Source organism: Hoplias malabaricus, chromosome 18 (assembly GCF_029633855.1).
Source record: "Hoplias malabaricus isolate fHopMal1 chromosome 18, fHopMal1.hap1, whole genome shotgun sequence".
In the NCBI taxonomy this organism is placed as follows: domain Eukaryota; kingdom Metazoa; phylum Chordata; class Actinopteri; order Characiformes; family Erythrinidae; genus Hoplias; species Hoplias malabaricus.
Genome location: NC_089817.1, coordinates 16,709,612 through 16,917,486, shown reverse-complemented (window position 1 = coordinate 16,917,486; position 207,875 = coordinate 16,709,612). Strand labels below are relative to the sequence as shown.

The 207,875-nt window shown below is 38.8% G+C and overlaps 2 protein-coding genes across 5 annotated transcripts; both read right to left on the bottom strand.

Annotated features, from left to right (window-relative positions):
• Positions 1–6,527: 6,527 nt before the first annotated feature.
• frem2a (FRAS1 related extracellular matrix 2a) lies at positions 6,528–115,843 on the bottom strand. 3 transcript variants are annotated; one of them, XM_066651600.1, is made up of 24 exons: positions 110,866–115,843; positions 106,161–106,250; positions 85,520–85,666; positions 74,279–74,509; positions 62,115–62,231; positions 57,726–57,977; positions 38,025–38,174; positions 36,195–36,404; positions 34,537–34,734; positions 32,492–32,656; positions 31,503–31,685; positions 30,700–30,830; positions 29,340–29,498; positions 26,397–26,700; positions 23,137–23,268; positions 18,898–19,229; positions 13,263–13,455; positions 12,744–12,848; positions 11,949–12,076; positions 11,524–11,658; positions 11,116–11,242; positions 10,271–10,458; positions 9,212–9,358; positions 6,528–7,776 (listed from the first exon to the last, which is right to left on the bottom strand). In XM_066651600.1, exons 1-24 carry the CDS (start codon positions 115,841–115,843, stop codon positions 7,270–7,272), a joined length of 9,309 nt encoding a protein of 3,102 aa, XP_066507697.1. In that variant the 3' UTR covers positions 6,528–7,269. The 3 variants fall into 3 exon arrangements, with proteins under 3 accessions (XP_066507697.1, XP_066507695.1, XP_066507696.1); XM_066651598.1 differs by lacking the exons at positions 6,528–7,776; positions 9,212–9,358; positions 10,271–10,458; ... (13 more) ...; positions 36,195–36,404; positions 38,025–38,174 and adding an exon at positions 52,252–52,327; XM_066651599.1 differs by lacking the exons at positions 6,528–7,776; positions 9,212–9,358; positions 10,271–10,458; ... (15 more) ...; positions 57,726–57,977; positions 62,115–62,231 and adding an exon at positions 72,175–72,252.
• A 35,283-nt stretch (positions 115,844–151,126) lies between these two features.
• ufm1 (ubiquitin-fold modifier 1) lies at positions 151,127–163,095 on the bottom strand. 2 transcript variants are annotated; one of them, XR_010796120.1, is made up of 7 exons: positions 162,905–163,095; positions 162,748–162,804; positions 157,298–157,355; positions 155,888–155,927; positions 153,658–153,690; positions 152,093–152,285; positions 151,127–151,376 (listed from the first exon to the last, which is right to left on the bottom strand). XR_010796120.1 is itself a non-coding variant. In XM_066651251.1 (6 exons), coding segments are annotated over exons 1-6 (276 nt in total). In that variant the 5' UTR covers positions 162,907–163,093; the 3' UTR covers positions 151,128–152,199. The 2 variants fall into 2 exon arrangements, 1 of the variants encoding a protein (XP_066507348.1); XM_066651251.1 differs by having other exon boundaries at positions 151,128–152,285; positions 162,905–163,093.
• Between the last annotated feature and the right edge of the window lie 44,780 nt (positions 163,096–207,875).

The window sequence follows — 207,875 nt, the reverse complement described above, 5'->3', positions numbered from 1 at the left end:
TAGAATAGAAAGCCTTTATTGTCATTATACACAGCATGCACAGTATACATAGTACAACGAAATTGGAAGCTGCTCCTTAAAAAAGTGCCCACAGTGCAATATTTAAATAGAAATGTTAGCACTATCTAATAAAAACTGTGTAAAAAAAAACGTGCACTGTGCACAGACAAGAATTCATCATATAAGTACCCTATAGACAAATAGGACAGACAAAACAGACGAGACACTGTAAATGTCAGTTAGTGCAGATTCCCGTTTAGCATCGTGATGGCTTTGGGAAAGAAGCTGTCCCTGAGTCTGTTTTGGCCGGTATGGACCTGTAGCGCCTACCAGAAGGCAACAGGTTAAGGAGGTGGAAGCCAGGATGAGTGTTATCCTTCAGAATGTTCCTGGCCCTACTGAGACAGCGAGAATTATAGATGGAGTTTATTGAAAGCAGAGAGCAGCTAATGATTTTTCCTGCAGTATTGGTCACCCTCTGCAGCCTCTTTCTGTCAGCCTCTGTGCAGCTGGAGTGCCACACTGTCACAGCATAGGTCAGTACCCAGTAAACAATTAGTCGTTGATTCAACGTTGAAATAACGTAATGACTGCTGTCTAATCAACGTTCTCTTAAGGTTGAAAATGAAAGTTGAAAAGACGTCCAAACACAGACATTGAAAAGACGACTATTAGACGTATTTTGGACGTCCATTGACGTTATTAATTGGTGCCGAGATAAATTAATTGTATAAAACATGTTTTGGACGTCCACTGACGTTATCGATTGGTCACCACTTAACTAACTTACTAAGATGAATTTTGGTCGTCCATTGACGTTAAAAATATGTCATTGACGGACAGACTACTTTTAGATCTATTTTGAACGTCCAGTGACGTTCCTTGTTTACTGGGTAGGCTCTCTATGGTGGAGGTAGAAGGTCATCAGCAGGCGCGTGTGGTGTTGCTCCTTCATGAGCACCCTCAGGAAATGAAGCTGCTGCTGGGCCTTCTTAACCAGTGCAGAGGTGTTGACTGTCTAAGAGAGTTCTGCTGAGATGTGAACTCCAAGGAATTTGAAAGATTCCACTTGCTCCACACGTTCACCGTTCATGTGTAAGGGGGCAGGAGCAGTCCTGTTCCACCGGAAGTTCTTTAGTCTTAGTGATATTCAGTTCCAGCTGTTGTTAGCTGCACTCCACTCACCAAGTTTCAGGACCTCATCTCTGTAGGCCGTCTCATCTCCCCCTGTTATCAGTCCCACCACTGTCATCAGCAAATTTCACTATGATGTTCTCTGGGTGGGCAGGACTGCAGTCGGATGTGTAGAGTGAATAGAGAAGTGGGCTCAACACACATCCTTGGGGGGAGCAGGTGCTGAGCGTACCGATGGAAGAGAAGTGACAACCCAGTTTCACCTGCTGGGGTCGGTTGGTCAGAAAGTCTTTGATCCAGTAGCAGGTTAATGGTGGGAGCCCCAGATTGACTAACTTGGGGATCAAAAAGTCTGGAATTATTGTATTAAAGGCAGAGCTGTAGTCAATGAAGAGCATCCTGACATAGATCCCCCGTTACTCGCTAAATGGAGAGTGATGGCTATTGCATCCTCTGTAGATCTGTTAGTCCGGTATGCAAACTGATGCGGGTCTACAGTAGGGGAGAGACAGGCTCTGATGTGTATTAGAACCAGTTTCTCAAAGCACTTGGTGATGACTGGGGTGAGTACTACCGACTGTGCTACCTGTGCTAGCTGGTCAGCACATGCCTTAAACACCTTCCCTGGTACACCATACGGGCCTGTAGCCTTCCTGGGGTTCACAGCACGAAGCGCCCGTCTCACATCCTCAGCTGCAAGAATGAGTGGGGGGGCAGAGACAGAAGTGGGTTGTAGTGGGAGAGTGGGTGGTGTTGTAGTTAAGAGCTGTGCCTGGATCTCAAAGCGGGCATAGAAGCAGTTCAGTGCTTAGGAGAAATATTATAATAAAACACTTTATGCCTAATTTATGTAATTCGCATTATACCTTTTTCTATGTTATATGAGTAATGACGCCTGTAATGAGGGAGAGTTTTCGTGTTTCTGTCGCATAGTGTTTGTATGATAATTACCCATACACTTATGATTGTGATGTTGTCACATAAAATGTCGAAAATATGCGACTATGTCACGAATTGCAGTCTCCTATATATGTGACTATATCATGAGTATGTGTGAGACTGGGTTGCCACAGGAGCACTGTAGTTCTACAATTACAGACTGGAGTTCATCTGTTGCTCTGTATACATTTTTTGTTCACAGGAACATCACAGAGCAGGTATGATTTCAGTGGTGGATCATTCCCAGCACTGCAGTGACGCTGCTAGTAGAAGTGGATCAGACACGGCAGTGCTGCTTGAGTTTTTAAAGCCCTCAATGTCACTGTTGTATTGACAAAAGTCCACCAACCAAAAATATCCAGCAACAGCATCCTGTGTCCACCGATGAAGGACTAGAGGAAGACCAACAAAAACTGAAGCAAAAGATAAGCTACTCTGACTTTACATCTATAAGGTGGACCAACGAGGTAGGTGTGTCTAACTGAGTGAAGTGTTTTAAAAAATCAAGCAGCAGTGTCTGATCCACTCACACACATTAATACATCACCACGTCTGTCACTGCAACTCAGAGAATGATCCACCACACAAATCATACCTGCTCTTTTGGTGCTCTGACCATTGAAGAGCAAAGTGAAATGGGGATAAGAAAGTATGTAGAGATACAGGTGGACTACAGTCTGTAATTTTAAATATTCCGTATGGTCAGTGGAGCTGATGAATGTTCCTGCCATGCTAAGCCTTGGAGCAGGGCAAATAGACTGCAGTCTTTAAGGACTGATCTCCAGCAAAATTGGGTGATTTTTCTTGATCCAAACCCACTAAACTTGGCAATAGGATTCTAAATTGAGTTGGGAGTGCTTCAGAAGAAAGTTACTAAACAATGCTGGACTCCAGCCCTTCAGGCCTGAATCTCACCACCCTTGCCAGAGAGTGTATATAGTATAGAGTATAGTATGCACAAACAATCTAATTAATATATTATATAAATAATGAATCAGATTTCTAACATTTCTTCATATTAGACACTATAATTAAACAAAATGTGAACTAATAGCTAATAGAATTTGAGGGGCCTTCACAGACCCTGACCTTGACACTATCCAGCATTTTCTGATTAAGTAAGACATTACTGAGTCAGGTTTTATTGCCTAACATGTTTATCCAACCTCCCTAATTCCTTAGTGTGTGGACTACGTTCCAACGTCGAACCAAAAGCTTTCTTAGAAATAAGCAGGCTGTTAATGCAGCAGAGGGGGGACTGGCTCTATAACAATGCCCATGGTTTTGGAAGGGAGTTGAATATTAAAAGTTTTGAACACACTGGCAGCGGTGGCCAGAAATCCATGAAGAAATGCATGTGTTTTAGTTAAAACATAAATCGCCTACACACAGTACCACAGCCAGCAGCTTAAAGTAGTTTGATTTTAATTGCGGCCAAATATCATACTTTATAACAGGGTTATCTGTCCTCACTGGTATTTTCAGATGCTCTATTTACGTTCAGACATTTCCTACTTCCAGTCTTTTGTGTTAAGTATTTAAAGCACCCTGATAAGAATATATTATCAGATAAGTCTATATACATTTTCAATAAATAGACAAATGAATGAACGAATGACTAAAAAGGAAACCGTCCCTCATGTCTAGGCCCACTTAGGACATGACCTCAATTTATACAGTATTTTTCCAAAGTTATTTTATTTTGTGGTTTCCAGACCTTTTACAAAAAGTTGTACTGATCGTTGGAAATATTTAACAGTGAACATTTCCAAACACAACATTGCACCATCAACACAGCTGCTTACATTAGAAGGACATTTTATATCATTAATTTGTGTTCATTTCTCTGATCTCACTCGACAGTGCCCTCATGGAACAAATGTATCAAGAATAAAAAAAGAAAAATAGAAAAAGAAACAATACAATATTTTTCTTCTACTAGCTGCATTGCATAGAACATCTATTAGTAAAATAAGGAATGTATTTCATAATTAGGGAACTGTGTTATATGCACTTAAAAAGATTCACTTGTATTTCATTTAGTTTTGGCAAATTAAAAAACTGTGCAACATTGAAAGTGTATGCAGTGGTGTACACAGATATTAGCACATTTATTTTTATTTTTAATTGTTAGTGTAAAGTATCAAAAACAAATAAATAATGATTATTTTTCCATAAAACACTATCTATGACTGTGATAAGACAAGATACTAGACAGTGGGTGAGGTTTTATACATCATCGTGTAGATGAGTAATGAGTCAAAAAAATAAATAAAATCAGCAGCAACATGAAAAACTGAATACTGTAGTGGCTAAGTTCCACATCCACTAAGTATATGAAGAACATACAATAGCTACTTAAACAATCCTTAATACCTGAGTCACATTCACTATTTATAGCCTTAACTCCTTTTAATTCCGAGCCTGTATGTACCTCAGATCAAGAGTGGCAAGGGTCAACACTCACGACTGTACAAATCAAGATACAGTAGACAATAAACAGAGGTCGGTAGTATGTATTTCCATGTAATTAAGTAAAGTAAAATGGATTTATACTTATGAGTATATTCAAATTTAATTTTTAAATTTCAAGAACATTTCATATCCAAACAAATGTATTAATACTGATGTTGCTGTAATTTTACATTGGATTTTGAAAACTGGTGTTAGGATTTGATTTCATTCAGCCTCAAAGTATTAGAGAGGTTAGGTAGAAATGTTGGGAAATTAGTTCTGGATCACAATCACTACTTCAAACTAATCCCAGATATTTTGGATGAACCCCTATCAGCTCAGTGCTGTAGGCGTTGTACTGGACGTGGTGACGTTAGGCTCAGGTGCTGCTGCCTCAGGACTTCCCAAAAAAGTAGCTCATTGGGAGGGATTACTGGAGAACAGTAATCCTGCTAAATTATGTTGAATTACTAATGTTTTTTTTTTGAGTGGAGAGAACTTGTCTTGTCTTATTTTTCTTATTTTTGAGCTTTGGCATTGTAGTATTTAGACCAAAGGTAGCACAAAAATAGATGAACATCACCTACTAGACTTGCTGTGCAGTTGCTATGCTGATAGATACAGGAGGTATCAAATTGCGCTGAAGTCCTGACACCTTTTTAGTCCTAATCATGTCCTTTTTGTCATTATTTGATAGGTTTTGGCTAGTCTACCAATCTACAATAAAACTGATCCCTAATCAGATTTAAAACATGCAGCAGCAACACACCCATGCCCTTCACATAAAAAACTACAGCAGTTTATAAAGTGGACTGTGGCTATGAAATACGTCAGCAAGTGAAGAGCACACAGACCAAAAACAAAATAATAATAAAAAAAAAACTTAATTAAAGGTGTATGGCTTGTGAAACCAGGCTAGGTAAACAATACACTTGCAGCAGGTATTCAGAGTTTTCTATTCACAGTCTGATTTGTGCACAATGATTCTGAAACCTATACACCCAACGAAAACATTACACCAACAGCAATCTCTACAGACATATTTTATCCTGATCTTAAAATGTATTAAAATGTATGTTGGGAATCATAAAAATTTGGTTGTCAGATTTATTTTCCCTTTCCCTTTCTGATTCACATTTGTTTAAAGCAACAGTCCAACGTTCGTAGTTAGAAATATGTAATTAAAACAAATGCCAAAAAATGTGAAAAAGAGAAAAGACTGAACAGTTGTCATGGGGGAACCACAGTCTTCTCGTTGTGAATAGGCGTGTGTTTACATGCACTTAATAATAATTTTTTAAATCTAACTTCTGCAGATATCTGATTATTTAAGTGGTCACGTAAACAGCATACTCCGATTTCTGAGGTCTGAGTAAGGTAAGATATCAGATTAAGTATGTAAACCCATACTCGGATTTCCTCCTGATTTCTCGGCCTGCGCATGAGCAGAAAGAAGTGTGATAAACTTCCTGCCACGGCTTTTTTTGAAAATATCAACCCACTTTACCTGTGAATATGGATCTTATTTTCTTATGATTTCTAATATTACGGAATGCTGCACTTCTTACAGCTCTCTCTAAACTGCTGCTCAGATGGAAACAAGCCTTTTTTAAATGCAGCATGTCCCTCCATTAAACGCAAAGTTCTATATTCACAGATTAAATTTATTTACAAAAAGCTGCAGCAGGAAGTTTATCTCACATCTTTGTATGATCTTACTGCCTGTTGCAAAGCCGAAATCAGATTATTGTCAGACTCTTGTAATAGTTTCCCAATGATCTGATTTCCCAAACACACGTAAATGCACTGATCTGATTACACACAAATCTGATTTTATTTGGTTATCTGATTATTAAGTGCATGTAAATGTACTAGAATACCCCACCACACCCCCACCCACCCAAACTTAAAGGAACTCCTGAAACTCAGAAATGTAAAAGGTAGGAACCTCTGGGCAGGTAAACTCCAACATGGGGGAGTTGACCTTAAGCAGGGGAATGTCTTGCCCCGTGTGTGGAAGCTGAATGTGCAGTTTTCAGAGACAACCATCACTTTGTCAGAAGCGCTATATGAATACATTTGCTTAGTTGGTAGAGCATTGATACCTCCTTGAGAATGAGCTGATGGTTGTCTCTTGTGATTGTGTATTCAGGGTCCACAGGGTGTAAGGCATTTCCTTGCCAGAGGCTTTGAGTCAGGGCTCAGGATCAGGGCTGAATCTATGGTCGCTCAAACAGACCAGTGGTACCCCTGTGACAGCTATTCCTTTTGCATATTTCTATGTGTCTAAAATGCCTCATTTTTTAGTGTAATACTGAGTATGTTCTGTGAAAGATGGACCGATTCTCAAAATGGCATTTGAAATGATTTATGGTAAACTACTGAATGCATTTGTAATTGTAATATACTGTAATCAACAAACAACTTCCAATTAAAGCTTTTTTTTTGTTTTGTAAGTATTCCCAATATACATAAATAGATTTCAATACAATTTGAACCCATTTAACTACTGTGAAAGTCTTTCTCATCAACAGCAACAGTAACCACTTTTGATTATGAGTTTGGTGTCAAGACATAGTCATTCAACCCGACACTGTGGAGATGCAGATGGAAATTCCTTTGGACTTGGCGTGATTTTGGTCCGTAAGCTCTCCACAGGATTGGATCTGTCTGAGGCACTTGTTAAACCACAACAACAACAAAAAAGGGGACTCAAGAATCAGAACAGTGGTAATCCATCTTTCACACCTCAGAACTATCACTGCAGTCGAAGCCACTCCTCAGTATAACAGGCTGCATGCTGGAGGAGACCTTCGGCTGCGCCTTTGTTGGCCTGCGAGCCCGTGCCACTAGGACGAGAATGGCCATGAGAAGGACGGCGAGCAGTAGCCCCACCACAGCTCCCACCATGGTCACTGCCCTGTCCTCGGCACCATGCCTCCCGAGCCCATGTGGAGCCAGACTGTCTGCAAACAGCTCTCCATCAGGGGCTGCTCTTCTGCGGCTGCGGTCTAGAGCGATGTGCATGATGTTGGTTCCTCTGCTGTTCTCGATGCTGATCTCTTCTGTAATTGCAGAGACATCTCTGGACAAGCGTTGCATTCGTCTGCTGCTTTGAGCTGAGTGTAGTGTGCTGCCTGCCACAAAGGAGTGATACTCCAGGCTTCTTTTACCAATACCACGGTTGGCGTTGTCCCAGGAGCGCACAGTGTAGATTGTGTGGATGTACCACTCTCTGCCTGCTGCCACCTGAGAGAGGAGGGGAGGTAGGTAGAAGCTTAATGCTGGCATCTGTAACCGTACAATTTAGGAGTAGCATTTTGTACAGCTTTTTATCTGTATTCAAAAAACAAAGCAAATTTAATTTATACAGATATGGGTGCAGAACAAGAAAATTCCAATTTCAGCCCTTTGGCATTTTTTTTTCTTTTTTGTAAATATTTAGCCCAAATACATGTTCTTAAAGCTGATAGGAACTAAAAAAAATATATTGTGAGATTGTTTTAACACATCAGAATAAGCAGTTTTGGACGGCATATTTGTGTTCTTTGTAATAAACAATAAGATTGTTATATTTAAAGTGCCCAACTATTTCTTTATTTATTTTTAAAATTAAATCATTTATGTAAATGTTTACATGTAATACCCTTTACTACTATTATCTCCTCCGTCCCAACAGTCCATATTTTCATGAAAAACATGTATCTCCATTTTTGTCGATTATTAGTCTACTACATCACTTGAACTATTAATATTAATAGTAACAGCAGCTGTCCCATGATGAAAGGACCAATAGAAATGCTCCAAAATTTCTTGCAATTCAATCTTTTTATATTAAATTCCATTGAAAATTAAGAAGATTTTTCCCCTTCATTTTGGAGATAAGAAAGAGATTTTTTTGGACATCGAAGATACGTGAATGTACTTTTTCGTGACCCATTTTTAAACACCCCACACCCTTTATATTAATGGGACAATATTTTATATTCTTATTTTTAGCAAATGTTCCCAAGCAACATAAACTCACTGACAAATTACTAGCTTTGGCCAAGTGACAACCGATATGACAGATTGGTTGTGTCTCAGCAATTACAACTTTTCCACAAATGTCAAAAGGATTCGTTTGCACTCTGCTTGGTCACAGATGGTGATAACATTTCCAAAAGCAGTGCTAAAGGGGCTCAAAGTGGGTTAGACAACTGAGCTATATGTGAAAGCTTGCATAAATTACAGGAACTGAATTCCCATCTTGTGGAGAGCTAAAGATATTTTTAGCCAAGGCTGTTAAGTTTTTTTTTCTGTTGTCACCAACTTGGAATAAAAATTGTGCTTTGTCTGTGATTTTGTTTTGATCAGGAACCTTTGTATCTGAATATCCTGCATTTTAATGTCATTAATTCAAACCATGTTGAGTTTGTAATGACTAAGAAACCAAAAGCCCATTTCACACTATGATATACACGATAATCAGTCAAAAGGATGTGAATATTAGTATATATAACTACAAAAGTGTCTAAAGTGGCCCACAGAGGAAATAAATAAAACACAACAAAAATGCAGCATATCGGATGCAGGGTGTGGGATGTTCTTGAGTCCTGACACAGAATGTGTTTAAAAAGAAAAATAGTATCAAATATTTAATAAATTAATCAATAAAGCTTGAGAGCACAGAGGAGAGACAAACCTGGAACAAGGGAGCAGAATCTAGTCTAAAGCCGTCTGAGCCGGGCTGCTTCACTAGAGCTAGGGCAGACGGGTCGTCTACTGCCAGCAAAGCATTGAAGCTCACGTCCCCAAAACTCTGAACCTGAGTCTCGGGCTGTGCTTTATCCTGAAAAAAGATGGAAACATCCATGAATGATAAACTCTATCTGCTACACATTGTTCCTCATTGAGAGACAGTTACTCCATAATGGACCTCGTTCCATTACAATCCTTAAGATAAATAAGGGTATATATAAAATTATTATTATTTATTATTTATAGTTTATCATTTAATGTTGATTATCTGTGTATTTGTAATTGGACATCTCAGAGTATTCCACACATTTATGCCACATAAATCTTATAAGCCTATACTATCATAGACAGTTTATTGATCCTGAGAGAAATTGCAGATATATTGAATCTGTCCACTCAAAAGCTATTTAAAATGTATAGCTATATTATTGTGGGATTTTTTTTAGTTCTTTTTCTTTCCTTGTATTGAGTTGATGACATTGACTTTTAGCTTGTAATTACATGTGCAGGGACTACAGATGAAAATGAACATTTATTAGCTAATTTTGGCACATTTACGTGGATTTGGAAACTGAAATACTGATTAATGTGCATTGTTCCATATTAATGAATGAATGAATAAATAATAAATGTTATTATATATATATATAAATAAGTATGACACTAGACCAGCATAGAGACAAACACTGTCTGAAATGGCTCCCTATTGACTATTCCCTATATTGCTCACTATGCAGTGCACTATTATAGGGAACTGAATTAAGGAGGGTAGTGAACGATTTTGGACATTAACCCATGCAGATTTTTACCAAAAACACAATGCATTATGGGTATCCACTATTCACTAGTATCTGCTAGTGTACAGGGGTTGTTTACTACCTTTTGCAGTGCATTGAAAATTGTTCACAGTATTTTTGGACGCTACAACAAAATGGAGGAACCCCAAAATAGTGCACTTTATAGTGAATAGGGAACAGTTTCGGACACAGTGTAATATACTTACAATAATTTTGAATCTGTAGAGTAGTGAGGGGGAATCTGCCAAGCAGCCAAACTCGAACTTGGTGGGGTTATATTTTGGGACGTATCCATCTGCTCCAGTGCACAAAAAAACCTTCTCAATATTACAGTAGAAGGAGTCTCCCAGGTTCTGCACGGGGTCCACCATCACTCGTCCATAGATTATATCTCCTAGAGAATGAGATAGCGTTTCAGAAGTCAGTACTTGATAGCTGAGAAATACATTTGACTGCACATATATTTTTGTATATACAGCACAGACATTTGCAAATCTTTGGTTCCAAGTATTTTTCGTGAAATTAAAAATGAGTGCACGCCTTCTGCAAAGACTGCACTTGAGCATTTTCATACAATACCTCTTCATACAATTTTCCAGTCTGTTAAACTGAGTAAAGAAATAAATTCTGTGCAAAATCATTTGCAGAACACCATCGTATTTAAGTGTGTACCCATTTCCAGTTAGAAAATCAACAAAACCCAAGATGACAGATTGGTTGTGTCTCAGCCATTACAAGTTTTTCACAAATGTCAGCAGGATGTGTTTGTACTCTGCTTGGTCACAGATGGTGATAACATTTCCAAAAGCAGTTCTAACAGGGCTCAATGTGGATTAGAAAACTGAGCTATACGTGAAAGTTTGCATAAATTATAGGTACCTAATTTCCCTCTATGTGCATATCACTAGGCAACACACAGCAGAATATTAAAACCAGGATTATTGCTGATTTCCTCTATAAATCATAATGAGCCACGTGTTTATTAATGAAAATAATGAAAAACATTTACTTTCTACTTTGCACTATCCAGTAGGTGACAGTAAAGACATACCCTCTGAAAAAGCTGCGTCACTCTCCTGCCCAAAGCCCATGGATCCATCAGAAAGCCACATAGATCTCTTAGACAGCAGGAACATCTGTGTGTTCAGACTGAACTCCACAGCAACAGGGTCACTCACCTGCAGAAATCATAAGTTGTACTTAATATGTTGATAAATATTACTGTATCAATAAAATATACCATGGTTTAGAAGTAAAAATTTTTGCCATATAAAGATAATAAATGTATGTAAAAGCAAAACATTGCTAAATCTTCGTTCGTATTGTTAAAAAAAAGGTCTTGTATTTGTCTAAATATTCAGTGTTTAAAAGACGAATTCTAAAACTTTAATAATCTTGGACAAGACAAGAGAACATTTGCATTTGATCAAAAACACAGATTTTCACTTTCTAATTATACCTGCTGAAATCGAATGTCCAGATCGAAAGTGACTGGTTCTCTGGGGTTACACACTGCAGGAAAAGAGTACTCGATGTTCAGGGCCGTGGTGCAGGGGATCAGCTTCACTGTGTATGTGCCGGAGTAATCACGTACCTAAAATATGAGCAGTGATAAAAATATTGGGAAACAGCATACACCTAGAGGAATTTTATGTCACAATGTCCCATATATCTCTCATAGACATTCATAAGCCCATTTTGTGGCAAAGGAAAACCCATACATATAAGACACACAACACTAATTCCAGATTAGAAAGTGGTCTATCTTTGAGTGATTTTCAGTTCTAAAGGAAATAACACAATGAAAAAAAGGAGATCCTAAAGCAAAGTGGAAAAGCGAATGATTGGCAGAATAAAATCAGTGTGGATATTATTTCCACTCACAGCAAAATCTGAGGAGAACATCCACTGCTGCATAGGCTGGTTGTAGGTGGGATCCGTTCTGACCAAGGAGAGATTAAAGGTCAGGCCAGGGTGGTCTGTGCTCATAACCATCGAGGTCAAAGGAGATGCTGGGTCAAAGAAACAAAGATAATGTCATGGTGCTGAACAAAGGAAAAAGTGCTTTGAAGGGCTACATGTGAAATCTTCTAAGCTGCTTCTTCAGTAGATTAAGCCTCACATACTCAGAGCCTCGCAGCTTTGCTGCTGAAATGTCTTAAGGTTTTTGGCACTGGAAAGGATTTTGAAAAACCTAAAGTCTATATATATACATTTCACATTCGTCTATATTTGGTACAGTGCTTTCAGATGCAAATTTTCATTTCTCATTCATTTTCATTTAAACCATCAAACTATAGCTTAGACATATCTGTATGTCAAAGAAAAAATGCTTTTTATTAATCCAAACTACACCAAACTTTAACCAAAGCTGCTCATCCAGGCAGGATATTGTGTTTATTGTTATAAATATGTTTTATAATCATAAATTAACAAAGTAGGGTTTGTGATCCAGAGCTAACCATACAATACCCTAACAATACATACATACACTAACAAATGCTTATGTGACGGAGTGCAATCAAATCCTCACAGCAATGCTCTAAAATACTCCAACAAACTATTAACATCTTTGATTTTAGAAAAACCACTGGCCGAGGACTGTTTTATTTTTGTTTTAATGGTCATTAAGGAACATCAGCTCAAGCATTTACAGGCATAGAGCAGTGAAAATCTCACCAGGATGAGAGGCTATAAACAGCCCCCTGAAGCGAGCTTCTGTGCGGAAGTTGACCACCAGACGGCCCTGCTCATTAATCCTCATACTGGTTGGGTACAGAGCTCCTAAAACACATCAGCGCCAGGTCAGCATTGCATTCATACACAGAAACAAAATGCATTTCTTATTCACCTACAAACTGCAGATGTTGAAACAATGCACTGTGCTTATAAACCGACAATTCTGCATAATCAAGTTTGTAATGTGTGGGCTCCTAATTTAAAATGAATATATATCTGGGAGTTAAATGTGTCTTCATAGTTTTTAATATCCCCCCAAAAAAGGTCTTTTGAGGTATAATCTAAAAAAAAATCTATGTGGAAGTGAATGGGCCAATACAAGTTCAATAAATGCTTTAAATTGAATTCTTTTAGATTAACTTCCATTACAAGTTAAGATTTCTTTCCCTTGACAAATTAACATTTTTGGAGGTTTTTCAACAGTGCCAATATTAAAAAAAAATATTCTATGCAACTTGCCTTGCAGCTCTGCTTGTGGGGGGCTGCCAATGCCATCCTTCCACAAGATGGCAGTGTCATACACAAAAGTGAGGCGCAACTCAGACTGGAGGTCAAAGTGCTGCCAGCCACCCACTCCCACAGGGGAGTGAAAGACGTAGGACACATGGAGGGGAACACGCAGAGTCACATAGGACTGGACCAGGTTCAGAACCTAGTAACAGAACCACAACAAGAACAAGAGTGTGTGCATCATGCAGTAAAACGTCCATGCTTCACCACAACTGTAAACAATACAGCTTTATACAACAGATGCTGAGGAGAGGAAAGGAAGAAATGTAATGATGACTGTGTAATGCAGAAAATGCAACTTTTAAGACTGAACTTTGGAGGTGTGGAAACAAAATATTCCTGCATATTTTTTTGAAAAACAAAACAAACAAACAAACAAAAAAAAAACGCTCCACCCCTGTAACATAGAATGTTGTACAAAGAAAATATTCATATAGAAATAAACATACACGTTGAATAAAATGCATGTGGTCTCCAAAGACAGTTTTAAACCATGTAGCCTCCTAATTATAACTCTGAGTTCCCACTAGAGGGCTGTAAGGATCAGCATTTTCCCACCAATAGTCCTCTATTAGTTTTGGAATGTGGCCAAGGCAAAGAATGTATGAATTAAATGGCCTGTGCTTTGTCGGAGAAAAGGATTATCTGTCTCAAAGTATAATCTGGGGTTGATTGAAAGAAACGTTTCCTCATTTACATAGTCAATTATAATCAAAGTAGCATGCAGCGAAAATCGGCCCGTTGCTAATGAGTATGGCTGAAACACCTGCTAGCCTCGAATTACTCAGGAGAGGAGAGAAAATCCCCATGAAATAAGCCTAGGCTCCAGAGCTTCTCCAAAGAGCACGCCATAGTGCACTTTGTATTCAAGCGACACAGTGCAGTATCCTTAGCCGAGTGAGTGGGTCACATATGGAAGTGAAATACTGACAGGAATAAGCCCCCCTGTGTTCCCCCTGAGACTGATCTTCTTTAGTTAATGAACTGAAAATACACTCTGGAGGACAGGGTTTGTCTCAGTGCTAACTTAAGCGCACTGAGGCATGGATAGCATGGAAAGAGTGAAAAGGATGTTTACAGGAAACACAAAAAGCCAGGAGGGTTCCTAAGGTGACTCTTCACAATAGCAGCCAGGCAGTTGTTTGGCTACATGCCACTGCTAATTTCAAAAAGTTCAGGCAAGGTGAGAAGACAACAGCAATAAAGTCTGGTGTCATTCATTTTTAAATAATCATTTTCAGCTCCTTTATACCAGTGAGAAATGCAATCTAAAATATATATTTTCATCTAATATCATATCATATTTAAAGGAACACTATGTAATATTTTTGCCTTAAATTGACAGCTTCAAAATCACTGTGAAGTTTCACTGACCTGTAATAGAGAAAACAGAGCCTCTGTCAATGCTTCTCTGGGCTTAGCACTTCAGAAACTTCACTATGTAACATTGGAGGAGGGTAGGAATCTTCAACCTCCTTCCTTGCCACTGCTCTAAAAATGAATTACACTAGTAATGTAATGTTGTAATGTAGTAATGAAGTACACCTGTAAGTAGGTGGTGCATCAAGGAAAAAAACTATTGTTCCCCTGACATAATACTGACTGAAAAATCTGAATGTAATACAAATTATAACATTAATTAATTCATTAATGGGCGGCACGGTGGTGCAGCAGGTAGTGTCACAGTCACACAGCTCCAGGAACCTGGAGGTTGTGGGTTCGATTCCTGCTCCGGGTGACTGTCTGTGAGGAGTTAGGTGTGTTCTCCCCGTGTCGGTGTGGGTTTCCTCCGGGTGCTCTGGTTTCCTCCCACAGTCCAAAAACACAGGTTGGTAGGTGGATTGGCGACTCAAAAGTGTCCGTAGGTGTGAGTGAATGTGTGTGAGTGTGTGTATTGCCCTGTGAAGGACTGACGCCCCCTCCAGGGTGTATTCCTGCCTTGCGCCCAATGATTCCAGGTAGTCTCTGGACCCACTGCATAAGCGGTTACAGATAATGAATGAATGAATTCATTAATATTGTTTAACAGAGCCTACCCAGAATCAGTGGGTGCAAGGCAGGAACACACTGTGGACAGGGCACCAGTCCCTTACAGTGCATCACACATTTACTCAGTTACTCACACCCTCACGCTAGTAGTCAATTTTACACAGCAAATCAACTTATCAATGTGTTTTTGGATTGTAGGAGGAAACCAGTGCACCCAGAGGAACTCTATGCAGACACGTGAAGAACACCCCAAACTCCTCACAGGCAGGGATTGAACCCAGGACCCTGGAGCTGTGTGGCAGCGACACTGCCTGTTGCACCACAGTGCCACCAAACATACAACACCCTTTATAATTCAACAATTTGGACACAGTTAGTATAATCCCCAGAAACATAGGAAAAAGAGGATTCTCTGAATCTAAATTCACAATGCTCAATGCCAAGTGTCAGGCTGAGAGGTATGAATTCCTCTAGCACTGGGCTCTAAAGCAGTGAAGTGATTGAGAACTATCCAATAGCACTGGGATCAACAGGGCCATCGGATGTTCACTAAAATTTTCCAACAACCAGAAAAGTAGAGGCTAATACTGCAGCAAGGGAAGACAAATAAACAACTATTAATACCCTTCATATCAGAAGAGATGTTGGATGAAAAAGGTGTCTGCAAAGTTTTGGCCACATGGTGTATAATTAAATATGGCTTTGAGTTAATACCTTTGAAGATTATAGAAAATTGAATGGAGTATCTCTCAACATCTAAGTTTTAAATGCTACTGGGCCACCATTTAATTACCATTCTATTTCACCCATGTTTTCATGCATTCATTAATAATAGCCTCTTGATGTTATCTAACTAAACGAATAATAAACTCCACGTGAATGATAAAACGCTTTCTTTGTGCTGAGCACTTTTAAGAGCTGTGTTAAAGATGCAGTGGGAAGTTATCAGAGCCAATATCAGCACATCGTCTACACAACAGAAGCTCACATGCAAAAATAAGAAGAAATAAAAAGAAATGATATGCATTGATTCTCCAGAAAATGTACACACAAGAGAACGAGAAAGAGGAATAACAGAGAAAAGAATCATCATCTGCTCAGTTCTGCATCAAACAGCTCCACATCAGACAGATTACACCCTGACAGGCCCCAGTTCTGCACACTTTGAGCTGGCAAAACCATCACACATCAAAGTCCCTTTCAAGGAAGAACCTTCTATGACAGCCACGTTACAGCAGGCAGAAGTGGAGTCTACTTAAATAACAATCTCACACTTAACTCCAATCATTGTTTGTCAGTAACGGTGAGATAACTGTCTGTAAGTGTAAGTTTATTGCGCGTCACACATGAAAGTCTTCAAAGTGTTCCCTGTGGAAATGTTACCTTATCTTCATTTAGTAAATCAGCAAAGATGCCCTTTTGACCAGGGGTGTCCACACTACGCCACATGTCTGTACCTAAATGAAGGTGAGTCGGGAGCTCATCCATGAACAAGAGAACATGCAACATGTGGCCTATTCCAAGTGTTATATTCATTCATTCATTCATTCATTATCTGTAGCCACTTATCCAGTTCAGGGTCGCGGTGTGTCATATTGCTGATAAAGTAAATCACATGCTCAAAGTAGTAAAATGACTCCCTTAACCCACACATAATTGATCAGCCAAGACAGGATCTTCTGTGAAAGAAAGTTGCTTTTTTACAAATTCAGATTCCTAAAAAATTGTGACAGTATGTGAAATTCTATTTAAAGGGAACGTCTCTGATTGTGGGAAACCACGGCCCTCTCTGGTTTGTTTACATTCAGAATCTCTGCACATTTTAAAGTGGAACAGTATGTTTGAGGCTTAAGTTTATTTTTTTATTATCATTTTATTAAGTTAAATAAGATTTATTTAGTGTTTAAATTACCACAGATTTTCATGCTATTAGCCACCTCCCAAATTCAGAGTGGGTTCCTACCAAAATAATCTGAAACAGCAAAATTAAGTCAATATCATCAAACTATGGAACAGGAATAAAGCAATATCCTCAACTCTTTTAATGATGTTTAATGATGTTTGGAGTCTCTTTGCTGTTTTCTGCTGTGAGCAAAGAGAGAGTAAGCCTAGCTTGTCTGACCGAGCCACTTAGGTTTTTTGGTCATTTACTACACCTGGGCTTCATAAACACATTAGACAACTTCCCAGCATGCAAACAGACTGGAGAACTAGGAAATGGTGAGGACACTCAGAATTCTTTTTAATTAAAATTGTGAAGTCGACTTTAATTTCAAATCCAAAAACATTGGTAGGTGGACTGGCGACTCAAAAGTGTCCAGGTGTGAGTGTGTGAGTGAATGTGTGTCGCCCTGTGAAGGAGTGGCACCCCCTCCAGGGTGTGTTCCCGTCTTGCGCCCAGTGATTCCGGGTAGGCTCCGGACCCACTGCGACCATGAATTGGAAAAGCAGTTACAGATAATGAATGATTGAAGGAATGAATGACTTTAATTTCAAACAAGACGTTTGATGTTTCAATTTGATAATGGTGAATGTGCCAGTCGCTTAAAGGGGCAGAATGCCCTGAGAGTCTCACTAAACATCTGTGTGAATTAGAATGTCTGCAGTGGCCCCAAAATTATTGTCATTTTTCTGGCTAATTGTAAATTGTAAATGAGGTTTAATGTACTGTTAGTTATTAATGAGTTGTGTTCTATAAAGCCCACGTCTGTTTTAGAGCTTTTGTTATGACATTACAACACATGGGGTATTTTATTCTATGTTGGGCCATCCATAACTTGGAGTGGGTTGTGCATCATCCATGCCATTTTTAATTGGTGAAGTACTTTATTGTAGAGTAACTCTGGACACAAATACACTAAACCAGCTGTGACAGTGAGTATTCTAAAGAAATGGAAATTTGTGGGTTCCTATTCCATGGGAATATGAAACTGACTAATGAAAATGGCATCCATAGTTAACAAAAAAAAAGTCAGAGTCTGCTTTTAAACAGAATATTTTACAAAGGCTAATAAAGAAAGAAAATGGCATTTGCAAAAATTATGTAACCTAACATTTTGTTGCACGACCTTTAGAGGCAATCACTGAAAATAACAGACTTCTGTAGTTCTGTATGTCGCGCTAGATCTGTCAACAGGCCTCTTGTTTCGGCTCTTTCTATACAGGTGCTGGTCATAAAAAGTTGTTATTCAGTTATTTCAGTAATTCCATTCAAAAAGTGAAACTTGTATATCATCTTCATCCATTACACACAGACTTATAAATTTCAAATGTTTATTTCTTTTAATTTGATGATTATAACTGACAACTAATGAAAACCTCCAGTTTTTTTTTGTGCAATATTCTAAATTTCTGAGATACTGAATTTGGGGTTTCATTAGTTGTCAGTTATAATCATCAAATTAACATCAAAAACCTCTGACACATGCCTACTTCTTATTATAATAATTGGCTCCACCTTAAAACAATGAGCATTCTGGCTTCTTTATTCTTTTCTTATTTCCTTTTAGAAATCTGTTCCATTTTAAATGGTGCAGCAGTGACATTTCTGTGCTAATAAAAGAAAGAATGATCATAATTATAACTCTGGTCTCACCTGTCCGTCTGTGCCAATGGTGCCCCCGCAGTCCGTGAGCAGTTCAGACAGGTCATAATAAGTGATGAATTCCCACAGACAAGCCTCCAGATTGAGGTTCCTATAGAAGCGCAGTGTGCTCTGGCCCCTGAGGGGGGTGCTATATTGGTATGGCGAGGTCTCTCCCACATTCTCAATGTTGCGGGTTGTTTTGGTCAGGAAGCCGTGGCGAGTGGACACCTCGTTAAAGTTCAGCAGGTTAGAGCAGCGGTGGTTGCCCACACGGCTACCGTCAGGACTCAAGGTTAGCTCAAAGTTGGACAGAGGACGTGTGGACACCACAGGGAGCATGCCTAGTACACAGGGAAGCAAACAGAAGCAGTGTTATAAACAGTATATATTCACTGTCCAAAGAAAAACAATCTCCTAAGACTGAAGTTTTGTGTTTGGACTGTGACTACATTCATGCAGTTTTGTTTTTTTTGTTTTTTTTTTAGTGACACTGGGGCTTCATAAACAAATTAGACATGTTTCCAGTTTGCAAACACACTGGAGAACTAGCAAATGTTGAGGAAACATCCTCTGAATTTTATAAAAAGTGTTTTTTGATTACAATCGTGAAAACTGCTTTTAACACACTGTGCATGAAAAAAGATGCTCTCTGCAAGCTCAAACAACATGGCCAATTTCTTTGCTGGAATCTAAAACAAAGTTTTAATCAAGTACATTTTCTCTGCATGATACTTCACAGGTCAGAAGCTCTTAAATCAAAGGCTAACAATAGCAAAGCCTGAGCTTTGCAGAGAACAGTAATCTTTACAGTCTGTTAAAAGCTCTTGCCACAGGTATATTGTGATTTGAAAGCCTATATCATGCATACAAATGGAAGTGTTGCTGGTTGCCATGGTATTGCAAGATAATGAACAGCTGTAAAGTAGAGAGGTGTGGTAAAGTTGAATTATCCCAGCTATTTTTAGGTATCAGGCTCATTGTGTCCTACATTTTATCCTTGAAGTGTACAAAAAAAGATGTTGCTTTAATTATGACAAGGTGAAATTTAAAGCACTGCGTAAGGTATTTCTGCTATCCCTGCTATATTATCCATATGGCTAATATCATTGGACAACTGCTCATCCAACTATGCATCTGAAATCATAGATATTAATTGGGAGTTTTCTCACATTTTGCTGCACTAACTGCTTCTGCTTCTACTGGGAAGGCTTTAGACTAAACTAGAATACTGCTGTGAGGACCTCGTGGCATTAGAGAAGAAAGCTTCTAATGTGGGAATTATTAGCACTCCAACTCTCATCCCAATGTTCTTTGAGGTCACTAGAGAATATAGTTTCACTGCTCCATAGCCTAAGGCTGGAGCTTTACACCACTTCTAGCCAATACGTGGCAGTAGGCATGCTGACTTTAGACCTGTGTGGCTGCTCCACAGCATCCCACTGCAGTAGTATATGCTTTCCCGTGTATGCAAAATTGAAAAGCTGTATCAGTAAAAAGTGACATTTGTGCTTTCTCAGTGGGGACAAGCCAACTCAGTGAACAGTATATTTGGGTATAAAGTATGAATCAGCAAAATAAATTAACCTATATTAACCCAAGTCAGGTATAAAAGCATCATCATTTAATAGAGTGTGAGATGTTTTTCACCACATAGAATTAAACACTGACAGTTTTTTCCAAGTTCAGTTGATTAGCATATTTCCTGAACCTTTACTGTCCTTTACTGGAAAGCCGTGTCCCAATTGCCGACTAATTTTAAAAAGTGTTTGAGTATGTAATATAGTTACAAGTGTCAAAGTTGAGTATACTAAAAAAATCCACAATGTACACTTAGAACATGTGCATGTTAATGATGAACACTATTGTCCAACAATCCAATGGGACATGGAAACAGATGAGTTTCTCACAGCTGGAAAATTATGGCTCTGTCTCAAATAGTGCCCTACTTCCTTCATAGTGCACTTCACAGATTATAAATCTAATACTACTATACACAGACAGTGCCCCAAATCCCTTCCCAAAGTGAAGTGAAGCTTATATCAAATATAAATGGTTTTATTATCGGATATAAAATGCAGTACTTTACTGCAGAAAGTATTATTTTATGACTTGCAGTGTGGAGGGAGATACCTGAGTTTCAGCCTTTGAAAAAAAAATGGTGCACAGCGTTGCAGCTGCAACTTGGTGTCATACATTGTCATAGAACCATTTCATCATGTCCTGTTAGTGTGTAACAGCATATTGTGTTAATATGTTGTATACTAGCCTGCCAAGCTCACATTTTTAATTAGAATTAGAGTCACTTTACTGGCCAATGTGCTTGCACACAGAGGAATTTGTTCTCTGCATTTAACCCAATCTGGGCAGTGAAACATGCATTTACACACACTAGAGAACACTAGGGGGCAATGAGCCCAGAGTGGTGGGCAGCCCTAGTCACGGTGCCAGGGGAACAGTTAGGGTTTAGGTGCTTGCTCAAGGGCACATTAGTCATGACCTGCCGGCTGTGGGGATCTAACTGAGAACCTTCCTAACCACCAGGCCACGGCTGCCCTTAGGTTATGTACTAACCCTTAAGGTTAGAGCATTAGTTTAGTACACAATTGGGATTTAGTTGAAATGTAATTAATGGTTGATTTGACCCATTTTCAATACATTTCAATCATGGTTTTCAAAGTTATGAACTGGATCTAGTTTTTGTTTGTTTAAATCATAACTTTGCATGCTGCTATTATGGTCATGCTTCATGACTTTCAATTTGGAGATGAGCAAGACCAGCATGCACAGTGTAAACAAATGAACACAGGGATTTATAACAAGAGAAATGAATAAATATCTGCAAAATTATGTTTACTTCAAGGATATAAAGAGAAAAGAGAGCAGCTTCCTGATGTTCACTCTGACTAACTTTCTTTAATATGTCCTTTGTATGTATCAGTTTTTTTTTCTTAATTTCACTTTAATCACTTTGAACATATTCTTTTAAGCATGTAAACCAAACTGAACTCTATTTCCCTATTTTATCCTCAACTTTGCTAATAATGGCTATTTTATTGGCGTTCATCCTCTGATTTGAAAGCTGCAGCTCACGTTGATTAGAGGAGTTGAAGAAGAAAGATGAAAGGACTGCAGTAGGAGTTTAGTGGTGAGCACCATGTGGAGGGTGTTTTGCAGATGAGGATCAGTTCTGGTGCATGTTTGTTCAGTCTATTGTTCAGACATACAGGCCACAGTAAGGGTGCGTACAGGCCACATTAAGGGACTTACAGTTTGGTTTCCTTGGTCCAGACCAAACAAAAAAAATGATACATTGTTATATTTTTGTCCAGGCTTGGTTCAAGTTCACACTTACAATCAAACCAAATAAGTAAAAAAGTGACATGTGATGCACGTATGACTCATCAGCAGGGCTTAATGTGGTTGTGTGTGTTTACCTGGAGGTAATTATCCAAACTGGCGACACATTGAGAGGTAGTAATATGAATAAAAGGAGTCAAAACAGCACCTGAAATTAGGACATTTTCTTAACACATCCTGTTTCCTCATGGCATGATTACATCTTGGGACATCATGTCCTGTGTTTAGATGCATTTGGTTCCTTTTGCATTCAAACTTGAAACAAACTGCACCAGTTCAGAGATGGTCTGAGACCTACTTGCTGAGGCGGTCCTGGTCCGCATGTTTAGTGTGCACATATAATTTACAATAATGAACTACAATAAAGCAATTAAAAAAAGGTTCATTTTGATCAAACCAAAACTGACATATCTGAACACACTTTAAAATTTGGGGCATTTAAAAGTAGTTGTTAAGTGCATTGGGTCATTTAGCCAGTTCAAGTTACTGGCCACTGCACCTTTATTATTTCCAGACAGAAACATTACAAGTACAGCCATTTTTAAAAAAATACTTAGATGTCAAAAAAGTAATTTGGAAGTACTCATTTGCCCCCTAAGATTGTGGAGAGCAATCTGTGTGAAAAATTCCATAATTAAAGTGAGTAGGCTTGAATATTTTTGAGAGGTTAAAGCCCTTCCTTGCCCTCCACATATTTACCTATGCCTGCAACTGCTTGGACATATAGTTTATTAACCTTAAAAATAATGCAATGTAAATCAGGGACTAACACTGGCCTATTCCTGTGGGATATGTGAAGAACGTGTTAGTTGGCACACTGCTCTGAAAGGAAAGCTGTGTTAAGGATGAATGGTGGCAAGGAGACAGACAGGCGGGGTATTATTTGCTCACCGTCTATGTGGGGCATGGTGACACTAAGCTTGATGAGGTTGGCATGTTCTGGGTCTTCTGCACCAGTGTAGCGGAGCTTGGCAGAGAAAGGCTCGGCACCAACTGTGCCCACTTTTCGAGGCTGACACATTCCTGCCAAGGAAAATCAAAGAAAGTCATTAGATGACTAATTCTGAGTTTTTATCACCTCCAGTCATCTTGAAGTCACTGTGCAGCCCACAGTTGTATGACAAACAGTTGAGTCTGGGATTGCCATGAGAAGTCTTTAATGTCTTTGTTGTGAGTCTGCTGCCACTGTAGCTCTGGCCTTTGCTCTACTGGAGGAAATGCCAGTAGTCTGTTCCAATGCTCTTCATTCATATTCTTTCCGCTGTAGTACTATTCAGCTGGTTGTCTCTAAGGATGAACTACTCACTAGATCAACATGCTATGCTAGGGTTTTTCAAACCCTGTGTCATGACCTTTGGATGAGTTGCAAGCCAAAAGAAATGGGTTGCAGAGAATAATAATAATAATTACATAACGCCCCTTGTGCAAGCTTTATGCTATACTGCAACCCAGACTGTCTAGTTAGCCCAGCTAGTCACTTCAACGTTAGACTGGACCTCATTTCTTATTTTTACCCCTTCACCTTGTTTTCAAGTGTCACCCTTGAAAGAAGTAGGTGTAGTGGTTAAAAGAGCACTCAGGACCTCATGTAAATTTAACGTGTCATATGGCTTTAGAAGTGTTCAACAATCACTGGCACTGGTACTTGATTCTCCATTTAAGGTGGAACTGGAATTTTACTAACTAACTACAGAGACATCAGTGTCCTACTAGTAATGTTGTATACTTGTTATGAAGGAAATGGTCATAATGTAGTAAAACTACAATAAATTAAGATAATAAAATTTTTATCATAGATTTTAAGGAGAAAATTGTCAGGAGCGAGGGGCGGATTGAGGGAGGCGGACGCACTCGCTAAAACACAGTATATTTAATAAAGGATTATAACAACACAACGAGACTTAAACAGAACGAAAACAAACGGAGCAAAGCAGGCTAAATAAACACGGGTAACTAGACGGGGTAAGCGTGACAGACGGACAAAAAGCGAAAACAACGACAAAGGAAAAGAGACGGGGAGAAGCTGTGGAGACAGACAAGAAAACACGACCGACTAGACATGGGAGAAATGTGAAATGAGAAATGTACGACAAACAGGACGTGAAACAAGACGGCTTAAATACAGACACAAACGAGACACACCTGGACAGATAACGAGGACCGGTTAACACATGACACGGACGAGGAGGCGGAACAAAGGCGGGACGAGGGCGGAGATAAGGACAAAAACAAAACATCCCGGGGACAACAGACATGACAGGACGAAGGCGTGACAAAAATACTGACATTTGTGGGTTTATTTACAAGAATTTAGACCCCCTATCCCTATGCAAAAGAGAAATTCACCCGAATGCTGAGAACAGTTAATAGTGGTGTCGAGAAACAACATTTCCTTTTTTCATGAAGTAGTAAACCTTCGGGATTTGTGTTGCCTGATTCTGGATATAAAACAATGGATTAAACATGGGTAGCTTGAAAAAAAAATTGTACTGTATTAAAGTGTTACAGTGTTTAATTATTACAGAATATTGAAGTGTTTCTTCTTACTCATCATCTTAAATGTGTTTTACATTATTATTATTATTTCCATTCTCTTTTTCCCAAAATTAGGCATTTGTATATGGCTCAGTCTTTTTATATTTTAAAACTGCAGATACTTTTATACATATTGCATATCTATCTATTGCATCTATATATAGATTTACCTTTATTTCTATTCATGCATCCATCCAGTTCTATGTTCAGTGGTACAGATTGTGATCATATCTCAGATGATGAGTGCTCTGGGTGTTTTCTCACAAATCCTTGATTTGATTTTTGTTGCGGTCTGGATTCTCTTGCCATAGTTGCATCAGAAATGTTATGCACTCAAGTCTTCTAAGGAAAGCGGAATTATAGAGACTGGAAATCTTTTTCATTAACAGATGGCTGTTAGTCTGTTTTTCTCTTTCTTGGGCAGGCTAAAGTCAAAAAAGAAACAGCTCATACTTTCTCTCGACAACAGCTGCACAATTTAGTGTTTGTGAATCGTTACTGGCCTTTGCACCACTGGTATTTCAGAAGCTTGACATTTGCAAATGAGCACACAGGGTCATTACAGTTATGTTCTGTCTGGTTTCTGATCAAGTTTTAACTCTTTTGCCCAAAGAGTTTTCAGTGTGTTTTCAGAACCAGGGGTTTGCCTGGCCAAATAAATATGAATTAGAAATTTGGCTCACAATATTTCAGATGCTAACCAAATTTTCTAAAACATCCCATGGTTTACTACAAGCAATATGTGGTCAATAAACTGTAATAGGGTATTTCGTTCTCTTTGTCCAGCCTCGGGGTATGTTAGAGATACTGGTAGATCTGATCTAGAGTGTGACCAATTACAGTTGACAATAATTCCAAAACTTTTTACAATACAAAATTCAAATGATTAAAAACCCATTGACTCCAACACACTACTAACAGAATCCAATGAGCAGCTTCAGACTATCTCCCAAACATTGATTTCAACATGACCTGAAATCAGACTACAGTCAACCAGTCAACCAGCTGACTGGCCAGAGAGACATGTCTACATGACCAAAAGCAGACACCTAGCACAAACTTGCTGTTTATAAAATCGCCTTGCTACAGCAGCTATCACATTTATTTTTATCTGACTCACAATGGGAGGTCATACAATAATGTTGTGGTCTTTTGAAGCGGTTCAAACCCTCCTTAAGTTAATGGCTGATGAAAGAATCCCACAAGAGTCAGATGAAGCAACAAGGATTAAAAAAACGTATTGCTCTCTTTGAGACTGTTGTTGTGGCTTACAAAACTGTGCGTTACTGTTAGATGTGTTTTTTGCACTGACACAGGTTCATTTTTGGGGCATTGTAGCTATTTGGGACCAAGTGAGTAGACCCAAGTATAGTCAAGTAGAGCAGGTACTATGCAGTGGAAAAGTGCCTTTACACTGCAGTTTGTAACTTTTGGGGATTTGGATGCCTCTCTGGTAAGATTTGAATCAGAGAAGTAAATGGGCAGAACATTACATACTGTAACCCCAGTTTTACCGTTAAACTGTTTTTTTTTTTTTTTGAGAATAGGAATACAGTTGTGAGCACTGCTGTATTTTATTGTATACTCTCAGATTTGAATGTTAAGAGAAAGCTGACCCTCTGTTGTGCTGATGGTGGTAATTGGGCTGCTGAGCTCCAGTCCTTCGTCTCCATTGGAGTTGACAGCACGGGCGGCACACTGGATCCTCGACCCAGCTTGGAAGTAGATGGAGTCCAGTGTGATCATCTTGGATGAGGTGAAGAATGTGTCAAAGTCTACTTCCTTCATGGGGCTGGTTACTCCATCTGGTGAGCTGGGGGCACTGACCAGCCAGCGGTAACGAGTGAGTGTGTCGTTGATGTGCTCACTCACACAGATGGAGCCTGTTTTGTCATATTCTGGGTATTTGGGGTTACAGGCCTGGAAGGAAAAAAGCAAGAGAACAAAGAGGACATTACTCTTCCAGACAGAGATGCAGAATGATCCTCAGGCAAATAGTCTTGACACAAATAAACCTATAAATACATCACAGACATAGATGCACACACACACGCACTAGGCTTTTGGAGTGTTACAAATATTGATTCTCTATAATGCACTTACACAAAGTAAGTTTATTGCATTTCCCTCACGGGCCTGTGTGATTGTGCAGGTGGAAATCAATCCACTTGTCCACTCTGCACTCCCATTAACCTATACAACTTGGCTAGGGTCCAAGTACTAAAGCTCTAACCTTTCACCTCCTCCTTTGTTCATGTTGAAGCAGTATACATCCGGATTGCTAATGAATGCCTTTCCACCTCATAAAAGTCTCTACTTTAAGCATTAAAGAGGCTGTGAAGAGCTCCCCAAATGATGAAGTGTGTCGTTTCTTTTTCATTTGGAGTGCATGTTTATTCATAATAATTTTGATTTCTTTTATACAAAGGCTTATATTCAAAGATCTTTTAAAGTTGCCAATGCTACAACAAGGTCCAGGGCTAGTCTGTGCTTCAAGGCTCCTTTTTTAACTTTATTTTTTTATTTTTTTGCAAACCACCAAAATTATTTCTAAAAACCTTGATTTAACTGAAAACAGAATGCAGTTTTGTTTGGTGCTGTCTTGTGTGTTCAGCTACACTAGGATGGGTTAGACATTAATCCTAGCTTGGGATTTTTAATAAAGGCTTTAATAAATGGATTAAAAAAATAATTAACTCATGGCGCTTTTCCACTGCATGTACACTCCCAGAAAAAAAGGTACTGGTATATTATTGTCACTAAAGTGGTTTTAGAGTCTAGTTGTGTTCCCTAAAAGTACATTTTTATCGCCAGAGAGAGAGAGGTGAATACTTAAGATTTCATTATAGATTAAAAAAACAATAAAAGAACATTATATACCCCATGGAGATTAACTTGTGTTTATGAAATAAAAACAACTTCTCTTGTTTAATCTACATTTAATATAAAATATGTTTCGGTTATGTCTCCTAATTAAAGGTACTGAAAATGGGGATACCACCACAGTGACCATTTTTCTGACAGTGTATCTACTCTAGTGCATTCAGCACTACTCTTTTGCATTTCCATTAGGCATCTGGTTCCTGGTATGTGGAACCGAGTTCTTATTCATACCTGCCTGCTCGTGATTCCAAGCAAGCAAAGTAGGGATTAAACATAACATGTAAACCTTGCTAACAGACCACAGAGAATTGTCTAAATGACCAATTGCAGACATCCAGCACAAACTTGTTTGTAAAATCCCCACGCTACAGCAGCTATGAAATAAAAACAACTTCTCTTGTTTAATCTACAATTAATACAAAATATGTTTCTATTTGATTTTATCTGTCTCGCAACGGGAGCGCGTAAAATTATGCCATGATCTTTTGAAGAGGTACAAACCCTCCTTGGATTAATGGCTGATCAAAGAATCCCACAAAAGTCAGATTAGCAACTGTACTGCTCTCTTTGAACTTTTAGGGATTTGGATGCCCCTCTGGTGGAAATGTCTAATTTCATGCTGCACGTGGAACATTTCGTAATTTGGTTATGTTTCAGAGCCCTGACCTGAGATGATAATTCTTACGCTGCAAATGTTTAAGAAGTGCTTACTAAAGACAACTCAGTGAAACCTTATCTCCTCTAGTGTTGTCACGATACCAAAATTATGACTTTAACACAATTCCAAAATTATGACATTGATATGATACCTGCCTAAATATCTCGATACCAATACCATCGCAAAAAACAAAAAACATGTGGAAAATTAATGTAGTTTTTACAAAGAACTCCATTTCTGGGTCCAATCACACCTTCTGTCCTGTGTCATTCATGCATAGATCGTGTTTACAGTTTGAATAAAGCTGAATGCCTCAATCAATTATGTGATCTCAGTTCAGGAGTTCAGAAAAAAAGGAATAAATTCAACATAAAAGAAAGCAAATATATCTTTGGCAGCACTTTTTGCACATTCGCAGCTCGTTCTGATCTGTGTGAGCTGCCGCGTGGACCGACTGTACTGCTGCATCTCTCTAGTAGACGAGCCACGTCGAGGGAGCTGTGTCTCCCGGAGTTCTGTCTCCAGGAGCAGAGAATCTGCGGAGAGAGAGCTGTCTCTCCCGCACACAGTCAGTCCCGGTGTTCCAACGACTCATTCTAATGGCAAGTCTCTACTGTAAAAAGTAGCTAAGATTTGTACAGAAAGTCGCTGGTGCTAGTGTGTTCTTTGGTTTTTATATAACTCAGTACAAGTTCTGAAAATTCGCTAAAACAAGCGGTAAAATCGTTAAAGGAGGGAGAGGAGGCAAAGCACTGCAGGCGCACACTGCCCCCCTGTGGCATTCGGATATACCGCTCTTATTTTTAAAACACTCCTTCATAAAGTACCGGTACCAATTATATGGGGTATTGTACCATTTTTAATGACAAAGTGTTGAGATACTTTTCTAGTATTGGTATACCATGCAACACTAATCTGCTCTGGATGTATGTGAATTATCTACTATAGATAATTCTATAGTGGATAAAGAGGCTGAAGTTGTATTTGAAGTCTTTCAAACATTAGAAGATTAACATACCGTCACACACACCACTGGATACCCAGCATGTGGGTGGGCACTGGCCTCTGTCCTTTTGACATCATCATAGTGCAGCAGAGACACAACATGGGGCAGTGAGGGGAATGTGACATCAGCCATGCTGTTGGTTTCTTCAATGTACACAATAGCTTTGGTCATCTGCCAATAAAAGAACAGCATGATAAGTCTTTGCAATAAGCCAGTGTATGAAAATTGACTGTTGCACACACTATTGAATCAACCATTGATACTCTTACTGCTGTATACATCATCATCATCATCATTTTCTTCTCCGCTGCTGTATACAGTATATCTGTATTTATTATTATAGATGTGTACATATTGTAAATTTCCTTTTGAGTTAAATTTTTTATTAGAGTGTTTATTCTTTTACAACTGGTTGCTACTGTAATAATTGCAATTTCCCCCTGGGATCAATAAAGTATTTCTGATTCTGATTCTGATTTTCAAATCTGTGAATCAATCGTGTATAAATATCTGTGACATTCTACAGGGAGCAGTTGGCAAATGAAACAGGATAATAATTCAAATGTAGTTTCTGATTAAAAAAACCACCCTCTTTATTTAAAGTACAAATGATTAATATTTCAAGAGATATTTCTGTGAAGCATGTGTTTCTGTGAGAAGACAGCTCAACTCTAGGACACTGTAAGGATGTGTAGTGGGTAAGAAAAAAATGTGGGTGATCTCAGAACAAAGAACTGGACTTTTCAGAACCAGACCTGTGTTTGGGACTATGAAGGTCGCAAGAAGCTAAACTTTAGAGGTATGTACAATAGAAGACAACAACTAAACAATGAAAATGAAGTTTGTTGAGTATTTTATAAAGTTATAGGTCGTATGAATAAGAAATAATTGATTTCCTGCACATCAGCCCCAAACCTAAAACAAACAAAACAAAGATAATAATAATTCCTTTCCGGAATCATTGGGCACAAGGATACAAGGAATACACCCTGCAGGGGGTGCCAGTCCTTCATAGGGCAACACACACATGCATTCACCTACGGACATTTTGAGTAGCCAATCTACCTGCCAACATGTCCAGGGCCCTGGAGCTGTGTGACTGCGACACTACCTGCTGCGCCACCATTCTACCCACTACATCTTTTGTCTTTAAAAAAATTAAAACTTACTATTTTTTAACAGTGTCCATAAATTGCTGAAAATTGCATAAATTAAGCTAAAATATAAAAACAAAAAATATTTTTAAGCAATCAGACAGTGTGCTGGAACTAAGTGACACATAAATATATTTAAGTAGCTACACAACATTAGACCAGCAGTCGACATCTTATATAATGACCTTTATTCAGATGAAACTAAACAAACATTGTACCTGGGTTTCAGCCACCATGTTCTCGTCTGGCTTAAGTTGGACAGTGAAGGCCTCTCTCATCTCTCTGGCTCCATCAAACAGAACCTCAACCTCCACAACATGCTCCCTTTCACCCTCCTTAAATTCAATGTCTGTACACACACCCACACACACCCACACACAATTACAAACTATCTTTTATCCTTATTAGATAAAAAAACACTGCACAGCTTAAAATGTTCAAGCCCACTTCATACAAAGTATTTGTAGTAACTGTGTAATTACTATTACTATTATGGGGTAAGCGCCATTAAATATCAGTAACTATTAAACTAAAAAGCAGTCACTATTACACAAGGATTACAACAGTGCAGCTTCAACTGTTGTGTTTCAACATCAGTTCTGCCATATGCTATTACACAAATGTATCCTGATAACAACTCGCATTCCCATCTGATATCTTGTAATCTCATATATGTATACATGGGTAATGAATTGAGTGCAATTACATTGATGAACAGCATTTCCAATATAGATCCATTCTAAGTACTTTAGTACTTAAGCCTTACTGTAATGTATGACTCACATACCCATTACCTTTATAATAACATGAGGCAATATGCTGTTGCACTTTGTGTAACTACATTAAGCAAAAACTGAAGCAGATATACATGTATAATTACATAAGCTGTACTATAACAGGTCATCTACAGCCAGTGGTTACATTGTCAGTGAATACATTGTTCAAGTGTAATACAGTAATGAGAACTATTATAATGAGGGACCAAACATTTTTCTGCACTTTGTTCTCCGAGCGTCCTCACCCTGAGAGATGGGGTGGTAGTCCTCTCCAGACACAGCCGAGCCGTCTTTAGTGTGGACCCTCACCACAGACACCATGGTGGGGTCACCTACTCTCAGCACAGGGATCCTCACCACACTGACCTGTCCAGACTCCTTTGGCTCACTCACACTGAACTTGGTCTTAGCAAACTTTATAATTGGCTCTGAAAAGAAGAATAGAAGTAAATAAACCAATGTAGTTATTGCACACATTTGATAAACTGAATTAAAATGAATAAAAAAAGCCTGAGAATAAATACATTGACAATATGTCCATGTGTTCCTTTTTTGAATAATTATACGCAAAAAGAGTGCTGCTACCTCCTCACTGGACATATCTTCTGAAATGAAGAGTAATAATACCTAGTTTGTCTCCCTTTGCTGCAGTAACAGTACACTCATAATAGTTTTACATGAAATATTTGAACATTCCTGTAACGAAAAAAAAAGAACTTTTGTGAGGTCAGATAGGGATGCTGATGTTTAATGATTTGTTTTGGATCACACACGCCACTCTCACTCTACCCAGAAATTTTGGATGGTGCTCTGACACTGCAGAGAATGTGGTTCCGTTGCTCCACTGCTCTGTAGCCTAATGCTGGGGGCTGCGTCTTTAATGGCATTAAGCATGGGGATTGGTGATTGTAGGCTTGAGTGCAGCTGCTACAAAGCATCCCACTTTGTCCCATGCATTTGTGTAGAGATTATAGGTGCGCAAATGAATGTGTCAGCAAACGAGCGAACCTTAAACTAGTTGAAATCACTCACTGTAAGTAGTGTAAGCTATCTGAAAATGAATGCTCATTATTTAGGTAAAGTTGGTTTTCAAGCTAGGGACCCTCTGATGAATCTGAGGAAATTCCAAGTATAAGCAAATGACTGATTTTTCTTTACTCTTTACTGTTTTATAGGCAAAATAAATAAATAAATAAAACTTAAGATCAGCAGAAGATAGCGGTTTCACTCTTACTGTCTGCAGTGTCTTTGATCTTAATGAGAGTTTCACTCTGTCGGCCTATAGACGCGCCGTATATAGAGACACTCTTAGCGCTTCCCAGTACCAGCCTCATCTCTTTTTCCTCTTCATACAGCAGGTCATCCACCAGAGTCACCACACACGGCTTCTCCACCTCACCTACAGACAGGCAGAGAAAGGGACTTCTCACACACTCACACATACCCATTTCTCATCAGATCATTATGCCATTGTTCGTTATTTTTATATAATGCTTTTATGTTTTTTTTTCTTGCTCTAAGAAGAACTGAAGCATGCATATCTTAACTGCTGGAACATAACCTTGTACCTCCATGTATGTATGTATGTATGCATGTATTTATTTATTTTTCTAAAAGAAGAGGAAAAAAGACAGTTATTCTTTATATTGCATGTGCATTCATGCTGAGTAGACCAACCATAATGTTCATTCAGTGTAAAGAACATTATTTTGGAGAAACAAGATTTTGTTCTAATAGCAAGAGGTGTCTAAGGCAGTGTTTTTTTTTTCAGGAAAAAACACAGATATTTTTCCTTGTTATTTCAATGTTCTGCAGTGAAATATTCTTGCCCTGGTGTATTATATGGCCTTCAGAGTCTTCGCAGAGAACTGTTCTTTACAATGAGCAGCTTTGGATTTCTTTACCAACTTTTTAAGACACCAGATCCGGTACCTCAAGTCTTCAGTATCTGCTTGCGAGAATCAGATGGTTCTAATAAAATTGCAGATGAATAAAAAGTACACACTGGGAATAAATAGTGGACAACTGCTGCAGACATTTTGTCCACCCATGTGTTCTGTATAATTCAAACAATCACTAAATAAATAAATACAACATGACACCACAGTTTTACACCACATTAACGCTCTGAAAAATGGATCACAAATTTTGTTGAGGCAAAACAATAATGATCTGTCATTTTTATTAACCATTGGTAAATAAGAGAAGCCCTCTATTTTTTAACAACAGTGCATTAAGATCCTACTTGCACTTGACTCTAACACAAGCCTTACACCAAATGACTTTTCAAGCGATTTCACTGTGGCAGGCAATTTTCCAAAGTCGGAGTTAAATCATATGAGTCTTGCTGGAGTTGCATCTCACTCCCAGTGTCTTAATTATTTGGTTGGAGGGGGTCAGGAGAGCTGTTTTCTCATCTTGGGGCTCCGATAAAATCAACTGTTTCTAAAATGATCACAAGTCTTTAGTCTTTGCTCATGCAAATAGTGACATGGACTAATATGAGCAATAAACACTGCAAAGTACTGCATTTAAAGTACAAAAGCACTTATATTTGGAGTTAATTATGTTTGTGTGAGGCTGATTATTAAAAAAAAGTGCGATCTACAAACGTTCATGTCACGCTTGACACCTTGCATGTCCAATAACTTGGCCCCACCAAGCGTCTATTCCTAATGCAGGGATCCTGATCAAGTAGCTGTATTTGATGAGTTTGCACTAATAAAATTAATGATGAAGCAACGGTCACTAATATGTGGCAGTGGTGTAGTGTGTAAAGTGGTTCAGCCTGTCACTTGGCGCAGAGATCCAAACCATGAGGTACATTATTGTCACTAAAGTTACGAACAGTGTAAATGTACATTTAAAGCTGCTGCAGTGGTTTTAAAGTCCAGTTGTGTTCCCTAAAGATCCTTCTCTACAGAAGGAAATATGATTATTCGTTTTATTATGTGCAAAATAATATTAATTGTAAGTCATCTAGATAAAATAGGGTGTTTAAATCAACACAATTTAAAAGCCTACAGTTAATATAGAATATGGCACAATGATGTTCCCTATCTAAAAGTACTGTATATGTATCAGTGGCCGTTTTCCTGAGACTCAGGAATCTAGTTGCAGTCTTGTCATTAGTGACACTGCAAGATTTCAGTCTTTGCAAAATCATAGTATGTGACTAAAAACTCTGTGAAATTATCTTTAGATGGGAGAGGATGTCACATCAGAGTCTTTTAAAAGTCTTTTCAAAGTTGTCTAGTGTATGGTTAGTATAAGCTGTACCTGGTAAGAAGGTGATAATGGAGGAATCTGTGTTGGGCCTCTCTTCAAAGTCCCTGGCCACCTGAGCGGACCCCTGCCGTGTGTAACAGCGCACACTGGACCTGTGGCTGATATCCCCACTGCGCTGGACCATAGCAGAAATGTGACCTTCATTCTCCTCTCCGACCACAACAGCTTGTTTAAACTGCACTTTGGGCACTTTAGCGAGAAAGACATAAAAAAAAGGTTAGATCAATTCAGAGGATCATGATTTAAATTGGCAATGATTTTATTCATACGTTGAAACAGTTAACAGTAATAAAGTATGTTGCTTGGTTGTCTCTATGTAAAATAAAACACTCAGTAAAGCATTTGTTTTGTATATTTTTGGATTAAAACGTGTTCATTTTGGAAAAAAAGGTAATTAAAGGGAAGCACTGAGTAGCACCCTCTTGTGGAGCATTTAGTTAGACATGAGTGACTGTGTTTGAGTGAGTTACAAGACAGTTCCAGAAGGTGCTTCGAATTGAATAAAAAAAATTACATTTCTTTTTCACTTAGCTAACTTAGTTAACACAGTGTGTTGAAAGGGAATACATTTACGTTAGAGCTGCCAGTGTCAACGAAAGGTAAAGAGCGATGCATTTGCTGGTGAGACATGTGTAATGCATTCTGTCAATGAAGCCAAGGAAATTACTGAAATATATCTGTGAACAGCATCTGGCCTATGGGCTGGACTTCAGATAATCAAATTAAACTTAGCACAAAAAGTAAGGAAATTTGTGTTTGGTAGATTATTTCTTTGTTGTAAAAATGCTTCTTGGCAATAAGTCTTATACTGTTGGAAAGCCTGTTAATTTCCCTTCTAAATAAGCTGTTTGGCATTGGCAGAGAAGATTTTGCAAATTTTTCATGGACGCATCCCACATACTCAGCTTTACTGCTCATCCCACAAATGCATGTTCCTTACAAATGGGCAATGTGAATTTGACAAGCTTTCCAATGGTATAAGATTTATTGCCAAGAAGCATCATTACACCAAAAAATAATCTACCAAACACAAATTTCCTTACTTTTTGTGGTAAGTTTATATGACATAATGTTATCTATAAAACCTTACAGAATTCTGGCTTCTCTGGGACAGGTGCTAGTAACGTTTTAGATATACAATGTTTATTTGTCCATTTTTAATACAACATGCCCCCTCCAGGGTGTATTCCCACCTTTTGCCCAATGATTCCAGGTAGGCCCTGCACCCACCGTGACCCTGAACTGGATAAGTGGTTACAGATAATGAATGAATGAATTAATAATACAACATATATTCTCAGAAATTCCACAGTCTCCTGTGGAATCACAAAGAATCTCTTTATGATATTCTAATATTTTCCATGTAAGGCATAAGGAGTCAACACCTTTTTGTATAATGTGAAAACACAGTGTATGTTTATTTATTTGTTATAATAAATCAGCACTTTTTTATTAAAAGGCTGCTGTATGCTACATTTTATGTAAACACATTAACACCAATTTGTGAATGCGTGTGTGTGTGTGTTTCTGTGAATGTTTACAGAGCCGGATGGGTTTGTAACTACGTATGTGTGGAAGAAGTGGAATGAATGTGCTAATTCAGATACTTATGTAAGGTTATTAATGCATTAGCATTAATTAGCACTAACGGTCAGAAACAGAGTCATTGATGAAGACGGTGGCTCTTCCTGGCTCTCCCAGAATGCCGTTGGAGGGCATGCGGAGGATGAGCTCAAACCTCTCTATGCCCTCCAGCAGCGGCTGGCCAAGGTCGTCAAGTATGGTCACTTGGACGCTCTGCGCGGTCACCCCTGGGGCAAAGTCCAGATTCTTGCTGATCCCCACGTAGTCCACTCCAGCTAGGAGATAAACAAACAGTCCCGAGAGCGAGGTGAGAGAGGTCATGCTATATTTATCAACTAAAAACATCAAATTCATCCTTACAGTATATTCTGCTTTCAGAGAGAGTGCTGGAGCTGCTTTCCTTAAAGGCCTCCGCAGCTAGGTGCTATGTGGAGATCTCAGCAGTTTAAAACGTGTGGGTGGAGGAGATGTTGGAGAGGTTTTCTTCAGCTGGTAAAGATTCTGCCTATCTTTGCTCCCAGGTTTTTCACTTAAGAGGACTTCACACTAGCCCTCTGCACCCTCTCTCTATCCTTGCATAATCTTTAGTCAGGCATGGAGTTTATTTTACATATTTAACTGCAAATTTCAAGCATCCACACATGCAAATAAGCCTAGTCCAAAAAATGGAAAAACGTGTTTTTCAATATTTTAAAATTGTATTTATTTATTGTCCTTTACATTGTATAATAATTTCATGGCACATTGACTGATCAAAATGCTTCAAAATATTTGGAAATAAATATCTTCATATTACCTCACATTAGATGTAAAATTGCAAATTTATATAAATCACACACACACACACACACACACACACACACACACACACACACACACACACACTTCACACACTTCACACACTTCACACACACACACACACACACACACACACTCAGAACTATCACTGGATTAGGACCACCTACTTTTTTTCTACATTCATTGTCCATTCTATTAGCTTGGTTGACCATACAGGAACACTTTGTAGTTCTACAATTACAGACTGTAGTCCACCTCTTCTCTGCATACTTTTATTTTTTAATTTATTTTTCACTCTGGTCCTCAATGGTCAGGACCCCCACAGATTTAGTGTGTTGTGTGCTGGTATGTGTAGATCAGACACAGCAGTGCTGCTGGAGTTATTAAAGCCCTCAGTGTCACTGCTGCACTGAGTATAGTCCACCAGAGGATGGCCAACACAAACTGTGCAGCAACAGATGAGCAACTTTAAATGTACAAAGTGGACCAGTGAGGTAGATGAGTCTAACAGAGTGGACAGTGAGTGGACATAGTGTTAAAAAACTCCAACAGCACTGCTGTAACTAATGCACTCATAGCAGCACAACACACATTAACACACCACCACCACCACATCAGTGAAATGAGGATAAGAAAGTATGCAGAAAAAACATGTGGACTGTAGTCTGTAACTGTAGACCTACAAAAAGCTCTTGTATGGTCAGTGGAGCTGATATGTGGTTCCTTTATGCACATGTCCAAAAATCTGTAGACAACTCCTATAATGTGTTCAGCTACTTTATCATTTTATCATTTTTTCAAATGCAACACTTAATGGTCATCAGGTCTAGAATAGTCACATGATTATTATGTTACTGTACATTAGTTGTAAGGAAGTTAATGATCTACAACAGTGATATTCACAGAGCTCTTTCTTTACAAAGAGAGTATAACTAATCTATAGGCTGAAGTGATCGTCAATCAACATGAAAGAACAACAATACGTTTGAGCAATTTCTCCATTTGTCTCCAACAACAAAATTAAAACATGTGATCCCCTTAAAGAATAAGTCTGCTAAAAAAGCAAAACACTAAAAGAAGGGTGTGGTTGTCCTTACCTTCAGCAGAAACTGGATCAGTCTTGCGGGATCGGACGGTCACTGTAGCTGGTTTTGAGAGATCTGTTCCTGAACGCCAAACTTTCACTTCAACGTGTCCGTCACTCTCATCTACGTGATACTCCTGATCATCGAAGTAAAACACAGGTGCTGAAGAAAATGCAGAAAACAAGATTTCAGTCAGATAGTTAACTCAGCATTATGAAATGCCTACTATACAATATATTTGGTATAGTGTAATGGAAAACACCACTGCCCTCCACACCCTGGACCAAGGCCTCAGGGCCGAGGTTTCAGCTCAGGCAGAAACACCAAAGGAACAGCACCAGTAAATCAATAAGAGTATTCAAGCAAGGCTCCTAACATGGCATCAGCCAATCTATAACATGATTAATGTAAAGTCAGATTAATTCTGTCTGGATCCAGGTTCAGTCACTCAAGAACCTCATGTAGATGCCATAAAGGTAAATGTAATAGTTACAACCAGGGCTGGGCTATTAATCATAAATGAATCGAAATCAACATTCAGAACTTCTAATCGACATAATCTTCTCTATTTTGATTATATTGATTATTTTTATTCTGTTGGGCGGCATGGTGGTGCAGCAGGTAGTGTCGCAGTCACACAGCTCCAGGGACCTGGAGGTTGTGGGTTTGATTCCCGCTCCGGATTACTGTCTGTGAGTAGTGTGGTGTGTTCTCCCTGTGTCCGTGTGGGTTTCCTCCGGGTGCTCCGGTTTCCCCCCACAGTCCAAAAACACACATTGGTAGGTGGATTGCCGACTCAAAAGTATCCGTAGGTGTGAGTGTGTGAGTGAATGTGTGTGTGTCTGTGTTGCCCTGTGAAGGACTGGCGCCCCCTCCAGGGTGTATTCCCGCCTTGCGCCCAATGATTCCAGGTAGGCTCTGGACCGACTATGACCCTGAACTGGATAAGCGGTTACAGATAATGGATGGATGAATTTTTATTCTGTTATGTCCCCATTGTGTGTTCATGTACTGTTCCCTAAAACCAGGTTACCAAGCTGTAGTCACGTGATTCTTAAACGCAGAGGCCAACCAAGCGACTTCAGCAAGCTCATACGAAAGGAAAAAACACAGTGTCTGTTGTTTGGATGACACTTAACAAAAATAAGTTAAATATAAACACTAAAGCACAATCACACACCAAATATAAACAGTGCTCAAAAAACTAAAGAGGAACAAGCTCCCAGCAACATTAGAACAAATATCCCGGCTTTACTACTCGAGCATATTTACTGTACAAGCCTCGTCACTGAATTCATTCATTAAATGTAATCACGGTAAAATGTACAATTAATCGTGATATTGATTTGCGCTCATATCGCCCAGCACTAGTTTCAATTATTACAATAATTCAGCCTTGTGTCTAAAACTGCAGCGCACTTGTGTCAATGTCTCACACTATCCATAGGTAGCAGTCGTAATATTTCTGGCATGGGTGCCATACTGGGGACAGATTGTCTGGTTTCAGAGGGCAGCACTATTGTAAACAGATGGGAAAGATGGATAAATTTATCTCATACACAGCTCTTTGCAGTACTGGAGAGAGTCTTACAACACACAGAAACAGAGAAGCCCTGAGAGTGGAACAGATTCTTAGAGCATGTTTTATCAGGACTTTCTGCTTAATTTTTTTCTCTGGTTTGGCTTAAAGCTTAATAAATTAGTTCTCCTTGTCTGAAAGTGTGAGTGATCAGTGAGAGATGTTTCCATGCTGCAGCAAAGCCAAGGCTGAAACTCAAATGTCCCTCTCTACACCCTTCCATAAGACACAGGATCGGTCATAAAATAATGGTTTCTGCACTCATGCAGTGGAGTATATGTAAAATAATTTGTACTGACCTTTAAGGTTTATGTTTCCTGTTGAATTAATCGCTGTCTGGGTGCAGTATTACTTTTATTGTCTGTGATGCGCACTGTAGGCAGTATGGTGCTGAGCTCCTCTCTGACTTACAGACGAACAGAGCCGTTTACAAACATAATTTGGATAAATAGTTCAGGGATCCACACTTTTATTTATTTACTTTTAACGTCTAATCCACAACTAAAATTGTTGGAAGAAACAATAAATATTTTAAACATCACATCTTTTATTTGAGTTCTGTGTTTGAGTGTAAGTAGGATTCCAATATGGCAGTTGCTCCACACAGTGACATCATCAAATCAGGGATAGCATGAGCTCGAGCATAGTATTCCAATGATCACAATTTCATTACATATTTCAAGACAAGCATGATACGAAACTAAATAATGGCACTTCATAAGTTATGAATAGGTTCAATCTAGCAATTTTGCATATAAGAACTACATAAAATGAAGTCTCATGTCACAGAAGCTCTAGAATCCTTAGCCTGATGAGGTAAAGACACAAAGAGTAAACAGCTTGATAAAACAAAATCATAAGTAACTAACAGTATTATGTACTGAAACATCAGGGAGCTTGGCATTTTCCCTTCTATTTTATTCTGATTCCTGTTCTTATAAATATTAGTGGACCGGTCACTTTTTTACTCGTAATGTTATGTTTCCTCCACAACCGCCTCTGTTCTGATAAAACTAAACTAGTTTATGGAGAAACAGGGCAATAGTCAAAATCAATATTCTGCCCCTTGCAGTGGGTATAAAATGTTCTGATCATTACAGTGGGAGTGTTTTATTTTTTCGTTCCTTGTCACTTGCTGTTAGGGTACAATGCTCTTGTTGGTCTCTTTTTGTAAGGAACAGTTTTGGCTGCTGCTGTTTTAGTGTTAGTTTTGGAGTGATCCTTAAAGAAATACACTCAAAGCACCACTATACCACAGTCAGTTCCGACCCTGCAATGTGACTGGCTGAGCGACGTTACATGAGTGCCAATATTACACGATAATGGCACTCTGACCGAAGCTCTTCAGGTATCACTCTACAAAATAACTGTAACCTAGCAACAAGGCTAGTGCTTACTAGACAGCGCTCACCCAATGGTGATCCAGTTCATTTTTTGTTCCCGCACCTTATTTTGAACAAAGTAAAGAGTTATGGCGCAGTGGACCTTAATCTACTTTCTGATTTATAAACAAACAAAATCGGAAAAAAATGTGTTTAGCTTGAGTTGAGGTGTGTTTTTTTCTCTCTGCTCTGGAGCGCTACTCCAAAATACTCACTTTTAACATAAACAGAGAGAACGTGGCATCATTTAGTGTATGATATATATCATAATGGTCGGAACCCTCTGTAAACAATGGTTAAACCATGACATTTTATTTACAATTTATCTGAAGCTTTTCAGTGCTTTGTATTTGTTAGTGTTTATGCATCCACTTTGGGGAAAAAAAAATATCAGATTGATACCAAGCTGGTCTTTAGTAAAGGGAGCCCTCACTATAAACACCAGTAATCCCTATCGGCTCCAGAGCCACCGCAGAGTTGCTCCAATGGAACCGTGAACGTGGGTTTCTATGGCAACGCTCTGACATGATGTCTCCAGGTGGCCTGGTCCACTGCAGTGACTCTGTATGTGGACACTGGCAGCATTGGCCACATCCTGTAAAGCTGGAAGCTCACATAAAAACAACTTGAGACTTCACCTATTATGTGCACTCTAACAGCTCTGCATCTGCAAACTGGTTTCAATGAATACAGAAATATATCACTGACTTTCAACTGATCTGAGACTGTTCTAGTGAGACATAGAAGAATAAAGGATGATAATTTCTCCTTTGAAACAGCTCACACAGCACAACTGGGCAGTTAGTGTTCTCTTCCAAGTGCACTAGGCAGTCCAATGATGTGTGAACAGCAGTGTGGTGAGAAAAAAAAGAAAAAATGCAGTGCCTGGCATCATGCGTCTCAGAGGAAGCTTGTGCTAGCCTTTGTCTTCCCAGCTTGGTAGCACTGCGTGATTGGGGGAGTCCAAGTGATGATGAAGATTAGGGAGAAAATTGGGTAGAAATGCAATAAACAAAGTACTTTACAATATCATTGGGTTGAATGGGATTTTGAACAGTGCTATACACCATTCAGCACAATCTTAAAATGGCTCCTTCTACTTCCTCCTTCTCTTTATGTTCATTGATCATTTTATTAGTTCTACTGACCATACAGATGCAATTTGTAGTTCTACAATTACAGAGAGCAGGCTATCTGATTTTTGCCACCTTTATTAGCCCCATCCTGCTCTTCAATGGTCAGGACCTCCGCAGGACCACCTGAAAGCATAAAATTTGTGTATGGTGGCCCATTCTCAGCACTGCAATGAGACTGTTGTCTGTGTTTGTATACATCGAAGTGTTTAAAAACTCCAGGAGCACTGATGTGTCTGATCCAGTCATAACAGCACAGCAGCCACTAACGCACCACCAACACATCTGTATCACTGCAGCGCTGAGGTGGATCCACTACCTAAATAATTGGGGTCCTGAACATTGAAGGACAGGGTAAAAGAAGAATTGATAGACTGCATTCTGTAAGAATTGAATTAAAGTGTATTTCTATGTTAAGAGAAGCTGATAAAATGGATTGTGAAAGTGACAAATAAGAGGTCATTTTAACACTTTGCATCATCAGTGTATAAACCGTGCTCTATCTTGCAGCAGTTTGCAAAGCAATTATGGGCAGAGTCTGAATGCGCAGATGAGCATTTAGAGGAAGATAAAGGCTGAAATAATTGGAAAGTGAGGTCTTTCTCTGCAAAACTATATCTTAAGTACTGAGTCGACTTAAATATTTTATTTTTTTTTAATGGCTAAAGAAAGTCCAGACATTTTCTAATCCTGGTACGTCTCTGAACGTTTTCTAATGGTCCAGGATAAAGGAGGGATCTGGCAAATAATCAAGAGGAGCTGATTTCTGAAGCAGACAAGCTGAAGGATTTCAGAGCCTCATTTCAAAGAGAACTCCCAGGAGGAGCTCGCTGAACATCATCTTCCAGCCAGTGAGATTTTCTAACACTTTGTCAGTACAAAAGCCCCTTCATTCTGATGGCTGATTACAACCATGCAATGCCCACAACCATTCAAACAAAAACTCATTAAAAGTTTGAGGTTTCTTTTAAAATTATGATTTTTTTTTCTGACACTTGCTTTTAACGTATGTATATACACATATCTGCTAATAATTACATGAAACACTTTGTACTGTGGGTAATACATAGGGATATTTTTTAACAGTCAGTTTCAGATTTGCCTTAAATAATGATTTTCTCTTCCAAACTACTGTTAAAGTGGACAGTAAAAATGCTTCGGGGCTTATTCTTAGAGAGCTAAAATCATATGCTATATATTCTAGTTACTAGACCAGAGACCTTCAAATCCGATCTTGGATCCAGGTTCCAGGCTGGGATTTTAAAATGGCTCGCTGGTATGACACTTTTTTGTAAAATCCTGGCCTGTTACCTGAATCAAAGTTCCTGATTTGTAGACCTCGGTTCTAGACAGTGCTTCCTAATCAACTTAGCTTCTAATCAGTTAATTCATGCTCAATACCATGCATTATCTGGAGGAATAAAAAGCCTCAAATAATAATCAATCATGAATAAGCCCCAGAGTGTAATCAGAATGTATTTTGGGGGAGAACAACAAAACAAGCATTTCAAAACAAAGCTAGCTTCCAAAACTGAACTTAACATTTAGATGAAAACACCTGGATTAAGCTTGTGGGATCATCACTTTTCCACAGTAGCTTCCACAGTAGGTTGACATATGATGTAAAGAGGTATATACCTATGTGAACAAATTTTCAAAATAAACCTGCTTCATCTGAACACAGCTTCTATGCTCATCAGTTCAGACTGGTCAACATAGGTTTTTCATTCCTTTTTGCACCATCCAGTTCTCGCCATCCACCATCAATCCAATGAGTGTTTAAACCTTTTCAAAAACTATGACATATGGGCTGCCGTTGTTGAATAAAAACAAATGTAATCACTACTGTAATTTGGAGATAATATGAATGGCTAGTTTGTGCTGTATGTCTGTATATCATTGCCATTGACAAGTCTCTCTGACCAATCAGCGCTCTGTAAGGCATGTCCACATCATAGTTTAGTCCCTACTCGGTTCACTTAAAAAAAGTACCTGGTTCCAGGTACTAGGTACCAAATTTGCCTAATGGAAAAAAAGAAAAAAAAAGTACACTCTTAAAAATAAAGGTGTTACAAATGGTTCTTTGACTGATGTCATAGAAGACATTCCATAAATAACAATTTTTACCAATTTGTTTAAACAGGCAAAAATCCTTAAGACCTAAAGATGAGTTTAAAAAGTTTAAAAGTTTCCTCACAAATCTCTAAACCTACGTTCACACTAGCTGGCGACTAAGTGACAAGCATCAAGTCATGTACTGTGGAATAACGTGATTTGTAGCCACGATTCATTGACAAGCGGCAAGCGACAAATCAAGTTGAGATTTTCTCAACTTTATGCAAATGAGTTATGACATGGTGAAGTGACATTCTAAATGATTGGCTGCAAGAAATTCTTTGAACCAATCATAGACACAGGGTCCGATGTTGGGCCAACTTCTGCTCTCTCAACAATCCATCACCCCCTCCCCTCTGCAACAATGCGATCAGCCTCGACAAACCCACATGAGACAAACTTATGGCGACATAAACGTCTTGTCACCTGCTAGCGTGAATGTAGGGTTAAACAAACATGGTTCTTTGTGGAACCAAAAGTAGATCTTCTATGGCATTGCTCATAGAACCCTTTGTAGCGCCTTAATTTTTAAGAGATGACTAAAGTAAAGTAAGTTCTGTTCCCATCTCAGGGACAGAAACACGGTGCTAAACAAATACAAGTCCTTGGATGAGACTAAAACTACATTAGTGTAGCCGTGTAACATGAATAAATGCTGTAAGTCACTCTGGATAAGAGTGTCTGTCAAATGGCATTAATATAAAGTCAGATTCAGTTTTATTGTTATTCATTTTCACCACAGAAACTAAACATACTTACTCCAGTATGCAATGCCACACAGTACACAAACTATATTACATACATTAACTACACTAAACACAACGCACAAGACACTCAGAACAAGACTAAAAGGAATCAGAACAGAAAGCTGTAATGTAATGATTTCAAATGCACAGAGGTAAAATGTTAATTTTCATAAAAAAAGTAGGTATCCCAAGTTTTGACAGGCAGCATGAATTCATGTTCAGATCACCCTCAGGCATCAACAATGAAAACAAGAGATTATCCAAAAACGTCCAGTGCTCGATGGAGCCTTAGTGTGATTAATGCATTTGGGGCAACAGCTGTGGCTAACAGCATTCTGTAACGTGGCATGGTCCAACTAATAATGGAGAACAACAAAAGCCTGATCCGCATCCCAGGCGTGAGCATGTCTCTCATCTTAATGTCTGAGCTGTGAAATAAAAGAATGTGTATTTTTTTACACAGATAAGTCATGTTTCAGCTGATGGCACGGATGTTTGTCTGTGGGAGACAATTCAGGCTGACGTGATTTTGACAGCAAACCTTAAAAAAGAAAATGCAAGACAAATGGAAGGAGAAACGGTGTGTTGTGCTTTTTCCACTCCCTCATCTACCCTCAGAACATTTTTTTTTCTTTTTTGCTATTTTTACAAACCCAGACACAATATATGAAATAAGGAACAGTCACTGATGGTGAGGAAAGGCAGCTTAAGAAAACATCCTGTAACAGCCTGGGGAAAATAAGACAAATCTATACAGCACTTTATTTAAAGTGACAGATGGTGAAGCTGATCTGTCAAAGCTCTGTGCTGATTGGGTTAAATTTACATAAGGTCCTGGGGTAATTTGGTCTTTTGACAAGTGCGACTCTGTGATTTAATTTCTGTAGGGACCAGCCATGTCTTTCTTTCCCATTTCCCCTGAGTCAATTGCTGCAGTCTGATCATTTCAGTCCCACGTGGATGCACAATTCATTGATCTTCCAGGTAGATACTGAAACAAGGGCAATACATATATTTTACGCAAATCACTGAATAGCACCCCTTACGGAGCAGTTTCTGTACTCAATGTGAGAAACAGCACCTCTTGTGATGCGGTACTTAATCATGAGTGTGTATGTATAGACAGTTTTGTATTAAGTTTCCTAGCATACCTAACCATCTCTACCTAACACATACTGGAGGACATCAAAGCTCTGTGAAAATCCCTCATTTTAAATGGACATAAAAAAATCAGCAGACTAATCTTCATTAAAAGAATAATACATTACAGCTATAATGTGCAGATATAAAATACATTACATTAAACCAATTATGCATCACAGATTGTTTCAGAAAGATAAATATGTATTAGCAGAAACACTAATAAGACAATATTAAGAATTTCTAGGTTGCTTGATATTGCTGGATGATACTGTATTTATATACAAAGAAAACTGTGGTTTATTTTGTGTGTGTGTGTGGGTGTGTGTGTATGTGGGCAGAGTTCTCTGACCTGTAGATTCTTCACTAAAGTTCTCCACTTTAGTAAATCTTACTGAATTTGAAGGTTACAGGAATCCTGTGTCCTGATTAATTAGCGCCCAGAGGCATCAGATTCGACAAGGCTGATTGGCTAAACTGATGTCGCTACATATATTTTCCTTTCAGCAACAATTTTGGATTGACTGTGTTTCCAGATTTACCCCAGCCCAAGGCAACATAACCCACTGCTTGGCAAATCACTGGGTTTTGGAGGAGTCTCTCTGTTACCCTAATTTACATATTCTGAAGTAGCTGTACATGACACTAATGTAATCAGTCTCAATGCCAAATGCCATATAGATGAGTATCATGTTACATCAGTATCTTAATTCACTAATGTCCTTGTGGTCTCATCATATCCCCGCTGAAAGGTTCCAGCATTTAGTGGCCATTATAAAACAGACACTTCTACTGCAACAAAAAGTGACAAAATACTTATTAAAATATTTGATTTCAGGACATTTTGTTGATGAGCAGGTAGGTGTCCACAAACGTTTGGCCACACATTGCATGAGGAAATCTGTGTAAATAGAAAGCACTTCAATTTAATTATATTATTTGTTTGTAAGCTCCCATAAATGGTTTAGCTATAATGCTCTGATGCTAAATAAGTGTTTTGTGTGGATGGGCATGCACCACAAAATCAATCATTTAGCCTCCTGGAGCTGTAACATCATTCCAAGTGAGCCCTAGGTAGCAATTAGAGACAGAAGAAGCAACAGCCCTCTGCAGACTCATAACTGACAGGTATACGTTAACATTAAAGGCCTGTGTGTATGTCCCAGAGAGCTCCTGCAGCACAATAAATAGCACATAGGCATTTCTTCATGCAGGTGTGTTTCCAAAGCCACTAGCCCCTGGGACACATGAGTACATAGTCTCAACAAAGGAGATGTCCTGTACGCCTGTGTAGCCTTTTTTGTTGTGGAATAGCCTGGGGAATGTGCAAACAGCTCTTACAACTAATGTTACTGTTCATACAGGAAAATGTAAATAAATAAATAAAATTAAAAGATCTTGGTGAGCAGAAGTAACTTGTGTATTAATAAAATGTGCACTGTTACCATTATAAAAGTGTCTTATTTATTTATTCAAAAGAGACATACTTAAAATTGTATTATTTTAAAAGGAGAAATGTATATGTAAATTAATTTATAAACACAGTAGTAATGAAAGTTATTTTAGTTTATTTTAGTTAGGCAATTAGTTAAACAGATATTGTTTCTCTTCATAAGTTTTTTACTCTGGTAAGCAGAATACAGTCAATATAATCCCTATATACATATGGTTCTAATAAAAATAAATCATATTGGATATTAATCATCAAAACTGTATTGGGTGATATATCGTTTGGTTAAAATTATTGATAATGATGTCCAATTCTAAAAAATAATTTTGTTCACTTATTTAATTATAATTTAAACATACAAATGTTCACTCTATCAAGACATAATTAAAAGCCAATTTATATTATTTATTCTACCATAACAAATCAATAATTATAACACAATTTTTAAAATTTAACCGTTATTATTAAATGTTCGAGTTTCATCTGTTAATTTGACATTTGTAATTTTGACAGTGTGTTCCCGTGTCCTTGTAGGTTTCCGCTGGGTGCTCCGGTTTACTCCCACAGTCAAAAAAACACACGTTGGTAGGCAGACTGGCTACTCAAATGTGTCCGTAGGTGTGAATGTGTGAGTGTGTGTCACCCGGTGAAAGACTGGCACCCCCTCCAGATTTGGTTCCTGCCTTGCGCCCAGTGATTCCGGGTAGGCTCTGGACCCACTGTGACCCTGAACTAGATTAACTTAACTAAACTATTAGTGTCTGTTAAAGTTCTAATAATAAAATATTGTCTATCCACATTTTAGCTCCTTAAAATGTTTCAATAATGTTGACGACAATTTAATTGTCCTAGCCACAATACATATGTCATGACCATCAGATCCAAACCTCCAAATTAATTAAATTTCAAAATAAATATTTTTTTATTAAAAATATTACAATTATATATTAAATAATATATTAAATATGTTAATTTATTTATATAATTATTTAATTTTTAACATTAATTGAAATATCAGCTGCTAGTTTCATTACATTAAAATTGCATGACAAAAGGCCAGTAAAAAAGCTTCAAAGGCACAAAACCCTGTGGTATTTATTAAGATTTCACGATCAAAAAAACGATAAAATTTTCCGTTTTTGACTGAAAATATGAATGATATTTAAATGTACAATAAATGAATCAGTGTAAGATGTGTGTGTGTTTGTGAGACAGGAAGGAGTGGTAAGGGACTGAGAGGTGGTTATGAAATGTAACACATACGTCAGCATAAATAAAATGTAATCTACTTTCTGTATTCAGCAGTAGCGACACAGTTTAAAGCCCAAAATAAAACCACAAATATCACTGGGCTATGTAAAAAGACAGATTTGTGGAAGACGTTGTGGCCAAATTGGGCAAAAGAATTATTTTGTGTTAAAAAAAATCACATATTGTAACATATGTAAACATTCATTCATTCATTATCTGTAACCGTTTATCCACTGCAGGTGGATCCGGAGACTACACGGAATCATAGGGCGCAAGGCAGGGACACACTCTGGAGGGGGCGCCAGTCCCTCACAGGGCAACACACACTCACACATTCACACCTACGGACACTTCTGAGTAGCCAATTCACCTAACAATGTGTGCTTTTGGACTATGGGAGGTAACCGGAGCACACGGAGGAAACCCACGCAGACACGGGGAGAACACACCACACTCCTCACAGACAGTCACGCGGAGCGGGACATGAACCCACAACCTTCAGGTCCCTGGAGCTGTGTGACTGCAACACTACCTGTTGTGCAATAATACATGTGAAGGTAATGTTTGCTTGCTATAACAGGACTCCTGTTGCATGGGTCTGTATTTGAAATTGAGCTTTTTAGGATGCTTTGCATATTGATGATCTGAGGCTTGAATTTTGCACTGTGTTCGCCTGTGTGCTCTTACTGATAATCAGAAAACTGTTGTTCTGTTTTTTTGTAGGAAGCATATCATTGCTGCACGTCCTCAGACACTGGACAAACTGATTAACTCAACATATTAACTCAAATCACTCAGTGTTTAATCACAGCAGTGCTGTGCTACTGACACCCAATAAACACACCGTGTTTTAACAAAGTCCATTAGCTTTTAAAAAGAAAGAGATAGAGAGAGATAAAGAGAGAGGGGGGGGATGGGCAGAGAGATGGGGAGGAGAGAATATAAGTGAGAACAAGACACAAAGCAACAAAGAGAAGCAAGATTGTAAAATCTCTGAGTTCCTCCGACATGCTTTCAGACAAGCCGCAGGTGCTGTGTTTTATCTTGTTAGAATTTCATTTCATTTTTTTTATCAACAGAGTAGAACCCAAAAAAGAAACATGCATGCCTACACACACACACACACACACACACACACACACACACACACACACACACACACACACACAGACAGACAGACAGACACACGCGCACAAACCTTAGACCCTAACAGTAAATGTGGGGGAAAATTGAGTTTGGGTGGAGCTGCTGGCTGAGTTAACACTAGGTTGAACTCCTGAACCTCATCTCATTTCACTAACACACACACACACACACACACATTCCTGACCCTCATCTCAGTTGACTCGATTCACTCAATTCACAGATGCTCCCTCTCTCTCTCTATCCCACACACACACACATTGAGAGATATGATCATTTTAGCCAGAGGGCTGATCATCCTCAGTCTGTTTACCTGCACACACACACACACACACACACACACACACACACACACACACTTACATACCACCCACTTCCTGCTCTTTCATAGGGATTGTTTGATCACTCAACAGAGGCTCCCCTCTTCAATCTCCTTGGCTGATGGCTATCTCTCTCTCCATCCATCTCTTCTCTCACACTTGTTTCTCTCCTAAAAATAAGAAATCTCAAAGGCCCTGAGGATGTGCACAGCTCTGACACAGACTTATTTGTCAGACACCTGGCACCAAGCTGAGGTCAAATGTTGTGTTAAACATTCACTTGAGGGTGTACCTAAAATTAACTACGGCTAAAACCCTGCGATCCCGTAACACCTCTGTCCCCAGAGAACACATATGTAGATGCTCTCTCACGAGGAAATGGAAACAGAAATGATTCATGACCCACTTAAGCGCTTCATTCCAAAAACACGAGTTCAATAATTCATGTGTGTGTGTGTGTGTGTGTGTGTGTGTGTTTGAGAGAGAGAGAGTGAGAGATACTAAAAACAGCTAGTGTATTGTTTATTGTCAAAAATTGTCAATGCCAAATAGGCTTTTGCAATATAGATATTACATATGGCACAACGTATGTAAATTGGTTGAATAAATAATAACACTGTATTTAATTACTTGTTTATTTATTCATTAATTGACTGATTCATTGATTGACTGATTGATTAATCGTGACCTTAGACGAGCATGTGTAGATAATTGAATTTAATGTGATAATGGGACATTAGATTAAATGCCTAAGAACTGCATGAATATATTTTAATATTTTTACAGCAATCTCATTATACGTAATAAGACATTTTACGCTATGTTGCATCTCTTGTCAAAATATGATTTAATGAAGCTTTGCCTGTGTTTATATGTGAATTAATTTATTTTGCTCTAAAACTCAGCATGATCTAAATTAGGACTCCAAGGAACGTAAAGGGAAAATATATTTCCAAAACTGGAATTTAGAAATTTGTAAATATCTTTGTAAATTTGTAAATTAATATTTGTAAAATTAATAACTAACTAAATAAATAACAGCAAGAACTGTGCAAGAGATTTGGAGGTGTGTCTAAAGTATTGAGGTAAGGCTTCCCCAACTTCGGGAAATGTAAGTATTGAAAATGCTGGCATATATATTATTACTGCATGTCACAACTACCTCCCATAATTCACACTTTTTAATAGAGTCTAGGGATGTATTAGTTGCAGAGCAAACTTGTCTCCGCAAATAAAGCGATAAATAAAGTAACCCCGAAATCATTAACCCTAAACTGAGACATTATAATAATGTAAAAATGTCCTCTCGCCAGTTCGTCAGGCATATCACATTACACATTTATCTCCCTCTCAAAAATATATTGAAGTACTGGCATTTTCTCTTTATTGCTGTGATTATAGATTTTTATTGATTTTAAATAGACGCTAGTAATAAATATAATTCCTTGGAGCTTCAGTCTTATAAATGGACAAAGAGATTAATTTCAGAACATTGTGTGATTAATTAGGATTTACTGTAATTGATCAACAGCTCTAATATGTCAAAATATCATCATCATCATCATCTTTGCCGCTTAATCCATTTCAGGGTCTCGGTTATGTCAAAAAGTGTTAAATATAATATACAATGAATATCTGCTACAGGGTATAATAACCCATCATCAGATCATCCAAAATCTAATAACTAACATGGAATCAGATCCAAAACATAAAAAGGCTCTTAAAATTAATCTGTCTGACAGGCGTTTCAGGGATTGTAGTTTAGATTCAAAGACAAGTGAGCATTTCGGATCTGGAGCAGATAAGATCTACAACTCTGAGGATACAGCAACTCAGAAAATAAGGTTGCGCTGGAAACCTCCAATTCTTAAGAGCCAGAGGGGTGACTGTTTGTGTGTAGAGATAGTGAGAAAGAAGCTTACATACTGCAGCATGTCAAAACAAGCCACGCAGGGTAAAGCTCTCATCAAGCAGCACCTTCCTCTTCCATCCACGCAGCATTAGCACAAACCCACAGCACAACCCCATGTAGAGCTCAGTTCCACCTTAACTAGAGCTGTGTGAAGAAAAATCAATCAAACGCTCATGCAGCCACTCCATCCGACTATCTGAAGCATGCTGGATTTCTCACTAATCCGTGTTCAGCCTTTAAGAGGAACACGTAAAGAAAAACACATGCATGTATACAGAGCTACACTGAGATTTACTGGGGGAATTTACATAATATAGTCTTCCAACATTTTTTTCTGAAATGAAGGGTATCAAGTAGTACTTTGTTCCACTTTTCCTGCAGTAACCACTTCATGTTTACTTCTGAATCACTCCAGCTCATCCGAAAGGTACCATATGGAGCTCCAACACTTCACAGAACACAGTTCCATTTAGGGCCAGGCAATAGTTCAATATCAATATATATTACAATAAAAATGCTACAATAACAATGATATGACTTTTAAACACATTTTCAAAATTTCATATCATTTACAGCATCTGACACTGACTGATGTTTAGTACATGACACTGACGTCTGTTCATTGCACTTTATTTTAAAGTTAGTTTAAAAATATTGATATAGACAAAGCCAAGAGGTTTATGTTTGAGGGTGATGTCATGTTTCGTTTTTATTCTTGGCAATTTTTCTATGGCTTTTAAATTGTTAATATCAATATCAGAAATATATTGTATCAATGGAAACTAAGAAATATATTGTGATATACAATTTGGCCATATCGTCCATACCTACCCATCTTGCTCACACATGGCATTAAGCATATGGTACTTTTCCACTGCATGGGTCCGGCTCTACACGACTCGACTCGACACAGCTCGGCATGCTTAAATTTTGTCGCTTGTCACTGGCAGGCCTCTCCCTCGAAATGGAGGTAATGTCTAACAGGAATCGCTGGCTTTGAAAACCACTACATCGCTGGCTGTAAAGTTAGGCGCTGTTTAGTCATTGTGTTTTTGCGTGTTGTTTTTTTGGACTGAACACGGTTCTGTGTCCCAGTTCTCACAGATCAGTTTTACTTGTTACATGTTTGGCTTTCACTGGTAATTTTCATCTGCCATCGGCTCAAGGAGCATATAAACCTCTTCAAAACACCTCGAGATAAAGTTACGAGCTCCCGTTGTGAGTCCGATAAAAATAAATGTGAAAGCTACTTTACCGTATTTTCCGCATTATAAGGCGCACCTAAAAAACTCAAATTATCTCAAAAGCCGACAGTGAGCCTTATAATCCATCCATTACCTGTAACCGCTTATCCAATTTAGGGTCGCGGGGGTTCCAGAGCCTACCTGGAATCATTGGGCGCAAGGCGGGAATACACCCTGGAGGGGGCGCCAGTCCTTCACAGGGCAACACAGACACACACACATTCACACCTACGGACACTTTCGAGTTGTGTGTTTTTGGACTGTGGGAGGAAACCGGAGCACCCGGAGGAAACCCACGCGGACACGGGGAGAACACACCAACTACTCACAGACAGTTACCCGGAGCGGGAATCGAACCCACAACCTCCAGGCCCCTGGAGCTGTGTGACTGCGCCACCGTGCCGCCCGCCTTATAATCCGGTGCGCTTTATATATGGACCAATATTGAGCCACAACAGGTCTCGCAACTACGGTAAGCAGCCGCCTACTTCATTTTCTTCCGCGCGCGGTGCATGCTGGATATATACCGGTATATATATTTCATTTTTCATTTGTTTTTTATGTAAAGACCCCAAAATGGCTCCTATTAAGAGACACGCATATGACGCAGAGTTTAAACTCAAGGCGATCAGTAACGCAGAAGAACACGGGAATAGAGCAGCAGCAAGAGAATTTAACATTAACGAATCAATGGTGCGAAAGTGGAGGAAGCAACAAGATGACCTACGCCTTCGAGTGTTACTATATTGTGATTATTATTATTATTGAATCGAGGAAAAGTCCCCCCCCCCCACTATGTGGGGTATATTAACATTGCACTACATGTTTTTAATAATTAATATTAATAAAGTTGAACTGACCTATCTGACTGTTTTGTTGACATTCCCTTTAGCGCAGCTCCATCTAATTGATGCATAACGTAACCCCCAGCCTCTACTGTAGCGTCTATTGTATGCGCCTTATAATCCGGTGCGCCTTATATATGGACAAAGTTTTAAAATAGGTCATTCAATGAAGGTGCTCCTTATAATCCGGTGCGCCTTATAGTGCGGAAAATACGGTAATTTAAGAGATTTAACAAGCGGCAGTTTGTGCTGGATTTGAATGAGCTCTGCATTTCGTGGTGATTGACAGGTCTCTCTGGCCAATCAGAGCTCTGCAGGGTTTACACGTCACCATTTAGTACCTACTCGGCACGGCTGAAACCCGGAGAGAGCTGTTCCAGGGACCAGGTGCCAGATTTGGCCAGTGGAAAAGTAAAAGAACCATGCAGAATCGTGTAATTTCCATGCAGTGGAAAGCACCAATAGTGTCCAAGTTTGGCTGTTCCAGATTATACAAGCACATAAAACTAAACATATCCACACTGGATGCACCATGAAATACCAGAACCTCTACTTGCTATGTGTACATTGCTCTGAGCGCTTATGCTGAATGGAGATTGGCTGTTTTGCTTGTCCTACTTTGAATATACTTTGAATATGACCTGGGAGAAGCCATGATTGTTTCTGGAAAAGCAAAATAACACAGAAACAGAGACAAAATCCTCAAATCCCTTGCTTACGACTGGAACATAACAATTTCCCCTTCACTGAGAACGCAAACAGGCTTAAAGAGCCTCACACTTATCTGCTGTTTCAGGCCTCATAAACCGTGGAGAGGAAAAAGACAATCCTGGGCTCAAGCTCAAGTGTTCTGTGTACAATTACATTCCCATATGTTTAGCATATGCTTTGCATTTATCCAGGTGAAAAAAGGCACCCAAATTCAATCCTTTCACTTCTGATATCCCATATAAATTCAAATGTTTTCTCTTTTCAGAACAATTCCCCCCCTCTGTATTTTTGGACATTCAAAACCCTGGCCAAATCCAGCCATTGTTTTGGTTCTGAGCAGACAAATATCAAAATAGAATCATTCTTTGTGTTAGTTCCTACTAAAAGCTGGAGTAATGTTTATTTAGTGCTTCCTCTGTCACAAAATGCTACAAAGTTGGGAGAGTGAAGGCTAGCATGTGTTTGTAGCAACTTCTTTTTGTAATGCTGGCTAATACAGAGCCACTGGGCAGCTCATCATAACTGGAGAAAAATACTAACTGTCCAGATCAGCTCACACTGTCTAACATCATGCAGAGTGATGAGGGAGAAGGGGGCCTTGGATTCCTGGCCTCAGACAGCCATGGCATGCCCTAGCATAGAACCTAAACTAATATTATTGGGGACATATTCTAAACTTTTTCCACAAGTTAACACACGTCCCTGAGGACTTAGTGAGGTCAAAATACCACAAGGATCAAACAATACAGCAAAAGTCTGCCCCTGTCTTAACAGGCCCATTCTGAATGACAAGTTTCAGCTCCTGTTACATGTTTAAATGAGAAGGGGCCAATATTTAGTTCAGATCACAGAGACGCAATCTTTAAAATGTTTTCTCTTTGACCATTTATTTTTAAGAGTTTATGAGGATCTGGGCGTATTTATAACACCTGCATAATTTGTAGAATTCGATTTTTCTTATTTCATTTAACGTAAAAAAACAATTCTACATTTCACCAATATTTATTTATTCATTCAGTGTAACAGCTTAAAAACAAGACAACTGAGTTTGATAAACATATTCATACCACTGTATATCTTCACACCACTTCCCCTTACACTAATATTTCAAGCAAAGACATGACAGGATTTTAGCCAACCTGAGCTTCAGCTTTAGTATTGTTTTAGGCATTTTAAGGTCAAACAGCTTCATTCTGCTAAAATCCACAACAATTTTTTAATACACAGGCCATCTGATTAATTTAGAATTTGATTTAGTTTGATAGTTTGAATAAGGTCGCAAGCTGCATCAATTTTTTTAAGACCCACATATGTATTATTAGGTCTTTGTTATAAGACTTCTTATAACATTGTGTATGCATATTTCCAGTGAAAGTACCTCTCCTAGGAACTGGCTGCTTGGACTTATTTTACAACTTGTGGGTTGGTAGGTTGTCCAGATCACCAGATTATTGTGCAAATGTGCAGATTTGTTTCTAATATGTCCTGTTTAAATAAAATGTAATTATAAATGCCATTGTCCTGCTGCCTCATACATGTGAATCAAAGCTTTAACTGTGCTGCTTTAGTCACTGATCATGGGGCTTTTTTCAATACAGCAGTATTCAGTACAGACAGAAGCAGCACATTGTTGCCAATAGGTTTTTTATTATTATTATTATTATTTTAGCACAGACTACACAGGTCGTTGATTAAAACCACTGGGCAGCATTAAAAATTAAACATGCAAATTGAGAATTAAAAGCAACCAAGTTAGAGCCAGGGTTCCACGTTCCATTTCAATTTCAGTGTCAACAAGAAGAGAGTCATCGATTCATTTTTCAGGCACCTTGAGGCCACAAGCCAATCAATGTAAAAGGTTTTTAACTCTTTAAGGGTAGACAAACAAAGAGGCTATGCACAAATTTCACATGAATAAAATATTTTACATTACACTGAATGATCATACTGACCATATGAGAGCACTTTGTAGTTCTACAATTAGTGTAGTCCAGCTGTTTCACCTGAATATTTTCCCATCCCCATTTCTCTCTATTCTTCAATAGTCAGCATTCCCACAGGACCAACACAGAGCAGGTACAGTTTGGGTGGTGGATCATCCTCTGGGCTGCAGTGACGCTGACGTGGTGGTGGTGTGTTAGTGTGTGTTGTGCTGGTACGAGTGGATCAGACACAGCAGGGCTGCTAGAGTTTTTAAAGCCCCCAATGTCACTGCTGGACAGAGAATAGGATGGCCAACACAAACTGTGCAGCAAAAAATGAATTAGTCTCCGACTTTATACTTAATAGCTGGACCAACGAGGTAGGTGTGTCTAATAGAGTGGACAGAGAGTGGACACACTGTTTAAATACCCAAGCAGCACTGCTGTTTCTAAGCCACTTTTACCAGCGTGAAACACACTACCACTACGTCAGTATCATAACTCAAATCATACCTGCTCTGTGGTGGTCCTGACCATTGAAGAGTAGTGTGGAATGGGGATAAGAAAGTATGCAGAGAAACAGACGGACTACAGTTTGTAACTGTAGAACAACAAAGTACTCCTGTATGGTCAGCAGAGCTGATATAATGGATAGTGTGTGTATAGATACATTGTAGGTGATGGAGTATTTTCATTTTCATATTTTATTCATGTAGAAATGCTGCACACATTTGAATCAAATAAACTCCAAGTATCTCTTTCCCCAACATAACAAAAGCACTCTATATTCATGCACTACTCCTCTGAGGGTTGTTCTTACCATCATCCAGGTCAGGCAGGATGCTGATGCGTGTGCTGGGGTATTCTGAGCCCAGACGGCCCCCCAGCGCTGTGCTGAGGGACACATTAAAGCTCTCCTCCTCTTCGTACAGTGAGTCATCGATGATGACTAGACGGCAGAATTTCTCAGTCTCACCCTTTTCGAAACGAAGCATGCTGGCTTGCTCTTCTGGCCGAGAGATGTAGTCAGAGTAAGAGAGGACGGTGCTAGGGACAGTGCCTTTAGCAGAACCTAGACGAAAAGGAGGGAATATGATGTTCAAGAGAGAGATTGAAGATAACAGCTAAATTACAACAATTTTAAAATCATCTACAATAGTCCAGAGCCCGGTAATTGCTTAGCATACTGTTTTTAGGTGTGAAGGACCTCTCTCTCTCTCTCTCTCTCACTCACTCACTCACACACTCAGTCAGATTTAATAAAATGCATCTCAAGGGGAGTGACTCAGAGAGTTACATCAATGACTGTTAAAATTAATACTTATAATGTTAAATTCCCTGCAGCACAATTTCATGTCCTGAAATTCCCTGCAGCACCCCAGACCTTACCCACAGCACATTGCAGGGATTTTCCTCTCCAGAGAAAAAAAAAGTTTTAAGTGGTTACATATCGCTACCTTGAAGACGTGACGACTGGCTGGAGGAGTAACACAGGCAGTGGCTGTATGACGGGAGGTGGGGGGTGGGTGGAATAACGGAGAGTAGGCGGGTGAATGTGGGGAGACGAAGCGTAGATACGGCTTAACTTAGCACGAATTTCGATGTCTGCTATTTACACTAATGCTAAATTGTTAAAGCTACAATTTGCTAATCTTAAAAGCTCACTCAAGTCTGGGCGCGCTGGGAGACTCACCTATTGGGGTCAGTGGCCATTTCCAGCCGCCGGGTCAGCGGAGGCTCGGGTTCGTTTCTAGAGTCATGGTTCGTTGTTGGAGGCAAAAAATATTCAAATGCCTGGTTCGTATCTTGGAAAGTTCGTTAGTAGACGTTCCACTGTATATTTCAAATAGCTTTTAGGGGACAAAAGAAATTTTAATTTAAAGTAGAACTTAGAAGAAGGTAGAACTTTTTTTTTTTTAAGCATAAGCACCTTTCTACAGCCATGCTAAATGGAATGTGTTTACAAGAGCATCAGCATCAGCTACATTAGCTCTTAGTTAGGTTTCATCTCCCCTGGTTTTGATGGTACTTGGGGAGCAAAATCATGACACCATAGTGTAGCTGTCACTGCACCATGTTTCCTCTTACACAAAAAAACAAACAAACAACCCCCCCCCCCAAAAAAAAAAGAAAAAAAAAAAACTTTACGTGCTGTGCAAGTGTGGCTTCATCTGGGAGAATGTTGCTAATTTTGATTGACAGTGTACATGAGCTTTTCAAGCTGCAGTAATAGATGGCAGTTTTAATGCCAATTACATATGACCGTCAGGATTTTAACTGTGGATTGCCATGAAACCGGTAACAGTATCATGTCTATTCCAGATTACCTACAATTATCTCCTGAAAAAGGTTTGGTTTAATCCTTCAGATTAAATTTCAGTTCTTTACATTTTAAATCAGCTTCCATTTTCCCCAACAGCATGTCTGTCATGACTAATACTTATATGGTGTTTTTCTGTTCTAGACCCCAGTAATGGCTTAGTCTTGTTTGTAGTTTGGCAACTTTTGTTTACACTTGAGTAATGGAAAGCATCTTTAATGCTTACTCCAAAACAGCAAAACAAAGAAACAGCAGCAGCTTCCTTTTCATGAATCACTATCACATTTTAAATATTAAACTGCCACATGGTTTCCAAGATACCTAGAGAAGACACAGCTGAATGTCACACAGATGCTTTTAAAGACTAAAATAACATTAACAGCTGCCATTAATAGACCATAATAAATCACAGTCAGTCATTCAGTGAGTCACTGTCTGTTACGGCTTAGCTCTTGATTCTTGAGCAGCTTTTACAAAGTCACAGGGGTAGGATCACATTGTTATTAGCAATGTTGTTTGTGGACAAGTTTTTGGCTATATGTATATGTCCTAAAAATGTAAAATAAACATGTGGACATCTGCTCATCCAGAATTTCTTCTAAAAGCAAGCAGGTCATCACCTTCCTTCTGGGAAGTCTTTACACAAAATTATGAACCATTGCTGTGAGGTTATGCAGTGTGATTGCACTGAGTCATGAGAACGTCAGTGATGTCTGGTACTGATGTTGGATGATAATTTTTGGGTCATAAAAATCACATGGCATTGGACATTATGAATGTAGGCTCACGTGTGGCTGTTCCAGAATGTCTTATTTAATACCTTGCTTTTCAGTGGAGGTTATACAAGCTTTGTGTGCACAACTGAAGCGGGTAATTTCAAGAAGCTGGATTCACCAACTATATCTAAAAACCTTTGTATATAAGGTGTATTACTGCAATGTGACTAAAACATCTTGCTATTCAACTTTGGTGGAAACCTGTAGATACCTGAAATGCACAAACACCATATGGGAGCAGTAGAGTTAGACTGCTAGAGTTAGTGCTTTTTTCAGCTCTGAGAGAAATGCCTTTTTAAATGGAAATGGCTCTATATATGGTAGAGAAAAGTGAGCTTTCGCCTATCGAAAGCCAAAATACAAAATAAACCATATTAAATTTTAAGTAAGTTTTTGAGATGATATGAAAACTACACAAGTTGTGACCTACTTTAAATTGCTGATGAAAATATCAACTGTTTTTTAATCAGTTGATCAAAAATTGTGTGATAACATAAGTATTTCCAGGGAATAATTCATTCAATCATTCATTGTCTGTTACCGCTTATCCAGTTCAGGGTGGGCCCAGAGCCTACCGAGAATCACTGGGCGCAAGGCGAAACACACCCTAGGGGTGCCAGTCCTTTGCAGGGCGACACTTTCACTTACACAAATACACCTATGGACACTTCTGAGTAGTCAATCCATCTATCTAAGTGTGCTTTTGGGAGTTAACTGGAACACACGGATCAAACCTAAAAAGACATGGGGAGAACACACCAAACTCCTCACAGACAGTAACCCAGAGTGGAGCTCTAACTCTCAATCCCAGGATCTTGGAGCTGTATTACAGCAACACCACCTGCTGTGCCACCATGCCAACCTCCAGGGGATAATGCCATTATGAAAAGTACTTTTAGTGCTAAAAGTCACTTTGATGGGAAAAGTGCTAACTATACACTAGACGATTTTGAAAAGATTTTGTAAAGACTTTTAAAATATTAGTCTGACACATTCCCACATCTAATGATGAGTTTCAAAGTTTCCAGAGACTTGCTGGGGTTCCTACGCACTCTCCTAATCTCGATCATTTGGGGCGAGGTGGTCAGGAGAGCTGTTTTAACTCTTTAACTCTTTTTCCAATGAGGCAGGCAGAACACTCTTTTTCACGGGCAGAACACACCAACTCCTCACAGACAGTCACCCGGAGCAGGAATCGAACCCACAACCTCCAGGAGCTGCTGTTCCTGGAGCTGTGTGACTGCGACACTACCTGCTGCGCCACCGTGCCGCCCGTTTTGATTAAATCAGCTGTATTTAATATTATCACAAGTCTTTAGGCTTTGCTCATGCAAATAGTGATGTGGATATAAGTATCCAATAAACATTGCAAAGTACTGTATTTATAAATATGGAAAAACACTTATATTTGACGAGTTGGCAATGAGAATGCGGTCACTAATAAATAGCAGTGGTGTGGTGGGTTGGGTGGAAGAAGTGGATCTGTCCATCACTTGGTTCAGAGGTCAAGTTCCTACACTGTCAGAAAAGAAAGGTACTGTACAGGTACATTATTATCACTAAAGCAATAAACAGTGTAATTGTACCCTTAAAGACTTGCCTCCAAGCTTCACAGTTTGCAATTAAAAACATTGTGACATCGGCTTTAGATGTGAGAAGGTGTCAGACATAGATCAAGACAAAGTCTTTTCAAAGTTGTCTAGTGTATGGTTAGCATTACACCAAAAAATTAAGTTTGCAGTAGCATGCTGCAACTATAACAAGACTCACATGATTTTATTCCAAAGGGTACCAAAAACTGCAGTCATTTTCATGATTTTGTTTACAACCTGCATGCAAAGCACTGCTTTTAATGAAACAAGCTATTTGATTGCTAATGTTGCCCTCTTGTGGTAAGTTTTCAGCCTGCTAAACATGAGTGAGTCACAGAGTGAGTCAATAATTGAGTTAGTAAGTGATAATGTGAGTTAAAATATTAATGTGAGTTTTTGTTTCTGAAGTTAAACAGTACGTAAAAACATACAGGTCAATTTTTCCTTCCTTTCCCCGAAAACAGACTACACTGATGAGATTGATGTCTGAGTGAGGCTCTATTGGAAAACTCCTGCTGTACCTTGCTGTGTGAAGCAGAGCACCATCAGCTCTTCACTGATGTCTCCTGTCCGGCGCACTGGGACCAGCAGCTCTCCAACATCCTCCTCCACAGCAAAAGTAGCCTGGGGAATGAACACTGTGGACTCTGTCAAAGAGGGAGAGAGAGAGGCAGGAAGAGAAAGTTATTCTTTTCCTTCAGTGTACTCTAATTTCATCCTCAGAAGGATTTAGGGCTACCCTGTGAGGCAGCCAATTTGGTGAACTGCAGAGAGCGCGCTGATTCTTCAAAACATCATTATTTTGCTCGGTTTGAGGATGTGTCTTTTCTATTTTCAACAAAAGCACTCCATGTAAACTCCTGACTGCTCCAGATTAAAGATGTTTTTTTTTTAATATATATATATTATATTTTTACCTTCCTTTATGGCAACACAATATCAATCTCCTGGTGGTAGCTGTTCTGCATTCTGTGATGTGATTGCCTATTGACCGTAGCATATGGAATCATCTGGTTGAATTGAAGCATGTTTCTATTTTCAAATACCAGAGGTCAGAAATGAATCAAAATCTAAACAGATTTTTACAGAGCGCCACAGCGAGAGAGTGAACAAGTGAGTTGTGGCCATGTGAGGCAGCAATCAATCAGAAGGGGGCAATGTTATGAAATCAGAAGAGCAATGGGTGGGTATTTTTTTTCCAACAGCCACAATGGGACCAATAAGAAAGAATAAAACAAAATACAGAAAAAAAAAAAAACTCTCTGTGCTTGCTCTCCCAGATCCCTCCATGCATGTTCTCATTATCTTTGATCCCTCACTCACTGCTCTACAGCGGCCCTTCTGCTACTGAGAGGGGCAGGCAGGCAGACGGGGAAAGAGAGAGATAGAGAGTTTAGGTTGGTTGGTTGTTTAAATGAGTGACAATGGGAGCTGGGAGTGTTCACTAATGTGACAGTGAGACGGTCAGGAAGCCACCTGCAGTGGTCTTAATGAGACAGGGGTCCTGAGTCAGAGTTGACAGCTAGAGGGAGGACATCATTCCCTCTCCCTTTAGCACACAACACACAGTTTAGCAGAGTCTCAGCACATTTAAACTACACCAGAGGCCTAAACCAAGGAAATATGCAGTTATTTTTTAAAGTTGCAGTACTGTATATTTTTACAGTAAACATTTGTTGAGACCCAGCAGAGCTTTCCTGATCTTTTTAGAGTTTTAAGAAAAGAAAAATGTTCTTAAAAACACAGCACTGAGGTTTTTAAACATATGTCCAAAATAATTATTATTCTGTCATGTGGGTGGGGACACCAGCGTGCTACATATTCAACATATGACTTTAAATTCACATTAAATGGTAAAAAGGTTGTATATGCGGAGACAACTTTTATGTGCTGCACTTTCTAAATTAGAATTTCAAAGGAGAAGCTGGCAAAAATAAAGCTCCAGCCTTGTTGTGGTATATACACTCATACTGGACTGTCGATCAGTTTCCTGAAAATATGAGTCAGTGCAGGTGTAAGTTTAAGGAGCAGTGGAGCCATGGAAGAACAGGTGCAGGACTGACTCATTCCACAGGTTTCTGGAGTTGAGAAACCATGACAGAGTTAAACAGATAGCACACTTAATGTATAATTCCCCTAGCACTTTTCTTCTCACTTATATACCTCAGTAGCCATTTTAAAAGTTTCTGGCAGATCTCTGGCTGGGTTTTTGACACATCTCATATAACATATATCACATAAATATACGAAGTGTGTTTAATAAGGTCTGTGCATCGATATAATCTACTAATCCTGCAGGTCATTTTAGAATGGTTCTAGGAAGTGACATTTTCTGGGGATAAATACAGAAAGCTCATTTTGATCAATCTATCTAGACAAAATACAATAAATTTCATGCGTTTTACTTCATACATTTACAAAGAACTCACTAAATGCCTTGGCAGAATTTACTGGTATTCTTGTAAACTCTTATAAATCTATCTTTAAAGCAGAGTTCATTATGTTTTGATGGGGTTGAGGTCAGGACTTTGGCAAAGCCATTTCAAAACCAGCTTTGGTGTGTAGTCACGGTCAGCTTTTAAAATCCAATTGCACCTATATTCAACATTGTAGCTGTTGTTTTGAGGTTATTCTAAAAAAAATTGAGCTAGTTTTCCTTCTTTCTTTAATCCACCCACATTGTGCAATGCACCCTGGCAGCAAAACAGACACAGAACAAGATACGTTCACATCAGTGCCGATTGCTCTAAGACTGCAAAGGAAGCTCAGCTTCCCCTAAAATGTCAAAAAATAAGTGATCAAATATATAATGTTGTTTGTACATGTCATTGAATAAATATGCACTACAACGCGATTAACTTTTGTCTCAATCATTCACGCAGATTCACAGCGATTTAAACAGTGAGGACGCTGAGCGTCCACAGAGTTCAATTGCGAAGCAGCGAAGTGCAGCGAAACGAGACGAGTCATTGGATAAAGGCTGGGCTTTGTCCCGCCCATTGGACGCTCAGCGTCTCTGGGGGTCTATGGGGCAGTGGGTTGGCCTTGGCTGGCCCAGACACTCAGCTTCTGCATGATGATTGGATGTTCTGTCTGAGGCTGAATCCCTTTTTGATTGACAGCGAAATGAGCGAATCAGCGATCTTTTGGTGTAAAGATCCATGGGAGCATTACATTTTCATTCTGTTCTGCGTTGAACCAGACTTTCTTAAACCTCTTACCGCCATTTTCTTTGTTAAAAACGACTAGTGACAAATCGAGCTTCTATTTCTGGTGGGTTTTTTGTAGCTGCTTGTGTTTGGAGATTGACTTCTATCACTCTTTCTGACTTCTATCGCAGTTTCTAGCGGGTGCTGCTGAGCCCCTCCACCGTCACAAAGCACTCACAGACGAACACACTTCACATGGGCCAAGGCCGTTTAAGCAGCCTAGCTCTGCTGGCCATTGAGAGGACGCTAGTCAATTCACTGGAAAAGACGCCTTGTTGGTACGACAGGGTCACAGATCATTTTCTTGAAAAGGAACGGAGGGTAGAATTTACTTATAAATAAACCAACACATTTTATGATGTAGGCCGGAATTGAGCTTCCCCTCCTTGAAAGACCAGCATCCGCCACTGGTTCACATGCTTCAGTGTTCTTAATGCTCAGTGAATACTTTCCCCAAACATACGTGTGGTCAATGTGGCCAAACATCTCCAGTCTTGTCTCGTCTGACCATACAATTTCTGTGTTAACATCAAACTTGATTTTGAAGAAAGAGCGTTTTCTTCCATGTAAGAAGAAGATGGTTCATGAACTACCGATTTGAAGGTGACAGTTATCTTTTCTTTCTGATCTTTCATACTTCATACTTATATTTATAAACAGTTGTGTATATTGATGATCTTTGAACCTGAGGTTAATTGGAAATTGCTCTGTATGTTGTTCCCGATCTCAGATCTGTACACAGCTTTTTGGAATTTCCCACTGTATTATGCCTGCTTGATGAGTGCTGTCAAATGAACCCTTTATACATTGGCAACAGAAGCTTCCAACTGTAGGGAATCATGATCTCTAACATTACATAACGATACAGTTATGACCCTCTATGTATCTTCTCAATCCACAGACTGATCACACATCCATAAAATATAACTCCTTGTTGCTCACACTGCAAATATTTGCTAAGCCAAGGCTTAATTTACAACTACTCTTTTGCTATTATAGAGTCGAGTGTTCTGTGGAGCTCTTGGAGGGTGGCTTTACTGAAAGAGAGAATCAAGGCTATGTATGCATACTGGATAATTCAGAAGATCACAGTGTCAGCTCTTCTTAAGCCACACTACAGTTATGAAGCCAGAGTGAAATATTTAACACTGTACCAGCAGGTAGGTCAGCCTAGAGCATATGTTTTATTCATGCTGGCTCTTTAGAAACCCATGGTTTTATTGTGACTGAACGTTTTAATATGTTTTGGAATTGAAAGAAGCAAGAGTACCGAACACTGCAACTCTCCAACACTGATGCTTTGCCTTTTGCTTTAAAGCCAAACTCATTATGCCGCAGTTATGGGCAGTTAAACTTTGCTGGTTTAGGCGATGACTCACATTTGCGGCTAATTATCTGTCTTTTGTATTTCATTAGGGCTGTTTACGACATGAAAAATATCCTTTGAGGTCAATGGCTCACTCCCGGCACCCTATTAAAAATAAAATTTTTAAATAAATAAATAAATAAGCCTTCCATGACCCAGCCTGTATTATCCTATCATCAATCTTGAACTGGAAATCTCTATCATTTTAATTGAGCTATTTATGCAATTGTTGCTAGCACTGATATTTTCAGAACTATAGAAACTAAACTGTAGAAACCCACTAAAGCTTTTCTTTGAGATTCAAGTCAAGCAACTGTTATGGCCACTCCAGAATTATCCTGGACTTTTCTGAACCCAAGCCTTGGTGGATTTTGAGGTATGCTTGGGATCACTGTCCAGCTGGAGGATCCAATGACATGCATCAGCTTCCTCAAAGAAGGAAAAATGTTTTCTCCTAGGATTTCCTGATGCTTGACTCAATCCACCTTGGGTGGTTTCCAGTGCTGTCACAGAGCCACAACTGTGCTTCATTGTATGCAGAGCGTTCTTTTTCATATGGTTTTGAGCATACTGGAGCTGACATGTTCTCGTGCTTTTGGGTCAATAGACGTGCAAATTCAAGCACACACACACACAAACACAAAAAGGAACAATTCTGTCCCTACAAACAATAAAAGATAGCATGTCACAATGCCACAGATGGCCCCTCTTTCTCCTTGTTTCAGTCTTGTTTTTGTTTTGTACTCTTGGGTTTTGCCTTTCTTGAGCGTGTAGTTTTCCTTGGTGTTTCTCTGTTCCATGTCTCCCACTTGCTTTCTGTTTTGGTTTTGTCCATGTGATTTTCTACTCGCTGGTCCTAGCCACACCTCCTTCCTAATGTGACTGCTTCAGGTGTTACACATTAGTATATGTTTAAAAGCCCAGTCCTTAGAGTCGTGTGTTTGTCGGTCATTTGTGGTGTTTTTTTTCGCTGTGTTTTTGTGCTGGTTTTCCCTGAGTCTCTTGTTCTGTCTTACCATTCCTCAGGTTTTCTTTTGTATTAATGATTCTTTTTGCCAGTGTCGTCTCATATTTGTTCCCTAGTGTTCCCAATATGCATATTTGTCTTTCCTTTTGTTTTGTTTCTGTCTATTGTACCTCTTCTTTTCTGTAATATATTTGGTATTTGGTGTTTTATATCAATTGTCTACATTCCCTTGGTTGCTTTTTAGTGTATTCTGTGGTTTTCTAGAGTTAGTTCAAGTCTTTTGTATGATGTTGTCTCTCTCTGTCTATTTTTAGGTGTTTCTCTGTACATGCTTGGAGTTAGTTTTTCTGTTGCCCCTGCCATTGTTTAATTTTAGTTTCTTAGTGTCTCAGTCAGCCGTTTAGGTTCACTCTAGGTTTAAGGTTACATAATTTTGTTTTAGTATTTTTGTCTGGTACTTCTGGTCTATTTGAGTGGTTGTCCTTTTGTAAGATTTGCTTCTCTGTTTGTTCTTTATGTATTGTAAATCTTGCATTTACATCCGACTCCTCGTTCCCTTGCACCATATATCCTGACACACACAAACAGTTGGTGTTAATTAATTCTTCTCATTAAGTCTGTTGTTTGTTCTCTTTTTCTACTATTATTGTTATTAAAAATGTTCTGTTGTTTTCAGTTACTTTTTTTTTGCCTGCTTATTTATGTTTACATGTCCTCCCTCATCAATAATATATTATAAATAAAAATAGTTCTAACAGTTCTCTAAAGCGGGCAGTGGGTGACCAGCCAAAAAGAAAAACTCTAACTCTGGGATCATTCAGTGACTTTACGGTCTTTTGTGTCCTTTTCCATGTTTAAGCAAGGCAATAATCTCTTCTCTTATTGGAAAACTATCTTTTCCCATCAAACAATTTGACAAGGTCAACAAACCACAAACTACTAATCACTAAACACCTAGTTGTCTAATCTATCTTCAGATCTGAAACAAACCTGATTCGTCTGTGCTTTCTTTTAAAATGAGATGACAACTCAGTGCTATAAGAGGATGAGCAGCTGTCAAGAACCCGAGAAAAGGGCTTAGATGACAAATGAACAGTTGGTGCTTGCATTCTGATTGGACTGTGAGAATCAGAAAATACAAACTACTTCTAAGACCTCTAGAGGTGTGGCAAACTTTGGACATTGTAAATACTTATGAATAAATATATATTTTAATTGTTCAGTTTTCTGTGTTATGTAACACTCACAAGGTTTTCTTTAATAATGCCAATAATGAGTATTCAACTGATGCTTTATTTAAAGAGATTTCCTGCATAAATCTTTTATTTTCTGCTTTTAAAACGTTCTAAAAGTTCAATAGCTGATTCAGTCTGAAAATACATGGCAATGTTAAATACACTGGAATAATGCTGTAGATTATGACAAGGCTAAAGTTCAATTCTACAGCATCCAGGTTACCCTGTCCTGCTCTCAGCATGGTGATTCTCTGTCCTCAGCCACAGTGAATGAATGTGGTTCTAAAGTACCATTCATGGTACACTAAAATATCTCAGCCTCAGAGTCTTGCTGTATTTGACATTAGTGGTTTGTTTTTATGTGCAGAGGGTAAATGTCACCATTCAGTGGCAAGTGGGTCAGACAGGTCTCTCCAAGCCTGAACTGGAAAAGACCCATAGCATCCTTCTCTTCTTAAAATATTAATGAACACCGAGAGAAATTCTTGTGAGATGGAAAACGGGTGGGGGGAGATGCAGCACTGGTACACAAGAGAGGACACTATGGGCAAAAAATAACATATACCATATGGCCAGCAGTTTGAGTATGTTCAAAATTTTCGCCTGTAAACTACAGAATTAGCATTGCTTTACACTAAGGAACATCAGTGAGGTCATGGAGTCTAGGAATAACACAAAGCTTCCATCACTTCAGAGAATGCAGTACCACTACTTTGCATTAGGGTGTTGGGGCAGTTTATTAGTAATAGGGGCACAAATATGCCTCTGCCATGGATGAGAACTGAATAACCAAGTAACACCAAAGCAAATTTTATTTATTGCATTAATTTTGTTTATGTGCACTGTTGAACAAATAAAAACAGAAACCTACTTAGTTTCGTAACATTTGCCAAAACTGCATCCATCTTCTTCTGACAAAACACAGAGGATTCATTGAAATTTGTGTAATTACTGACCACCTTCTGTTCTCCAGAATGGAACGATTCATAAAATGAACATGCTCAGGAGAAGTTTGTGATGGGTTGTGTTACATGCTCTTACTATTATTTTTTGTGAGCAGGGAATAACAGAATTTTTGATGTAGTGCTGTATTATGTATTTTTGGTTTAAATTGCTATGAGCAAAATATATATCACTAGGGACTACCATTACCTCATCTGCGTGGCTGTCTTACAAAATAAAATGGCTCTGATTGAAGGCTTTAGCGTCTGAAGCTTTTGGAAAGATGCTGGGGCATTAGTAGTAAATTTGCCTGGCATGTCTTGTAGTTCTGATCATCAAGTCCAAAATGTATGATATCAAGACATGAATTTGTCTCACTAACAAAGGTATCAATCCCCATTGCCCACCCCAAAGTGCCATAAGCACTAAACGAGTAATTAACTAAACAAGTGTGGAGCAGAGCTGGACTCTGCAGGACAGTTGAGTATCTCACTTCTTTTTCGCTCCTGCCATTAAAGAACACTGACACGTTAACGCTCCCTCAGGAGCCTAACCTCAGCAAAACAAACCCCGCCATAAGACTGGTAATTAGCTCACAGGGGAAGCTGGAGAGGGTTTATTTCATTTTTACATGAAGATATAACTCTGCTGTAAAGCCAGAGCAAGTGTGTTGTGTTTAGACGGAAAGCTAAGGCAGAGTTTGGTGCGATAGATCGGAATTATAATTACCAAGGGACCCTGAAAAGCCAATAAAGGGAAATGCGCACACACACACATGCTGTGAAATAAGAATAAGCCTGTGGTTATTCACAGCCTACAAATCAGAGTTTGTTTATGAAAGTGAGAAAGTGCCGCAGATTCCCAGAGTAAACAAGGGCGCTAAAGTCCACAACTAGCGGCCTGCAGTGCAACAGGGAGAAGTTTTTGAAAAGAGCAGGCCTGGTGAGAGCCAGAGCTGAAGGCTTATCTGAAAGTTTTCTGATTAAATGGGTTATTCCTGAAAGCTTAATTACAAATCAGCACTGTGTATAATTAGTTCCACAGTTTTCATGTCTCTGTGTTCTTTCCAGGAGTGCTCTTCTAAAAATGTTAATCAAAACTGTTCCAGCAGAAAATATTTGATTTCATTTCACAGGTAACTACAGCCTATTGTTAATTCATCTCGTATGGAGTGCACATTCCAGTACCTTGAAGCCCAAACGCTGTGTGTGAATAGAAGCTCAAAAGAGAGTGTGCGTATGTGCGGGGGAGGTAAAGAGATGTTAATAAGGGCCAGGAGAGATGATAAAGTGCTAAGATAATTGGGGTCTAGCTGAAGAAAAAAAGAGAAAAAAAGATTTCTTCACTATGAGGTTTAAAGTCAGTGTTTGTGCTCTGCAGCAATATTGAGAGGACTCAGATTCATGCAGTGAAACTCAGAAGGAATCCCATTTCCCCTGGCCATTTGCGCAGAAAAATCGTGAGACCTCGCTATTCTCAAGTTGAACTGGCATTTTGGTCATTACGATTCCAACAGGCTGCTGTTCTTTCAGTGGCCGACATCTCACATCTCTGATTTGAAATTTTATGTCCCAAGAAATGTAGAAAAAAAGCTTTTTTCCTAGTTTTTGTGAGACCAATTATTTCACCACAGTTCTTTTTGTCTGACAGAGGCCTCTAATTCATTTTTGGGCTGGGACTTGGCCTTCCTTTTCATGGCATAAGTATCCTGCTGTAACTCGTCTTCAGTTAAATTCAGTTTGATGTATCAATAAGAAACACTATTACTCTGACTGCTTCAAGTTTTAAACCTTTGAAGTGAGTTTCGTTTGTAGTACTTACATGAATTCCCCAAGTTTGTTATTTCATTAAGTCTATATGGATAATATATACAGCACAAATCCAAATGTTGGCAGACACTCACTTTAATTATTGAATGCCATTATTTTGGACACATTCAATTTGGCACACACAGTCTTTATAATCTCCACAGAAATGCATGAAACAAATGGAACACTCTGGAGCATCTGCACATAAGTATACCGTCACCATGTTGAGTGTCTAGCATGGGCTAGAGGGATATTTACCTGGCCCCCAGCTCTGGGATACAGAGCAGTGTATTTGTTCTCTGTAGTGACACATAATTCCATACATTTGGCATCATTTGGAGTGGTGTTTGTGATCCAAAACAAATCATGAAATTACATCTAAATGCCATTTAATCTTTACAGCAATGTTCCACAATCTCTAGGAAAGCCTTTCTACATTGTCAAAAAAGGTACCCTACAAGCACATTACTGTAACCACAATGGTTTTAAAGTCCAGTTGTGGTCCCTAAAGGTACATTACACTCTATTCTCCAGAAGGAGAGGCGAATATTTCTAAGATTTCATAACAGAACTGTGTAAAAAGAAACATAATACAAGTCCTGGGGATGAAATGGGAGTATGAAATAAACGCACATTTAAAATCTACAATTTAATATAGAATATGGTACAAGTTCTGGGGTAATAGCAGCAAATTTCTTTGATGAAGTACAGGTTAACAAAGCCACAAAGAGCGGCTGTCGTTACAAAAATTTAGAATATCCATCTAGAGGTAGAAATAAACGTTGTGGACAACTAACCCATTATATACAGGTATCTGTAAAATATACTGTCATAATGTCAGGAAAGAACATAGACATCAATTCAGTCTGCCATAAATACTGCAGTGTTTAATGCATTTTAACTGGATTTTTCAGCAGGCTTACTTTACGTTCATCAACAATCAGGTTTCCTCTGCTACCATAATGCTATTTCAACTAGTGCATCAGTGGATTTTCAGCATGGTTAATTAAAGATTGAAACAGGCTTTCAATTAATGTTTTTTCTTTATTTTTGTCTTAAAATAACACTTACTGTCAGGAAACTCACTACACCAACTTCCCGCATACACCATGTGCATAGGGTTGCCAACTTTCTGAAATCAAAATAAAGAGTACAGAGGGGGGCTGGTATGCACTTGTAAATCCTTTTCGACAGTAGTGAATCACATAAAACATATTTGTTGTCAGGCATTTATTAAGCCAACTGCCATCAGGATGGTCAGTGCCTGTCTGTAGACATTTTGAACAATGGCAAAGCAGAATCTGTCCATGTATTTTGCAAATAGTGTATTACTAATTTAAAATAACTATTATTTTTAATTGTTCATTAATTACAGTAAGACCTCATTATATATGTCCAGTCAAAATGTCATAGAATGAATTGCTTATTTAGGACTCATTTTAGTCTTACCCTCTAGTAAAACTTTGTTAATGTTATTGTTAAACTATTAATTATCTAGTCCATAGTGCACTAGTGTGTGTGTGTGTGTGTGTGTGTGTGTGTGTGTGTGTGTGTATGTGTGTGTGTTCACTGCCACACATGGTTTAAATGCGGAAGACACATGTCGTTGTACAATGACCATAACATGTTCCGTTATCTAATGTAATTTGTATATATAAATAATTACTTTGATACAAAGATTAATCTGAAATTTTGTTTCTCCAGGACACAGTGCTAACATTAGTTTAATCTAAAAGTACATCTGTGCTGCTCTCAATGCCGCAGCAAAACAACAGCAGCACTGAATGATGGTCAGATAATTCTGGCTGCTGATTGGCTAAATAAAAATGACAACCAATGAAAAGTGCAATTTCCGTTTAGGAGCCATGGAAAATCTGCCCCTTGCTCCAGCTGAGAGAGAGCTGCCTTTTTTCAGTCTCAAACCATCGGCATAAGAGTGTGACCACAAAAATAGGGAAACAAAACGGAACGTATATGTTAGTGTCAAAATACAGGAAAATTCCATAATTTACGGGAAAGTTGGCAACACTATGCGTGCGTGGTCTGGACTCAGATCTCAGTTTTAGTAGTCATATTAAAGCAGTTACTAGATCAGCATTTTACCATTTTAAGAACATCAGTAGAGATTTTCTGACTAAACCAGACCTGGAGAAACGTATCCATGCCTTTATTTCTAGCAGGATTGATTACTGTAATTGTCTCTTAGCTGGACTTCCAAAAAAGACCATTAAACAGCTTCAGCTGATTCAAAATGCAGCTGCCAGAGTTCTCACTAGGAGCAAAAGAAGAGATCACATCACCCCCCCCCCCCCCCCTCAAATCCTTACACTGGATACCAGTCTGTTACAGAATAGACTTTAAGGTGTTATTACTGGTCTATAAATGTCTAAATGGGGTAGGACCCGTGTATTTATCAGATCTGCTACAGAGATATGAGCCGAGCAGAGCTCTCAGATCTATAGGAACTAGTCAGTTAGTCCTGCCTCAGGTGAAAACTAGACATGGAGAAGCAGCGTTTAGTTACTATGCTGCTTTTAAATGGAACCAGCTGACTGAGAATATAGGAAGAGCCCTGAATTTAGACACTTTTAAATCAAGGCTTAAAACATTCCTGTTTGAGCAGCTTACAGCTCAGTTTAAAATATTCTGCACTTTTATTTCTGTAACAGCATTTTATTTCTTTTCTTTCATTGTATCATTTTAAATTGTTTTAATAATTTTAATCATTGAATCATTGTACTCTTTTTATGCAATTGTTTTATTGGACTTTTATGATTTTATTCTGGCTTTTAATTTAACTGTTATTTTTCTGTAAAGCACTTTGAATTGCTTCTGTATGAAAGGTGTTCTATAAATAAACTTGCCTTGCCTTGCCTCAGGGATCAAGGAAGTGATCAGTCTGTCTGTCTGTCTATCACTATATACTTTATTTTGAATGTACAGTGTATGCTACATAAAATGTAATATACAATCTCTACTACACACATGTTGAATGTCTGACTGAAAATGTAAGAGTGAGAAGACTTTTAGTTTTGCCAGTAATAATTGTGACTTCAAATGGTTAATCCAGTTCTGAAATAAAAATACACTCAAACATAGCTTCAGCAAAATAACAGTGGCCTAAATGTGTTAATTATTTTTAAACGCGTTCATCTTACCATCTCCTGGATCAACAATCTCCACAAAAGCCACAGCTGGGGACTCCAGAACCCCCATGACTGGCTCAGACAGAACGATACTGAAGGTCTCAGAGTGCTCGTACTTCCCGTCTGACAATACCTTGACCCTCCATATGGCTGTGGTTTGGCCGGGGTTAAACTGGACTTGTTTCTGGAACTTCCCCTGAAAGTCTTTCTCTTTTTCCGCACTGCCGTCCAGGGTGCTGATTCCTAAAATAGAAAAGAAAAAAGAAAGTAAGTGAGCGGGTTTCTCTACTATATTCTCCAATATAGCTTCGCCCAATAGTACCCATGCACTTAATTGTACCTGTTAGCTGGTTAGCAGGTTTTTAGCATCAACATGTGTGCACTGTTAGGCTGTGCTGAGCTGAACTGCACAGTACCGAAATCCCTTCACTCAACAAACACTCACAGATATGAGGCTCAGTGCATCCCAACAGTGCACCCCCCACTCCACTCCATGGTAAAACCATATACTATATTAATAGTTTTTAGATGACATGACGGTATGAAATATATTCATAAGGCTCATCCCTAATCAACGGAACAACTGATATTTTTTGGGTGGTCAGATGACATGTTTTCATCCAGTTGTTCTCTGCATTGCCCCATCTTGTACATGACAATATTCAATCTTTTGTTTCCAAACACCACTGGAATTTATTTAAACATTGTAATTTAAACAAAACTGCACACTCACACATTCACTCACACACTCACACCCATGGACACTTTTGAGTAGCCAGTGCACCTAACAACATGTGTTTTTGATCATGGGAGAAAACTGGAGCACCCGGAAGAAAACCCATGAGGACAAGGGGAGAACACACAAAACTCCTCACAAAGAGTCATCAGGAGGGGGACTTGAACCCACAACTCCAGGACCCTGGAGTTGTAGGACAGTGACACGGCCTATTGCCTCACCGTGCCACCCACAACAAAAAGAAAAATCATAAAAACAAGCATGTTTACAGTGGAACTATTACAAGTGACTTGCATTATGTATCTCATTTTTTTACTCTGTTGAGCCCTCCTTTTTCCTGCCCCCTCCAGCTATAGCTATGCACCCCACTGTGCCCCAAACTTTGGGAACTACTGTTTTTGTGTGCGCTTCTGGTGAGGTTTAAATCAAGCCTGAATACAGCCTGAAGATGTTCTGTCCAAGTCGGACAAGCTAAGCATTGATTCAGTCTTATCCCAAGCTGTGTCCAGAATTTTGTCTAAATTTGTCCGGAACTAAGAAGGCTGGATTCTACGTGATTCACAAATATTTCATTGCTGTATCAGGCTCAACAACACTGCTGGAATTTTACACATATCAGTGTCACTGTGGGCCTCAGAACAGTCTGAGAAAAAAAATCCAGTCAACAGAAGTGTTCTGAAAAGAAAGATATCCTGTACCATCAGGTAAACAGCACTTAAAAGCTTTTGATATTTGAGAGACAGGGGAAAATAAAACTCCACTCTTGCTTCAGATCTGGAAAATGCAGAAGTGTTTCTGTCCATCTTTTCACTGTAAGAAACGATTCAACAGTTATTGGTCTAAAAGCCATGACAGCTTTAGCTGTCAAAAAAAAGAACAAAAAAAAAAAACAGGAAAAAATACAAAAAGGAATCAAAGAGAAGTGACAAAATGAAGAATGTCTGCGAATCAACAGAAGATGTTGGTGTCCTTAGAACAATGTTCAGAACACATTAAGAAACACATTTTAACATCCGTAAATGTTCTTGGGATTTTGTTCATTCTTTCATTTGTTCATATATTTTCTGTAAATCGTTCATCTGGATCACGATGAGCCTACCCAGAATCACTGGGTGCAAGGCAGGAACACAGAGCTTCACACACTCACTATGGACACATTTGAGTAGCCAATCCACCTACTAACATTTGCTTTTGGATTGTGGGAAGAAACCGGAGCACTCTGAGGAAACACATGCAGACACAGGCAGAACACACCAAACTCCCCACAGACCTGTGGTGGGGCTAGAACCCACAACCCCAAGACCATGGAGTTGTGTGAGAGCGACACTACCTGTCATGCCACCGTGTCTCCATGTCTGCACATCAAGTAAAAAAGAACAGAAGCTGCGATAGACACAGTGGCAAAAGACACAATAAATACATTCTGATATTGTGTTTAGCTCCTGAAGCTTGTGTGTGATTTGTGAAGCATCTATATGCCTAAAAATGTTAGCTGATAGATGTTTGGATTAGAAATGTATGAAGGGTACAGGAGTAGCACCATGCATCCAAAAGTGGTAGTGCAACATTTAAGTTTCTGGAATCAGAAATCATGTCCCTGTGGCAGGTGTAGTATGAGAAAAGTTATTTAAAGCTTCAAGGAAGTTTTTCTTTTCCTAATATCCCACTTAAACAGAACCAAACAAATTGTGCACAATTACTTCTAAAAGTGGTGGGTCAAATGCCCACTAAACTCAGTAGTATATAATGAATCTACCTGACTCACTAAAATGGCCAGTGAATGTAGCTAATGTCCAAAAATGAGACACACTTTGTGGAGATCAGCTGCTATAACACTTGGGTATAATACATGGACTTCACGCATTCAAATTTACAAGCTGCGTAATGTGAAGTGACCCAGATGGAAATATGCACAATATGGAAATTGTAGCATGCTCCTTCTCTGAGCAGTCACCCGTTGGTCTAGCGCCACTCTCAGGCTGAGGTGGGTCCTCTCGCTGCGGGACGACCTGTTGTGAACTTTCTCCAAGGCGTTTGATCAGAATCACATCAAGCGCCAAGGGCTGGCAGGGTCCCTTCTGCCAGCGCGTTCCCAACAGCTGGATGGAAATAAATCGCTTCAGGCTTCACGATTAATGCAGGACTCCCAGCCCAGTTGTGCTTCATGCACAACATATCAAGCTGCGTGCTGTCAAAATTAGACACCAATTATCTAACCGCTGCATGTGAGACAAAGTAGGTGGACGGAGAATGCACCGTAATGTGAGCCAATTAAAACTAAATTATCCCACTGAAAATAGAATTTAATACTCTTTTATCCCTCTCTCATGTGACATATTGTCAGTATTGTCAGTAATATATTCAGAGGGTGATGTACCCTTCAAATTCAGCTCCGCATCCAGATTAGATGAATCGTGCTGGACATAATAAAAGGTAGTATATATATTATCACTACATAAAAGAAGTACAGTTCTGTCTTTAATGTTGTATGTACTGCAAGAATATCTATACAGGTAAGTTAGCATAATGTAGTGGCCAACAGCACTGCTCTTCATGGGGAAATCAGATTAGATCACACAATGCTCCACCAATAAAAGTCCATGGGCAAAACTATAGCTGCACTTCAGTTCCAATTTTTATTTGCCTTCGCACACACTTTCACTGACCACTTTGTGCTAGTAAGTAGTTTTTCAAAGTTTATAACCTAACCATATTGTACAACATATATCTGTGAAAAAAAGTATTATGTTTTCTAGCGACACTTGCAGAGCTCCAGGGTCCTGGGGTTGTGAGTCTGACCTTCACCTTGGGTGAATTTCTTATAGGAGTTTGGTGTGGTTTTATTATGTTACAGTCATACCCTACCTTACTCCCAGTGATTATGGGTAGGCTCTGGACCCTGGAATTAGTGGTTACAGACAATGAATGAATGAATACCTCCTTCTATTACGATTATCTTGCACTATTGTTTACACTTGTACATCCAGTATCCTACGTCCAAATCAGGTTATTGTCTTCAGTCAGTCTCCCATTGTCTCATGTATGTCTATCAGTGAGCTGCTTGTATCGTATGTCCTGCAATTGTCTTCTGTTTGTTCAATTTCATATATTTATATACTTAGCTTAGTTGAATTTAGTCTATTTTTGTTCAATGTTACTGCAGCTTGGAGAGGAGAGTAATGTAATTTCAATCCTTTGTATATCCTGTAAATATGCAGAATTGACATTTAAACTTGACTTGACTTGACTTGAATACCCCAGCTGTAATTATAAGAAATTACATAATAAGAATGGGCATAATGATACATCAGGACATACTGTGTATTTGTGACAGAATGAAAACGAATATATTTTTGGCTTTGTTAGAATTTTGCATGTCAGTAGAGATGACAGCATTTAGAGATAACTTTTAAAGATGAATACTATTATAGGATTATTGGAACATAGCTTCTAAATGCTATTATAACAAACTAAAATGTGCTGATCAAGCATCATCTCCCGCGCCCGTATGATTACAGTCATAAGCATACAAATGCTGCTTAAAAAAATAAAATGTACTCGTAGATCAGCATTCTTACACCACGAGATTAGATAAATGTGCTCCTTGCCTTCATTTGAATACAGTCTCCAGGCAGTACAAAAAGAAGAAGAAGAAGACGAAGAAAAATATAATTTTATATTCAGCATCAACTACGGCCTCTGTGTGCCCTTAACAGTGGAAAAAAAATACATGAAATGTGTAGGGAAGGAATCTTCAAAGCAGAAAACCATAAGATATAGAGAGCAAAGAAGGCAGAAGGGGAGTGAAGGAGCGAAAGAATAGCTTCACTTTCAGTTCCATCTCTCTAACAGCGGGGGGTCCCTTCCCTGCCATAACAGGAGAACATGTGGAGAGGAGTGGAGAGGAAGCGGAGAGAGGAGAAAGGCCACAGGAAGCGGGGGTTGGGGAAATGCAGGACCCCGTGTGGAGGGACAGTGGTGCATGGCTGGAGCTTCACAGAAATGACCAGCTGAGATAAGAGCCACAGAGAGTGGAGAGAAGATCCTTTCTTCTGAGTCTTTCAGCTCCACCTCTGGAGCCAAGGTGCAGGTCCAACTGTGAGGAGCAGCACAAAGAGGATCTATGGCCGATGCTTAAATGTGTGGCCTACATAAATTCAAAAGCATTATCAGCCTAATCCCTACCTGCCATACCTATACTCTACCAGAAAAAAAAAGTGTTTTTTGCAACATTTGAGCTTTTTTTCCTGCACTACAGGATCCATGGAGATGTTTGTGTTTAGCATCAGTTATGATTAATTATTACCTGGCTGTGTAGCCTGGGCATCTCATGCATAATATTTTTCAGTGTTTGAAGATAAAAAAAAAAAAAACTATTGAAAGTAGAGATCTGCGAGGACCGATTTTTAATCCCGCTTTACACAACTGGCTACATATTTTAATAGGAGATTACTGTGCACAGCGTGGTGCGTCATGCAGTTGTTTCGTGTGCCTTTGGTCAGTGCTGATATGTGTGGCTGCGTTGCACATGGTAGGGAGGGAAATTAACAAAATATCTACATTAAGAAATTAATACTACTTGTACAACTACTGCTAATAATAATTCTCATAATTACAGTAGACTCAGAAAGTGTCCATAGGTGTGAATGTGTGAGTGTGTCGCCCTGGGAAGGACTGCCAACCCCTCCAGGGTGTGTTCCTGCCTTGCGCTCACTGATTCCGGGTAGGCTCTGGACCCAGCTTGACCCTGAGTTGGATAAGCGGTTGAAAAATGAATGAATAATTACATTACACAAAGATTTTTCCAAAGTCCCAAATCTTGAGTCTAAGTTGAATCCGAGTCATTTGAAGGCGAGTCCCAAGTCGAGTCTGAAGTCACTGTCTGAGCTACTTAAGTGTGACTCGATTCCCATCTCTGGTTCACTACCCCTACTGTGTGAATTATTGCACATTAGTGAGTGTTTGTGTGTTCACTATCACAGATGGGTTAAATGCAGAGAAGCAATCTCTCGAATGGGATTAATAAAGATGATTCTTCTTCTTCTCCTCCTAAAAAATCAAGAATACTTTCTAAAAGGTAAATCCTGTTAATTTAAGTCAGCTTGAAGTCTCCAAACCAACGTGTTTTTGGACCGGGAGGAAACTGGAGCTCAGTACTTGTAGTTGATCACAATTTCTATGTTTTTGTGTACCTGCTTTTTAAGAATTGACCACAGGTTCTCAATGGTATTGAGATTTGGGAAGTTTCCTGGCCAAGGACAATATTTTGTTCACTGAGCCACTTAGTTATCATGTTTGCCTTGTGATATGTTGCTGGAAAAAGTATTGTTCATCAGCATATTGCTACTGAATGACTGGGAGAAGTTGCTCTTTGAGGACGTTTTATAAAATCCTAAAATAGAAATGCTAGTTCTTTGTTTATTGTCATTACTTAATGATTAATTGTGACATTACCTAACCATTCAGTGAGGTTTATTACTGTCTTAAATATCATGAATTATGTACCATTATTGTAAAATGTTACAAATAATGATATAACATTTATGCTAATATAACTCTACAAATCTAAAAAGGGTCTCTTTACACTGTTAGGAAGGTCTTCTGTTATCTAACCACAACCGTGTACAATTTAATTGGGACATATACCACTTTTAATCCTGTCTAAAAAAGTCCAGTTCAGAATGACAAATTTCAGCACCTGTTCCTTTAAATGAGAATGTTTTTTCCCTCCATTCTCATATTCACCATATTTAATCAGTACACTTATATTTCCATGCTTATTATTTTTGTTTTGCTGTGATTAACCTCATCTTTGCTTTCTCATACAAAATTGGCCCAGCGCTGTGATTGGAGAGACAAGGAGGCGGGACAATCCTAAAGTCTCGGCCCTCTATGTAAGAAGCAACACAAAGTCATATCGACTAATTTTATCCCAAGTTTTCTGACTCAGGCAGTCCACAATAAAAACTGACTGGGTGCTCTTATTTCACAGTTTGTGGGTTTATAGGCTTCAGATCCCCAAATTAATGTGTGAATGCACTGAAAAGGTGATTTTATTTCACAATAATGTGGTTCTCTTGGATTGGTTTACGCTTAGATGCTCTGTGTCTTTTAAGGTTGAACGATATATTTGAAAAAAAAGATTGTTATTTGAATTGTTATTTGAGTTTACTTTCATGCAGTTAGCATGCTCCCGAATTTAAGTAATTAGTGACAAAAATAAGTCAATATTACCCACCTATGGAGCAGGAACAGATCAATAACCTCATCTCGGTTCATGCTTTTCAATCAGTGGATTTATTTATGCTGTCTACAATACTCCAGATGTCTTTTCACTGCTGCAAGCAGAGAGAGAAAGCCTAGCATTCTGGACCGACATTTGACGTGGTTTAAGCACGCAAACAGACCTGAGAGCTAGCAAATGGAGAGGAAATATCTGAATTTTACAAACAGTGTTTTTAATTACAATGGTGAATGTCACCTTTAAAGGGGGCATATTATACCTCTTTTTAAACAAGTTAGAATAGGTCTAAGGGATATAAGAAACATGTTCGTGAAGTTCTTTGCACAACATCACTCTCACATAAAGAGATCTCACCACCTCTATTCTTGCCAGTTTCAGTCCCTTTCAGAATGAGCCGATTAAGGGCTCTGTCAGTTTTATGCAAATAAGCATAAAATATGCCACACCCCACCCATCCAATGTTTACACTAAGCATTTACCACAGGTGGGGGTGGCACGGTGGTGTCGCAGTCACACAGCTCCAGGGGCCTGGAGGTTGTGGGTTCGTATACTTCCCTCTGAAAAATTAACCTGAACAAATTACAAAGATTTCCAGCTCTTGTGCATAACTCTTTGGGTGTGTTTAACGAAAATACAGGCCTCACAGAAATATATATATATTTAAGGAATTCAGCAGCTGCCCTTTGGCATTTATTATAAATTTTATATATAACATGTTAAATATATTTAACATCTATGGGATTTCTGTTCTGTTCAATGCTCATCCAATATTTCTTCTGAAATCAAGGGCAGTAACTGGAGTATGTCCCCACTGTCTGCAGTAAGAGCTACTACACTTTTGAGAAGGCTTCCGACTAGATACACAGGACCCCAGCCCAATGCTGGGAGCTTTGTACCCCTCTAGCTGACATAACCTCATGTGCAGCTGCTCTAGAGCCCTTCATTTTATTTAATTCCCTTTAATGGAGATTAGCCAATGTAAGGTCACACACAACTGATTATGTCTCTCCACAATGAGTGGAACTTAAAGCATCTATAAGAGTAAAGTAATTCACTAACTATGGGATAGATGAAAGATAAAAGAAAATTTCATTCTGAACCCCACACTACACACATACGTGCACACACAAAAGAGATGCTCTCATATTGTGACTCGCTCTACCACACCTTCCTTTAATCAGGTTCGTCACGTGAAGTCTAACTGCAATTTCCCCTTTGAGAGAGCTCTCACTTTTCATTGTGAAGTCTTAAGGTCAATATTCAATTTCACTCATGCCCACTGGTCACAGCCTCTACCTATAATAAGATCTTGTTCTTCTAATCCCATGATAAAGCCTTAGAATGATTGCCTGGAGGAATATGCGCTTCTGACCCACAGAAAATGAGACTTGTATTTAGGCTTGTCATTATTGTTTCGTAATTGAGTAATCTAACAATGTATCTTAGGATTCCTCCCGTAATATATACACACCCAACAGCCACAGAATGAAGGCCACCTCATTGTTTCTACACTGGTTGTCCATTTTATCAGCTGTACTGTATCATCTGTTGCACCACACAACCACCACTGAGCTGTGACACTGGCACTGTTGTGCTGGTACGAGAGGATCAGACACAGCAGTGCTGCTGGAATTTTTAAAGCCCTCAGTGTCACTGCTGGGCTGAGAATAGTCCACCAACCAATATCTAGCCAATAGCGTCCTGTGGGTGGCATCCTTTGTCCACCAATGAAGGACACTGTCCTCTCACTGTCCACTCTAGTAGACATACCTAACTTGTTGGTCCACCTTGCAGATGTAAAGTGAGAAACACAGCCCTGCTGTGTCTGATCCACTCCTACCAGCACAACTTACACTAACACACAACCGCCACATCAATCACTGCAGCGCTAAGTATGATCAACCATAAAAATCATATCTGTTCTGTGGTGTTGCTCTGGTGTCCTGGCCATTGAAAAACAGGGTGAAAGGGCACAAATAATGTATGCAGGGCAACAGACAGACTACAGTCTCTAACTGTAGAACTATAGTGTACTCCTGTCTGTTCAGTGGAGCTGAGAGAATGGACAGTGAGTATGGAAACAGAAGGTGGTCATAATGTTGTGGCTGATCAGTGTGTGTATATAACCTAGTAATGAATCATTATGGAATGTACTTTAATCTCACAAGATTAGCTTTAATCTTAGTCTGGGAAACTGTCAGACCAATGGACTCTGCTTTATAATGTAAGGGATAAGAAGAGATATTTTAAATTCTCTATGATTGTTATGCAAATTGCCAGCTAATCACTGTAGATCATTTTAGACGAGCATTTTTAATTGAGAAGAACAGCTGTAACTGTAATATAATCCTTTACCTTCCCAGGGCTGTTACATTCTAAGTTGTCTTTTATTTAACAGAGAGGAAAAGAGGAATAAAATAGTGTTTAATGGGTTAACCAGGAAGTGTGATTAAACATCTCGTTTACAGCTGTGTTCTGAGATGGGCAGCAGCTCATATGCTGTCTGAAAGCTGACTAAGTTGTACATTTGCATAATGAGTTGATCGATTAAAACCACCATAAAGAGGCCTAAATTAGTCTCTAGGTCCCCAAAGAGAGTCACACTTCATTTCTTTTTCTAAATCCATTAATTTGGCTGCTTGTTTCTTATTTGCCATGTTTGTTATTTGCTCTCTCTCTCTCTCTCTCTCTCTCTCTCTCTCTCTCTCTCTCTCTCTCTCTCTCTCTCTCATGCCCTGCTTTCCTTTTTTCTTCCCTTTTCCCATTTTCTTTCCATTCCTATTTCTGTTTCTGAAACATTTTTATCATCCCTCTCCCACTTTCTCCCTCCCACACACACACACACACACACACACACACACACACACACTTTAGTCTGGATATGTGTCAGGATAGAGCCCATACATGTCCAAAAGTACCTGATGGCACAGACTCACAGCTTGCCTATTCCCCATGGACACACACTGCCAATTGAACACAACTCTCTGGATGAGCTGCAAATTTACAACAGAGTGTACAGTCACCTTGCCAAAGCCAGGTGGCGACCACAGGGGTATAAACCCACCAGTCTGTCATATCTGAGGCCTCGAATGTCAGTCTTACTCAACGTTGGTGTCCAGCTTTACTTAATGGACTAGAATTTCTCCAGATCTCAGGAATCCTTTCATAATATTAAGTATAATAGATTATAAAAGAACTACATTCTTGTTTTGTTTGCCTGCCAAAAAACACTGAGCCTTTTTTGAATGCCCAATTTATGTCTTTCATGAAGTGTGTTGCAGGCACCAAATTTCTTTATATTTAAAAAGCACATTCAAGTTGATCAGAGAAAACAATGGAAATATTTTGTTTGTGCTTTTGACAGTAAAAAAATATGAAGAAAATAAAAAAATATATTATAATTTTATAAATTGAATGGCTGAATGGAAACTAAAAGTTAATAAAATGCCTGAACAGTATTTGCATTAAGAAAAATAAATAAATAAAATAAAATAAAAGTAATAATGTGGCCCTTGCAACAAAAGGCACATACAATTCAAAACAATCAAAATGCAAAAGTCGTTGATCATCACATGTAGGTTGCGTCTGATTTTTCTTCAAAGTAAGAAGATGTTTTTCTTTTTGTGAAAGCCTCCACAAATACATTTCTGCACATCTGAATCAAAACACATCGCAGCGTGAAACAAACTTCTGTTATATGGATATGGACTTCACAACGTCTGTGTTTAGCATCATGCAGTGCAAGACACATGCACACACACACACACACCGATGCACACACAACACATGGACGATCACACACACTTGCACAATCATTCTGTCTTATCTACAGGTGCCAAAGAGTGCAAGCTTTCATCTGTGCCCCCGAGACCCACAAAGCAGGCTTAAAAATATAAATAAATAAATAAATAAATAAAACACCCAAACAGTGGATAAAAAATGCTGACGACAAGTCACTGCAATAATGGCTCAAACAGGGAACACAGGACTCTGTTGAATGACAATGATTTAACAATTGAAATTCATATATGCCTTGTGAAAAGGCTGCTGATTGCTGCATTTGCATGGTCTTTCATTTAGGCTTATGCAGTCCACTCTGCAAAGCTTCACGCAGAGCAGTGCGTTTAACTCTTTAAAAAAAAAAAAACATAAAAAATACAGAGGGTGACTGGTGTTATGGCTCAGACTGGCAGCTGCATGTTAAGCGCCATGAGTGAATGAGTGAGAAAAAGAATAAAGCACAGAGAAGTTGATAGAGCTGCTGCACACTCACCTACAAAAGAGGTCTCCCCCAGGTAGCCTCTGCGCCTCAGTACCACCTCCAGCTGCCCAGCCTTCTCATCCACCACATAGCTCTGCTTCTGTAGAGAGATCCAGGCCCAGTCCAGACGCAGCTGCTGACCTTTCAGCTTATTGCCCCCTGCACAATGAAAAATATAAACACTTATGACAATGACAAACAGTTGAACCAAAGTAGTTTAAATAAAAAATTGACATATGACACACATACACATTTATTTTGCAAGTTAGAATCATCCCCTACGCTTAATGCATTTATTGGAGTTGTGTGTGTTTACCTGGAGGTAGTTTATCAACTGGAAACACAGCAAGCGTTGGTAAAGTGAATAAAGTAGTCAAAATAACACCAGAAAGTAAGAAAGTATGCTATACAGGGAAGATGTTAGGTGTTTTTTTCTCGAATCACTCTTTAAGGAAGAACTGATATCAGCATTTTATATCAGTTAGTTCTAAGCAAGTTCTAAGTTTGCTTAAGAAGTGTTATTTAATCTGATAACAGCATGCATTTTTACAATAGAGAATGGTGTCCTTTGTGTGCTATCTGCAATTATAATGTAAGTAAACAATTAACTGAATGTGATGCACATTACATGTTGTGATATAATACAGCTGCCGTATTCAGTAATATTTGAAACTACATTAGTGTAAACCAGATCAGCATAATTTATTCACTATGACAAATCCCACAAAGCAGCAACACATCAAGGAAAATGCACACCCAATTATAAATACCTGCTTTTCCTAATCAATACTTCATTACATTAAATCAAGTGTTCTTAATGTGGAACTGAACAAGCCCAAGCGGTGACTGCTGGAAACTTTTCCAGGAGAGGAAGACCCAAGAATCAGTTTTTCTAATTACTTAGTAATTACTTGATCTAAAAAAAAACCCTAACATTAAATAAGCTATAAATTAGGTGTGAAATATTTGTAATGTTCATCAAAATGAGGAAATTGTTGGATTCGGTGGCCTACATACAGTAATAAGTTCATGTATAAAGTTTATGTTTACATCTGCTCATTTTCCTCCTACTTTTGTCCCCTTTACCTCATTATCTAGTTTTTAAAATGAATTCCCTTCTATGGAGTGATGGAACTCCATCCAATACATTTGGGATGGGTAGGAGTAGTATTTGTGATCCAGAACTTATCCAACATCAGTAGCTGACTTCATCAATTCTCACATGGCAGAATGCAATTGCATCCTCACAGAACTTAAAAAAAAAAAAAAAAAAAAATCCTATTGGCTGGTATAAGACTTCAACAGTTTCATATGTAAAAGACATTTAAGGATTTCATGATTATGAAAAATATACCGGAGCATAACATTCTTAAATAGCATTTTTAGCATTTGATCAGCTGAAGCAGTTTCCAGCCCATGAAATTATAAGCAATGGTATGTAATTAGTCTCTAGTGAGCAGCTGTAAAAGTCCTGGCTGTGAGGTTGTTAAGCTGAACATTTCCCCTGTGAATTATATTGCTAAACGTGAAAGGGGTTAAGGCATTGGTTCGGTTTTCTGAGTCCCTTAGAATCTGGATGTGAAGGAATACCAGGAATACCAAGACCACAGAGTGCTGCTTTCCAAGAATATGACAGCATGAAGGTCAGGAAAGATGCCATACACAAACTGGACGAGCAAGCATCCTAGCTCATCTCACTATTTCTCTCCCTTCTCTCTAAGATATGACTAGAACTGATTAAAGAAACCCACACAGAAGCAAACATACATTCATGTCATGCTGCAAAATCCATATGTATTCTAAGATAAACCAATTTTACCCCAGTCTTGCTCATGTCTCTCACATGAAAAAAAAAACACCTCTCTCTTTGGCCAATTACTATTACGCTTCAAAAAGCATCTTCTTCAGCCACCATGATTTTCTTATTCTAACCTGTCTTCTGAAATAAAGGATTTTTCTAAGGGATTTTCCCATTTGCTACAGTAACCACCTCTACTCGTTTGGTTAGGCATACCACTCTACTCCATTTCTACTGAGATTATAAAACTTATGGGTGCTATATTCACGTATTATAAGAAAACACAGAATCATCTCAGTAGGTATTTCTTTAAACACTCATTGAAAAGTTCTTGGTATAACTCCAAAAACGCCTTTTTTGGAGATTCTTCACTGCTACACAGAACCCTGTTTTGGAAATTTTTAAGGCTGTAGAGAATTGCTCCAGGGCTCCTGACTGACTTCAAACACCTGCATGTTTCTAAACCTCTTCAAAACCATTGTACATCCATCTCAGCAGATCTGACTCTGTAGGAGGATTTTCTTGCTGGAAGACATATAACTGAGCCAAAATAGACAGAGTAGCATAAACACATACTTAGGTAAAAGTATCATTACTTGTGTAAAATAATGACGGAAGGAAAAATGTCAAGCTTCTGGACAGATAACCACAGTACTGTGCGCAAAAGTCCTAGGCACACAAAAATATTATTTAAAATAATTAGTATTTTTAAACTTGTATACATGCACATCTCTGGTGCATGTATAAAAGTATATATGATTATAATAAATACAAAAACATAAATACAGTAAAAATAAAATTATATTTTCCCCTATAAAAGTAGTAGATGTGTTGTGAGTGAAGAATAAAGTTTGCTTGTCGATCTCTTGTTTGATATTAGAGATTTATTAAATGAACAGCACACTTGATTTAACATAACAAAGTACTTATTTCCCCATAAAACTAGACATTGGATGATAACCTCAAATACTACTGGACTGCCATGAGCAGAGATTTGGAAAGAGTTAAACCCAGAGTTAAAAACGTTCATAACCGAATATCACTACTTACTGTAATAATGTTATTTGTTTTTACTCAAATAAAAGCAAATAAACTCTTACTGCTGAGATAAATAGCTCTTCAAATCTTGCTTTCTCTCGTTCCTAATCCCTTTGCACTCTAATGTATGTAATGTCATAATACTGTAATTCATTGTAGTAATACATTTAATTAAATAAATAAATAACATTTATGATAATAAATAATGCACCATAACATTGGATGAACCAAAAGTTGGTCACACAGAAGAACCTTAGTGAGGAAGACTATGAAATAAATAATTGGGAAAACTACAGAGCATTATATCGCCTTGATATATGGAGGTCTACCATCTGTTCCACTTCTCCTCTTGTGGGTCTTAGAGAGGAAATCTGGAGCCCTTTGGTTCATTCTCATATAAATGAAGATTCCCAGAAGTTTGCACTGGCTTGCTGGAATCAGGACTAGTCACGCACAGAGCCGAAAAAAATGGCATCAAAAAATGTGTGCAGCGCAAAATTGCCTCCAGCGATTTAATTACCTTCGATTTGGATGTGACTCACAGAGACCTGAGGCTACTTCCCTCCTGAGAATAACACCAAGAGGCAATTGAGCCTCGTCCAGTCACGCAACACACTCTCAATTTATTCACACGAGCCCTGCATGCATATCATCAACACAAAATGAAATCATATACCCAAACCTAGTGATTAAACGTGAGATATTTTGATGAACTGCTGTAATTTTGTTGGGTATTACTCACTCCAGGGGTCCAGCATCAGCAGCGGGGCTGTATCATGATGGAGAGTCTGTACATAGTTTCATATCTGCAGCTATGCTTTTCTCATTGTACACTGCTACAAAACAACATAAACCTTGAACTATGGGTTTATTATTGAGTTATTACAGCAATAGTCCAGAGTCTTTCAAGACAAAATTATAATGTGTCACATTTATATAATACTCTTGACCATGGAAAATAATTTCTGAATGTTCTTCTTTAAAGAAACAATAGTAAAGACTTGGTACTTTTGCTCCTGAGCGCCCCCTACTGTTGCAGAGTGTAATTCACAATAATTTTACAGCACTGTCCTGAAAGCAAGGGGGAGGTTGAAGAAGGTGGGAGGTGGGGGGTGGGGGGTGGTGTTGCTTTCCTACCCTCCCCTAAAAGTTATATGGTGCAGTGGCTGCAGTGCTGATCCCAGAGTACAAATGACAGAGGCTCTATTCTTATTATCACAGCACAATGAAGCATCACAATGATTTTGAAGCTTTGATTTTAAGGTAAAAATACAACCTAGTGTTGCTTTAATTGTAAAATAAGAGAATAAAAATGTGCTCAAAGCAGACGTATAACAGACATAAATATGCAACTGTTAATATTGCCAAGGGCAGCGTAATGGTTCAAATCCTGCTCTGGGTGACCGTCTGTGAGGAGTTTGGTGTGTTCTCCCTGTGTCTTTTTTATATTGCACATATTCTTTTATGCTCCCTCCTCCTGCTCGCACATAAACCTAGTCATCATTTGCCTTCTTTCTGGCCTTAGCCTTGCTAAAAGCTTTCCACGAATCACCTGACCCAAGGCCTGCTCTTCCATATTGTACTTGGCCAATCACAACCCTTAATTCTAATGAGCTCCTGACTACCTGCACGGCCACTTTCAAAATCCACTTCCTTCCCGTTTTTGTGATTGGCGCTGCTGTTTTTACCAATGCATCTTGCAATCCTTACAAAATCATCTCACAAGACACCTTTGCAGATTTAAATTCCTTGACTAAACTTGTATACCATGCCACGCTACTTAAACACTGCGGCAAATTTTGCTGAATAACATATTGCTGAATAACATCACAAACATTTTTAGACAGTTTTTTTCTTCTTCTGCATAATTTTTTACATAAATGTATGATGTTGTTTTATTCAAAATTACGACAAATAAAATGCAATGAACTGAAACCGGGCCTGCAAGTCCTGCACCAATGTTGATCATGATCAATTCTGAGAAGGTTTACAAAACTATGACAGACAACTTGAACCAAGTCATCTGACCTACATACTCACACCTGACAAGATATTTGATATATGATAACTTAATTTGATGAAAATGCTCAATCGTGCCTTCTACATGATGTTAAACGTTTTGTTTCTCCTAGTGCAAGCTGCCTGTTTTAGAGATTATTAACTAAATTTAAGTCATTTTGGAGCATTTGTTATGAAATTATTAATGTGTAGTAAACTAAAAAAAATGAGATATATGTTTTTAATTGGACAACGATGATATGCTAATGCAGTGCTTAGATTTAGACCCTTATTTGTAGTTATTGCATAGTGTTTCTGCCTGAGCTGGGAACTGAAATATATTTAAAAGCTTCATTTGTTATGACCTACAGTACTTTGCATCAGCATTAAGAAACTAATAAAATAGAATGTAAATAAAAAAAAAACAATTTATCTAAAAAATAAGAGCATATTTGCTAAAAATACCCCAAAACCAAAACTCAGAATATCTGCAGAATATCAAGGAGAATATCTGGAGACAAACTCTTTTTAGAATTAAACTTTTTAGAATAAAAAAAAACTTTTATGTTTATTGTAAGTATGTATTTATTGTACTGATATATGACTTTATACAAGCACTGCATTTAATTGAAAAGATAAACTACTTTAAATAATAATAATAATATGAATCTTAGGAGCCTATTATTTCTGTGTTTTATAATTATCTATGTACAGCATTTTTTTCAGCTGTCGTTGTTTTTAAAATGCTCTATAAATAAAGCTGAGTTGAGATGAGTATCATTTTTACACATAACTGTATCCCAGTAAATTGGGCAAGAGCTTGTAAGCGCCTGTTCATTCAATATTCCTAAATGTTCTGAAATTAAGGATATTATGGGATGCAGCTTCTACAATACAAGTAAATATCTTAGAGAATAGGTATCAGGACCAGCTTACTTTCAGCCACATCTACATCAGAAGGATCAGATGCTGATATTGAATGGTCAGTTCAGCTCACTTCATCTCATCTTAGAGCTATTAGACAGAGTGCCATAATGCCACAGAACATAGTTCCACTTTTTTGGCCCAGTCCTAGGGGCTTCACACCCCACTATCTGATGCTTGGCCTAGGGCATGGTGTCCTTAAGCACATTTGCAGCTGCATTAAAAGATGAGAATATATTAACTGCTGTTTTGGCAGGCAGAACCTGTCACTATCTGTCTTTCTGAGCTTTGACAGATGCTCGATACACACCAAATCAATATCTGCACTCAGTGGACATTCCACTGAAGCTCTTTTAGAAGATGCTTCTAATGATTATATTCAGGGAATAGCTCATTTCACTTTGTCAATGCAGAAAAACAAAAAATTTGACTCAAAATCTGTACTAATCATGTTAACCAATTGGTATTTAAAAAAACCATTTAATTTATGTTTCTATGTAACAAACTTATATATTTCAAGGTGTGTGAACATCATGTAGTTCTTTTAAATTAATCATTTTAATCAGATATATGGATCGTATATTTGCTGCAGTGACATATTTACTATTCTGCGAAGGATTTACACTGGATATTCATTCATTGTCTGAAAACTGCTTATCCAGTTCAAGTTCGTGGTGGGTCCGGAGCCTACCCGGAATCTCTGGGCGCAAGGCAGGAACACACCCAGGACTACATACACTCACACATTCACACCTATCAACACTTTTGAGTCGCCAACCCACCTACCAGCGTGTGGTTTTGGACCATGGGAGGAAACCAGAGCACCCGAAGGAAACCCATGCGGACATGGGGAGAACAGACCAAACCCCTACAGTCACCCAGATCGACACCTGAACCCACAAACTCCAGGTCCCTGGAACTGTGTGACTACAACACTACCTGCTGCACCACCGTGCCGCCCCTTACACTGGATTTTATATGTGAAAAATGTCATACAGCAATGTGACTGTAAGAAAGGTCAGTTGCTGAAGTTCTGCAATTAGCAAAAATGCCACTCCAGCTCATCCCAAAGGATTACGACACCGGCGACTTTTACATGAAAAATTTTTCAAATAGGATTCAATTAATTCAGATTATAGATTCAGGCTGAAGTGTTTATATGTACACTCCACTTACCAGTCTGATTAAAACCGAAGGTTATATGCATGCCACAAGTAGTCTGAACAGAAATTATGTGCAGGGTACCACAGTATATATATTACTGTAGTTTACTGTCCAGTCTAAGTCAGACTTGCAGGGCAACATTTAAGAGATGAGAGAGAGAGAGAGAGAGAGAGAGAGAGAGAGAGAGAGAGAGAGAGAGAGAGAGAGCTCCATCTTGTGCACGTGCAGTGAAAGGTTTAGTGTTTCTACTTTCTTAAAAAAATTATAAAGCTTCATTGCCCCTCAATGATTAAAAACCCCTTCATATTAAAGACTGGTGGAAGAGAGGAACACTGAAGAATTTCACAGACAGAGTGGAAGCAGAATTTCCATATGACACAGCAGTCTTTCATGATTTTTTAAACAGCTTATTTAAAGGATTACCCAACTCATTCAATCGGAAAGAAAATGTAATCAGAATGACCCCAATCAGACTGACACAATTCCGATTGAGGTGTATACATCGACATATTCTATTCTGATTAAGCTATTAATCAGATTATTAACAGATCATCAAGCTGCATGTAAACATGCCCACTGATCCATAACTTGAGAAAATAAAGTTTTCCCAAGTCCACAAGTTGCACCTTAAAGAGCTGAATTTATGTTGCAGGACTATTTATAAGAGGTGTCTACAAACCTTTAGACATACACAATGTAGCTACAATACAAGCCATTATCCCTTAAAATAACTTCACGACTGCGATATTATCTAAAAAACACAGTACTTCCAAGCAATAATTCATTTAATCTGACTACAGTCTACCACAAAGAAACAGCTTTGATGCCAGAGTGAGTGGATAACTTCCGACAGACTGTCAAATGAAGGTAAACCTCGGGGGGACCTTAAAAAACTCTGAAAATGGTTTGCGAGTATGCCACAGATATGCAATGCTTGTTCCATCAAAATGGAAGGAATCTCCACTTTTCTGCTCTGCAACATTTTTCATTGCATCAAAATGGGCTCTGGCTCTCACGCACCTTCATAATTGAGGCAGAGGTAAAGATTGCCTCTCAGGACACCGGTGTCATCACAGTTTTATCGATCGCATCAAAACCTAAATATTTTTACACATATGCAAAATAAAGTATGGCGATAACGTGCGAATAAGAGCTCTACAAAGAGTAGGGCTGGGCGATATACAGTGCCTTGCAGAAGTACTCAGCCCCCTTGAACTTTTCAGGCCTCAAACATAAAGATATAAAATTTACATTTTTTTGTGAAGAATCAACAAGAAGTGGGACACAATCGTGAAGTGGAATGAAATTTATTGAATGTGTCAAACTTTTTTAACAAATAAAAAACTGAAAAGTGGGGCGTGCAATATTATTCGGCCCCCTTGCGTTAATACTTTGTAGCACCACCTTTTGCTGCAATTACAGCTGCAAGTCGCTTGGGGTATGTCTCTATCAGTTTTGCACATCGAGACACTGAAATTCTTTCCCATTCTTCCTTGCAAAACAGCTTGAGCTCAGTGAGGTTGGATGAAGAGCGTTTGTAAACAGCAGTCTTCAGCTCTTTCCACAGATTCTCAATTGGATTCAGGTCTGGACTTTGACTTGGCCATTCCAACTCCTGTATACGTTTATTTGTGAATCATTCTATTGTAGATTTGGCTTTAGTTAGTTTTAGTTAGTTTAGTTTTGGATCATTGTCTTCTTGGAAGATAAATCTCCGTCCCCGTCTCAGGTCTCTTGCAGACTCCAACAGGTTTTCTTCCAGAATGGTCCTGTATTTGGCCCCATCCGTCTTCCCATCAATTTTGACCACCTTCCCTGTCCCTGCTGATGAAGAGCAGGCCCAAACCATGATGCTGCCACCACCATGTTTGACAGTGGGGATGGTGTGTTCAGGGTGATGAGCTGTGTTGCTTTTACACCAAACATATCATTTTGCATAGTGGCCAAACAGTTCGATTTTGGTTTCATCTGACCAGAGTACCTTCTTCCACATGTTTGCTGTGTCTCCCAGGTGGCTGAGATGAACGTTTAGAGGGATGGCTGGGTCTTGGTAGATTTGCAGTGGTCTGATACTCCTTCCATTTCAATATGATTGCTTGCACAGTGCTCCTTGGGATGTTTAAAGCTTGGGAAATCTTTTTGTATCCAAATTACACAACACAACAGTATCTTGGACCTGCCTGGTGTGTTCCTTGGTCTTCATGATGCTCTCTGTGCTTTGAACAGAACCCTGAGACTATCACAGAGCAGGTGCATTTATACAGAGACTTGATTACACACAGGTGGATTCTATTTATCATCATCAGTCATTTGGGACAACATCGGCTCATTCAGAGATCCTCACTGTACTTCTGGAGTGAGTTTGCTGCACTGATAGTTTGGGGCTGAATAATATTGCACGCCCTACTTTTCAGTTTTTTATTTGTTAAAAAAGTTTGACACATCCAATAAATTTCATTCCACTTCACGATTGTGTCCCACTTGTTGATTCTTCACAAAAAATAAAAAATTTATATCTTTATGTTTGAGGCCTGAAATGTGGCAAAAGGGCCAATCTGTGCTTTACTCAGCTTGTCTGGATTGTTCGGATTTTACCGGTCAGATGAGTAGTAGAAATGGCTATCTGCAGGGAATGCCGAAGGGTGATAGTATCACAATGCGGGAGTACTCCCAGCTTATTTCTCCACTTACAACAGCAGCACACACTTCTGTATGAAGCTGTTAACTGAGGTGCTGCTGCTACTTTCCTGGAGTATTCATGTCCCAGTAAAGTTCCCCTAAACCAGTTCAGACAGCACTGCAAGCTTCATTAGCTAACGCTGTGCCTTTCGAAAAGAAAAGTATGAAGTGGCGTGGTATTACTAAAGCGGTAGTTTACTACAGAGCAAAAGGGTATGCTCTCCGTCTCAAGAGTAAAGAAAAAGGGCCACAAAGGGCTGATTAAAACTCCTGACCCACAATACCAATTTTCCAGTCGCAATTTCTTTGCACGAGAAGCGCTGCCTAATGTACATTTAAGTCAGACAGGCCCTTTCTAAACGGCTCGCGAGAGTAAAACATTTTGCCTTGACGACAGATACAAGTCACACTTGTAAGCCATATTTGAGCGTGACTATCCATTTTATTGAAGATTGGGAGATTAAAATGTGTGTCTGCAGACAAGCTATTTCCCAGAAGTCCACACTGGGAGCATAAAGCCAAAGCATTTACACTGTTCTTAAAAGCACTTTATTACAGACACTGTAGGTCTGTGAATTAATAAAGTCATATGACATGTACTTCAGTCTTTATTTTGATAAATAAAATGTTTTTCTGACATCTTTTTTACTTTGCTTTGTACAATTATGGGGAAAAGTTAATGAAAGCCTTTGTCTTAACCATTCATGGACATTTGATTTTCATTTGAATATTGAGAGATGAGGTTGAGCTAACACACAAAACTGAATGTTGTTTATAAAATGTTCATATAACATTTTTTTCACAAAATATATTGTATATCAACATTCCACTAAAATATATTGAGATATTTTTTTGTCCATTTCGCCCAGCCCTATTAATGACTGAAAGTTGGAATTTTTACTTTTTTTTTTTTCATTCAGTCTGTTAACATGCTATTTTTGCTCTGTATGTTTTCTGATTACAGTTTAATAGAATAGCTATGAGTCTTTTGTTATGCAGGAAAATAACATTATTTTATTTAAGGAGCATTATTATTTAATATATGCCAATAGATTATTTTTGAACAATGTCTCATGTACATCTACAGCTGAATGTTAATGAATGTTCCTGTGTGACATTTGGAACAGGTAGCTTTGACTCCGAAGTGCCTTTTTGTTATTATCTCATGAGAATAAAACTATTGAGATAAATATCCTATATCACCACTCAGGTAAAAAATACTGAGATATTATTTTTGGTTCATATCGCCCAGCTCTAACAAAGAGCATATTGGTGTAATTCACATAAATAGTCATGGAAATGCTCTTATTCCCAGTGCTCAGTTATGTTTTAATGGGATTGCACAATTCAGGGTGAGGCAAGGTTTCAGCCGTCATGCATAAAGCCGAAAGCTTCATGACGGCAAATTTGACAATAAAAACCACCAGAATCATACAGAAATTACTGCACATGTTTTGCACAGATCTGAAAGACAAAGCATTGTTTTAAATATATATTATTTCACATTTATTTATATTAAATTCTTTTTATTGGAATATGTTCATGCCTCACTTGCCTCTCCTGACTACATGCGCATGATTATTATTGAATATTAATCAAAGAAAAAAATCAATATATTATTGATATATTTAATTAATATATTATTAATTAAATATATTTCCTAGTTTTTGTTTTAACTTTACTTTTGCAACATTGTTTTATTTTTTCTGTAAAATGTGAGCTATATAATATACAAAAATGACCTCCCCACCTACTAGGGACAAGACACAAAAATACCGAGTATATACTTTACACCGAGCAGCCAAAAAATTATGACTACGTAACTTTCACTGCTTCTACTCTCAGAGTCGATTCTCTGTAGTCCATCTGTTTCTCTGCATACTTTGTTCGCGTCCTTTAACTCTGCTCTTCAATGGTCAGGACCCCCACAGGACCACTGTGGGACAGGCATGATTTGAGTGTTAGATAATTCCACACTGACATGATGGCGGTGTGTTATTGTGTGCTGATTTGTTATGCATGGATCAGACACAACAGTGCTGCTCAAGTTTTTAAGCACTGTGCCCACACACTGTACACTTTTAGACACATCCTCTAGGCATTCATCAGTGGACACAGCATGTTTCTCATGGCAGAGAAATGGTATCTGGAGTTTTTTAAACAACGGACAGAACTCCAAATGTTGAAAAGCACGACCTAAGACAAGGATATTGCCCTATTCCTGATTCATAAGTGTGTAATGTTGAGATATTTTTGCTATTTCAGCTCATTTAAGATTTAAATATCTCCAAATTCATGCTAACTGATTACCGAAAGTACTACAAAACTAAACAACTCTAATTACAAATGAATTTCTGTGGTAATTCAAACATTGAATAAAACTTACAGACAAGTTCAATTTCAGCCACGTACAAACAACGGCTTTCCCCACCCCGAAACACACCGTTCCACCTTAAAAAAACACAGAGCTTCTGAACATAAACAAACCAGAGAGAACAGTATTTCCCCATGTAAACATCCCATTTAACTTTGGAGCAGTGGAAAAACAGTAATGCAGGTTTTTTGAAAGGCTAAAGCAAGTGTGAAAACAATGAAAGCTGAAATACCGACAAAAGGTGGACACACTTCATACTACAAAGCATGATATTTTATTTCACTTTTGAGGCTTCTTTGTAATTTTCGGTTAAATATATGTCTTTTACCTGATGCTGAAATTTGAACATCTTGCAATGAACTGCTATTTTTTTAAAAGGTGGTTCCTGAATTTACCTGGTACTGTATGTGGCTATGATAAAGTAATTGGTGTGCTGCATGTATTTCACATAAACCCCATGAAAATGATGAATAAAAACATGTAACATTCGGCGCGCATCATTTTGATATATATGAAACTGGAATGCATAAATTATGAGCCTGTCTGGTTCCTACTGAATAATTGAATAACCACTTAAAATGTTCTGGCCCAAGAGTGTATATCTATAGTGAGGATTAGGATCAACTGCTGTTGCATCTTGTACAAGTTCAATCAGCACAAAAACAAACAAACAAACACCTCCAATGCCAACCAAGCAGAGGAAGAGCTCTGTGACTGAGCTACAACAACATGGCTCTAATATATAAGATGACTGCTCAATTTGCAGAAAAGTTGGGAGAGTTCTTTTCAGACAGGGTCTTACAAAGCTGTGAGGAGGTCCAGTTTACACAGAGCTGGATCAGACACAGCTGTATCTAAGCTTAGACTGCCACTGCTCTGATTACAGAACTTCCAGTAAACAGACTTGTGCACCAGTTGAAAACACCGGGTTAAACAATATTTTTTGTCATTTAACACCTACATTTAAATGATTTAATTTAAATTATAATACATTTTTTCTGCACATATTAGTAAACAGATATAACAGATAGAAGCATAAACATATAAATAAATGCCAAAATGTTTACTCATTTGCTTATTTTTTTTTTTGTAAGTTCGATTAGATAGTAATAATTATTGTGCAGAAGTCTGTTATTTTCAAATCAACAAAATATCTTATATGATATAAGGTGGAGTACTGAGGTAGGTTTGTCTAACAAAATAGACAAAGTGTTTAAAAACTTCTGCAGCAATGTTGTGTCTGATCCACTTAAAAAAAAAAAAAAAAAAAAAAAAAAAAAAAATCATAAAATAAGTCAAATCCAGTGGTGAGTCACATAGTGGTTTCTCTCCAGAACAGATGGACAATGATCTTTTTCTGAGGTCGTTCTCCACCACTACCAGTGCATGAAATCTACTTGTGAATATTTGATGCGACCAAACTGTTTCCCTCATGGAAAATGCCACTCTGACTCACTTTACTTTTAATGTAGCGCTGCGTTAAGGGATGCATTACTGGAGAGAGCTGGAGGTCAATCTGTGGCTAAAAGGCTGGGGATTTTTTTCAGGTGTGCATGACCACCCTCCGCATACAAAGAGACGTTCTGCCCTTTAGAGGATAGAACAGAGACAAATTCACACTGACAGAAGAGGTAGAAAAAGTCACCCTTCCATTGTAGAGTGTAAAAAAAACAACCTGCCATCACTGAGTCACCTCAAAAAAAAAAAAAAAGAAAAAAAAAAAAAGAAAGAGGTTTATGCCTGTCCTTTCTAATTTATTTTCCATGGTGTATTCTTTCACTTTGCTTCCATTTTCTCAGATTTTATCTCTGCTAGAAGCTCATATTCTAATATAATCTTGAATAAAATCTTGTATATCTGATGAAAGTAATACATGTGATTAATTCATTTAATTTTTCATATTGGATAAAAATGAATAAGCAATGCACAAAGATCATCCATGAAATTAAAACCACTAGCTTAATATTATTAATGTGTATGTTCCCCTTTCGCCACCAAAACAGCTCTGACCCTTCAAGGCAAGGACTCATTAGAACAAATGAAGGGGTCTTGTGTTATCTGGCACCAAGATGTTAGCAGCAGATGCTTACAGATTTGAAGCAGGGCCTCCATGAATTAGACTTGTTTTTCCAGCAAATCCCAGAGATGCTCAACTGTATTGAGATCTTTGGAGGTCAGAGGCCAATTAAACGCTTGTCATTTCCTCCATGAATTCATTGTTATGTTCCTCAGACCATTCCTAAAAGTTTTTAAAAGCCATTAGTGATCACCGATGTGTGTATTTAGTCTGCAGCAATGCTTAGATTGTGTATATTGAAGTTAAGCACACTGTAACAAGACAGTATTCTTGTTCCTCTTTCAGCTAATTTAAACAACAGGTAAAAAATGCTGAATCAAACTGGACCATTGGCAGGTGATCCGGAGCCCCCAAGACTGTCACTCAGAGAGTCTTGTCTAAACCTGCAAACACACTCCCAACAAGTGGATGTGTGTGAGGGCCTGACTTGGAGACATAGCCTGGAGCTAGAGGTGATAAAGCCAGAGATAAAGAGAGAACTTTGTTTGTGTGTGTGTGTCTAGACCAAAAAGTGACTGACAGGATATTACTGGCTGTAGACAGACTTGGAAAATGACATCAAGTCACATCCTATCCTATGGGTGTTTGTGTGTTTTTGTGCATGTGAGGGCTTGCCTGTGCAGGTCTTTAGAGGTTAACCCTTACAAACTGCACTTAATTATCAGAGCTAAAAAAGCATGTTGTAATTTCACACTTATAGTTTCTTGAAAAATAAATCAGGAACAAAATCTGGCAAAAGAGTGACGTTCTATTGCCACCATGTTTGTATTTATCCGACATGAAATCTCATGAGCAGAGAAAAAAGTGACCAGTTCAGAAACCAGTTCCCTGTAGCAGGGCCTGTTTCTGGGAATTTTAAACAATTCTTTGTTGACTTTATATGTGGAAATAAGGACACTCTTAAACTAAAATGCAGGAAACATTATTGTGTAATTAATTTGTTCATTAAGGTCAACACAAGTAATGCCAAAATGTGCTGCTTTTTAAGTATATTGATTATGTTGCTTAATATACCAACGTCAAAAGGTTAGTGTTTATGAAATACAACAGGCTCCAAATTGGACCTTACATCTATTATAAATGTACCCTATTCATAAGGTATGATCTGCTGGCTCTGAAGAAGACTGAGACCGTGATGATCCCTATATCCAGTGTATTATGTAATGGGTCATTTAACACACTGATCATTTCAATCAAACCCTCACACTTATGGACAGTTTTAAGTTGCCGATCCACCTCCCAACGTGTATTTTTGGACTGTGGGAAGAAACTAGAGCACCTGGAGTAAACCCACATGGACATGAGGAGAACACAACTAACATCTCACAATCACCTAGAGCAGGGCTCCAGCCCAAAACCACAGGAGCTATGTGACATCTGTTGATTCACAGTGCCCCCATCTCACTCAAAATAATACATTTCAAATCACTGTATGTCTTTTACATATTGTAGTATTGGCAATAAAGCAGATTTTGACTTGTGATGTTCACTTTATTTCTAATTACAAAACATATAACCTATATGGATAATATTTACAATTCACACCTGTTCACATTTATCATTAAAGGTGTTCATTGTTTACTAAAATGTAATGCCAGTACTGGTGAAGTTATATATTAGGATGTCTCAAGCCTGATAATTATTAATGTATTTAGACTTAAATAGTAGTTCAAAACACCACTATTAAATCTGTAATTCCAAAATATAATGGACCAGAATGACTCTTGAATATGTGTGACCTAAAAAAAAGAAAAACAGTGCAAGAGTCTACATGACTCTTCAGTGTCCCTGAGCTCCCACGCAGAAGAAAAGCCCTGTTATTAGCCTCTAATTAGCTCTGTTCCACGTGGCAAAAAAGTGGTGGAGTGTTTGTAATCTTCAAGTCGCAGAAAGCTGGAGCTACAGATTACAGAACTACGTCTAAAGAAATGAGGGTCCTTCAGTTGTGACATCAATAAAATGAGCCCAGCTAAGCTGCTGCCCTTTTGTGTAGGTGCAGTAGGGGAAAGAAAGATGAAAACCTCCCCCTCAGCTGGGGGCTCTCACTCAAAAGAAATGCTATCGGCTCTAGCAGAGAGAGAGACAATTCCCTAAGAAGTCTGAGAAGTGAACCTCATAATGGCCTACGGGCCTGGGGTCAGAAGGGATTGGCCTGCTGCCTTGTCACATACCAAAAGCTAAAGTTCTCACAATTCACTCCATGTAGCTCAGTGTATATTTAGACTTTTCTGTGTGCCACTGCCTTTTCTATACCTATACACACAATACACCTGCCTCCAATAATAAAGGAAGAAATGAGAGCAGAAAGAGAGACAAGTGCCCAAAAGGCAGTGGCATGGGTTAGTGAGGAAACCTTCCCCATTTGAATGTTAGGGCTGAAGTTCCAAAGCCCTAAATATAGACAGATTCAGGATAGCCCTAAAATGTACATTTGATGTAGGTTTATGTTGATGTAGGTCCTCATATATGCTCAGTGTTTTTCTAACACTGTACAGCTTACAATGCTTCCTTTGTTGTTGAATGCAGTTAGTTTATTTTATTGTATTTTTTTTTTTACCAAGAGAGATCTCATTCAGAGTAGAGCATGACAACTGAGAAGTAAACCCCATAAAAGTCTGTGGCTCTGAGGTCAGAGAGGATCGGCCTGTTGCCCTGCAGCACACCAGAAGTTAAAGCTCTCCCATTTCTCTCCCTACAGATCTGTGTGGATGAAAAAGGGGACAGACGGCTGACATATTTCCCCTGCTGGCTCAGATGAGTGACAAAAGAACAGAGTGCAAACCTCCCCAGAGAAAAAAGCCAAGGGATGGTGAAGAAAAAATGCTGAATAAGTGATAAAGTGAGGCCACGTGTAACTAAACGGGATGAAATCCAAGGCTCACATACAGGGCTAATTCCTCTTCACCTGAGGGTGTTGCAGAGAATTCAATGATTATGTCAAACTCTTGGCAGTACATTAGTGTTCTTACATATGAACGGCTTAACTCGTGTGTTCTAGTGTGATCTGAACAGCATTTTACAAACTGTAAATGCTTGATATTTTTAAATATCCAATACTCTTGTCTAAGGAAGCCATGAAGGTCACAGTGAAAATTAAATTTTAAATTATGTTCAGTCCATTCATTCATTCATTCATTCATTGTCTGTAACCGCTTATCCAGTTCAGGGTTGGGGTGGGTCCGGAGCCTACCCGGAATCACTAGGTGCAGGCGGGAACACACCCTGGAGGGGGCGCCAGGCTTTCACAGGACGACACACACTCAGACCTATGGATACTTTTGATTCACCAATCCACCTACCAACGTGTGTATTTGGACCGTGGGAGTAAACCAGAGCACGGTGAAAAATTATATTATTTTCTGCCTGTTATACAGACCAAAAACAGTTGAAATATATTTCTAGCATCACAGAGGTTTGGGCTAACACTTATGATGTGGATAACAGGCAGAAAAAAATCAACAGTGTGGAGCGTAATCCCTGAAACATACATTTTTTCTTCATCGTGTCTTTCATGGCTTCCATACTTTATTCAAAACCTCTTTAAAAACAATTCATAATCTAACACTATATAAAGAACATGTTTTTTTTTTTTAACGCATAGAAAACAATTAGAATATGAATCAATGATTTTGGTACTGGTTACATTCGTACATATTAATCACAGAAAGGGGCTTAATTATCCATCACTATACTTACATATTTGAGATGATTTAACAAGCACAAAATCACTAGTGCAAACTATGCAATGTAAAAGTATTCCCTTAGTTATGTTCATAAAGCATTTTTGATTTATTCCCTGAGCACACATGAATGTATCCCTGAACACATAACAACATAAACTATAACATTTTACAGTACATTATCCCCTCATTAGTACATTACAACTATGTAATTGTTTTGGAGTGTTACTCTGCAGATCTGTATTATTGTATCAGATTACTGGAAGTCATTGTTGTGTTAACTTGTCTTATATATTACGTGTTGATCCTTGGGTACTATTAAAGAGAGACACTGCAGAAAAAAAGGTCATTTCTTAAACCCTCCTGCATCATCACTGAGCCAGACATTTTGTGCTATGTGTGACTTTATAATGTAAATAAGACACAAGATGTAGATTAAAAGTCCACCAAATCCTTCTCAGTTTCAGGTTTTGGACGGTGACAAAAAGTAGCATACTCACACACACATACACAAAATAATTTTAATGCACTTTTTTCCATCTTAGTTAGTAATCCTACTACTTTAAACAAAAAATATTTTTTAAAAATCATATAAAGTTGGCACCCCTCCAGGTTGTATTCCCGCCTTGCGCCCGATGATTCCAGGTAGGCTCTGGACCCCCCGCGACCCTAAATTGGATAAGCGGTTACAGATAATGGATGGATGGATATAAAGTTGGCACTTCACAAATGCATTCCACTTCCAGACAGTGAATTATAGTGATCGACCAAGAGACATGCTTCAAAACACAAGACTTATTTTAATATTTCAAGACAGAAAGTCACACAGGACTTTCTGAGATTAACTTGGTAGTTTTAGGTGCACAAATAGGTTTTGAGGGTTTTTTGAGTAACGTATAATTGTAAATCAAAATTCAAAAATTCTGCCAATCTTTTGTCTTTTTACTGTCATTTTATTCAACAAAAAATAACCTAAAAAAGTAGTTTGCAAATGGCAAACATTTTCATCCCTTCATTTGCTATTAGTCACATCAAGGGAAAAAAAATGCCTGCAAAAGCATTCATTCATTGTCTGTAACCGCTTATCCAGTTCAGGGTCACGGTTGGGTCTGGAGCCTACCTGGAACCACTGGGTGCAAGGAGGGAATACACCCTGCAAGGGGGGGGCAGTCCTTCACAGGATGACACACTCATGGACACTTTTTTTGAGTCGTCAACCCACCTACCAACATGTGTTTTTGGACCATGGGAGGAAACCGGAGTAAACCCACACAGACACGGGGGAGAACACACCAAACTCCTCACAGACAGTCTCCCAGAGCAGAACTTGAATTCAAAACCTCCAGGTCCCTGGAGCTGTGTGACTGCGACACTACCTGCTGCGCCACCGTGGCGGCCGTTACAAAAGCATGTGCATCGATTTGTTATGTTCTTATGAATAATGTTGTGTCCAAAGTTATGTGTGAGTTTTGGTTTAGCTGATTTACAGATGATGACCTAAATATCAGCAAGTGTGAACATACCGTATATAATATATACGTATATACTTCATTTTTATGGCTTTTAATTGTTTAAATGAAACAAAAATGGTCATTTTTAATATTAGTTACCATAAAATGACAAGAGCAGGAGAATATTTCAATTTTGCATTATATTATACATTAAAATCTATTATATCTAATATTTCGAGAATAAGGTATTTTAATTTTATGAAAAATTAATTTAAGGGGCTGTGAATTTAGAGAAAATAAAAAAAATAAAGAGAGCATTTTTTTTTATCTTACAGCCACCCATGATCTTGAATAAAACTAGCTATATTGTGGTGTTGAGATTGAGTTATTTTTTATTCATGAAGCATATCTTTTCACAAAATCCTCAACATTTTACTGGTAATAAAGCCACTTTATTGGCATAACTTTATAAATTCCAGTGTCATTTTATACAACTTTAGTTTTTATGTGTATTTTTTAATGTGTATATATGTGTATTTGTCCTAAATGGACATAATGCATTACAGTTACATTCTTGTTAAAACAACATAATGTTACCAGCTGAGCTGATGGCTAAGCACAAGTGTGGAAGAACAGGGTGGTAGTTTTTTTTTAAGGGAAAATAGAGTGATTTTTGAAGCACCTGGTTTTGGGGGCTAAACAATTATATTTTGTCCAGTCCTGTGTACTTGAAGACGCCTGTAATATTCTGTCTAATGCCCCGCCTGGACATTGCGCAGCTTACTCTCCCACCCCCAGGGCTGTAATTATTTACCATTTCGCCTCCGGTCTTAAATATCAAACGTTCTTTTGTACTTTGTGTCTTTCAAACCTCCCAGTTCTCTGCCTGAGTTTCTATAGCTCTGACAAAAGCTATCTAATTCCAGTACTGGACAAAGTGCAGAGATAAAGGCCTCCTGCAATTAAGGCCTAATTGGAGTTTCTGCTGTGGTTGTTCTCTGTTAGAGAGCAAGCACAGAACTGAAACCTACAGCTCAATCGCGTCTGCAGGAACAAATACACACTATCACGCTTGCTGAGATTTGTTTGGATCAATGGATTGATTCCAGGGCAAGAGAGTTCATAACTATTATTTCAATGTTATTGATGTTAAAACCAATTTAAAATCTGTTTATGCAATTTCTACAAAGTCAAACAGTACAACAGTTATTAAGTTTTCACATAAACAGGATTTTGCTAGGACTTTACTGGAATCAATTTTCATAAGGTTATAATGTATCTAGATAAGTCTGTCATGACAACAGACATTAACCTCCATAAACATATATAAAGTATTATTCATTCATTCATCAGCTTGGTCATATATTTGAATCCTTACAAAAAATATACAAAACTTTTTCAAATCAGATCATCATTTTAAAAGAGGTGGCCAGATGTCTGTCTTTGAAGTAAATACTTTTTAAATCTTACCGTTATCTTCCAGAGAGAAATGAAAAACATCACTGGTGGCATTCTCCTTATCCTTCAGCACATAGCAGATCTTCAGGTCATCAATGTCAGCTAGGAAAACACAGAATAAATCTTATAACAAATACTTTTCAAGAGAATTAATTCATACCTGAAGAAGATGCATGTCAAATATTTCACAAACATACACATATTCAAAGTATTTAAAATAAATTGTAAATTCAGATTCCTGAAACACTCTCAGTGTAGATTTAATTCCTATTTTCAAAGTCTATTGTCAAATAATGGTCACAATAAAGATTGTGTAGAATCAGAACTTTCTGTGATCTACATTATTGTCTAAAGAAATACATGCAGTTTAGTAGTTTCAACTTATTTTAGGTTAGTGATATATGCAAACAAAATAAAACACCTATTTTGGCTTATTTAATAACACTATAAAAATATTTGAACTTAACATTTGTGTTATCAGTCTTTCCCCTAAAACTCTGAGATTAATGAAATTATAATAACCTAACAAAATAAAGATCCTTGCTCTGTCAACTATTCTATTAACTATTTTTAATGGTTTGAAGTTCAGTTAAAATGTAAGCCAGTCTTGTAACTAATTGTTACAAGTTAAAACGTAATATTTACATTTAACTTATATACATCAAAGAATAATATTTTTTCTGTTCTTTATACGTAGGATGTTATTTTCCTCTATAATTATTTATCTTTCCAATGTTTACGTATATTGTTGTGTATACCACTCTAAAACTGTAATAAAAATGAAATAATCTATATTAAAATTAGACTATTGTTGTTGTTGTTATTATTAAAGAAGAAGAGAAGATTAGAGACTAGAGGTAGGTACTTTTAAATGTGTAAGAACATAGAAATGAATTTCTGATGTTTTGTCACATTAAAATCAGGCTGTAATTTTCACACAGTGACAGGGTGCTGATCCCACACTGAAAAACTTCCCAAAAGCAGAAAACATGTGCCTTTTCTTCTAATGACAGAGAAGAACAAGAATTTTAAAGACAGGATTCCAGCACTCATCACCCTGTCATCTGTCTCTCAAACTGAGTGAAGGGAAACGGTGAGGAATACTGCAAGGCCCACTATACAGTGTATTTTTAAATGATGGGCTAAGTATATATGAGTCTTTTGAAAGAAATGATATTCATTGAAAGCGAGTCCCAACATTTGCAGCAGTAAATATACATAATATATAAAATAAAAGACTTAGGAATGGGTAAAGGGTATCATCAGTGCCCTTGCTGCCCAAACCTCACCCCTCCTTTCAAACCTAAATTATTAACACCACAGGAAGAAGCTTCATAAAATTGTAAACCTGTGATTCCTTATGCACACAGCCAAGTTCACTTCATTCTGCGAGCAACATGTCTGCTTTCATTGCTACAGTGTGCCCCCTCCTTGTCAAATATTTATTGGGAGCCACCGAAGACATGACAGTAGCATGTAGGAATGTCGGAGGGAGGGAAAGAGGGCTCAGGCCGATAGAGAAGGGCCACTGTCCCTTCCGCTCTGATGCTCATTTTGATGAGTCTCTCTCACTCTCCCTCTCTCCCCTACTCAGCAGTCCCACTAAGCAGAGCTGACATGAATTTCACACACTCACACTCCCTCTCGTGCTTAGGGGACTGTGTTTACCCTTCAGTTGAAAGGGTAAAGCTGAACTCTGTAATCTGAAAACCAGGACACGTGCTCTAGGCACAGTCTTGGGTATCAAGCAATGATGTATAGTGCTGAGTGGAGTTCTCCCATTTTAATGCCATTTATGGAGGGTTATGCTATATACACACATACACACACACACACACACACACACACACACACAATGCGACATATAGATGGACATTGGACAATATGGATATTTTAGCTCCACTCATTAATGCAGAATATAAAGCTAATATTTCTCAGACTGAACTATTTTGAAACAAAGTGCAGCCAACAAGAGCAGAAGTCATTCACCTGTTAGATTAAAAAAATATGTCTTACAATTACCCCAGAACGAATACATTTCTTGTTATGATTCATCTGCTTGGTCTATAAATAATGGAAAAAAAAAATAATGAAATAACAATAAAAATAATTCACCAAAAATACGCTGTTTCCCCAGCAACACAAAAAGCTCCCTGGTATGTGGCAAAGTAATCGTCCAGCGGAGAGATGTTCTAAGGCAAAGTGTGCCTAATGAATTATTAATAGCATACATGTGTGAACGCTCTAGTTGCCGCATCAAGTATTTAAGCTTGAGGCAAAAGCACAGACGCATCTATCAGTCTGGGATGTTAGCAAAGGTTAAAGTTCCATTTATTAACACGTTTTCCTTTAAAGCTTTAAAGCATAACCAACATCATGCACACATATCCAATTAAATGGATATTTTATGCCTATATGCATTTGCTGAATAATGTATACGCTATTTAAGTGTATTGTTTGTATTAATGGGGTTTGCTGTCCTGTAGTAACAGCTTCTACTCTTCCAGTAAGATTTGGCACTAGCTTCTGTAATCCTGCTGTGAGGATTTGACTGCATTCAGTAAGGTTAACAGTAAGATTTCTTTTGAAATCAATAGATATAAATAGAGTTATTGGTCCCCCTTTGCCACAGTAACTGCCACTACTCAGGTTTTACAATAAACATTGCAACATTTCTGTGGAGATTTGATACCATTCAGCTACATAAACATTAGTTAAGTGTTCATATATCAACATTATTAAATAATATACTGGAACAAAGAAGAAAGAAAAATTTAAAAGACAGCTCAGATTGTTTAAGAACCACAACAATGACCATTGAAAACAGACAAACGGCTAATGTTTCTGTTTTCATGTACAGTTCGGAGAATACTTGAAGGGTACTCTGAAAAATACAGTACTTTATCGTCCGTGTGTCCATCCTATTTGGGTTTATCCACAGATTGTTTAATGTATTCATTAATTCATTTATTGTCTGTAAGCGCTTATCTAGTTCAGGGTCGTGAGGTGTCCGGAGCCCACACAGAATCACTGGACACACTGGAGGGGGCGCCAGTCCTGCGCAGGGAAACACACACACACAAATTCACTCACACACACACACACACACACACCTATGGACACTTTTTGAGTAGACAATCCACCTACCAACATGTGTTTTTGGACTGTGGGAGGAAACCGGAACATCCGGAGGAAAACTATGAGGATACGAAGAGAACACACCAAACTCCTCTCAGGCCCCAGGACCCTGGAGCTCCACCATGTTTCATTTATATTATACTTATACTACTTTGCATAAAAAAAAAGCTTGTGAAAAATGCAGTTGGAAGATGTACACTGTGCACAATCAGTCCAATAGTGTTTACCTGAATACTAAACTGTGTTAACATTTACAGCCATTACGAAGTGCAAAAAAAGTGTAAAACAAAATTATATTCAATATGGTTCTTATTAAAGTATCAACTGCTCCACAAATCTTGGAATATATCTTTTTAAATAATAAAATTATTCTGTTAAACAGAATTTAACTTTAAATGATATAGGTTTCTAACAATAAGTAAGATTCTGTAAAAATACAATTTTATTATAAAAATGTTTATCAAATCCTAATAATTGAGAAATCTGTAATGTTGAAATAGTTTAAAAAAATACAGAAGTAATTAATACAGAGAAAGGCTACTATCTGGAAAGCATTAACAAATATATGAACAGTTTAGACTCTTAACTGTAAGATGTGGATCAGTGAAACTGTTCCATATTTTAACCCTTTCACACAAAAAATGTGATAATTTTCTTAATACATTCTGGTTCCTCCACTGTTCAATTACATGAGAAAATGCTTTATGAATTAGAGCAGAACAGTTTAAAATAAGCAATTGTGAGGTTTCAGAGTAATACCGCAATGGTGATGTAAATTGTGATTTAAATTATTTTCTGGAAATAAAGGTCAAAGGTAAAAACAAGATTTTCTGGTTTTAATTTAGAACACTGGGAACAGCACAGAGGGTCACACTGTCATTCTGTTTTATAACGGTGTTATATATAATCTAATTGTTGCTATTTAACACCTGTTTAGACACTGTTCTTAATCATGCAGAGCAGAATTAAAACTGCAGCTTTTACAATTGGCAAACTGCACTCTTTCAAATTGTGATTTTCATAGAGCTTAAAATGATGAATCTGTCAGCCCTGTTAGGAAGCAAACAGTTTAAACTTTGCACTGTTAATATCAAGATTTTTCTATAAGCAAACAATTAGAGATTATTATTTAATAACATTGACTATTTTTCTTGCCTTATGATCTTACATTTTATGAAGTGTATAAACTGTTCCACTTTTAGAAATATCAACACATGGTACCCTCAATGGTACATGGTACATATTCAGCACTTTTATCCAGGGACCATAATTGTGTATTAATTGAAGATTGTTATGTTGTGTTGATTTCACACAACCCATTTTATCTTAGGACTTATATTTTGTAATGTTATTTCATACAGATCTACTCTATAATAAAAGCTAACAAGTATTCACCTCTCTTTCTGTAGGGAACCAAACTGGATTTTAAATCCACTTTTGTAACTTGAACAATACATTTGCACTGTTAGTATTTTAGTACCTTTTTTTCTAAGTGTATAACGTATTTACATAAATTATTTCTTTCCATTTCAAAACATTACACTAAGAGACAAGAAAATGAGATACATATTGAACTTACTTTGAGTGAAGGTGTCAATGGAATCATTCCCCTTCTCCAGGTTTATAAGGTAGCCATGCTCTGGTGGGGTGGTGATTTGAAAAAACAGAGTTTCTGGGCTGCTGTCCCTATCTTCTGCCTTTAGGATTTTGTTGGTAATGGGGTAACCCAGAAGTCCAGAAGGTAAGACCTTCAGAGTTGGAACCCCTTTGTTCACCACAATCTGAGGCCTTCCATTGTCTACAGAAGCAATTCTGATCTTCATGGTTTGAGGCCTTCGAGTCTCAAATATTGTGTCAGGGAATACAAAGAACTCTGTGTGTGTTCCATCTGTTACAGTGAAAGAAAAGCTGTCCTTATCTGATTCTGTGCCATCATGCTTGTAACTGATCATATTTTCACTCAAGTCCTGCTTTGTAAAAGTTGTAACTGGATGGCTGTAGTTGAAGAGCAGTTTACCGTGTATGGGCAACTGAGTGAGAGTGAATTTCAGAAGGTGTTCCGCTGTATCTTGATCTTCAACTGTCAACTCAAAAGGTGTGATAAGTTTGGTCTGACCCTCTATCACCAAGAGCTCATGTACCGTTAGGACGGGTTTCTTGTTGTCCACATCAACTATGGACACACGGAAGGTGCGGAACACAGGGTTGTAGCCATCAGTGACCTCAAACTCAAAGCTGTCCATTTTGATTTCATCATCGGAAGTGTGGATGTAGTAGATTTTACTTCCAGCCAGCTGAAGTTGAGTGAAGGACACAATGGGCATTCCTGGTGTATCTGTGCTCTCCAAATGCCCCCTCACAGGAGCTCTGGTTATGGTGAAAACAAGCTTTTCATCTGGGCTGTTGAGATCACTGGTACTTAGTAGGTCAGTGGTAAGGGTCACCCTCCCCCCTTCTTTTATAGATACACCTTTGCTTATAACATCAGGGAACACCATGTCAATACTGTTCACAGTGATATAGAAATATCTGTCAATTAATGGATTAGTGCCGTCTGTTACATCAAATTTTACAAGATCACGAATGCCTTCCTGTCCATTGTGTGTATAGAGAATTTGACCTTGGTTCACTTCAATCTGTGTGAAGTTCATACCAATGGTGATGTTTTCCAGAGATCCCAGTTCTGTTTTCCTCTGAAGAAAGCCTTGGGCTGGCCCATAACGAATAATAAAAGTAAGCGAGTCATCATCTGAATCCAAATCTGTGGCCTTCAGAACCTTACTATTTATCTCCTTGGTCTCCCCAATTTCAACTTCCAAACCATCGTTGATGGCTAATCTTGGAGTCTCATCATCCACAGGGATAATCATGATCATGACAGTGGCTTCCACTTTATGTTTCCCATCTGTCAGTATAACATTAAATTTATCTTCTGTGGTCTCAGAATCATCGTGCTCATAAATAATGCTAGAAGCTTCCTTGACTTGCTCCAGAGTGAAGTTGGTGATTGGGACAGAGCCAGCTGTAAGCTGATTGAGGATGACCCCATGTTTGGGTGGTTCTGAAATAATAAAAGTCAAATCTTCTGCAGGAATATCAGCGTCTCCTCCATTCAGAATAGGGCTGTCAATAATGATATTCATGCCTTCCATCACCACAAACTCTCTCATAAATATCTCTGGTTTCTCATCATTGGTGGGGACAATGACAATGGGGAAAAACTGTCTCTTGGAGAAGTTTACACCATCAGAGCATCTAAATGTGAACCTGTCCTCTACTGGCTCAAATCCTTTATGTATGCTCTGGACATAATAGATATGGCCATCGTTAACATCACTAATAGTGAAAGCACTGACAGCCATGCCAGACCTGGATTTCTCAGAACCTGGTGCAGGGGAGATGTTCTCCACATAACCTGATGTTGGCTGGACCATAATAGTACACAAAATATCTTCATTTAGAGTGTCTTCATCCACAACCATTATTTGATGACCTCCAATTTTGCTTTTGTCTCCTTCCATGACACTAAAAGTTGGACCCACCGTTACCACTGGGGACCGGCTATCTACAGGAAGAATGGTTACATGCACACAAACTCCAGTGACCTTATTTCCTCCTACCACCCACTCATCAGACATGTCAGTGAGGGTCAAGTTAAAGGAGTCCTGCTTTGCTGTAAGGCCAATCTCGCCACTAGTGTGGGCATACGCCACCAAACCATTGATTATATCGGCTTGAGTGAAGCTGTTAGAAGGCATGCCATTGACCAGGATCTCCCCGAATACAGGGGCATCCTCAACAATAAAGGTCAGTCTAAGGTCATCTGTGTCCTCATCTTTCCCCTGGATTACACTGGTGGTGATTTCAGTGGCACCGTTTTCCAACACATCCAGGTGGGAACCAATAGTGCCGTCTGGGAGACTCAAAATTGGCATTTCGTCATCAACTGGCTTCACAGCTATTTTTACTGTAATCTGTACGACATGGACACCATCACTGACATCCAATTTAAAGAGGTCACTGGTGGATTCATCTCCATTATGAATATAAGAAATTCTGCCCTCTGAGATGTCCATTAGGCTGAAAGCATTTCCTTTAACCAAATCTGCAAAGTTAAGCTGGATCTGACCATGCTGCGGAACCTGACTTAGTGTAAAGGAAATTTGTTTACTATCAGTGTCGAGGTCAGTGGTGTCAAGTTCAGCATTTGTAAATATATGCGTGCCCCGCTCAAAGACTGTAAATCCTGTGTTAGTTATCTGTGGGGGTTTGTTATTGACAGGCTGTAAATATATGTCAAAGACCCCTGCGACACTGTTTCCTGCTGTGTCTTCAACTGTAAAACGGAACTGCACTACATGAGCTGTGATGCCCAGTTCTATGTCTGGTGGGCTGTAGGAAATCTTATGATGGTTCACTTGTGCCTGAGTAAATTCGCTTACCTCAGTACCAGGGTTCTCTGTTAAAATGATTGATCCAAATCTGACAGGATTATTTTCATCTATGTCAGTGGGAGGTTGAGTTATAGTGTACTTCAGGTCTCTGTCTTCAGAATCCAAATCGGTATAACGAAGGACGTTCTTGCTAAAATGTGTCAATTGATACTCGTGGACTGTCATCTGTAAAGTTGTGCCAGGAAAAAGTACAGGAGGAACATCATCAATAGGAAGGACTCTAACAAAGAACATTTTTTCATCTGACTGATTTGGAGGGTCAGCATCATCTTGAACCTTAAACATAAACTGATCAGTCACTGTCTCTGTGATGTGAGGCCCTTTGTGTCGGTAGAAAAGCTTGCCGTCTATAATGTCTTTCTGTATCCACTCCATCACCACCTTCTCATACATGCCATCTTCTGTATTAAATTTCCATGAAGACGGATCTTCTGGAGCCTCAGACTGTCTTAGCAGCACTTCACCAATATTGGAGAGTGGGGGCTCAACTACGAACTTAATAGTGGAGTCTTCAGAGTCAATATCAGCTGCACTGAGCATTAGGGGTGAAATAGGCATCATCTGGTTTTTAAAGAGGACCAATCCTGTGTTGGCATTTATGATAGGGGGCTCATCATCCATGGGCACAACCGTAATGGGGAACAAAAACTCCACTTCATTCTTGCCATCTGTCATTCTGAAAATGATGTTGTCACTGTATGTGTCACTACCGTCATGCTGATAGACAACAATACCAAGCTGAAGATCAGCTGGGGTGAAATACTTTCGGCTAGAGCCAAGAACTGTGAGCTCACCATGACGCAGTCCATCTACAACAGTTATCTTTACATTATCCAAATTATCTTCATCACTAATTTCTAGATTGTTCTGTGTGAACAGAGGCCTAGACTGACCCTCATAGAGAAGCTGCCCAGTGTTTTTAGTCACCACCGGAGCTAGCGTGTTCATAGGCTTTACCACAATCATGAAAGCGAAAGGTTCGGAGATACCACCATCTGTGTCCAGCACTTCAAACTCTATCTGAAATATCCTCTCTGTGTCTGAGTCCAGGGATGGAGGTTTATATGCTATCTTCAAGTCTTTTAGATCTCGCTGATTAAAAGAAGTTATGGGCATATTTCTATCATCTGTGCTCACTATGTAACCTTCCTCGAAAGAGAGGGGGGAGGTGATGTTGAAAATAAGATCACCTGGATCAGACTCTGTGTCCTCTGCGGCTAACATGTCAGGGGTCAAAGCGGTCATGACAAACTGGTCAACTTCCATCATCATCATGGCCATGAAGCTAGGTTTGGGAGGGGTGTTTTTCACCCCTTCTTTTATCCGTATCATGACATGGAAGTGTTCTTGTTTCAAGACGTTGTTTTCTTTGTTCCGCAGTTCCACAACCATGGGGATGTAGTCCTTGTCTGGAGATTTGTGAGGAGAGGTGTGCTTGTAGTGGATATCTGCTCTGAGAAATGCATCACAGTCCATCATACTGTCTAATTTACCTTCATCTGTAACTTCTCCATATCTGGGTAAAGCACTAGTGGCAGCCAGTGAGGCCACTTCACACTGCTCGGTGGTCCGGTCATAGGTGAACTCAAGGATTTTTCGGTCAATTGGATTACTAGTGCTGTGATGTTTCTCCACGGTGAGGGGGATGTTTTTAGTCACTATCTCCAACTGAGTGAAAAGTACGTCCACCTCCAACATGAAGGGGATGATAATAGTCTCGCTTTGTGTGTCGTATCTGAGTAGGAGTCTCACTCGGTCCTCAGACGGGCTCCTGGAGCCAAAATGTGAGTATTTCACGTCGTTGGGACCGAACTCGCAAGGGAACTTTTTAGGGGACAGTCGCCCGGGTCTTTGGGACAGGGGGTCGTTATCCAGCACGGTGACGCTGCACTTGTCGCCGGGCTGAACTTCAGTTACCAAATCATTGATGGGGTCGATGAAAACCGACCGTCCGAAAGGCACACGTATTCCGTTGTTGGCCACGAGTATAGCGTCCTCGGAAATCTCCGGCTTGTACGCATACGACAGTCCGTAGCCGCTGGTTCTCTGTGAGAAGCATACCGTCACTGAACACAGGAGAAACAGACAGGAGAGCAGCTCCATGGCGTGAGCGACTGCTTTAAATAAATACAATAAAATAATATTTTCAAAAAGTTCTCCTCAGGGAAAGAAAAAAAACGCGAAAAGCTGTGAAACTCCACGCGCGCGCAACTCGCTCCAACGGCATTTCTCTCTCAACACACAGCGGCGGCGGCAGCTCGCGCACTCAGTTTTAACTTCTGTCCGCGCGAGCAGCAGAAGAGGCGAGATCACGCCCATCGCGCTGCTCATTGGCTGAGAGCGTCCGCTTACAAACAGCGGCAGGACTCCACACGAGGCTCCAGACATTTCCCCGTATCAATAACGTGGTGAAGTCTGTGTGTCTAGCAATTCCTCCGCTTCTCAGAACTTTACAGGCGACATTGAGGTATTTTTAACAACAGTTGAAGTTATTAAAACACGTTTAAATTTTATTTTAAAACGTGAAAACTCCAAAACGAAGAGAATTATTGAAACTACGCTTGTTGACCTTCTATGGGTCTTTTGGCGCCATCTGATGTCTGTACCTTGAAAGTGCTACTCTGTCAGTGAACCAAACCTCCTTCTCTTTTCATTTTGTCATATTTTGTTCATATTAATCATGTATGTAGTCTTAAAATTTCCATCTGTTGCTCTGCGTTCTTTGTCAGCCCCTTTCATCATATTGTTGCTGTACACAGGTTGCAGGGTATATTTATCCATCCATTATCTGTAACCGCTTATCCAATTTAGGGTCGCGGGGGGTCCAGAGCCTACCTGGAATCATCGGGCGCAAGGCAGGAATACACCCTGGAGGGGACGCCAGTCCTTCAGAGGGCAACACACACACACACACATTCACACCTACGGACACTTTCGAGTCGCCAATCCACCTGCAACGTGTGTTTTTGGACTGTGGGAGGAAACCGGAGCACCCAGAGGAAACCCACGCGGACACGGGGAGAACACACCAACTCCTCACAGGCAGTCACCCGGAGCGGGAATCGAACCCACAACCTCCAGGCCCCTGGAGCTGTGTGACTGCGACACTACCTGCTGCACCACCGTGCCGCCCTGGGTATATTTAGTCTGAGTATTTTCAGTCCAGTATAGACGCTGGGGTATTTGCAAATTTTATGGCTAAAAACTAATGATATATGTTGTATTTCCCGTATTTGTTAGAACTTCAGGAACAACATTTCAGTGAGAGAGCTTTAAGAGGCTTTAAACACATCAGACATCTGGTTCCCATCACCACTATATCAAACTCTAACTGCATTTGTTTACATTTTTAAATCACTAAATTACCCTTTAAAAGTAGCATGTACACAAATAAGGCCCAAGATTAAAACCGCATAGAGGTGTGTTATATGGCACCTCTCTAGAGCAGCATATGGTCAGGCAGTTCTTGGGGTTGATGTGTTTGAAGCAGGAAAACCATGCAGATGTATAGATCTGAGTGTTTTTGACTTGGGCAAAATTGTGAGGGTCATTTTGTTTTGTTCAAAGCATCTCTAAAACGGCAGGTTTTCCCAAAATGAACAGGTTAGTATTTACCAAATGTGGTCCTGTGAAGGAAAATTGGTGAACCACCAATGGCTCCCTGATGCAAGTGGGGAGTGAAGGCAAACTCATTCATCCATTCATTATCTGTAACCGCTTATCCAATTCAGGGTCACGGTGGGTCCAGAGCCTACCTGGAATCATTGGGTGCAAGGTGGGAATACGCCCTGGAGGGAGCGCCAGTCCTTCACAGGGCAACACACACAGTCACACATTCACACCTACGGACACTTTTGTGTCACCAATCCACCTACCAACGTGTGTTTTTGGACAGTGGGAGGAAACCGGAGCACCCAGAGGAAACCCACGCGGACAACACACCAACTCCTCACAGAAAGTCACCTGGACCGGGAATCGAACCCACAACCTCCAGGTCCCTGGAGCTGTGTGGCTGCACCACCATGCCGCCCTGAAGGCAAACTCATTTAGTCTAATTAAGAGCTTATATGAGGTATTAATGAACTTTAAAGTGAGTTTATGTTGTTTATTGCTAATCTTGATGTTGTTGTGTACTAGTGTGTAGTTTTCAAACAGACTTTTCAGTCTGTTTGAAGACTGAAGAATCGCTAGTTCATAAAAAAAGCATGTGTTATGTTTTCTACCCTTTCATCACCAATAATCTGTATGCTTAGTTTGTAGGTCTGTTTTATTTTGTATAGAAACTTTAAAATCAGTGGCCATGAAATCTTCCTTTATTGCTCCTGGTAACTCAGAGCTAGTCTTTAACTTTGTGCTTTTTCATGATTATATATGAGTGTATATGTGTGCTCTGTCCTCGGGGCCTTGTTTGATCTTTACTCTGTTATTTCAGACCCTCCTCAACAGCTGTGAGCTATTTCAGAGGACTGAGCTCTACCTCTTCCCTCAATGATGCTCTGTTAGAGAATGAGAGACTCAGTATCCTGTCACCTGTGTCTGCTGAGATTGATCGTCCTTCCAGCCAAAACCTTCAATCTGCTCTCAGACATCATAAAAATAATTTGAGGTTCAGAAGAAGCAAGAGAATTTCTCAGCAGGTGTGTTTCAAGGTCTTTTTGGGAAGATGCGTTTTTCAAAAATGCAATGTGAAAATCAATGCAGATTCATGAAAAAGCAGACACATAGCATCTTATTTTCACAAATTTGTAAAAAGTCTATATGTAATTAATTGGTGAAGATGTAAACAAAGTCATTTCTAGTGATTTTTAAATTTTTGTATTTTTGGGATTTTCTTTTATAGCAAATTAACTAATCACAAACACAAATCAATATTTGTATATTAGCTGAACATTCTGGCTTCATTCAGACAAATTCCAACATATTCAGTGTAGTTGTATGGATTATTGGCACGAATGTAAGAATCTGACTGAATTAAATGGGATTTAAATAGAGAAAAGATAAATGAAAACAGAGTTACAGTGGGCTAAGAGAAGCAGTCATAGAGGGTGGATGATTGGATGAAAGTGGTATTCAGTCTTGAGTTATGAATGTGCATTAGCCAAAGAGATCATGCTGGGACTTTTGTCTGATGTGGTTCTGTTGAAACATATAAAGATGACTGCCTGAAAAAGACAATCAACTCAAATGTCCCCACTCATTCATGCGTCAGTAAAGGACCAAGTGGAGATGGTCATTTATTTAACGCAGGTGTTAATTGAAATTTTGGATGCTACTCTCTTTGGGTGTCTGTCTGTGAGGAGGTGTGTTTTCCCCATCAAGGCTTCCTCCAGGTGCTTCGGTTTCCTCCCATGATCCAAAAACACACGTTGGTAGGTGACTCAAAGTGTCCATAGGTGTGACTGTGTGAGTGTGTGTCACCCTGTGAAGAACTGGCGCCTCCTCCAGGGTGTGTTCCCGCCTTGCGCCCTGTGATTCCGGGTAGGCTCCGGACCCTCTGTGACCCTGAGGTCTCATACACAGTGAAAATGTTCAGCTACTCTACAAAATTGCAATGTGTCATATTTGTAATTTATTTATTTATTTTCTATGAAGTGAATATCCTCTAAGTGTGATGATTCCATCATTTTTGCCAGGGGCAGTAGCATTTGGGAATGAGCAGAGTCAGCCAACAGAGCTTCAGGGAGTAAAGTGGATAGGCAATAACAGATTTAGAGATCAAACGGCAGAGAGAGCTATGTGCTCAGGACACATCCAGGTTCATCTAGCTTTTGCCTAAATGGGTCAGAGAAGAGTAATTGGGTTTAGAGGGCAATTCAAAGTGGAGAGAAAAAAACACAACTTTCAAACTACTGTAGTGCAGATAGAGAGAATCGGGAAATAGCTGCAGTGGATTACAGATTTTTTGATCACTATTGCTTTCTAATGCATCATATTGCCACTAACCAATGAGAATAATCTGGTCTCAGAATCCATCAGTGGAGAAAAACTCAAGGTGTAAAAGCTTCTAGAATTTTCTCAGATAGTGAATGTCACAGACAGCACTTTGTTCTTCAGCAGTGTTTCAGTAGCTCTGTATAATTACAGGGACCTAGATACAAACTGCATGTCTTCAGACAGTGAGTGAAAATTCCCTGCTTAAGAAAGTAGGCTCAGGGGCCTTTCTTGATATTTGGCATCTCTTTCTATGTTTTAGATGCTCGTTTTCATATAGCCTCCACTTCTGCATTAAACCGGTTCATGGATATTCAGTATTTATGAGCATGTTTGTGAAACCTGAACAAGTTCAAGGAGTGTAAAAAGCTATCAGTTCATTGGATTTGAATTGTTAGAACTGATTACAATTCATTCTTTTTGACCCAGTTTTAGTCACTGCAAGCTGCACCCACTGGTTAAGGCTTCTCCCAGTCACATGATGCTTCCAAGCTCATGCTTTCAATGGTCAGCTCAATATACTTGAAGGAGAACACTAACCACCCAATTATGTTTTGTTCTGTTAGCTATCAGACACATGTACTGGCTAACATCACTTGAGCGAGCCGGAGAGAGAGAGCGAGACCAATTCAAATTGCTTCGACACTCATCTGCAGATGACAGAGCCAACACTTGTGGCGGGGTCAACTGAAAGCCCTATTTTCAGACTATTGTTTGTTTTTAAAGTATTCCAGCATAACCCTTAAAAATGTTGCATAAAGCATTAAAGGAATGTACCAGTTTTCCACAAGTTAACACAGTACTCTGAGGTCAACACAGCACCATTCTCACGGTTTAAACAGCCCGATTCGGAACGGTGAGTTCAGTGAGAGAGCCAGGAGTGAGGAGTGAGGAGCATACTTAATCAGTGCTCTTTCTCCACACGTTGTGTTTGTTTTGTTCTGTTAAAGGAACATAACATAATATTTTTTTACTAGCTTTAATAGCCTAACCTTGAGGTGGCATGGTGTCGCAGCAGGTAGTGTCGCAGTCACACAGCTCCAGGGACCTGGAGATTGTAGGTTCGAGTCCCGCATCAGGTGACTGTCTGTGAGGAGTTGGTGTGTTCTCCCTGTGTCCGCGTGGGTTTCCTCCGGGTGCTCTGGTTTCCTCCCACAGTCCAAAACACACGTTGGATTGGTAGGTGGATTGGCGACTCAAAAGTGTGTGAGTTGCACCTTGCGCCCTATGATTCCAGGTAGACACTGGACCCACCGTGACCGTGAACTGGATGAGCATCATTCATTCATTCATTCATTATCTGTAACCACTTATCCAGTTCAGGGTCACGGTGGGTCCAGAGCCTACCTGGAATCATTGGGCGCAAGGCGGGAATACACCCTGGAGGGGACGCCAGTCCTTCACAGGGCAACACACACACACACATATTCACTCACACACTCACACCTACGGACACTTTTGAGTCGCCAATCCACCTACCAACGTGTGTTTTTGGACTGTGGGAGGAAACCGGAGCACCCGGAGGAAACCCACGCGGACACGGGGAGACTGGATAAGCAGTTACAGATAATGAATGAATGATTGAGATTAGGGTGTGTTCACTGTGCTGTACTAATTCAGTGAAAATGAGGAGAAGTTCAGCCTGCTTCTTCTCTTTGAACATTTTGCAGCACATTTTTTTTGTTATCTATTTTTAGTAAATTACATTTTCCAAACTCTGTTGTACCAGATTATAAATTTGAATCAGATCAGCTCAAAATATGAGATTCCGTGATCTACTGAAGCATTTATTAAAGACTTCAAATTAAATATACTCACTTAAATCAAATATGAATACATCAAGTAATTCCCATTCTTTATTAACATTTGAAGTTGACATTCACCATTGTAATCAAAGTACACTTTTAATAAAATTCAGAAGACGTTTCCTCGCCATTTGCTAGCTCTGCAGTCTGTTTGTGTGCTGGAAACCGGTCTAATGTTTTTACAATGCCCCATGCTAGACTTACACTCTCTCTGCTCAAAGCAGAAATAGAGCCCTCCAAGTGTTGAAAATCATGAAGAGAGATGAAGATATTACTTTTTTCCTGATCCATAGGTGAGTAATATTTTCTTATTTTTGCTTTTTCAAATTATTTACTTAGGAACCCACTCTAAATTCAGGAGAATGCCAACTACATGAAAGTACAAACTGACCAAAAGTGCTACAAACGAAACAATTCGAGTTACAAATGTGGTTCTGTGGTAATTCAAACAGTGAATAAAAGTTAAACCAAAACTTAATTTAAGTAATGCCAAAAAACATCTTTGCCTTCACCTAGGCATACACCTTTTTTAGAGGTACATGCTAAATGTGGGCTAGGAATGTAAATGCCCCTAGGGTGTGAAGTTGTAAGCTGTGTTCTTTGGATTGATGATGCTCCATCTAATATATTTTAATGGAATGAGCTGGAGTGGGGTTTGTGATCCAGAACATCCACAATCAGTGTGGCTTAATGCTCTCAAATCATCACAGCATTGTTCCAAAATCTAGTGTAAATGCTTTCCTAGAACAGTAGAATGCAGTAAAGGGGGACAAACTCTATATTAGCAGACTTGATTGTAAAAGAAACACTTGAAGACTGGATGCCTACAAACATTTGTTCATATAGCGTATTTCTACAAGTTAAAAAAGAGATATATTATAAAACATTTAAGCATTACCAAGTGAGATGGAATGCATATATATTAAACATAAGCACAGCTGTGATTCTGTTGTAGGCACAAGGGCACAGGCTAATAAGTCAAATTTATTTGTATAGTGCTTTTAACAACTGATGTTGTCACAAAGCAGCTTCACAGAATTCCGATAAGAAAAAGTTTTGACACGAAATATAAAAATGTAAAGAATGTAAATATGTATAAATCCCCAGGTAAACAAGACAAGGGCAACGGTTGCAAGGAAAAACTCCCTCAGCTGAGGAAGAAACCTTGGGAGGAACCAAGGCTCACAAGGGGGGATCTATCCTCCTCTGGTCAATCTACTGGTAATAATAGTTAGGGGTCCATGAAAACTTCAGTGTAGGGGTAGGTCCAAGGCACTTGGTGGTGGCTGGAGCATGGGCAGTTGGATCTGCCACCTTTATCTATGGGGGAGCCTTAACTACCAAAAGCTAAACTAAACAAATGAGTTTTTAGCCTAGATTTGAAGATTGCGATTGTGTCTGAGTCTCAAACATTTTCTTGAAGATCTTTCCAGAGTTGGGGGCTTTATAAGAAAAAAGCGTTTCCCCTAGCTGAGGCCTTCTGATTTCTGGGAACTATTAAAAGTCCAGTACTCTGTGATCTGAGTAAACGTGGAGGCTCATAATAGGAAATAGTATCTTGAAGGTATTCAGGAGCGAGCTCATGTAGGGCTTTATATGTTGATAACAGAATTTTGTAATCGATGCGGTATATAACAGGTAGCCAATGAAGTGATAATAGAACTGGGCTATGTTCAAATTTTCTAGTTTTAGTGAGGACCCTGGCTACAGCATTTTGAACTAATCTTCTTCAGCTATGTACTGAAGATAGTTATGATCATGAATCATACTTGCACTATGTATTAACACTTAGATTGCAGATTACGGTTTGTTTGTTTGTTTGTTTTATTATTTATTCAGTTCTAATCACACAAGTTGTTCTGTAGCTGAACTGGGACTGTTACCATGTATTGTCCTAAACACTAGCTTGCTACTTTGTATAGGTCTATGTTAAGGCAGGCCTGCTGCTTGTTGTCATGTATAATGATTTAAACTCACCTGAATCCCAAAATAACTGCCAATGCTGTAGAGTTGAAACCCTTTCATGTGTGATACAGATTGAAACAACTTTACCACATGCCAAAGTGTACTGTAACAAAATGGATGCTGAGCCAGATCTGTTTTATTATCTGTTTATAGCTTATTGATCTAGTCCCTTCCACTACATGGATAGAGTCAGCTATTACATTACAATGGTAAATGGTAAAGGCATGTATACATGTATGTACAAGTTTATTGTGATATGACTTATGTGGTACTTGGGGGTTTTGGTTCGGTGGTACTTGGTTTTAAAAGTCTGAGAACCATTGGATCATCTCACTTGCGCTCGCTCTCTCTCTCTCTCTCTCTCTCTCTCTCTCTAGGGCCTCCTTAAAATAACAACAGGATAAGAGACAAGGATATGTGAAATGACTTAATCACACTTTTCAAACTGATTCCATACCGTTTCATACAGTCACAGAACTGTGTCAGGTTTATATTTTGAATTACTCTACATATGCCATTTTAGTGGTGTCAAAAGCATCTACAAACAGCAAAACATCCTCAGAAAAGTTTCTAAGTGCATCTGAGAATCCTGCTATGCATTTACTGAAAGGTCACTTAAGCCCAGTGGAGACAGATTCTATTTTCACTTGAAGTGTAGAAAGAAGTTAAAAGAAAATCATGAGGAAAAACAAGAGTTGAACAAACTCTCCTGTACTAAATCTTAATGAACCGAGTAATACACCAGGCCAGTGTAAGAACTCAATTTTAATCTTGATTAGTGTACTCTATAATTACCGGAGCAGCTTGTTGAAGAAGTAAATGACAAACAGAGAGTAATCAGCGGCGCTCAGAGCTCAGTGGAGGCAGCTGGACTCTACAGTCTGTAGTTAAACCATCACCTCCTTCGTTGGCCCTGGCTTTACTTCCCACTATCTCATTAAAGGTGAAGTGCGGCCTGTTATTCTTTACTTCCTTCCCACAGTCTGACAAAGACAGAGGCCTGTGAAATGGCACAGAACGCCCAATTTAGTTTCCCAAGGAACCTGCCAGTGGACCTGTCATTTTGTACAACTGAGTGATATTACTGAGGTTTGAACCTCCACATATTATAAGGATTCTGTACCAATTAGTGGAATATATACTATAGGACCATAAGCTGGCTGACTCCCGTTAACCCAAAGTTTCTCCTGAAATCAAAGGTATTAACAGGTAATTTGTCTCTCCTTTGATGCAGTAACAGTTCACACTCTTCGAGAACATTGTTGTGAAGATGTAATTGCATTCAGCCACGTGCATTATTAAGGTTGGGTACTGATGTTGGATACTTACTTCTGGATCACAAACCCAACTCCATCGCTTCCAATTTAGATCATAGTTCTCCAGGTGGCGTGTAAGATATTGATGTGACCAGCGATTAATGAGTAGTTACTCTGATGAAGAAATATTTAATTAATTCTCTGGTTATTTAAACATAGACATGATAATGTTATGGCTGATCAGTGTATGTAAAGGAGCTTTGAAACAAAAATCTGTTGCACTGTAGTTGAATTATTGAGTGTATGAGCTTTTATCAGATTGCTGATCAGGTAATAATTAAATCCATAAGGGGAGAAAAACAGCAGCAGTATGGCCAGAAAGAAATACACAGAGTTTAACTGCATGTTACATTCAATTTCAGTGGAATGAAGTGATCATTTGAGGGCCGTATCTCACCAGTGGCAGGAAAAGCTGCTTAATTAATCCATTCCGACATGTTCAAAGTGTATGAGACTGAGCCGAAATGTCACCCTTTGCATTAACTTCTTCCTCACCACCCACAGGCGGCCTGAAACATTCCCAGCGGTGCTCATTAGATCTCCATCCGTAAAACAGATACTGTGCTGCTGCCTGGGTGTTTATGTGTGTATGTGTGTGTGCGCGAGAGAGTTTGTGCACTCACTGGCCCATGGCGTGCATCTGTAGCTGCCAACAGCTACAAATTAATATTGCCCAGAGGACATCTTCCATTTTAGATGCCATTTAAATAAACTGGCCATTAGAATGTTTCATACAGTGACATTTTAAAAATGCAGTCCACTGCTAAGGCCAGCCATTATAATTTGTGTTGCAATGTTTGGGGTCAGCAGTGCAATGCATGTTTCACCTCTACATTGCTTGGCCACATAAGCCAACAAAGTTACTGGACCTCATTAGAGGGGATTTTGCCTATAAGCCAGTAGTTCTGTTTAAGCAAGTAAACTACTGATGGGGCTGTCCCACAATATGGACACACTTGTTCAACCTACATTTGTTCAATGTCCCCTCTAGATGCAGTAGTAGCCTATATCCGGTTCTAGAAGGTCTTCACTTTAGATATAAGGATGTTGCCATTGACCTGCTAAGCTCAGGCACTTTAGGTTATTTGGTTTGCCTCACTCCACTCCCGCTCATCGTACAGTTATTGGATTGTGTGCATCTCTTGGATGGCCGGACGTCTGGCTTTAGGCTGGAAAGTTTTTTTCAACTCCCAGTACACCTACACAGTCCTGCTATTTGAAGTGAACTTTTTCCCTTTTCACACATGTCAGAAGAAATACCATGTATTTAATTTGTTTAACAGTGTCATGTGACATTGTAGCTTACTTAAAGGCTATTGCCGAACGCCCACCTTAGCCTGTGTTTTTAGTGATAAGCATAGCATGGAGAAATAAGAGAAATCAGCTTGAGGTGAACAGTGTCCAGGATGAGCTTCGAGTCTGTGTGTACTTTGCAGAAGGATGTGCAAATATGAACCACAGACAAATGTGAGGAAAGGACTTAAATATGACAAGCAGTAGTCATGTTTTGTAAGTAAAACTATGATTAATGTTATAGATATCCTGTTCAAACTTGTAAAATGTTATATAGGTTATGGTATTCATTTTCTGGTTCCCTGTTTCTCCTTTTTGGGAATGTGATGTCCTCCTTTTGGGGGTAAACTGGCCACCTTACCAGAGCATCCCATTCTATTAATAATGAATTTCCAAGAAGACTGACTATACAGGTGCTGGTCATAAAATTAGAATATCAAGAAAAAGTTGATTTATTTCAGTAATTTCATTCAAAACGTGAAACTTGTATATTATACACATTCATTACACACAGAATGATTTATTTGAAGTGTCTATTTCTTTTAATTTGATGATTATAACTAATGAAAGCCCCAAATTCATTATCTCAGAAAATTTGAATATTGTGAAAATGTTCAATTTTGAAGACACCTGGTGCCACGCTCTAATCAGCTAATTAACTTAAAACACCTGCAAAGGCCTTTAAATGGTCTCTTAGTCTAGTTCTGTAGGCTGCACAATCATGGGGAAGACTGCTGATTTGACAGTTGTCCAAAAGATGACCACCAACACCTTACACAAGCAGGGCAAGACACAAAAAGGCACTGCTAAAGAGGCTGGCTGTTCACAGTGCTCTGTGTCCAAGCAAATTAATTGAGAGGCGAAGGGAAGACAAAGATGTGGTAGAAAAAAGTGTACAAGCGATAGGGATAACCGCACCCTGGAGAGGATTGTGAAACAAAACCCATTCAAAAATGTGGGGGAGATTCACAAAGACTGCACTGCAGCTGGGGTCAGTGCTTCAAGAACTACCACGCACAGACATATGCAAGACATGGGTTTCAGCTGTCGCATTCCTTGTGTCAAGCCACTCTTGAACAAGAGACAGTGTCAGAATCGTCACGCTTCCAAAAAAGACTGGACTGCTGCTGAGTTATCCTAAATTATGTCCCCATATTGAAAGTAAATTTTGCATTTCCTTTGGAAATCAAGGTCCCAGAGTCTGGAGGAAGAGAGGAGAGGCACAGAATCCATGTTGCTTGAGGTCCAGTGTAAAGTTTCCACAGTCAGTGATGGTTTGGGGTGCCATGTTATCTGCTGGTGTTGGTCCACTGTGTTTTCTGAGGTCCAAGGTCAATGCAGCCATCTACCAGGAAGTTTTAGAGCACTTCTTGCTTCCTGCTACTGACCAAGTTTATGGAAATGCAGATATCATTTTCCAACAGGACTTGGCACCTGCACACAGTTCCAAAGGTACCGGTACCTGGTTTAAGGACCATGGTCTCCCTGTTCTTAAATGGCCAGCAAACTCCCCTGACCTTAACCCCATAGAAAATCTATGGGGTTTTGTGAAGAGGAAGATGCAATACGCCAGACCCAACAATGCAGAAGAGCTGAAGGCAACTATCAAAGCAACCTGAGCTCTCATAACACCTGAGCAGTGTCACAGACTGATCAACTCCATGCCATGCCACATTGCTGCAGTAATTCAGGCAAAATTTTCTGAGATGCTGAATACTTTGGGGTTTTCATTAGCTGTCAGTTATAATCATCAAATTAAAAGAAATAAACACTTGAAATATATCATTCTGTGTGTAATGAATGAGTATAATATACAAGTTTCACTTTTTGAATGGAATTAATTAAATAAATCTACTTTTTAATGATGTTCTAATTTTATGACCAGCACCTGTAACCTGTGCAATTAACACCTTTTTTAGCGGTTGGTCAATAAGAAGGAGTGTCCTTAGACTGTGGTCATATTGGACATATTGTGTATGTTTGTGAAACATTATTCTGGCTTTTAGCTTTGTTTTTTATAGATATTCCTCATTCCAACTGAGAAGTGCCTGGGCTTTTGTGACCAAAAAAATCGGCCAAGATGGCTGCCAACTGAAGGGACTTTCTTTTAAGGACCTTGTTTATAAACACATTTAGGTCTTAGTTTAAATGGCCTGATACTTGATATAACACTACCCCAGCAGTGCCCCCCACCCCCTCACTTTAACTATTGGCAAAAAATTTTTTTAGTGATTTTGCCTTAGAATTACATCATTATGATGCTACATCATATTGACCTTTAATAGGGAGAAGAGTGCCAAACCTGGCTCAGCTCTGTAGAAACTGCATTCTAGTGTCCCTTTAACAAAATGAGAAACATTTTAATTACACCAATGAAACTTATAATAGAGGCTATATGTGGAGAAAAGTTGGTGAAAATTCCAAACTGACTGCAAATATGCTTCTGTAAACCTGAAAGTCTGGGCAGTTTATATGAGTTGCAATCTGCAGAATTATGGACATTTTCGAACCAGCTGGAAAGATAATTACCAAACAAATATATCTAAAAAATCAACTTAAATAATTAATTTCCTATTGAGCTTAACAAGCTTAAGCTCAATAGGAAATATTAAATACTCATATTAGCAGAGATTTAATTGAATCCATTCTTCCATCTGGAAAGCTAAAAATTCCTAATGACAATTCTTGATCTTCTGCACCACCACAAATGTGTCTATTAAACAAGTAAATTAAACTTTAATATAATTGAGAATTTTCAGCAGGAATGCTGTCCATACTTTTGCACATGCTACAAGACTAATTATTTTCCTTTTTTATTGTTTATCAAAAAATGAGGTCCTTTCATTTTAGTCTGATGATAATCGCATGATAATGACTCTAACGTCTTTAGTCATTTCCAGCTAGAACAGCCCCCATCACACAATACCACCAGCAGTGACAGAGTGGCAAGCACATGCTTTCAGAATGACACATTATGTCAATCACCTCCTACCCAACCAGAAAGCAAAGCCAATTTTGCTGTCTTAGGACACCTGGCCTTGGATGATTGAGGCAAAACTGACTATCAAACTTCTGCTTCCGCACAGTAGATGGCTGCACCAGACGTAATTAGTCACAGTTGCAATAGGTCACTCAGCTGGGTTTGTATGGAAGTAAACACTATGATTCCATACTTTTCAATGATAGGGTAAGTGTGTGGTATAGTTCATTCATCGCTGATCACTGTTTGTCCATAGAGCCACTGTGGTTCAGGTACACTGCATGTCCATAATCCGTACACATCCCTGATATTCATACGTATATATAGCCACTGTCCAATTAAAAACAAGCATCTCCCATAATAGTAACTTCACAGAAGAAGGGAAAAGTCACCAAGTAGAGTATGAATTTCAGTACAACATACTGTATATCCTTCACCTAGTGATCCTTCACAGCACTAAAGGAACCCTCAGCACAACACACTAAAATAACCAGAAGATGGCAATGTTGCACTGTTTTGTATCCTTAATTATTAGGACACTGCAGATCACGCAATAATTATAGGGGCTTATTTGTGCCTCTCGGAACACCACCCACAAAACATAGTGATATGTACCTCGTGGAGTACCCCAGCAACACATGAATGTGTAACAAATGGAGCCCAGCTTTCGCACACACAGAAACAGCAAGAAGAGACACTTGTTTGGAAAAATGGAACAAAATAACACTAAATAAAAACTGATCATTCACAGGTTTCCCAGTCTGATCTAAACCTGTAGAGAAACCAGGTTTTCCATAAGGAGCAGCTATCTAAAATGAGATCTAATGGGGTCTCCACAGAGGGTGGGCAGATAGGGCTCACCCCAGCTCTTGCACAAGGCCCAGGGCTTGACCGACCAAGCTTCTTTCCCCTGATAATGGAAACGGCATGAGGCAGAGCATTTCCACACCATTCACTTATCAAGAGCACAGCAAAGGAAGTGAAAAATAAATGTGTTTGGGAACCACCTCTGCCAACAACAGGGTGGTGTCAGCGTGGGCTATTTCCAGAGAAACAGAGCGAGGCCATAAAAATTGACTGAGAGAAAGGCAAAACTGCAGAAAAACAGAGTAATGCATTTGGTACAAGAGGTCAGAACACAGCCCACCTGAGTCTACCCTCATAGACTTCAGAGCTAAAGATGTGATGCAGGCTTTTTAGGCCTTTGTACATCATCCTCTGTGCCTGGGTTTCCCAATAAATTACACCCAGGTATGATGCAGTTCACTCCTTTGACAGGATTTGAACTTACACTACACACACACACACATCTTACTGAGTGAATTGTTTGCAAAAAATATTTTATAATAAAACAAGAACAGTAATGTTGTTGTTCAAATAAGGTTGTTACTGTCTTTAGGAATTGTGAGCTTGGAGAGGTTTGAGGGAAGTTTGGACATTTTAGAATCAGCTGGAAGATAATGATCCACAATATATGTATGAAAGTCAGCTATAACACCATATATGTAACATCATATACAAGTGAAGGGGCAGCATGGTGGCACAGCAGGTAGTGTTGCAGCCACACCACTTCAGGATCCTGGGGTTGTGGGTTCAAGTCCCATTATGGGTTACTGTCTGTGAGGAGTTTGGTGTGTTCTCCCTGTGTCTGTGTGGGTTTCCTCCGGGTGCTCTGTATTTTTGGGCTTCAGGGCTTCAGCTGGGATATTCAGTGAATATTTGAATACTCGAGGAGTAAGGTGGGGGTGTGTATTGTTGTCATAAACAAAATCCGCTTCCGGCCCCTGCTTTAATATCCCTCTCTCCAGGCTGCACCGTGGCTCAAAGTGCAGCTTCGCTCGCTAACCTGCTAACTGGCTCGCTAACTAAGGGCACAGAATATACACTATTTAACCAGTTTGAGTGGAGGTGCGCTAATTTCAGGAACAAAGCTGCCAAAATGAACTGTGGCGTCACAGAGTGAACACAAATAAATTAGAGCTTTGTAGGGGGGGTAGTTCTAATTTGAGGTGTAAAACTGACAATACAGCTTTGCCATGCTTGGTTGTAAGTAGTTTGCTGTAGTGTGTTAGGCTGTTTTAGGCTTCGTTCAAGACTTTTATGTTGACAAGCCTGAATACATCTAGCGTGGAGTGTTGTGTTTATCGCCACATTTAACCAAATAAAATGAATATAAAACTCAATATAAAAATATAAACTGAATACCTACCCAACGAACAAATATCTGAATATATATAGCAGACCTAGTTTCCTCCCACAGTCCAAAAACACATGTTGGTAGGTGGATTGGTGACTCAAAATAGTGTCAGTAGGTGTGAGTGTGTGAGTGAAAGTGTGTGTGTCGCCCTGTGAAGGACTGGCTCCCCCTTCAGGGTGTGTTCCCGCCTTGCGCCCAATGATTCCGGGTAGGCTCCAGACCCACCGTGACCGTGAACTGGATAAGCAGTTACAGACAAAGGATGAATGACTGAATAAATATATAAGTGGAATCCATATTTCCATCTATCCATGGAAAGCTGACAATTCTTGATCTTCTGCACTGTCACTAATGAGTCTATTAGGGCCTAATGAGTTAATTAATGTTTTTAAATAATTTTTCAGCAAGAAGGGTGTCTACTGTCTGCACATGCTACAATTATTAGAACATTTGTTATATGTATATTTTTCTGTTTATCAAATGAAGATTTCAGAAAACTTTCATTCACCTTCTTTAAATACTTCATCCTGGGTTCATGGGTCAATCATTGGGGACAAGGGTTATGGACAGGGCACTGGTCCATTGCAAAGCATCACACACTCACACAGCCACTCACACACTCATAACTGAGGACAATTTCTCACAGCCAATCCACCTACGCATATGTGTTTGTGTAGTGTGGGAAAGAAATGTGAAAACATGAAGCTTTTGAACATGTGATACTATAGGACATAGTCTAAATGGTCGTTGGGTACAAGTAATTGTTCTAGTATATACAGGGGTTGGACAATGAAACTGAAACACCTGTCATTTTAGTGTGGTAGGTGTGATAGCTAAATTGGAGCAGCCTGGTGGCCAATCTTCATTAATTGCACATTGCACCAGTAAGAGCAGAGTGTGAAGGTTCAATTAGCAGAGGGTAAGAGCACAGTTTTGCTCAAAATATTGCAGTGCACACAACATTATGGGTGACATACCAGAGTTCAAAAGAGGACCAATTGTTGGTGTACATCTTGCTGGCGCATCTGTGACCAAGAAAGCAAGTCTTTGTGATGTATCAAGAGCCACGGTCTCCAGGGTAATGTCAGCATACCACCAAGAAGGACCAAACACATCCAACAGGATTAACTGTGGATGCAAGAGGAAGCTGTCTGAAATGGATGTTCGGGTGCTGACCCGGATTGTATCCAAAAAACATAAAACCATGGCTGCCCAAATCACAGCAGAATTAAATGTGCACCTCAACTCTCCTGTTTCCACCAGAACTGTCTGTTGGGAGCTCCACAGGGTCAATATACACGGCCGGGCTGCTATAGCCAAACCTTTGGTCACTCATGCCAATGCCAAACATCGGTTTCAATGGTGCAAGGAGCGCAAATCTTGGGCTGTGGACAATGTGAAACATGTATTGTTCTCTGATGAGTCCACCTTTACTGTTTGCCCCACATCCGGGAGAGTTACGGTGTGGAGAAGCCCCAAAGAAGCGTACCACCCAGACTGTTGCATGCCCAGAGTGAAGCATGGGGGTGGATCAGTGATGGTTTGGGCTGCCATATCGTGGCATTCCCTTGGCCCAATACTTGTGCTAGATGGGCGTGTCACTGCCAAGGACTACTGAAACATTCTGGAAGACCATGTGCATCCAATGGTTCAAACAGTGTATCTTGAAGGCGGTGCCATGTATCAGGATGACAATGCACCAATACACACAGCAAGACTGGTGAAAGATTGGTTTGATGAACATGAAAGTGAAGTTGAACATCTCCCATGGCCTGCACAATCACCAGATCTAAGTATTATTGAGACTCTTTGGGGTGTTTTGGAGGAGCGAGTCAGGAAACGTTTTCCTCCACCAGCATCACGTAGTGTGACCTGGCCACTATCCTGCAAGAAGAATGACTTAAAATGAAATGTATATGTCATTCCCAAGACGGATTGACGCTGTATTGGCCGCAAAAGGAGGCCCTACACCATACTAATAAATTATTGTGGTCTAAAACCAGGTGTTTCTGTTTCATTGTCCAACCCCTGTAGATATATAATAGATAACATTTTAACACAAATAACCTAAAGATTATGTAGTTAATAAAAGGCGAGAAGAATTTATTATCAAGGAATATGTGCTGCAAAAGTATATGCATTGATTTGTTCTGTTCTTGGGGGTAACATTGTAAACAAAAGTACGCATGTGATTTGGTTTATATGATTGAAATATGGTGTGAACCGAACTTATTAATACTTAAATTGGTTTTTAGTAAAATGAACATTTTTAATACTTTGCAAGTTATCAAAATGACAAAAGAATATGAATTATGAATTACAATTATATGTTACAATAAAACACTTAAGAATGTATTTGTACTTTTCATATAACATCACTTTTCTTGAGTATTTAAAATTGTCTCTGCCTTTCTCTGTTTTCTGCCTTTCACGATCCACATAATCCCAAACACATTTAGTTGTGAGGCCTGGGCTGCGATGATGACAGTCCATTCTTCTGAAAACACTAAACATTTCATTTGCAGACATTCAATTTTTGTCTATGTGCTTTTTTCTGTTATGATTTTTTGAGAGCTACACGTCTTTTCAGACCCTGTGTGTGCACGTATCCAAAGAAAAACATGTATCTCCAAAATAGTAACTTTAAAGAAGGGAAAACCTTTCTCAATTTTCAATGGAAATCAAAGTAAAATGTTTTTATTCCATAAAATCTTGGAGCATTTCTATTGGTTCATTCATCATGGATTTTTTAAAACAATTTGATGGATATCTGCAGTGATATCAAATGATGTATTCAACTAAAAATCAACAAAAACATAGTTTTGCTGCTGTAACTGGTTTGTTAGCTGTCTTATATTCTTAATATCATTTTTCTTTTGCTCCAAAAATAACTGGAGTGTCTGTCTTTTGCACAGAATTGCACATAGTAATACTTCTGTAAGGCACTGTAGTCTTGTAGTGAATAGCTTTGTGAAAGCTCAGACGCTGAGTGGGAGAAAATGGGAACTGGGCCGGAATCTCAGTCTTGACTATTTTCAGTGTTTAAACTGTAATGAGTTCTTCTGACAAATCTTACATAATCTTACAGTTAAGGCCACTCACAAACCTCAGAGGCTCTCTGCACTTATGGTATCCAGCAAAATACAGACCAAATACCATCATGGTATTTATCAAATAATAAAATGAGTGAATTCAGCTTCTTTAAGGTGAACACATTGTGGAAACCGACGTTCAGTTGTGAGCATATAATGACACGGCTGCACATGGGGCTATGTTTGCTATGCCTTGTGTCACTTGAGGAACCCTAGAACTGTGTTCCCTGGAGTGATTGAGGTCCATGCAGTAACCCTGGTAATAACTCAGTAAAATAAATGTGTGGCTGGTTAGGGCTCATTTGTGTATTACAGCCCCCTGTGATATCGGTTTTGCCCAGGCCAGTGCTGGAGTGATGCTGAATATTGTTTAAGCCACAAACCAGAATAAATACTGGCGCCATTCTGTCCATTACAGTGCAATTTCCCTACACACTGTCTATATTTGTTCCACATTAACATTGCCCTGGCCACATGGACACTCCCTGTGTGATTTGATCTATATTCTGGTCATCATTATACTGCTGCCTTGGTCACTTTAATGATCAGTACAGGCCCTGACTAAGAAGCGAGTGTTGAGCTTTTCTGGAGGCTCCTGGGGCCCCCTGCCTGGAACCTCTCTCTCCAGCTTACCTCACTCTCCCAAGAGCAAGGGCATGGCTTTGAAGAGGAAGCTCTAGTCTCAAGCCTTATGTCCAGCAGCAGACTCCAGAATAATAATTGCTGTTATAATTGACCACATCTCGCTCTTTTCCTGCCCGAGACTTGGGGTGGGGGGTGGTCGGGGATTGTGATGAGATGAGATGGTGAGTGGGTGGGAGGGTGGAAAAGACAAAGTGAGAGGACAACAATTTGGAGAGAGAATGAGAGTGAAATACAGAGTGAAAATGAAAGAGAGAATGAGTGAAAGTGTGAAATGGATGGAGATAGAGGGAGAAATTGAGAGAAAGAGAGAATGAGGTACAACAGAGTGTGTAAAAGGGAGAGAGAGATAGAGAAAGGAGTGATATAGTGAGTGAAAATGCAAGAGTGTGAGAGAGGGAGGGAAAGGTGAGATGGATGGAGATAGAGGTAGAGAGAGAGAGAGAGAGAGAGAGAGAGAGAGAGAGAGGAGTGAGTGAAAGCCAAGATGGAGGGAGCAAGCGAGTGTGAGGGCGTAATTATGGGCCACACAGCCATGAAACAGGGAGGGAAAAAGAGAGAGAAAGAAAGAGAGAGTGAAAGTGTGTGACAGAGAGGGAGGATGGTGTGAGTGAAAGGAAGATGGAAGGAAAGAGAGAGAGAGAGAGAGAGAGAGAGAGAGAGGGCGTAATTACTAGCCACACAGAAAGCCAGCCTCAGCTTTTTCGGTCTAGTGCCATAATCTGCCTTCAGATCATCTGCAAACACAGCAGCAGATGTTCCACACGCCTCTGGATATCTTCACAGAATCTCATGCAGATCCTTTCGCAGTCACACGTTTGCCAGTATCCTCCGTATGGCCACAAGTCTGTGGACACTCGCTTGTTCAGTGTTTCTTTTGAAGGTATTAATAGAGCTCTGTTCCTCTTTTGTTGTAATAAAAGCTTCTGGGTTTTCAGCGATGCCTTTACAAATTAATTCAACTAAATAATTTCCCTCAGAAGATTAATAAAGTTTATCTTATCTTATTATATTATCTTATCCAAAAAGTATTAGATGGTGCACTGAGTCACTCCAGAGGGCACATAACTGTGCTGTTTTTTTTTTACCCATGTAGCCCTCAATGTTTGTTTGTTCATCCGTGCATTTTGTTCATTTGTTTGCTCGTTCATTCATTTATTCATTTGCTAGTCTTCTGTAACTGCTTCATCTTGATCAGGTTTAAATTGAGCTTAACAACAACAAAAATAATAATATCGATTAACAATGATTTTCACCATTCAGTCAATGTGGAGCATGTGGAGCATAGGAGAAAGCCCAGGCACCCATTGTCCTGTGGTTAATGGCTGGCAGTGAGGGGGAGATCTGTTGATGAAGACAGCAACTGGAGAGAGGGAGTGTAGATCTGAAAGCAGGTCTGTGAGATAAACTGGTGTAAGATTATGAAGAGCTGTAAATTTTAGTAATAAGATTTGAAAGGTAATCCACTGTGACACAGGGAGACGGTGTAATTGAATCAGCAGGGGTGTGATTTTCAGTGGACTTGGAATGTGTAGTAATCCGTTCTGCAGATTTCTGGATAAGCTGTAGTCTCTGAATAAGTTTGCTGGGGATGCCTGCCAGGATCATATTGCAGTAGTCAAGGTGTGATATGAACAAAGCATTGACCAAGACTTCAGTGGAGGGTTTTATTAATGCAGAGCGTGGCCTGGAGATATATCGTAGCAGTGTTAATTTCGTTAACAAAACTATGATGAAAAAATTAATGGAGACCTATTTTTCACAATGAGATCTACAGAAGAACGAAATAATAAGAATGATTTGAAGTCTCTGTTCAGAGCCGCTGCTCCACAATTTGAAATCCTTTTACACAGCAAAAAGAACACCCCATGGTGTCTGCCTATGTGTCATGTGATTATGGGAAAAGTGTGAGGAGATCTTGATCTAAAATTGAAGGCAAGTTTATTATGTTTCTATCTTAAAAACCCTCTTTCTTCCTTACAGTCCTGTGATATGGGGCAGATATTGCATGGGACAGATATTCCTGTTCAAAGAGAACAGTGGAATAAAGTCAATAAAGTTTTTAGCAGAGGAGTTTACTGTAAAAATCCTTTCTTAAATTTAAATAGTTATTGATAAAAAATGTAAAATGTATTTGAAGAAAATGTGAGCATATCCTTTTCATAATTTTTTATGTTGATATGTTCTAAATCTAAATGTAACACTGTGTTTAAGTTACTTTTTATGAAAGTTAGTAATAAATAATGCCTCTAAAATAGTTAAACCATTAAAGACATTTTTTTAAATTTAATTAACTTAAACTAGACTAGGGCGGCACGGTGGTGCAGCAGGTAGTGTCGCAGTCACACAGCTCCAGGGACCTGGAGGTTGTGGGTTCGATTCCCACTCCGGGTGACTGTCTGTCAGGAGTTGGTGTGTTCTCCCCGTGTCCTTGTGGGTTTCCTCCGGGTGCTCCGGTTTCCTCCCACAGTCCAAAAACACATGTTGGTAGATGGATTGGCGACTCAAAAGTGTCCGTAGGGGTGTGTGTGTCTGTGAAGGACTGGCGCCCCCTCCAGGGTGTATTCCTACCTTGCGCGCAATGATTCCAGGTAGGCTCTGGACCCACTGTGACCCTAAACTGTATAAGCGGTTACAGATAATGGATGGATGGAAACTAGACTACAATGTTAAAAAAATTGTTGACTAAAACTAATAATTAAATGACAATCCAGAATCCACAAACTAAAAGGCAGAGGTGTATTGTTAGAGCTAATCTTACTATAGTTCAGTTTTGGATAGTTGTTTGTCTCCTTTCTTCATTCATTCATTCATTGTCTATAACTGCTTGTCCAGTTCAGGGTTGCGGTGGGTCCGGAGCCTATCCGGAATCACTGGGCGCAAGGCGGGAACACACCCTGGAGGGGGTGCCAGTCCTTCGCAAGGAGACCCACACTCACATATTGACACCTAGGAACACTTTTGAGTCTTGTCACCTTTATCTGTATTTCATTTAGATCAGCAGAAAATGTACTGCAGGGGAGAGTTGTGGTGATTTCTTATTAGACATATAAAGCTATATATCCTAAACATAAGAGTAAAATTTGATGCCATAGTCCCAGAAAACTTAAAAAAAAGAAAAAGAAAAGGGAGTGGCCCCAACATATAACCCTGTGGAGCACCTACTTGTTATGTGGGATGAGTACTTTTTTAGTCCCTTCTTGTGCCCGGTTCCAAGCAAGCGGAGTAGGAACTAAACATGACGTTTAAACCTTGCAGAGTGCTGATTGGCCAGAGAGACTATATAATGCATTTCTTTAGCACAAACTTTGTAAAACAAACAGGCTGTTTGGCTCCTTGGATTGGTGTCTGATGAAAACCTCCATTGAGAGCTACACATAAAACAAGGAATGGAAAAAACTCTGCTGGTCTGGTAACTGGGGTGCAGAGCCATGTTTAGTCCCAAAAATATGAAAACAACATGCTAATACATGATAAGTAAACAGCACTTAAATTTACCGCCACCATTGTTGTTGTTTTCAAAGCTTGCCGTTCCCATTAGAGATGGGAGTTTACAACAGCACCAGTTACATTTGGCAGGGGAGCTGTGGTAGTAGAAAAGTGACCGGGGACCTGGGACTGAAAGCATGTCAAGCCGTGCCGAGCCAAATGAAGTAGGTGCCATTTGTGGTTAAAGCTTTCTGACTTCTGAATCCACTGATACAGTGTTAGACAATGATGAGCTGATGAGATAACGTGTCAAAGGTGTAGACTGAATCAGCTGAACAAAGGAAACCATTAGTAATTTTAACCAGAATGGGTTCTATGTTGAGGGTGAAAGCTAGACTTTTATAGTGATTATTAAGGTAGGTCTGAATTTTAGATGCCATGTTTCTACACGCATTGTCTATTCTCTCAACTCAACTGATCATATAGGTGTGCATTGTAAATATACAATTACCCTATGTTGCTTTGCATACTTTGTTAACTCCCTTTTACTCACAGAGCAGGTATTATTTGGGTAGTGGATCATTCTCAGCTTTGAAATGATTCTGACATAGTGGCAACATGCTATTGTGTGTTGTGCTTGACAGTTTGTGTCGGTCATCCTCTAATTCTTAATCTGTGGTCAGAGGCTGTTTCCCACAGGTTGCTGAATATTTTTGGTTGGTTGACTATTTTCAATCTAGCAGTGACACTGAGGGGTTTAAAAACTCCAGCAGCACTTCTGTGTTTGATCCATTTTTACCAGTGCAATATACACCAACATTTTGGTTCTCTGGAGCGATGGCATCCAGGACTAATCATCTTACATCAATGCCTGACATCACAGTCACATGCAGCAGCTTTTTTTGGCCAGATTTCCAGCAGCCGTATGAGGTTTAGGTGCAATTGGAACTGGGTCAGATTCAGAGACAGATCCTTATTTCCTTGGCAGAGGACTTTGCACAATCCCGTTCAGCAGTGACGCACTCTCGTTCCTTTTATCAATCATCCACAGGCCTCCCACGGGGATGGTCTTAAAAACCAGAGCCTCGTCAGAAATAACACATTACGAAATGTCTCCATTCTTCCCAGCCAAGATGAGGTGAAAGCTTCGCTAAATTTACATCCCAATCTCACCTCAGCAGAGCAGCTGCCAGAGAGCCGCTCTGACACTCTGCAGAGGAACCTAAGCCTTTGGTTTTGGTTTCATACAGTTCTGCATGGCAAGTGTTACTGTCTCTCTGTGTCTCTTGAACACTCACACACACATACACACATACACACACACACACTCCGGCCTTGACACCCAAATGCCTCATTATCACCTAAACTCTCACTGGTCCTCCAATCTTCTCAAGTACATCGAGCTCAGTCGTCAGCAAATGGGCCTAGTGCAAGTACTTTATGTGCTCGTGTTCTAGGCACATTGTGTGTATGTGGAATGAATACAATGATTTTAACTTTAAAAGCAATACAGTTAAAATAAAGAGCAATATTTTTAATAAGTATTCATCTTCTGTAACTCTTTCATCCTGATCAGGGTTGTGTTAGATTCAGAATCTGCCATCTGAATGGTGGATCATTCTCAGTACTGCAGTGATTGATATGGTGGTGGTGTGTTAGTGTGTGTTGTGCTTTAAAAAGTGGATTAGACACAGCAGTGCTGCTGGGGTTTTTTAACCCATCAGTGTCACTGCTGGAGTGAGAATTGTCCCCCAACCCAAAATATCCTACCAACAACGTCCTGTGTCCACTGATGAAGGACTAGGAGATGATCAACATACACTGTGCAGCAACAGATGAGGTGCTGCCTCTGTCTTTACATCTACAAGTAGACCAAGGGGTAGGTGTGTCTAACAGAGTGGACAGTGAGTGGACATGGTGTTCAAAAAGTCCAGCAGCACAGTTCCACAGTATAACACACACTATCACATCACCATCACATCAGTGTCAGTGCAGCGCTGAGAAAGATCCACAACTCACACTATACCTGCTCTCTGAGAATAGACAGTGAGTGTAGAAACAAGGAGGTGGTCATAATGTTATGGTCGGTTGGTGTGTGTGTATTTATAAATATATATGTTGACTGAGTAAAAGAAGTATAATGTTTAAATTTTTTGTTCCATATTTGTTTTGGTAACAGAATAAGCATCTGTTCCCTTTAGTGCACAGTGTGAAAAGGTATATTCTGTAAACTATTTGCACACAGCTTGATATTGCTTACAGAAGATGAATGGTTGAAAAAAGGTATATGATTAAATTTGACTTAAATATATTCTTAGAATATTTGAATAAATATGGGCTTTTGTAAGGGTGAGGGTGATTTTTCTGATGTAAATAACATGTATCGCCTATAATTATATACAGCCTATTTATTGTATACAAGTGAGTGATGGTGTAGCCTCTGTATCAGTGTGTGTCGTGGGTGGGGGGTTCGCTAATGAAATGAGTCCATGCTAAAATCGTCTGTAGCTATGAATAACATGGTTTGCAAATGAACTGCACAACAAACTACCAATGGTCAGTTCTCTTACATTTACGTTTTTATCACAGAGCAAAAGAAAATAAACAAACAAACAAAAAACAAAACAGGCAAGTGGTAGTTTCATAGGTCCCCACCAATGTCAAGAGCAAATTTACACCATTGCTGTGAAACGTTCAGCTGATGTGTCAGTGGTACTGAAGGTTCTGTGAGCATGGCTTGACCTAACGACTGTTTTCTAAATGGAGAAATTGCAGCCTGTTTTGTTGTTATCTGTAAAAATTTATTCTGTGATATACTACATGTTTTATAAATGAGGATCCTGAACCTCACTATTCCATTAGCTGTGATGCTCCTATAATGCTCCCTGTAAAACACCCTGTGGTGCACTGATCTAGATAAAGTTTCTCCACCACATCCTCCAGACTCAAGCACTGTGAAGAAAAAGCCCCTGATCTGTTTTTCAAGTGGACGCTTCACTGACACCCAGCTCCCAACAGCGTCCACCCCTGGCCATCTCAGTGCTGTGGGATCAAGTGTAAAATTAAACTGAAGTCTGGGTCTTTTAGGCGCTCTGCCACTCACCATGCGCTGTGGCTTTTCTAACTCATACTGTTTTAAAAAGGTAGGTGGAGAATATATAAATAAAAAAACAAAAAACAAACACAGCAGCCAAAGTGAAGGACTGTCCTTTCACCCCCTTAGATCTGAAAAGAAATGTAGCAGCTGAAGCATGCTGAAGATGATTTAGACTTTTACTAATACTTTAAGTAGTGTATTCACACTCTTGCACTTGAGATGTCACACAGAGCAAAAATAGGCCTGAATAATAACAGCTGAAACACTGAGGATGAAAAAGACAGTGGAACAGAAAGAAGGAAAAGCACCCCACTCCTTAAGAGGAGGTCAAATGTGGGTAGATCCTATGCCAAGATAAAATAATAGAGACAGTACAGACAGGCAGATATACACAAATTAAAACTTCTGAAAAAAAGATGCATTATATAGGTCAGTGAATGCATCTCTTAAAGGCAAAATTCATGATTTTAATAAAAAAAAAACTTTTTTATAAAATTCTGAGGACGTTTCTTCACTCTTTGCCAGCTCTCCAGACTGTTTGCTTACTTGAAACCAGTCTAATGTTAATTCATTCATTATCTAACCCTAACCACTTAGCCAGTTCAGGGTCGCAGTGCATCCAGAACCTTTCACACACACACATTCACTCACGGACACTTAGGAGTCACTATTCCACCTACCAACGTGTGTTTTTGGACTGTCACCCAGAGCGGGAGTTGAACCCACAACCTCCAGGCCCCTGGAACTGTGTAACTGTGACACTACCTGCTGCGCCACCATGCAGCCCCCAGTCTAATGTGAAATACTAAATATGAAAGGGGACCTAAAGGAGATGCATACCACTTACATTCATTTGAGTAAAGTGAGGTGTTTTCTATATATTAAGCAATAAATAAATCAAAATACAGATCACATTTGATGTGCTCAAAATATTTACAAATTTTCAAATGTGGAAGGGGAAGTCAATAAGTGTAAGGGCAGCAGGTAGTGTTGCAGTCACACAGCTCCAGGGACCTGAAGGTTGTGGGTTCATGTAAACAGTTTGGTGTGTTCTCTCAGTGTCTGGTTTCCTCCCACAGTCCAAAAACACACGTTTGTAGGTGGATTGGTGACTCAAAAGTGTCCGTAGGTGCAAATGTGTGAAAGAATGTGTGTGTTGCCCTGTGAAGGACTGGCGCCCCCTCCAGGGTGTATTCCCGCCTTGCACCCAATGACTCCAGGTAGGTTCTGGACCCACCATGACCCTGAACTGGATAAGCAGTTACAGATAATGAATGATATATATATATTTCAGTAAAAAGATTCTGAATGAGGGCACTATAGTGCTGCAGGTAGTGTTACTGCCACACAGCTCCAGGTCCTAGGTTCCATGGCCTCCTTAGTGCACAACTATGTACACATAATTCTTCTTATTATTGTTATTTTTTAAATCATGTTATTTAAAAAAACATATACCATTAAAGCTGGAGTAAGTGGTTTGTTTTAAAAATATTTGGATGGATTACCTGCCTGCACGGAGACTTGAAGCGTTGGTAAAGGCAATGGTGAATGCAGGGGTCAGCTCTGCTAAACAAAGACGGACGTAGGTGGAGAAGGCTTCCAACAAAAAGATGCTGAATGAAGCCAGAATGCAAACCAGAGTAAACATCTGTTTAGCTGTTGGGTGTGTTTCTATATGAGAATGAGACTTGACGTAGGTGTATTTTGTTTGAAAGTGAGGGGTTGTGCTGCTGTGTGATTTGTTCCGTTCATGCTCCTGTTTTGAAAAGTGGTTTTAAAAAGAGGGCTGAATATAGAGGGTGTGACATATTCTGAAAAGAAATGAAAACAATTAATTAAAAACAAAAGCATGAAACAAATACATCTACACATTGCTCTCAACAATGTAATGCAACATCATTTCAGTGCTGTTATCTTGAGCAAAATGTACAGACTGAACCCTAAGTTATTACTTGAGCTTGTATCGTTGTCATTAACTATAGCATAACTAAACACTGAATGCTGTAATTGCAGCATGTGCAGCTATACCACAGCTTAAACATAGTCTTTAAGGACAGAACAGTCTGTTCCTGGAAATCTGTTTGGAACACATCTTTGTCTGGTTCTCTTCCAAAACGGCCAAATTAATTACCAGTTTGAACCAAGAGAAACAATTCTGCTGAGTAGAAGGACGAGTTCTAATCATGTGCTGTGTGTTTTTCTCTCTCAGCTGCACTTGAAGAATTGGCAGAACATGATAACTTATCTTCAGAGCATGCAGACCATAACGCGCCCACACAGAATGGGAAAAACAGTATTACACTGTGGGGAAAAAACCCCAAAAACATAATTTTACACTTCAAATAGTATAAATCTGAAGGTTTAATTTTCTTCATCAAAATATATTCTCAAATGAAAGGTATTAACAATGTGTTTGTTCACTCTTTGTGGCTGTAACAGCCTGTACAATTCTGTGTAGGCTTTACAGTGGATATTGGAACATTGTTGTGAGGATTTGATGGCATTCAGCCACATAAATATTGTTAGGAACTGATGATGTATGATTTGGTATGCATCACAAACCCTACAGTAACTCTTCCAAAATTATTGGAGCTCCTTCACTCCACCACCCAGTGCTAGCTGGGTATTTAGCACGTGGTATTTAGCATGGTAAATTAAAAGCATGTGTACAACAGTAGGCGGCACAGTGGTGCAGCAGGTAGTGTTGCCGTCGCACAGCTGAGACCCAGGACATGAAGGTTGTGGGTTCAAGTCTTGCTCCGAGGTGACTGTCTGTGAGGAGTTTGATGTGCTCTCCCAGTGTCTGTGTGGGTTTCCTCCAGGTGCTCAGGTTTCCTCCCACTGTCCAGAAACACACAATACGTTATACATTTGCTTCGTTATGAGATGACTTTCTGTTTATTAAATATATAGTAGAAAACAAAAGGCTGGGTCACAGAAACATTCTCCAAACATAAATACTACCTCAACAATGTTCAACACATTTCCATTCAAGGCTCCATTAAAACACAGCTGCACCGCAGTGAACGGTGAACTACAGCGCTGAAGCGGTGCGACCGTGTCCCAATTCAGCTCTTAACTCTCTGACCCCTTGATCATTTGAACATGCATTTTTTAGGTCCAGAATAGAGTACTTGTCCAGGGAATATAAGTCCTTTCACCGCGGATTGTTTCCAATTTTAGTTCACAGACTGGAATGGGAAATATGACTGAACTAACAACAGACGGTGTAGTGGCTCCACCTTAAGTTCTCTCTGTGAAATAGGCTGAATTAACAGGTCCTAATCACACATGCGTTAGAACATTAGGTGTCAGTGGGTCAGTAAGTCAGTCAGTCACAAAGTGCTTCTAGGCCAGCCCAGTAGGCAGTCATGCAATAAATGAAAATGGGAAAGGCTGATAAAATGCAAATTTTCATAAAAACAGGAAAATTCTCCATATGTTTGCTGTTGTCAATCAAACATAATGGCTTTAGACATATACTTGAAATTCTTGGAGTCTCAGTTTACAAGCACATTCTGCTGTGCTTTAACTTAAGATTTTAATTTTAAATGAATGGAAAATTATATATTTGGAAAAAGTGTCCATATTCCTTCCATAATTTTGAGTGGATTTAAAAACATGTTAATAAAAAAAAATTTTAATAGGAAAAAAACTCAAATGTTTAACATTCATTTTTCTTGAGTCAAAACTACAATAAAACTAACACATTTTAGTCAAAAACTAAGCCTAAAACTAAATCAAAATCAACTGCCGCCCCCTCCAGGGTGTATTCCTGCCTTGCGCCCAATGATTCCAGGTAGGCTCTGGACCCACCGCGACCCTGTACTGAATAAGTGGTTACAGATAATGAATGAATGAATCAATCAACTGCCAAAATTAACGTATGTGCAGTGTGCAGCTGTCTCAGTGTATCCCTTTCTATTGCAGATGCTTTATTAATGGAGATTATACAAGCACAACTGAGTTGTTAATTACTGACACTGTGAGTCAGTAATTAATTAACTTTAAAGGAACACTATATAAGATTTGGGTTGTTGGCTCCTGGGGCTTCCCCTGGTGTAAATAATTTTCAAAGCACTCTTATAAATGCATTGTGGAAGCACTGGTTTCCTGCCCTCCTCCAAAGGTTACATAGTGCAGTTTCTGCAGTGCTGAGCCTAGAGTAGCTAAAACAGCAGCTATATTCTCTCTATTACAAGTCAGTGAAGCGTCACAATGACTTTGAAGATGTAACTTAAATGTAAAAATATTACATAGTGTTCCTTTAAAGCAGCTAAATTAACCATACAGTGAATGTAAAATGCATACGTCTCATAGATAAGCATGCAGTGTCACCCTCAAAATATTCAGAAAAATAGCACCTGCATCACTTTGACTCAGCTCTGCAGTTTGATTTGAGACATTATCTGTGATAAGAATGAATCTGTAGTTATGACAAGCAAACACCATACAGGCAGTGGAACGTATATAACAGACAACAGACAATTTTCACAGCTGGAAAGGCTGGTGCAGACTTCTTGATCCAAAACTAATCATCCAACACCTGTACACAACCTATCTATTGTTCAGGTGAGTGAATGTCCTCAAATAGTGACAGCAACGAATCATTAAATCATCAAGCATCAAAATCCAGTTTAAAGCCTTCCTACAAGAGTAGAAGCTGTAACTCAAGCAAAGAAGGACAAATTCTTGTTGAATGAAACCTTTGAGCATATTTGTATATTTATGTTGTAGTGCAGACATGAGCTTTTCAGATAGTACCTTGTCTTATAATTACACAAACATGTAGTTTGTCTCCAAGTGATATTTTCTGTTTTAGCAATGAAAAAACACTTTCTGATTATGTATATTGGAGGTAGGAGGAAGTGGAACATTCTTTGAGGCTGAATGGAAATTCTGAATGAATTTTGCACTTCGTTGTCATAGAATCCAAAATTGTGCACTCTGTCCAACTAATGGTGTTGAAACATACAATGCATAAAAATACAGAATTTTTACATTTTATTACAATTTTTAATTTACATTGTATGACAAATAATATTAGTTGCTAGATTTCAAAGGCTACATGTTTCAAAGAGCTTGATGTTGTTTTTCTCACTGCTTCATTTTGCCCCATCAAATTGAATTATGACTTCAAAGAAAAATCATTGTGATTTAAAGATATTATTGCCCATACTGTGCCACTGACTGACTGACTGACTAATAATCATTATTGAAACATGCATGTAAAGAGTTGTTTAAATCAGATAAAATAATGTTACAATCAAGAAAGCAAAGCACATTTACTAGAAGGTTTCATGTATATTACAGAAACAACTGTAAAGCTCTATGCAGTAGTGCAGTGAGTGTTACGCTCATATTGTTTACTTTTTCAAGTTAGGATAACTGAAATATGACAAAGTAAACTAAAACTTTATTGTTGTTGTATGTGTTGGATGCTAATTTCAGGATTTCAATTTGTAAACCATCCACTAGTGTATCAACAGATCGCCTAATACAGAAGCAACAAATTCAGATTTAGCCTATATGCTAGCAGCAAGATGTTGAGGTTTTTAGCTCATATATTTTAATTCTCAAGAGAAAATGGTAAATTTCATACACTCTTTACATGACAGCAGCAAACCCTCAGTTGTTTTTACAAGCAGAAATAATCTTTAAAATCTTTGTTATGCTAATACCCTCCTTGAGTTTGCTCATTTAAACCTGGCTTGAGAGCTGATTATTTTCATATAATTATTCATGACCCACAATACGTACAAATGTGTGAGGACTTTGCTCAGCCAACATTTAATTTAAAATTGAAAATGAATGGTATTATTAGTCAGTTTGGATTTTTGCTGCAGTAGTCACAACAGCTTCCTCAGATCATCCCAAAGGTAACGTATGGCATACCAGAGATCACTGCTTCACAGCCCAGTGCTGGTGGGAGTTATACTCCTGTAGACTATTGGCATTGTGCATATGATATTTTAATATAATTGTAAGCCTTTTTAGAGACTACAAAGGGTGCAGCTTAAAATGGCCGAATGCACGAAGGGGTGCCAACACATTCTGACATAGTTACATTCTAAACATATGCGTATGCTCTTTAGTAGTAGTCATGTGTGGATTAAATGGGTATCTGTGTTTTTCCTGAATACTCAAAACTTCCAGTTTAGAGACAATAACCTGCAAAACCGCACAAACCCAGAAAAAGAACACACACACACACACATTGGACACGGACCACACTGCTTAATTCTAAATCAATGTATTGTCCTTCATCCATATTCAACAGTTTCATTGCCATTAATTTGCATGATTAAGCTCCTACTGCAGACCTGAATTTATGGAAATAACATGGCTGTGTCTCTTTTGAACATACAGGACATTTGCGCATTTTAAAACATTTTTTTTGTTGTTGTTGTTGTTTTTTTATTTTAAAATTTTTATTAGAAGAGTCTTCAGAGATAAGAGCGTCAAGAAATGAGACCAAATGAAGTACTATACAACAAAGGATGATACAGCGTTGTACGGTACGCTGTGTTCCCTGGGTTCTCAGTGTTTGTATCGTTCACATCAGTCCTACAGGAATAGCCATCTAGACTGGGATGGAAAAAAAGGAAAAACTAAATGAATAGGAATAAGTCATACATTTACAGAATGCATACATTTGAACACTTCTTGTGCATCCGTTCAGCAGCTAATAAACGAAGGGCCAAAGCCCAAGAAAAGGAACAGTGAAGTGATGGCTTCTTAAATGCGAGAGAAAGCAGGCCCTCTAACGCTGGAATAATAGCAGCCCTGCTGAATCTATAATGGCCTTTTTTCTTCCCTTTTCTCAGTAATGAGTGGCAGGCAATGGGCACTGCTCACTGTCTGATTAAAACAAATGAAAGATCCATTATGACAGACGATTGAATACTCAGACCCTCCTACTGTGCCCGGCACTAATGGACGGTGGGGGGGGGACGTTGAGAAATTGTCACTTTGCAGCCCTCAGAGCTCCTCTCCACTTACTTTGAGCCACGATGTGGGAAAACAGCAGAGCAGAGGCGAGACAAGGTGGGAGAAACCTAGAGCCTGCAAATAAATGCCACATTACAAATGACAGACACACACATTGTTATTTGTATATGCCATTAGGATTGAATTCTGAGGGAGAGAAAGATCATGGTAAACAGCTCTATTCATAGTCTCCCTTCTCATACTGCATTTGTCATACAGTGGGCTTAAAAATAAATAACACCTTATAAATGTGTACATTTTATTAAAATATGAAGGAGCTACATTTCACCCCACCCCACACACCCCTTTTCCTTTATTCTTTAGACTTATACAGACTGAGAAGGATATGTGAATATTTGTGGAACCTTTGGCCAAATTAACGAATTTTGAGAAGCAGTAAACACACACTGTTTAAAAGAATAAAATAAAAAATCTAATGCACACTTACTGTGTTTCATTAAATAAAGTAATATATATATATAAAATCTATATTATTTTTGTCCTCTGCTAAAGTTTTGACACCCTATGTCCGGGGATATTTAATTACAATTCAATAAGATCCCATTAGACAATCTTCCCTCAAGCGAAGGTCTGGAACATTCTAATATCTAATGTGCATTATGTATGGGTGCCATAAACTGTGTATTGGAGTAGCCTTATAGTGATAACATCTTATGTCATCAGCAAATGAGTGTGAAATCTAATATAGCATGATTCAGTATTTTGCGTTATAGTAGCACTTCACACTGCTCCTTTTAATAGTCACCGCCACGGTCTCTAAACATATAAGAGATGTCGGCTTCAAACTGCCAGTGTAAAGATTCCTGGTTAGAAGCTGTTTTCACTTTTCTCTTTTTGGAACACACCATCTGAGTTTTCTCAGACCACTCACCTTGTAACTCGTGTGTTTGTCTTCACTCATATTAATGCACACATGGCTGAGAAGCGTCTGTGATTGTCCTGAGCAAGTAAACTGGTACTGTTAATGCTAGAAAAACCATTCCGGTTAAAATAGAAACACTGTCAAAATGAATAATACTCAATATCTTACAGGCCCAGGTCTGGATAGAATGACATCTATGTCAAGCTCTGGATCTCTGCCCTAAGCTTTGGAAAGAGGCAGATGTTTTTTGTTTTTTTTTGACAAGCTCTCAGACCTCAGGCAAATCTGTCCTGAAACGGGTCACCAGCTGTAATTCTGACTCTTCAAACACTGTGGTAATACTCAGCATCCATAGGCTCCATTAAATCACTGTCTGAATATGTGAAATTGAATGTAATCAATATTCCCAAGGCAGGGGCATTTTCAACTTGAGGTTTCCATGGTACGTAATATTGAGAAATGGCAGTTCAAGGGAACTGCGGAGGTCAAGATGAGATCAGGAAGATCTGGAACTCAGAGAGCTGCTCATATCCTGTCCAGAAATGTGAATCAGAACCCCATATGCCTTCTAAGAATCTGCAGATAGGAGTGTTGGTCCACTGCTTCTTTCTGCAGTTACAGCCTTGGTCCATAATCAAAAACAAATTAATTGTGTAACATAATTGTATGTAAAATGACTATATATTTGTTATTTGTAATACTACGTAACAGTTTCTGTTAAATGACAAAGCTGGAGAATGTTTGAATATTAAATTACAAATATACCTTACACAAAAATGCTTTAAAACTTAATTGTACGGATTAAAAAAAAAAGTAAATGCATTTCATGAAAAGAACACCTTGCCAGCTGTGAAATGTGGGGGTGGATCCGTTGTGCTTTGGTGTTGTGTTGTTGCCAATGGCATTGGTAATGCTGCATGGGTGGAGAGAAGGTATTCCACAAAATACTAGCAAATCCTGAAAGCAAATGTCAAACCATTTGTTAAAAGGCCGAAGCTGAATCCGGCTTCTACAAAGGATAACGATCCAAAACATACCACAAAATCCACTAGGGACTACCTTAGGAGACAAACCCAAGCTGCTGGAGTGGCTTTCACGGTCCCCTGACCTAAACATCACACAACTACACATACACAACTGCAAGAATGGAAAGGCTTTTAGCTGGCTACAAAAGGCATTTGCATACTGAAATTTCTAGCAAAGGAGGTACTATCTCAGTAAGCACTGATTCAGTGTCCACATTTTACACAGGCCACACTGATGACTAATTTTATTATTGGATGTTTTGTATATTTGTGATATTATAATTATTGTCATAACATCATCTCTGTTCATTAAGCTTTATTAACGACAAAGGCTGTTAACTGATTTTTTTTTTTAATTTATCAACACTGATGAATTTAAAATTCACACTAAAAACATTTGACAGTATATGACACCTTTGGGTTGTCTCAACTGTAAACCGTGCCATACACTGGACTTTCTTATTGTCAAAAGACCCCCTGTCAATGTCAAAGACTTTGGTATCTCATATCACTTGAGGTCTTTCTGTGATACTGAGGTCTGTAAGCTGTTCAAAAAGATAACCGAGAATACCAAGGAGATGCTTATTAAGGCTATGGATACAATATCCTAAATAATATCTGACACACGGTGAAAAGGTAGATTACTTTGATTAGTCATACAGACCAAAGGAGTGAGAAGCCCATAGATAAATGTTAATGCCAATAGAGTTAGCGGTATATTGTATTCGAAAAACTACAAAAGACAAAAGAGACAGGTGCATGTTGTACATAGTAGAATTTAATACTAAGGGAAATAAAGATGTGTATTAGCAAATCATGATTCTTCACGTGGTGAACAGTTTATTTTTAGTTTCCATTTCCCCCAATGTATTTTCAAACTGGACTAGGTGATCTCCTGGGAAGAGTTACAGTACAAGCAGGTTTTCTTCTGTTCATCACACTGATGTGTGCATTATTTACTGTATCTCCACCAGCCAGTGAAGGAGGCATCCTAAAAACAGCCGTGGGCAAAACAAAAGCCATGTAGCTTTAAAAGTGTCGCTGTCATGAGAAACACCCTATCTTCATTTTTGATGGTTGCTGCTTTTTATTTATTTATTTTTTAAACCAGTGGAAAGCTGACAATCCTATTTATGCCTTCCAGGCATCTTAAAACTAAGGAGCTTAAACAAAACCCTCCATACAAACCTTGTGCTTGCACAATGAAGCTAAACCAATGTAAAAGGGTTTTCAGAAGGTTTTCTATATGTACGATAAACTGCTGTTCTGTAAATACAAGGTCTACACTTTGTGTCTACACAACAGCAATATCATCCGTTCAGAAGTGAAAATAACTGGATTTCTTTCCTTTCAATTTAGTTCAGTTTGTTCAATTGTGAAACTACATACATGGGTTTTAATCTAACCAATGTCACAGGTATGAAAATACTGACCCAATACATACATTATCAGCTTTAAAATAATGTAAAAGAACGTTAAACATAAAGAATGTAGTATAAAATATACAACATTATAAAACTGAGCAGATGTGACATGGCTAAAATTCAGAGAAACTGCTTGGTGGCTAGAAAGACTTATTAGTTGTTGAAGTAGAGGGTGAACTGAAATTTATTGGAAGCTCACTATCCAGAAAGCATGAATCACAGAATGGGAGTTGACTGTTGAAGTCCATGAAGCAGGGAGACAGAAATTTGCTGAGATTTGTACCTGCTGCAGCTGTGGTTGTTATGAAGCACAAGTTTTGACAGCTCAGGGCTGGACAATAAATACACAAGCGGGCAAGTCATCTGAGGTGAAGAATAATCCCAGAACAGTCAGATACTCCTCAAAGAACATCCTGCTCCGACTCTGTCCCGAGGAATGATGCGAAGTTCTGATCCATGTTTCAGGAACACATTTCCTGTGAATTTATTAACAAAAAGCTGAAAATTACAATTCACAATGTATACTCTACCATTCACTAAATATCTGTGAATCAACAATGTCTGTGTATTTAAAAAGTAAGAATTAAAGGAAAGCACTGTTTAAAAGTTTAATATAGAAGCAAAAGCAAAATGTCTTCAAGTTTAACACAATAAAAATCTATTCACTGCCACTATAAAGCCCTATGCAATGGTTTTTATAAACTTAATAAATATTATAAATTCGTTTGTATCATGAACTGATGCTAAAACAAGCTAACGATATCATGATAACATTTACAATGAAATATATATATATTCCTGTCTTTCTTTATTATAGACTGAGTTGAACAAAAAATCACTAAGCATATGTTTTTTGATATTTATATTATTTTCTATTATTCAAAAACATTTATCATCATCAGAACTTCACATGAACATGAAAATCACGTGATTCCCACATATAAAATGATTAAATGCTATCACAACAATGAGAAGCATTAAGTAAACAGAATAATATTAGCTTATTTAGCTTCTAATTACTTGTCAATCGGGATTTTAAAAAGTCAGTGTATGATGACATACTGATGGCACTGAAAAATAAATAAATAAATAAAACTCTTAGCAATTGAAAGATGTGCTTTTGCAAATGTGGTGACATAGATAAAAAAAGATGTGAAGTCTCAAAATATGTCAATTTTTAAAGCTTGGTAGTAAAATAGTCCTGTTAGTGCTTCATCACCACTAAGCGAAATGTTCCAATGGAGTCATTTTTAAACATCAATCTCAGCCAGCTGTTATTACATAATTGCACTGATCTCATTGGTCAATACATAGGAGACTATAACTCTGGAGATCCACATAGTTACATAACTTCACGATTTGCGGGCAGGCTGCAGTATAAAATATGTAGAAAAGAATAAATTAGAATGGAAAACATCTGAAACGCAATCCACTGAGAAGGATGTGATCTCATAACAAGGGGAAAAGACATGCTGCAGTATGCCTGCTCAGAGCGAATCATCAATATTCATTATCTAATATGTGAAATTTACATAGGGGTCCTCAAAGAGGAGCATTCTCTCAGAATATCATCTGCTTAAAGGCATTAGACAGCCAACCGCCGAGACTGCTTTTCAGTGGACTAAACACACAACCCCATCTGTTTACATGAACTACATTATTTATTTATTTATTTATTATTATTACTTTTTTTTTTTTTTTTTTGAGAAATGGGTGTGGGGGCACAGACAGTTATTCTCAGCCAAGCCTGAACCAAACAGATGAGGTTGAGGAGAAAGGCCATTTCAGTACAAGCCTGTGAAAGTAATGGTCTGTTATTAGAAAGCGTGGAACACATGAAAGACGAACCTGCTGTTTGTGCTGGATTGATTCCGATGCCATCTGCAGAAAGGAAAAAAAAATAAATTGAAATACCATGATGGCAGCTATGCGCACAAAAGTTAAAGTGGAAAACAAACAATAAGTCAGACAGATGAGCAAGCAACAGCACAAAGTGCTGATGAGCAGACACACACAGCCACAAACACTGAATAATCAGAATGCTGCACGTCTGCAATATCCATGCTCTGCTCTCCAACAGATAAATGAGTTCTGTACAACGCCCTACTGTTTATTGTCTTCTCATCATTCAATATTAAATGATGAACTCCTACTGGACTCAGTAAGCCTTGATTTATGTATGACTCCTCACTATTATTATTTCTCTATCAATACAAAGGATTAACCTCTCAAAACCAACTTCTGATTCGTCTAAGGGTCTGGAAGCTCTCATTACTTTGCGTGATAAATGCTACCTTTAAACTGGCTCGTAAGAAGGAAGTCAGAGCTTGAATTTATGTTGTTTTTGTATTTCGCACATTTGAGCCAAGGAAGGGAAATGAAAAATAAGGCTATGTGAGAGTATTAGTAGGGGCTCAGAAGTCAGCTAATGTTAGCGACACGGCAATAACCAATGTCTGCAGTGTATTTTTTGGTCTTGTTTGAAGCAAGTACTTCAATACAACTGACTGAGTTAGTAGTCATGTTTATTAGTTGCTGTTCTGCCCCTTTCGCACATGAACACTGGAGAATCTCTGGAGAAATTCTGCAGTATCAGTTCCAGAGATGTCCCGGATTGGTCCTTTCACACATTATGTGTACAACAGGAGATTTTCTGTGTCAGGAGCGCTCTCGCTTGTGCAGCATGTGTCAGAGAAAATCTGGGGCATTAGCGGGCTCTGTTCTTAAGCTGACTATGAGGCTAGTGGGATAAAGTCGGTATAAAGTTTTCGCATTCACACACGCAGCTCCTCTGGGTAAACTCCGGAATGTTACTGTGCGTATGTGAAGGGTTTACACCATCTAAACTTTTTTTTTTTTTTTTTTTGGTGTTTTGTCCCCAACCTATAATTTTGGCCATCTTAACAGTTCAATGGTAGTTAAGGGATTAATGCGCCTTAACCATAGCATTACAACAAATACATAATGGTCCATTTAATTTAATCGCAGTCACACAGCTCAAGGAACCTGGAGGTTGTGGGTTCGATTCCCGCTCCGGGTGACTGTCTGTGAGGAGTTGGTGTGTTCTCCCCGTGTCTACGTGGGTTTCCTCCGGGTGCTCCGGTTTCCTCCCACAGTCCAAAAACACACGTTGCAGGTGGATTGGCGACTCGAAAGTGTCCGTAGGTGTGAGTGTGTGAGTGAATGTGTGTGTGTTTGTGTTGCCCTGTGAAGGACTGGCGTCCCCTCCAGGGTGTATTCCCGCCTTGCGCCCGATGATTCCAGGTAGGCTCTGGACCCCCCTAAATTGGATAAGCGGTTACAGATAATGGATGGATGGATGGATGGACTAATAAATATAGCTGTGCCTCTGTAAATCTAGCTCATTTTGGTGTAGTAATGCTATGCTCATGATCAAAGTTGAAACTTTCAATTTTTACACTTCACTGAGAGTGAAATATTTATTTTGCAGGAAATTTTTTAAGATTAAATAGAAATGTTAAGAACCAACCGCATGGTATAAGATTCAAAATGTATTTTCAAGGTTCTGTCTGTGATTATATTTATTTATCTGAAAACACTGAAAATACTCAGCTTATTGGACAGTTTATCTACGTTATATTTGTGCACAGACAGCCCTGTTTTATGTCATGCTCACTTTTATTAGTAGCAACCTACATCAGTTATGTATTTTCTGGGCTGTAGCTCTGTGGAGATGAGCACTGTCCCTTGGTCGATGCTCTAAATTCAATTCATGAAGGCTTTGCTCATTATCTTAAATCAGGAGTGAGATTTAATGAGGCAGAGCACTGAAGTCCGCAACGCTGTGCCTCATTGTGCAAGGGCTTTTATCAGTACTGGAATCTGACACATGGCTGATATCCCCTTTTACATACACGAATATATCCCCTTTTACATACATGAATCTGCAATCAAACAGTAGCTGGGCAGCACACAAATCTTTGAGTTGGAAAATGCAGATCTCTCAGCTGTCATGATCTTGTGGCCTCACCAAAAGTTAGGCTAAATTTGCATAAAAATTGTGCTTGTGCTGGAAAATGGATAGTTCAGAAAAACAAAAGCATACATCTCTACTCACCATTTGTAATAATGGCACTGGTAGCGGCAGGCACTTTAAACTTTAAAGAAGAAAGAAGGATATGTGAAATAAATGCAAAACCAAACGCGCACACATACATACACACTTGCATAAGGGCACACAGGATAAATACCACCACTGAACCCTCTGCACCAGTCTCTCTCAGACCGAGCAATAGATTTCCACTAGCTCTTGTGTTTATTGCAGGTAATTTGAGGTCTCTGTTCGGGAGATTTAGACAGCTGAAAGCAAGAAGGAAAGGACAAAAGAGGCTGAAGTGGGTGGAAATGACAGAGAGAGGGCGAGAGAGCGACAGAGGTAGAAAAGAACAGGAGGGAGCTTGGGGAACTGAAGAGTGTGAACTCAGTCGGGGGTTGAGGAAAAACACACCAGAAGTCACAATGACATTTCTGCGCAAAAAGCAGCAGCGTAACTAGGGGACATGGGGCGGTCGCAAATCAATTACTGCCACTCACACTGAATCAGAATTAGAGGACTAGACAAAGCAAATGCATTTTCATCTGTGGAGGGATGTGTGTAGTCTGGGGGATTTGCGAGCGGAGAGATAGGAAAGACAGGAGAAAAAGAACCTTTTAGAAACTTTTACTAACACCACAATGGATATTCAGGGGCACAAAATGGGCGAAATGAATGGAGGGGGGAAAATAAATAAATAAATAAATAAATGCTCCATCATTTTCTGCTCTCTCCACTTCTCCTTTTACCCCAGAAGCCTATTATGGCCCTGTCAACCTTTGCATCTTATTCAGGAAGCATTAATGTGAAGGAAGCAGTGCTAGGTTTGGCAAGGCATGCATTAAATACTGCAGTTAAAAATAAATAAATAAAATAAAATAAAATAAAAAAAATAAAAACCCTGATAGATGCAATCACCAGGCTTTTGTGCCGCATCGCAGGATCTCGAAACATTACGGAACATTACAAAATGAGTGCAATCCTTCACTCTGCCTGCCCATAATGGGCCTTTCACACTCTCAGTAGGTGGAGAGAGAGAGAAAGATACTAATGCTATTGAGATTGGCTCTGCACCCCCTGTTCCCAAATAGACAGGAAAAATTTAAGAAAGAGAGAAAAACTGGGAAAAGCATGAAGAGAGAGGAATAATTGGGGGAATAATGGAATCTATACATCTAGAACAATCAATTCACTGTATACAAGGCAGAATGTGGATATTAGGCTATTAGTCTGAAGCTCACTGCAAGCAGAATCATTCCTCATGTTTCAATGTGGCTGACTACTGTGAAAATGAGGCAACGGATCATTACAGGGACAGTTGGGGTAATGTCAACACTCCCAGCAAGGCCACCCAAAATAAGCAAAATCTCTTTTTAAACAGTTCCATCACATGCAAAATCTTACGTTCTGTGGTTATGGTCCAAAAAGTCTTACCTCTTCTGCTGCAAACTTCAACACCGCTGTGAAAGGTGTGCTTTCGGGCACGCTTAATCTGAAAGAGGACAGAGAGAAAAGCTAATCAGCTGAAGAACCAAGACAGTGATCGGATCTTTTGCTAAAGTATCATCAGCATGATGAATGCACGCTTCATTTAAGGAGCCGGATAGCTCAAGGCCAGAAACACAGCAGGCAGCAAACAAAATAAAGGAAAAGAAAAATCATAAACAAGTGAGCTAAATCTGTAGACAAGCTATTAAAAAGTCTCTCATTAAAAAGACTAAGAACTTATTTACTACATCTATCCAAAACAAAGCATGTGCATGTCAGTCAGTTCGTGTTGATTTATAATTCAAATAGCCATGATAAGACCTTCTCCAATAAATTAAGATTGTTTTAATCTAAACGCCCAACTTTCAATATCTCAATCATATTAATCGCAGGTCACCAGTAAAAATAAACATAAAACTAATACATTTAGAATAAACAGTAATAAATAATAAATTGCACAATAAATAAATGCAATGAGTTGACTAGGCTGACAAACACCGTAGATCAAGGACACCACTTCTGATTAGCCGATTTACAGATGCACAGGTGAGTGTGTTCATTCCTAACAGCAAACTAGGTAAGCCTACCTTGAACTTTTGGGGCTTTCTGGAATCAGACCTCACTCCAAAAATAAGTGCCAATACTAATATGCCACAACTTACTCATTCAGTTCATACAATTGAGTTCCTCATATTACTCTTTACTTTTCACTGCCAAGACACTGTGCTATGTTTGATACAATATATAAAATATCATCATTGAGATTCACCCACAACACTATGGTTTACCTTCACCAAATAAGTGCAGGGTGTAATAAAAACAAGGTACTTCTTTTTATACCCAAACATAAAAATAAAAATTGTGCAGTTTATGTTGTTTTATTGTTTCTTTCAACATTTTTCTCCATTTAGATATTAAAATTTGTGAAATAGGCATGGGTACCTGAGACATTTATATGCATCATGTTTTTAAAGAGCTCTGTTTATATATATATATATATATATATATATATATATATATATATATATATATATAGTAAATTTGGGGAGAAAAAAAAAATAAAAAAAATCAATAAACACAGTTAAATAGGGCTTCAAATTCTGTTTTACAAATAAATCCATGAGAATGGTTGGCCATCCAAGACAATGCAAAAAATTATTTAAATATACACTTGGCATTATGGTTTGAAATTTTCTTTTCTACTTTTGAAAAAGTAGGCCTGCTCATGGCCAGTGGAGACATTCTACTTCTGTTATTTTGCTCTGTGCGGCATGTTATGTATTCTGAGTGGGATTTCATCTTTTCTACAGTTGTCCAACCTGTAATGGAGAAGGCCACTCTTCCACCACTTGACTGTTGTACCCTCTCTTGATACTTAGAATGAGTAGTGATTACAAATTGCTTGTGTAATGTTCTAGTAAAAACTGTTTTCAATAACCATTCAGAATTTTATCACCATGACAATTATTTGTAAAATGTTAGATCACTGGTATTTTATCCTTATTTTTTTAAAAACAGATTTAAATATTTTTCAGCCTTTTTTCTGTCTTTTATTTTTGGGCAAAATTCTGTTAAATCAAAACATCAAGTTACACTGTTGGATGTGTTCAGGCTTGTCATTTTCATTGAGAACTCTAGCTACAAGTATCATACTTTAAAACGAGCCAATAAAAATAAAATGTATTAAATTAAATTAAATTAATAGCAAATGTGGCTTAGATTGAATTATTTGAGTTTCAGGCATGTTCAGACAGGTTTGATGGTGTTTTATATTGATGCAAGTTTCTTTTTATTGTTTTGGGAAAAAAAACAGCTTTGTAAAAACAAATTTGTAGCTTGAGCAAATTTGGGCTAATGAATTTTTTCTTTTGTCTTCTTATGTTTTGCTTTCATTTAGTGAACCATTTGGTTTAGAGTAACCAGACATCAGGTTCAGAATGATAGGTGACGATTCTTGTGTAGAATATGACAAACCCAGTTATTATAAATGGATGTATACAAATGGCTTTTCAGTACCATTTCATGAAATTCAGTGAAAATTCCATGAGGCTTAATTTCTGCCAGCGTCTCCCACGACTCACTCAACTGAGAGACATTACACAAAGAAGATATTATAATCACTGTATGCTAATTTTCCATATGCCATGTGATTTACACTTGAACATGATATATAAACAACACAAGACCCTACATCACAGCCTGGCATTTTTAAAAGGTACATGCCAAACATGACAAATACTGCATTAAATGCTAATATTGTGTGTCCACAATATATTGGATGTTACACACCTACATTATTGCCAAAAGTATTCACTCACCCATGCAAATCATTAAATTCAAGTGTTCCAATCACTTCCATGGCAACAGCTGTATAAAACCAAGCACCTAGGCATGCAGACTTTTACACATATTTGTGAAAGAATAGGTTGCTCTCTGGAGCTCAGTGAATTCCAGTGTGGTTCCGTGATAAGATGCCACCTGTGCAACAAGTCCAGTCATAAAATTTCCTTGCTGCTAAATATTCCACAGTCAATTGTTAGTGGTATTATGACAAAGTGGAAGCAATTGGGAACAACAGCAACTCAGCCACAAAGTGGTATAGAGTGTTGCAACCTCGTTGCTGGACTTAAGTTTACTCTGTCTAATGCCTTCAGAAGCTTTCAACAATCATATTTTAATTACCCACTTCTAACTCTTCTGTAACAGGACGCTGAATTCAGCTTATTACAGCCTGCTTCTTTTTTTTTTTTTTTAAACTTCTAGTTCTACCTTCAATATTGCGGTAGCATTCCTTATTGAAGGAGGAACTTTTACTATCTAACTATCAAGACATCAACATACTACTAGCAAAGTTTTATGCTTGTTATAACTTAATGTGTCCTAATACATTGAAATTACATTAAACTAAAATAATACAATTATTATCATAGTTTACAAGTATAAAATACTGATGATTGTGGGTTTCCTTGATGGTGATTTACAAGGTTTTCAAAAAACTCAGTTTGAAATGTGTATTTGAAACATTTTCATTTGAAGAACCATACAATTCCAAAACTATTCCCTATTCCTCTATCCCCAGAAGAATTGAGACACTCAATTAGGTAAAATGGAGGAGTAGGGCTAAGTGGTGGGGCCATGGTGTGAAATGGGATTCAACCTTAACATTGAAAACAGGTTTTTTCCCCCACCCCATTCCTTGAGCTTAAAATATTAAGTGAAGAATGTTGTAAAATTCCATCACGTCTTGTTATTAACTCTACAACTTATGTCTTACAAACTTGATGTGACCATCTATAACAGACCAAGTAGTTTAATACTCAAAACCTAGGAAAAAACGTTCAAATATTACATATTGTTAAATAATACATCAATTTCTCAAAAAATGACTGTCTGTAAATGATCAGAGAATAAAAAACTCTGGACAAGTTAATCTACTGAGGTCATTTATGTTCACTCTGTCTTCCAATAAACTTAGGTAGAATTAATTACACTTATGTATCCGCCTTTAAAAATAACATCAGTGGCAGCCAACTGTCCAATTCTCCTGCTTTAGTGCACACACCAAATCCACTTCAAGTACTTCACTAGCAGTAGATTTACCTGAGAAACTCATGAATTTACCTGAGAAACACAGTTCATGAATAAAAGTCCATTAACTTTGTCACAGTAATGAGCAAAAATCACTGGAAACACTTATGACTACATTTCATAGCACTTCTCTTGTATAATCTAAAGTATTAACTGGTGTATGAAGAGACTCACTCTTTAAATGGTGATATCTTTGCATGAATAAGTGACTTCAGAAACAATGGTGGCATGTCGCTCCATCAGGATTATATAATTAAATAACAGCAATTACAAAAGCAGAGGGCTTTTATTTTGGAATGAGGAATACAGGAAGTGGGAAAAATGACACCTACTGCGCTGCTTCTTGATTGAATGTTGATTAAACTAGCTAACATTAAATTTTACAATTGAAAACAATTAGAATGTTACTTTTGGTTTGGCACATACTGCCTAATGAATGGAGCCTGTTTAGATTCTATATATAATCTTTAAAATAATGCTGTCAAGGCTAGTGTTGACTTTTAAAATGGATTAATCGTATGACCAAGTTTAACCCCAAAATTTACTTAGTAAACTAAGAGATTTTAATTCAGCAACCATCAAAGCTACACTGACATAATTATAATAAGGAAGATCCCTCTATCCAGTTTGTCGTGTATACTACACTAACTTACATATGTATTTGTTTTACTCCTCCCCATACAAAGAATTACTAGTATTTTAACTTGTAATTTATCACAGAAATTTGTTGCAATTAATATTATAAAAGTATTGAAAATGTATACAATGTGGTGACTGTGTTGTTCTTACATTCATTATTTTATTTAAAATTTTAAAAATGTATTAAAAGCCTTAAGAAAGAAAAGTGTGATTAATCACAGTAAGTTATGCCATTTTAAAGTAAGGTTTTTTCCCCCCATCCACAGCCAGGCTTTAAGCTTTTTCTTTAGGGGAATATACATGTGATTGTGTGTAAACCCTGGTTAATCACCAACATTCTGACTTTCTCACTAAGTATAAGAGATTACAATTACATTTATTTATACTTATATAATCACATAACTGTTACATGAAAACAGTTACTCCCCAGAGAAGAGGAAGATACCAAGGTAACTTCACGTTATCTTAGGGAGGCTGGGGGCTGGGGGCTTAAATCCCCTGAGAACCCATTTTGAAATTTTGTGGGGTGTTTTTTTTTATTTTATTTTTTTAATAAAAATAATTCTAAAGTGTTACGTGAAATGTTCAGCAAACTTGAAATAAAAAAACACAAATTCTCTGGTCAAAAATGAGCAGGGCTGAACCAATAAAGTAAGAGTGTCTAACAGAGTGGAGAGTGAGTGGACACAATGTTTAAAAACCCTAAACCATTTGTTCAAGTGTAACACATCTGTGTCACTGTGGCACTGGGAATGATCCACTACAAAAATATACCTGCTCTGTGGTGGTAGTGTAGTGGTCCTGAGCATTGAGTAACCGAGTGAAAGAAGGCAATCAATGTACACAGTGTTACTGACGGACTACAATTTGTAATTGTAGAACTACAAAGTATATGGTAAATGAAACTGAGAAAATAGCCAATGAGTGTACATACAAGAAAGCTGACGGGTCTATATACACCCTGTGTGTTAAACATCTGTGTCAGCAAGAGGGTCACTGTTAGCATGCTCTGTAAAGCCACTTTAGAAAAATAGATGGTATTGCCTTCCCGTTCACTATGAGAAATAATAAAATATACCATTAAATAAAATAACTCGTGAACAAAAGCATACAGCATTATAAACAAAGTCTCCTGACAGGAATTGACAGAACAGTGCTAAGTCACTTACACTTTGTATGGTAACCGAGGGTCCGACGTGAGGGTGATTTTAAAGGTTACTTTCGACCTAAGACACAAAAAAACACGCAGATTCATAAGATATATAGTCATTACAACAGAGAATATTGAACGTTGAGATATTGAATAGCTGGGAGAAGCGCAGTTACATTTTTTTAAGGAGACTGAGCCGAGCTGTTTACACTGTGCAGCAGGAACAGCATAGAGGTCCTGATAGAACACGTCATCCCTTCAGTCAATCGACGGTGTGTGATTTATTGCATTTTCCGCCTTTCTCACACATCATTTCACCTTGTACTGAACTCGTTAGCTCGTATATTCTTCTTCAAATCAGTCTAAAGGCATTAACACGCTTAAATTATAGTTATTTCAGCCCTCGCAACTGTTGGCATTTCAATCAGGCCAGTCCTACCGATGCCTATGTTGCACCGTAAATATTATAATATACGCGCACAAATATGGGGAGAGATTTTACGGTGTTCAGTTTTATGTCATGGGAAATTGTTCCATATTAGATTTTCTTTCCGTGTACAACACCTCACACTGAGGTTTGCCCAGGACCTGTTTTATGAATGATAGGCTCAGTGGAAAATAAACAGAATTATTTACCATATACTAATAGATATTAATTGGCACAAATTGATTGAGAAAAGCATATAGTCACTGCCATTTCTCAAAGCAAATTGACATTTAATGTTACGGTTGCTGGGGCAAAAATGAAAGGGTAGTAAAATCATAGCCATCAAAGTGTTGTGCCATCCATTATTCTAATGGCGCTTTAAGTCCAGAATAAAATCCGAACTACGGCTCAGGTTTTGTATTGTATACATTTGATCCGGTAAGATTTGGTTTTAAACTGCAATGTAGCAAGCTCACTAAAAAAACGTATACCTATCCTTGCTGCCTTCGAAACTGCTCCCTATTCACTATTCCGTACTCATTATAGTGCACTAAAATTATAGTGAACTGAATTTAGGAGGTTTGTGAACGATTTTGGACACTACATGATACGGATATTTACCAAATAGTAGGGTACATTATGGGTATCCATTATTTGCTCGTGTCAGGTAGTGTGCATGAGTTGTAGTTGCTGTGCATTGTGGGATTTTTGTACTAAAAATTGTCCACTATTTTTTCAGACACTACAACAAAGTGGCAGAATCTTAAAATAGTGCACTCTATAGTGAATAAGGCACTTTTGGACACAGTGCCTGTCATCATCATGTATGTGGTTTGGGGCTCCACGTATATGACACTGATTGGTTGTGGATGTGCATGGGTTGGTGGAAAAAAATGAATGAATGGTTACATTTAGTTGCCTCTGCTCAGCTAACATTATGGTACTACTACCAGCAGCACCACTCGATGCTTGCTTATGTACAATTTATTGATGCCACTGTTTTACTTCTGCTTTACCCAAACTGCACACTACATATTACATAGTGTATTTTAAAAATGGCCTCATTAACAGAAACAAACTATTGAAGATAAGCTGCATAGTGTGGTTTGAGACAGATCAATAATCAGCCAAGTTCAATAATTTAAGGTGCAATTAAAAAATGCTCAGAAGGAGCTAGTGAATAAGTAAACATTGAATTTATAAGCTATGTATGTTTTGCTTGAAGTTTGTGCTTGAAGTTGGTAGGAGGCATCTGATAATCGACAAAACACATACAAAAAAACCGCTAGCATTGCAAACTAAATAACCCATAAAACCTTTAAACAAGTACCACATCAACCATGCGGCTAAATGACAACAACAGCATAATGCCCTTTTTAACAGGGTAAGAGGTACTCCATACTCTCCTTAGATGGAAAGAGTCAGTGGTGGATGCCACAGTATTTATTTCTTAGTATAAATTCATTCATTCATTATCTGTAACCGCTTATCCAATTCAGGGTCGCGGTGGGTCCAGAGCCTACCTGGAATCATTGGGCACAAGGCTGGAATACAAACTGGAGAGGGCACCAGTCCTTCACAGGGCAACACAGACACACATTCACTCACACCTTCGGACACTTTTGAGTCGCCAATCCACCTACCAACGTGTGTTTTTGGACTGTGGGAGGAAACCGGAGCACCCGGAGGAAACCCACACGGACACGGGGAGAACACACCACACTACTCACAGACAGTCACCCGGAGCAGGAATCGAACCCACAACCTCCAGGTCCCTGGAGCTGTGTGACTGCGACACTACCTGCTGCGCCACCGTGCCGTTAGTATATATTTATTAGTTATATTTTTTTAGCACTGTTTCAAATGTTTTTAGACACCCCTTACCGTTTATGAATGCAGCTATTTAGGCTTGTATTATATCCATAGAAACGCAAAAAATAAGAAGGAGCAGATGCAAAGGAGTTTAAGATCTTCATGCCCAATGCCTGTTATAAGGGTATAAAATCAACTGCATTGTTCTGCATCTCAATGGAAATAAGTATTCTGGAGTGATGGAGCACCAATTCTATTGAGATGAGTAGCATTTGTCAGCCAGAATTAATTGTTCCACATCAGTACTTTACCCCAATATTTTTTTTGTGACTTAAAAGCGACATTCAATAATCCAAAACACTTTTACAGAATTCAGAACGATGTTTCCTCACCCTTTGCTAGCTCTCAGGTCTCTGCATGCTTGAAACCGGTCTAATGTGTTTACAAAGACCCAGTGTTTTGCATGGAAGTAAACACACACAGTGAAAGTGCTACAAAACTTAACAACTCGAGTTACAAATGAGTTTCTGTGGTTTTTCAAAAAGTGAATGAAATTTATGGTAAAGTTAAACTTCAAACATGTACAAACAACAGTCATTTTTCTCCTCCAATATACTGTTCCAGAAGCAGAGCTTCTGAACCTCAACAAACCAGAGAGAACTGTAGTTCCCCTAGTGATAAGCACTAGTTGGCACATATGAAATATCATATTTGGGTTACTAAGTTCTATATTTATTTGAAGGTTTTTTTTATTTTGGCAGCTTGATATCGTCTTCAGTAAGGTGCTGGTGTGTCTGAACTGTTGTCACTTCTGATGCAGTGAAAAGAGCATCAGTGGGAGGTAGGCTTCACATGCAGAGGAGATATTGTCAGAAAGAGAGACTGGAAGCTGGAGTCTAATGAGTCATCCTCAGAGGTAGGGCAGGCCTAGCTTTGAGCTTCAGGCTTAGAGCCAGGAGCCTCCCTAGAGGCAGAGGAGGAGCTTAACTTACATGGCTCAGAGCTCTTTAAAGTCTTTAAACTCACATCTGCCGGCCACGGAAAGTTGCGCAATACTTATAGATTTGTCTTGGGCTTATTGTGCAAGTTTATAGCTTATTTGATGAGAACTTTTTTATCTTTACTTATTGAACTTTATAAACATTAAACATAGGGTTTCCCAGAACCAATACAGTTATATGTGCTAGCAACACATGTCCTTACAGAGCAATTTTCAAATATACTACAAAGGGTTTTTGAGCGATGCCATACAAGAACCACTTTTGTGTAAAGAACCTTTCAAAGGCTTAAAAATCCATCTCTAAATCTTAAGGTTGCTTACACATACAGTGGGGAAAATAAGTAGTCGATATACGAAAAGAAAATCCAGAAAATGTCACTGTATGATTTTTAAATAATTAATATGTATTGTATTGCATGAAATTGTATTGAAGTATTGGATCACATACCAACCAAGAAATCTGGCTCTCATAAACCTGTCAGTTTTTCTTTAAGAAGCCCTCCTACTCTGCACTAATTACCTGTATTAACTGCACCTGTTTGAACTTGTTACTTGTATAAAAGTCACCTCTCCACACACTCAATCAATCACACTCCCACCTCTCCACCGTGCCCAAGACCAAAGAGCTGTCAAAGGACACCAGGGACAAAACTGTAGACTTGCGCAAGGCTGGGATGGGCTATAGTACATTAGGCAAGCAGCTTGGTGAGAAGGCAACAACTGTTGGTGCAATTATTAGAGAATGGAAGAAACACAAGGTGATTGCCAATCTTCCTCTGTCTGGGGCTCCATGCAAAATCTCACCTCGTGGGGTCAGGATGATTCTGAGAAAGATCAGGAATCAGCCCAGAACTACACGGGAGGACCTGGTCAATGACTTGAAGAGAACTGGGACCATTAGTAACACACTACGTCGTCATGGATTAAAATCCTACAGGGCACGCAATGTCCCCCTGCTCACTCCAGCAAGTATCCAGGCCTGTTTGAAGTTTGCCAATGACCATCTGGATGATCCAGAGGAGGCATGGGAGAATGTCTTGTGTTCAGATGAGACTAAAATAGAGCTTTTTGGTATCAACTCCACTCGATGTGTTTGGAGGAAGAAGGATGAGTACAACCCCAAGAACATTCCAGTCATGAAGCATGGGGTTGGAAACACCATACTTTGGGGGTGCTTTTCTGCAAAGGGGACAGGACGACTACAATGTACTGATGGGAAAATGGATGGTGTCATGTATCGCAAGATTTTGGCCAACAACCTCCTTCCCTCAGTAAGAGCACTGAAGATTGGTTGTGGCTGGGTTTTCCAGCATGACAAAGTCCTGGAGTGGCCTAGCCAGTCTCTAGACCTGAACTCCGTAGAAAATCTTTGGAGGGAGCTGATACTCAATGTTGCCCAGCGACATCCCTTGTGCAGTATAGGTCTCCTTACCACGTGGGTGTTTCATTGTCATAGAAATGAAACAAATGGCACTTTTCCACTGCATGGTCCCTACTTGACTTTTTTTGCCTTTCCATTAAGCAAAATACACAACATTATCACTACAGATAATGTGGTTTCCAAAGCCTGCTGTTCCCATTATAAATGGTGATTTGTGATGTCACCAGCTACATTTTGGGGGAGATATTGTAGTGGAATGCGAACCAGGAACTGGGTACCAAACAGCAAGTTCAATGGATTAGTGTAAGTACCACGCAGAGGAAAAGAGACAAAACAAAGCAACACCACTCCCCATTCTACAGTCCTCCTCAAAAAGGCCCCTCCCACTTTGGAGAATTTTCAAACTTCCACAAGAGGAAGTTTCCACAGCATTTGCTGACATTAGGAGTGAAGTTACCATTTATTATGCATGGCTACAATTCTGGGGAAATGCAGTTCTCTTTGGTTGTTTACATTCAGAAACTCTGTGTCTTTTAAGGTGGAATGGTGTGTTTAAAGGGAAAAAAAAATGACCGCTGTTTGTACGTGGATGAACTTTATCTTGTCTGTAAGTTTTTATTCCCTCTTTGAATTACCATAGAAATTAATTTGTTACTCTAGTTTTTTTCTGTACTGCAGTTAGCCGTCTCCTGAGTTTGTAGATATATCCACCTTAAGTGCTACAAAACAGCAAAATAAAGTCAATAGGAATAGAGCAATATCCTCACCTCGGTTTGTGCTGATCAATGTTTGAAGTTCTCTCCATTGTCTAAAAAGCCCAGATGCCTCTACCATGAGCATTTCTTTACTTATTTACTTATGAGGCTTCGTAAACACATTGGATTACTTATGATCTGAGCTCACAGACAGACAGAAGAGCTAACAGCAGCATCATCTTTTCTGCTTAATCCATCAGGGTCGTGATAGAAGAGCTAGCAAATGGTGAGGAAACATCTCATTTTATAGAATGTGTTTTTTCATTATAATTGTGAATGTGACCTTTAATATGCACTTTTCTGAATACACACTTATATTCAAAACAGCAGCAGGGTGAGTAGGCTGTTGCTTGACTGGTATGTATGAAGTGTGTGAATGAGTGTCCTTGAGTCTCACAGTCAAGTCCAGTTTTCATAGGTGTTCAATATTTTTATCAGTAAATACGAGAAGAGAGAATAAGAACTCCCTATATACTTATTGTCCTGTACATAACATTGTTTGGTATACAAAAAATGTAAAACATTCAGTTATGATGTGTCTGTGTGTTTGTTTGGTTTTTTTAATTAATGCTTCTTTTAGTTATTGCTAATTACACATTGTGTACATCAAGTGGAAGAAAAGCCAGGACTTAATGGACTTGATGGAATCAACAAAAGCTTATGAACTCAGCATTTGGAGGTTCATGAAATTGGCCAAGAACCAAGTCTGGGACCTCCATGTTTAATGCCAAGTGTCATTCAGAGCCTTGTAAACGATTCTTGTCTGGAGTGATGAATCTCTGTAGTGATGAATCAAGCTGTATCGTCAATCTAAGCGATTATACTGGGATTAGCGGAAGCCAGAACTTTGCTTATAAAATGCATACAACCAGCTTGTTAGAGGTGGTATTATGGTCTGGGTCTGTTTTTTAAGCCTTGGGCCTTTTGGCTGGAGATCTTACTTCTGCAGCATAAAGTATAATTCTGGAGAATAATGTACTACTTCGTAGCAAGAGTTCTGAAGACTGCTCAGTATGGAAAGTGCAGTGACAAGCCTTGGAGCCAATTTTCCCTTACATCACCCGAAAGTGATTGCTTTTAACAAGACATCTTGTGGTTTTATACCGGCATCTAAAGCCGCTCTAATTATTATTAGTCTGACACAAATAGCTGTTCCATGGCAGAGCTGACTGTGTGTGATTCATTTCAGGGCGATGAAGAAAAGAACTAGAGGAACACAGTACATTACAGCTCTGCACGAACACAAAGACCTGTGTGTGTGACTCACCCCACGTGGGTTTAGCTGCTTTCCTTATAATTGTCTTGTGTACACATGCCAGCAGTGCTGGGTTGTAAACACTGTAGGGGGGTCAGTTCGGTTGTTCCCGTGGTGATGTGGGAAACCTTCCAGGAACGGCGTTCTAATCCAGACATGCACCCTTCTGATGAGGGGAAATACTTTGCTTGGTGAATGTTTATGTTCTGACAACAAAAAAGAAAGAAAATGACCAGGTCTAGACTATGTTTTGATGAAAAGAGGAGGGCCAGAATAAGCTTTCAACAAGTGAAAAAAGATGGGAACACATTGTATTAAAGATAATGAAAATTATTATTATTTTGTTTTAATAGTTCAGAATTGTCACTGCTTTCACTGCAATCAGTGGTAAACCCATATTTTTATTCATGTATTTTTAAGGATTTTAATATTTTAGATATATTATTTATTACTTGCTTTAAAAACAGTAATTTAAAAATTATATTACATTTTAAAACATGTTAATAACCAGAATTATGGAAGTGTCATGCTGTCATGTGTAGCCCTGTTTACTGTTTTCCTGCTGTCTGTGTATAATTGTGTCATTTGTTTTTCATGGCTCTTTGTATTGTTCCTGTCTTCCTTGTCTCCGCCTTTGCTCCTCCCTCTTGTGCCTCCTTAGTGTTCCTGTCCCCTCGTTATCTGTCCCAGGTGTTTCTAGTTTATGTTGTCTTTTTATAGTCCAGGTCAGTGATTCCTGTTTGTGGGTCATTGTGGTTGTATGTATGTTTGTGATTCATGGCCTTGCTTAAGATTCTTGCTTTGTTTAGTTTTTCTGTGTTCTGCTCTGTCTAGCCTTCTTGTTTAGTGTGTAGCCTTTGTGTTTAGCCTTCTTGTTTATAGTTAAGCCTCTGTTTTGTGTTTATCCTCTCTTAAGTATTTAGCATGTTCTGTTTAGTTTCTGTGTTTATCCTTGTTTAGTGTTAGCCCCTTTGTTCTTTTCAGTTCATGTTTAGTGTTCATTGTTTGTTTCAAGGTCTTTGTATAGTTTTTGTTCAGTTAGTTAGTCTTGTTTAGTAGTCTGTGTTTAGCCCCTCTGTCTAGGTTCCTTTTGGTTACTATTAAAGTCTCCTGTGATTACCTCCTTCCTGTTCCTCGCTCTTTGACCTCCCTTACACCCACCTTGTGACACACGCCTTTGCCCTGTCTCCTGTGTTCCTGCTTTTTGTTTCCATTTCTGTTTTTGTTTTGTTCCTGTGTGCTCCCTTGTCCCTGCCTTGTTGTTAGTGTACATGTGTCTCCTTTGTAATCCTGCCCTCTTGTTATCCTTCTCAGGTGGTGTGTTACATGTCACCACCAGTCCATGTTTAATTTTTGTTTGTTTGTGTTTAGTTCTAGTTAATGTTTCAAGCCTGTGTTTGTTTTCTGTCTTTGTTTTGTTAATAAACTAAATTCCTTGCACCTACATTCACTTCCTCATCCTCCCTACAACCGTGATAGGAAGGATTATGGCCAAGTGTTTGTTCAATATGTTTTGCAATTTAAGTGTACACTTGGTAGTATATTTACCTTAAACCTTCAGCTTTAGAATCACTGATTCTTCACCAAGCTGTAATAGGGAAAATAGAGCCTTTGTCATTGATACTGTGGGCTTAGCACTACAGAAATAGCACTGTGTAACTTTTGGATAAGGGTAGGAAACAACCTCCTCCCGTCCCCCTCTTTCATGATTTCAGCACAGTGTAAAAATGAATTACACTCTGCAAGTGTAGGGGGAGCCCAGGAGCAAAAATACAAAATCAGCAAAAAAAATCATACAAATGCAGCCTAGTAGCAGATACTGCAGTGTCTTTTTGGCAGTGTGTAATTAGATTCCAGCATATGGTTCAGAGTCGTTCAAACAGGAGCTATTTTGTGAACAGATAGAGACGTGTAAAAGGGGAACGTGCCTCATCGCCCTGACCACAGCAAACAGGAGCATTTTCCTGATTATTTTACTTTGCAATTTTCTGTGTTTACATCTGAAATCTAATGAGTCAGTTCACATTATCGTTAATTTTAATAAGTTGGTGAAAAAAAGAGTAATATATTGTGCCATATATTTCATCTCCAAATTATCCTTTTTATTTAGTCCTTGTCTAGTTTTTGTTCTGATAAAATGGTTGTCAATGAATATTTTCATCATAGTTTTCGTTAACAAATTTAACTCTGTTTGACCTTACTCTGGTCTTTAGTTCCAGGCATAGATTCGCAATGGGATTTTGGGACTGAACTCTGGCTGGCTGACTCTAAAACATTGATATGGTTTTCTATTAACAATTTCTTGACCACTTTGGCTGAATGTTTTGGATCATTATCTTGTTGGAAAGTGCAGTGCTGCCCAAGGGTATGTTTTTCTGAGGACTGCCTGATGTTTTTCTCCAAAATCTTAATGTTGTCTTGTTTTTTATGATGCAATTTTCTTTGACAGCTGACATGGTTGTCTGGCCAATTGGCTGAAAAACCCAGCAGAGTATTATATTCCAACTGCCATGCTTGAACACAGGGATGTTGTTTCTCCTTCCTTACACCCAAAGAAAGTCACAGCCTGGTCTCCGAACAACTCAATTTCCATCTCATCTGAAGATGGAATTAATGAACAATATCTTTAGCCTTTGTCCAGGTGAACATTTGCAAAGGTCAGGTGAGATTGTCTTGACAGTCTTGCAATTAGAGTCCTCCTTAGTGTGCATCCATGGTGACCAGCCTTGTGTAGTGACTGCTGGGGTCTGTGCCATGAGATGCTGGTATGTGTAGTTTGTAGTTCTGCAATTCATCTGTTTTCTGCATACATTCTTATCCCCATTTCCCCCTGCTCTTTAAAGGCCCACCCACACAGGACCAGCACAGTGCAGGCATGATTTGGGTGGCGGATCACTGACATGGTTGTGGTGTGTTAGTTTGTTTTGTTCTTGATTAAGTGGATCAGACACAGCAGAGCTGCTGGAGTTTTTAAACACTGTGTCCACTCACTGTCCACTCTGTTAGGCACACATATACCTCACTGGCCTCCTTGACCCAACATGTAGATGTAAGGTCAGAGACTGCAGCTCCTTTGTTGCTGCACAGTTTTTGTTGGTCGTTCTCTGTCAGTCAGTGCAAACGTAATCTCTGGGCCTTTGTGATCCAATACATGACATCCAACATCATAACTGGATATCACTAAAGCGTGCATGCCTACAAATCCTCACAGATATGTTTCATGCCTAGTTTAAAGCCTTCCAGGAAGAACAGAATGTTTTGCTTCAGCAAAATGGGGTCAAACTTCCTATTAATACCCTTTTTGCCAGAAGGAACATAGAAGAAACACTATAGAATGCTATAAAATGCTACAAAGCATATGTTCTTTGAATATAAACAAGAATACCAGCGATAACTCATGCACCTAAATTTCATTTCCACTTCTGAAGGAGCTTTCTGCAGTTGTTAGTCAATCTATTTAACAGTTCTGAAGAAGCAGGGAACAGAGCCACCAAATGATAGCTTACAGAGATTGAACATGAAAGAAATTAAAGCATAATGTTAAGTCACAAAAATAGCAAACTTGTAATGGCACACGATTCAGCTGCATATTTAGTCACCAATTTAATCTGAAGCTGCTTTTTGTCCCAGTGCACACCTAGAGATTTTTTTTTTGGTGCAATCAAAATGAGCTAATAAAAGCTGTTCACTGCAGTCTGTATTATTTTGAGTGAGAAGTGAATCTATTTCAGGGCTGTGTTTTCTGTGCTAGGGATCGCAGCTTTGTTGTATTTCTGAGATTTCTGAGATTAAAGTAAGATTTCTGACACTCTGACGTCTAGAAGAAATTGTCCTGCTTGGGTAAGTCCTCTTTTTATCCTTAATGAGATGCCTTTGTGAATAGAGGCTACACAAGATAAGAAAGCTAATGAACGGTCTGTAAGCCGCTTTGTTGTCTAGTGAGAGTGTTGTGGGCTAGTCACAGCTTCTCTGCAGCTGTCCTTGGTGCTGAACAGGGAACTGTTGAATTCTACAAATACTTTAATATAAAAAGAGTTTCTCTTATTGAAATTTGTATTGATTGAGGTTTACTCCTTATTACATCAGAGTTTATGTGATTTCAACTGAAAATCAGCGGTCACACTAGACAATCCTCAGACAAATCTGAAATGTTGTGAGTAAATTTTATTCATTTAAACTGAATTGATTGCAATGTGGGGCAAATATTTTTGGTTTGGTGTGCTTTTGTATATGAATTTTCATCCTTGACCAATAGCACTACTGCTTTAGCCATGGTGACCTGAAGGGGACAGGACTTTGCACAGTAGTGCTGTAGATCAAAAATGAACAAAATGCTAACTGTAGCCATTTATAAGCATGCACATTTCTCTGGTTAATCTGGAAAATGATATGTTTACAGGAGATGACCTTGTACAAATCAGTCAGTATGTGGGATTTAATACTTTATATAATTTTTTATTATGTCATTAGATAATTAGATTTTGAAATTGTATTAAAATTTGTGGTTGGTGAGTTAGCTGGTTTGTTAGTAGATTGTTTGTATGAACAAACTTGTGTCACTGTTTGTCTATTTTGTCAACTGATGTGGATTGCAAATATATAATGTGACCACAATTGCCATCGTTGTACCCTGCTGCAAGGGGCAATGCACTGATTTTAATAGATTTCACCTTAAATAATGCTTTAAAGCACATCACCATTTGTCAAAAGGATGTGGACAAATTACAATGTGAAGAATCCTGTCAAATTTACAGTAACCTAGCTCAGCTACCCTTCAAATACTGTTAATATGCAGTGCTCTACTGTCCTCAACATTAAAATCACTGGGTTACAGGTTCCAAGCCAGGATTGTAAAGTGACTGGCTGGTATGACACTATAGCTGCTAATGCTAATGCAACTGACTGTCCAGGTATAGGGTCATACTAGCCAGTCACTGTAAAACCCCAGCCTTGAACCTGGATTTGACAACCTCTGCTATATAGATACTGTAGCAGAGCACTACAGCAACCTACTAATTCTCCAATTCACTGACCTCTTATATAAAAACCATTATTATTTAATTCATTCATTTATTGTCTGTAACCACTTTTCTAGTTCAGATTCGTGGTGGGTCCGGAGCCTACCAGGAATAGCGTGATCATTATTGACACAGTAATTCAGTTAATTCTATAGATACTGTAGCTATAGCTCAACCCACAACAACAACAACCTACTAATTCCCTGACTTCCTATATAAACATTGACACACTCATGTACATCATGGATACCCTCTTATTTTTCTATAATATCTGAAGCCTTTAGTCTTTAACTTAGGGTTGATATTTACCTTTGCTGAAATCTTGCATGTTGTGTGTTAAGGTTGTGATATTTTAAATAAAACTCTTAGTTGTTCTTATTTTGGTTCTGGGTTGCAGGGGATTTCTGAGTTAGTTACTGTTTTACATGATCTTACTTTAAACTGTTAGGAATGGATGTGGGTTTCCAGGAAACACAGCTAAATAAAACAATGTATTGGAATTACTTAACTATGAAATAATGTGTTGCTATAAAAAATTTAAGAAATTGTGTCAGAATCAGAATCACATGTTGGACATGCACAAGGGGTTTATCTTTGGATAAACAGCAGCTCAGTGCACAGTAAAAGCCTATACACATTTCTATTACACACGTGCACAAACACCACGTTAACATGAACATATGTGTATACAGTGCAAGTTATTAAGGTATTTAAATTGCAGAGTGCAGCAGTCAAGTAGGAGTTCAAATTAGATTAAAAAATAATTAATAAGTGTGAAATACAATTAGTGTGTCAGTAGCACAAAGAAGCTTATGTGCTGTAAGTGAGTGCAATGGTGTGAGGAAAGAAGCTTTTCTGCAGTCTGGTTGTTTTAACCCTCATTTGGCTGAAGTGCCTGCCTGCAGGGAGGAGCTGAAACATAATGTCCAGGGTGCGATGAGCCAGCGATGAATTTCTCAGGCTGGGTGGCCCCAGTGGTCTTTTCTGCAGATCTGATGATATGCTGCAGTTTGTATTTAGAGGCTTTAAAGCTACACTAGATTGTTATAGTCTTTATAATGGCTGTGGAGACTGGGACCAGATGCTGCTGAGGCAGGTTGAATTTCTTCAGCTGGTGGAGGAAGTTTCTCTGCAGGACTTTTTTTCCTTGATGCTGTTGTTGTTGGAATGCCAATTTAGGGCCCTGGGGATTGTGGTTCTCAGGAACTTAAAGGGTCTCACAGACATCACTGTTTAATCAGGAATAGTGAGGGTTGGCGGGGTGGATTTATTTTCTGTCCCCTGGAGTATAACCTTTGAGGCAGCGAAAAGAGACCTCCCTGACCGTTCTTCTATTTTTCATGAGGACATTTAATTAAAATGAGATTTGGGGAAAACTCTGGACTCCTGAACAATTCAGTGAGTAAGACCATGTCTGAAGCTGCTGTGAGTTACTGGTATATTATTACATTCTGTAATTACAGCTCTATATGGGACATAGTATGAAAATCCCTTTTTCGATGCATTAGCACATTAATGTGTGTGTCTAGAGCTCCCGCCAACCCACACACTGTGAATTCAAACAACCTAGTCGGCTTATGTTGGTTATTAAAGTCAGAAAACATGGGTTAAAACCGGCTGTTCCGCCTCCTTGTCTGAGGCTCTCCTATCACAGCACTGGAAAAGCATTTACATCAGGGCGCAACAATGAAACAATGAGAAGGGTGAAGAAAGAGAACCAAGCAAAAATGGCAAAAAAAAAAAACAGCATCTGCTCTTCACTCCTGGGCTCTCACACTGAACTGAACTGTGACTTGTTCTCATTTAAAGGAACAGGTGCTCAAACTGGTCATTTTGAACAGGGCTGCTTAGCCAGGGGGACAAAGGGTTGTGGTGTTTGATCCTTGTGGTATTTAGACTAAAGCATGTTACAGATGTTCTACTAAGATCACGGGGAATGATTTTAACTTGTGTAAAAGGGGTATAATTGCGTGTCATGGGATATATAAGTATACATTTGTGATTTGAATGAACTTTTCTCCAATACTACTGACCTCTATGAGGTTCTATTGGAGAGTTTAACAACATTTACATTTTATATTTTTAGTATTTAACACAATGACTTAATGGAATGTTTAAATTGATGATATTTTGATGGGGGGTGGCACGGTGGCGCAGCAGGTAGTGTCGCAGTCACACAGCTCCAGGGACCTGGAGGTTGTGGCTTCGATTCCCACTCCGGGTGACTGTCTGTGAGGAGTTGGTGTGTTCTCCCCATGTCCGCGTGGGTTTCCTCCGGGTGCTCCGGTTTCCTCCCACAGTCCAAAAAAAACACACGTTGCAGGTGGATTGGTGACTCGAAAGTGTCCGTAGGTGTGAGTGTGTGAGTGAATGTGTGTGTGTCTGTGTTGCCCTGTGAAGGACTGGCGTCCCCTCCAGGGTGTATTCCCGCCTTGTGCCCGATGATTCCAGGTAGGCTCTGGACCCACCGCGACCCTAAATTGAATAAGCGGTTACAGATAATGGATGGATGGATGGATGGATATTTTGATGGAAAATGTGTCAAATGTGCGGTTTTAATGGAAAAGTGTTCTTAATGTAATATTAAAGTTTATGGGCTTTTAATGGAAATGTTCTCCGAATGAAGCATCAAATCATGTGTGGGGTTAAATGGGAAGGTTCACTTATAATATTAAGGTCTCTGTGGTTTCAATGAGAACATGAGGTAAATGGATATAACAGGCCATGCATGTAAGGCCTTCAATGGAAGGATGTAGTTACTATAATGTTAAATGTATGTTTTTATTATAACTTAACATCTAGACATTAACTTAATGTCTAAACTACTGCGGTACCTTTTTTTGGGGAATATTTAGTAAAGTGAGTTCAACTAAGGAGCTAGTCTTGAAATATTGATGTTGGAAAGTGTGCTGTGCCATCATTAATGCAGTGGAGCAGCAAGTGGGTACAGCCTGGAAGTTTCTTAGCTCTGAGCCCTGTTGCAGTGAGGCCAAACATAATGTAAAACACAAAGCTGCACCATGATTCAGCTATTCTGAACATTTCAGCTTTGTGTGCGGAGTTTATCTAAAAATAAGCTCTTTCGCACCTACACACTTTTTTTGTTATTCCAAGCCTCCATTTCATGCCTTTATCTTTTTTTTCTCTTGGGGCTTTACTCCTCAAGACACTACAAACAAACACACAGGGCTTTATTGCCCGGAACTGATGAAGCAGATGGCAGATGTGACTGAAGTCTTTGGGAACTTCATTTGAGCTCTGCATGGCTTTTTGTCCAGAGGCGTGTTTCTACTTGTTTGGTCTGGTTCCTTGCTTTTAAACAAAAGTGGTCAACAATAAAACACAGTGTTTGTTCAGTCTAATATTGCACTTACATTATAGACATCTAATTGGAAGGGGGAAATTATGTCCCTTTCCACAAGTTAACACAGTTCAAATGGAACTGTCTGTGACATGCTTTGGTCAAAATACCACAAGTGTCAAACGACACACCACCATTCTCCCCGTCTATGCAGCCCAGTTCATAATGACCAGTTTCAGCGCCTGTTCCTTTAAATGAGAAAGAGCCACATCTCAGTTCAGCGCGAGAGCCCAGGAGCCTAAGCAAGGAGCAGAAGCCATACACTTACTTCTCTACACTCCATGATCAAATCAAATCAAATCAAATCAAATTTATTTATATAGCGCTTTTCACAACTGATGTTGTCACAAAGCAGCTTCACAGAATTCCAGTAAGACAAGATTTGACATGAAATGTAAAGACAAATGTAAAACCCTCAAGTGAGCAAGCCAGGGGCGACAGTGGCAAGGAAAAACTCCCCCAGCTGAGGAAGAAACCTTGGGAGGAACCAAGGCTCACAAGGGGTGACCCATCCTCCTCTGGTCAATCTACTGGTGATGATAGTTAGTGGTCCATGAGAACTTCAGTGTAGGGACAGCTTCAAGGCACTTGGTGGTCTGAAGCGTGGAGGAGGATCTCGACAGTCATCCATCAGTGTCCAGACAGACAGGTGGGCAGTCGTTTACTCGGAAAGATGTAAAGGGATGGAATTAGTTTTGAACTGTTTTGTGTTTGTAAAGTAGAAAATATGAAAATTTCCAGAGTGTGGCTAATGACTCCGGCAGATCTGACTATGACAGCATTAACTAAAAGGAGAGAACCAGAAGGACACACAGACACGGGAGCATCCTGAAACACTGGCATCCCTCCGCTCCACCGTCAACAAACCTGAGTGATCGCGAGAAGCGGCGGGACGACAGCACCAGCGTCTCAGTATACTATAATTCCCTGTGTCCATGGACCCCCCGGATCTGCAGCCTTTATCTATGGGGGAGCATTAGCCACCAAATGATAAACTAAACAAATGAGTTTTTAGCCTACATTTGAAGATTGCGACTGTGTCTGAGTCCCGAACATTTTTTGGAAGATCATTCCAGAGTTGGGGGGCTTTATAAGAAAAGGCTCTTCCCCCAGCTGAGGCCTTCTGAATTCTGGGAACATTTAAAAATCCAGTATTCTGTGATCTGAGTGAACGTGGAGGCTCATAATAGGAAATTGTATCTTGAAGATATTCAGGAGCAAGCCCATGTAGAGCTTTATATGTTAATAACAAAATTTTGTAGTCAATGCGGAATTTAACAGGCAGCCAATGAAGTGATGATAAAACTGGGCTGATATGTTCAAATTTTCTAGTTTTAGTGAGGACCCTAGCTGCAGCATTTTGAACTAGTTGAAGTTTTCTTAAAATGCTGCTGGTGCATCCTGACAGTAGTGCGTTACAGTAGTCAAGCCTTGAAGTAATAAAGGCATGTACTAATGTTTCTGCGTCCTGGAGGGATAAGGCATTTCTAATCTTAGCAATATTGCGAAGATGTAAAAAAGCTGTCCTAGTGATACTACCTATGTGTTGATCAAATGATAAATCCGGGTCAATTATGACACCAAGATTTTTTGCTGCTGAACCAGGTTTAACTGGAAAGTTAGCTAGATCTAAAATTAAATCTGATAATTTATTTCTTGTAACTTTTGGACCCAAAAGCAGGACCTCTGTTTTGTTGCTGTTTAGAAGGAGGAAGTTACGCAACATCCAGCCTTTCACGTCTTTTACACAGTCCTCTATTTTCTTTAATCTGTGTTTGTCATCGGGCTTGGCTGAAATATACAATTGTGTGTCGTCTGCGTAACAGTGAAAGTTAATGTCATGGTTTCTTATAACTGTGCCTAGCGGTAACATGTATAATGTAAATAATAATGGTCCTAAAATAGAGCCTTGTGGAATTCCAAATCTTACTTTAGAATAATTTGAATTTAGATTGTTTACTTTTACGAATTGATAACGTTCCGTTAAGTAAGATTTGAACCATAATAGGGCTGTCCCTGTGATTCCAACCATGTTTTCTAACCTTTCTATGAGAATATTGTGGTCTATTGTATCGAAGGCTGCGCTTAGGTCAAGAAGCACCAACAGGGATACGTGGCCTTGATCAGAGGCAAGAAGAAGATCATTTGTTATCTTGACTAGAGCTGTCTCTGTACTATGATGTTGCCTGAATCCAGATTGGAATTTTTCATATATATGATTCTTATGTAGATATGAACTAAGTTGTTGGGCCACAGCTCTTTCTAAGATATGATGATCTTTGCGTTCTCGCATGAACACAGGTCTGCCATGATTGGAGAGTCAGATGAGGATGGTAGACACTCTAAAGTATCCGAACTAAAATCAGCAGAAAATCAGAACTCATTTTAACCCATGTTTTTTGTTTTCAGCAAAAAACAAAAATTTAACTGGGTGACATTTTGGTGGTTGGTAGGCTCCAAATACACAAATGAACTTGCAAATGTACTGAATATATGGTGTTTTAATAAGATAGTCCCATTACCATTTGCACATGATAGCAAAACGTGTAGTGAATGCTGTTTGTGCCTTTAATGTATGTCTTGTTTCTGGAGCAGTCTGATAACCACAGTAAGCCATGAGAAGTCCTGTTTATCCTGTGGCTTTCCCACACAAAGCCATGGCAGTGATATCTGTGTGGCCCACAGCCTTTAATGCTTTTAAAGTATACTTTGGTGAATTTAAAACATAATAAAAGTGATGTGTGTGGCCTTGGGTGTTGTTGTAATATGACATCTGCTAGTGTACCTCTGAATCTGAATGTAATGTTTACTTAATAAGACTGTACACGCAGTGGTCATATCTACAGTTATCAGTTTATGTGAAAGGGTGGGAGGTCTGTCTAGCTGCTGCTGTTAAAATATGCCTCTCAACAAGAAGTCTTTTGCAGTGTTCATACAAATTTACTCCTCGTTAAAGCTGAGAAAACCTCATCCAAATATGCTGGCTGTGAGCTTCTCATAAGTTGGTAAATTGATTATAATATATAATGTGTGACATGCAGTAGGCATATGTATAGGCATGACAGAAAAAATGCATGTAAAATACTGTCTGTATCTGCTTATCCAATTCAGGGTCGCAGTGGGTTTGGAGAATCACTGAGTGCAAGGCGGGAACACAGACTGGAATGGGCACTAGTCCTTGGCGGAGCGACACACACACTCCCACATTCACACCTAGAGACAAGTTTGAGAAGCCAATTCACCTACCAAAGTATGTTTTAGGATCGTGGGAGGAAACCCATGTGGACTTGGGGAGAACACACCAAACTCCTCACAGATTTTGCTGCCCATGATAATGATGTTTACAAGGTAATTCTATATATGTTCCTTTATAATTTTGATATCTTGTATATTAATTCATAACACAGAAAATAATAAAAATAAAAAAATATACATATATAAATGAGAAGGTGTTTCCAAACGATATCATATAGGCCCATATAACACACAGACAGAATGCATCTGATTTGGGCCTGAAATTGCTGCAAAAGACTTCTAACCCTCAGTATTTGGACTGCTATCTTTGGGCAGGCTTTGGCCCAGATCTGGGAATAGGCGGCTCTTTCCTGCTCCTAGGGCATCTGCTGGGCTCTGATAAGAACGGGGGAGCACAGCAGATTCACTGCAATGGAACTGCCCAGCGGGAGGAATTCCCAGGGCTCCCTCGGGCATCACACTGCTCTGTATTTTTTCTTGTATTTCTTATAGACAAGGTAAAAGAAGATTGCTCTTGATCCTATATATGGATCCTGTAATGTGGTGTGTTCAATAGCACTGTATTCATCTTTGCTTTGCTAAAAGCCCAACTGTACAAAAATCAGCAAATAACCTTTCACAAAAGCACTGAGAGAAACAGTTTTTATTATTCATTTGAGGATTTCAGTTTAGATTTTTTGGCTGAGTTGCCCAATTCCTTTTACATATTGTGGTCCTTGTTTGCTGAAAATCAGTTTGAAAAACCATGCACTAAAATAAAATGTTGGGCCCTAGAATGAGACAGAGTTCAGTGGCTTAATATTATTGTATTTAACTTGTGTACGATACACAGTGGAAATATATACAATGACAATGTCCAGCCCTAATATAGAACCTTGTGGGACCCCACAGCTTGCTTGGCCCAAGATCATCATATTATGGAATACACCAGAGTAAATGAACATTGTGAAGATGCTGGCTAGAGGAGTCCCAAATATCAATGAACATTTGACCCAGTTTTCTAATGGCACACATTTGTGGGCAGCAACGAGGCAATTGGTGGTGGCTGGAGTGTGGGCAGCTGGTCTGAAGCATGAAGCAGGAGCTCAACAGTCATCTATCAGTGTCCAGCCGGACAGGTGGATGGTCGTTTACTCAGAAAAAGGTAAAGGGATGGAATTATTTTTGTTCTGTTTCAGTGAATGTAAAGCAGAAAATATGAACATTTTCCGAGTGTGGCTAATGACTCCTGCAGATCTGACTATGACAGCTTGACTATGACAACTAAAAGGAGAGAAACAAAAGGACCCACAGACACAGGAGCATCCTGAAACACTGGCATCCCTCCGCTCCACCATCAACAAACATGAGTGATCGCGTGAAGTGACGGGACGACACCAGTGTCTCAGTTTACTATAATTCCCTGTGTCCATGGACCCCCTGGATCTACCGCCTTTTTCTATAGGGGAGCATTAACTACTAAAAGCTTTAGTTGGGGGCTTTATAAGAAAAAGCTCTTCTCCCAGCTGAGACCCTCTGAATTCTGGGAACTATTAAAAGTCCAGTACTCTGTGATCTGAGTAAACGTGTTACTCAGGTATTCAAGAGTGAGCCCATGTAGGGCTTTATATGTTAATAACCAAATTTTGTAATCGATGCGGAATATAACAGGTAGCCAATGAAGTGATAATAGAACTGGACTATTTTCAAATTTTCTAGTTTTAGTGAGGACCCTGGATGCAGCATTTTGAACTAGTTGAAGTTTCCTTAAATATCTGCTGCTGCATCCTGAGAGTAGTGTTACAATAGTCAAGCCTTGAAGTAATAAAGGCATGCATCATGCAGGGTTAAGGCATTTGTAATCTTGGTGATGTTGCGAAGAAATAAATACATTATTGTGCTGAATATGGAATTAGATCATAAGGTTATGAATTACTAAATGTAGTTTATGTGCATAATGTCTAGTAACTATTATGTCAGCTGGTATTCATTAATTAATTAATTCATTGTCTGTAACCGCTTATCCAGTTCAGGGTCGCGGTAGGTCTGGAGCCTACCCTGATTCACTAGGCATAAGGCAGGAACACACCCTGGAGGGGGCGCTAGTCCTTCACATGGAGACACACATATACACATTCACTCACACACTCACACCTACGGACATCTTTCAGGAACCAATCCAACTACCAGCGTGTGTTGTGTGTTGGACCGTGGGTCCAGGTATCCGGAGCACCTGGAGAAAAGCCATGCACACACAGGGAGAACACACCAAACTCCTCACAGACAGTCACCTGGAGCGGGACTTGAACCCACAACCTCCAGGTCCCTGAACCTCCTGAATAACAAGGTATCAGATGCTTGGAGGTATGGCTGAGATCAGGAAGGATGAAACACATCTCCCTAAATAGTAATAACAAGCGTTATATAAATACAAAGTACAATAAAGTATTATGTCTTTTTCACTTCCAAAAATAGCAAGCAATATTCATAAGGATATTTCATTATTTTTACAATTTTTATAATATAAAAATTCAACTTGCATAAGATGAAATATAAACCAGTCAATGAACAAATTTATGTTCCAGTGGGTCTTCCACATTGGTGTGGCATTTTTAAAAACAGCTTTAATACTGAAATTCTGCTTTTTCTGGGCCACTAGGTGTCAGTATAATGACTGATCGCTCCTTTAAGATAGATTGTGTGGATGAATGACTCTTGATGGAACAGATGGGTGGGCCTGTGGTGGGATCACTAATGGACAAAGGGCACAAGTTCAAATGAGACTGGTGAGGCATAATAGTGTGTGCAGCTATTACTGGTGATCTGCATGGCCTGATCTACCATGTGGTCAACTGGGACAAAACCACAAGGCAGCAAAGGCTTGCAAATGTTTAAAAAGATTTCAATTTTAGCTTAACCTTAAACATACCCCAAATGAATGACAATTTAGCAATATTTTTGTATATGTCTCTTTGAGATTCACTTCTTCCTTTGTAACACATGCACTTTTAGTACAAAGCAAATGTTGTATCTGTTCAAAAGTAATCCTGAGATGAAGTATCTGGATCTAGTACATGTCTATAGTAAGAAATCGCTCTCTGGAGGAATGTTTCTGTTGTATAACTTGGCAGTACATTGTCTTTAATTGTGCTTTACTGCCTGATTTTCCCCCTTTATGCCCATAAATGCAGCATTCCACCTTCAAAAGAATGGCTGAGTGTGTGATTTAGCTGTTAACAAGTTCACATGAAGCTGACACAGTTGTTGAAGTGCTGCCACTTGAATAACAGTGAAAATGTCAGTGCTGGTCTAATTGCGCAGGTTTCAGAACAAAGAGTGGTCATTGGAAAGGCCTTTGATTGTGTTAGATTGTGTCTATTGGGCCACATGCAGTGAACGAGGTGGGCAGCCATATAATCCTAAACATTAAAGGTGAGGTGCACAATTTCAATCAAAAAACACTTTTCATCAAATTCTGATTTTGCTATATCTCAGGTTTGTTTGTGTGTTCAAAACTGGTCTAATGGGTTTACGAAGCCCCAGTGTCTGTAAATGGCTAAAAAAAACAAAGGGGCTCAGTCCAGTATGTAAGGTGAATACTTCATTGCAGAGGAAAAGCATCTGAAATTGTGTATACAGTTAAGTGACCTCAAAACATTAAAAAAGCATGAATCGAGATAAAGGTATTTCTCTATTTCTGTACCATTCGTGGGTAATATATACATATTTTTGCTGTTTCAGATTACTTAAGGTGGAAATGTCTCAAAATTCAGGAGACGGCAAACTGCATTAAAGTAAACACATACCTAAAGTACTAAAAAAAACCCTAAACAGCTTGAGGTACAAATGAGTTTCTGTGGTGTGCACATCCCCAAAGATGCTGTGCACATCCCCAAAATCATACTTCCCTTTGAATATACGAAAAAGGTATTTGGTGACTTTATGTTAATTTACAATGGATGACCAAATGTCTTTGGACAGCTGCTCATCCCCAATTGCTTTAGTAACATCTTATGGGAAGTTTTCCTGAGGAGGAGGAATTACAATAGATTTTGGACTATTTCTGTGAGGACTGAATTACATTCAGCCATGGGAATAGTAGTGAAGTTAGGTACAAGTGTTGGGTGATGATCTGGATCACAGACACCACTTAAACATGTCCTAATGGTGTTCCACAGCTCCAAAGCCCAGTGATGGCCAAATGTATATCCCTTTATTTGACACTTGCCATTGAGCATGACCCATGGTAAGATCATGTGCAACTGTTGCAGAGCATCCCATAAATTTCATGCATTTTTTTGTAGAGATTACACAAGATATGTATGGAATTTTGAACATCTGTGTCCACAATGAATGTACTTTAAATCACACATTCTAAGGGATGTCTTCAAATGTACTGTACACAGCAAACTGGCATCCCTTAAAACATTTCATTGCAATCTTACATTGCATGGTAACATTCAGCATGTTCTGCTGCAGAGTCAGGAGAAAAGACCTAGATTGGGCATTAAATTGAAAATAAAACTCTACATCACTTTTCACCTGCTATTTATACCTGATTTGCATAATCCCAGACTTGATTATGCCTGTTAGTGAGTACTCTGTGCAGGCTGCGTGCCACTGGAGAGAGCTGCTTTGAAAAAAGACAGAAATCAGCTTGCGTTCTTATACTTTGAAAATGGAATTATGCCTCAGTTGAACAGCTTCCCTTAAACTCCATTTATTTCTGCTCATGCTTAATTGAAGATAACATCACTGTTCCTGAAGTAATTGCTTTGCTTTGACAGAAAATAATTGAAAGAAACAGAAAAGAACTTACCTGGTAATCATAGTTATCCCCTTCTGTCTTTCCATGTGACTGTAATGAAATGTATGTATTCTGTAATCAGCTGCAAACATTAACAACGGAAAAGCTACTAATTGTTTATTTCAGAAATCATTTCACTTTACTCCTGTAGAATGTACACCTTGTTTAGCTTCAGTTCCAGAAGAATGATAATGTGTCAGTTATAACACAATCTAGGCAACAGAGTGAGAAATCATATTTGATCACATTCAAATCAGATACATTATGAATACATTATTACTATCGGTATTTAACCAAAACAAGCTTAATCTTCTGTTTGACTCACCAAGGAAAAGTGTAAGTGTAGCTTATTTGCCCTAACTAAAGTTAAAAAATGTAATACACTTGAATACACCCTTCAAATGACCAGGACATATTGGTGTAATTGGACCATTTGGTTAAACTGGGCCATTTATCCAGCCAGCTTCAGTAATCATCAGTGAGGGTGGAGCGATATTTGGACTCAATTATTTTAATGTGGAAAAGGACTGATTCATGTTATTTAATTGAGGTGTGATCTAATGTGCAACCTGGATTAAGCAATGGAAGTGTTTGCTTGTTGGACTTTATTATTTTAATGGGGGGAAACGATAATTCACATTATGTATAGCTTTTTCTTTACAATGAGTTTAAATGGGAAAATGCTTAAACTTACCAAATATATTACAAACCATTGTTTATAAAAGGAAATCTACAAAATATCAAACAGCTAAGAAAAAACGTCTTTTATGGACTGATAAATTTACCTCATACACTCTCAAGTGCAGGGAGAGGAGTTTTGCAACAATTAGTTTGCCGAATTAGCATTTTCATCATAGGATCTAATGGACAACTCTTAGGACATCCGTCACTAGGCCGTCACTTGAGATTAATTATTAGGGTGGATCATATTTAACCAGGGGGATCTGGGGTACTTGCCTCATAGCAACACATTTCTTTGACAAGGTACAGATTAAGCAAAGCCACAAGAGGAGCTAAGGATAACATTAGTTCTAGGACGCTTTACAATCCACACTGCTCAGAACACTCAATCTACACACACTGGCGAGAAGCGGCAGCCAAACGTGCACAGCGTACTCTCGACCAGGAACAACTGTCCACCTGGAGGACTGCATCAGGCACTAGGATTTCAACCAGGACAGAGTGCCAATCCATATCTGGGCTCACACTCATTCACTCACACATACACACTTATTCACTCACACAGCAGTTATTAGAAAGAAGCCAATTCACCTACCCTCTATGTGTTTTTTTTTTGGACTGTGGGAGGAAACCAGAGACCCTGGAGGAAACCCACGCAGAGAACATGGAAACTCCACCCGGATAGGACTTGAACCCAAGATCCCAGCACTGGGAGGCGAACGTGCTGAGAGAGCTGCGTGTTTCTGTCTCAAACATAAAAGTGTGACCTCAAAAATAAGTAACAAAACCCATATATAGATTGATTTGGGTTGTAAAAAGAAGAATCAACTAACATCAAAGACCTGTGGACCAGTAGTGGATGATACATTTTTAAATGACTGTTATCAATGTCAGTAATTTACATAAAATCATTTTACATAAAAAGTCCAATTTTGTTTCCTCATGGGCCGTTATGTTTACTAGTTATAAAGAGGTGGATCATGAGTTTGTCAGTGTTCACCTCTGTTTTGTGACTGTCGTATTTTGGTCTGCTGTTCCATGTAGACTTCCTTTTATCTCCTTTGGCCGCTCCCCACACCTGTGAGCTGTTTCTGGTCGTGTGATCCAGCTCACATATGATCCCTGTTACCTCTGCCTTTTATGAAGCATGTGTTGGTTCTTTTGTGTATGCTGTTCTTTGTAGCCATTGTCTCTGTTTCTGGTTCCCTTACTTAGTGTTTTGTCTCTCCTCTATCACAGTTCCCTATCAGTAGGCACTGTTTTTACAAGCCTTTTGACATGATAAATGACATAAATTATTTTATATTATAAATTAATACCTTCTGCTTATGACCAGAATTGGGATAAATGGAAGTGGTCTCTGAATTATGCATTAATATGTAGGTGTTTCTAATAAAGTGGCCAGTGAGCGTACTGCAGAGGGAGTGCAGAGGTTGAGAAAGATTGAATACTTTATGATTGATTTCTGGTTGATATTGTATTTCTGTTCCTCCTGTCCAAAAGGAATTGATTTATTTAGAGATGTCCCATCGGCCATCTGCAGCGCGGCTTGTTACTGACCCCAGTGCAGTCACAAGGGTCACTGCCAGATGGAGATGAGGAGAGGGAGTCTGTTCACACACAAAGCTAGATTCCTGATTTCTGCACATTTGGTTAATCTCCATATTGTGTTCATCTGTTGTTTTTGTTATTGTTGGCATTCTCTTTGCCTGTCGTTTGAGCCGCACTGCAGATCAAATGCTAATCATCCATTTGGATCTCTTGGTCTTCATTTAATTCAGTTCAAATTTGTTGTATGGTGCTTTTTGCAACTGTTGTCATGAGGGAGCTTTATAGAAATCTTGCACCTGGATCCGAGTGTCACCAAGAGCAACAGTAGCAAGGAAAACTCTCTCAGAACATGAATAAGAAACCCTGAGAGGCACCAATAGGGGGGAGCCTATTCTCTTCTGCTTGACAGCAGATAGCAAAACATTGTCTGAATAAGAGCATTATAATTAAAGTATAATGGACTGAATACTGTAGTGATTAAAATAATGAGCCCACTATTGCAAAGAACAATATACTGTAGATCAACCAATGAAAACCAAGGATTACTGTTACGTCTTGATCGAGAAGCATGTATTTGTAACTCACTACAGAGTGTGGCAAGTGGACAATTACTGAAATCGTGGTCACATTAGACTTTAGTCAGAGAAATTTCAGAAGCAATATCCTATTCATTTTCATTTAATTTTGGGAGTGAAACTTAACTTCTAAATAATAATTTGGACCTGATAATAATTGCACCTGTAAAAACATTAGCAATATTAGGTTTGTGAAATACTCCTGCTGCAATAATGTGTTATCAGTGAAAAACTCATATTCAATTGTTTCTGCTTAATTAAGTATTCACTTATTTCTCATTTATTGGCTATTAAAGAACATCAGCTCTTCGGAATAAAAATGACAATGGGTGAATTTCGTTGCTGGTTTATTAGGTAAAGTCTGTGCCTTCTGTGCAGGAGACTAGGGTTTAGATCCCTTTTCAGATAATCATAATCAGTAAGAACTGAACTGGGCTTGATTCATTGCATGGTTAAAGCACATATGAGTAGGAATCCTGCTTGGGTCAATTATAATTCAGTAAGATCTGATCACTTGGGCTAGTTACTCATCCTGGAACATAGTACATTCTAGAAAAGATAATCTCAAATCTCATTACTTTTTAATTTACGTTCTTAAACCCATACAACCCATATATACAGGAATCATATAAAGAGAATTCCAGTATGATATCGTGATAGGATGTCCCCTGTGCAACAAGTCCAGTCATGAAATTTCCTTGTTACTAAATATTCCACAGTCAGCTGTCAGTGGTATTATAACAAAGTGGAAATGACTGGGAACACCAGCAACTCAGCCAAAAAGTTGTAGGCCATGTAAAATGACAGAGCGGGGTCAATTCCTTGCTTCAGAAATGCACAGATCAGTAAGAAATCATGACTGGGGTTTTGTTCCCTTCTCGTGTAAGGCACAGAACCTTGTTGATGCCACAGGATTCAAGAGCTTTACAGGTTTTCCTCTTTCTGGGTGTTAAGGATGGCCCTCCCTCTTTTCTCATCATTTAGTGTAATACTAGTAATTACAGGACTCTGTCAGCTGATGTATCAGTACTGATCTGTTAGTGGTTTCCTCCAAGTGTGCTGCACTCCAATGATGTATTAGTGGCAGTTTGAAAAGAAGCAGTGGCTGGTTCAAATATCTTGGTTGAAGTATTTGTTGACCTTCACATCTCCAGGTTAGCAGCACTGTATGATTAGGGGAGGTCTATAGAATGGGTTGAACTGGCAATGATCAGATGGGAAGTAGGTCAACCATGAAACACACAGATAAGTAGCTCTGTTTTGATCTGGCTGAATTGCCACAATCGACAAATATATCAGTAGTGTCTTGGGCGGGCCTGAATATAACCGTTGAATGTAAAAGGGAGTGAAAAAACATTTAAGAGGATTGTTGTTTAAATGCACATTCATTCTGTATTCACACACAAATGCAAAGCCTAGCCTCTTTGGTCCTCTGTATAAAATATTGAATTTATTATTCTGACCGCTCCTTGTTTTCAGTGACAGATGAATAGCCAGTCACCAATGGCCGGACACCTGTTAGCCAGCATGCACTGCAGCATAGACAATTAAAGTGCACTTCAGTGATTACGAGCCCACACAGAGCACACAAAAGGCCCATTTCAGTCATTCGGTTACAAATGGCACCCAATATCCAAACAGCATTAGCTTGATGGAAAGCACTCAGCCTGGCTGGTAATGGATGAGAAAAGCCTGAATGATGTGTTGTGTGATGATGATGACGAGGAAGATGATGATGATGATGATGATGATGGTGATGAAGGGCAGCTGGGAGAAAAAGGCAGTTTCAAGCTGGTTTGAGACCAGTTTCACCATTCTTCCTCTAATGGTCAAGGTTAGAATTTGAGAAATGGACAACTTTTCCAGATCAGAGTGACGGATCAAATTTGTACACAGAGACACGGAACTGTAATCCTTGGGAATTCCATACTGTCTCTGAATTTCATTAAGCTGTTCAAATGTATGGAGTTATTAGAGAGATCTTGATCTTGATGGGAAGGAGTTTGGTATACAAATTGTTTTGACAAATACTGTGTTTCACTGTAGTAGTATCACTAATTTGGAGAATTGTATTTGAATGTATATATATATATATATATATATATATATGTATATATATATATAAACTCAGTAACACTTTGACTGTATATTTGCAGTGTTGTAAATGTGTCAGATTTTAACTTTATAGGTGAAAAAAAAAGAAAACTAGACAAGCCTAATTTTGCTGGACTACCATCAGACCTATAGCCATTGTCACAGAGGTGTTTCTGATATTTCAAAAACAGGAAAGTCCAAAATACATACCCTTGTCCTTGGGAGGTCTGGAGAAGCTTTGTTGATTCATATCAATGTCTTTGTTTACATTTTATTGAGTGATTGTGTTGTACAGAAAATATGGAGGGCAGGACTAGTAAATACAGAAATGAAAAAAGGAGCACAAAGTTTTGTTCATAATATATAACACCTGCATCCATGTTTTTCTTGTTAATTTTATTTAAAAATAAATACAAGATGATCTACCACCAGAAAACAAATAAGACCAAAAAATTACAATTACTTATTTATTCAATGCAACAGGTTAAAGTAAAGCATGTGAAGTTTATCGTGGCTGTGCGCAGCTACAGTTTTATAAACACACTAACACCACAAAATGTCTCCCCATCACTTCTCTTTACACTATTTCAGGCAAAGACACACTCACATGAAATAAGACAAATTCAGCAGTCCGCCTCCCTCTGTTAGATGTAATATGTGTGTAAATGTTTCCGAGTTACGAGCCATCCTGCTGAGCTTGTGAACAGTGGAGAAATGTAACCAACGAGCATTGTATCTGGCAAACACAGCCCCAGAAACACACATACATGGAGCGTATTCCTGTCTTATTTCCTATTATTTATTTATATGAAACATTGTAAATGAGCCCAACCAGCTCCACTGGGTGATGACGCTGTATTTGAGGCTCTGAGCTCTTTCTTGAGTTACTGAACCTCGACACACCCACAGACGAAGCCATGGTTCGTGCTGAAGAACCTACTCTTCTTTGGTTCCAACTGGGAATTAATTTTTCTGGTTCATGAAACAGTTTATGTCAATGGAAACGCGACAAACTGTTCCAAATTTAGTTCACTAACTGGAACCATTCTGATTCCTCGATGGTGGACAAGCGCTTTGTTAAATATGGCTGTAGTAGCACCACCTTGTGAAATATGGCTGAATAACAGCAGAATGTAAAATAACATTCCTACTAGCGCATGTACATTTCAACATTAGGAGTCAGTCAGTAAGAGGAAATGCCTCTTCAAAAAAAACAAATAAACAAAAAAAACCCTTACATTTATCTAGAAATATATATGGACACATACTATTGGTTTGTAAAAATATAGTTATGATGTTTTAGTGTGACAGCAACAGTATGCTACAGTGCACTTGCGGTCCAAGTTGGTAAAACATCTGTGGAGCTAATTAATTCAGTGTTTCTCAGTCCTTTGGGGACACACTTTGGGGACGCTCAGATAAAACAAATTTCTCTTGTCACCCAACAGACCTGAAGAAACAATCAGGAGCAGTGACTACATTACATACTGGAAAAGCAAAGATGTGGACTGGCTGGGGGTCCCAGAGGAATGAGGTAGAACACATTGAATAAACACATTTACGTTTTCTGATATTATGACAGATGCTCTTATGTAGAGAAAATAACAATTCTATCTTTGTTACAAATATAGGGGAATGTATCGTACTATACAGTGTAGATGTGCCCCAGAACACCCCCCAGAGTTTGGTCCTTTTTGTTGTTCCAATTTGTTTTTTTGTAAAAATGTTACGTGTCATATAAAATATGCTCTCTGAAGAATTCCCTAAGAAAGTTCCTAGCCTCTGTAAAGTTAATGTGGCTGAATGCTGTCAAATCTCCACAGCAATGTTCCAATATCAACTATAAAGACTTCCTAGAAGATACATGGCTTGTATTTGCAAAAAAATAAGTAAATAAATAAATATAAATATTCTTATTAACAACCTACATTGCCTTCGTCCATAAAGCCTACAGTATACAGTGCATGTCCATTAATTTTGATCAGTTGGATTTTGTCTTAACAGTGCAGGCCTGCCGTAAACAAGATGCCCAGTCTGCTGACAATTGGACTAAATCAAACACATTCCCCAGTGGCAGCTATAAAACCCATTAGGCTCCCTAAGTTTCCTTTACCTTGTGCCGCTGAGCTCTTGGTTGTCTTAAGGCCGGTTGATTACAGTTAATCATATTTCTAGACTGGATTTTCATTTAGTCTTGCATCTTTGCACCTAGCTGTACCAATTTCACAAGCGAATAATTTTGGCACTTTTCACGCTCCATATTTAGCCTTCAGGAGCGCATGGTTATTACGTGAAGTGAGAGACCTCAGCCACAGTCACAGAATCACTAATTAACGCCGTGAGCTCCGTTTCCAGTGCAGGCAGCTGATGCTCCTTTTACACAATCAATATTTATAGAGCTGCCAGAGCATCATCAGGCAGTTTTATCATTTTAGTCACAACGGTTAAGTGGATTCAACAAATTCACATTTCAACTGCAGGTTTACCCCCGGAGCCAGGGTTTACCTCATTATGCCTGGGACCTGTCTGAGAAAAAAAAAGCACACAACTGGATGCTGAATATCAGGAGCAATCAGTCACATTCTTTAATTATGCTTTTTCACATTATTAAACAGTCATTAAGCTAACAACCATTGGCCTGGATATGTCAGAGATACTGTTCTAATTGATACATGGCCACGCCATGGCGCAAGGCAGGAATACACACTGGAGGGGGCGCCAGTCCTTCACAGGGAAACACACCCACACACTCACACCTACAGACACTTTTGAGTTGCCAATCCACCTACCAACGTATGCTTTTGGACTGTGGGAGGAAACCGGAGCACCCGGAGGAAACCCACACGGACACTGGGAGAACACACCAAACCTCACAGACAGTCACCCGGAGCGGGAATCAAACCCACAACCTCCAGGTCGCTGGAGCTGTGTGACTGCGACACTACCTGCTGCACCACCCTGCTACTATACTAAACAACTAAAATTACAAATTAGTTTCTGTGGTAATTCAAACAGTGAATAAAAATGTACATACAATCAGCCATGTACAAACAACAGTAGTTTTTTCCTCAAACACACCGTTCCACATTAAAATGCATAAAACTTCTGAACGTAAACAAACCAGAAAACTGTGTTTCCCCACAATCACAGACTTTTCCTTTAAAGGCATTATATGCCTTCAGAAGCATTTGACAACCATACATTATCAGCCAGGGCAGAGATATTACACATCATGTCAGAGGTTTCACAGCCAAAGCAACAGTGCTATTGGGTGGCAATGGGAATTTGCATGTAAAAGTTCACCAAAGTTCAACTTGACATGGAAAAAATGCAGGCAAAAATGGTTCACTGGGAAGTAGTGACTTCCCGGGTTTGTGTCTGTGGCTTTAGATGCTACAAGGTAATTGCTTCATCATTTAAAGTGGAACTAGAAATTAATTAGCTACCAACATATCAGTCTACTATTAGCTTGAAGAAAAGTGCCATAATATAGTTTTATGCTTGAAGAAAAGTGCCATAATATAGTTAAACTACATTAAACTAAGATAATACTATGGTTATCACAGTTTTTAAAGGGGAAATGTACTAATATTCCTAATATTTGTGGATTTGTTTGGCCGCTTACGTGGCCATCTTGCCTGTGATTCTCAGGGCATTCATAACACAACGTTTTACAGCGCCTTTGTAAAATCTCAGTTTCAAAGATTTTTTTGTCCTACCCATTTTTCCCAACAAAAATTGAGACAGCCTACTCCTAGACAAAACAGAGGGGTAGGGCTAAGGGGTAGGAACAAGGGGTGAAATGAGATTCACTCATAGTGTCATTGATACAAAAGACAATAACTTTCTTGTCTAGCTGACTCTAAAGTGATTGGGTATGTGAGAAATAGTGGCCTTTGTGGTGTAGTTCCTATCCATGAACCAGTGAGTGAATGAGTGTGTGAGTATGTAAATGAATGAGTTAGTGAGTATGTAGGCTGTGTGTGTGAATGAGGTACATGCCGAGTTTAAATGACCTGATTCTCTTTTAAGATACAAACTACATTTACATTCTCATAGTCTAAGCAAGCTATTATCATGCAAAACAGTGCTTGCTTGTTATAGTCAAACTAAGATCTTAGGTGACCTAATCTACGCCTAATTAAAATATGCCATCTATGATGATATTAGTTGGATCTGGATCACTGCACTTGCTCACACTAAGTTCTTGTTACATTTTCTTTCTTTCTTGTATTTATTTATAATTTTTTTGTTTTTGTTTCAGAAACACAATGTTTTTTTGACACCAAAACAAACAACGCAAAAGACTCATTTGCGTTGAGGAAGTAGTTCAACGTCTTGTGTTAGACATGATTAATAGGAGCTTGTGGCTTTAAGTATGCTTTGTTTTATTTCTATGTATAGAGAGTTTGTATTATCTAAGAAGGTAAATTGGAGTGAAGTGTTTAACAGAGCCTTTTGATTTGTCTTCCGCTCTACTGAAGTAATGATCAAAAAAGTCTATCAACACCAGTACATGGTGTTTTTTCAGGAAGCAATGCAGAAGAGACAAAAGCTTAGTTTGAGTTTGATCTTTTAAGTTCATAAATCAGCCTAAAAGCTTGAGTTTGCAGAGTTTGTTTGGAAACAAACAGATAAATGTCTTCAGTGGGTATTTGTGTTTATTTGGTCCCCCTCAGGGTTTGAATAAGCAGCATTCCCAGTTGCTCTTCTGAACTACACTAATAGAGCAACTGCACCAGGATTTGTTTTAATTGTACAAAACATGTGGGAACATGCCCTAAGAACTCAGATTTCAGCTGAAACCAGTTTATCTGACCATAACTCAATTAGGCTTGTCACACTTTTGCCCTGTTTCTTTTATCTGATTTGCTATGTTTTGTCCCTTGGCTCCGCCATTATCAGTCTCTCTGTGTCTCCTCTGTAATCCTGCCCCCTCATTATCAGTCTCAGGTGTTCCTTGTTTGTGGTCTTTGTTCCTGTGTGTATATATACCCCTTTGTTTGCAGTGCTCCCTTGTCACTTCTTGTGTGTGTGTGTGGATGTGTTTTTTCTGTATCTTTTAGTTTATGTCCGTCTACCCTGGTTAACAGCTGTCTGTCCAAGCTCCTGTCTGTTCTTTTTACTTTAATGTAGTTAGTGTTTTTGTTCCTTACTCGCGTTTTTGTTATGGTTTGGTTTTGTCCTTGTAATAAACATTCCTTGTGAGTTCATCCACCTCCCCATCTGCCTGCCCAGCTGTGACAAAGTTAAGGTGAATGTTAAGGTGAATTTAAACTGTGCAGTTAAACTCTGATCTGAACTTGTGAAAGAATTATTTGATCATCAGTTAAATTCAGTTGTTTTGGACTGTATAATAAGTTTGTGTCACATGACCCTCTTCCCATCTGAAAAAACAAGTTGGATCCAAAATGGCCAACTTCAAAAGGGCTGCCATGGTCACCACCAAGCTTGAAAAGTTTTCCCCCTCCCATATACTAATGTGCCACAAACAGGAAGTTAATATCACTAACTGTGTATCCATTTGAATGGCCCTCCCTGTTTATTAAAGACCTGGCACTGTCCAAAATGTTATAATGTGACACTGCTACATTGCAAGGGAACAACCAAGGCCTAAAACCTAGAGAAGCATACTTGTGGCTCGCTGGTTCAGTTCCCTGGGCCGGAAGGAAAGTGAGGGCATGGGCAGTGAATGGTCAGCATCTATTCCTCCCTCAATTTCCAGGGCCTGAGTGGAAGGCACCTAATCCCCTGCTCCCTGGGTTCTAAGGTGGGACTTTAACATTCGAAAGCAACCAGTCATCACTAATATAACTGTGGTTAAATGTCAGTTTGATCCTGAACTGCTGAGCGGAACTACAAGACAGGCCACACAAATTCACTACAGGCACTGCATTTCTCATAATGTCTCTGTGACTTTTCAGAAGCTTGAGCAATTTAATGCTTTCAATCAGAGTCAGGTTATTCATTTATTTACTTTTTTGTACAGAGTATTAGGTGTTCAAATATATAACAGCCACACAACAGACAAGGAAATTAGAGCTCATAGCTACATGTTGTAATTATAGACACTTGTAACCGTATCAAATATACATATTACTCCACTAAAGCAAACAGTCTGGCATTCGCTGCCCACAGAAAATAGTAAGAGCATGGAACACTACCAACATAAACTGATTTTGGGCATGCTAATTTAAAAGACTAATACACATGTTTCATCTGGCAACTACACGCTCAACTACATCACTGAGCACCCCATTTTCAAATCTTCAGCTCTACTGCAGGTTTCAAGATCACTCAAGCTCTCGTAAGTTTGCTATTTTCTCTTAAAGTTGTTCATATTTTTGGACACTGCTACTGTCACAACCATAACATGTCAACACAGTCTCTTTTGTATAAAAATATCTGATTAGATTATGACATAAATATATACTTTTTAAAAAGACATCTGAAGTAGCTAGCAACAGAGGTGAAACCAGATGGCTAATGTGAACAACTCATGCATAACATGTGAAAAGTAGTTTTTTGTCACCACTGTCACGTTTTCTGTCTGATGGTGGTGTGACAAAACCCTCCAAATGGTCCTCAGCAGAGGCTAGAATATAATTGTTGATCACAATAAATAGCAATATGACCTGTAATGTTTCATTAACAGTGTTTTTATTTATGTAATTTTCTCTATATTTCTACATATTGTTCAACCTATGGGATGTGTGCATTCCCTCTCTCATAATTCACTATTATTTCATGTTCATTTGGCTTACGTCATTTGGAATGCACATAGTGCACCAACTACCTACCTACATAGCACATAGTATACAATATTCCTATGCATCTCCAATGACTAAAGCCAAATGAAAATGGCATTCACTGTAATTCCCTGCAATTTCATTGCCATTACTATTACTATTTTAGAAAGTTATGGCTAAGCAGCAAGGAGAAGAAACAGCAGAAGAGTTATCTTGTTCCTACTGGTAAAGACTTTTTACTGTGATGATTTGATATTTGATGATATGGGGATGGGGTATTTTTAATAATGATATTGCTTAATTGTACCTAACATTGCTTGAAAAATCTTTAGCACAAGGCTCAGGATTGTTTTTTTGGACAAAATGGTTAAATAAATTTGTTAAGCAGCAAGCCATTGAGTGGTATGAATTTTGGAATTGTATTTTACATTAATATGCTTACAATGTTTCTTCAGTGCTGTTGGGTTTGTAAAGTAAAAGTCTCTTTTAATACAAAAATATATTTGTTAAATAAAAAAAATTACTTTTTCTATTTAAGCTTAAAGTAATTAAATTGTATTATGTTAGACCTTCTAAAGGAGTACATGTCACAACATAAAAACAACATAAAAAATGAACAAAAGCAAATATTCAACATTTAACAGCATGTGTATTAAGAAAGCCAGATTATAATTTAAAAACTCTAAATGCATATTAGATCCAATAAATAAAAAATAATTAGCTTCTTATTGTGTCTGATGGTGTTGACAAATACAAAATAATAACTGGAAAAACACCCGTTTTATGGAAAAGAATTTAATAAAAAAAGAAGGTTGAACCGGTACATTGCAGAACAGCCAAGACCTTAGTTTATAATGATATGCCTTCAGATTTTGTAATTTAACGAACCCTTTATATTCACAATTAAAACCCGTTTTATCCAAAACTCAACTTTTCTCAAGAATCAGTGGTTCAGTGTACTGCATGTCAGAAGAAGAAATGATGTAGTTTTGGCAAATGGCGTAAAACCATAGAGATTTGGTTTCTGCTTTTATTGGTTCATCATGGGTTTTTTCATTTTTCATCCATGGCAGAGTAATTTATTTTAGTGTTTAACAGGCTTTTCACAACATGCACAGAGGTACCGGTATGACTAATTGACAAGCAGGGAGGTACTGCTGGGCCCCTCTAAATTCTAGGGGTGCCCCAGTAAAACAAGAAATCTAGAAATGCCCCTGTTGTGTAATTAGATTGCAGTTTGTCATAGACCTTAGCTGCAATATTTCATGCAGCGAGACATGGATTAATAATATAATACAGCTGTTTTTACACTGTATTGAAGGCTTTAGTCAGACTTCAGCTACAGTTTCTGTCTTAAATAACACGCCTATTGTGTCTGACATGGGCAACATGTTGTGTGAGGCTGTAATGTGCAAACAAACACATTTACAGATTTTGCTGAGTGGCAAAACAATTAATTCAATGTCCACTGCTTTCACCTCACTACAGCTCAAAGATATAAGGGCTTTTGATTGTACAGACCAAAGTAATCAGGACTAGGCCTTCATGCCTCATGTTTTCAATCTCCACTCAGCTGCCTCCTTAATGAAGCATGGCCTGCTCCGTGTGTTGCTTGTCACTTATTAATGTGACCTTTTCGCCCAATGCATCTAATTTTGCCCTGCTTTTAAGCCCACCGTATCCAGTTTGTCTGACTTGCTGCTGCTAGGTTCATTAACAGATGTCATATCAGCCAGGAGAAGGGATCCCTTTAGTATGAAGCTACCTTCCATCTGTGTATCATGTTAATGAAGAGTCCAGTGTTTTTCCACCTAATCCTTGTATAATATGTTTGCGGCATACAGCCCCAGAGCATGAGCAATGCTTATACTGACTATACACTGATCAGCAAAAAAAAAATAAAATAAAATGATCTCCTTGTTTCTACAATCATTGTCCATTTAATATGCTCTTTTTTCCATACATTTGCACTTTGTAGTTCTATATTTACAAACTATAGTTCATCATTTATTTTGCATACTGAATACATTAGCCCCCTTTTACCCTGTAATACATTGGTCAGGGCCCCACAGGACCACTGCAGAGCAGGTATAATTCGTGTGGTGTATGAATAGCAATAGTTTCATTTTCATTTCCTTACCTCTGTAACAGTTACTTGACATCTACACATCCTTTCAGACCAGACAGAGCTGGGTTGTTTTCTCAAAGTGGATGGTGGAGCTAGATTTTCACATCTCAATCAATGATGACAGCTCTAAATACTATTTATATTATGATAGTTTTTTTTGGGTCTTCAGAGCAGATAATATGTGGGTATTAGGAGCTCTCCATTTTTCTAAAATATGATTTGGAAACTGTTCCTTATATTTTGTTTTTAATTATTTATTTGCCCTTTTTACATATCTGGCTCATGTCATACCTAATCCTCTCAGAAATGCAAGCTTGGACAAAAAAGCCATTTTGACTGGAAAATAAGTAAATGAAGGGTGTTTTTAAACTGTACCCTACATCCACTCATTGTCCATTATGATCTACTTTGTTGGCTCACTAAGTGTACTGTTAGAAACCAAAACCCATTTGTTGTCATGGGCAGTCTGTTAGCCATCCTTTACCTCATTGATCCTTGCTAACCACAGGAACATTCTAGAGCTGATATAATTTGGGTTGTTCCCACAAAGTGGTGACATTAATGGTAGAGAGTTTGAGGCTGGTACAAGTGTATCAGATGTAGTGTTATTTTACTGCACTTACATTCAGCTAAGAGCAGCTCTGTTGTCAGGAATGAACACAGGTGAAACCCCTCAACCAGAAGCACAGTGAATTCTATTTGTTCAGCCAGTTGGTCTTGGACTTCAAAAGGTTGATTTAGGGAAGAATTATGTATAAGAATATGGAAATGCCTTAAGATGTTTTGGTGACACATTATAGATCCCCATTGTCAAAGTTTGTGTGGCTTTGTTTGTATGCTAGAAGAATAAAATAAGCCTTTTCACTTAAACTACAGTGTTCCAAAAAAACATGAATTTCATACAAATGGCTTCAGACAAGCAATGTTTGTCAGTGTGGTGCAAGGGAGCAAAGCAGGTGGATATAAATGTGCAATGTACTTTAATGAACAGAAAAAGAAACTAAAGAAAACTAGACAACTAAAACAAGAGAAATCATAAACAGAAAATGGCAGACATATCATCACACCCACCAATATATAGAGGGCAAGGTAAGAACTAACAGAAGACAGACACCACCAGGATTATAGGTATATCTTCTATTGTTATTATAGATTAAAAATAAAGAAACAATAATACAATTAATCAAACAGTAAACAGAACAACAGAAAGGAAACTGGAAATCAGAATAAATTGGAACCAACACCTAGACATAAACTCTAAATATGAGCCAACAAACACAGAGAACAAATAAGAAATATCTGGTGTTATCACATGAAAAAAGGGCGTGGTAAGGATAGTCACATGGAGAAGAGTTTCTGAATAGGTGTACTTGTGTTCTCATGTTCTTGGGGAAATGTCACCAGTCTCGGTACTGTTTCATTTGAAAGTCCACATCTAGCCAAGTACACTTCAAATATCGAGGATCCACTGGGATGTGACTTCTGTAGACTTGAGAGAGTCAGATGCATTTCGTACCAACCTCAGCACTAATTTTTTTTTTGCGCCACGGAGATGGTGACTCAAGTATACCAGTGTTCCAATTACATAATGACCACATCCTCGGGAGTTTTTACTCATGAGTCAAACTCGCCAAGTTTGTACTACCAAGTACGGCAGTTTGCACTTGACGTTCTTTGTATTGAGAAACAGCCGGGGATACAAGGAAAAAGTCAACAAGTGGCAGACAGGGACAAAGGAAACAAGGGAAAATACAAAAAACGAGAAAGAAAGCCCATGACCCAAGACAAAAAAAAAATTAAATAAATAAATAAATATAAAGGAAACATGGTTTTCTGACAATATAAACCTTTAGAACCAGTCCTGTCAACTAATGGGTGGGGCTTACAATCTGCTTGTGAGTGGCAAAGAGGATAGTGGTGTTTATTTTATTTCTTATTTTTTTGTCCATCCTTGGTCTCTCTGAGGCTCCATAGGGTTCTGTGTGATAGAAGCCAAAACTGAAAGAGAAAAGGATTGACAAAGTACAAGAATATTTTGCCCAGTGTCAGTCTCAATATAGTAAGTGAGTGACACTTGGTTTTACAGACCAACAGAGCCATCATAAATAACAAAGCAAACTACACATTGTTTGATGTCATTACCCCACTAAAAGTCAGACCTTAATCTCATAGAAGGCATAATAAAATGTTTTTCCATTAAAGCCTGTTGCTGGATGTTCCTGATGCTCAAGCAGCAAATGGTGGTTAAACGAGAGCTTACACCCCAATCAATACAATCATCTCTCTTGTTGCAGACTCTCTGGGCATGCTATGATCAAGCAGTGGAATAGATCAATTTTAGCTCTATGAAGTTTACCCAGTCTCTTTATCCCCCCCCCCCCCCCACTCCACCAACCCCACCACCTACCACCACCTTTCTCTCCCTCTCTCAGCAGATTCATCAATAAAAAGCCATCACCACTGGAGTCTAGGCCCCAGAATCAATAGGATCACATGATGGGTGATTCTGAAGACAGAATTAACTCCACTGTTTTAAAACCACTGTTCATTTATTTGTATATGTTTCCTCTGATTATGATCTATATGCTTTATTTTATTTAAATTTTTTTTAAATGTTTTCAGAATCTGCAGAGTGAAAATTATACAGTCTTTTATCTTGTTAAGAGCATTTAAAAAAATATTTTTTCCCACAGTTCTGTTGTATTGAACCTGGGCAGGACTAAATTTGGCTGATGTTAACACTGATTGGTGGTTTGCCTAACCTGATGTAACAACACGTCACTCACCTCTACACTGAATGATAACTGGATCACCTTGTATCTACACCCATTATCCATTTTATCAGCTCCACTGACCGTACAGGAGTTCCATGTAGTTCTACAATTCGAGGCTGTATCTCTGTATAAACTCCGTTCCCATTTCACCCTGCTCTTCAATTGTCAAGACCCCCACAAAGCAGGTATAATTTAGGTGGTGAATCATTCTCAATGCTGCAGAGACATGGACATGAAAGTGATGTGTTAGTGCGTGTTATGCTTTTATTGGGTGGATCAGATACAGAGCTCTGCTTCTGTTTTTTAGACACTATGTCCAATTTCTGTCCAGTCTTTTAGACCTCGTTGGTCCATTTTGTAGAGTCAGAGACAGTAGCTCATCTGTTGCTGTGCAGTTTGTGTTGGACGTCCTCTAGTCCTTCATCAGTGGAAACAAGACACTGTTGACTGGATTCATTATTCTCAGTCCAGAAGTGACTTTTCAGTTGTCCAGTAGCTTCCATCAGAAATATGTTTTTTCTAAGAACAAAGAAGCATATTGCAATCATTGACCATGATCACTGAATGCATGCTACAAACTCAACAGAATTTGATGAGCATTAAGAACACTTGAGTCATCTTGTTAAAGAGGTCAGAACATAATTACCTGTAGTGCTGTTGAGTCCAGCTATCAGGGACAGAAGTGGGTGATCATTAGTGGTGAAAGACAGGTGTGGGCTGACAGTGACAGGGCTGAGGGCCAAAAAGGACCTTAGGAACAACCCATGTTGCACCCATGTTGCAGCCATGTGCAGTCCTATGTCTTGCAGATGCACATTGTTACTTCTTATAATACTTTTCTTTGGAAATAATACTGTCCAAAATGGAGAACAATTATAAATCAGTTTTTTTGGTTTATTTCACATATTTAACCAATAGGAAAAGCAGACATTACACCTTAAGTAATCTGAAACAGCAAAAATAAATCAATATTGCCCACCTATGGAGCAGGTATAGAGCAACATGCTCATCTCGGTTCATGAGTTTCAACATTTGGAGGTCTCTTTGTTGTCTAAAAATCCCAGAAGCCTGTGCCATGAAAAGAGAGAAAAAGGCTAGCATACCAGACCAAGACAGCTTGTTCTTCCTACCAATTTACTTACACCAGGATTTTGTATACATCACCATTATAAAATGGCTGATTTCACTCATAAGAATTTTGGATATAGTTAACCTTTTAGGAAAATATATATTTATTATATTCTTCTGAAAAGTTACTGCTTTGGAGATAGGAGGTTGGTTCTGTTAAAGTCATGAATGTTATGAATCTGGAGGAGCAATACAGTACATATGTGGTTTAAAAAAAATAAAGAAAGATATTTCCAGATCACCCAACCCACATCCTGAAGTGGTCTGACTTAAGATGGCAAGCTGCCACCAGGAAGTGGTTAAGTGTAAATTGGCTCTAATGAACACCAAGTCCTGTCTTTATCAGAAATATCATAATAGGATTTTAAAGCTTGGAAGACCTTGTTCTGTGATCTGTTTTTGGCCGAGTTTCCACTGAGTTCTTTCGAGATACTGAAAAGAACTGGTGGATTTTAGGCTTACATAACAAAGGTCAGATAAGAGGACCCTGCTGGATGTCTGTTAAGAGTCTCCAGCACATAGCAGGTGGGACAGCACAGAGATGGACAATGTGTTCAGAAATCAAGTAATTCTATCAAAAAAGAACACCACATGGAAGGGAGAGAGAGAGCAAGGGAGCAGATAAAGAGCACTGCAGCACTGAGCGGCAAATTAAACTCATCATTACTGAAGGAACAAGTGAATCACAGTTATTTTTGGTTGAGTTTAGAACATTTATTGATTGAGGACACACACCCACTGTACAGGCCTTCTTTAATAACCACTCAGGCCCATGCATATACACAGATAACAGTAAAAACAAAAAGGGTTTCAGTTAATTGTACTCACAGCATGTGAAGAAGGATCATTGGTTTTAATATTGCTAGCTTGCTAGAGTTAATGTAAGAAAACACCTGCTTTCATTACAGCAAAAGACTCAAAAGTCTGACTCAAATCACATGTCCAAGACTCATATGTTTACACTTTACAACATTTGCCAGACACTCTAATCCAAAGCAACTTACAATTCGAATCATGTTGTATGTTTTATCTGAATGTTGTGTTATGAGTGTTGTTCGAATGCTTGTAGTGAGGAAATTTCATGACTGGACTCATTGCGCAAGTGGCATTCTATCAAAGTAACACACTGGAATTCACTTGCTTTGTTTTATACACCTGTGGCTATGGAAGTGATCAGAAAACCTGAATTGAGTGATTTGGATGGGTGACTGAATACCTTTGCCAGTATAGTGTGTTTTATGATACACCAATTGCTGCATGCACCTGTACATATAAAAGCATTGTCACATAGGGCAGGGTACTCTGGAGAAGCTGTACATACCTGTACATACACCTAAGGTCACCCTTCCCAAAACCTAACATCAGCTTGAACGGTGCAGAACTGTGGAACTGTCTCCTGAAGTGCATGAAAACCATCCAGCACCTTTGAAGGAATACATTTGAGTGATAAAACCCTTATTAATGCTTTGTATTTCAAAAGAAATGGTGGAAAAACCAGATTCACATGTCTCAAAAGAAGCATGTGTTAACCTTATATATATAGCTAGCTGGATATAGCTAGCAGGCAGAACGCTGTAAACTGGGTATGAATAAATCTGGAGAAAATATAACTATTTTTGTAACTTTGTAAACCACATGTCCAAGACTCATATGTTTACACTTTGCAACATTTGCCAGACACTTTAATCCAAAGCAATTTACAATTCTAATCATGTCACCTGACTTATCTGAATGTTGTGTTATGAGTGTTGCTCAAATTCTTGTATTCTGGTGACATACATTGGTCTGCAAAAAGGACACTAGAAGCAGAATGTCAGCATGCAGCAGAATGGAAGTTTGAATTTAGGGGATGTGGCAGTGGGTTGAGGGCGGAGGTTTAATTTCAAATTGTTGATGGCATAATGACAATGTGCATATAAAGGGGTGTAAATAGTTGACAGATGCATCCATAACCATGGAAATATGATATTGAACTTTAATACATAAACAGCTACTCTTTAACAAGACAACCAACAAATGCCATTAAAAGTTTGGAACCGAAACAAAACAATAGTTTAGCTTGTCTGTTACTGACCATTTATGATCATTCAAAGCCTGTTTTTTCTGTTAATACGAAATTACAAACTCATTAGAATGGTTTCCAGCATGCAGACAGAAAGGAGAGCAGCAAATGGTGAGGAAACATCTGCTGAATTTTATTGAAAACCAACAAGACTACATTTTAATGGCAACTTTGTTAAACATTTCCAAAAGCAAACACCTATACATCATCAACCAGAAGCAATGCATACACTTGATAAATGAACAGGGCATTGCTAGGAACCAGATGTTTATGTATAAATGCTTACAATTCTATAGAAAGGTCTTATTGCCCAAATGGTGCCTTACATCATGTAGGTAAGTCACAATCTCGTATGATACATTGAGTTACCCCTCATTCTGGTATAGTCTTTATTAAGGCCAGAGATTTTACCTGTTTTCATTTAATGTCGTGTAAATTTGAACAGAGACAGATGAAAATTCTCACAAAGGCAGTAACAATCACACTGGTGTCTGTTATAAGGACATAAGTGAAAACTAAGTTTTGTAAAATGTAAAGCCAAAAATCTGTAACGTTGGTTACAGAAATGTCTCTAAGACTGAATGATATTATGATGAATTAGACTCTTGTAAAACACTAATGTTGAGCCCAGTTTGTCTGTAACCCACAGTGCATTGTGTTGAAGTCAGTGTAATGTACATAGCTGAAGGGAAACAGGGCGAATTGTTGAAGCAAACTCTGCTCTCAACCCACCAACCCCTAGATCATTTGAATGCTTGCACCTGTCAATGCCGCTTTGCTCATGCTTCAACAACATCCTCACACGTCATCAAAGTACACACTTCAAGGAAGGTCTTGGGGCTTAGAGCAAGAATTTGGGGCGGGGGAAAACTGCAGAAGGCAAAGCTGAATCCTGGACCTTTTGTGATTTAGACATTTTTAATGTCCCAAAAAGTGGAGATATTTAGGAGAAAGAGGTCATGTGTTCATCCTCTTTTATTGCTTTATTTTTGGTGTTACCCAAGCAAGTTAACTAAGCTTAGGCAGCAGCAGTGCTCTATTCACGATGTCATCCCTTCACTACAAAAAACAGTGGGTTCTTCTTGACAGCCCTGTCTGCCTGATGAAGGATTTGTTTGTTTTCTCACACACATTTGCTTGACCCCAGTGTCTTGATTATGTTTGATTAAGGCACACAAACAGTGCACATGTTGATAAGTGGGCCACCTGGCAAACAATCAAGTGACTGAGTACTTCTTTTGCATTGATTATTCTGTGCACAATTTTGGATGGAAGAATATTGAGTTGCTTATCCTTTTGTTTATGACCTCCATTCTTTGAAACTAAATTACTCAACTTTAACCAGAACACAAGATGGGAGTCTATGTAGTCCACTTGTTCATCTGTCTTTGTTTTAAGTCTAAGTTTTTCTGTTTTTAAGTGAACTTATGACGTTGAGGACTCAATGAGCATTATTAATAAAAACACCTAATGAAACCCACCTAATGAAACTATTCCTGCTACCATGAAATTTATAAATTATGTAAATAGATTGTTCCAAGGCATTTTATATTTTAATTAATCCAATTTATTTTTAGAAATTGGCTTTTCAGACCAGGCTGTAATGTGTTTTAAAAACTCTCACTGGACCCAGGTTGTGCAGCTAAAGGGTACTGCCTCTGAGGTCCTGAAGGTCTGTAAGGGGGTCCCACAAGACTCATTCCTGGGCACTCTCTTATTAACCATGTATATACATAGTATTGGACAGAACATTACAAATGCGAATTTAAATTTTTATGCTGATGATAGTTATTTATTGTTGTGCACCTACCCCTGCAAAAGCATTTTTGGACCGTCAGTGTCACGGTACACGGAGCGGACTGACTGAGGGCACTGACTGACACTCGCTACAACACAGACTTTATTTACAACAAGTTAACAAAACAAACACAAACGAACTGGAGAGCAAACACGAAGCGGGAAAAAACAAGACTATATGAATGGGGCATGAAATGAGCAGGAGAAACGAAACAAACAATATGAAGACGAATACGGAGAACATGCACGACCCAACGAAGAACAAAGAACTATGAACAAATGAACGCCAACCAGGAAGTGAGGGAAGGGAACTTAAATACCAGAACAAACTAGACACACCTGACACGGATAACGAGGGAAAAGAAGGCGGGACAAAGGCGGAGAATGAACAGAAACAAAGCCATGTGCGGAGATAGGAAAACAACAAACAGAGCCACATGGAAGGGGAAAAACAAACAAGAAAGTGCCAGGATGTGACAGTCAGCATGCATTTGATAACGTGCAAGATCAGCCACTGCATCTTTTGATCCTGACAAAATCATTTCATGCGTCACCTTT

Bases quoted from the DNA above. Each gene is read 5' to 3' on its own strand.
- frem2a (XM_066651600.1), bottom strand. From the start codon at position 115,843: ATGGAGCTGCTCTCCTGTCTGTTTCTCCTGTGTTCAGTGACGGTATGC. The intron at 74,510-85,519 runs GTGAGTGTGCAG...TTTCTATTTTAG, and splicing joins GGGGGAGACCTCTTTTGTAG to GAATCAGCACCCTGGACGGC. The intron at 7,777-9,211 runs GTTTGTCTCTCC...CTCCTCTCTCAG, and splicing joins ATTCTGCTCCCTTGTTCCAG to GTGGCAGCAGGCAGAGAGTG.
- ufm1 (XM_066651251.1), bottom strand. The intron at 157,356-162,747 runs GTAAGTGACTTA...GTCCTCTTTCAG, and splicing joins CCTCGGTTACCATACAAAGT to ATTAAGCGTGCCCGAAAGCA. The intron at 153,691-155,887 runs GTGAGTAGAGAT...TCCTTTCTGCAG, and splicing joins CAGTGCCATTATTACAAATG to ATGGCATCGGAATCAATCCA.